This window comes from Aquarana catesbeiana, linkage group LG07 (genome assembly GCF_042186555.1).
Source record: "Aquarana catesbeiana isolate 2022-GZ linkage group LG07, ASM4218655v1, whole genome shotgun sequence".
Classification (NCBI taxonomy): domain Eukaryota; kingdom Metazoa; phylum Chordata; class Amphibia; order Anura; family Ranidae; genus Aquarana; species Aquarana catesbeiana.
In genome coordinates this window covers 88,649,463-88,893,255 of record NC_133330.1, presented here as the reverse complement: position 1 = coordinate 88,893,255, position 243,793 = coordinate 88,649,463, and the positions used below count along the sequence as shown (strand labels likewise).

General features: G+C 42.2%; 2 protein-coding genes and 1 non-coding gene across 8 annotated transcripts in view; all 3 read left to right on the top strand.

Annotated features, from left to right (window-relative positions):
- The first annotated feature begins 7,964 nt into the window (after positions 1–7,964).
- NISCH (nischarin) lies at positions 7,965–192,897 on the top strand. Of its 6 annotated transcripts, none has more exons than XM_073592453.1 (21): positions 7,965–8,526; positions 17,715–17,798; positions 20,337–20,519; positions 25,341–25,389; positions 28,097–28,260; positions 33,240–33,335; positions 40,813–40,908; positions 47,809–47,961; positions 48,091–48,159; positions 50,148–50,333; positions 51,820–51,948; positions 55,104–55,217; positions 68,871–68,961; positions 79,388–79,491; positions 88,312–88,367; positions 101,052–102,353; positions 105,832–106,006; positions 138,743–138,896; positions 139,002–139,130; positions 142,604–142,765; positions 170,106–170,246. In XM_073592453.1, exons 1-21 carry the CDS (start codon positions 8,440–8,442, stop codon positions 170,165–170,167), a joined length of 3,645 nt encoding a protein of 1,214 aa, XP_073448554.1. In that variant the 5' UTR covers positions 7,965–8,439; the 3' UTR covers positions 170,168–170,246. The 6 variants fall into 6 exon arrangements, 5 of the variants coding, with proteins under 5 accessions (XP_073448554.1, XP_073448555.1, XP_073448552.1 ...); XM_073592454.1 differs by lacking the exon at positions 170,106–170,246 and adding an exon at positions 162,871–163,843 and having other exon boundaries at positions 7,966–8,526; XM_073592451.1 differs by lacking the exon at positions 170,106–170,246 and adding an exon at positions 185,939–192,897 and having other exon boundaries at positions 8,229–8,526.
- Positions 32,890–33,080, top strand: LOC141103946 (U2 spliceosomal RNA). Its single transcript, XR_012235400.1, has one exon. It is a non-coding gene; the product is annotated as a U2 spliceosomal RNA (small nuclear RNA).
- Positions 192,898–216,776: 23,879 nt separating the features above from the next.
- The window catches only part of STAB1 (stabilin 1), a 508,133-nt gene continuing 481,116 nt past the window's right edge, over positions 216,777–243,793 (top strand). The window contains exon 1 of the mRNA XM_073592448.1: positions 216,777–217,116. Coding sequence (XP_073448549.1) covers positions 217,048–217,116 — 69 coding nt within the window. The 5' untranslated portion in view covers positions 216,777–217,047. The remainder of the gene's footprint in view (positions 217,117–243,793) is intronic.

Here is a 243,793-nt window from a genome sequence, read left to right as displayed (position 1 = left end):
AGCAGGCTCTCCTCAGCAAAATCTTGAACACCTGGATGGGCCTCAAACAGACCTAGCAGCAAGGAGAGCTCCCGGATAGGCCTCAGGCTTCAGGCCTAGCAGCCAGGAATTGTTTCTCATGCACCCACCCAGATCGCCACCTGGGTGGAAAAGACTTAGATCATTTGACCTTCTCCAAATAAATACCTTCTACCAGCATTTATAGCAGCCAGTCTGATTGGCTGAGAAAGATTGTTTATTCATAACCCAACTTCACTGTAGCTCATCATACTATAATGCCAGAGGGTGCTACATTCTCCCCCTGCCAAGGAGACTACATCCTCGGAGTCTGCAAAAGAAAAACAGATGCTCTCAAGCCTGAGAGTGGATGTCCTGGCAAAAGGTGGATAGGGAGGGATAACAGGGAAGGGTAAACTTTGAATTGCAAATACGTTTGGCATTCCACACGAAAGCAGATGAGAAATGCAATAGTGTCTTTTTTCTTTTTTTCAAATATAAATTTTATTGAAAATGACAAAGAAAAAGAATACTGAAAAGGCACAGTACAACAGTGATCAAATTCGACATTCTAACAGATGTAGAAGGCTCGCATTCAATCTCCAGGAAGGGTAGCATACCATATGTCAAACAAAAGAAAAGGACGTGGTAGCTCATTGTATAAATCATACTATCTGGCCCGCAAACCAGTCCATACCACCTATATAGATATACGTAATATTGCTATAATTACTGATTGGTGTACACAGTCGGACTACCAACTACTGTATGACCTTAGCAGAACTGGAGGAAAAGGACGGCCTCACAATAACTGAAAACACAACCATTAGTTGAAGAAATAGGGAAGTGAAACAGACAGAAAGTAGAAAAGAAATGGGGAGGGGGGTGGTTATTTATTCAACACGAGCGCGATGGACACGGCAAGGGCTTCGCCCCGTAACTGGTCTGCATCGGCGCGACCCTCAAGAATTCAGTAAGGTTTGTCCTTTGTCAGAAAAAATTAACATATTCCATAATAACCAGGTTTTGGAATGTTTGTCTTGTTTGTGTTGGGCCGTGAGCACTAGATCTTCCAGTGTTTTAATGTCCTCTACTCTGCGCAACCACAATCCCACTGATGGGGGTACATTTTGCTTCCATGTAGCTGGAATAAGAGACTTTGTGACATTGAGCAAATGTCTAACCACCGACTTCTTGAACAATGGTGCCGGGATTGCGGTGGCGTGTAGCAGAAAGAACGCAGGGCCTTTCTGAATTATGTGATCTGTAAATTTCTGAATGATTTTCTCAATTGTCATCCAAAAGTGCTAGGAGATGGGTAAGGGGTGGAACCAAGAGATGTTGCTTGTAGGTGGGTAGGGGGCAGAGACAAGAAGTGACTCAGTAGGTGGGAGTTCCAACACTTATTCTCTGAGAACAAAAGCCCTGGTCCCTACAATAGTCTTCTAGGGTTGTCAGGTCACGTTTAAAATGTGCAGGGTCTGGTATTGTGTGAACGAAATGGTGCAGTCGGATCGCTTTCCAGAATGATAGCTGAAAACCCCCAGTATCACTCGTCAGTGATTGGATCGAAGCCCAATGATCCTCATCTATGTAATGTAGTTCGCAAGCTTTACCCGCCGTCCATAGCGTTTCATACTCCGAGTGGTCTAGTCCTGGTGCAAACGCCGGATTGCCTAGAATGGGACATAGAGGGGACTGTCTTGTGGTCAGGGAGGTGGTCTTTATTACTATTGAGCCCACATATAGCGTGGCGCCTACGATAGGGTGTGTAGTCATGTCTGGGGGGAGTCGATCATAGCACCAGATTGCTCCCTTTAGCGGGACACCTGCCTGGGTTCATTTTACTTGAACCCATAGTTTAGTTTGTTCATGTCTGTTCCAGTCGATAAGCCTCCCTAGATGTACCGCTTGGTAGTAGTGTTTCAGGTCAGGAAGGGCCAGACCTCCATAATATTTCAGTAGAGTCAGGTAACTTTGGCGTAGTCGAGGTTTCGTCTGTGACCATACAAATTTTATGAACATTGAGTGTACTTGTTTAAAATATAGGGAAGGTATCCTAAATGGCAGTGCTTGGAACAAATACAGAAATTTCGGGAGAATGCACATTTTAATGAGATTGCACCTTCCAAACCAAGAGCGGAGGCCCTTTCCCCACTGTTCGAGTAGCCCTTTTGCTTTGGATAGCATTGGTGGGAAATTCAATTCAAATGTGCGTTTCAGGTCTCCAGGTATATTGGTTCCTAAGTAGGTAAAATGACTGTCGGACCGTGAGGGGACAAAACTTACCTGGTCCAAGTGTATCAGGTCTGTCATATGTTGGGATAATCTGTTGGATAGTATTTTAGTAAGGAGTTTAAGATCTATATTCAAAAGAGATACGGGCCTGTAGCTGCCGCCGGCAGACGGATCTTTTCCCTCTTTGGGTATGAGGGAGATGTGGGCATTTAAGGTGTCCCTCTGAAGCCGACTACCTTCTGTGAGATTGTTAAAAAGTTTGAGCATGTATGGGCCTAGAACCGGCTGGAGGGTTTGATAATATTGGAGGGTGAACCCATCTGGGCCTGGCGCTTTTCCTGGTTTTATACTTTTAATGGCGCACTGCAGTTCCATCAATGTGATGGGTTCTTCCAGTGCAGCTGCATTTTCCTCTGAGAGTTTGGGAATATTAGACAAAGTAAGATAGTCCCCTACAGCAGTGCTTGTGTCTTTTTTCGACCTCACTTACTATGTAACTATGTAACTATGTTGGTAGCCAGTCCTGAGCACTTTGAACATAGTAGCCCAATTGCTTCGTAACGCACTCTGGTGTCGGCAATGACCACTCTCAGCCCAACAGGGCCAGGACCGATGCCCGATGCAAAGACTTCCCAGTCTGAGGTAGAAACTCCCAGATGTGCCATGCTTTCCTCTCAGTCTCGCACCTGGACCCAAGATGGCGATGCACACAACTGCATCTTCTCCTCCGCAGAGCGGCGACTCTTCCCCCTGCCAAGGGATTGGCCGGCTGCTCAGCAGAAACTTCAGCACCTGCCTCTTTCTCCCAGCAGCACGCCAAAGCTCTTATGGGGTCTGCTTTAACCCCTTCAGCACTGGCGTAAAGTGACAAAAGACCAGGCTGACACATTCTCAATACAAAAAAAACAATTTGGTTCTTCCCCACGTGGTTTAAAAGAACAATAGCCCAGTCTCTGAGGCACACAGATATTACTTGCCACTCTCCCACGGAGCCAAACGGAATTTCTGTGTAATTGCAGTCTGTTTCTAGGGGCGACCACAGCAAAAATAACATTGAGCCCCACGTTGGGCGCCAAAATGTAGCGCCCCCCCCCCGGGACTTTGACAAAGCGCAGGCACGTGAAAAGTGTAAGTCACGGTCACCACGGCAACATCGATCTTGTGTTCCGCCCAGCATCTTGTGACCCTTTGTATCCGGCTTGGTATCCGGCTTTGACCCCGCCTTACGGCTTCGGATCCAGTTCGCGCTGTCCAGAGCACCTCCCAGGACACCAGGGATTAGCTTGCCTGATCAGCCTGCTTATCGTGGAAGCCCTGTGGTGATATGGTCTACAATACACCTCCTGGTAGAGTACGAGACTGACATCCACTATTAAGCCATTAGTTGCAGCATAGAGAGCGGTGTCTCTCTACTTTGATTTCTTCCTGCTTATTGAGTTACTGGGTCTTCTATTCCGGATCAGGATCCGGACAACATTTGCTGGCATTAACCCCTTGTCATCTGGGCGGTATCATATTTATCTATCTTCGGAGTATTTCAGCGATGAAAATGATTTTTTCCTATTTAGTTTGATTTTTGTATCCTATCTTTTCATCTGACTGATTTTTTTTTTTATTTAACACATCATTTATAATAGTTCTTTTATTCTCCGGTCCCATTGAGCGCTGTCTTTTTGTGTATTTGCAATCTTCTTATAGCCTAGGCCAGTGATGAGGAACCTTGGCACCCCAGATGTTTTGTAACTACAGTTCCCATGATGCTCATGCCCTCACATGACTAATTGAGCCCAATTTGCACATTTTCAAGTAGGGGTGTACTCACTTTTGTTGCCAGCAGTTTAGACTTTAATGGCTGTGTATTGAGTTATTTTGAGGTGACAGCAAATTTACACTGTTATACAAGCTGTACACTCACTACTTTACATTGTAGCAAAGTGTAATTTCTTCAGTGTTGTCAGATGAAAAGATATAGTAAAAAATATACAAAAATGTGAGGGGTGTACTCACTTTTGTGAGATACTGTGTATATATATATATATATATATATATATATATATATATATATATATATATATATATAAAGCTCCCGCGTCACCCCTGCACACACCCCATATAAGCATAGGGCAAGCATGTGTATGCCCCCCTGCACACACAAATGCAAACACACATGTAGGTCCGGTACACATATGTAAATAGTGACTGGACAACACAGCTGAGGTATCGTCACAAACGTTGGAGTGAGAGCAATAATTCTAGAGCCATAATTCATGGTTAACTCTAAACTGATGACCTGTAAAGGCTTTTAAAAAGGGGAATTTTGGGTACCATAGTTTTTTTGGAGATTCCAGGAGCTTGCACAATTTTAAGACGTCATATGTTTGCTATTTATTGTATTTACTTGGTGGAACCCCATCTTTTATATTTTACCAAATATAAGGTTTTTTTCCCAATGTATCATAAGGGCTACAGCCAACATGTTTCAGGGATTCCATACTGTCCTCTTTATCAAGGCTAAAAAATATATGAAACCCGCTGGTATAGACTACAAAAAAGGCTATTTGGACTCTATATCGAAAGAACTCAGCAATGTTCAGCAGCTTGTGTAAACAGGAAGTGAAGCAAAATCTCTCCAATGGGTCACAGACAGCAAAAATAAAAATAAAAAAAATCACAGGGGTTTTTCCAACCCCACCATACGATATTATATGTAAGTGAAAGGAAAAGTTTTAGTTACATACATTGTTTATTGTTTAACCATTTGTCTATTATGGTATTTTAAAATAGTTCATTCTAAACTGATGACCTGTAAAGACTTTTAAAAAGGGGAATTTTGGGTACCATCGTTTTATTGGAGATTCCACAAGCTTGCACAATTTTAAGACTTGACATGTTTTGTATCTATTGTATTTTAAAATAAAAATTATTACAGCGCTTAGAATAGTGCAAAAATTGATATCAGATATAAATCATCCAATATAAAAACATAACTGAACAAATATTACAGTATATCCTATTCTATATTGCAAAAAAGTCCCAATAAAAGTGCTCTTGTGCTCCAAACATTCACTCCTCCTGTGTCCCCACTCACCAGATATAATGGGCCCCTAGCTTTACAGGCTAAGGGTCATACAAGCTGAAATCTAGCAGGGAATGACGACTCCTAAGGTCCAATGGAGATCTCCCACAGCATGGATGTCAAAAATGAAAAAAGGAACTGATAGTGAAGTTTTGTATAACTGGTGTTTATTGCGCATAAAAAGATTGTACTTACAAGACACAGAAGTAAAATGAGTATGTAAACAATGTAGGTATTCAATCAAGAGGGAGGGAGAAACGTGTTGACGCAATTTCCGGAGCCGAGTCCAAACGTCGTCACTTCTGGTTTTGGTGGAACGCACGTTGCGGCGTTCCTGAAATTAATTCCTGCTTCGTTTACATGTTCATTTTACATCGATGTCTTTATGCGCAATAAACCCCAGTTATACAGAACTTCACTATCAGTTCCTTTTTACAGTTTTGACAACCATGCTGTGGGAGATCTCCATTGGACCTTATAAGTCGTCATTCGCTGACAGATCTCAGCTTGTATGACCCTAATGCCTCGTACACACGATTAGACTTTCCGACAACAAAACCGTGGAATTTTGTTCGAAGGTTGTTGGCTCAAACTTGTCTCGCATACACAAATGTTTGCCAACAATTACGAATTTAGGGGCATACTAGACATACTACGTGTTTTTTTAGCTCTTTAGCGCCACACTTTGGGCTCCTTCTGCTAATTTCGTTTTAGTAGAAGTTTGGTTGATTCGTGCTTTTCAGTTCGTTTCTGAATGGCCCTTGGTCAACCAGACATGTTGCGCAATCGGAGGAGATAACGTGTTATTTATTATTGGTCTTGGAGTTATTGCTTTGACATATTTTTTTTGGTTGAATAATGATTTGATTTGTTATATTTTCTATATTTTTGGATGCATAGAATGCACTTTTTGGTTAAGTTATATTGGCAGATAGCATATCTAATTTTATTTGTTTTCTTTTTTTAATGCACAATAAAAAAAATGTGGAGAATAATACTTGGCTACTGTATGTGTTTTACTTCAAATGACAGTTTGGGAGTAGGCAGTTACATTTAAAAAAAATACAATATAAAATTGACAAGGGACACCAACATAGTTGTATCTTTGTTTTAAAAACTACAGGATAATGTGTTGTGGTAACTTGCACAAATAAAAAAAAAAAGCCATAATAATATTATTCTTGATATCACTAGAAAACATAAGCCTTTGAAAATTTGTTCGCAATAACTCAATCAGTATTACCAGCAAAGCAGCTTCATTATTATCCCATTAACCTCCCTGGCGGTATGATTATTTCGGATTTTAGGTGCTGAAAGCAGTACAATTATTTTGCATGGAAATTTGGCGTTTTATATTGTAGGCCTGTAATTCTTAGCAATAACACACTTAAATCTGTCCAAACAAGAGTCTAGTAGATATCCGGGTATGATGAAGTTTGAAAAACAAAAACATAAATTATAATATAATAAATAAATATAAATAATTAAAAAAATATATATAATAATAATAAAATAAATTTCCCTACGATTCACTATCGCTCAATTCTGCAAGTGTTCTAATTTACTATCGCTGTTTTCTAGCTGGTCTAAAACCACTTTTGACGTAAAGGGACACTTTTTGGTTGATATGGTCAATCTCCAGTTTCCAGGTAGAAAGAACAGTATATATCATATAAAACTGCATGCAGGGCATAGGCCAAAGCATTGGGGACAAAAGGGATGTGAAATGATTTCATACAGTACTGTAATCTGTAAGATTACAGTACTGTATGTGTTATGGTTTGTACATTTTTTTGAATTTGCCGCCAGGCTCCGCCCCCGTGCGTTGCGACGCTCGCAGGGAACGGAGCCTGGCACAGAGAGGCTTCGGAGGAGACAGAGCCCGCAGACACAGCAGGGGACATCGCAGGATCCTGGGGACAAGGTAAGTAACGCCACACCAGGATCCTGCAATGTAATCCCGAGTGTGGCTCGGGGTTACCGCTAATGGGACTGAAATTTAACCCCGAGCCACACTCGGGAATACCATCAGGGAGGTTAAAGAAGAAGAGAATTGTGTGCTGCATTTGGAGATTTCATAATTTGCCACGTCACGAATGTTAATTCTCCATTACAAACACTAGTTTGCAAGACCGACCGCTTCTGCTTCAGAGCATGCGTGTTTGTACTTTGGACTTTTGTCCGATGGACTTGTGTACACACGATCGGAAATTCCGACAACACACATTTGTTGGCGGAAAATTTGAGAGCATGCTAGCCAAGATTTGCTGGCTGAAAGTCCGACAACAAATGTCCGATGGAGCATACACACGATCGGACTTACCACCAACAAGCTCACATCCAACATTTCCCGTCAGAAAATCTGATGGGGTGTACGCGGCATTAGACTGAAAAGCTAGGGGTCCATTATATCTGTTGAGTGGGGACACAGGAGGGGTGAATGTTTGGAGCACTATAGCACTTTTCATAGGATTGGAGTACTTTTATTGGGACTTTTTTGCAATATATAATAATAAGATATATTTTTTTGTTCAGCTGTGTTATTATATTGGATGATTTATATCTGATATCTATTTTTGAACTGTTCTGAGCACTTTGACATGTGATTTGACATAATCGCATGCCAAATTGCTGCAACGTGAACCAGGGCTAATATTGTATTTGCACTAAAGATTGTTTGAGTTTACTTTTTACTGAAAAATGTAATTTTATAAATAACTGCAAATATTGTGTGTCATAGCAAAATTCAACTACCATCATTTTATTCTCCAAGGCCTCTGCTTTCAGAAAATATATACTTTTGGGAGTTTAAAGTCATTTCTACCAAAAAAAAAAAAAAAAGTGGATTTTAAATTGTGCAAAAAATGAAAACATTGCCCCGGTAGAGAAGTGGTTAGGAGAATTGTTCATTTTTTCCAGTGAGGTCTCTTTGCAGCAATGCTGAGCTCACAGCGGGACCTCCTCCTCCCCCATACTGGAGGGACGGGGAGGAGGTGATCTCGGCGCTGTGTTCGCCTGTACGGGTTTCAATAAAGTTTATTGTTCGGTAGCTCTGCAGTAAACAAACATGGCGGCGGCTGCTGGAGGGACCGAGTAGAAGAGGGGAACCGAGTCCTGTACCGAGCACTATGGAGGGACTGGCGGGCTTCATGGAGGACAGTGACGAGCACCGGGCGGTGACCATTGTCGGCTCCGAGTTAGTGGAGAATTACACGGTGAGTGGGCGGGGCCTGTGTTCTATATAAAGAGGCCCTGTCATGTCACCTCCCTGGTCACTCTTCATAGAGGACATTATTAGTGCTGGGAATATACACAGAAATACACCACACAGGATCCCAATTCACCTCCACTGCCCCCAATGTGTCCTGAACATGACATAGATGTCATTGGGGCTCATTAACACAGGACACCATATACTTAAAGTGAGACTTCAGTCTGTCTCATTAAGTCGCTCCAATCCCTCTCCCCGGGTGATGCCATTATGGAGATGTGCCCGTGGACTCTGCGCAGTCTTCAGATCCTGGCATCTGAGTTCACGCTGTGGAAATGACATGCCCATGCAGACAGAGAAGGTTTCCTATTAGCGGTGTTTGCCCGGGACTCAGGAGGTAGATGTGCTGCTCTCTCTCGGGAGCCCCGCGACACATCTGAGGGTGGTGACAAAGTCTCACCTAGGTGACAAGAGCACAAATAATGTCCTTTAACCACTTGCCTCTTTTTTTGCATTTGTGTTTAATTTTTTGCTAAACATGAAAAAAGATGACATTTTAAAAGGGGGAAAAAAAAGTTTTTTTGGTTTCTGTTATAAATTTTAGTAAATAAGTAATTTTTCTCCTTCACTGATAGGTGACACTGTTGGGCCTGCACTGACAATCAGGACACTAATAATCATTGCCCTGATTGTCAGTGTAGATGTCCTCACTGTGGAATATCGCTTACCGGCTCAACTCAACTTCACACGCTATCAGTGAGAGGAGAGGAATGCCGATAACTGGCATTTCCTGTTTACACTGTGATCAGCTGTGATTGGACACAGCTGATCACTAAGGATGGGCTCGGGCGTGTTCGCACACTCCACGTGCAGAGCCCGCCAGGAAGTCGGCACGGTGCTGCGCTAATCACAGGCAGTGAGACATTTCCCGATCTCTGCAGCCGCACAGCTGAATAAAAAAAATAACAATTTCCGGTGAAAAAAAAAAGCAGCATATGGCCCCCCCCCCCAGGTCCATACCAGGCCCTTCGGGTCTAGTATTGATTCGGACGGCCCCCCATGCCGAAATTAAAAAATAAATTGGTGTGCAGCCCGGCAGGTCAGGAAAGGGGGGGGGGGCGAGCGAGCGCCCCCTCCTGAACCATACCAGCCCACATGCTCTGCCCCCGCCCCAAAGCACCTTTCCCCCCCATGTTGATGGGGACAAGGGCCTCTTCCTGACAACCCTGGCCAGTGGTTGTCAGGGTCTGCCGGCGGGGGCTTATCAGAATCTGGAAGCCCCCTTTAGGGGAAGCCCCCAGATCTCCCCCATTCACCAAAAAAGTAATGAAAAGTTAAAAAAAAAACAGCCGGTTTTTGACAAGTCCTTTATTAATAGCTCTAAGCCGTCTTCTCCCGGTGCCGGCCGTCTTCTCCCTCGCCACCAGTTATCCACTAAAACATCACAAAAAAAATAATAAAAAGCTGTTCTGTGGCTGTCTTCCTCCATTGTGTTGTCGGTGTCTGGCATCTGTTATATAGCTGTGGAGATTCAGATGACGTCACCTGGAGAGCCTGCCCTTGTGACATCACAGGGGGCGGATTCTTCACTAATGTCCGCTATTCCATAGAGTTACATGTATGTGTCTGTTTTTCATCTGTCAATGGATGGATGAAATGCGGAATGCCCGTGTGAAAGGGGACATAGGCTCTTTACTGTGATCAAACACAGCTCACCACCGATCATATGACATCCTCTCAGAATGAGAGTGCACCCGCCCTTCCTTCATTTCACTATATGGCTGTCGGGAAGCAGTAAAAAGGGGAAAAAGAAAAAAAGTGTCCAATGCTAAGAGAGGGCGAGGGGATGAGGTAGGGAGGACAACTTCACAATTAGGGTGAGGGTCTGCTTTAAAGTACTAACTACGAACGTACAAACTAAAGGCAACATTTTTTTTTTTTTAGGATGATGTAACCCCTGTTGGTATTTTGCCATTGGGGAGATTTCCCTTCACTTCCTGTCCCATAGCCAAAAGAGGAAATCCCTTCAAAGTGAGGGAATCCCTGGATGTCACCAGGGACAAGCTCATGTGTTTTTGGATCCTAGTCTGAGCTCCTCCAGGAGTCACCTGTACTGGGCTGATCATCTGTGGTCCGAGGTATTCCACACCCATCAGGTCGCATGTGTGTATAGGAAGGCCTCAGCCGCTTATGTTCAGCCAAGTACAGTGACAGCTTTCTGGCGGACCCCCTCAGGTGGGTTTGGACAAGGATTTGGGCACGTCTGAGCTCATCCCAGCTGTCACCAGGGTCACTGGAACTAGTTTCCCTGTTGGAAGAATTCTGCTATTCTGGTGACAACTCAAAATGTGAAATTTTCTTTTACTTTCAATTTAAGTGATAACAGTAAACAGGACAAATAGGCGTGAATCTCCCTAACAAGGACACAGGCAGCAATAAAAACCTGACTGGTACCTCCCTCCGTTCCCACCTCTTCCTCCCCCCCCCCCCAGGCCCTTCCCCTCTTCCTCTGGAGTCTCTTCACAGCTACCTTCAGATGAAGATAAACGTCTCTGTTTTGAAATTTTATTATATTTCTTTTATATACCAATGTTAAGAGTTGTCTTCTATATTACCCAATGTTGTACTCCAGTTGGAACATCAGTTAAGTTTTCACATGTAACGCGAAAAGTGTACTTAAAAAAAAACAATAAAACATGTTGAAATAAAAACCTGACTGGTGTTCTAATCCCTCTCCACTCTATCCAAAACTAAAAAAAAAAAAAAAAAAAAAAGTTTTGCCTTTATTTACACTTTAATTTATAGAATGTCGTCAGAATGACATATTTCCAGCAATGAGAGCTGAATATAATGATTGTAAACGGAATGCAAATCCTTAGGGCTTGTTTACACTTGTAGTCTGGGGCGATAAAAATGGGAAGTTGAGCCACGATTTTACTGTTTCCCAACCCTTGCCAACCGTCTGCCTTAACTAACATGACAGCCATATGAGATTATACAAAGGCCTAGCACAACTTGTGGGCAGTAGGCTTGCAGTTGGTATTCCCAGTTGGTATTGCACAGTATTCCCTCTACGTAAACCCTGTTCAGCTGTCCAAAAAGAAAAAAAGGCAAGTGCACAACTGAATACTTGTCAGCCACACCTGTACAGTTCTGTGAAAAGTGGTCCACCACAGATTGCTTTTCAAAGATGGTTACATGTGTAAACTAGCCCTTACTGAATAATGTTTAGTTTACTAAAGCAGTGTGTATAAACAATTTTTTTTTAAATGACTTTAAAGTTTTCCCTTTTTTTTTTTTTTTTTTTTTTACATCCTTTGCTTCACCTCAGTGTTTGCTGACCTCCTGCAGCTTTTTGCAGCCACTTCCTGTCTACATTCACTCCCTTCATGCCTGAAGCCTGTTGCACACTAGATACAGTCACATGAGTTTTAATTCTGCATCAAAAACGCATGGGCAGTGTTTAACATGGTTTCTAAAGGCCCTGGTTCACACCAGTGCAGTCAACAAAAGTAGAACATGCTGCATTTTTTTCTCTGCATGAAAGGTGGCAAAATGCATTAAAGACACCCTGAAAGGCAGATGTCCTCAATTAAGATGAAATATAAAAAAATAAATAAATTAAAAAGGGGGGGGGGGGGGAATAATTGCACCAGAATGCATCACAAATGCGCATTCAGAAATTGTGGCATGACTCGGCCCTAATAGTCATTCCTAAGGGCTCATTTACATATGCAGTTATTTCTTTCCCTGCCCCTCCTGAAAAGCGACCTGTGGGGGAACCCTTTTCAGAGACATGTGACAGGTGGCTTGGAGGTGGCATGTTGCCTGCTGAACTCCCGCTTTAACCAGTGAAAGCCTGAGCACTGCGCCACAACCATGTGCAATACATGTGATTATGGCATGGTCCCGCTACTTGAATGGGTCGCTTTTGTGGCGGTTCTGGTATTGTATAATTTTTGCTGTGCCGAAAAGCAAAGCATAGCAGCCGCACCAATATGTACTATTCCCTCTGGCTGTTGATGCACAGTAAAGGTGGGCAGTGAAAATGCAGTCCTATTTTTCTGGCCATCCATGTGAACAAGGTCTTGGAGCTTGTTACACTCTGTGGTCTGATGTTTGTTTTGTAGTTAAGGGACAAAAGGACACTTTATTCAAGTCTGTGCAGTGCAGCGTGTTGTCATGTGGCATAGTGAGTGAGCTGCATGTCTGCAGTTTTTTGTAGTGCACTGCACTTCACCGCAGCATTGTAGTGTGAATGGGGCTCATAGAAAACTATTGTTCTCTGTGTGCCCCAGCATTAGACATGCGTGAATATGTTCAGTCAACACAGATGGTGTAAACGAGTCCACAGGGTACATTCAGGCCTCATGCATAGAAAATGCTGCTTATACAGGCGTTTTGCATTTTTTCTTCCAGTCTGTAGAAGCAGCTCTGTTAGCCTGTGTGTCCGTGCACATTTGGGTGTTTACAGGCTGAAAAAACAAACCCAACACAGCTGCCTTTTTGAGGTAAGCTTTTGGCAGAAAGAAAGCTTAACACACAAAAATGTGCCTAAATGGTGCGTCAAGCATTTTTCTATTGTTTTGAGAAAAAAATTCTCATAAATGCAAACGCGCCTAAACGCATGTACAATATGCTCCATATGAGCATTTTTATGCTGCTTTTTACTGCCAGCAGTTAAGGCATTTTTTTCTGCTCTGTATAGTTCCTCAGGCTCCATTCTTACTTGCAAATGGGACTGTTAGCGCTTACATATGGGCGATTCAGCAGGGGTTCTAGGCAATTGGCAGACTGTGTCCAGGGCCAATCACCCACAGGTAATCGCTTCATGAGCGATTTACATTTGGCCGAGGATAGCTGTGGAGCTGTCCGCATCCTGTTGCTCACAGCTAATTGCCAAGAACCCCTGATGGGTCTCCCGCATGTATTCACTAACAGCCCCATTCACAAGTGTGACTGGGGTCTTAAGTCTGGGTAGTAAAAGAAAATCTAGGTGGTTTCATCAAAAGTGTGTTAAAAAGGATTACCTAAAATGCAGCAAACAGCGCACTGCTACACTGCAAAAGATGTGAACGAGCTCCTAGGAGGAGTTTTACTGGTAGTTACAACAGTAAAATGTCTGTGTAATGTGTGTTGAAGGCAAAAGTCTCCACTGAAAGCCCATATGAAATGATAACGCAGTAGAGGAACTGGGAGACAGGCATAGAGTGTTGTCACACTTTAGGCCGTTATAATAACGTTATAAAAAGCCAGTAGCTTCGCAGTGAGTTTTTCAATGTTTTTCAGCATTTTTGCAATAGTGTTTAAGCATATATTTTTTTAAATGGATCAAAAACTTTAAACGCTGTTGAACCGCGTTTTTGAGCGTTTATCAGCTTTTTTTTTTTTTTTTACGTTAGATTGTTTTTAAAGTTCCTCTCAGAACCCACTAGTTTACAGCCAAAAAATGCCCCAGCCAATAACACTTGATAACAGCTTATATGTGCATGGACAGTCACATAGGATAACATGCTGGAGAGTTTATTGACTGTAGAAAAAAAAGTCTGAAGCCAAAAACAGCAGCTGTAAAAATGCAAGTGTCGAAACAAAGGGAGGATCACCATGTATAGAATATTAAATTAAAGATGAATTCCTGCAGTTCAGCCACTTTTCAATATGTGCTGGTTTACTATTAACCTCTTGCCGACCGGGCCATTGCCGAAAGACTGCAACAGCGCGGTCGACTAGTCCTGGGTAGACGTCCATGGACGTCATTCCAGAATGTTGCTCCCGTGCACCCCCTGGGGCGGGCTCTCGGGAACATCCCTTTTTTTTTTGCCTTAATACATTCAATGCATTAGGTAAACAAAACCTTAAGGATCCCCCCAGCCCCCCTTTTTTTTGCCTGAGTCCAATCTGATCCAGCGACATGTACGAGCGCAGTGGCTCTCACCGCTGTCTCCCTCCTCATAGGGCAGATTGATAGCAGTGGGAGCCATTGGCTCCCATTCTTGTAAATGGACTCCAGTGACGAGTGAGTGGTGGGCGGGGCTGAGTCCCGCTGTCTTTGTCCCGTATGAGTGTCCCCATGGGAATAAGTTTCCTATTGGGGGAACCAGCAAGAGAGGAGTCACAAGCACTGGTGGGGGACCCGAGGAGAAGAGGATCGTTTTTTATTTTGTAATAAATAAGTAATGTCCCCTGATCTATCGTCAATCACGACTCCACCGATGGACCTGAAAAACATAACATAAAAAAAACTCAGGAGATAAGCAGATTCCTGGGTTGCCACATTCTGAAGAAAAGCATCTTTATTGTAGAAATTAAAAAATCCAATATACAGTCACATAAATGGAGACAGGACAGGGTATGTTCGCTAACGAGTTTCACATCATTAGATGCTTACTCATAGCTAACATGGACAAAAATGGACAGTGTATAAATAAGCAAAGGGGTAGGGTGAGGGAGCTCAAATAGCCACCAATCAACACCTCTGACTTAGGTTAACACCCTATGCATACAATTAAAACACCTATAATCCCAAAAAGATTAAAAAACACCTGTGGATCGAAAAAAAGAGAGAGACCTAATTTGACCTAGAATGTAGTTTGAAAACAAATGTACACATATATCCAATGGACAATGGTCAAATGTGATCAATACCTGCATATATTCAATGAACAATGGTCAAAAATGATAAGTAGTTACATATCACAACATGGTGTTTAACTAACATATGGATGGGATAGTAAAAGTGAACAACACCAAAAAGAAAAAAAAATTTTATGAATAAAAAACCCATGCATAGACATATAGAAGATGCATACAGAATATGAACTAAATGGACCCTCCTAAATGAATAAATAAATAAACAAATAGATAAATATATAGGGGCAAAAAATTTAAAACAATGGATATGTAATTGAAGATGTCGAGATCGTCTGCAAAAATTATGACAACAAGTCATGAACATATCCAAAATGACACAAAGTAAAACAAAATGAAACAAAAATGCCCCATGCTAATTGTTAATATAAATTCACTAGGTCGTTATAAGGATATTTACTAGAAAAGTGTTGTAGTCTGTTGCAAAAATACATTATTGTCAAAATACCACTAAACCCTAAATAAAATGTAAATTAACCTCTGCCGATTCGGGGAATAAAATGCCCCCGGTCAAAGAGAAAAAAAAACTCAGCTCGCTTGAATGCTCCCGCAGTTCTCCCCCTAAGGCCTGAAAACTGCCTCCCATTCCCTGCAGTGCGTGCTTTCACACTGGGGGGTGCGCTTGCGGGACGTCAGAAAAAGTCCTGCAAGCAGCAGGTTGGGAGCGCTACTAAAATGAATGGGCAGCGCTTTGAAAGTGCCGCAAAACAGGTCTTTTTTTTTCTTTCTTTTTCATGAGGCCTTAAAAAAAACACACCGCTAAAACAACTGGAGCTTTAGCGCTGTTTTAGCGGCACTTCAGTGTGAAAGGGGTCTACAGCCTCATACACACGATACAAAAATCAGAAGGGAAAAATCATAAGACGAGGGCCCAAAGGGTGGCGCTTGAGAAATGAACTTCCTTTTTATATTGTCATAGTACGTCACTACGCTCGTGTTTGTCGAATGACAATTTGTGTATAGTTAGTATGCTAGACAAAATCCTGCAGACACGCTTTTCACAAAAATCAGACGCTCGGTCGTACAACAATCAAACCGTGTGTACCAGACTTTTGTGTAATTTCTCTCTGCTGCTTTGTTCCTCTGCTATCAACATGAATCTCTTCTGATAAGTTTTTTTCCTGACCCCAAGAGAAGAAAGGTGCCACAGGAGGGGCCTCCAGCAGATTGACAGCCTTAGCTCTGTTCCTGTATGCTGTGTGAAGGGGGGGGGGGGGGGCGTCTCTTCCCTCCAATCTGCTCTCAGAGCTCTCCTCACTGAGGTCTGCAGTGTGTAATTTTAGCTCTTTGCCCCCTTTTTACAGCTCAGTCACGTTTTTTAAATTCTGGACTTTGAACAGATGTAGGGATACTAGCAGTATACTAGCTCATTATGTAATACTCACCTGAGATCGAAGCCCCCGCTGCGGTGCCCGTACACAACACCGACCTGCGACATTTCTCCGGGTATCGTGGCTCCGGCGCTGTGATTGGCTCGTAACGGCACACTCACTGAAGCAAACGGCACGTACGTGCCATTGCTTCAGTGCGCATGTGCCAATGATGTTGGCACATGCAGATACAGGGGATATCTCCTAAACTGTGCAGGTTTAAGAGATATCCGGGGTAGCTACAGGTAAGCCTTATTATAGGCTCACCTGTAGCAAAAAGTGGACTGTAAGGGTTTACAACCACTTTAAGGCCTTTTTTCCCGCAAGGCTCTTTTCACACTAGTACAATTTCAGACGTGACTATAGTCGCACAGAATCACATGACATTTTTCAATGAAACCCAGTCACATCAATGCAACTCAGCATGACACAATTTTGGAAAAGGGTCCTGTGCTACTCGTGTTGTGATTTCAGCACAATTTTGGACCCATAGAATATACAAGCCACATCCACATTGCACTGCATAATCTCACTGAAAATGGGATCACAGCAGTGTGAACCAAGCCTAAGACAACATTGGTATTTTCTGTGCAAAATGAGATAACCATATCTATGTACAGTATGGGGGCTGTTGAGAGGCACATCTCATGATGTCAGATACCTTCAGCACCGTGACAATTCATATATCATTCTATAGTATCCCCAGAAAAGACCGTTAGGATTCTAACTGCTCAACTGTCCTGGGTCATCTTTGTCGTATTTTTTGTTTCAAGGTGAGCCAAATATTTTCAACTGGTGAAAGGTCTGGACTGCAGGCAGGCCAGTAAAGCACTTGGACTCTTCTATTATGAAGCCATACTGTTGTCATAGATGCAGTATGCAGTTTAGCATTGTCCTGCTGAAATACTTAAGGCCTTCCCTGAAAAAGATGTTATCTGATGGGAACATATGTTCCTCTCTCATAGGTGTCATAGAGGTCTGTGGCACACATTTATGGTAAAATAAAAAGTGCAGGTTTTCTGTGTGTAATAAATCTGCTACCGATTTACACATTAGGTCTAAACAGATCAGGCACCTTACTGGAACAATTTTTTTTTTTTTTTTGGTCACCTAAAAATAATATTCATATATAATACATCCATCCTTCCCCTTCTTTTTTTTTTTTTTTTTATAGGTATATATCATCGAAGTCCAGACTGGTGTTTATAACTGGAAAGTAAAACATCGTTACAGTGACTTTTATGATCTCCATGAAAAAGTAAGTAAAACCAATATAGTAAGCCTACAACTATCCTGGATAATTGAAGCAATGAATTGTATTGTATTGAAAGACTTTGCATGTATCGCAGCAGGTGGCACTTCATCAGGATTATGGCACCTACAATGATGCGGTGTCCTTCCACCGACCCAGCTCTGCATTTGCTGCATATTGGATGCCCTGAGGCAGGCACCACCATTCTGATACACAGATTTTGCATCTTTTCATCTAGAGTGGTAGGACAAAGCACAGCAACCATATACCATGCTCCACATAAATCCTTTTTTTTTTTTTTTTTTTTCGTTTTTGTTTTATTTTTTGCTGTATTTTGATGCATTGGTTGCTATTTGTTCACCACTTGGAGTATTATTTAGCAACATGATGTACAACCCCAATTCCCCCCAAAAAGTTGGGAAGCTGTGTGAAATCTACATAAAAACAGAATGCAATGACTTGCAAATCTCATAGACCCATATTTTATTCCCAATAGAAAACATATCAAACAATTAAACTGAGAAAATGTACCATAATAAGAAAAAAATAAGGTAATTTAGAAATTGATGGCAGCAGCACGACTCAAAAAAGTTGGGACAGGGCCATGTTTACCACAGTGTAGCATCCCGTCTTCTTTTAACAATACTCTGTAAGCTTCTGGGAACTGGGAAGACCAAATGCTGGAGTTTGGGAGAGGAATGTTGTTCCATTCTTGCCTCATATAGGATTCTAACTTTTCAACTGTCCTGGGTTGTCTTTGTCATATTTTTTGTTTCAAGATGAGCCAAATATTTTCAATTGATGAAAGGTCTGGACTGCAGGTAGGCCAGTAAAACACTTGAACTCTTCTATTATGAAGCCATACTGTTGTCATAGATGCAGCTTTTAGTATTGTCCTGCTGAAATATGCAAGGCCTTCCCTGAAAAAGACATTGTCTGGATGGAAACATATGCTGCTGTAAAACCTGGATATATCTTTCAGCATTGATGGTGCCTTTCCAGAAGTGCAAGCTGCCCATTCCATACGCAATAACGCCCTCAATACCATCAGAGATGTAGGCTTTGGAACAGAGCACTGATAACAAGCTGGAAGTTTCCTCTCCTCTTTAATCCGGAGGACGCGGCGCCCATCGTTGCCAAAAAGAATGTCAAATTTTGACTTGTTTGCCCATAGAACAGTTTTTCACTTTGCAACAGACATTTTTAAATGAGCTTTAACCCAGAGAAGACTGCTATGTTGTTGGATCATGTTTAAATATGGCTTCTTTTTTCCATGATAGAACTTTAACTTCCACTTTCGGATGGCACGATGAACTGTTCACACACAGTAATTTTTGGAAGTATTCCTGAGCCCATGCAGTGATGTCCATCACAGAATCATGTCTGTTTTTAATGCAAGGCCCTCTGATCATGGGCATTCAGTATTGTGCCTTGTCCCTTGCACACAGATATTTCTTCAGATCCTCAAAATCGTTTGATGATATTATGTACTATAGCTAATGATATATTTAAAGTCTTTGCCATTTGATGATGAGGAACATTATTATGAAATTGTTCAACAATTTTCAGATGCAGCTTTTCACAGATTTGTGAACCTCTGCCCATCTTTACTTCTAAGACACTCTGACTCTCTAAGATGCTCTTTTTATACCCAGTCATTTTACTGACCTGTTTCCAATTTACCTTAGTTGCAAAATGTTCTTCCAGCCCTTCCCTGTTAGTACCCACTTACTTTGCCAGCTTTTTGTTTTGCCTTGTTCCAACTTTGCTGCCATTAATTTCAAAATTATCTTATTTTTTCCTAAAATTTTTCTCAGTCTAAACATTTGATATGTTTTCTATTGTGAATAAAATATACGTTTAAAAGGGTTCAAATCATTACATTCTGTTTTTTATGTAGATTTTACACAGCTCCCCAATTTTGTTGGAATTGGGGTTGTACTGTAACCACACAAGTCATACCAACATGAGAATTTCCCTGGCAGCTGGTTACATTCAACTTATTTGGAGGCTAGTGGTGAGTGTTTAAATGTTTTTTTTTTTTTTTCTTTCTTTTTTTGGAGGTTGTGTGATATATTATAAACCCATTGGGGATATGTTGGTTTATGCATTCTAAATGTTTTTTTTGTATTTATCAATAAAGATTATATTCTCTTATTTATAGTGAGGTAGATATCGCTATAATGATGTTTTGGAAGTATCTGATTTTTTTTTTTTTTTGTTGTAAAAAGTAGCCCAGGTTTATTTGCATTGTGTCCAAACAGTGTAGACTCAGGAGGCAGGATGGTGGAAGGTTACGTTTTAGAGGAAAAACATTTGCTTGTAATTTACCTTTAACCTATGTCTCTTGGCCTGCTGGTTGTGATGTGTGAAGATAACCTCTACTTTCCATGTTTCATTATATACTCAGTTTGAATTGTCAAACAGGTATACTGTAATAGTTCCAGTCGTTATAGTTGGTTAATGCATGCAATTTATTATTATTTGTAGAGCAATTCCATGCAATTCTATGTATTATGATTTTTTTTTTCTCATCTGATGTAGCTAACAGCAGAGAACAAAATTGAACGAAATTTGCTGCCTCCTAAAAAGATCATTGGAAAGAATTCCAAAAGCTTGGTGGGAAAGCGTCAGAAGGATCTGGAGGTCTACCTACAAACACTGCTTGCAAAATATCCTGTTACTGTTCCAAGAGCTTTGTCACATTTTTTGCACTTTCACTTATATGTAAGTTTCTTACTGATTTCATATTAGGGACATGTAATTTATTTTTGGTGGCATGGTCCAAAGTTAAAGTGTCATTAAAACCAAATACCGTACACAAAAATAAATGCCCCATGTATCGTTTTGTGTCTTCCGTATACAGTGGTCATCTGACATCTGTTACTTGCTCTCCACCGCAACGTGTGATCTGGAGGAGATGGAAGCAAAAATCCATTGATGAAACCCACATCCATCACTCCTGGAAGTGTAGTTCAAAGGCAGAATATGATGGGACTTTAATTATACCTCGGGCGACCATCAAATATCAAAAACCCAGAAAGTATAAAATATAACAAATTTTATTAATCAATTAAACAAAAACTTGCGATACAATAATTCATTACACTATCAGTGTATGTCCTTGAAACGGGGTCTACATGTTTCGAAAAAAGAATAGCATACATTAGAATTCTGTACATACAATGAACATCTACAATTATTTCATTACAACCCCACCCCCCCATGCAATACCTAAATGGTTACGTCTATAAATCATATTTACTTTATATTTTACTTTCTTGTTTACCTTTTTTAGTTGATTTTTTTTTTAAATATGGCTTATAGACGTAACCATTTAGGTATTGCATATGGAGGGTGTAATGAAATGGTTGTATATGTTGATGTCTGAGTATATTGTATGTACAGAATACTAATGTGTGTTTATTTTGTTTTTTTTTTTTCTTTCTTTTAGTACTAGTTTTTATGTATGTTATTCACAAGTTTGATTGTATTGATCCTTACGGGTCCTGAGGAAGCGGTTTGACCGTGAAACATGTAGACCCCCTGTTTCAAGGACATACATCGATAGTGTAGTGTAATGAATTATTGTATCACACGTTTTTATGATGATTTTTTAACTGATTATTAATAAAATGTGTTCTGTATTATACTTTCTGGATGTTTGAAATTTGATAGTCGTCTGAGGTATAATTAAAGTCTCATCATACTCTGCCTTTGGACTACGCTATTACTGGGATGATACCTGGCTAGACCATGTGTCTTTATAATATTCCATCAGAACCTTTATTGTTACACTCCTGGAAGTGTAGTGTGTTGTACCCATAGGGAGCCAATCAGCTAGCAGGGGGAAGAAGCCTGATCAATCAGATGTCCCGCAAGCAGGTTCAGCGATCACATAGGATGGAGGGGTGGGGAAGACCTTTCCTTTAACATGCTGGTGCCATCCCTGAAGCTGACAAAAAGTTACATGGGGCAGCTTTCAGAGCAAAAAACAGGAAGTGATTGGCTTCCTCTCCGTAAACCTGTGGAATATGTATGAAAACGGTAGAAAGGTGTGCTGCTATTGCATTGCCACTAACAATAAGGATGTTAATAGAAAAGGCAGGATCAACCAGGTATTTTTAAATCTGGACAACTTGGATGACAGCTTCTGCAACAAGATACAGAACAGCCTTTTAGAGAAAAATGACACTTTTTAATGTTATGTCCTCTTTTTTCACCCTCCTAATATGTTTTTAATTCCATTCTTAGTGCCGGTTCACACTGTAGTGTTGTCGGACATCGCATGTGATTCGCACTGCTGTGCATATCACATGCGATGCCTGTGCGATGCAAATTCAGTCATACAGATTGTATAGCTGAATTTGCTTCGCATTCGGACCAATATCGTGCAGGACCCTTTTTTTTTTTTTTTTTTTTTTCTGCACCAGGATTGGATCGCATGGGTGTTCACACCCATATGATCTAATTCCTGTCTAAATTTCACAGTTCTCAGTGCGATCTGCGAACCTATTTGGGGGTGTCATTAACTTTGTATTGACACCCGCAGCGGTTCGCATAGGGCAGTGTGAACCGCCGGCAATACAAGTGTGATGCGGGAACCCGTACTGGATTCACAGGGTTTCCCGCATTTCACCATTGTGAAACCCAGCCTTAGAGCACTTTTATAAACTCCTGGAGTGGAGGTATATTTTCAAATAGCTTTGATCGTTCTGTCTGCCTAAAATGGGGCTAAATCTGTATGTTATAGGTTACTGTAGTTCTCCTTTTATGGAAAAGAAAAGCTGCGCTATATAAGGTCCAAACCAGCAATGGCTTATGAATAACAAGATGTTAGTGTGCATGAACAGAGTCCAAAACAAGACACCCAGGTGAGCTTGATCCAAACTGAAGTGCCACCACCTAATAAAAAACTTGCTTACCAGATGGCAAGCAAAAGCATGCAGATGGCTATAGCCCAGCCACGGCCTTTGCTTGAGTAAAGGAACGTCCAGACTGATATACCCAGATGAGTCGTCTGTATACCGCAATCCCCGGTTTAGGTGGGTTTATTTTGAACCATGGCAGCTGCTCAGATCAGTTTGAAACTGTTTTTTTCTATCGTCTTTCTTTCAAGTAGTAATTTCTTGCTTGATGAATTAGATGAGGTCTGCTTTCTACTCCAGAATATGCCTGTAACGCAGCAGGTTTTTGAAGTTCTCGCCGGTTTACAGGCTCCAGAAAGGTCTCAAGAGCTCAGCAAAGTCTCAGTAACAAACAGCACACAGCTCTTTCTCACAAGTGTGTTCAAACGTTTTTTTCCTTTTTATAGTTCTCCTTTTATGATGCGTCTAACATTTTATACCTTTTTTCTAAGCCAGAGCAGAAAACTACATCTGAACATGTTTTATCAATTTAGGACTGTGAAGGGTTGTAAACATCCACTGTGCCCAACTGAGAATGTTCAATGTGCTTGTAATGTCTGAACTATACAATGAAATGCTCTAGAGAACCTGTCGGGTGTTTAGTGAAGGAAAGGCATCGCCCATGCGTGTTTCCAGCACTGCACATGAACATGCTGCCCTTGCAAGATGTGCATGTGTGCCTTTTACACATCTTGGAAACGCAGCACATTTGCAGCCACCTGACCACATGGTACTGCAGTTCTATGTGGTTTTGTGTGGCTAGATGTGCAAAAATAGTGCTGGTGTGTGTCTCAGTAGCCTATTGAAATAAATTGGCTGCCAAAACCAGAACGCGTGGGAATGTGAGCGTTTCCTATGTGAACCGGCTCTAAATGTTTTAAGCCAGCAGGTCCTTTCAAAAGAAGAAAGCATATATTCCCTTTTCTGGTAGTCCGTTTCTCCCGCTTTCATTAAAAAAGATCCTTCGCCATCTGACATATCTGGAACCCAGAATTCGAAAGTTGAAAATTCTGCAACTTGAAAAATCCTGAAATCCCGGAATGGGTAAAATTCCATAATTTCAGAACACAGGAAAATCCCGTAACTCTGGAGAATCCAGAAATTTTGGAACTTGGGGAAAAGCCGTGAAATTCCGGAGCTTGGGGAAAAGCCGTGAAATTCCGGAGCTTGGGGAAAGCCCTGGAATTCCGGAGCTTGGGGAAAGCCCTGGAATTCCGGAGCTTGGGGAAAGCCCTGGAATTCCGGAGCTTGGGGAAAGCCCTGGAATCCCGGAGCTTGGGGAAAGCCCTGGAATCCCAGAGCTTGGGGAAAGCCCTGGAATTCCGGAGCTTGGGAAAATTTCGGAATCCCCGGAACTTGGGGGAAATTCTAAAACTTTGCCATGAGCCCCTCCAATTATAATTGGCATGGCACAGGTGACCACAGATGCATGCATGATTGCAAACTCTGAAGACAAGACACGTACTACAAGCTGTATGTGTGTGTGTGTGTGTGTGTGTGTGTGTGTGTGTGTGTGTGTGTGTTATATAGGGTAATGGCCAACCCCCCCCCCCCACAGGAGCAAAATGACCTCATATTCCTAAAGGAGTGGCTGGTCAATGTAGTCATTTTACACTCACATTTAGTCAACTAAATGTTGTGCTTGTATAATCCCTTAGCCAAGGCTTGGAGCCATTTTTATATCTTGTATGACCCATTGGCCAGGTTTAGAATTCATTATTGGATATTGTCAGCCAATAATAATAAAGAAATATGCAATTTCCCCCATCACTTGGGTAAATCCCGGAATTGCACAACGGGTAAAATCCCATAATTTCAGAAATTGCGAATAACCCGGAATTCCAGAACCTGGAAAAAATCCCGGAACTTGGTAAAAAATATAAAAACCCCAAATTCCGCAATTTTGGAAAATCCAGAAATTCCAGAACTCAGACAATCCCAGAATTATAACTCGGAAAAACTTTTTCTCAGATTTTAACTTTGTTGATAAAACTGTGGTCTTTACTGATTACCTGTTTGTAAGTAATGTTGTATATTTTTGCAGTGTTTAAAAGCTGAACTACACCCAAAAGGGGAAGTTCCACTTTAAGCACTTCTCCCCCCCCATCACCACCACATTTGGCATGTAATTCTTTTTGCGGAGGGGGCGCAGGTACTTAGTTTTGACAGGTCTCCTCTCAACTATGCCCCCCCCCCCCCTGCAATCTTCTGGAGCACATTACTGGTCCCAGAAGATTGCCTAACAATTTGAAGGCGCAGCGCAACTCGCGCATGCACGGTTCGCACCCGACTTTGAAGCCGCAAACTGTCACAGCCAAGTGCCCACAGTTGTAATGCCAGTGAGAGGAGAGGGAGAGAATCGAGAGTCTGGGCGGCCACATCGCTCGATCCTGGGACAGGTAAGTGTGTGTTTTATTAAAAGTCAGCAGCTATACTTTTTGTAGCTGCTGAGTTTTAATAAACACAAAAACGGCTGGAGCTCCTCTTTAGCTAACCTACATATGTAGCCTGGCTACTTTCATTAGATGCGGTGTATACTGAGGCATTTTTAGTCATATGATGGTTCAGTTAATTTCCTTTAGCGATTTGTGGTTGTCACATGCTTCCTGGACGTTTCATAAAAGATTGTTTGTGCTTTCAGGAAATTCACGGAATTGCTGCTCTTCTGGCGGAGGAGCTTTATCATAATGGTAAGACATGTTCATTTTAAAAAAAAAAAAAAATTTATGAGGACTTTTATAAAAGCTTACATGTGAACGTTAATAATTTATTGGCTCCTGCAGAATAGAGATCCGCAATATCCTGTTTGCAAACACCACTCAGTGAGCAGTCTGATTGAAGCAGAAAATAGGATTCCTAGTCTTCTGTTTTCTCCATTCATTACAGTGATGGAGGCTCGGGGCCCTTTCACACTGATGTGTTTTTGCTGCATTTTTACATTGCTGAAAAAAATGCAAGAGAAATGTCTCCCTTTAAATCCTATGGGACTCTTCACACCACTGTGCTGCAGGTGCGGTGCATTTTTAAAAGTCCTGCTTGCAGCATCTTTGGGGTGTGTGTGTTTTATTTATCTTTTTTTTTTTTTTTTGAGGCACATATCCAAGTTGCATTGGTGCATGCTGGGTAATAGGCACCCACAAAACGCACTGGAAATGTATTAAAAGTGCGGCAAAAATGCCTTTGTGTTTTTTGATCCTTTTGTTCTGGAAAAAAAAAATGTGAAAGCAGCCTAATGCCACGTACACTCGGTTGGATTTTCCTACGGGAAATGTTCGATGGGAGCTTGTTGTCGGAAATTCCGACCGTGTGTAGGTTCCATCGGACATTTTCCGTCGGAATTTCCAACAAACAAAATTTGAGATCTGTATCTCGAAATTTTTCGATAACAAAATCCGTTGTCGTAATATCCGATCGTGTGTACACAATTCCAACGCACAAAGTTCCATGCATGCTCGGAATCAAGCAGAAAAGATGCACTGGCTATTGAACTTCATTTTTCTCGGCTCGCTGTCAGGTTGTACGTCACCCCGTTCTTGACGTTCGAAATTTCCGACAGGATTTGTGTGTGTGCAAGACAAGTTTGAGCCAACATCCATCGGGAAAAAAAAATGGATTTTGTTGTCGGAATGTCCGATTGTGTGTATGCGGCATTACTGTGACCACAATAAACTGCTTCATTCAGAAATTCTCAATGGCTGCAGGAAAGAAGACCGCATGGAATCTTTAGCACTGATAGATATCTCCTCTGTAATCATTCAAGTAGTTATCAGTATGGCATGCTATCAGAGTTGGTTACTGAATCCTAGCAATCATGGTTTGCTTTTATTGTGCTGTCTATAGTCAGCCGAAGTACCATTTATTAAAGTCCTTGATTTACAGTTCTGCAGAAAGTTAAAGTGGTTGTAAACCTCAGACATGAAATATGAGCAAAGCGTATCCTTCTATAGTGTGTGCTTATCTTAGTCCAGAACACTAATGCCGTGTACACATGGGCAGACTTTCCGGCATCAAAGGTCCGACTGTCTTCCCGACGGACTTTTGACGGACTTCCGACAGACTTTCGAATGAACGTACTTGCCTACACATGATCACACCAAAGTCTGACGGATTTGTACGTGATGACGTACGACCGGACTAAAATAAGGAAGTTGATAGCCAGTAGCCAATAGCTGCCCTAGCGTCGGTTTTCATCCGTCGGACTAGCATACAGACGAGCGGATTTTTCGACTGAACACAAGTCCGTCGGAAAGACTTGAAACATGTTTCAAATCTAAAGTCCGTCTGATTTTCGCCCGAAAAAGTCCGCTGCTGGTCCGATGGAGCCCACACACGGTCGGATTGTCCAACGGATTCGTCCCGTGGGACCAGTCCGGTCGAAAAGTCTGCCCGTGTGTACACGGCATAAGTGTCATTTTTGTCTGCTGTCTCATTCCTCTGCTATCAGCATGACTCACTTCTGACAAATTTTCCTGACATTGAGAGAAAAGAGGTGATGGGGGAGGGAGCTCCAGCTGATAGCCTCAGCTTTGTCCCTGTGTGCTCTGTGAAGTAGGAGGGATGTGTCCTATTCCTCCAATCAGCTCTCAGAGCTCTCCCCCTGATGTAACTTCAGCTCCCCACCCCCTGCTTTTCAGAGCTGAGACCCTGTGTAAATTCTGCACTTTGAATGTATGGAGGGGAAAGACTGCTATAGATATAGATGCAACTTATGTTGGAGGATTTGTTTCATCTCTGTGTATCACCTGAGGCCAGACACTTCCCTGAGTATATGGAAGGGTTTACAACCACTTGAAAGCAAGACACCTAAAAGCAGACCTGATCAGAATCACCTTTTGGGCAAAGCACCCAGAAAAGAATAATAAGATTAATCCAAATAGACTTCAGTCTGATTTTTTTCCACCAAGTTCTTGAGCAAAAGTCACAAAACTGTTTACAAATCAAACCCACACATATTCGCTCCTCCCTGGTCCTGAGTAAGGATGAGCTCCGGCGTGTTGGCACACTCCACATGCCGAGCCCGCCAGGAAGTCAGCACGGCGCTGCGCTAATCACAGGCAATGAGACATTTTCCCGATGTGCGGCTGCAGAGATCGGGAAATGTCTCTTTGCCTGTGATTAGCGCAGCGCCGTGCCGACTTCCTGGCGGGCTCGGCATGTGGAGTGTGCCAACACGCCGGAGCTCATCCTTAGTCCTGAGCAGCTTTGGTCTTCATTCTCAAAGGATCAAATGCTGGTTATCTAGCAATAAACGTTCTACAAAAGCTGGTCCTTAATCCGGCTGTTATTGAACAGACAGCAGTACACAAAAAAACAAACAATGTTTGGTCTGTGTATACCAACCTTAAGACAGCCCCTGCAGAACTGATTGTACATAACTATTTTTTTTTTTTCTACCAGGTGAACAATTACTTGTAGCAGGAGAAGTGTTCCATATGAGACCTCTACAGCTGTATGCCATAACACAATTGCTACGACATGGCAAACCAACCTGCATTAATGGAGATGCCAAAACTGACCTTGGGCACATACTTGATTTTACATGTAGACTTAAATATTTAAAGGTAAGCTATAGGTAGTCTCTTTATTTCTATTTGCAGGTAGTTGATGTCATTTGTTTAAAAATCAAGCTAAGTGCTTGAGCACTATGTTGCAGCCTATTGGTATGATGCACTAAGGTTAATGCTGAACTCCAGGTAAACTGATAAATACATGGATGAAATACATATACAGAAACTGTTTTCACTGCCAAAGATATGTATTTATATTCATCCAGTTCTGAGATTTACACAACTCAATCAGTGGCTCTCACGTGCAATGTCGGCTCCTGCCCAATACCTCCATGCAGGCTTTGTTAGAAAGCTGGAGGAAGATTCAGTGAACTACAAGTGTGAACTACGGGAATTGTGGTTTATTCATTCACAGACCTCTGTGAAAGAATGATGGCCCAGTGGCACCGATTTTAAATGTGACAGCAGCTGTGGGGGAGGGGATTTCCCACGCCTGTCATGGGAGGGGGTCCCCTCAGTGATTGAGGGGGTCCTGTCCCTAGCAGCATGTTACACCCTGAATATGGATGTAACATGTTACTAAAGGTAATCTAAGCCTCTTTTGAATCCATAGTTGGATTAATATCTGTCTGGAGTTCAGCTTTCATTGGGAACAAAATTTGAATTAAATTGCTTAATAATTTTATCAATCATTATGTTTTTTTATGCATGTTTTGGATGTTTAAATTTCAGCACTGAGACTATGGGAAAATGTAATATGATTATGTTAGGAAAACTGTGTACAAAGTGATTTTTTTTTTTTTTTTTACATATATAAAGTGAAGCATCAACTGCCTGGAAATAGTAAGCCCTGACAGCCAGCTCTGACCATGTCACTTCCTTGGCCAAAAGTAGTCCGATTCACTTGTGCTTACCTAAGCTCTGTCCAACAATTTGACAACCCTACCAGTGTTGGGACCACTTATACTTATAAGACTGAATCGGACTCTACACTTCAGAATATAATAATAAAGCAGGGTTTTTTTTTTTTTTTTAGTTTAACCGGCAGGCCGAAGTAAAATAAAAAAAAACTGACATCCCTTCATCAACACAAACATTGTTGATGCAGGGATATCTCCCACTGTGTCTTGGTATTCTGACAGCGGGAGACCAGCACTGCAGCTATTGGCTGCAAGCACTGATCAAATGCTGGTTATCTAGCAATAACCATTCCAAAGAAGCTGGTCCTTAAACTGGCTTTTGTTGAACAGACAGCCGTTTGGTCTTTGTATACCAACCTTAAGACAGCCCCTGTGGAACTGATATGAAATGAAAAATAATATGTTGTATGAGGTCCTATTGCATTCTTGTCAGCTCAGAAATCTCCCTCTCCAAGAGCATCATCTCCAATTACAGTGGGGAAAATAAATTATTTGATGATCTGCAGATTTTGTAAGTTTGCCCACTTACAAAGAAATTAAGGGTCTATAATTTTTATCATAGGTGTATTTTATATTTCAATGTTTTTATTGGAAAACATAACAAGGTACAAAATAGTCACATAAGCAGATTAATATCAAATTATCAAAGCAATATACTCCAATACAGCAGTAGTTAAGGTAAATTCACATCACCCATTCGCTACTTATTGTGGCAACAAGACACAAAAAATATGACAAACACAAAAAATCGGTGGGATCCAACCATGGCCTCCCCAGGCAATCTCTATGTGAGGGAACAGTACAGACCCAGAGTCTTGGGAGGTCCCAGATAGGTTCCCTGGGACAGTCCCCAGTCTCACGGTCATAAAAGGTCTCATATGAGATCGGCTGTAAATAAAAGAAAAAAAACAAAACACAAAGAAAAAGAGGAGAAGAGAGGAGAGGAAGAAATGAAAGAGAGTGAACTGGAGAGGGGGAGGGTCGTCCTGGGATTCGCTATGGGTTTGAAATATAGTCAATCCATGGGTCCCATATCTTATTAAATTTCTTGGCCTTATTACTGAGAATGTGAGTGAGTTTATTGTTGATCATAATCCAATTAAGTTTATTCTTAACCTGGTCAAGAGGGATTATTGACTGTTTCCAATGCCTTGCAATCGTAATTCTCGCCGCCAGTAGTATATATCTAATTAATTTAATTGATTGTTTGGGTATTTCATCAGGCAATTTATGAAAGAGGGCGCTTTCAGGAGATATACGAACGTTTACCCCCATCACTGAATTGATTGAATTGAAAATTCGGATCCAGAATCTGGTTACGAGGGGGGCACTGCCACCAAATATGATGCATCGTCCCCAACTGACCGCAACGTCGGAAACAGTTTGGGGAAGTAGCAGGATGCATCCTAGCTACTCTAGTGGGTACCAGGTACCAACGTAGGAGTGTTTTGTAATTAGCCTCATAGGTGTATTTTAAATGATAGAGACAGACTATCAACCAAAAATCCAGAAAAAGCACATAATACAAATGTTACAAATTGAGGTGCAGTTCATTGAGTAAAATTAGGTATTTGATCCCCAAGCAAAACATGACTTAGTACTTGGTGGAGAAACCCTTGTTGGCAAGCACAGAGATAAGATGTTTCTTGTAGTTGATTACCAGGTTTGCTCACATCTCAGGAGGGATTTTGGTCCACTCTTTACAGATCTTTTCCTAAATCGGTAAGATTTCTTGGCTGTCACTTGGCAACTCGAAGTTTCAGCTCCCTCCATAAATTCTCTAAGGGATTAAGGTCTGATGATTGATGGTTATTTTGAATTTCTTCCATTTATGAATCATTGCTCCAACAGTTGTCTCCTTCTCACCAAGCTTTTTGCTGATGGTCTTGTAGTCCATTCCAGCTCTGTGCAGGTCTACAATCTTGTCCCTGATGTCCTTTGACAGCTGTTTGGTCTTGCCCATGGTGGTGGGTTTGAATGGAAGAAAGATTCTGTGGACAGGTGTCTTTTATGCACATAACGAATTGTCATTAGCAGCACCTTCTTAAATTGACAGGACTAATCTGTGTACCATAGCCAGTCTGTGGGAGCCAGAATTATTGTTGGTTGGTAGGGGATCAAATATTTATTTTACTCACTGAACTGCAACTGAATTTATAACATTTGTATCATGTGTTTTTTTTTTTTTTTTCTTTTTTTTTTTTTCTGGATTTTTGGTTGATATTCTGTCTCCATTTAAAATATCTCTATGATAAAAATGATAGACCCTTCATTTCTTTGTAAGTGGGCAAATTTACAAAATCTGCAGGGGATCAAATAATTATTTTCCCCGCTGTATATACTGCCCCAAGCAGTCCCTTCTGCTCTATCCAGAACATCTTCTCATGTACAGGAATCTTGATATTACTTCTCCTCCAACAGCTCTGGCTTTGCTTTTGTTTTCCCCTCATTTACCCAGATTGAAAGATTAGATATAATTTGCACATGAAAGTGTATTTTTTGTGCTTGAAAAATGTGCAAAAGTGACTTGAGAAAATGTTTTCTCGTAACATTTTCTATAACCGTTTTTCATGCAAAATATTACAGAAGTATGCTGACAAAGAAGTATAAAGCTGCACGCTGTCCTTACTTTCCGGCTTGTGCAGTTGTTCAATCTCCTGTCCTGTACTAAATTAGCTTGTTCTGGTTTCCCTGCACACTGCGAGGTTCTCACAGTGCATTAGAAGCTGCAGCAATTCAGATGGAGCCCACCTTGTTTCCTGGCTGGAGGACATCCAACATAGTCTAGCACTTTCCTCCTCCGCTTTAGTGTCACTTGTCAGCCCCTTTTAATTCATAGGACTTCATTTATTTTAATCATGGAGGCTTAAAGTGGATGTAAACCCGAATATTATTATTTTTTTTATCATACTGTAGAGTATAAGATTTCCTATCATTTGAGCCCAGTCTTGCCACACAGAGTTAATCCATTTCTGAGCAATCCTCTTTTATTGTTCAGTGAGAAACTGAGAAAAACTTTGTCAAATCCTCCCCCTTGCTGTGAGTGACAGGTGATTTACATATCTCGTGCTTCAGCCTAAGAGACATGCAGTATTTTTTAATTCCCTCCCCCACTCCTTTCTTCAGCAGCTCTGCAAGGATTGGCTGTTCCACACCTCACCATGATTTGGCATGCTGAAGTCATGTGGTTACTTTCCTGTTTTTCACTGGATGTTAGAGATCATAGCAGACGTTTAGTGTAAGAAATACACAGGAGAAAATGCATATTGACAAGGGGAGTGTAGAGGTGGGCGGGGAGTCTACTGACATCACAACTCCACCCACCGAGCTCCAGACAACAGACCCACCCACAGAATATGCAGTTTTTCGGATCTAATAACAGACAGAGGGGAGACATTTGACAGGTAAAGATGCATGCAGGAGGCGTGTATATCCTTATAGATAACCCCTATGGCAGTAGTTTAGAAAATATGACATTGGGTTTACATCCACTTTAACGTCATATGTTGGCATTACTTTGGAGGGTTTGCATGCAAATATACTCTGCCTTTGAAATCCCACCCCTCCAGACTGACACTCATTGATCAAGGCATTTCAATGTTTGCATAACTCCCCTCAAGTACCAGCCAAGTGCTTGCATCTGGGCTGAGGGCTCTTGAGAGGAGACTGAGGCAGGGTGCTGTGATGGGTTTTATTCAAATTGTCATTATGTTGATGACAGAGGAAAAAAAGGAACCAGGGAAGGCAAAACATCAGCAGATTAATCGCTTCTCAGCTTTTTGGCTAAGATGAAGTGTAGTATCTGTTCTTATCAGTTTATTATCTGATAAGTCCCCTATCTGGGGACCATATAGTAAATGGATTTTTAGAACAGGGAGATGGAAGAAGAGCTTGCGGTGTCCACTCCATGCATCAACCTGGTATTGCAGTACCTCTAGGACTGGGAAAAAAATATCAACAGATTAAACTTCAGCCTTAACATCAAATATACAACAAAAAGTCTGTGTGAAAAATCAAAACAACCTTTCACATGGAAAGTGTGTTCCCTTCTGCAATGTAATTGTTCTGAAAGCCTTGGTTTAATTACAGAATAATTTGTTCATGGTTTTTCAGATCAGTGGTTCAAAAGGTCCAGTTGGAACAAGTAATATACAAGAACACCTATTAGCATATGATCTGTCAGTATTTAAATCGCTTTGTCAAGTTGAGGTAAGAAATTTACCAAGTGATCATACTTGTTGCAGCATTGTTAATCATATATTCTGCATAATTGCAGGACTGGCACTACTACAGTCATTGCAATCTGCCTTCTATGCATGCCTTTGTGTTCTTTTTTTTTTTTTTTTTTGTATATATTGCTATCAAGATAATTTATTGTTGTACACTCCTTATTATCTCTAAGTCCCCTTTCACACTGGGGCCGCCCTGTGTTAGCGGTAAAGTGCTGCTCGTTTTAGCGGCACTTTTAAACCCCCCCCTTCTAGCGGCTGAAGAAGGGGTTAAAAGCGTCCGTGTTGCGGCGCTTCCGAAATGCTTATCAGGCACTTTGGAAGCGCTGACCATTCATTTCAATTGGCAGGGCGTTTTTGGAGCGCTGTAAACATTGAATCCAAACCGCCCCAAAGATGCTGCTTGCAGGACTTTTCCTAACGGCTTTTTTCAGGCGCTTTACAGGCGCTATTTCTAGCGCTAAAATGCCTGAACACTGCCTCAGTGAGAAAGGGGTCTTAATGCATTCTCTTCTAATGGTCACATGATATGATATGTGTCTCATCAAACTGTTTTAGTCAGCATTTCTTGATTGCACATCACAGGCTGACAATTCAGTCTTCTGTGGGTTAAGCAGCTTCCTTCCAGTGATTTGAACCCTGGCAAAGCTGTAAGAACAGACAGCTTAACCTTTCACACTCCCAGCATTCCTTCAAATAGAACTAAATATTTTTTTTTACATTTTGTGTGGAGAAAGGGAGGGTTATAACTAGAGGTCGACCGATATATCAGCCGATATTTGGCGTCTTTTATTTAATCGGCATCGGGCGATTGTGCTGATAAAAAAGGCCGATTTATAACTTCAGCAGGACTTGCAAATGACTTCTGTAAAAGATGTCAATGCAAGTTGCCTGAAGTCTTCTGTGAAGACTTCTCTCCTCTCTGGGCAGCCTGCCAAGTCTGATAAAAGAAGCTGAAAAGATACAATGTTTACACTTATCAATGAGCTGAACTCTGTGTGTAGAAGCTCTCAGTTTAACCATTTAAAGACTTAGGCTGGCCATACACTATACAATTTTCCTGTTCAACTTTCCTTTAGATTTACCAAAACCATATAATATGAGGTCAAACCTAAACCCTTTCCATTTGTATGCAATCAGACAGGCCCTTGCACTACATAGTTGAAGGTAAATCTAAAGGAAATTGAATCAGAAAATTGTATAGTGTATGGCCAGCCTAAATCTTTTCTGACACTTGTTGCTTACAAGTAAAAATCCTGTATTTTCTGCTAGAAAATCACTTAGAACCCCCAAACATTATATATATATATATATATATATATATATATATATATATATATATATATATATATATCAGAGACCCTAGGGAATAAAATAGCAGTTGTTGCAATATTTTATGTCACGCGGTATTTGCGCAGCGGTCTTTCAAACGCAATTTTTTTTCTAAAAAAATACACGAATTAAAAAAAAAAAAAAAAAATAAGCAGTAAAGTTAGCCCATTTTTTTTTCGTCCAAAAGTTTTGATTACCTGTTTTTGTGTATTTAATATTTAAGATCTAGTGTTTTTTTGTTTTTTTTGTTTTGCAGGCACTTTACAGATGCTATTTTTAGCCCAAAAGCTCCTGAAAAACGCCCCAGTGTGAAAGGGGTGTAATTGTTAGATTTTATGAGATGAAGGGGAAAAAAAAAAAATCGGGCTAACCTATCGTCCCAAAAAAATTGGCATCATATATCGGCCACCGTGATTTCTAAATGTCGGTATCGGCCAGAGAAAAACCCATATCGGTCGACCTCTAGTTATAACCCCATTCAAGGTTTTTTGCTATCTGTGTCACATTGAGAAGATTCCCTTTCACTTCCTGTCCCAAAACAGGAAGTGAGAGGAAATCCCCAAGTCAGGGAATCCTTGGTTGTCACCATAACAAGTGTCCCCATTATAAGTTTTCCCCTGTACTCTTGTTCTGATGACAGGGATTTTCTTTCGGTTTCACTTTTGGTGATAGCGGTGAACTGGCTAAAAAACTTTGCAGGTGCTCGAATACCCTTCCAATCTATAGCCAAAACTTTAAAAGTACTTTTATTTTCGCTGTGTTCTTTGATGATCTGTGCCTTCGCTACCTCTGAAAGAAGCTCGTTCTTTTCTGCTTGTTGGATTTCTTCTAGAAAGTGGAGGACCCTGCAATGATAGCCGACTTCTTGTTCTACTGTCACTGGGTGGTTTGGCAACTTATCATTCAGGACTATGGCCTCAGGGGAAAGGCTCCCCACTTCATGTTCATGAAGTTGATATGCTAAAAGCATAAAAAATGATTATAGCAGTTTGTTGTGTATGGGGCTGTGTAGCCACAGACTGGTCAGGGTGCCCATGCTGACCTGTGTCCACAGCCAAAAATGCCTACAATAAGCATGTAAGCGTCAGAAATGCGCCACAGAGCAGTGGAAGAAGATGCCCTGGTCTAGTGAATCACATTTCTTTTATATCATGTGGATGGCCGGGTGCATGTGTGTCACTTACCTAGGGAGGCGATGGCACCAGGATGCAGTATGGAAAGAAGGCGAGCTGACGGGCAGTGTGATGCTTTGGGCAATACTATTCTGGGAAATCTTGGGTTCTGCCATTCATGTGGAAGTTACCTGATATGTACCACCTACCTAAATATTGTTGCTGACTAAGTACATTGCTTCATGGAAAATGTATTATGTGTTTGCAGTGGCCTGTTTCAGCAAGATAATGCACCCTGCCACACCACAAAAATGGTTCAAGAATGGTTTGAAAAACACACCAATGTGTTTGAGGTGTAGTTTTGGCCTCCAAATTCTCCAGATCTTAATCCAATCGAGCATCTGTGGAATGTGCTGGAAAAACCAATCCAATCCATGGAGGAGGTGGGGCATCTCATAACTTAAGGATTTAAAGGATCTGCAACTGACGGCTTGTTGCCAGATACCACAGCATACCTTCAGAAGTCTTAGGTTGTCCATGCTTAGCCGGGTCAGGGTTGTTTTGGTAACAAGAGAGGACCTACTAAAATATCAGTGGGTAGTCAGAAAGTTATGGCTGATCAGTGTATAGTGGTGCCATTATAATATTAAATACAGAGGCTTTTCTGTATGATCATGTTTCCTTTGCTAATAATGCTACCTGGAATTGTTTGATGCATAAATATGCGTTATGTAAAACTCAAAAGTTAGTATATTGTATATAGTGTTCTTTTTATGGAGATCAGGTTTTATGTTGAAAGGGGGTAGGTAGGAAATTTTAAGCATTAAGTAGAATTCTCTTTGACTCAAATAATCATCTAGCAATTTCTGCTTGGTGTCCAAAGTGCAAGTTGTATTAAAATTTCCTATAGATTCAATTGCTGATATAATTGTTGCTGGCTTCTTTGGAAGTTTATGTCCCCCTATGTTCATTATCTCAAAATACCCCTCTTTTTTTTGAGTTAACAATGGAACAATACATTTCAAATTATGTCACAGAAATAGATATCCAGTTAGACAAACATCGTGCAAACAGGCCTCCATTTTTGTGGTCTTTTCTCCACTTGCTCCACTCCTGCTATGGAATTCCTGCAAAGTGTTTAAAGTGGTTGTATAGGCTGAATGTTTTGTTACCTTCATGCATTCTCTGCATTAAGGTAAACCTTCAATGTTCAGCCCCCAGGCCCCCCTTAGAGCAGCGGCTTTCTTGGCTCTCTCCCTGCTCTATGGCTCAGAGACAGCATTTCAGCTAATACAAAGGAGCGCGATATAAGCCGTTTCCTGTTAAAAATCATAATGTGATGGAATAGCATTTTAAAGGTATAGTCTATTTTTTGCACAAAAAAATCATAAATTCCAAAGGTTTTTCACATATGGTCAGTTCCAGAATATATGATTCTACAATATTTGATTGAGGCTTTTAACATGTATGGCTATTTTGACTAGTGGAGAGCTTCATTTTGTATGCCTGTTTAGGATAATATACAATATATCCACACAAATGTTTCCCTGTCCTGGGAAAAACTATGGGAATTTTTAGAATTGCATATGTAAACATTTGGATCTGCTTGTGGGACAATGTGTTTTTTATTATTATGCAGGATTTATATAGCGCCTACAGTTTGCGCAGCATTTTACAATATAAAGGGAGACCATACAGCAACAAAAAAATTCAATACAAGAGGGATTTATACAATGTCATAATAGCTTGTTTAGTGGAATTTGATGTTGAAGGCATTTCATGTGTCAGAAGAGAAGAATTTAGCTGCTTTTTTTTTTGCATGCGAGACGGCCTGAGTTTATGCAAATAGGTTATGCTGTACAAAAGCATGTGTATTCTTAGCTGAAATTTAGGGTGTTACCACCTTTTTAAAATATATTTGAATGCTAAATTTTTCCTGATGTATTTTTGGGATAGTTAGCAATTCTGATTTTTAATTTGGGATAGAGACATTCTTGTCTATGCTGAAATGAGCACACTGGCTATTATAGAAGGGGTCTTTTCTTACACTCTAGATCAGGGGTGTCAAACTCCTTTTCATCACCGGCTGCATCAGTAACACTATATAAATTTATCCAGGGCTTTTTCTTTTAACTCCGAGAATAGGTGCAGGAACTCAACCTCTCCCCCTCCTCTCCACCCGAACCACATTAAATGGTGAGTGTGGCCAAATTGCACTAAAAGTGGGATGATCCTAAAGGGGCAATTAATACCAGGAGCATGTTATATGCCGTGTTCAGGGATGTGCTGCGGACAGAGTGCGGGGTTGAGGAGTGTGCTGCGGACAGGGTGCGGGGTTGAGGAGTGTGCTGCGGACAGGGTGCGGGGTTGAGGAGTGTGCTGCGGACAGGGTGCAGGGTTGAGGGGAGTGCTGCACATATCTCCCTCCACAGCCCTCACCCCCCCCTTCTGACCTACCTGGCATGGCTCTGCCTCTCTAGGACTTGCAGGTAGATCATTATTCGGCATCAGTGCACCTGGGCACAGGGCAACTTACCACGTGATTCCTCATCTGACTCTGCATCTCCCTTTATTCTTGCCATGCGTATAGCGCAGGCAGAGATCTGTGAGGACCACCAAGAGGAAAACTATACTTGTAAACACAGAAGGCTTCTAAATTTATAAGTGACAGTGGGGAGTGGGGGGTTTTTAAAGGTACTGGATTTACGAAAGTCACTGCAATGCTATTTGATGGAGCTGATGAATATTGGAGAATCCTTGTCTTCTGTACTAGATACAGGAGGTGTGGGATATAGTAGGGTTCCTGCCTCCTGCACTAGACATCCATATTTTGTATACCAGATAAATGGAATGATCCATATGGCAAAGTCCCCGTCTTCCATATTAGATACAGGAGGATCTAGTTCTAGGATAATCACTGTCTCCTATACTAGATACAGGATATGCTGTTTATAATAGAGTTCCTGTACAGGATGTGCAGGTTATAGGAATATCCCTGTCTTTTATACTGAATACAGGAGATGCTGTTTATACACCAACCAAATTGTTCTCTTCACTCCTCTCAAGACCTCCTGCTCTCTAGCTTGCTTGTTACCTCCTCCAACGCTCGCCTCTAGGACTTCTCCTGAGCCTCTCCCATCCTCTGGAATGCTCTACCCAAATCTGTTCGACTATCTCCTACTCCGTCCACTTTCAGACGATCCTGAAAACTCATCTCTTCAGAGAAGCCTATCTGGCCCCACCTAACAACTGCACATTTATTTTCTCCATCAGCCCATGCCCACAGTTATTACCTCTTGTATCTCTTGACCTTGCCTCCTTAGGCCTCATGTACACTGCTGCTAGTAAACGGACATTTAGGAGCAGTTGGTCATTTTTTTCAGCTGCCCCTGAACTCTCCTCTGTTATCTTATCAGTACATGTACACAGGTTCGTTTATAGTCGTTTCTAGGCAGCTGAGTTTAGAAGCTTTTTTTGGAACACAAAAAAATGGGTTCAGACGGATGTTCAGAATCATTTGAAACGCCAAATGCTTGTAACGGCTTGTAAACACTGCTAAACGCGGTAACTCACATTTAGCAGTGTTTCGTTTACAGGCTCAAGTGAAAAATAATGGGCACGGCGCCAAATAATAAAAACATGCACTCTCACAGTCTAATGCTGCTCCTAAAATTAGTATAATACTAATAGACAATAGACAAAAACGCGGCCTGTTTCTAGCTGTCAAGCTAAATTGTTCAGGAGAAAGTTGAACAACATCCCGTGTACATGAAGTCGTAGATTGTAAGCTCTAATGAGCAGGGCCCCCTGATTCCTACTGTATTAGGCCCCTTTCACACTGGGGCGGTGGGGGCGTCGGCGGTACAACAGCGCTATTTTTAGCGCTGCTGTACCGTCGTTCTTGCAGCTGTATTCGGCCGCTAGCGGCGCGGTTTTAACCCCCGCTGGCGGCCGAAAAAGGGTTAAAATCCCTCGTACAGCGCGGCTATAGCCGCAGTATTGCCGCAATGTCCCATTGATTTCAATGGGCGGGAGCAGTTTAGGAGCGGTGAATACACCGCTCCTTCACCGCTCCAAAGAAGCGGTTTGCAGGACTCTTTTCACCGTCCTGCCAGCGCACCGCTTCAGTGTGAAAGCCCTCGGGCTTTCACACTGAACAAACAGCGGAGGCTGTTTAGGGGTGGTTTGCAGGCGGTATTTTTAGCGCAATACCGCCTGCAAACCGCCCCAGTGTGAAAGGGGTCTTAAAGTGTATTGTATTTGTACTGTCTACTTTCAAATTGTAAAGCGCTGCGTAAACTGTTGGCGCTATATAAATCCTGTATAACAATAATAATATACTGTATGAGTCCCTGTACAGAATGCGCATGTTTATAGGAAAGACCCTTTGTTCTAAACTAAATGTGGGGCATAGGTGACACCCTTTTATTTTGGGTTTATTATACAGGATTTATATATATATATGAGCACCAACAGTTTGCGCAGCGCTTTACAATGTAAAGGGAGACCCTTCACCAACAGTACAATTCAAATCAAGGGGGTTAGAGGAGGCCTGCTCCTGCGAGCTTACAGTCTAAGAGTTCATTTGGAACATGTTATAGCAGAGGTCACATTTTGTTCGTGGGACTTCCAAATACAAGATAAACCTAGAAATGCTAAATGCAGGAAGTTTTGAACATCTATCTTTGTTTCCTGCAGTTACAGGTGCTGATGGGTCGGCGCTGGATAAACTTTCAATAACCTTGTGATATTTTCAGTTCTCTGTTTGTCAGTTTTTGTTTTTGCGTTTCTCTTGGGATGCCTTCATATATTTGCCTTTGGCAATAATGATTATGTTCCAGTAATATCTGTCTTACAAAGCAGCTGACTGTCAGCAGAATTTACTTAAGCAGCACTTTGTTTTAAGCAGTCAGCACAGCTAATCAGCTAAGTATTCAGGAAATGTCTGACTTGACCATTGTTCACAGTAAACTGAACATGAGCACATTATCATGCTAATATTCTGTTTTTCAGATCTGTCATTCAGATGCAAGGCTTATAAAAGGCTTCACCTCTTGCAAGAAGACACTGGAAACTATGACTGTTCAGTTTTCAGCATCATCAATGAAGGTGCCATTTTTTTTTTAATGCTATATAAAAAAAAAGTAATAGTTCTTACTACAAGAAAGACAAAAACTATATTCCATCAGTTCCTCCTGTGTGGTTTATATATGCATCTCCTGTAATCTACAGAAAGGGATCAGACAAAAAAAGCTTGCTGACTGGCCCTGCTATAACATGCTGATTCTGTGTTATTGAGAACCACATTTCAGATAACTGGGTCATTATTTCCTTTTTAAGTAACCCAGACCTGCTTGAAGTTGAGAGGATACCATACAGTATACTACACCTGAGTAGCATTAATTGGCCTTGTCGCATTTGTTTTGCTCTGCTAATCGCTAATGATTTTACCAAGAAAGGGCCAGTACTATGGGCACCTGAAAATTTGTCCTTTTCCTTAGCATGCAAACTTTTTGGTTAAATGACCATTCATCTTAATTCACCCAATAATTATAGACTCCCCTCACCATATAATGAGCATGACTATATATACACTCACCAGCCACTTTGTTAGGTACACCTTGCTAGTACCGGGTTGGACCCCCATTTGCCCTCAGAAATGCCTTAATTCTTTGTGGCATAGATTCAAGAAGGTGCTTGAAACATTCTTCAGAGCTTTTGGTCCATATTTACAGATTTGTCGGCTGCACATCCATAATGCGAATCTCCCATTACACCAGATCCCAAAGGTGCACTGAGATCTGGTGACTGTGGAGGCCATTGGAGTACAGTGAGCTCATTGTCATGTTTAAGAAACCAGTTTGAGGTGATTTGAGCTTTGTGACATGGTGCATTATCCTGCTGGAAGTCGCCATCAGAAGATGGGTACACTGTAGTCATAAAGGGATGGACATGGTCAACAACAATACTCAGGCTGTAGCGTTTAAATGATGCTCAATTAGTACGAAGGGGTCCAAAGTATGCCAAGAAAATATCCCCCACACAATTACACCACCACCAGCCTGAATCATTGACACAAGGCAGGATGGCTCCATGTTTTCATGTTGCTTATGCCAAATTCTTACCCTACTTTCTGAATGTTGCAGCTGAAATTGGGACTCATTGGGCCAGGCAACGTTTTTCCAAATTTTGGTGAGCCTGTGCGAATTGTAACCTCAGTTTCCTGTTCTTAGCTGACAGGAGTGACACCTGGTGTGGTCTTCTGCTGCTGTAGCCGATCTGCTTCAAATTTCTATGCGTTGGGCATTCAGAGATGATATTCTGCATACCTTGGTTGTAACGAGTGGTCATTTGAGTTACTGTTGCCTTTCTATCATCGTGAACCAGTCTGCCCATTCTCCTCTAACATCAGCGAGGCATTTTTGTCCACACAACTGCCACTCTGGATATTTTCTTTTTTTTCAGACCTTTCTCTGTAAACCCTAGAGATGGTTGTGCCTGAAACTCCTAGTAGATCAGCAGTTTTTGAAATACTCAGACCAGCCTGTCTGGCACCAACAACCATGCCATGTCCAAAGTCCCTTTTTAAATACCCTTTCTTCACCATTCTGATGCACGGTTTGAACTTAAGCAACTCATCTTCACCACGTTTAGATTCCAAAATGCATTAAGTTGCTGCCATGTGATTGGCTGATTAACAATTTGTGTTACCAATGGGGCAAATGACAAGTGCCCAAGAGCCAAAGCTGTACCCAAACCCTGCTCCTGAAGAGCTATAGGCCCAGTAGCTGTAGTCACTGGTTTACATGGATTGCTTTGGCAACACCCGCTTGTGTTTTTTGATTAATGATTGAACTGTGAAAAAAATGTTTTTTAACTGCTTCAGCCCCGGAAGATTTTACCCCCTTCCTGACCAGAGCGTTTTTTGCGATTTGGCACTGCGTCGCTTTAACAATTGCGCGGTCGTGCGACGTGGCTCCCAAACAAAATTGACATCCTTTTTTTTCCCCACAAATAGAGCTTTCTTTTGGTGGTATTTGATCGCCTCTGCAATTTTTTTTTTTATTTTTTTATTTTTTGCGCTATAAACAAAATAAGAGCGACAATTTTGAAAAAAAACGCATTATTTTTTTACATTTTGCTATAATAAATATCCCCCAAAAATATATAAAAAAACATATTTTTTCCTCAGTTTAGGCCGATCGTATTCTTCTACATATTTTTGGTAAAAAAAAATCGCAATAAGCGTTTATTGATTGGTTTGCGCAAAAGTTATAGCGTTTACTAAATAGGGGATAGTTTTATGGCATTTTTATTAATATTTTTTTTTTTTACTAGTAATGGCGGCGATCAGCGATTTTTATTGAGTCTGCGACGTTATGGCGGACATGTCGGACGTTTTTGACACATTTTTGGGACCATTGTCATTTATACAGCGATCAGTGCGATTAAAAATGCACTGATTACTGTGTAAATGACGCTGGCAGTGAAGGGGTTAACCACTAGGGGGCGGGGAGGGGTTAAGTATGTCCTAGGGGAGTGATTACTAACTGTAGGGGGATGGGCTAGCTCTGTCATTACTCTGATCACTGCTCCCAATGACAGGGAACTGTGATCAGTGACACTTGTCACTAGGCAGAACGGGGAGATGCTGTTTACATCAGCATCTCCCCGTTCGTCCTCTCCGTGAGGCGATCGCGGGTATCCCCGCGGCGATCGAGTCCGCAGGACCCGCGACCCGACGCATGGAGCTCCCGGCCGGCGTGCACGCAATGGCACGGCGGGGAATTCAAATGGACGTTCCTGTAAGTCCATTTGCCCACCCATGCCATTCTGCCGATGTACATCGGCGTGCGCCGGTCGGGAACCGGTTAAAGCATGTTTAAATTGTGAAGAACTTTTATTCAGTGTACATTTTTATTAGTCATTCTTGTGATGCACACCCTTCTGTTGATCAAGTTCACTCTTCAGCATTCTGGCTTAGCATTATTGCTTCCTGGTTCAGCTGCCCGCTCCCTGGAAGATAACGATTCACTGTCCTAGAAGGAATCAGAGGGATGACACAGGAAGCTGAATTGCTGAACAGGCAATTTGAATAGTTTTCGTCAGGAAAAAGCAACTTTCAGCAGGAAACATGACAGTGTTTACCCTGGCTGCTATCTAATAAACAAGAAAAATTGTGGCAGCTCAGAGTGCAATGAGCAGGATCTAGAAATTTTGCTGTGGTGTCTGTGATGAGCCACCTACCTTGAGTTTTGTAAATATCTTGTTGTGGTACTTGTATCACCTGCCTGACTGTGCAGTTGGGAAAATGTGACTACAGTGCCTTAAAAAAGCCTTCATACCCCTTGACGTTTTACACATTTTGTCATGTTACAAACAAAAAGGTATATGTATTTTATTGGGATTGTATCTGATAGACCAACACAAGATGGCGCATAATTGTGAAGTGGAAGGAAAATGATAAATGGTTTTCAATTTTTTTTTACAAATAAATATCTGAAAAGCGTGCCGTGCATTTGTATTTCAGCCCCCGGAATCAATACTTTGTAGAACCACCTTTTCCTGCAATTACAGCCGCAAGTCTTTTTGGGGATGTCTCTACCAGCTTTGCACATTCTTCTTTGCAAAATGGCTCAAGCTCTATAAGAGTGGATGGAAAACATCTGTGAACAGCCATTTGCAAGTCTTGCCACAAATACTCAATTGGACTTTGACTGGGCTATTCTAATGAATGAATATTGGAAGGGATTGATTAGGGGTGGATGGCGCTACCTTATCTGGGTATCTTGACTTATAATTTAATGAACCTCAAAAGGAACCAGGTACTATATAATAATAATAAATGCACCCCTTTATCCCTCATTAGGTAGTGGATCTAGATGTCCCCCGTTACCTGAGTGGACTGTGCTAGCAAATCAGTCTCATACCTATATACAGGTGTACACCATGTGATTAATCAACACAAATTAATTAAGTGACAATTGATAAAAAATCAATAGTGGCAACCAAACAAACCAAAAATAAAGTTAGAGTTAAATAAAATACCACGGTACGAACTTATATTAATCCCCAAATGTGCTTATAAGCAAAAATGTGAATATGAATAGTCCCAACATTAGACATATAGTGCAGGATTGCTCATTAGATAATATAAAACTGATGGAAAAATAATGGAAATTAGTGAACAACTTAGTGGAAAAAAATTTTTTGATAAAAAAATATATAGTGTAAAAAGTGAAATAAAGTCCAATAGCAGGAAGTGAAAACGTCTGTAATCGGTGACTTTCGTGAAACCAGCTGATCAAATCCAGTGACTTGCGGTGCTCCCCCTCAAAGATCCCCACTCACCAGCTCCCTGCACCCCTGCAGGGGTAGTAGGCATGTAATAATAGGCAGCAATAAGATGTATATGGGTCATCAGAGTCCACCGCTCCAGCTGTAAGGTATCCTTCAGTATATCCTCATAGAGAAGAAACCGGGCTCCATAGTGTGATACTTTTTTTAAAAAATGTTTTTATTTATCACAACAGTACAAAAATAAAAATAAAAATTTGCGCCTTTGATAACGTCGATGACGAAACGCGTAAGGCGGAGCTACGCACTGACGTCACACGCGGAAGTAGGAGAGTGTGGAACGCAGCTGAGGCGCACGCTGCGCAGCTGACGGTTCTAGACGGCCTGCACTCTCCATACGAAACAGCTTACACGCTGTGTGTCTGTTTGGCTTGGTTTTTGAACTTTTTATTCACCTGGTTTATTTTGATTTTTGTACTGTTGTGATAAATAAAAACATTTTTAAAAAAAAGTATCACACTATGGAGCCCTGTTTCTTCTCTATGAGGATATACTGAAGGATACCTTACAGCTGGAGTGGTGGACTCTGATGACCCATATACATCTTATTGCTGCCTATTATTACATGCCTACTACCCCTGCAGGGGTGCAGGGAGCTGGTGAGTGGGGATCTTTGAGGGGGAGCACCGCAAGTCACTGGATTTGATCAGCTGGTTTCACGAAAGTCACCGATTACAGACGTTTTCACTTCCTGCTATTGGACTTTATTTCACTTTTTACACTATATATTTTTTTATCAAAAAATTTTTTTCCACTAAGTTGTTCACTAATTTCCATTATTTTTCCATCAGTTTTATATTATCTAATGAGCAATCCTGCACTATATGTCTAATGCTGGGACTATTCATATTCACATTTTTGCTTATAAGCACATTTGGACACATTTGGGGATTAATATAAGTTCGTACCGTGGTATTTTATTTAACTTTAACTTTATTTTTGGTTTGTTTGGTTGCCACTATTGATTTTTTATCAATTGTCACTTAATTAATTTGTGTTGATTAATCACATGGTGTACACCTGTATATAGGTATGAGACTGATTTGCTAGCACAGTCCACTCAGGTAACGGGGGACATCTAGATCCACTACCTAATGAGGGATAAAGGGGTGCATTTATTATTATTATATAGTACCTGGTTCCTTTTGAGGTTCATTAAATTATAAGTCAAGATACCCAGATAAGGTAGCGCCATCCACCCCTAATCAATCCCTTCCACTATTCAACTCACCCCTGCGGGGGTAAGTGCAAGGGGAGGCTGCAAGCCTCTAGGTCCGTGAGCGCGGAAACCCTTTCCTTATTTTTATATAATAAATGAATATGCTTTGATCTAAACCATTCCATTGTAGCTCTGGCTGTATGTTTCAGGTCGTTGTTCTGCTGGAAGGTGAACTTCCACCCCAGTCTCAAGTCTTTTGCAGATTCTAACAGGTTTTCTTCTAAGATTGCCCTGTATTTGGCTCCATCCATCTTCCCAACAACTCTGACTAGCTTCTCTGTCCCTGCTAAAGAAAAGCATCCCCACAACATGATGCTGCCACCACCATTTTATACATTATTTTATAAATCAAATCAATTATTTCAAATTGTTTACACAGAGTTTTGCTTTAACCGCTTCCCGACCGGCGCACGCCGATGTACGTCGGCAGAATGGCATGGCTGGGCAAATGGGCGTACCTGTACGTCCCTTTAAATTTGCCGCCTTGCCATTGCGTGCGCGCCGGCTGGGAGCTCCATGAGTCGGGTCCCGGGTCTCGCGGACTCGATCACCGCAGGGATACCCACGATCGCCTCATGGAGAGGAAGAACGGGGAGGTGTTAATGTAAACAAGCATCTCCCCGTTATGCCTAGTGACAGTGTCCTGTGATCGGGAGCAGAGATCAGTGACGTGTCACACATAGCCACGCCCCCCCCACAGTTAGAAACACTCCCCAGGACATACTTAACCCCTACACTGCCCCCTAATGTTTAACCCCTTCACTGCCAGTGTCATTTACACAGGAATCGGTGCATTTCTATTGCACTGATTGCTGTATAAATGACAGTGGTCCCAAAAATGTGTCAGAAATGTCCGATGTATCTGCCATAATGTCGCAGTCATGATAAAAATCCCTGATCGCCGCCAATACTAGTAAAAAAAAATATCAATAAAAATGCCATAAAACTATCCCCTATTTTGTAGACGCTATAACTTTTGCACAAACCAATAAATAAACGCTTATTGCGATTTTTATTTTTTTACCAAAAATATGTAGAAGAATACATATCGGCCTAAACTGAGGGGAAAAAAAGTTTTTTTTTTTTTTTTTAAATATTTTTTGGGGGTATTTATTATATCAAAAATAATGCGTTTTTTCAAAATTGATGCTTTTTTTTTTTGTTTATAGCGCAAAAAATAAAAACCGCAGAGGTGATCAAATACCACCAAAAATAAGCTCTAGTTGTAGGAAAAAAAGGAGGTCAATTTTGTTTGGGAGTCACGTCGCATGACTGCGCAATTGTCAGTTAAAGCGACGCAGTGCCGAATCGCAAAAAGTGCTCTGGTCAGGAAGGGGGTAAATTCTTCCGGGGCTGAAGTTGTTAACATTTACCAAATTAAAAACCTAAATGTTGATTTCTGTTGGAAGCTGAAGGGTTCTTTATGTGCCTAGGATATCCTGGTGCCTGAGGCTCTGGAATTCGATCATTGGGAGGCAGAAGATGCGACCTCAGATTGTCCTATAACAGCTGTAGTGCCGAAATGGAGTACGCTGACCACTGTGGATATGAGCCACAATCAGATCTCTTGTATTGATGATTCTGTGGTAAGAGGCTGCATTCATTTTTTTTTAAAAAGGTTCAAGTAAATACTTTGCCTTTTTTATCAGTTTTCTATCAGTTGGCTTAACGTGTATTATTACACATGTTTTTTTTTGTGTGCGCTTTGTTTACAGAAAATTGCTCCACAAATAGAGTTCCTGGCCTTGAGTCATAATAGCATATCCTCCATAGAAAATCTGCAGGTAAGTGGCCTTTTACTCTTTTGAGAGGAGTATATTTAAAAATAAACTGTAGACTTTCTACATTTTTATCTATATGTTTAAAGGCTAAGTTCTTTTTAAAGTGTCATTAAACCCACATAAAAAAAAAAAATTATTGCTCCCACTTTGACCTTCGTTTCTTTCTTTTTTTTACACCCTTTTTTTTTCTTTTCTTTTTTTTTTTGTTTGAATTATATCTCTTCTCTGCCCTCCAAAGCATCTAATAAAACTGAGATGGGTTTGATCAGATGCTGCACAGACGGTAACCACCTGTAAACAAACAAACCGAAACTGGAAGTGATGAAAATCTCTTCACTTTGGTTTCTGATGTCACAGAGAAAGAGAGTAACTTCTGTTGTTTCTCCATCTAGTGCCTCCGATGTGACAGGTTGCATTGGTACTGGACTCACCAATGGTATGAGGAGGGGGTGACCCCCTTTCGTTTCTTGTAAAAGTAATCAGACAGCTGTATAGTCGCTCAATCACTTTTACTATGTAGATCAGTGTTTCTCAACTCCAGTCCTCAAGGAGCCCCAACAGGTCATGTTTTTTCAGGCTCTCCGTTTTTTTGCACAGGTGATTTGATCAGTTTCACTGCCTTAGTAATTACCACAGCCGTTCATCTGAAGGAAATTCTGAAAACATAAACTGTTGGGGCGCCTTGAGGACTGGTGTTGAGAAACACTGATGTATAGAATCGCCGGATGAACAAAATGATACCAGGATCATAGCTGCAGCTGCAACCATGATCCAGATATCACCACCACTTCCCAAGGACATTTATATACATACATCGGTCAGGAAATGGTTAAAAGTGATTTAGCTTTGAATTTTTTATTCTAAACGTGCTGTCTTATCTAATATTGTTAGACTTGGTAAAGTGAATAAATGACTAACTGGACCTTTTCCCAAAAGAGGATTATGTCTTTAAAAACCACAAAACTCTGCCCTATATTGACCTCTTGAGGGGGTGAACATGTAAAAATGTAGTTTGCTTTGCTTTGATATGAGTTGGTAAGTGCAGTATTCTCCACTCCCCGTTAATCATCTGTGGTTTCTTTTAACAGTTTTTTCACCTTAAAAGCAAACAACACTGCTATAGATCTTTGTGGGGTCCTCTTTAATGAAACCTTTGTAGGATCTGATGCAGATAACCTCTAAAAGTGAAAGTACTTCTTTGCTATCTGTTAAGTGTGCACATATCACACATGATAAAATATTTGATAGGTCATCATCTGGGGGTTTTTAGTATATGCATTAGTGTACAGAATCACGCCTGTCACCCCAAATAAGTTCCAGAGCTTCTTTTGGGCAACAGGCGTCCTGCGATTGGGGTACCATTGAAAGTAACGGGGATCGCAAGTTCTTCCCACGATTTTCAGCGATTCAGAGTCGCCGGCAGAATCACGGCGATTCTGCCCGCGAGCCGGAACGCCATAGTATAAATGGAGCCTAAAGGTATCTGACCATGCTAAGATACCAATATTGGACAGCTGTTGCATCATAATTAATGTGCTTTTGAAACCATCTCTCCCCATACCAAACTGTAAACAATGAGCATTAATGCAGTCTGGAATCTGAAAGCCAGAGGAGTTCTGCATGCATTAATCGAATGCTGGTTTTCCGGCAGGACTGTTGTACAGAAGCTGGTTGTACTGGCCAAACCAGCTGTATTTCTATGTGCATATACCCGGCTTTACTCCCCTTTCTATTTGTGATGCTGCAGTCTGTTTATAATTTTTGCAATCTCCTTGACAGGCTGTGGGATATAAACAGAGGTGTTCACAGGCATATGCTGATCTGTTCTGGTTAAATTCTTGAAATATAAACTTAAAAATATATGCCCAATGCCAAAAGTGTGCATTTTTCTACTTTCATTCTTTTACAAGATAACTTAGTACTGTGCAACTGTACAATGACTGTTTTAAAAATCTTTAGTATTAAAAAACTGTTAACTTCACTTTTTATAGCACTTGTACAACTTGGTTCACTTGGATCTGTCCTACAACAAACTCTCTGGGCTGGAAGGCATTCACTCAAAGATTGGAAATATAAAAACGCTAAACTTAGCTGGAAACCTGCTAGAAAGTCTCAAGGGGCTCAATAAATTATATTCTCTGGTCAACCTGGATTTAAGCAACAACAAGATCTCCCAGGTAGTCACATTTCTGCTTAATCAACTTTTCTGGTAGTTATTGTTAAACACATTAAAATGGAGGTGTAACAAAAGTCGAATTGGTATTTTGAATAAGAGTGTTTGGAAAAAAAATCTTTGCATTGACACTGAGTTTATCCTTCATCATGGTGTTTGCCCTATTCTATTCGGTAGATCCTTGATATCGCATCACATATTACGAGGTCTTCTCTACTCTTGCTCACAATGGAAGTCCTGATATAGCTCTGCAGGCCGCAGTTGAAAATAAGTTAATAACTGCTATTATTATTGGCTGCTCATACATAATTTTAAGATAGTTACATACATACATAGTCAGGTTGAAAAAAGACACAAGTGCACAACTAATTAGAATTTTTTTTTTATATATATAATATCTCTATATCTCTCTCTCTCTCTGTCTCTCTCTCTCTCTATCTGTCTCTCTCTCTGTCTCTCTCTCTCTCTATCTCTCTCTCTCTCTATCTGTCTCTCTCTCTCTCTCTATCTGTCTCTCTCTCTCTCTCTATCTGTCTCTCTCTCTCTCTATCTGTCTCTCTCTCTATCTGTCTCTCTCTCTCTGTCTCTGTCTCTCTCTATCTGTCTCTCTCTCTCTGTCTCTCTCTCTGTCTCTCTCTGTGTCTCTCTCTCTCTCTCTGTGTCTCTCTCTGTGTCTCTCTCTGTGTCTCTCTCTGTGTCTCTCTCTGTGTCTCTCTCTGTGTCTCTCTCTGTGTCTCTCTCTCTGTCTCTCTGTCTCTCGGTGTCTGTCTCTCTCTCTCTCTCTCTCTCTCTCTCTCTCTCTCTCTCTCTCTCTCTCTCTCTCTCTCTCTCTCTCTCTCTCTCTCTCTCTCTCTCTCTCTCTCTCTCTCTCTGTCTCAGATCACAGGTGAGGATGGTTACCTTTTTAATAGCCATTCAAACCCCTTTGTGTCAACTTGTGTGAATGTTATCAGGCCAAAATCACCAGGGTATGTAAATTTTTGATCGCGGTCATTAGGGTAGTTTCTGTTGTGATTATGATTTAAAGAGTAAGCACAGTTGTTTGATAATAAATGGCTTCAGCCAAACACTAACCATGAGTGAAAGAAAAGTTTTTGTGTTATCATTCTGAAAAATGGCCAAGAAATCATTAATTCTGCCAGGGTATGTAAACTCGTGAGCACAACTGTATGTGTGCGTGTGTAATAAATATATTCTCATAAAATGCAATAATAATTCTTTTGGAGCATGTGTGGGGTTATATCTCCAATAAACATAGCCATAAATCCTCCTCTTGATTACTGGGTAATTGACTCTCTAAGGAGCATCACACCTTTATCCACTTACAAGATTTCTTACATGTGCCTTTACTAAGATGTTCTTAAGAATATAATATGGCCGCTTTACTTGTTCCAAGAAGTCCTTATGCTGTTCTATATCCAGGCCTTGCAAATCTGTGTTATATTTGTGCTTTTTTTTTTAATATTTATTTATTTATTTATTTTACACAGGTTGATGAAATTAAAAATATTGGGAATCTTCCATGCTTGGAAACTGTGATTCTGACCGACAACCCTGTGACTATTATCCCTGATTACAGAACAAAAGTTCTTGCACAGTTTGGGGACAGAGCTGCAGAGGTAAAATCATTCTGAAAATCTGATTAAGATCTTTTCCCCTACATAACCATTTAGGATGGCAAAAGATAGAACGATATTTCAGAGAACTATGGACAGCCCTTTCCTTAATTTCCATATGGCTGGTTTCACTCTGAAGTGTAAACCCATCTAAACCCATGAAAAAGTGTATAATTTTGCAGCATACCAGTCTTTAGATGTACTGGCTGCATTAGTTCTCATTTTTCAGACTTTTGTTTCCCCTTATGTTCAGCTGATGATTCTGCCAGTAACACACTTCTTTTCCTAGGGTGACAGCACTCACTCACTGTACGGTATATGTAAAGGAGCATTGTCACTCTAGGACAGAAAACGTGTTGGGACTTCTCATCATCATAACTTTGTGTGTGTGGAATGAGGTGGACTGGGCAGGGTTGATAATACTCTTTAAAGCAGGGTTCCACTCAAATTTTTAACTTAATCTTACCCCCTTCATTTAATTGCATAGATGTTCAAATGCCGCACAAATTTATTTTTTTTAATCGCTGTAATTACCTTTATGTTGTACTTTATTGTGGCACTTCCTGTCTCTTCTCCCATGGGAGTAGGCGTGTTTATTGCCTTTCCCCGGCGCCGCACTGTCTCCTGGGAGCTTAGTGTCAGGCTTCCCAAGATTCAGTGCGGAAACAATGATCATGCGTGTGAACAAGCTGTGAATGAACAGCATTCACCACATCCAGGAAATCAATGCTTGTGGGCTTCACATGCCCACAAGCAAGATGGAAACAGCCAGCATCACATTTTTTAAGTTATTCTTCAGTACTAAAACAGACAGAGGCGGAAATATTACACCCAAACTGTGAGTATTATTTTGGGGTTAGCAAAGTGTCTCAATGACCAAAAAAAAAAAAAAGAAGAAGTTTGGTCGCTGGACTCCCGCTTGAATTTATTCTGAGCATGCGTGGCACTTTGTCCATAGGATTTGTCTACACACGATCGGAATTTAAAGGATCGGATTTTGTTGTCGGAAAATTTTATAGCCTGCTCTCAAAATTTTTGTGTCGGAAATTCCGATGGAAAAAGTCCGATGGAGCCCACACACGGTCGGAATTTCCGACAACAAGCTCCGATTGCACATATTCCGTCGGAAAGTCCGACCATGTGTACAGGGCATTAGATTGTAAGCTCGCAGGAGCAGGGCTCCTCTAACCCCCTTGATTTGAATTGTACTGTTGGTGAAGGGTCTCCCTTTACATTGTAAAGCGCTGCGCAAACTGTTGGTGATATAGATAGATAGATAGATAGATAGATAGATAGATAGATAGATAGATAGAGATATATATATATATAGATAGAGATATATAATATATCGCCGGACTCCCGCTTAAAGAGAACACAGGAACTGTGCACAGAACAGCACTGGATTTCTGGCAAGATCTATAGATGTGTTTTGCACAGCTATAACAAAACACTTTCAGTTGTATATTTAAGAGACCAAAAAGAAGGGAAAAATAAACGTTCATTGTTAGGGGTTTTATACACTTTAAATTCTCTGTCGACAATTCCTATTAGTTCACCTGTTAAAAATTAGGTGTCAGATGCTAATAATTTAGTATAAAATTTTAACTTCTTATTTGGCATATCATCATTGGCTTTGATTTAAGTAGCCATCTGTTTCTGCTTTCAGCTAGAAACTGGAAAACCCTTCCACAAGTGGTCCAGTGTTGAATGATGGGGATTGATCCATTTGGACCCTTGCTGATCAAGTTTGCTGGGCAGCATTGTAATAACATCTCTGAGGCTGTTGTATCCTATAGAGGTGCACTGCCTATTTGATTTTGGATGGTCACCGTTGCAGAATGCAGGCAGAGGTGCCTGGAAATTTAGCTGATTGTGTTCTGAGCAGGGCAATCCCCATCATTTAAATATTATTAATATTATACACTATATAGCGCCAACAGTTTGTGCAGCACTTTATAATATAAAGGGAGACCGTACAGTTACAATACAATAAAATACAAGAAGGTTAGGCGGGCCATGCTTACAATCTAATAGGGTGGGGAAAGTGGTACCAAAGGTAATAATAACTGTTGGAGATGAGCTTATGGAAGAGGTAAAAGCTAATTTGTTAGTTGGAGGCCGGATAGGCTTTCCTGAAGAGTTATCAGAGATTGCCTAAAGGTGGCCAGAGTAAGAGATAGCCAGACAGATTGAGGAAGAGAGCTCCAGAGGATGGGAGAAGTCCTGGAGACAAGCACGGGAGGAGGAGATGAGAGCGCTAGATAGCAGGAGGTCTTGGGACGAGTGGAGAGGACAGTTTGGGTGATATTTGGAGACAAGATTGGTGATGTAGCTCGGGGCAGAGTTGTGAATGGCGTTGTATGTTACTATTTTGCATTTAATTCACTGGGCATTTAACAGATAGACTTCCAGGAGAATGGTCTGCCATGATATTGCTTTAATTGAGAATTTCTTGTTATGGTAATGGGTTTTGACTACATCATTTACAGATATATAACATGTATTGTACACATTTCAAAGATATAATTGGTGTAAGACAGTAAAATAAAATTATGATCACATACGATTTGGGATGCTATTCTTTTTTTTTTTTTTTTTTTTTTAAACAAAAAGCTTTTATTAATGTTTGAAAATAACATTGGTACAATCATATTAACATTTGTACATAAGTTTCATATAACAGTGAATAATTGACTTCAATAATAGAGTATTTATTGGTAAGGCCACCAAGGTGGTTTCGTATCCGACCTATTGTTATATTGATAAATTATTTGGAAATACTCTAGCTTTGTATAGAAAAAATCTGTTATTTATTTTGAAAGGGAGAATAAATTTATGGACCCCTGAGAGGTGTCCTTAGATATAGATATAGTAATAGAAATGAGGAGTAAAGAGGAGGAAAGAAAATTAAATAAAAATAAAATAAAATAAATATATTATAGGAAAAATATTGGTCTATGTATAAAAGGTTTATCTTTATGTGAAAGTGGTATATGAATCAGAATATTTAAAAGTAATCCATGGTTGCCATATTTTATTAAAATTTTCTATATTCCCTTGTGTTGTTGCTCTGATCTCTTCCATTCCTTTAATGGGATGCTATTCTTGTCTTGTGAAAATTAATTTGAAATAATATATTCTAGCACTTTTTTATTCAGGTTTGTTTGGACAATACTGCTACAACAGAAAAAGAACTAGACACAGTGGAAGTGCTGAAAGCAATCCAGAAAGCAAAGGAAGCAAAAAATAAACTGAATAATACTGATAAAAAGGTATAACAATGGACGTTAGTTTTCTAAAACCTATTGATTTTTGGTTATAGAAATGTATTTTTGTACCTGGACTAAACTGATTTGGTTACTAATCTCTTTCTTTAGTTCCTGAAAATTATGCCTCATTTTTATTGCTTCTTTGCTACTTATTAGATGTAGTATTACCAGTAGAAGATGTACCATTTTAAGTATTTTAGTATAGTAAAAACATGCGCAATTGGAAAAATGTGTGTACTAGGCCAGGCAATATATTACATCCCTTTAACTGTAAAAGTTCAGTTTACTTCTTTTTTAGCCTTGTGTTCAGAGCTGAACACATGCTAGGTGTATTGCAGCAAAGTTCCCCAAATTACAGGCAACACAGAACTTTATCAAGATTCAGTAGAAAATCACTTTCCATGGCTTTTAAGGGAAACCTCTTATGATTTAAATGTTGGATTTGCCATTGCACGGTGACCTAACCACCATATTGAGGTCTCCTTTTGGTACGTGAGTTTGGGTCACTAATCTGGAATTCTTATGCAGATAACAGAGTGGTGGATGTAAACATTTGAAAGCATTGGTGCAGTTATCTCATGATAAACAGTGTCTAGAATTTACAATTTGTTTTTGTCAAAGGCAATCCTAAATGATTGTGTATACTGTACAGTATCTATACAGTTATACCCACTGGTGGGTATTGTATTGCATCCTAGATCCAATGACGCCTATATTTATTTGTCCACCCCTGTGGGAGAAGTCAGTGTTAATCCACCAACTTTTTATTTTTGCAGAGATTCCAGAAGCAACATCTCTAAACCTGGCCTGTCAAGCCAACCCACTTGGGTTTCCATTATGGAGGGTTCTCTCCCTCCTTTTTGGATTTTCACTTAGACAAATTCAAGCAAACCTGCACTAAGAAAACCTGCCGTGGTAGATACCTTTTTCTGAAAATGCTAGTTCCCTGATTCCCTCCAAAATTTGGAGAAAAAAAAGAGAGTAGTGGAAACAGAAACAAGATCTTTTGAAAGTCTTTTTCTGTTTCTGCTCAGCAACCTACTGTATGTATGCGATTGAGGGAAACCTTTCTGTGTCCATGTAGACCTTTGTCACTTTAAGTGAGTAAACCTCAAAGCTGGATCGGGAATTCAAAGACTGAAGAAGAATTGTTCTAGTATTATGCGAAAGGGGAAAAAACATGAGCACCTCAAAATAGTGAGCAAAAAGGGTGAAATAGAATCCTTGAGGCAAAACTTCCATAAAAACACGGTTTTGTTTAGTATTTAAAATGCCTCATTAAGCACAACAAATTACCTCAGTTATTCTATGTCACTTATCTAGGGTGCCCCATATATACAGTATCTCACAAAAGTGAGTACACCCCTCACATTTTTGTAAATATTTTATTATATCTTTTCATGTGACAACACTGACGAAATTACACTTTGCTACAATGTGAAGTAGTGGGTGTACAGCTTGTATAACTGTGTAAATTTGCTGTCCCTTCAAAATAACTCAACACACCGCCATTAATGTCTAAACCACTGCCAACAAAAGTGACTAAACCTCTAAGTGAAAATGTCCAAATTGGGCCCAATATAGCCATTTTCCCACCCAGTGTCATGTGACTCGTTAGTGCTACAAGGTATCATGTGTGAATAGGGAGCAGGTGTGTTGGAAGTTCAACATGGCACCTCATGGCAAAGATCCATGATGCTCATGCTCTCTGGAGTGTAGTCACTGACCTAGGCTATAAGAATATTGCCAAGACCCTGAAAATGAGCTGCAGCACGGTGGCCAAGACCATACAGTGGTTTAACAGGACAGGTTCCACTCAGAACAGGCCTCGGCCTGGTCGACGAAAGGAGTTGAGTGCACGTGCTCAGCGTCATATCCAGAGTTGTCTTTTGGAAATAGACGCATGAGTGCTGCCAGCATTGCTGCAGAGGTTGAAGGGGTGGGGGGTCAGCCTGTGAGTGGTCAGAGCAAACGCCGCACACTGCATCAAATTGGTCTGCATGGCTGTCGTCCCAGAAAGAATCCTCTTCTAAAGATAATGCACAAGAATGCTCGAAAACCGTTTGCTGAAGACAAGCAGACTAAGGATATGGATTACTGGAACAATGTCCTGTGGTCTAAAGAGACCAAGATAAACTTGTTTGGTTCAGATGGTGTCAAGCGTGTGTGGCGGCAACCAGGTGAGGGGTACAAAGACAAGTGTTTCTTGCCTACAGTCAAGCATGGTGGTGGGAGTGTCATGGTCTGGGGGTGCATGAGTGCTGCCGGCACTGGGGGGTTACAGTTGATTGAGGGAACCATGAATGCCACCATGTACTGTGACATACTGAAGCAGAGCATGATACCCTCCCTTCGGAGACTGGGCTGCAGGGCAGTATACCAACGTGATAACGACCCCAAACACACCTCCATGATGACCACTGCCTTGCTAAAGAAGCTGAGGGTAAAGGTGATGGACTGGCCAAGCATGTCTCCAGACCTAAACCCTATTGAACATCTGTGGGGCATCCTCAAAACATCCACCAGCTCAGTGCTCTCGTCATGGAGGAGTAGAAGAGGACTCCAGTGGCAACCTTTGAAGCTCTGGTCAACTTCATGCCCAAGAGGTTTAAGGCAGTGCTGGAAAATAATGGTGGCCGCACAAATTATTGACATTTTCACTTAGGGCTGTACGCGCTTTTGTTGCCAGCGGTTTATACATTAATGGCTGTGTGTTGAATGATTTTGAGGGGACAGCAAATTTACACTGTTATACAAGCTGTACACTCACTACTTTACATTGTAGCAAAGTGTAATTTCTTCAGTGTTGTCACATGAAAAGATATAATAAAATATTTACAAAAATGTGGCGGGTGTACTCACTTTTGTGAAATACTGTATATCTTTATACAGATAAAGTTATGATTGCAATATCAGTATAAACCTGCCCCTCTGAGCGATAAGCCGGACATGCATGGATTGAAGTTTGGATAGGACAAAGACAAGGCGCGCCAGACTCAGTGCAGTATTTAAAATAATCATTTAATAAGACAACACAAGCCAAATGGCTACTCACAAGAGGGAAATGATTTCAGGCATATGGGTAAAGGGTCCGTAGGTCAGGGTCACTCTGCGGTCCGAGCTGCTGTCCGTGTGGTAAGAAGGTGCCTTAGTCACAGTCCACATGGATGGTATGCCGCTGGGGGATAAAGTGGCGGTTAAGCCTCTGTGGATGCCCGGGAAGTGGAAAAGCCAGTATGCTGCAGTTCTCTGTGGAAGACACGACAAACGGAACCCAGAAGCGGAAGTGCGTGTCAGCGTGGAACGCAAGCTACGCCGACCAGAAGTGATGTTTTCCTGTGGCCAATCAGATGACGCCTTTCACAGTCTCCACTGTTTCAGATTTAGCTAGCTAACCAGAGAGTCTGGTGTATGTATGTATGTATGTGTGTATATGTATGTGTGTGTGTGTGTGTGTGTATATATATATATATATATATATATATATATATATATATATATATAACAATATACTACATCGTACTGGCTTTCCCACTTCCCAGGCATCCACAGAGGCTTAACCGCCACTTCATCCTCCAGCGGCATACCATCCATGTGGACTGTGACTAAGCCAGCTTCTTACCACACGGACAGCAGCTCGGACCGCAGGGTGACCCTGACCTCCGGACCCTTTACCCATATGCCTGAAATAATTTCCCTCTTGTGAGTAGCCATTTGGCTTGTGTTGTCCTATTAAATGATTATTTTAATACTGCACTGAGTCTGGCGCGCTTTGTCTTTGTCCTATTTTTTCTTTTAGAGTTGTGCTTCTACTCACAGGGCTGCAGCCACCAGTGTATATTGGAATTGGAACTGTTTTTATTCCCATTTGACTTTTATCCTCATTTTTTGGTGAATTATTCATCTTTTACCATTGTTTTTTATTTTTTATTTATCAACCAGTTGGTTTTTGCGCCATCATTTTTTTCTGTGGATTGAAGTTTGGCCGGTTCAGCAGCAACAACCAAAATTTGATCCATGTATGGGCAGGGAGGTTGTACAGAAATCAGTCTACCAGTTTACATCTGTAAAATCGCCCTGCCAGATTTACCCCACTCGAGCAGCGATAATCAGTGTATTCTGATTGTGGGGAAGTCCCCCTGCTGTTGAAATACAATAGCTCAGCAGAGAGGAATACCCACATGGAGTGTGTGATGGGGGTATCGAGTTGTCAGTTTTTTGGGTTTTTTTTTTTTTTTTTTGGGGGGGGGGGGGGGGAGGGTTTGTTCAATCCGCTGGTTGAAAGAAAAAAAACTGATCCCATCTATGGACTGCTAAACTCCTTCTTCTTTTTTTTTTTTTTTTTTTTTTTTTTTTTTTTTAACCAGCTTAAAATGTCTGGTAACTTTAAACAATTGTCTATATTTAACTATACAACAAATGGCAATAGAGTGTAAGCTATATTAAATTCTGTTCAATTCTGTAAGACAGTCATTTCTGAAACTTCTTTTAAATGCTATTTAAATATTCTTGTGGCTATACAGACCAAAAATTATAACTGTATATTTTTAAGAGACAAATTAATTTTAGATTTAACAGTCCATTAAATATTTTTTGCATATATTACCTATATGGAATAAGAGTCAGGTCTATTTTATACAAATTACTGTTACCAGGTAGTATAGTTTTGGTTTGTACAAATATTGTATATAGTATTTTATATAATTGTAAATTATCTGTCATACTGCCAGGAATTTGTATTGTAATAACCTAACCAAGGTGAATAAGCTGAACCGATTTCTAAAGGCAGAAGTTGTCTGTCTTTTTTTTTTTTGAAGACTTGATTTTTGTTTCTCTCTAGAAGGGCCACACAGTAAACATTTTTTATAGGTTTGGAAAACAAACTGCAAGCCTTTCTGTGCCAGGCCTCTTTGTACCACAACCAGAGAAGCTATATCTTTTAATGTCTAATTTCTCTATGTGGCCATTTCTCCACTTGTCATGGCAGAGTAGGCGTGAGTTGGAAATTTGGGTGAAAGCTTACAGTTCTTTCTTCTATATAAACCAAACTGTCACATGTGATGATGTAGTTGGGGATTAGACACCAGCTCATAAGGCATGATGTATCACAGTTTTGGTGCTAAGACCTATTTTACATCCTTTCATCGCATTCAAATTTTTAATGTTGTTTTGAATCTGTGTAGTGAGGGTAAAGAAGTATCACTACTGATAGTTCTGATACATCATGGAGTAGAGAAGCTCTTGCATTTTCTGCTTTCTTCAACACCTCAGAGAAACTCCCACTTATCGTCAGTCAGAATCTTGGGGCATTTTAAGGCGAGAACCTTTGTAATCATTTTTGTGAATTAACTTTTACATACAAATACCATAAAAGTCTACAGTCAGTCCCCTAGTTACAAACATCCGACTTACAAACGACTCCTACTTACAAACGAAGGGAGACAACAGGAAGTGGGAGGGAATCTACCCCTAGGAAGGGAAATTCTCTCCTGTAAGGGTTCTTATGGAAAAAAGGTACTTCCACTGATGCTTTATCACCAAGGCTTATTTCCACAACAACCTAAAATTTTAAAAATCCAATTTTCATTGGGACAGAAAGTGAGGTGAAATCTTCTGAACAGGGGCAAAGACAGCAAAACAAGAATTTTTTTTTTTGGTTGGAGCTACACTTAAAAAATGTACCTGATTCAACTTAAGAACAAACCTACAGACCCTATCTTGTTTGTAACCCGGGGACCGCCTCTATATAAATAACATGTGCAGTAAATTCATCTTATCTATATGATTAAAATGTAGGTAATTTAGTTTCACAGTTTTAAAAATGTGTAAATCATGCAAAGTAAGGATAATACCATATGCAGTATGCCTAGTTAATTGATCACTTTCATATTGAAGCAACCCTGACACTTGTATCTACACTTTCAAGTGACCCTAACAGTACCCTGGTATTTTATACTTCCAATTGTGTCCAATTGTCTCAAATGTGAGCTATACTTAATGTATTATTTAGTGTATTAGGCACAGTATAGTATAGACAGTATAAATGAAATATGCTTTGATGTCCAAATTTGCTCCTTATCTTTTAAAAAGTACATGTTCACTTTTAAGTTCATACAGTATCTCACAAAAGTGAGTACACCCCTCACATTTTTGTAAATATTTTATTATATCTTTTCATGTGACAACACTGAAGAAATGACACTTTGCTACAATGTAAAAGTAGTGAGTGTACAGCTTGTATAACAGTTTGCTGTCCCATCAAAATAACTCAACACACAGCCGTTTAATGTCAAACTCCCTGGCAACAAAAGTGAGTACACCCCTAGTTGAAAATGACCAAATTGGACCCAGTTAGCCATTTTCCCTCCAGGGTGCCATGTGACTCGTTAGTGTTACAAGGTCTTAGGTGTGAATGGGGAGCAGGTGTGTTAAATTTGGTGTTCTTGCTCTCCCTCTCTCATACTGGTCACTGGAAGTTCAACATGGCACCTCATGGCAAAGAACTATCTGAGGATCTGAAAAAAAAAAGAAATGTTACTCTACATAAAGATGGCCTAGGCTATAAGAAGAACTCTCTGAAAAAAGAATTGTTGCTCTACATAAAGATGGCCTAGGCTATAAGAATATTGCCAAGACCCTGAAACTGAGCTGCCAGTGACCAAGACCATACAGAGGTTTAACAGGACAGGTTCCACTCAGAACAGTCCTCGCCATGGTCGACCAAAGAAGTTGAGTGCACGTGCTCGGCGTCATATCCAGAGGTTGTCTTTGGCAAATAGACATATGAGTGCTGCCCGCATTACTGCAGAGGTTGAAGGGGTGGGGGGGGTCAGCCTGTTAGTGCTCAGACCATACGCCGCACACTGCATGAAATTGGTCTACATGGCTGTCATCCCAGAAGGAATCCTCTTCTAAAGATGATGCATAAAAAAGTCCGCAAACAGTTTGCTGAAGACAAGCAGACTAAGGACATGGATTACTGGAACCATGTTCTGTGGTCTGATGAGACCAAGATAAACTTGTTTGGTTCAGATGGTGTCAAGCGTGTGTGGCGGCAACCAGGTAAGGGAGTACAAAGACAAGTTTGTCTTGCCTACAGTCAAGCATGGTGGTGGGAGTGTCATGGTCTGGGGCTGCATGAGTGCTGCCGGCACTGGGGACCTACAGTTCATTGAGGGAACCATGAATGCCAACATGTACTGTGACAGCCTAAAGCAGAGCAGGATCCCCTCACTTCGGAGACTGGGCCGTATTCCAACATAACGACCCCAAACACACCTCCAAGACGACCACTGCCTTGCTAAAGAAGCTGAGGGTAAAGGTGATGGACTGGCCAAGCATGTCTCCAGCCCTAAACCCTCTACAGCCTCCAGCTCTGTGATGTCATCATGAAGGAGCGGAAGAGGACTCCAGTGGCAACCTGTGAAGCTCTGGTGAACTCCATGCCCAAGAGCGTTAAGGCAGTGCTGTAAAATAATGGTGGCCACACAAAATTACACTTTGGACCCAATTTGGACATTTTCACTTAGTGCCTGTTCACACTACCGTGACTTGGGATCTGACTTGTCAGACCTCAAGTCGCCCCAAGTCGCTTGACATCAGAAATTCCATTCAAGTGAATGAGAGCCGTCTTAATGTACGCTACTGAAGTCGCTTCGACTTCAGAAAAGGTTCCTGTACTACTTCAATCCGACTTCTAGGCGACTTGTACCCATTGATTTCAATGGAAGTCGCCTCCAAAGTCGGATCGTGTCTTAACTGAAGCAACAATACAGGAAGAGAAGATGGTTTTCTCAAGCAAACCCCTCCCTCCCACAGAGCTGATTGTTGTTTGATTGGCCACTGGAAAGTCGCCTGTCCTGGAGGCGACTTGAAGTCGCCTTGTAAGTCACCCCAAGTCGCGCTGTGGTGTCGCCCTCAGGTCGTGTCCAGGTCGCCTGGCAAAGTCGCGGCCAGAGTCGTGTTGCCCCTGTGTGAACCGAGCCTTAGGGGTGTACTCACTTATGTTGCCAGCGGTTTAGACATTCATGGCTGTGTGTTAAGTTATTTTGAGGGGACAGCAAATTTACACTGCAATACAAGCTGTACACTCACTACTTTTACATTGTAGCAAAGTGTCATTTCTTCAGTGTTGTCTCATGAAAAGATATAAAATATTTACAAAAATGTAAGGTGTACTCATTTTTTTTTGAAAAACTGTATCATTTTGAAATTGTCTTATTAGAGTAATGATTGGGAGGCATGCTACATCTTTCTACGCATTTCTTTATCATACCGCTATTTTCCTGCTCAGTTCAGGAGGGTTGCCAATGGACCAAACATTTCATTTTTTTTAATGCATTTTTGGCCAATTCTGGTAAATATCAGGCAGTTTAATATGCCTGTATATGGCCATCTTTAATCTCAGTTATTGTTCCTTTTAGATGAAAATACTGGAGGAAGCAAATAAATCTGATTATCAGTATTATAAAAGTATTATGCTAAATTATTTGCACTTTTGGGGCCTGAATCTGTACAGTATTTGTGAGTGAATGATTAGAGAGTGTGACAATGGTAGATCCTAGTGTCTATAAATATCTGAAGGCATATTGTCTTTGCACATAGCAGTGTCATTTTTAAGCCTGCAGTAGAAAGCAACTATAATTAGAAGAAGGTTGTAAAAGTCTGCATAAGGTAAAGAAAAAAGAATGCCAGGATTTGCTGAATACCTGTTTGTACAACAGTGGTTTCTGAAGCATTTCTAAGCCCTTAAACAAGTATTTTATATAGATGTTCTTACCAGTCCTTAACCACTTCAGCCCCGGAAAGATTTACCCCCTTAATGACCAGGCCATTTTTTGCGATATGGCACTGCGTCGTTTTAACTAACAATTGCGTGGTCGTGCGACGCTGTACCAAAAACAAAATTTGATGTCCTTTTTTTTTCCCCCACACATAGAGCTTTCTTTTGGTGGTATTTGATCACCTCTGCGGTTTTTATTTTTTGTGCTATAAACAAAAAAAGAGTGACAATTTTGAAAAAAAAGCATTTTTTACTTTCTGCTATAATACACAACCAAAAATAATGTAAAAAATCGAATTTCTTCATCACTTTAGGCCAATATGTATTCTTCTACAAATTTTTGGTAAAAAAAAGTTTATAGCATCTACAAAATCAGGGATAGATTTGGGGACTTTACTTTTTTTTTTTCCTTTTACTAGTAATGGTAGCAATCTGCAATTTGTAGCGGGACAGACACTGCGGCAGACAAATCTGACCCGAAGTGACACTTTTTGGGGACCAGTGACACCAGTACACTGATCAGTGCTGAAAATATACACCGATCAATGTATAAATTACACTGGCAGGGAAGAGGGTTAACACTAGGAGTTAACTGTGTTCCCTGGTTATGTTCTAACTGTGTGGGGGCTGGGCTTACTGGGACAACACAGAGATCGCTTTTCCTGATCACTAGGAACAGCAGATCTCCATATTGTCCCCTGTCAGAACGAGGATCCGCCTTGTTTACATAGGCAGATCCCCATTCTGCCTCTCTGTACCGCGATCACAGGTGGCTGGCAGACATCGAGTCTGCGGGACCCCGGAGCGCACCCACACTATGACATGCAAAGACCGACGTACAGATACGTCGGTTTGCGCAGCTGAGCCGCCTTGCTGCAGTATATATGGTTTCTTTCTCTCAGTATATATGCGGAAGGCGGTCGGTAAGTGGTTAAATGAGGTGGCTGCATTAGTTTTCACTTTTCAGTTTAGGATAGTTTTCAGCAAGCATAGAAGATTTCGCTAGAATTGCAGTGTCTTGTCCCATAACGCCACCATGTAATGGAGATTAACAAAGGCCGACATAGTTAAAGTTCAGCCTCTCTTACAACCGTGCCTCCCCTATAGATACAATTAAAAAAAGGATGTAGATGTGAGGGGACAGGAAGTTTTTATTTATTTATTTATTTATTTTGGGCTTGGATATACTTCAAGAGTAATCATTAAGTGGAAGGGTCATGCATGCATAGCCATCCACCATTTCAAATCTGTAGATGTCTTTTAAGATCCGAACATTTCAAAAAACCATAGAAGAAAGAAGTGAGGAGAAAATGTATCATCTATCTAGTAATATATGTTGCATAACAACCACTTGTGTTTCACCACTCCACCGGCAAAGTTCAGACCTTCAGATTCCAGCAGATACTGTAGCACAATCTCTGGTAGCTGTTGGCAAAACTTAAGAATTTGTGATTTAGTACACTTTGATACAGGATTCTGTGTATAACCAGGTCACCTGAAAAATCACTTCTGTTGCTTATCAGTTTCTACAGTATATTTTTTCTGAAAATTTCCATTAAAATGTAATGATCTTTAAGTTTTGGTTTGCGATTTACCCAAAAAGGTGGACAGGAACAGGAATGTGTCATTTTGAATGTAGAAATCTGCTGTAACAGCCTCAGACTGCAGATAATATGCTGAATGATTCATGCCTGCCCATAAAGCGCGAGTATGAATATCTGACTGAGAAAGCATTGTTTTGTTATTTTTTAATTGTATGTTGTCACCAATATAATTCTGTTAAAATGTAATGTAAAAAGCTGTACATTGTATATTGACTGTGCTCTATAAATGTGCAAAAATAAAAAAAATATACAAAACAATACAAACCAGTGTGAGTTTTCAGTATTTTTGGTAGTATGAAGAAAAGCAGAAAGTAAACTAGATCAAAGTGCCATAAAAAATAAAATAAATAAAATCTTCCATAGAGAGACTATTAAACAGAATAAATTGTGTTTTTTTTTTTTAGTGTGTGTGTGTATACTATAAAAGAGATCAGGTTAATGTAAATAATCTTGTTAATGTTTAACCACCTCAATACTGCTGTACATACAGCTACTGTACAGCCATGATCCTGGTACCCTTCTTTTTAGCCTGTGATTCTCTTTCAGGTAAAAGTTATCTGAACAGCCATACAACCACTCCATGACTTTTACAGGCAGCAGAAGGGGGTCAACACCCCCCTCCCGGGAAGCCCGGTACCGATGTAACTAGTCACATCGGATGCACTGCACAGAAAGAGAGGAGGCCAGAGGAAAGATTTGGGGTTTAATAGAGCCCAGATCTGGCCATAAAGAGGACCTGTCACGGCCCATGCTACCACAAAGGATGTTCATATTTTTTGATTACATATGCAGGCTCTGCTTTAGGTTTTGCAGAGGTAAACTGTGATTGTGTGTTACTGCTCCTTCACACAATGTAAGTCTAGGAGTCAGCCAATTATTTAATAAAAAGCACTGTGTGGCTGATATACAATGTTGGGTGCTGCTTCACTCCTGGTCCATTACAGCTTGTTACTGTGCACTTTAACATGCTTTGCTGTAGGGCAGTCGCTGCTACACACAGAGTGAAGTGCGGTACTGTGTGCTGCAGTAATATATGATTAAACTTGTTTTATCACACATTATTGTAACAAATAGATTTGAAGCCAACCTAACAGTTGCTAGGCAGAATCATTCTAGTAGTGAAAGGTATCTTGACTTCAGTGGCTAATCTACAAATCTCTACATTTAATACACAGAAAGTATAAAGTAGTGTCACAAATTTGGTAAACATTTCAATAATAACTCTTAGTATGTGCTCATAGAAAATGCACATTAATTGCACTATAATGTTTGCTACTACTTGTAGCTTAATACTGCTGTTTTGATAGATACTCCGAGCAAGAAAGAGCTGGCACTAATAATGTTCATAAAGCCTACAAGCAGGGCCTGCATATGTTCTGAGCAAATATGGCTGCCCCCCTGGGTGTCTGTGTGTATATGTATGTGTGTGTGTGTGTATATGTGTATATGTATATATGTGTGTGTGTGTATGTGTGTGTGTATATATATATATATATATATATATATATATATATATATATATATATATATATAATAATAATAATAATAATAATAATAATATATGTGTGTGTGTGTATATGTATGTGTGTGTGTGTGTGTATGTATGTATATATATATGTATATGTGTGTGCATATGTATGTATATATGTGTGTGTGTAATAGGTGTATGATCATCTTTCCTTGGAGAAAGCTAGCAATGGGTTTATTTACTAAAACTGGAGAGTGCAAAATCCAGTGCATTTCTGCATACAAACCAGTCAGCTTCTAGATTTTTTTTTTTTTTTTTTTTTTTTTTTTTTAAGCTTAATTGAGGAAGCTGATTGGCTAGCTTGCACAGCTGATTTTGCACTCTCCAGGTTTAGTAAATCAACCCCACTGTGACTGCAATGCAATTTCTTTATATTTCGGCTGTTGCATTATCTTACTTTTTGGCCAAAGATAGAAAAATAATTACCAAATGCTTCTGCTTACTTGAGCTGCTATCATTCATTAGATACGTTTGTGTGGCGGGGGCTGAACATTCTCCTCTGGGCATCAGTAAAGGACCAAATGTGTTTTCCACTTTAGCCGCTTTACTTCAAGTGGACATAAACCCACCAACTAAAAAGAAATGCCATGTTAAAAATGTTTAATTAGTGTTATAAAACTCTAATCCGACATACCGCTGTTGTTTTCTGTAGTGTTTGTATTTATGTTCTGCTTACTAGCGCATGTGTAGTATATGCTAATGTCAAAGCATGCCACTTGTGATAACTGTCACAGCTGCCACTGTGCTTTTGTCAAATCTCAGTTGATCTTTGAAGCACTCAAATGGGTGGTGTCATAGCTGATCACATGTGGTTTTCTGCAACTTTTTAATAGTGATATCTCACCACTGGCTTCCCCAAAAGTCATTTGATCCAACAGCTTTGCCTGCAACCACAAAATACTGAAATATTCCCTTTTAGTGGAGTTGATTGATAAGTTTTCAATATAGTCTATTACATTTATTTTTGTATTTATTTCATTGATTGTTAACTCTGGGGAACTGTTGGTGTGTTTGAATGCTATATGTATCTGTGATAGTTTGACAGCCTCTTCCAGAATAACAAGCAAAATGTTGCAGCTGTAAATAGTTCAGTTGCTGGTACAGGAAAATGGCTGCCTGTAGGCTTAAAAGGCATAATTCAGCTGTTCTCAGGGCAGCAAATCTTCAAATGTTGTGGAGGGCAAGTTTAACCTGCTAGGCTAGTTCTGCCAACCTGGCAAGTTTGAGACAATTTAAGGCGAATGGAGGATAAGGTAAGAGGCAAAGGAAGGCACTGCAATCAGGACAGGTCTTCTATTCTACTTGATTGATTCTCCACACATAAACATAAGACATTGGTCAGACCAGGTAACACATGGGGGTCTATTTTTTATAAATGCTTTCATGCAACTTTTACCCATGATTCATACATATTCTAATATTAAATCAATTAGACAATATCTGAATCCTGGTAAAATGTGTGAATCTTTTGTGTGAAACATTTATACGTAGATTTCATGCTTTTACAAAGCTGCATATTTCACTGACCTACCATAAAAAATCAAATTAATTAGCACTGTTACAGTTTAATAACAGCAAAGTCTGCCTGTATACACCAGTAAAGTGCTCTAAGATATTTTATTATATTTTTATGCAACTAAATGTAATTTAGCAAATGACAGCATATCTCTTCCTCTAATTGTTGTCTGTGTTGTGTGTTCTTCCGCTCATCTCATGCTCTTTTATATCACTTCATTTGTCAGATGAGTGAGGACTTCCGGCTCACTGCTTCCAGCTCCTCTTTTCCTGCAAATGCTTCCTCCTCTGTCTCTGGGACTGTTATCTCCAGTCAAGGTAATCATGTATGTATCTTTTGGCTCCAGCTGCTGTCCCTTCTCTAAACACTGATTAGCCAATCAGCAGGGACATTTCTTTCTTGAATACATGTAGATTCCCAGGCTGAAAATGTTTAACAGCAAATGCAACACATTTACTTACAAGTTACATTTTAACACTGTGTACATTTCTAATGATCAACTCACCATATTAAAGCATTTACAACTGTCAAAGCAGCTTTGCTCACATATTCCATCCACATGGTGAACTTCCTCTTTTAACAAGGCCATTGCATTGAAAATGAACTAGATTTGGGTTGGTGTAGGAAATGCAGAATTAGGGGTATTAATCTTCCTTACCACCAGGCCCTGGTCCATGGTACCTAGTGCACTAATCTCTCCGGCAAAATACACAGATGTCCATAACTTAACTGCACAGCCAGTGATATCAAGTCAGAAGGGGTTCCTGCTCGCCTGTACGATTTTACATTGGATCATGTGTTCAATCTCGATTAATGATTTATGAACAAGTCAACATCGGTCAGTTTGTTAGTCACAACAGTGAACAAATTTACCATCTTCTCAAAAACAGTGGAGTCTAATGTGCTTCATCATTGGTCATTAGGATACCTTTTTAATTTTAGCAGTTTGCATTTTACTCCATACTACAGTGTGTTTATTTGATCTGCAAAAGCTAGTTCTTGTTTCTTCTGTTATAAGATGCATATATTTACCACAAACATTTGTTGATCCCTGCCCCAGTGGACCATACGATAAAATGATCATTCTGCAATCACAAAAGTACCTGCAAATCTACCATTATGTGTTTGGAATGTGGTAAGAATCCAGTGCAGCTGGAAGAATTATATGAAAAATTGTGATAACGTAATGCACACATTGCCTGTGGTAAAAGTTGATCCATAGTTACTGAACAGTAGTCTTCATCAGGATTAATGTTCTTGCAGCCAGAGAAAAACAGTCAACCGAATATTCAAGCTGACACAGCCTCTCTAAATCAGGGACACCCTGTACTGATACAACCAACTGACCTGAGTATTACCTTAACTTTCCCTAGTATCACCTTAACTTTCCCTAGTATCAGATTCCCTTTATTTTCCATGGAGTTAAAAAATGTGCGGGAAGTTTGGAAGGTGATTACGAGGTGATATTTCCCAAGCTAATATTTTGCCAAGTTATTATCGTAAACTGCATGCAGTACTCTGTTATCACTACTTTGGCGTTGAGAGCTTAAAATGGTATTGAACCCAAAAACAAAAATGTACTATATTTAATAATATAATTTATATTATATCATAATATAATACCGCTTGGCATCCGGAGGACGTCATATGACGTCCTCGACTTTCGGGGCTTATATCTGAATGATGTCTGAGGCTACAGACATCATTCAGATACCGGCATTTTCAGCCGGCGATTCCGTACACCATAAGAATGATCATAGTGGCTGTTCCGCCGCTTGATCGTTCTTACGGGCGGCGGGAGGGGACGTCCCCCCCCTCCTGCCGCCCTCCGGTGCTTCTACCGACTCACCTCAGCGATCGGTGAGTCGGACAGCGGATCCGCCGGCGCCGGATGTTCACCATAGAGATTTCCGGCGGACCAGATGGTCGCCGGAGTCTCTATGATCGTTCGGAGGCCGGGCGCGATGTTATGACGTCACGCCCGGCCTCTGCATTAAAAAAAACGGCGCCACTTCGGTTGTGAAGCGGCGATCGTTTTATTTTTTTTTTTTATTTTAGGCTTCCCAGCCTAGAGGTGAGATGTGAGGTCTTATTGACCCCATATCTCACTGTAAGGAGGACTGATCGTGTCATATTCCTATTACAAGGGATGTTTACATTCCTTGTAATAGGAATAAAAGTGATCAAAAAAAAAAAAAAATTTTTTAAAGTGTAAAAATAAAATTTTTTAAGTAAAATTAACAATAAAAAAAAAAAAAATTTTTTTAAAGCACCCCTGTCCCCGTGAGCTCGCACGCAGAAGCGAACGCATACGTAAGTCCCGCCCACATATGAAAACGGTGTTCAAACCACACATGTGAGGTATCGCCGCGAACGTTAGAGCGAGAGCAATAATTTTGGCCCTAGACCTCCTCTGTAACTCAAAACATGTAACCAGTAAAAAATTTTAAAGCGTCGCCTATGGGGATTTTTAAGTACCAAAGTTTGGCGCCATTCCACGAGCGTGTGCAATTTTGAAGCATGACATGTTAGGTATCTATTTACTCGGCGTAACTTCATCTTTCACACAATGCAAAAAAATTTGGCTAACTTTGCTGTTTTGTTTTTTTTTTAAAGCATGAAACTGTTTTTTTTTTAAAAAAAAACGCGTTTGAAAAATTGCTGCGCAAATACCGTGCAAGATAAAAAGTTGCAATGACCGCCATTGTATCCTCTAGGGTCTCTGCTAAAAAAACATATATAATGTTTGGGGGTTCTATGTAATTTTATAGCAAAGAAATGATGATTTTTGACATGTAGGAGCGAAGTGTCAGAAATGGCCTGGATGCGAAGTGGTTAAAGCGGAGTTCCACCCAAAAATGGATCTTCTGCTTTAACCTCCCTGGCGGTATGATTATTTCAGATTTTTGCGTCTCAAAGCGGTACAATTATTTTGCATAGAAATTTGGCGTTTTTATATTGTAGGTCTGTAATTCTTAGCAATAACACACTTAGATCTGTCCACCAAGAGTCTAGTAGATATCTCGGGTATGATGAAGTTTAAAACACAAAATCATAAATTATAATATAATAAATATAAATAATTAAAAAAATATATATAATAATAATAAAATACATTTCCCCACGATTCACTATCGCTCAATTCTGCAAGTGTTCTAATTTACTATCGCCGTTTTCTAGCTGGTCTAAAGCCACTTTTGATGTAAAGGGACACTTTTTGGTTGCTATGGACAATCTCCAGTTTCCAGGCAGAAAGAACAGTATATATAATATAAAACTGCATGCAGGGCATTGGACAAAGCACTGGGGACAAAAGGGAAGTGAAATGATTTCATACAGTACTGTAATCTGTAAGATTACAGTACTGTATGTGTTATGATTTTTACATTTTTGGAATTTGCCGCCAGGCTCTGCCCCCGTGCATCGTGACGCTCGCAGGGAACGGAGCCTGGCACGGAGAGGCTTCGGGCAGAGGACGATGCCTGCAGACAGCGCAGGGGGACATCGCAGGATCCTGGGGACAAGGTAAGTAACCTGCACCAGGATCCTGAGACGTAATCCTGTGGCTCGGGGTTACCGCTAATGGTGCTGAAATTTAACCCCGAGCCACACTCGGGAATACCATCAGGGAGGTTAAGGGAGGGGACCCGCTGACATACCACATTTGGCATATTTTTTTGGAGGGGGGGTTAATACCCTCTTTTCAGGGTTCCAGCTCCCACTTCCTCCCAGCACACCGCGGCACCGGAAGGGAGATCACCTCTCCCCCCCTTCCTCTCCCCCTTCCTCTCCCCCCCTTCCTCTCCCCCCTTCCTCTCCCCCCTTCCTCCTCCCCCCTTCCTCCTCCCTCTCAGCAATCATCTGGGACACGTCACAGGTCCCAGATGATTGCCCGGCCAGTCACGGCGCGCGCATGTGGAGCTGTGGAGCCACAGCCGGGCGCCCACAGTTACAATTCCGGCTGTGGAGCCACAGCCGGGCGCCCACAGTTACAATTCCGGCACCACAGAGAGTAGGGGGAGACGAGCGGGGCTTCATACGCCTGCATCGCTGGACCCTGGGACAGGTAAGTGTCTGATTATTAAAAGTCAGCAGCTGCAGTATTTGTAGCTGCTGACTTTTTTATTTATTTATTTTTTTTAAGCAGAACTCCGCTTTAAGAGGCCTTAGATGTGGTGGCTGCATTCTTCTGAGTTCTTTTTTTTTTTCCCCTCTTCATTTTACCTGGTGATCCTGCTAGTAATACACTTTGTCTTAGAGTGCCTGCGTTCTGGATGAAGTAGTAAAGCAGAGACTTCTGGACAACTGCATTGCCAGTCTGGGGAGAGGGTAGTGTTAAGCCTACCATAAATGGATTGAAATTTGGCCGGTTCAGCAGGGATCAGACAAATTTTGATCCAAGTATGGGCTAGCTGGTAGCATGCGTAGCTCCACTTACATCTCTGGTCCCCGTGTGTCTGAATCATCCCGAGCCGTTCATTGGAGATGCACAAAGACTTGCAACCAGGGATGACAAAAGACCCAAACTGTTTGAGAGGAAATAAGTTTGTGTTTTAAAGCTGAACTCTCAGCAGCAAATTAAATACACAGTTGAAATGCATGTATTAAAGCTGTTTTATCTGCCAGAGGATTTATATACAGTGCCTTGCAAAAGTATTCACCCCCTTGGCATTTTTCGTGTTTTGTTGCCTCACACCCTGGAATTAACATGAATTGTTTGAGGATTTGCATGATTTAATTTACTGAACATGCCCACAACTTTGAAGATGTGTTTTTTTTGTTTTTTCTTTGTTTTTTTTTTATTGTGAAGCAAATAACAGAAAAAAATCAATGTTCATAACTATTCACCCCCCTAAAGTCAATACTTTGTAGAGCCACCTTTTGCAGCTATCATAGCTCCAAGTCGCTTTGGATAAGTCTCTATGAGCTTGCCACATCTTACCACTGGGATTTTTGCCCATTCCCCCTTGCAAAACTGCTCCAGCCCCTTCAAGTTGGATGGTTTGCACTTGTGAACAGCAATCTTTAAGTCTGACCACAGATTTTCTATTGGATTGAGGTGTGGGCTTTGACTAGGCCATTCTGACACATTTGCATGTTTCCCCTTAAACCACTCAAGTGTTGCTTTAGCAGTGTGTTTGGGGTCATTGTTCTGCTGGAAGGTGAACCTCCATCCTAGCCTCAAATCACACACAGAGTGGTACAGGTTTTGCTCAAGAATATCCCTGTATTTAGCACCATCCATCTTTCCCTGAACTCTGACCAGCTTCCCAGTCCCGACTACTGAAAAACATCCCCACAGCATGATGCTGCCACCACCATGTTTTACTGTGGGGATGGTGTTCTTTGGGTGATGTGATGTGTTGGGTTTGCGCCAGACATAGCATTTTCTTTGATGGCCAAAAAGTTCAATTTTAGTCTCATCAGACCAGAGCACCTTCCTCCATACATTTTGGGAGTCTCCCACATGTCTTTTCGCAAACTCAAAACGTGCCGTTTTGTCTTTTGCTCAAAGTAATTGCTTTCTTCTGGCCACTCTGCCGTAAAGCCCAACTCTATGGAGCGTACGGCTTATTGTTGTCCTATGTACAGATACTCCAGTCTCTGCTGTGGAACTCTGCAGCTCCTCCAGGGTTACCTTAGGTCTCTGTGCTGCCTCTCTGATTAATGCCCTCCTTGCCCGGTCCGTGAGTTTTGGTGTGCGGCCGTCTCTTGGCAGGTTTGCTGGTGTGCCATGTTCTTTCCATTTGGTTATGATAGATTTGACGGTCTTAATGGCAGTGTTTGGTTAGTGGTGCCTCTTGCTTAGGTGTTGCAGCCTCTGGGGCCTTTCAAAAAGATGTGTATATGTAATGACAGATCATGTGACACTTAGATTGCATACAGGTAGACATCATTTCACTAATTATGTGACTTCTGAAGGTAATTGGTTGCAACAGAGCTTTTTATGGGCTTCATAACAAAGGGGGTGAATACATGCACACATGCCAATTATCATTTTTTTATCTCTGAAAAATAGTTTTATGTATATATTTTTCTAATTTTACTTCACAAACTTAGACTATTGTGTTCTGATCCATCACATATAATTCAGATTAAAAAAACATTGAACTAAAGGCTGTAATGTAACAAAATAGGTAAAAAGCCAAGAGGGGTGAATACTTTTGCAAGGCGCTGTATATAGTATGCTAGGTCACCTTCTTCTCCCTAACCTGTGACTGGACAGTAAAAGACCAGCAACAGATTTTTATTTATCCTTGTGAAAAAGGTGCAAACCTTTCCTCTTCTAGACATAGGGGAAATTCAGTTAAATTCAGGTACTTACATTAGTTGTATGTAATAATTTCAGTTCATACAAAACTACATTAATTGGTGTTTTTGTTTTATATCTGCCAACAGTTCAGCTTTAAGGGACAAAAGTCTTCTGGTGCATGAATCACACAAGTCACAAGTATTTCCTCAAAATTGTTAGGTGTTTTCTCTCTGATAAGGAGAATTGGAGCAATTTCTCTAGTGGAAATATGTGCCAACTGGGTTTGGCAACTTATACACATGTCCTGAAGCTTATCCAACTGAGAACAGGTGCAGACTTAGAAAACAAAGCAGTATTGTATCTCAGTTTTAAAATCTTATCAGCTTCTACTGCAGCTCAAGGCAAGCCGGCAATTAACATCCACTTTCCAAACACAGGAGGGGTGCTAGCCCAGCATGCCACTGTACATGTACAAATGAAATATCCGGATGGTTGCACTCCCTTGTTCTTCAGAGCAACACTTTATTCAAAAACAGTCCATAAAAGCAGCTTGAGGGTACAAGAGAGAGAGAGAGAGAGAGAGAGAGAATACGAATATATGCATATATGCAGGTTTCACACTTACAAGCACAGAATAAGGGAATGTAGCCATCCAGACTTTTCATTTGTTCAGTTTTAAAACCTTGGATTCTCCAATATATGGCCATGGAAAGAAAAGGCCAAACTGGTCCAGAAGCATAAGTAATCTGATCATTTATTAATATTTCCTAAGTTGAGGCACTTATCTCTACAATACAGAAAAAAAAAAAATATATTTATGTATGTGTGTATATATATATATATATATATATTTTTTTTTTTTTTTTTTTAAATGACTAGCTCTTAAACTAGCTCTTCTGTCACACACGCCTGCTTTTTTTTACCCTTTTAAATTCTTAGCATGCTGTACACAATAGAGTATGATAATCTAGTTGGCCATTGAGTCAGATTTTAGACTGACGTGCCAATGATGACCACTGGTTCTCTATCTAATGATTGTTGCTGTAATAGAAACTGGAGGACCAGGATTCCTCATAATGGATCATAAGTTGCAAATTATTTTATATATTCAGAAATACATCTTTTGCAACATTATTCTATAATTTGCATAAAAATGTAATATGACGTTCATGTTTACATGCTTGCTATTCTATATTTGATGAGGTCAGTTTGTGTGCAGGATTTTACAATGAATTTTCCATTAAGTGGTCATCTAAATTTCAGGTTGTAGTATTGGCGTCATTGATAAATGACTATTGAAATAACCGGCAAAGCTACCTAAAGATTGTCTGTCTAGTTTTCAGTCCGAGGTTTAGCAAACCAAAAGATCTGCACTGAAAGAGAGCAGTAAAGCAAAATCACTGATCAGCAATGATAAGCAGGATGCAAATCCTGCATATATAAACGTAAATATGCACGAACTTCCCCAACCATTTATAACGGCTATAATGTAAAGGTTTATAGGTTTCCGTTATTTGCTAGTGTCCTTGTATTATCAACATCTGACTGTTTATCACCTTGTGCTACCTAACCGTTTCAGAAATTGGTTACCTTCATGTGAATCTCAGGGACTGTACCCAGACCCCACTCTCTGTGGGGCCAGACTGTAGTGTTTGTTTCAGACCCTGAATCTTGCATTAGGCAGGTACGCACTGCAAGGTGCTATACAGGTTCAGAACTCTGGTCCATCTCTATGGTTCACCGTCCCTGAAGACCACTCTGGGGGTATGCCCATTGTAACGGGTGAAGCCTGACATCTAATAGGCGCAGTATCATGGATAAGGTAAGACAAGATTTCCCTGTAAATGGACTCCAGGTCCTAGCTGTTAAAAATACTAATGCAGAGCATAGCACTCTTAGCGGTTTAGTGGGCAAATGATTTCAAAGTCACTCACTTCATTGTGGTATCCCCTGCCATTTCGTCTCTGACACTTTTAAAATTGATGGTTTTTCCGCCCTATTTGGACTTTGTCTCAGAACTGCATCACTGCTCCAAGATGACATGTTCCCATCCACCTATTCCGCCAGAAACACACGTAGTACTTTGCATCCGCATGCCCAATCTCTACACAGTCACAGAAGCTTGATCTGTACATGGACTATAGTGGCTCCTTTTCTGGACATGCAAACCCCATCCATTATGCACTACTGAAAAGTGAATACCGCACTGGGAATCACTCCCTTCAGTTTTTTTAAACCCGATGACTACATTTGAAATGCTTTGCCTAGATATGGGTCCCTTATATCATCCCTTGTCTATCCCCTGTTCACATCTCTCCTTACCAAAGTCAGAACATATGATCTTCTATCTTCTGTTCATCTTCCATAAATGTTACCTGTATTCACAGACCACTGTTATTGCTGAAACACAAATAATAGCTCGATTGTTCATGTGTTCTGGACCTGCCTCAATCTGAAGACCTTCTGGAACGCTGTTAGATCACAGAAATGATTTGACGATGACCCCTCTTTCTACCTACTATACATCTACACTATTCCCACAAAAGTTTACTAGAAATCTATTCTCAAACATCTTCAGTGCCACTAAATCTTGCATTCCTTTGCGATGGTAGGACAATTTCCCCATCTCGGATTCTATGTGGCTGCACAGGGTGGAGGATCTAATGCTTTCCTCACAGAATAAATGTGAGACATGAAAAATATAGTATTACTGGATTAGCTTTCCTCTTTTGGATGAAGAAAAGGCCCTAATACCTTGGGACTCTTAAACTCCTCTGCTACTGTCTACTGCTTACCTGAAAGTGACATCCTCACCTACTTCTTCTCTTCTTCCACCCTTGTCACTCTCCCCCGTTTCATCCACACCTTCCGTTTTCCACCCCACTACCCCTTTGCACTGGGCCTAGACCTACCACCTTCTACCCCAACGTACCTTAACCTACTGTCCTTAACCTCCATCTTTTTCACATCCTCTGTCACAATTTTTCACCCCTCCCCCTTTTTTTTTTTTATAGACCCTGCCTACTCCCCCCCGCTTTTTCTGACCTTGATGTAGAAACAATGTCCTTGACCAGGGAGGGTAGAGTGTATAAGCTTGTACCTGACTTTATCTTTCAACTGATACTTCTTCTACCCTGACCACTAGATTATTGTTGCTTTTATATTTCTCTGGGCCTTTATAAAGCAATACAAAATATATTATGCATTAGAAAATTATATCACTTTTTTTTTCTATTTCTCTGCATATTACAAAACTATATTCAAGACTGTTTAAATATCCTGGGGACTCACTTAGGTTTTTACTTAAAGTAGAACTAAAAGGTAAATCTTTTTTTCCATTTTGGAGTTTTTCCTTTTCTTCTTTATCATCTTTGTCCCATTAGGGTGATTACACATCCTGTCCCATAGCCAAAACAAGAAGTGATAAATAATTTCTCCAAAGCGTGGTAATCTTTGGTTGTCACCAGAACTAGTGTCCCCATTGGAAGATTTCCCTCGATTTCTGGTAACAACCCAAAATTTTGAATTTTCTTTTACTCTCGCCAATATACAGGACAGATAGGGAGGATGAATCTCACTAATAGGGGCACACAGCTATACAAACCTGACAGATGTCTTTGTCCATCTCCACTGATTTTTAGTAATTTGAGGCCTACTTTTTATGCCTACAATTAAGCAGGATTTTTTTTAGTCAGCAAACCCACAGGTATTCAAAAAGTTTTTAACCCAGTTATGTATTGATTTATTTTACTTAAATATAGCTAGGCTGAATACTCAAATCCTGATTAATATTAGTCCTATGTGGGCAGCACAGTGGCTAAGTAGTTAGCACTTCCGCCTAGCAGCACTAGGGTTGTTGGTTTAAATCCCAACCACAGCACTGCCTGCACAGAGTTTGCATGTTCTCTCTGTTCCTCTGTGGGTTTTCTACGAGTTCTCTGGTTTCCTTCCACACTCCAAAGACATGATGGTAGGTTAATTGGCTCCTGTCTAAATTAGCCCTAGTATGTGTGTATGAATGTGAGTTTGGGACCTTTTAGATTGTAAGCTCCTTGAGGGCAGGGACTAATGTGAATGTACAATATATATGTAAAGCACTGCATACATTTATGATGCTATATAAGTACCTGAAATGGAAAAATATAATCTCCTGCACACTAACATCATTCAGCCAACTCTCTAAGGGTCAAGGCTGTCATGGACCTGCTCCCAGCCTGCAGTTGGATAGTGAAGGGAAAGTAGCATAGTAATGAGTGAATTTTCCTGTCATTCTGCTTTCTCCTCCTCCTATCAACATGCCCGTTGTTAGCTCATAAATTGATTGGTTCCTTGTGCTGCTTCTTCCTCTTCCACTTTAAGGTCTGTTGTACAGGCACTGTTGCAAGATGTTGATATAGCAAGTCAAATTCAGGTACTTACAATGTTTGTTTTGTATATCTGGTGATGCATTTGTAATTGCTGTGGGTAAGTGACTGTTTTGTATTTCATAGACCAGCACACAGACAGCAAATCCACTAATCTGACTCTCAATGATCATTCACAGAGAAAAGGTGGAATTCAATATTCCGCACACGATAAAGGAAAAAGCAGAGAAGTAAGTTATGGGGTACAATCTATTATGATAGTGTGTTATTCAAATCTGTAGCTTGTATGTATGTGTGCATGTCATGTGGAAAGCCTAGCTGAGTTAATATGACTTACATCAGTGCAAAGCTTAAAGTGGTTATAAACTCAAAAGTTTTTTTTTGTTTTTACTTTTAATGCATTCTTTGCTTTAACCACTTAAATTCACCCCCTTCCTGCCCAGACCAATTTTCAGTTTTCAGTGCTCTCTTACAAAAAAAGTTATTTCTCACACACAGCATATGCATACTTGCATTTAAACCCCAAAATACATTCTGCTACTCCCCCTGAGTGTGGTGATACCACATGTGTGAGACTTTTACACAGCCTGGCCCAACATCCAAGTAGCACCTTCAGGCGTTCTAGGAGCATAAATTACATCCAATTTCCTGACTATATCACACTTTTGAAGGCTCTGGAGCACCAGGACAATGGTAACGCCCACAAAATTACCCCATTTTGGAAAGCAAACACCCTAGGCATAGGCTGCAGATAGGTACTCTGATGGGCTGGAGACAGGTACTCTGATACTCTGATGGGCTGGAGACAGGTACTCTTTATTACTGGGGCAATCTGTGCTTTTTACTGTGCACTGTAAGTGGTAACTAGCTGTTACCGCAATCTCCTCCTCACACAGGATCGATGTGTGAGGAGAGCCCGGTAACCGCTAATTACCACAGTTTGCTGACAACTGTGACCGGCTGTGATTGGACACAGCTGGTCACGTGGTAAAGAGCCAATTTCATTGGCTCTTTACCCTGATTGGGGATGGGCTGTGCCCTGAAAGACACGCCTGTGTCAGAGTGACATGCCTCATCCCCGATCGCTGCTCGCTCCTGGGGGCGCACATGAGCAGCGTGCACAAAGACTGTGCATGCGACCGGCTGTGATTACACGCAGCTGGTCACGTGGTAAAAAGCCATTTTCATTGGCTCTTTACCCTGATCAGGGATGGGCTGTGCCCTGAAGGACACTCCTCATCCCCGATCGCCGAGAACGGAGGAAGGGAAGGTTCCTGCCGGCGTCATTTTGCAGTGCGTTGTGGGGAAGGGGTTAAGATGGGGAAAAAAACCCTTACAACACCACCTAAACACTTACCCGAGTCCTCTCACAATCTAGCACTGTCCCATCTGCAGCACCGCTGCTCTCTCTGTTCCTGGTCTCTGGCTGAGACCAGGAACAGAGAGCAGCAGCACTGCAGAGGAGGAGGAGAGGAGAGCAGGTGCCCTGCAGAGGAGGAGGAGCAGAGAGCACCAGAACAGGACTCTAGTGGAGAATATAAAGCAGAAAAGAAGGCACTTCTATGTGCAGTAATAAAACACTTTAATGACAAGGAAGGGTTAAAAACACTTACAAGATGGGAGTGAAAAAAAAGCATATAAATCAATCCATAACGTCCAGCGGGATGCCTCTTGGGAGTAAAGACAGCTGCAGGTGGAAATTCCAGCCGACCAGTGGTAGGAAACACTGTCTCTCTGATCCAAGATGGAGGACCGTGCTGTCAGGACCACCATGGAATCCAGGCAACCGGACATGACATCAGAGTGGGCAGTTACATGTTTTGGAGCATGCCCAGTCGCTCCTTCTTCAAACCAATAGAGTAATGCAAGGGGGAAGGGGTTTATATGAGAGTATGCAATGGAATAAAATACAGTAAAATAAAGTAAAACACTTGCTGCAGTAAAGGTAAAGATACACAAGACATAAACACTCACTGGGACAGAACTGCAACAACTAAAACATAGATCATCTATGTTTTAGTTGTTGCAGTTCTGTCCGTCAGTGTATCTTTACCTCTACTGCAGCAAGCTTTTTACTCTATTTTACTTTATTTTACTGTATTTTATTCCACTGCATACTGCCATGTAATGACCTGGCAGTTGTCAGTCCCGCCCACCCCCTGCCTTTTTGTCCCGCCCCTGACTCATATAAACCCCTTCCCCCTTCATTACTCCATTGGTTTGAAGAAGGAGCGACTGGGCATGCTGTGGGTGACTAGGCCGAAACATGTAACCGCCCACTCTGACGTCACTTCCAGTTGCCTGGATTCCATTCTGGTCCTGACTAAGGATGAGCTCCGGCGTGTTCGCACACTCCACGTGCCGAGTCCGCTGGGAGGTCAGCACGGCGCTGCACTAATCACAGGCAGTGAGACATTTTCCCAATGTGCGGCTGCAGAGATCTGGAAATGTCTCACTGCCTGTGATTAGCGCAGTGCTGTGCCAAGTTCCTGGCGGGCTCGGCGCGTGGAGTGTGTGAACACGCCGGAGCTCATCCTTAGTCCTGACAGCACGGCCCTCCATCTTGGATCAGAGAGACAGTGTTTCCCACCGCTGGTCGGCTGGAACTTCCACCTGCAGCTGTCTTTACTCCCAGGAGGCATCCCGCTAGACGTTATAGATTGATTTATATGCCTTTTTTTTCACTCCCATCTTGTAAGTGTTTTTAACCCTTCCTTGTCATTAAAGTGTTTTATTACTGAACAAAGAAACGCCTTCTTTTCAGTTTTTCTTATAGAGTGTGCTTCCCTCTTCTGAAGTGCTGCTGTGGTGCATTAATCACAGTTCAAGAGCCAGTCATTTACTGTTTGTTAAAGTCTCCTTGTTATCCAGGGAACCTTTTCTCCACACTCCTAGAGGAGAAGACAGAGCACCGCTCTGTGCAATACCATTACACAGAGCAGGTAATTATAACTTATTTTTTTATTTCAGTAAGAAAAAAAAAATAGAATGCCTTTACAACCACATTAATGCTGACTTTCTGTACCCTGTACTAGTCTGATCTGTAAGTGGCTTTTATTTTAAATGGCCAATTTCACTTTTTTCTTTTTACAGTTTATGCGCTTTGCTATTAATGGTATATTTAACATGCTAAAAGGGGGCAAATAATGGAAATTCATTGTTGGGGTTTACACACACTAGAAGTCTTTTTCAAGGCAGAGCCGTAAATAATTTCTTTACCTGGGGCTTTCACTTTTCAGCAACCAAAACATTATAAGAAGGTGGCCCACCAAGGCAAATTGCGGGTGTGGCAAAATTATGCTTAACAGTGAGAGGGGCTTATAACTTGAGCTTACTCAATGTGTACGCACTAACATATGGCACAGTCCACCACTACTTTTCCTTTATATTTGGCTTTTTAAAAAGGCTATATTCACACAGGAATCGACAGCTGTTAAAGAGCTGTGCCTCACTGGCCGCTGTCTGTTCCCTGCGGAAGGGGGCAGTGTCCCACGCAGTTTGGGTCATCACACAGCTCCCCCCTTTGTTTGCTTTTGTACATTTAATTGTATTGTGCATTTAATTGCAGCTCTGGGTTGCATTGCAGTGTGAATGAGAAACACAGAAAACAATTGTTTTTTGTGTGTCCTTGCTGTGACTGGCATTCTTACAATGAAGTAACACGCCTGTCACCACACTGTATGAATTGGCCCTTAGGTTAAATCGGTACTAAAGTCCCACTGTCAAAAACTGATCAGGCAGGCTCTTTATTGTAGAAGAAACATGCAATGTCTTTTTATGCAATAAAAAAAAAAACCTACATGTCTGTTCGCAAGCATAGCTGAGTTTACATTCCGTCACAGCGCATGTTTGCTGGGATCCATGAAGCAAAATCAAGCCAGCAAACAGGTATCATCCACAAATATGAATCCCTTAATAATTGGGCAACTATGTGGCAAATGAGGTTTAATGTTGATAAATGTAAAGTTATGCACTTGGGGACTAAGAATATGCATGCATTATACGTACTAGGGGAAGTACAACTGGTGTTTTGGTAGATCATAAGCTTAATAATAGCATGCAATGCCAAGCTGCGGTTTCCAAAGCGAGCAAAGTCCTTTCTTGTATTGAGAGGTATGGACTCCAGAGAGAGAGAGAGATAATTTTGCCCCTGTACAAATCATTAGTAAGACCTTATCTGGAATATGCAGTTCAGTTTTGGGCACCAGTTCACAAAAAGGATATCGGGGAACTGGAGAAAGTGCAGAGAAGAGCAACCAAACTGATAAGAGGCATGGAGGAGCTCTGCTTTGAGGAAAGATTGGAGGAACTGAATTTATTTTCTTTTGAGAAGTGGAGATTTAAGGAGGGATATGATCAACATGTACAAATACATAAGTGGTCCATATAGTGAAGCTGTCACATTTTAAAGAAAATGTGGCTGAGGGGTACTCTGCCCGCTTGGCCGTGTCACTCATTCACGGTTTCCTGTGAATGGAAAACTACAAGATCCGGCAGCCTTTGCGGCTGTCAATCCGAGGACATGAGAACCACTGCTAGGCTCTGAGGAAGAAAGTAGCACTTTGAAACGCATCAGCCAACAGTGGTTCTCATGTCCTCTCTTTCATCATCTGGAGACTGCTATTATTGGACGGATTGCCACAAGTTTAAGGCTTTTATATTGCGGTTTCTATCACATGCTTGTGAGTAGTTTTTTATTCGTTCTTTTATTAAATGTATCAAAGGATAATGCACAAGGCTGGTGCACCTTCTTTTCTTTATTCCTTTTCTGATTGCTAGGATACCCCTATCCTGGGGGGCAGAAAGGCCTGAGACATTGTCCACCCTGAACTTTAGATCACCTGATCAACACACTTGTGTGCAAGAGTATTTTAGTGGCTATCACATTTTAGCCAGTGTATGGGTTCATCCTACTCTGAATGGTTACGTGGTTGAGCAACAATTTTTTCATGTTTTATGTTTGCCGGAATTACTAGACTCCTGCGCATGCAGCCACTGAATATGCCAAGGCTGGCGATGGATGTGGACCATTGAAGGAAAGTTATATTTAGCCCTGCTTTAACACAGCCCAGTATCCCACAGTATATTTACCTGCAATGAACTATGTGGAGAGACGGGTTCATCTGCTTTGGTTCATCTGTTTCCAGAGCCAGGTCTGTGTAGGGCAGGAAAAGTAACAGAGGAAGTAATTTGTTTCACAGCCTTTTCCTAAGCCACACCAAGATGCTGTAGGAAGAGCCTCCTGTGTAAACGCACCACATATGGTGCCTGGGAAAGTGTCTGCAGAGTGGTTGTGTCAGGTCACCTTGAGTCTAGGTGACAGATGCACTCTGTAGGAGTCAGAAGTGCACTGCTAGGTAGTGAACCCTAGGACTGACTGCTGCGGATTGAACCCTGGGAGGTTCAGGAAGCAGGTCTACTGGATCACTGACACAGATCCCACTGGGAGCTAGAGCATAGATTACCCAGGGCGTGGAGTATAAGAGCCAGCAGGTGTTCACCAGAGCCTTTAGTGGTGAGGATGGACTGAGCTGCAGTCTGGCTCCAGGTCGCGGCCCCCAGGGTCTCACAGCTCACGCTCACGGTAGACTACAGGAGAAGAGGAAGGAGGCAGCAGGCTGGAACAACAAGGAAAGTAAGGGACAAGCCAAGGTCGGGGCCACAAGCAGACAAGAACAACAGAGTCCACGCCAAGGTTCAGGGTCACAGGCAAACAGGGATGGTCGGGGACACGCCAAAGGTCAGGGTCACGAGCAGACAGGAATAGTTAAGAACAGGCCAAAGTAGGAAACACAGCAAGTACACACGAAAGCTAACACACAGTGGTTGATCAGCACTGCTGGCTTGCAGGTTAATGTAGGGTTCCCTGATAGGGCCTGGGGTGGGACCATGCTTAGAGGAGAGGTTATAAAACCAGTCAGGTGAGAGGCAGCTGGTCTTTAGAGATGAGCACATGGAGACAGGTAAGCTGACAGAGAAACTCTATTGCATAACCATGACAGATTGTTGTTGCTGGTGGGGAGGAGGGCAATTATTTATTTTTTGCCCAAAACATTTTGATACATTTTTAAAAAAAATATTTTTACAAAATCAAATAAGTTATACATTTAAAAAGAGAAAGGAGTCCAATATTTATTAACCACGTCAATACTGGGCACTGTTACACCCTTCCTGCCCATGCCAATTTTTTATCTTTCAGCGCTGTCGCGCTTTAAATGATAAGTTTGTGGTCATGCAACACTGTACCCAAACACATTTTTTATAATTTTGTTCACACAACTAAAGCTTTCTTTTGCTGGTGTTTAATCACCACTGGATTTTTTTATTTTTTGCAAAATAAATGAAAAAAGACTGAACATTTTGAAGAAAAAAAACCCACATTTTTCTTTGTTTCTTTTATAAAAAGTCTGCCAAAAAATAGATGTGCTTTATAAATTTAGGCCAAAATGTATTCTGCTACATTTCTTTGGTGAAAATACCCAAATCAGTGTATATTATTTAGTCTATAGGAAAGTTAGAGTCCACAAACTATGTACAGGGCGAGTGTGGAACAGGGGCAAACTTTTTTTATTTTTTGCGCTATAAACAAAAAAAATGACCATTTTGAAAAAAAAACAATATTTTTTACTTTCTGCTATAATACATAGCCAATACATTTAAAAAAAAAACGAATTTCTTCATCAATTTAGGCCAATATGTATTCTGTTACATATTTTTGGTAAAAAAAATCCCAATAAGCGTATATTGATTGGTTTGCTTGAAAGTTATAGCGTCTACAAAATAGGAGACATTTTTATGGCTTTTTTATTTTTTGGCTTGTAATGACGGTGATCAGCGATTTTTAGCAGGATTGCTATATTGCGCCGGACAGATCGGACACGTTTAACACTTTTTTTGGGAACCAGTGACATTATTACAGTCATCAGTGCTAAAAAAAAATATGCACTGACACAGTATAAATGACACTGGCAGGAAAGGGGTTAACAGTGTTCCCTCAGTGTGTTTCTAACTGTGTGGGGGATGGGCTCACTGCATGGACACTCTGATCCATGTTTCTGATTAGCAGGAACACTAGATCAGAGTGTCCATGCCTGACAGCACGGTAGTCTGCTTGTGGGGAGCGATCGCGGGTGGCCGCGGGTGGCCAGCAAACATTGTGCTCGCTGATTGGCTCCCCCTGTGGTCAATTAGCGTGCGATCATGCCCCCCAGTGGCTATTGACAAAATCATGCCCCCCCCCTGTAAACTGACCACTGTTTATCATGGCTGCTGAGCCCTGACACCGTGGTCAGTTTACGTGCCTCTATCATTCGCAGCCCTGCTCTCCTGTGTCTGTGTCCTCCTCCCCCCTTCCCTCCCTGCCTGTCAGCTCCAATCACTCCACGATCCTCCCCTCCTGGTTCACTTATATCTACACTACGATCATCGCATCCCCTCTGTTATATAATGCTATGTGCCTGTGTTATATAAAAAAATGCAGATTATACTGTATATCGGAGCAGCTCCCGGCGCTCACGTGACTCATTGGCTCTCACAGTGGCAGTGCTTGGCCCCACCCACTAGCAGTCAGCCAGGTAGAGGAGAGAGCCAAGGAGTCACGTGAGCGCCGGGAGCTACGCTGATGTATGGTATAATGGGCATTTTTTTTAATATAACACAGGGACACACAGCATTATATAACAGAGGGGATGGCATGATCATAGTACAGGCATACCCTACTTTTAAGTACACAATTGGACCAGAGCATGTATGTAAAACAAAAATGTACCTAAAGTGGAGCAATAGCTTAGCTTTTTTCACTTCTTAAAGTGACTATAAGGGTTTTTTTTTTTTTTTTTTTTTTTTTTTTTTTTAATAACAAACATGTCATACTTACCTCCACTGTGCAGCTCATTTTGCAGAGTGGCCCTGAACCTGCTATTCTGGGGTCCCCCGGCTGCTCTCGTGGCTCCTCCCCACATCACATAACCCCCTAGGAGAAGCGCTCTCCCGGGGGATTACCTTGCGGGTGTGCTCCTAAGTCTAGCATTCAGCGTCCATAGCTGCCGAATGCCGGACTCAGCCTGCATCATTGGATTTGATTGACAGCAGCAGGAGCCAAGTTCCAGGGCTCAGGTAAGTAAAACAGGGGGGGGGGGGGGGGGGCTGGGGGCCGGTCACTGCCAAGGTGTTTTTTCACCTTAATGCATAGGATGCTTTAAGGTAAAAAAAATTACAAGGGTTTACAAACCTTTTAATGCATGTACTGCATTGCAATAGTCATTTACAGGCATAAGTGATTACCTAGGCAAGTTGGCCGAACCCAAAATCGGATAAACTGGGAGCAGTGCCATGTCAAGCTGACCAAGATTTTCCATAGACGCCAATGTGTCCGTACCCACGACTGTACGTAAAGTGAGGGTACATTAAGTGGGGTATGCCTGTATAATCGGTTAACAACCACTTTAACTAAGGGACAATACCAAAATTGGTGTGCTAATGTAGCTTGATTTTCTCCACATTTTGGATAATTATGGTTGAGTCCTACCTGTGGATCATAACCTTGAATTGGAAAAATATACTTGGAGGAGGGCAATTTTTATGGACAATGTTAATTTTATTACAAGAAGCAAAAAAAATTCAGTTTAAATTTTACAAACTGCCCATAAATATACAGACAGTTATATCCCTGATCTGTCCCAGCAGTCCTCTCCTTGGCTTTGATTTCCTTGGTTTGAGGGGAAGGGGTTTAGCTCCTTGTAGCAATATATCATTCCTCTCCCCCCATGGATTCGGTCAGCAGGCCTGAAGTGACCCATCAGAGTCGTCTTTGTCCTTGTGACTTGTCAAATCCTTCACTGGGGAGGAGAGGTAACTGCAGACAGTCTGGGGGAGTTTGCACCCCCATGCCCCTTCCTCCTATTATTCTAATTAGTTTTTCCCAAGAATGAATGGTTCTATTAGTATTCCCAGGCATCTTGTCATACTTGTGTAAGGGTATACACTATGCTGAGATTAAAATGTTTTTCAATAATTCAATAATTTGAACTCTTGTATTTTCCTATTTGTAGCCATCCAAACCAGATGCAGTTTTACAAAATGATGATAAAAATCTTCATGTGGTCAGGTAAGGTTTTTACCCACATTTTGGCATAATTCACAAAGCCATAAAACATAGTAGTTTCATTACTATCTGCTATTTTTTGCTTTTTGTGATAAAAAATAGATTTTTTTTAGTACACTAAGGGCTTGTTCAAACCGTCCGTTTTATGGGGAAGTGCGTTACATTGTTACAATTCAAAACACTAAGTTTTTTTTGTTTTTTTAACTTTATTGACGTGTCAAAAAAAACAATGCGCCGCATCAAGTTGTGATGCGCTTGCACTGTTTTGACATGCAGTGCAGTGAGTTGCGCTTCATAAAAATGTGACATGTCTTCCATTTTGCCCAACACAGCTTAACACGCCTCAATGCAGCGTTGTGGTATGAACAGGGTACATGGAAAACAATTGTTTTCTATGTGCCCTGTTTAAATTACACTGCTGTATTGTGGTGAGTTGCGGTGCATTGCATTAAAATGCAGACAGGTTCAAAGCAAGGGCACATAGCAAACAATCATTTTCTATGTGCCCTTGCAATGAGCTTGTGTTTATTAATGTAGATCAACAAAGGTTAACTGATATAGTGTGCATAAGCTTTAAAGGTATTTTGACTGTAAAAAGCTTTTTTTTTAAAAGGTAGAAAAGCTATTTTTATGTCATGATTCGAGTTTTTTGTGAGTTTTGTGTTTTTGTTTTTCTATTTAAATTTCATATAGAATGTTATTTTTTATTTACTGTTGGGAGTCATATAGGCTACTTTTTCCCACATTTTTATTGTGCAAGTTTGCTTCAGGTTTGTGTATGATGTAAAAGAGCAGTTGCTTATTTTATTCCAGAATGCCTGCATTATATTGGGGCTGGATTTACATTGTTGAAACAACAATTATACAGGTTGGTGTGATGTGGTGCCATTCATTTTGTATGGCACCCCAACACCCCTGCTTTGCACAACGCACATTGCAGCATCGTGGTGTGATATGGTGCAAAAAATTGGTGCATGCACTTTTTTGTGCATTTTGCAGTCTTAGGCGGCCTGTTCAAATGAATAAGCTGCTCTAACACAACACATGACTGAATGTGCACGTGTTAAAGACAACGCACAAATATAAGGGTCCATTCACCCCTCTCGAATGTGATGCTTTGCAGTAACATTACATGTGTTGTGATGCCATTTGTTTTCATTGACATCCCAACGCACACTCCGAATAGACTTTCTAGCAATGCACAACAGCATGGTAATGCCCCTGGTGTGCTGCGTCAGAAAAACAACACATTTTTTTGTCCCTCCTAATGTGAAATAATACGCAATAATGAAATGCACCAGAACAGCGAAGAGTGAATAGGCCTTAGTACTTGCCTGGGAGGACATTTAGATCATGCCTAAAACCTGATGTGTAGATGATTTATCTCATGTGTGAGTAATCTGTCATGTCTGCTTGCTCTTTACCTATGGTTTTGCTTCTTTTGCCATGCAAGCTGTGTCACAACTGCTTTCTCTTCTTCTACTGTTTCTCTTTTTCTCAAGTCATCTTCCAGGACGGCACACCTGAGAGATGAGAGGCTCCTCCCCACAGGAAACACAATCAATCAACAGCTGTTTTAAGTCCACACCCTTCCCCTTGATCCTCAGTTTTAGATTGTGTTTCTCCCTACATGGCGAAACTGTTTGTTTTTTTCCAAATGACCGAAGCCTGGGGCTGGTGTTCTCCCCCTGGGAGCCGGACCAAATGCCTGGGAAGCCTCTGGGTCTGGCAGGGTATATTTATCCTTCCCGGGGGGGTTCCCCTATCCTTTCTTCAGGGGGGGGGGCAGCAGAAACTGGGAAAGCCCCCCTGAGAGCTGAAGGCCCCTGGGTACAGTGGTGTACCCAGAACTTCAGGGGCCTTTATCTTGTCTCCCCCTTACCTGTCCGGACTTCCGTTCAGACGGGGGTGCTGGCCGTCGGTTCTTTCCAGGGGGATCGTATCCCCTGACTCCTGGGTCCCTGGTAGCTCGCGTGGGCTGCTGGGGAGGGCACCACCTGAACGACCCCCATTCTTACCCAGAAGGGAAGGCTGAGAGTCAGCAGGAGCAAGCGCCCACATCCTCCTTTCGAGGAGGCACCAATTCACTATGGTGAATGTCTGCCTAAACCACCTCAGATGGAAATGAGGAACGTACGGCATCCCCCCCCCCCCCATGTGTATATACTGACTGGACAGTGCAGGACACAGCCTAACCTTGCAGCTCCCTAAAGGGGCAGCAGTTGGGGGGGGGGGGGGGCACTTTGGCGGCTATCCTTCTTGCGTGTGGACCATAAGGATGGAAAAGCAAGCCCGGTGGCTGTGGCAAAAGGGGAAGACGACAACGGTGAGTCAAAAATCCCCCAATCCCAGCCAGATGGTTTCTGGGCATTTGAGATAATCTCCCCTGGGGTCTGGATTCAAATAGCCCAGAAGCTTTTGCTAAAGACACCAGCCACAGTTCCCTCTTACATCAGAGATGCTGTATGGTGGACAAGTGGTGCAGAGGAGCGAGTGTGCTTAAACCACCTCAGATGGGAAAGAGGTAAGTAAGGCATTTTTTCCCCTTCCACCTGTGTTTACTGAGTGGTGCAGTGCAGGACCTGGGGTCTCCATAACAAAATAGCCCAGAAGCTACTGCTAAAAACCACCAGCCACAGCTTCCTCTTATAGCAGAGACACTGTGGTTATCACAACAGTAGGTTGCCAGCCTCTCCCTACATACCCGGTTGTGGTACATTAGTAGGGTTGAATACAGCAAAGAGAGTGACCTGGTAGAACAAAGAGTTCCTTACTGGCCAGGTATACCACTGAACAAATTATTAATGGTGCAATGGTTGAAGGATTCAGGAGTAGGCTCCCTTGCTCAGCAGGTGCACTAGGTTATCTGGCCCTATTAGCCCAGCTGCTAGGAATCTGCTTAAAGTTGCTCCAAGATGCTTAAAAGCTGACCTAACTTTCAACAATGTGGCAGGGACCAAGCTTCTGTGTGGCACAGTAGCGTTTCCCTTGTGACAGGTAACTTTTCATAAGCTCCAACCTCCCACTCCACTCTTACATTGTGGTTATATTTTAATGCAGGGGGTAAGAAAAACCTTTTTGTTGGTTTGGGCTACAGTCTACTCAGTGACAGATCTAAAAGCGATTTACCATAAATCGTTTTCCTATATCCTTTGATTAAGGATTTTCTGTGCAAACATATGCAAGAGCTAGATGGCTATATGATTGCTTCTTTAAAGGGCTGCAGGTTGCTATTTACCTCCAGGCTAAATTGGTAACCACCCTTTTTAGAGGTCTTATATTGGTCTCTAGGGCTGGGCTCATTGAGACTTTAGTTACTGATCAGCCCCACCCGTGTATGAGCTGGCTAGCGTTTGCTCAATCTAAGGAGGTAAGGTAGGACAACAGCTGCTATAGTAAGGTGTCCAACCATTTTAGGATTGGTTCCTTCACTGGTGGTGAAGGATTAGCATCTACAGCCCAGGCTATGCCTATGAAATAAATTGCCCCTGTTTGGTTATTTCATAAAGGAATACACCATGACTCCTTCTTGGCTGCTCACCAGTAGACCTCAGTAGTGAAGGTTTGTCCTTGCTGGGGTGTTTGGTGGCACAACTAAAGTACACATTGAAATTTGTGACATCTCTGCTGAAGCTTGTTGGGTGTCCTTTATATCCTAAAGGTACAGCTGTGTTTGGCTACAGATCAGAAAATACAACAGGGAAGGTGGTCTGTACTTTCTGGTTTTGTGCTGCACGCCAGAAACGCACATCATTGAGTCTGGTGATGACATTTCTGCTCATAATTGTTATATTGCTGCACATCAGACCTACACAAGATTGAGGTCTGTCTGTGGGGTTTTTGTGTCCTGTATTACTGCCTTATTGGTTGCTTATCAGAAAAGCAGCAGGAAAGATTGATGGTCCTGATTTGTCGGGCTCCATAACAGAAGTACAAATTGAACCTGTGCCAGGGGTAGTACATATACTGCCTTTGGTAATCGGTACAGCACCATAAGGTGGCGTCGTGCTGATTCAGACAGTGCTATTAACGGCAATAGCTGCCGATTTTAGACATGCGATTTGACATGTGAGTCGCATGCCAAATTGCTTCAATATGGATGTGCTATCTCTATTCAGAATTGTTAGATTGCTGCACATCAGAGATATACACGATTGAGGTTTGTCTGTGGGTCCTGTATTACTGCCTTATTGGTTGCTTATCAGAAAGGTAGCAGTGAACTTTTCTGTTAAAAAAAAAAAAGAAAGGTAGCAGTGAAGATGGATGGTCCTGATTTTGTTGGAAAATACAAATTGAACCTGTGCCATGGGTAGTACACATAATGCCATTGGTAATCAGTGCAGCACCACAAGGTGACGTCGTGCTGATTCAGACAGCGCTATTAACGGCAATGGCTGCCGAGTTTAGGCATGCGATTTTGACATGTTGAGTCACATGCCAAATCACTTGAATATGGATGTGCTATCTCTATTCAAGATTGTTGTTGCACATCAGACACATACAAGATTGAAGGTTGTCTGTCCTTTATGTCTTTCATTTACTGCCTTATTGGCTGCATATCAGAAAGGACACAACAGTGAAGGTTGTTTCTTTTTCTGATTTGTTTTTGCTGCTCAGCAGGGAGACACATTGAGGGTGATGACATCTCTGCTCAGTATTGGTATATGCTACACATCAGACATACACAAAGATTGAACATTGTTTGCGTCCTGTATGTCCTTTATTTACTGCCTTAACGTCCGTATATCAGAAAGGCACAGCAGTAAGTGGTGTTTCTCATTGATCTTCCTTGCTGTTTCTTAGGTATACACAGTAGGGGGTTGTTGGCTGCACTCCTCCAGGGAGCCACAGCATGGGGACCCCTTGTTTGTTCGACCTGAAAACTGCTTTTCCTGCGACCTGTGTAATCTTGAGGTCTGTGGTTCCGTAAGCAGGGACTGCTGGAGATGCTGCGACCTGGAGTCGCATAGTCACGAATGGTACCCTTTGGAAGCCATAGTATATGACTTCTCATGCGTCTTGCAGTCCCAAGTGGCAGGTTGGGTCGCACGGGTGTGGGAACTCTAAGCTTATCTGTCCCTTCTGGTTCAGGTTTTGCAACGCAGCAGGAATACTCATTGTGGAGTTATTGCCTTATTTTGCAGTAGACCAGAAAGATCGCAGCTGTAAAGGCTGTCTGTTGCTTCTTTGTTTTTATGTTGCTGCACAGCAGAAGTACTCAACATTGAAGCTTGTTTGTGCTTTCTGTTTCATATTGCCTTACCTTAGGGCACTTCAGAAAAACACAATGCTGTAGGTTGCTTGTGTTCTTTCTCTGTTGGTTCTATGTAACTGCACTACAGAACTGCATAACAGGAAGGATTGTCTTATAACTGTACTTGGTGGTTCGTCATAAATACGCAACATAGAAGTTTGGGTCTTTCTGTCTTCACTTTATAGCCTTGTTTTGCTGTACATCAGTAAAACACCACTGTAAAAGGGGGTTCCCGTCCTTTCTGTATTTACCAGTTATGACCTAGCTAGCTGCACTTCAGAAATGCGCAGCATTTAAGGTGTGTTTGTGTCTTAATGCTTACATATCGGCCGCACATCAGAAAACCAGACTGTGAGGTTCAGATTTGGGTCTCTTCCCATATTTGATATTTTGGTTTAGCTAGTCACAATCAGATACACAACATTGTTGTCTATGCTTGTGTCCTTTCTGTCTAAATCTATTGTGCTATGTACACAATCTATGATTTTTTTTTTTTATTTGTGATATTAATAATACATGTATCACCATTTTGTATTTCAGCCTTCTCTTCCGTGAAAGGGCCAGGAGTTCTGGCTGCAGATGTCACATGTCAGAAAGCCTCGATCCCTTACATTCAGGGATGCCAGAGCCATTTCCTAGGGTTGAAGCCCAGTAGAGCTATGGGTCACTGGAGGAAGGCGATAATGAATCGCCCTGTTTAATAAGAACTTAGGAAGTTCGGTTCAGAGGAGTTTTATGGCCTGAAGATGAAGTATAAAGATGTATACCCGACCAAATAGGTTACAGCTCGGTGCATGGCCTTCATTTTGCCCTTCTAGCAAAACTAGATGTAGCAATATGATTGTTCTTCTCCTGCTATAGATGTTAATCTCCTGAGTAGGCTCTCAGGCGTAAGTAAAACTATAGATTGGGCATGCCTTAAACCCAGGGATTAAGTTTTTGTTTATCTATTTCCCTTAAGTAGGTTTCCCTTCAGTCTTTGCTGACGTAAAGATAAAAATGAACAAAAAGAGGTTGTCTGTCAGGGGCCCCCCTTTTTTGGCAGTTTTATTTCCCTGGACAGGGTTGTGTTAAAACAGGCCCCCTATATGGATCAATGTAGTGTCCTTGTCTTACAACACAGGTCTCCGATTAATCTTTTTAGTGGTTCTAAACAGCACCTATAGGCAGAATAGGCCATTGTTAGATGTGTGACAGGCAACATTGATAACTTACAAGTTTAACATGTTTTCTGATTCCATCTTTAAGAGCCCACTCCACCTAGATCCTGCATCCGAAACAGAGAAGGCAGGGACACCGGTGGAGTAGACCGGCAGATCAGCCACATGATCCAGCTAAGATACCTTCATTAAGCATATGGAGTAAAGGTGAAGCTTACTGCAGAACCGAGGTTCGCCAAGAGGGTCTTGCAGTGGTCCCACCCTAAGGTAGGCCTGAGGTACTTGATTATCCTCTCAGGTGTGCCGTCCTGGAAGATGACTTGAGAAAAGTACTAGTTACTTACCGGTAACTGTCTTTCTGGGAAATCTTCCAGGACGGCAGGCCTACTTCCCATCCGTTGGAGGAGGGAAAATTTTAGAACACTAGAAGGTGAGTGCCTATGATGAATGATTTCCCTTGTGAAACAGGTTCAGGAGTTACTTCTCTACAAACTGAGGATCAAGGGGAAGGGTGTGGACTTAAAACAGCTGTTGATTGATTGTGTTTCCTGTGGGGAGGAGCCTCTCATCTCTCAGGTGTGCCGTCCTGGAAGATTTCCCAGAAAGACAGTTACCGGTAAGTAACTAGTACTTTTCACATGGTTTGTAATGGATGTACCTATTGTTGCTCCTCTTTTTCCATCAACAAAAAATATATTTGAGATTTAGTTTCTGATCATTTTTATTGGCAGATGATACATACAAAACGGTTACAAACTGTTGAAAAAAACATTATCCTACAACCCTTGGCAAAAAGTATGGAATCACCACTCTTGGAAAATTTTCATTCAATTGTTTATTTGTGTAGAAAAAAAAAAAAAACTAATTACAGACTTGCCTCAAGACTATTTTCATTTAACATTCCAACCTTCTAGCTTTAATCACTTTAATACAGGGCACTTACACACCCTTCCTGCCCAGACCAATTTTCAGCTTTCAGCGCTCTCACACTTTGAATGCCAATTACTCAGTCATGCAACACTGTACCCGAAAAAATTTTTATCATTTTTTTCCTACCAATAGAGCTTTCTTTTGGGTGGTATTTTATCCCCACTGGGTTTTTTATTTTTTGCGACATAAGTGAAAAAACAGCAACAATTTTGGAAAAAAACACACTTTTTTAGTTTTTTGGAAAAATTTTTGCAAATCGTTTTTGTTCATAAATTTGTGCCAAAATGTATACTGCTACATCTCTTTGGCAAAAATAACCCAAATTAGTGGATATTATTTAGTCTCTGTGAAAGTTATAGAGTCTACAAGCTATGGTGCAAATCATTGAAAATTTATTACACCTGATGCACTGACGGCCTATCTCATTTCTTGAGGCCCTGAAATGTCAGGAAAGTACAAATACCCCCCAAATGACCCCTTTTTTAAAAGTAGTCAGTCAAAGGTATTTAGTAAGAGGCGAGTTTTTTGAAGTTGTAATTTTTTCCAACAATTCTTGGGAAAATGAAGAATTTCTATTTACTTATTTTTTTTTTTTCACAAAATTGTCATAAGTTATTTCTCACACACAGCATATGCATACTTCCAATTACACCCCAATTACAACCCAAAATACATTCTGCTACTCCTCTAGAGTATGGCAATATGACTTTTACACAGCTTGGCCACACAGAGTGGTCCAACATGCAGGAAGCACCATCAGGGGTTCTAGGAGCATAAATTACGCCTTTTAATTTCCTAACGACTTATTACACTTTTAAAGGCCCTGGAACACCAGGACATTGGAATTACCCACAAAATGACCCCATTTTGGAAAGCAAACACCCCAACGTCTATTCTATGAGGCATAAAGAGTCCTTTGAATGGTTTATTTTTTTCCACAAGTCTTCAGAAAACGTTGAAAGAAAATTAAAACGTATTTTTTTTTTTCCACAAAGTGGTCAGTTTATAACACATTTCTAACTCAGAGCATGTATATAGCAAAAATGACACCCCAAAATACATTCTGCTACTCCTGAGTATGGCGATACCACATGTGTGAGACTTTTACACAGCCTGGCCACATACAGAGGTCAAACATGCAGGGAGCACCGCCAGGCGTTCTAGGAGCATAAATGACACCTCAAATTTCTTAACGACCTATTACACATTTGTAGGCCCAGGAGCACCAGGACAATTTTACCCACAAAATGACCCCATTTTGGAAAACAAACACCCCAACGTATATTCTACGAAGCATTATGAGTCTTTTGAACGGTTCATATTTTTTTTTTACACAAGTCTTCAGAAAACGTGGAAAGAAAATGAAAATCTCTTTTTTTTTTTTTTTTTTTTTTTTTTTTACACAAAGTTGTTAATTTATAAGATATTTCTAACTCCTAGCATGCATATAGCAAAAATTACACCCCAAAACACATTCTGCTACTCATCCCGAGTATGGCGATACCACATGTGTGAGACTTTTACACAGCCAGTCCCCATACAGAGGCCCAACATTGAAGTAGTACCTTCAGGCGTGCTAGGAGCATAAATTACACATCTCATTTCATTCCTACCTATCACACTTTTGAAGGTCCTTGAGCACCAGGACAGTGGAATTACCCACAAAATGACCCCATTTTGGAAAGCAAACACCCCAACGTATATTCTATGAGGCATGGGCTGCAGATAGGTACTCTGATGGGCTAGAGGCAGGTACTCTGGTAACTTGATGAGCTGCAGATAGGTACTCGGTTACTCTGATGGGCTGGTGACAGGTACTCGGTTACTCTGATGGGCTGGTGACAGGTACTCGGTTACTCTGATGGGCTGGTGTCAGGTACTCGGGTACTCTGATGGGCTGGGGACAGGTACTCGGGTACTCTGATGGGCTGGTGACTAGTACTCGGGTACTCTGATGGGCTGGTGACTGGTACTCGGGTACTCTGATGGGCTGGTGACTGGTACTCGGGTACTCTGATGGGCTGGTGACAGGAACTCCGGTACTCAGATGGGCTGTGACAGGTACTCAGATGAACTGTGACCGACAGACGGGCTGTGACAGGTACTCGGGCTGCGACAGGTGCTCAGGTACTCGGATGAACTGTGACAGGTACTCAGATGGGCTGTGACTGTTGCTCAGGTACTCTGGTACTCATATGGGCTGTGACAGGTACTCAGGTGAACTGTGACAGATGGGCTGTGACAGGTACTCAGATGGGCTGTGACAGGTGCTCAGGTACTCAGATGGGCTGTGACAGGTGCTCAGGTACTCAGATGGGCTGTGACAGGTACTCAGATGAACTGTGACAGGTACTCGGGCACCCAGATGGACTGTGACAGATACTCAATTGGGCTGTGACAGGTGCTCAGGTACTCAGATGAACTGTGACAGGTACTCTGATGGCCTGTGACAGGTACTCAGGTGTTAAGATGGACTGTGACAGGTACTTGGGTACTCAGATGAACTGTAACTGGTACTCAGATGAACTGTGACAGGTACTCGGGTAATCAGGTGAACTGTGACAGGTACTCGGGTACTCAGATGGACTGTGACAGGTACTCGGGTACTCAGATGGACTGTGACAGGTACTCGGGTACTCAGATGGACTGTGACAGGTACTCGGGTACTCAGATGGACTGTGACAGGTACTCGGACTGTGACAGGTACTCGGGTACTCAGATGGACTGTGACAGATACTCAGTTTGGCTGTGACAGGTGCTCAGGTACTCAGATGAACTGTGACAGGTACTCGGGTACTCGGGTACTCATATAGACTGTGACAGGTACTTTGATGGCTGGTGACAGGTCCTCTTTATTAGGGCAATCGGTGTGATTGGTGTACACTGTAAGTGGTAACGAGATGTTACCGCAATCGCCTTCTCACACACAATCGGTGTGTGAGGAGGAGAACCCGGTAACATCTCGTTACCGCGATTGACATTTTGTGACCGGCTGTGATTGGGCACAGCCAGTCACGTGGTAGAGAGCCAATTTCATTGGCTCTTTACTGCGATTGGGGTTGGGCTGTGTCAGGGTGACAAGCCTGGTCCCCGATTGCTGCTCTGCGCGCGCCGTGCACGTGGACATTACATGTGATTGGACACAGCCGGTCACGTGGTTAAAGAGCCATTTTTTTTTTTCTTGGCTCTTTACACGGATCTGGGATAGGCTGTGTCCGAGGGACACGCCTCATCCCCGATCGCCGCCCTGCAGGCCCCCGGGGGTCCGCAGGAGCAGCGACAAGCCGAGGACGTCATATGAAGCCCGCCCAGGATGGGAGATCCCATCTGCGGACGTAATTTGACTATGGTCCGGTATTTGAAGTAGTTAAGAAACACATAAAAAAAGAAAAAACTGTAGTCAGCTGCAACTGTTTTTGCAGATCAAGCAAAGGAAAAAAATATGAAATCGCTGAATTCTGAGAAAAATATTATGGAATCACCATGTACTTTGCAATTCTAAAACAGATATCTGCATCAGATTACATCCTAGAAAATGATGTCATCATCACCAAACATCCTTTTAATTGATGGAATAAGAAAAGTGTCCAAAACCTCAATAAAACTTGTGCATTTATTGAAGATTTCATGACTGTCATCTCCCCCATACCTTTACCTGACATGCAAGCCCATATCATCAATGATTGTGGAAATTTACGTTTTTTGCAGGCAGTCATCTTCATGCATTTCATTGGAACGGCACCAAACAAAAGTTCCAGCACCATCACCCTGCCCCTGCCTGTAAATCCCATTTCCTTTAGCCGATGTCCTACAGTTCGGTCACAGACATTGACTGCCATTTCTGACCATTTGTTCCTCATTTGTTTTGTTGTACATTTAATGTTTTCAAGGCATATTGCTTTAAGTTTTCCAACTTGAGACTTTAAAGGGGTTGTAAAGGTAAACATTTTTTCACCTTAATGCATTCTATGCATTAAGGTATAAAAACTTCTGACAATACCGCCGCCCCCAGCCCCCCCGTTTTACTTACCTGACGCCTCGAAAGTCAGCTTCTCGTTCCCGACATCTATTCCTCCGCTCACTCTGGCCGCTGATTGGCTACAGTGGATGGATTGGAAGCAGCGCAGCCATTGGCTCGCGCTGCTGTCAATCACATCCAATGACGCGGCGCGCTGGGGGGCGGGGCCGAGTGATACAGTGAGCGGCTATAGCCGCCGGCTGTATCACGGGAGCGCGCCCGCAAGCACTAACCACCATGCGAGGGAGCTCGCATTAAGGTGGTTAATGCTTGCGGGGAGGAGCTGAAACAGCCGCCGAGGGACCCCAGAAGACCAGGTTCGGGGCCACTCTGTGCAGAACGAGCTGCACAGTGAAGGTAATTATAACATGTTTGTTATTTTTTTTAAAAAAAAATTTTACCTTTACAACCCCTTTAATGTCTTCCTTGGTCTACCAGTATGCTTCCCTTTAACAACCTTCCCATTTGATTTGTACTCACGAAAACCATCATTAACACCTAAACAGAAAAAAACAAGGTTACAGTGAGCTAAAGAAAAGCAATCATGGACTGTGGATGACTGGATAAACGTGATAATCAGCGATGAATTACGAATCTGCATTGGGCAGGGTGATGATGCTGGAACTTTTGTTTGGTGCCGTTCCAATGAAATGTATGAAGGCGACTCCCTGAAGAAAACATGCAAATTTCCACAATTATTGATACTATGGGGTTGCATGTCAGGTAACGGTACGGGGGAGATGACAGTCATTAAATCTTCAATAAATACACAAGTTTATATTGTGATTTTGGACACTTTTTTCTTATTCCAACAATTGAAAAGATGTTTGGTGATGATGACATCATTGTTCAGGATGTTATCTGATGCAGATGTCTGTTTTAGAACTGCAACGTACATGGTGATTCCATAATATTTTTCTCAGAATTGAGAGATTCCATATTTTTTTCCTCTGCTTGATCTGCAAAAACAGTTGCAACTGACTACTGTTTTCTTTCTTCTTTTTTTATTTTTAAGTGTTTCTTTAAGCCAGAAGGTTGGAATATTAAATGAAAATAGTTTTGATGCATGTTTGTGATTAGCTTTTTTTCTACACAAATAAACAAATAAATTAACATTTTCCAAGAGTGGTAATTCCATACTTTTTGCCAGGGGTTTCTTAATCTACGCTCCCTCTTGTCTTTTTCTGGTCCACATGTCCCCTTTCCTTTGATCAATAAAACAATATATGTGACTGTTATAGGTTCGATTCTTTGTCTTGTTCTGTTCTTGAGCATATTGTTGTTTCACTGAGCTAATTTGTTCATTTTGTCCTTTTAATGGAAAGTCTGATTACGCTAGAAGAGGAACCTACAATATTACCAGAGCTTCACTGCTCTCATTTTCCTATCCCCTGCGTCTCAAATACTGACAGTGATCAAGATTTTATTCCATACTTTTCCACATCAATTGCCCATGCACTAAAGCAGAAGCAGCATCTAGCTGGAAATCTGGAGACAAGTAATAACCAAAGAGGGGGTTCTTGTGAACCAGGGGATGGTTACTTTGAAATGGGACTTCACGAGAACGACCATAGTGTAGAGTGGAATCTGTCAGAGAGAACTCCTTCATGCCCTCAAGACACAAATATCAGTATTGTACGAGTACTTTGGAACTTCTCTGTTCACCTTAAGGGAGACAATAATGTCAAACCATTTTCATCATGCCTTGTGTTAACTGACACTTTAATTGCCTTGTTTGATGTCCATCTCGAGGAGACAGAAAAAAGCCACAGTTCCATTCCATCTTTGCTTAAACTAGTTTGCTATTTTTATTATGGAGATGTCACTGAATTTGGAGTTCTAATACCAGACACATGCTTAGCGCTTAATATAAGGAATGGAGAGGAGTACATAGTTATAGTAACAGGCTCTCAAAACTTGGAAGAATTTTCTTCATGTTTACATGAACAATGTTCACAAAACAGAATTTCACTGCCATCCGTCTCAGTCCCGAGTTTGGAAGCTGGACTCCAAAGTTTCTTTCAACATCTTGTAGAGAAACACAAGATAAATGTAATAGATTGTGAGGTTAAAGGTTTTTTTCCGGTGTGTTTGCTTTACCATGATGACCTTTTTAAGAGGAACACCCAAGGAGACCTGCAAAACAAAAACTCTAGATGCACAGATTTGAGTTCTACACCTTTTTGTATCATGAAGCTGAACTCTAATCACAATACTGAGAATGTTCTGCCGGTTTGGTTATTCTTTACTCAACAAGATATGATCATGGTCCAAATAGATTATCATATGGTCTCTAGGAATAAAAGACTATCTGACTGTTCCCAAAATGTCTACAGCCTGAGCAGAGTTCCTCTTGCTTCCATAGTTGTGCATCCAATGTGCCAGTCTGCTGGGGAGAACCATTCTCTCCAAGAAGATCATGTTCTACGGTTAATTTTGGATTCCATATCTATGACTGCTTTTTTTGTTTTACCCCAAGATAAATACCGTTTTTTAGATTTGTATAAACTACTGAGAACTGCCCTTCATGATTTTAAAAACGTAGTCATTTTAAAGGCTTTAATGAACTTGAAAAGCATGCAAGGTAACCTTCTGGAAACCAAGAAAAAGCATCTGCAGACTATTGGGTAAGAACTTTGTTATGTCTTCATGTTTGTTCAGGTTTTCAAAGGAAAATACAAATATACCCTTTACTGGCTAACCAGACATATTTTGGGGTACAAGCTTTCTTCTTTGGGCATACCCACAAAGCATTTGCTCACATGATCTAAGCTTGAATGGGAGGGCTCCCAGTATCAACTCTGATCCTTTCCTTTAGCAAAGATCACATGGCCTAATATTTAAAGTGGTTGTAAACCTCAGACATGAAATGTGAACAAAGCATATCCCTCTATAGTGTGTCTCAATCTCAAACTTGTCTCAATCCAGAACACTAAAGGGAATTTACAGTGAGGAGAGACTGGAGAGTGCAAAATCTGGTGCAGCCCTGCATAGAAACCAATCAGCTTACAGGTTTTATTGTCAAAGCTTAATTGAACAAGCTGAAGTTAGAAGCTGATTGGCTACCATGCACAGCTGCACCATATTTTGCACTCTCCAGTCCAATCGGCTCTCCTCACTGAGATATGCAGAATGCAACCCTGCCACCTGCTTTCTGAAAGCTCAGCCAAGTTGTATAAATTCTGCATTTTAAAAGACTGCTGATAAATAGGTTCACCTTATGTAGGAGGATTTGTTTTATCTGCTGACGACAGTCACTGTGGGTATATTTAAGGGTTTATAACCACTTTAAGTATTTAACGAAAATTAATACATAAATATTTCAGTCGTTCTTTATTTTTTAATCCATTCAAACACGATAGCTGGCATTGGATTATGGTAATATTTTAGTATAGGTTTGCAAATGACTTCTTAGTAGCGGAGTAAAACTTCATAACTCTCTATGTATAATTTCCAGGCCAATTACATTTTTTTTTTTACAAATCCTATATGCCCCATCCTTTTAATCCATTCAAGCACGATGGCTGCCATTAGGATATGGTAATATTTTAGTATAGGTTTGCAAATGACTTTCAAAGTTTATTTTTATTTAGCATATCCAAGATTAAACATACAAGACATTGGGATTTATTTACTAAAGGCAAATCCACTTTGCACTACAAGTGCACTTGGAAGTGCAGTTGTTGTAGATCTGAGGGGAAGATCTGAAATGAGGGGAAGCACTGCTGATTTTATCATCCAATCATGTGCAAGCTAAAATGCTGTTTTTTATTTTCCTTGCATGTCCCCCTCGGATCTACAGCGACTGCACTTTCAGTGCACTTGTAGTGCAAAGTGGATTTGCCTTTAGTAAATAACCCTCATTGGGTAGGTATTACATCATGTATAGGCAACAATGAATTCCACAATTAATTCAGACAATAGTGTAACCATCAGCAGTCTATGACCACAATGTCCTGAGTCTCCAACCCTACCCCATAACTCAGTATAGTTGCTTTTTATTTTCTTTTTTCCTTTTGTTATGTTTTAACAGTAGAGAACAGACAGTTCAACAGACACCCCCCCCCCCCCCCCCAACTTGCCCTTTAGGAGAAGGAGGTATCCGATCCGCCCCTATTCCGTTAAGGGCAGACCCCCCCCCCCAGGGGTTTCAATGTTTATTTTATATACCAGGGGCAATGGGATAGAACTTTACATAACATACCCTACATCCTTCTAACTTCAATACTAATTTCTCAGTGCATTGTGCTCATACTCCCACCCTCTGGCGGAACACTGCCATTGGGATTACACTCCTAGATATGGCCACACCACAACTCTAGGCCCTTTCTTCCTCCAGTGTGTTCTTGAAGTCCACCCATCTAAACTTGCAAATTACTTCTTAGTAGTGAAGTAAAACTTTTCATAACTCCCTATGTATAATTGCCAGGCCAATTACATTTTATTACAAATCCTATATGCCCCCCAGGATGTAGACTGTTGAAAGCTCTCACTGCCTGATCTGGGAGCTGCAAGTGTTTACCATCCTGGGTTGCTCGCATGCCCCACATTATATGTGGCTGGAAGTATTGAGTTTCATTAGTCTGCACAAGAGGCATAACTAGAACCTTCAGGGCCCCGGTGCAAAAAACCATGAAGGGCCCCCCAACCCTGGCAGGGGCGCTTTCTTCCTAGCTTGGGCCCTCAATCTCCATCTCTGCACTCTCAGCTGCACAAAATGAATGAACAGGAATAGTTCTGTACAGAGCTTCCCATTCATTCATATTATTTATTCGCATTCATTACTATGCTTTAGTTATGAATGGACACCGTGAGTGTGGTACCGATCAGTCACTGTGTCCTTTCAGAAAAGAAAGGGGCCGGAGGGGGGGCGCTGCGAAAGGAGGGGGCTAGTGTAACAAGAAGGGGGCAGTATAACATGGGGTGGTGTAACCGGAGGGGGCAGTATGGCGGGTATTGTGACAAGGGGGCAGTGTGACGGGGCACAGTATGATAAGGGGGGCATTATGATGGGGCAGTGCGACAGGTGGGGGGCCAGTATGACAGGGGCATTGTGACAGGCAGCAGTGTGATAAGGTGGGGGGACAGTGTGATGGGTGGAGGGGGGAATGTGATAAGAGGGGTGCAGTGTAACAGGTGGAGGGGCAGTATGACAGGTGGGGCACATTATTACAGTGGGAAACACAGTATACTCACTCAGGTGCTGGGCACTGCTGTGGCAGAGAATATATTTTTTTTTTCTATGATACCAGGTAGGAGCAGCTTCAGGGAAGCAACTCTCCTACCTTACATGGCAGGAGAAGCTTAGAGGCAAGAAGTGGGAGCTGGAGCTAGGGGGCGGAGCCAGTGGTCCTAGCAATTGAGGACTGCCAAAAACACCTAGCACCAGGTTGGATAGAAGGGGTGGCATATAGCTGAAACAATGCCCTGTATTTTGCTCCTGCAGCCACTGAATGCATGTGGGAGGGCACCAGTTCCGCTGTCTGCCGCCACCCCTCTCGTACAGGTGTAGACAAGTGTGATAGGGGGGCCTCATAGGCCCCCTGAAGCATGGGGCCAGGTCGTATTTGCGACCTCTGCGACCCCTGTAATTACGCCTCTGGTCTGCACTTGTGTTTTCCTCCATATATTTAGAAATTAAATAGGTGGATGGAATACAGGGTTTGGACTGACCTTTGCTACACACTATTGATTAAAAAACTTATGCTATAAGAAGACTAACACTTACTGACAAACATGAAGTACAGACACTCAGTGAAGGTGCCTGAACATACCTGTAGCAGCTTTCAGTCCCGCCTGCTTTGTTTAGAGTCCAAAATGTTCTGACAGGCAAAGCTTCAGCAGTGTCAACACGAACAGACACTGCTGAAGCTTGCCTTTCCCTTACAACTTGCTTTACACATCTTACAACCTCACTTCCTCCTTATAATGGCCAATAGGGAAGTGTTGGAAATCCCAGGATTCCCGCAAAGCAGGAGATACTTATATATGCTGCAGGTATTTCTGAGTCTCTATCTAATTTATGTTGGTAGTATTATAGAATGTTGCTTTGTTTCAGGGTCTCTAAATCTGTCAACCCTAACTTTTTTGTTTATTCTTTTCTAGTACTATTAAACCTTCAATGACCTTGCCTACCACATACCCTTCTGAAAGTTTACATCATAAATTAAGTGAAGAAAACCAGATACCATTCCACCTGCCAGCATCTGAACCATTGCAATTTATCGCTGCACTTACTGGGAAAAGCATTGTGGAATTCTTCCATAACAGTGTTTCTGAGGTATGTACAGGAAATATACACATACATAATTGTATGTCTGTGTGTGACATAATAAAGACACACTATCCACAAGTAACACATTTCAAGCTACTGACATACAGTACCTCACAAAAGTGAGTACACCCCTCACATTTTTGTAAATATTTTATTCTATCTTTTCATGTGACAACACTGAAGAAATTACTCTTTGCTGCAATGTAAAGTAGTGAGTGTACAGATTGTATAACAGTGTAAATTTGCTGTCGCTCAAAATAACTCAACACACAGCCATTAATGTCTAAACCGCTGGTAACAAAATTGGGCTCAAAGTGTCAATATTTTGTGTGGCCACCATTATTTATTTTGTTCATTGACAGACACAGCGCTCCACTATTCAGAACCATAGGGTTATACCGCCTCCTACACGAGTAGGACACTAGGAAGAAAAAAGACTTGGCCACGCCTATGGGCAGTCCTAGGTGGTATACACCCCCCTCTGCTATAGGTCTTTAGTTTTTTTCTGTCTAGTCAGCAGTAAGGACCTAGTTCCCTGCTGGGATCTCTAGTCCTGGGAATTTTTTTGTTTGTTATTTTCTTTTTTCCTGGATTTTTCTCCGGTAAGATCTAGAATCAACTGCCAGGCTGGGCGACCGGCATCACAGGGTATTTAGCTGTGTTTTTTGACAACATTTACTTTTGTTGTTAGATTATTCTTTATTAATTGTATGATTTTTTTCTATTTCTATTTTTGCAAGCCACATTACTCTATGCTCCTGAAGAAGCGTGAATGCACGTGCAACATGTTGAGCACATTTCTATGTTGAAATATTATACCATCTGTCTGCTGTTCAACCATACATGACGCCCACATTTCCGAGCTTATCTATAAGGTGTATGGTTTTGCACAGCAACAATTACATCGAGTATATATGTATTTAGACTTTTTGGGGTTTTTTTGGTTTTTTTTTTAAGCAAATGTTTATTTTTATATATCTTTTCAATAAATATTTTTGTAATTTATTCTGTGTGACTGTGCATAAAAAGTCCAAAGTCGCTCCCCCATATTTTTACAAATATATTTATAGGACGTGGCACTTTTTTACTCTTTATGTATCCACAGTACCACTCTGTGTTTTGATATATTCCAATTGTTCATTAAACGGCAAACCTATTACGTTTGTAACTACATTTTCCCAAGAATATCATCAGATAGTCAGAATAATAAAAAAGAATCTGCCAATACTGTATACAGATAAAGATTTTTTTTTTAACAGAAAAAGTTTTTTATTGAGCAATAAGTACAGATTTAGCAGGTAGTATACATAGGATCCTACAATATATAAACAGCTACCATTCTGCAGTGCTATCTATACAAATATTTTACATATCTTACTTTTAACAATGTACAGTACATCCACAGTTCTAATTATAGTTTATATTGTTAGTAGGTGGGTTATAAAGTCATTTGTATTCATATGAAAACTACACTTAAAGAAAGGTTAAGGAGCCTAACCAGATCGATGAGGGCTAGTCCCTGTCCCCCTAGCCAGAAACAGAGGAAGGGGGGGGGGGAATAGGGGGGGAGGGGGAGAGGGGAGCCAGCATCAACCCCGCCTTGCCCTAATAATAAGTATATTATGTGGCCCTAAACTTGAAAAGATAGTACTATCTCATTCCCACCTCACCATGCAGGACAAAATACGAGTGCAAGCTGCCATTTTAATTCAGCATTCCCCAACATTACTCAGCCGCATGCATCTACCCAGTTCGACCAAATTTTATCATATTTCTGTGGGCAATTTCTACTTTCATAAGTAAGTCTATACGAGGGTAATACTCCATTGATCGATTTCTGCCATGCTCCTATGGATGGAGGTTCTTTTTGCTTCCACCTAAGAAGTAGTTCTCTTCTAGCATAAAATAGAGAGTAGGTTAGACAGAGTTTAACATAGCGATCCCCCTCTATATCATCTAAATGACTCAGTAACAGGGTTAAAGGATCAAGCGGTATCTTAACTCCACATATTGTACCTAAGGTATCCGCCACTGCAGCCCAGTACGGGCGCAGTTTAGTGCAGGACCAGACTACATGGAAAAAAGAGCCCACTTCCACACCACATCTATTACAATTGGGGCTAAGTCCAGGATAAATATTTGCTAGCCGTTGTGGCGTTTAATAGGCTCTGTGTAAGAATTTTAACTGAATAAACCTGTCCTTAGCCGCAATCATAGATGAAATGAAGGCAGTCTTCCCATTCTTCTTCCCCTAAGGAGGGGATATCAGCTTGCCACTTAGCCATAGACCTATTGGTTTTAACATCATGTGCCACTGTAAGGTGGAGGTACAGATAAAGATTTAAATGGGATATTGCAAGCAGGTTGCTGTTTTTCTAGCCGACATGCACCCACATTAGGGACTGCACTATCACCTAGTCTTTTCTTTTTTTTAACAAAAACAGTGGTGCTTTATTATTGTAATAGGTAATCAGAGTTACAGAATACCATTCAACAGAGAAGAATACATTACATACGTAGATTACATATTTGAGGATAGGGAAATTAATTTGCAAACCCACAAACAATACATAAGGTTAATAGTACCATTCTCAACAAGTACCGTCCACCCTCCACCCACCAAAACCCTTCCCTATTGGGATAAACAAACGTAGTGAACTGAATGTTTCTCTACGAGGCCATCCACGGAGCCCAAACTTTTTCAAATTTCCACGGACAGCCACGGTTTATATATGTCATTTTATACATGGGGATTACTGCCTCAATCTGTGCCTCCCAGGCTGAAAAGGATGGAGGGGAAGAATCTATCCATTTCATAAGTATTTCTTTTTTGGCATAGAAAAGAAGGAAGGAAATCAGTAATTTAAGATGATATGGCCTCTGCTCATCATCATGTATCCCCAACAACGCCATGGCCGGCAAGAGCGGAATAGAGGTCTGCAATCTGGAGTTGATTTCACCTACAATCTTAGTCCAAAATAGTGCAACAACTGGGCACTCCCAGAACATATGTATAAATGTGCCTATATGGACTTTGCATTTAGGACACATGGGGTCTCTCTCGGGAAATATACGATGGAGTCTCTGCGGGGTATAGTAGACCCTGTGTATAAATTTAACTTGAATCAATTTGTCCTTGGATGCTATCACTAATTTCGGGCCATACTCTAGACAATCCTCCCATCCCCCCCTATCCAGTGACGGGATATCAGCCCGCCATCTTTCCCATAAATCATTAATCTTAGGGGAATCTCTTCCCAGCAACGCATTATATATTGAGGATAGGGGTTTAGACAAGTCTCCAGGGGATAGGAGATCTTCGATGGGGTCCGTCTGTAACAGGGGAGTTTGCGGGAATTGAGCCCTGGCCGCATGTCTCAGCTGTAGGTACCGGAACCCCATCCATCGGGGCAGTCCAAATTTAGCCGTAAGCTCCTGCAGGGAGAGCAGTTGACCCCCAGACATTACGTGCTCCAACAAGGTTACACCATATCTAGCCCACACCTGTGGGTCCGGTATCATACGGAAGTGTTTAAGTCGTGGGTTCCCCCATAGGGGATGAGCTGGAGACAATTGGCCAGGCCTCAAGTATCTGCGCCTAGCCGCTTCCCATACTCTCCAAGTTGCTCTAGTAGGCCCAGGGATCTCACAGTATGCCTTGGGTCCTCTATAGGGAAAATTCCGAAGGTCCGTCAGGGAACCCAGAATATTCGCCTCGAGACAGGTTGCCACATTGGATCTAGAACCCTGGAACCACCAGTGTACCGTCACCAACATGGCTGCCCAGAAATATAACTGGAAATCAGGGAGGGCAAGTCCGCCCAAATCTGCAGGTAAGCATAACGTAGTACGTGCCAACCTAGGGTTCCTCCCCGACCAAATAAAGGAACCCACTATACGGTCAATCTCCCTAAAAAACGAGGCTGGGACCCAGACCGGGCAATTCCTAAACAGATAGTTAAATTTGGGCAGTATCATCATTTTAAGGAGACTAATGCGACCCAGAAGATTCAGAGGAAGACTCTCCCAGGCAGCACATTTTGAACGTAGGGTGTTCAGGACAGGGGACAGGTTTTTTACTATAAAATCAGAGAGATTCCTAGTGATCACAACTCCAAGATATTTAAATTCCCCAACCCTTTGTAGTGGGGAGGAGAGGGGTCCAGAGTTAACCTCATCATCTATAAAAAATAGGACTGACTTGGTCCAATTTATCTTAACTCCCGAGAGTCCACCAAAACTGTCAAAAATACGCAGGGCAGCCTGAAGAGAGGGTCCAGCATCATTAAGGTACAATAATGCGTCGTCTGCATAGAGGGAGAGGCGCTCTTCCATCATACCCACCCGCAGGCCCAGAACGTCCGGAGCACTCCTAATGGCAATTGCCAGAGGCTCCAGCGCTAGGGCGAACAGGCTGGGGGAGAGCGGGCATCCCTGCCCCGTACCGCGAAACAGATCAAAGGAGTCTGAGACCCAATTGTTGGTGCGAACCCGTGCCCGGGGGGATCGGTACAGCAATCGTACTCCGTGAATAAATTTAGGACCAAATCCGAATCTACGCAAGGTTTCCCATAAAAACTTCCACTCAACAGAGTCGAAAGCCTTCTCGGCATCTAAAGAGGCAATAACCCTGGACCCCGTGTTGTCATGCGATGTTGCTAAGTTAAGGAACAGGCGCCTAATATTAATATCTGTGCCCTTGCCTGGCATAAATCCCGTCTGGTCTATACCCACTAGGTCTTCTATTACATGGGATAGTCGGGTGGCCAAGACCTTAGCAAAGATCTTGGCATCAACATTTAGCAACGAGATGGGCCTGTACGATGCACAATCAAGAGGGTCTTTTCCTGGTTTAGGAACCAGTACAATAACCATGTCCCATGGCAACCTGTATCTCCTCAAGTGTGATGTCAGCCTCCAGCACCTCCCTTGCTTCCTCAGACAACACAGGGATAGTCAGGGAGTCAAAAAAAGAGGACATAGATGAGTCCGATGCAGCATCTCTAGAGGAATAAACCTCCTGAAAGTATTCTCGGAAACGGTTATTAATATTAGCAGGGGCAGTAAGGATCTGGTCAGTATTGTCTCTAATGGAGCCTATAGAGGTTGAAGGTATGTTTCCCTTAGCCAGCCACGCAAGAAGCTTCCCATTTTTACCACCATGCTCGAACACGCGTTGAGCGGAGTATAACAAAGCCTTGTCTGTCTGGGCCATCCTAGTGGTGGATAGGTCACGCAGGGCCTTTTTCCATGCTCTATACCGGTCCTCCCCAGGAGCAGAAACGTATTCAGCCTCCAACCTGCCTGCCAGTGCCTCCAGCTCATCCATGGAGCGAGTAGAGTCACGCTTGAGCCGAGTAATACTATGCCCATACTCCCCTCGTATCCAAGCTTTAAATGAGTCCCATACAACAGGAGGGGCAGCTGATTCAGCATTGTCCGTCCAGAAGTTGCAGATAGAGGCCGTTAGGGGTTCCAACAGTCTCTCATCATTAGCCCAAAACCTGGATAAACGCCACAGGCGAGTCCCTGGTGGAACAGACAGCGTCAGTGTCAAGCACAATGGTGCGTGATCTGAAATTCCCCTGGGAAGCACAGATAGGTCATGTACATATTGTAATGCAGGGCCTGAAGCATAGACAAGATCAATTCTAGACAGCGTTTTGTGTGAGGCTGAATGGCAAGTGAAAACTCTCAGTGTCGGGTACAAGTGCCTCCAGACGTCAGTGAGGGCAAAAGTTTCCGCCCACTGCCTGAGGTCTGGGGTGTCCCGAGCCGAGGATTGCAGCCGATCAAGTTCCACCAGAGGAACCATGTTGAAGTCCCCCATGAGGTATACCAATGCGGTATCAAATTGCACCGCTATCTGCATGATCTCATGAAGGACCCTGCCAGATGCTGGCGGAGGAACATAAAGCCCAACTAGTACCACATTCTTATCAAATATATTAGCATGTATAACAACAAATCTCCCTTCTTTATCTGTTTTAACCTCAATCAGCCTAAACGGTAGTGTCTTGTGGACCAGGATGCTAACCCCTCGGGCATAGGTGGAAAGGGTGGAATGATAATTAAGGCCCACCCAGGCTTTCCTAAGGCACACCGTTTTGTTTTGCGGCAAATGTGTCTCCTGGAGAATACAGATCTGCGGGTTGTGGGAGCGAAGGAAACGAAACACCAGGGAACGCTTAACAGCAGTATTAAGCCCCCGAACGTTCCATGAAATTACCTTTATCTCAGCCATGGAGTATGAGATATAGTGGAAATGCAGTTATGTAACATACCAGATAGGTAGCATCCCATCACCTAGTCTTTTCTCATCTAAACAATACCAACTCACCTGGCTCTCCTATCCTGGAAGTTACCCTTGTAATGCAAAAACCTGTAGGTACTGTAATCTGTGTCTTTTGTGTAAAACGTTTGTTGCCACAGATGAAGAGTTCATTATACAGCAATACATCAACTGTGGCACAAACTATGTAATTTACCTGATCACCTGTTTTTCATGTAGCCTCCAGTATGGTTGTACCACACGTCCTTTGAGAGCCCGTATAGGGGAACATTACTGTGACACAAATAACCCAAATGCTAGAAATATTTTGAAATATTTTGAATGCAACACGTCGCTTTAGAGAATGTCATCAGGGCGATCTTTCCTCATTTCGCTTCAGACAAATAGAGCGGTTGTCTCACTTGCCCAGAGGAGGTGACAGGGGAGGGAAGCATGGTGAATCTTTAGATTAAAAACTAGATCACCTCAGGGGTTAAACCTGAGGTGGGAACTGGACTTGCACTTACATTGAGAATACCTCTCCCCAGAACCTCCTCTCTTTTCCTTTTCTCTCTCTTCTGGGTTTTTTTTTCACATACCTGGATTATTATTTCATGTTTTTTGATTAAATTTTTTTAAATTCTATGCTTTGCTTTCTTATGCATATGTCTATACGTGTATGAGTGTATGTACATACATGTGTGTACATGTGCATATTATCACTACAAGGTGAGTGAAAATTAGTGGCATACACATGGATCACCCTATATGTATTGCAGCTGATTCTCTTTTTTGTATAAGTGCCTGCGGTCAATTAAGACAATCAACGGGTGGAGCCTGTGATCTTTAGAGCTACTATTTATTTAAAAGTTTTATGCCTGTAATATGGTTATGACTAAGGCCTTATAGGCTGAAATGCGTCAACTGACTTAATCTGCATTTGTTCACTGTGGCTATTCAATAAAATGAAGAAATTTTAAGAGCAACAACCGGAGTGCGAATCATTATTTCTACATTACTCTACCCAGCCAGCGACTGTGGGTCAAGCACCTGGATGCTCTGCTATCTATGTGGTGTATGGGTAGTAGCACTGACCTTTCTGTTTATACCTTGGCCTGGGCCACCTGTGCGGGCCCTCAGCGGTGCCTCATGTGGGCGGCATCCGTCGACCCCCCCAGTGAGAGGCCTCGGTCTGTGCCCCCTGTGCGGGGCCTCGGTCAGCATCCCCTATGTGGGCCCTCGGTCTGTGCCCCCTGTGCGGGGCCTCGATCTGTGCCCCCTGTGCGGGGCCTCGGTCGACATCCCCTGTGCGGGCGTCTCAGTTGGTGGCCCCTTCCTGAGTTTTTTGTGGTGGCGCTTAGGTATATAGCCTAGTAAATGGCACCCCCCCCCCCCCCGCCCTCCCCTATCCCCTCTGTCTCGAATGTTCCTATATCTGGCTCTGCCACCACAGATGTGGCCTACCTTGCGGGGTTGGTGGCCACGCTCTCTGTCCTGTCAGGGAGTGAGGATGATTCCTCCACAACTGCAGTGGTGCATGAAAAGGCACTGCTTGTCGCACTTCTTACATCTTTGCAGGAACTTTCAAGAGGATGGATGCAGCAGTGACTGCAGTGGAGGGCCGGTTCCCCTTTGGCACCCATAAGCCATTGTCATATACCAGATAAGACCAGAACTGTGTGGATTGCAACAGAGTGGACCAGACATAAATAGGTGAAAGTAAGTTTATTAAGATAAATGCATATACATGTGAACACACCACCAATACAAACAGAGTGAACAAACCAAACAACCAAACAGTGATAATTAACCAACCAGCATATGTAGCAAAAGGGAGTACCAGAATCGTAGTCAAGCCAGGGCAGGGTCATAAGCAGGAGATCAGTAGATGGGGGGCCAGGAGTAAACAGACAGGGAACAAGATGGGAAGGGATACAGGAACAGATATAACAGGTTCAGGATACGGAATACAGGAATTGGGCATCAGGATAACAGATAAACAGGCTGCAGGTCAGGGCACAAGGAAAATACCAGGGCAAGATGAGCGTGCACTTGCCGGGTATTTATACAATAGCTGCTAACGAGATCAGGTGAAGCCTGATTGCAAAAGGGTAATACCTGCTCCACACTGCCAGGATCCCTCCGCTGGTGGACACCAGTACTGCGGTCAAAAGATGACATAATACCAGGAGGGAAAAGCTCTTCTGACAGCTCCAAACTGCCAGGAGACACCTGCTGGTGGGCCTCAGTACTGCAAGCCAAATGATTGATATTACCAGCGGAGATAACCTTTCCTGACAGCCGTCTTGCGCGGCGAAAGCATTCCCTTCTCCCTCTGATTTTGCCAAATTTGTCCATGAAGACTGGGAGTGTCCAAAGTGCCCCTTTGTGCTTCCAATAATGCTTGCTGTGAGGTACCCCTTTGAGGAGTCCCTCCTTCAGAAGTGGACTGTTCCACCAGTAGTGGACCCCCCTGTCTCTAGGCTGCTCAAGGCAACCATGATTCCAGTAGAGGAATCTCTGGCTTCTAAAGATCCAGCTGACATACCTGGAGGGGGAACAGAATCCCCCTCCCTTTGCTGTATCGGCGGACCTGTTGGTCTAGGTGCATAGCAGTTTGTCTGCTATGCCTCTTGGCCGCAGTTCCCCTGGTTGCTGAACTCTGTTCCCGCAGTGGTGCTTAGACATGTATTGTGGGGGGCTACCCTGAATGACATCATTACACGTTTTGATTTTGTCCGGTTACAAGATAGTTTTCCGGCCTTGTTCCACAAACATAGTTTTTTGCTTCCAATGTGCATCTGTCGCCGGACCATTTGCGGTTCTCCTCGTGAGGCTGTGCAAGCCCTGTTGCTTCAGAGTGTGATGTGTCGGGAACAGTTTCAGGGGTTTTATGCAAACCTGTTCACAGTCCGAAAGATGGAGGGCATAGTAAATCCAATTCTGGCCTCAAGGCCCTGACCTGCCTGGTGTGGGTACAGAAGTTCAGAATGGAGTCCGTCCGCACAGCGATGGCACCCCTTCATCATGGAGACTTTCTGGCTTCTATAGACATCACAAATGCTGACTTACGCATTCCATTATGTGCCCGACCCTTGAAGGCTTTTGTACCCTCGTATGTTTTTAAAGACATAACTACTGGAATGTTGACTACACCGATATAATATCTAAATGTGGTTTCTACTTGCGTATACCCCTGAAGAAGGAGGCAACTTGGTACTCTGAAACGCGTTGAGTGCAAGAAATCACAAACTGTATTGTACATTCACATATATGACGGTGTATAGTGTAAGTTTTAGACGTGTTTAAATATTCCATGTTTTTATACATATATTTTTTCTATACACTTTCTAAATAAATACTTTTGAAACCATTAATATACTTTACTAAAATCTTTTGAAACAATATTGTCCCTTAAAAGTCCACCACATAGGGGATCTTTTCCTTTTTTCTATGTGCCGGACCCCAGCACTTCCTCCCTTTTGCTGGGGGTGCTGAGCATTATCAGCGTGTGGTGTTGCCCTTTGGTCTTGCCACCACTCCTCGGGTGTTCACGAGGTGTTGGCCTTGGATCTGGCATGGTTACGTCAGTGGGGGTTTGCGATCCTGGGCTGCCTGGATGATCTTCTTCTGCGAGTCCTTGACAACCCCGAGGGGCAATGTAGCTCCTATACAGACCTTGACAGATTTCAGTTGACTTCTATACTATCTGAAGTCTGCTTTGGCCCCTTCCAGAACATTGAATTATCTGAGCCTGACCCAGGCTTCAGCTCTGGCCAGAGTGTTTCATAGTTACATAGTTAGTCAGGTTGAAAAAAAAGACACAAGTCCATCTAATTCAACCATAAAAAAAAAAAAAAAAAATCAATATGCATAGCTTGGTCTCATCTGCAAAGACAGATGTTACTTTTATGCTGACAGCACTCATACATCTATTTCCCAAAGACAACCTCTGGATATGACGCTGAGCACGTGCACTCAACTTCTTTGGTCGACCATGGCGAGGCCTGTTCTGAGTGGAACCTGTCCTGTTAAACCGCTGTATGGTCTTGGCCACTATGCTGCAGCTCAGTTTCAGGATCTTGGCAATCTTCTTAGTCTATGCCATCTTTATGTAGAGCAACAATTCTTTTTTTCAGCTCTTCAGAGAGTTCTTTGCCATGAGGTGCCATGTTGAACTTCCAGTGACCAGTATGAGAGAGCGATAACACCAAATTTAACACACCTGCTCTCCATTCACACCTGAGACCTTGTAACACTGAGTCGCATGACACCAGGGAGAGAAAATGGCTAATTGGGCCCAATTTGGACATTTTCACTTAGGGGTGTACTCACTTTTGTTGACAGAGGTTTAGACATTAATGGCTGTGTGTTGAGTTATTTTCAGGGGACAGCAAATATTCACGGTTATGCAAGCTGTACACTCACTACTTTACATTGTGGCAAAGTGTCATTTCTTCAGTGTTGTCACCTGAAAAGATATAATAAAATATTTAGAAAAAATGTGAGTGGGTGTACTCACTTTTGTGAGATACTGTACATAAAATGTTTGAAATTAGCACTTGCTGATGCTGCCTTTACATTATGCCTTCTGTCAGTAGTAGGGCGGTGGATTTCTTCAACCTCTGACACTTCTAGGAGTGTTGGAGGCTTTTTGTATTAGCCTACACAGCTAAACATCCAGATATGTCTGACTGCCTGCATATTATCAGTGATGGCAGTGAGTCCCAAAGCTCAGAACAAACAGAGGACCCTAAACATCTTTCCCTCTGTCACTCACAGAGGGCTGGAGGTTTCATAGGCAAAAGGCTTACTGCTTGAGGATTTCAGGGCCAAGAGTGGGAAAAAGGGAGCAGTTCAGGCTGTCTGCCACAGAAAGTCTTCAACATTTCCAATAGTGTCAGAGGTTAAAGGATACTGCAATCACTGTTAATTACAAAAGACATAATGATTTGCTATGCAAAGGCAGCATCAGTAAGTGCTATACCTAAACATTTTATTTATGTGAACAGCCTGAAAAGTATTACTTCATGACAGTATCTCTCTTTAGGGTTCATGCACACTGTAGCTCAAAGAAGCGGCTCCTAAAGGCTTTTGAGCTTTAATTTTTTTCTACCTGGAAACTCCCCTCCAAGTTAACCAATGTGTCCATACACACTATGGCTTTTTCAGGAGCTTACAGACAGAAAAAAAAAACCCCACCAAACTTGCGTTTTTGAGAAGAGCTTTTGAGCAGAAAAGACGCCTAAGTGCCCAAAAACGCACGAAAAAGCACAAAAAAGTTTAACCGCTTCAGCCCCAGAAGAATTTACCCCCTTCCTGACCAGAGCACTTTTTGCGATTCGGCACTGCGTCGCTTTAACTGGCAATTGCGCGGTCGTGCGACATTGTGCCCAAACAAATGTGACGTCCTTTTTTTTTTCCACAAATAGAGCTTTCTTTTGGTGGTATTTGATCACCTCTGCGGTTTATTTTTTGCGCTATAAACAAAAAAAAAGAGCTACAATTTTGAAAAAAAACGCATTATTTTTTACTTTTGCTATACTAAATATCCCCCAAAAATATAGAAAAAAACAATTTTTTTCCTCAATTTAGGCAGATATGTATTCTTCTACATATTTTTGGTAAAAAAAAAAAAAAAATCGCAATAAGCGTATATTGATTGGTTTGTGCAAAAGGTATAGCGTCTGCAATATATAGGGGAAAGTTTTATGGCATTTTTATTTAAAAAAAAAAAAAATTTTATTAGTAATGGCGGCGATCTGCAATTTTTATCGGGACTGTGACATTATGGTGGACACGGACATTTTTGACACTATTTTGGGACCATTGTCATTTATACAGCGATCAATGCTATAAAAATGCAATGATTACTGTGTAAATGACACTGGCAGTGAAAGGGTTAACCATTAGGGGTTGGTGAAGGGGTTAAGTGTGTCCTAGGGAGTAATTCTAATTGTGGGGGGGGGGCTACACCTCACATGACAGCGATCACTGCTCTCGATGACAGAGAGCCGTGATCTCTGTCCTGTCACTAGGGAGAACGGGGAAATGCTTTGTTTACAAAAGCATCTCCCCGTTCTACCTTTCCGTGACACGATCGCGGGCACCCGGCGGACATCGAGACATATAGAGCTGTGGCTCAGCCCCGCCCCCTACTCTCTCCTCATTGGCTCAGTGACTGTGATTGTCTCAGCCAATGAGAAGAGAGAGTCCTGGAACAGCCAAGGCTCCCGTGCACATCGCTGAATCGAGAGGGGGCTCAGGTGAGTATTAGGGGGGGCTGTGGGGGGAGTAGCACACAAGGTTTTTTTTATGCATGAAGGTAAAAAACCTTCAGCCTTTACAAACACTTTAAACTGTAACTCTAGTGACTTACACGGGAATTATTTTTCTCCCAGTGAAAAAAATATATAAGGGGAGGCGGAGGACTAAGTTGACATGAAACGTTTACTTTACCATCCTTTTCCCTGTTCCCTGGTCCCAGGAAATACCCTCTTAGGTGTCAGAGAAACAGCTGTCCCTGTTGGAACATTTCTCATCACCTTCTGTGCAATGGTGACCAGGACATATTCAGAGTTTTTAAATCTGACTAGAAACAAAGGTGGCAATAAAAAACGGACGGGGGGGGGGCCGGATGGAGACCTGAACAGACGTGCCCATTGAGAGCTCCTGCCGTTTTGGGAATAATTTCATCCCTTTCCACCTAACAGGACTGCCTCACTACCTCCACTAAACCCGGGGTCCTCCTGCACACTAAGGTGTCAGCTGGGACCGCTGACACGTCGATCCTGCACACTAAGGTGTCAGCTGGGACCGCTGACACGTCGATCCCGAGATCCGGCCGATTCTACTACAGGCCGCGGCTTCGGCCTTGACGAGGGGAGCGGCGGCCATCTTGGTACACCCGGCCCGCACAGGCCGCATCCGGATTTTCCTGGCCGCTCTGTGCTTAGCTCTCCCCCTGCACGGACACCGGGACGGCTTAGCTTGAGACCGCTGACACGGTGATCCCGTGTTCCGGCCGTTCTAGCTACAGGCCGCAGCTTCGGCCTTAACAGGGGGGAGCGGTGGCCATATTGGTGCACCCGGCCTATACATCCAGACCTTCCTGGCTACTCCGCACCTGGATCTCCTCCTACACAGCCACCAGAGCAGCCCAGCCTACTGATCGAAGCCTGCGTTCTCCCCTGTGCCACCCCTGCATGCCAGCCTGTAAGATTACCAACACACACAGTAAGTGGCGGCCATCTTGCTAAACCTCAGTAGCTTCCTCATCTTTTCTGTGCTCAATCCAGGGCCAATCTAAACACCAGGGTGCCCTGACATAGTAGACTGTGATTTATGAAAGGGACTAAACTAATATTTACCCCCATTTGTGGGGTGGATTGTAACACTACCCCTGGGGCCACGTGGAGCGGCCATCTTGCTCCACCCTGCTACAGTATATGCACTTGTTCCTTAAACCCTTTGCTCCTGGATCACTGTGTCTCTACACTGTCACAAGAACTGCCCAGAGGACCCAGCTGCCACTTGTAACCCTTCTCACAGAATAAATACTCCTTGGCTGACAGTTTGCTACCTCGCCATAGTTCTGCAACACATTTCCATCTCATACTGTAGTGCAAAAGACTAGCAGGGAATGCAGCCCTGGCTCCAGAGTCGCAGGTAGCGACCGTCCTATCCCCCCATACTAGATACCATGTTTTCTGGCTGACGATGGACGGCTGAAGAAATGGGCTACTGAGCTCTGTGCTCCCCCGACATTATCAGGCTGTGTTACAAATTACCTACACCCGGAATCTCTATGTCATCCTCAAGCTCTCACTCCTCTGACTCCGCTGAGCTGCAGCAAGGTTCAATCCAGCGCTACCTACTCCGTACATCTTCACTCGACTCCCACACGGGAAAGGACAAGCTGGCGGCCAGTCGCACCCTAGGCAAATCTAAACCTCCCTCTCTGGTTCACACGGACTCCTCGCTGTGCAAGGACACTACAGGTGAGCCCTCGGCCCCTTCAATGGCCGCTATGCCCCCTGACATCCCCTCCGAAGATGGCCCCGCAGAGCTACTTCCTCCGGCCTCGGGCGGTTCAGCCGGCTCTGCGACCACAGCCCTTCTTTCTGCTTTTAGGACAGACTTTGAATCCTGGGCGTCCAAGATGGAAGCCTCCCTCCATGTAGAACTACAAGCCCTCCAGCATCGGTTTTCAACGACAGAGAACGCTGTATCCGTTCTGGCTACTACCCAAGATGACCATACGGCTCGTATTGTGGCCCTCAAATCTGCAACCACGTCACATTTATCCCGCTTGCGACAACACCAACTCCGCATAGAGGACAGCGAAAACAGGAGCCGCAGGAACAACATTAGGATACAGGGAGTGCCGGAAGCAACTTCAGGCACTGATCTAAAACCCACTGTCGTTTCTATTCTCAACCAGGTCCTGGGCAGGGAAGTTACATCCCCTATTGAACTGGACAGAGTGCATAGAGTGATAGGCATGGGGGGAGACCGCAGTGACCGCCCCCGCGATGTCCTATGCCGGGTCCATTACTATACCCTCAAGGAAGAGATTATGCGTAAGGCCTGGCGCTTAGGTCCTTTAGAATTCAATGGATCTACAGTACACCTCTACCCGGACCTTTCCCGCAACACCTTATACATGAGACGGGCGGTCCGTCCACTTTTGGGTTTAATCCGTCAAGCAGGGGCTTCCTAGACCTGGGGCCATCCATTCAGTATCAAGGTAACCCGAGACGACAACTGTAAGTTTGTTCTGTCGGACCCTGAACAACTTCCTGCCTTCTTCACCTTCCTTGCACAAGACCCTATCAGCATCCTGAACTGGCTAGACCCTCCAGAGGATCGTCAACGACGACAGGGCCCTCTCCTGCAATGTCACAGACGTCCGAGATCTAGATCTGCTTCTTTTTGGTCCTAGAGCAAGACGTCCAACATCCCCGGAAGACTGATTTGGCTCCCCACGTGAGTCAACACTGTTACTTGTTCTATCTGTTCAATGTTTTACAATGGATCTACACCTTTCACCCCACAGTTTTCATTAAGGGACTGGACCAGGTTTACAATGGTACTGTGTTCTCTCTGTACCCTCCTATGAACTCATACTAACTATACCACTTCATTTACAAAGATAGTATAGAAGTCTACTAAGCTCACGGGGTGGAGGGTGCTGTGTTGCCCTTAATGGGACAGTTACATCTAAAGAAGGGTGTAGATTAGACGGTGGTAATGTTACTGCTTTTTATGGCCACGTGGGGGCTCCATTTGACACCGGACGTCCCTAGCTTTAAATGTACACTTATCGACACATAGACCATACCAAGACCAATTTGAATGCTATGAACATCGTTTCCTTAAGAAACCGTCTTCTGTTACCCAATTTTCCAGAACCCTATGATTCTTTTATTCGGGATGCGGCCTGGCTTGAGTGGAGCCCACCACTAAGTCTCTGGGGTGATACTTGTAGCCAATGTGCCTTTCTAGTTCTTCGGGCCGGAGGACCCGCTGACTGACTTGGAGTCTCCCAGAAGATACCTTATTACCTGTTATGGGCTTCTTGGTCTCCTCTCAGTCCCGGGCCTAACTGATCCTACACCACAGAACTAGTAGAATTCCTCAATGTTACATAATTTAAATGCTTGTTATACATACTATTGTTTGTGATGACAGCTGATTGATTATGGGTGTTCAAGTGTTTTTTCAAACACTGATTGGATATATGCCATGTTCTTCTATAACCTAAAATATTAAGTATTCAATATACTATGATAGACGGGTGTGATACATATACGTTATACATGCCTGCTATGTTGTCGGGTTCACAACTCAGACCTCTCTAATCCGACCTCCCTCCCCAAATAGGTTTGGCACGATTTGTGCCTAGCACGTGATAGTTCACGGAGTGTTTTGCTGCTGCTAACACGTTAGATTTTGTTTTGAGACACTTTTCCCAGGTGTCCTCTAACTAGCCATTCTCCATTCCTCTTCCCCTATCTTCTCTTTTCCGTATTTCCCCCAACCGCCTCCCCCTCTTTTTCTAGACTTTCAAATTTTTTCCTATTTCCTCGCTCCACCATGGCCTATACGGTATTGTCTCACCCTCGACTAAAATTGTGTTCATACAATGTAAATTGACTCAATGTTGCCTCTAAACGTTGACAAATTCTATATCAAATGCATAAATGCCAAGTTAATATACTCCTCTTGCAGGAGACGCACTTTCAATCAGCCTCCACCCCTTGCTCTAACAGATATTTTAACAGATGGATACATAGTACTAATCCATCCCAGAAAACTAAGGGAGTATCTGTAGCTTTTCACAAAAGCCTCCCCATTGAATTGCTTGATCATCTCTCCGACCCTCAGGGAAGGTACGTCTTTGAAATTTTTGCTGTGAGGAGTTAAATTTACGATAGCTAACATATATTTGCCAAATGTTAACCAAGTTCCATCGGCTTTGCAGTATCTGAAGATCCTATCTGAATTCATGGAGGGCAAGCTCATCCTCGGTGGAGATTTTAATACCCCCCTGGAGCCAACATTAGATTCCTCCACTTCAAGGTCACGTATCTCATTCCCCAAATTGAGGGCCCTGAAACGGGCACTATACGACTTACGCCTTGTAGACGTTTGGAGGGTACTGTACCCTAAGACTCGTAACTACACACATTTTTCTCAGGTACATCAGACCTATAGTCGCATAGACTATCTATTGAGCGACCACAGTTGCCTAGACTGGTCTCCTGAGTGTGAAATAGATTCTATGATCTGGTCAGACCACTCCCCTATATACTTGACATTCTCGCTCCCCTCCTCACCTATTAGGGAGTAGACATGGTGCTTAAATGATTCATTGCTAGCTAATACGGACTGTATTACACGTATCTCGGAAACAATCTCTAACTTTTTTGGGGACCACGCACAAGATACCACGTCGTTCCCCATCCAATGGGAGGCACTGAAAGCAGTATTACGTGGAACCTTTATTCAATTAGGATCTCGTCTGAAAAAGGAACGCTCAGCCGCTATAGTGGATGCAATCCAGAAGCTCCGAAACCTGGAAACTGACCATAAGCGTTCCCCAACTACCGAAACGCTCACTGAGGTTTCCAATGCCCGATTACATCTCAGAGGTCTATATGAGACATCTGCACGTACATTTGCGGACAAACTCGCTTTCCATCAATATAAATTCCAAGACAAATGTGGCAGGTCACTGGCTCGCTCCCTACATCCAAAAAAAATCCTCTACTTTCATCTCCCATATCCAAGGACCGCATGGAGAATTAATCTCCTCACCTTCTAAGATTGCGCAGACGTTCAGGGATTTTTATCAATCCCTATACAATATACCTGCGGCCCAATCGTCAGACTCCCCCTCTACTACAGAGGAGCACAAGTCCTCTTATATCAGGGAAACTGCGCTCCCCACTTTGGATGAGGACACCATTACCGAACTTGAAACACTTATAACAGCAGATGAAGTTGCGAAAGCCATTGCGAGTACACCACTGGCAAGAGCCCAGGGCCGGACGGCTTTACCCCAAAGTTTTATAAATTATTTGCTCCCCTTCTTATTCCTTTCCTCACTAAAGTATTCAATTCTGTATCAGAGGGCTCAGTGTTTCCCCCACAAACACTTGAGGCTCATATTTCCCTTATTCCAAAACCAGAGAAGGACCCGACTTTATGTACAAATTATAGGCCAATATCCTTGATTGGGGTGGATTTGAAGATCTTTGCTAAAGTGTTAGCCAACAGGTTACAACCATTGTTGCCCAGTTTGATCCACTTGGATCAAGTAGGATTTGTGAGTGGCCGAAAAGCAAGGGATAACACCCTGAAAACCCTTCTTTTATCCAACTATGCCCGAACCCACGATATTCCTTTATGCCTCTTAACAGTCGATGCGGAAAAGGCATTCGACCGAGTAGATTGGCAATTCCTTCGGCTATCTCTACAACAAATAGGACTGGGAGCCCACATGATCTCAAGGATAATGTCCCTCTACTCCTCTCCATCCGCTAGGATAAGACTGAACGGTTCTTTGTCGTCGGCATTCTCTATCTCTAACGGGACACGACAAGGATGCCCCTTGTCTCCCCTCCTGTATGTCCTCACTATGGAACATTTAGCCATTGCTTTGCAAAACAATCCCTCTGTACACGGAATCACAGTCGGACCCACTCAAACTAAACTTGCTCTGTTTGCAGATGACCTGCTTCTATTTGTGACACGTCCACACTTGTCTTTAACCTCGGTGATGCAGGAGTTCCAGAGATTTGGGGAAGTCAGTAACTTTAAGGTAAACTACAATAAATCGGAAATTCTCAATATTTCTCTGCCAAAGTCGGACCTACGCAGACTTTCTACTGCCTTTTCCTTTAAAACGGGATCCACCTCCATCCGATACCTTGGTATTCAGATACCGGAGGATGCATCCCAACTCTTTTCCAAGAACTTTACCCCCTTGCTTCTCAGAACTCAAGCCGATCTGTCTAATTACACATTTAAACGGCTGTCCTGGCTTGGTAGGGTGAACACCTTGAAAATGGATGTCCTTTCCCGGTTTTTGTACCTATTTCAGACAATCCCTATATACATACCTAGCTCCTATTTTCGAAAATTGCGCCAGCTGTTCTCTAAATTTATTTGGAATTCAGCCCATCCTAGAATTGGATACAGAACGCTATCTCTTCCGAAAGCGAGAGGGGGGGCTGGAGCCCCGGACGCTTCATTGTACCATAAGGCAGCGATACTCGCATATTGGACTGGTTCCATAACCATACGACTAAGCTCTGGGTTCACTTGGAAAGCCATATGAACTCCATTGATCTCTCAGCTCTTCCATGGACCACACCCGCAATTCGTAGGGGTTCACTCCCCCTCTGTGACCTCACCCGCCAAACGATGCAAATTTGGGATCGCTTAAACTCTGAAGGTAACATATCCAATCCTTCGGGGCCTATGACCCCCCTATTTGGGACCCCAGCCTTCCCACCGGCTATGCACGTGACAAGCTTTGGACCTTGGCGGAAAGAAGACCATAGGAGGCTTTCTCAGGTTGTCCATACAGACCCCACTCTAATGCCAGATACTTCCCCCGAATCGCTTACTAGATACCCTATGCAATGGCTTCAGAAACAACAATTGACTTCCTATATCCAAACCTTCCAATCAATACCAGATATTCTAGCTGAACCCACAGGATTTGAAGATATGCTCCTCCAAACCGATCCTCCAATGCACGTGGTATCACAGCTTTATTCCCTTTTGTTGAATGCTTTTCACCCTGATCTCCCACCCTACACGAAGGCTTGGGAAAAAGATCTCCAACACTCCATCTCCCCCATTGACTGGCAAAAATGCTTTATCTTAACACACAAGCTCTCCCTAGCCACTAAAACTCAAGAAAAGGGGTTTAAACTGGTGACGAGGTGGTATAGATACCCTTCGACAATACATCACTTCAACTTGACAAACCCAGATACTTGTTGGCGATGTTTAAACTCCAGGGGCACCATGCTCCACATTTGGTGGGAATGCCCACCCATACAGAAATTCTGGCAACAGATCTTCCTACTATACTGCAAGCTGATGGCGACTGCTCTCTCTCCTTCACCCAAGATAGCTCTTTTGTCCATGCTCCCGGGCACGCTCAAGTCCATTAAAAAAGATGTATTACGCCATTTCTTGGCCGCAGCGAGAATGGTGATCCCAAGATATTGGAAGTCAAGAACTGTATCTTCCCTGGGGCAGTGGGCTATTGAGGTGGACCGCATCAGAGATCTTGAACGTCTGTTGGCTGAGGAATCTAATAAAGACAACCAGTTCTCTCTTACGTGGACTTCGTGGTCCATGTTCCGATACTCATCGGACTTCATCCCCTGGGCAGAGGGCAACCTGGACGGTGCCGCCTCATGACCATGCTGGAGCGACTCCTGTTCCTAACCTTTCTGTTTCTCTACTCTCCCCCTAATCCTTCTCCTCTTCATATCAATGTACTCCTTAAAATCCAGATGCAGAATACGACCCACACAAGCTAATCCTGTACAACATAACAGGTTCCTGGAATAAGTTTGATTGTAAAAACACATGAAGTTTACATGTAATCCCCTCCCGTATATGGTGAGGGCACTTTGGTTATCCTTGTTATGTCTCAATATGTTGTTTAAACAATGTTTTTTCCTTGTTATCTGCACACATAACGTACTACACTATGTATCCTGTGAATACACTGGATTTATTGTCATCAACACTAATACTATCAATGATGTATATGTGAAGTACATTTTCTTGTATGCTTCTTTCAATAAAATAAGATTGAACTAAAAAACGGACAGGGTACCCACTCCTATATGTAACTTATATATGTATATGTAACTTCCCATCACATTAGCTTTTCATTATTTTTCTGAGGCATATGCATTCCATTCTGTTAACCGCAAATGTATAGCTTTAATTTTTCCACACTAAACAGAATAGACACCCTTTGTTATTCATTACGCATATTTCAAATCTCCCTGTAGCTCCATCAAGGTTATTTTATAAATAGCTGAGGTCCATTTCCCTCAGATTTTTCTGGAAGGGGCATACACCCCAAGATAGGATACAAGAACCTTATGTCCCGTCAACCTTGACTGTCATGATTGCTGACACTACTTCTCAACTGGCGGAAGGAAGGCAATAAACTGTAAGCATTAGTTCAAAAGACCTGTCATCACTGTACATCACACCGGTGTGACCTGGCAATAATTTAAATCTGAATAACTAACTTCCTTATTTTAGTTCTGTATGGGTTAGGCCTTGTTCACCCAGGACAATGACATGCGTGCCCTGTGCAGGGCCATGTTTTGCCTGCATATGGATGCACATGTGCTGCGTACATTCCTTGGAGTCCCATTGTTTATTGGAATGAAAATATTTGCCAGCACACCATGGAACGGCGTAGATAGCGTCCAAATGTGTAATTTATTGCATGATTACAACACAAGGAGAGTGCGTTAGCGTCCAAACGTGTAATTTATTGCATGATCACAACACAAGGTAAGTGCAACGTTTCGGAGTCACGCAGGACCCCTTCGTCAGGCATGTGAAAAAACAGTGAAAATTATATAAAGAAACATCAACCAATCAGGAAAAGAGAAAAGGAAAAAAAAACAGACTCCTCCCACCCCGAGACTGGTATGACGTCATAAATCCCGCCAAAAAGACACTAACAAATGTTTAAAAAAAGGTTTTCATGAATGGAGGAAAAGTAAATGACAAAGGAGGGTACAGAGAAAAGTAATGTGAAACTCATCATGGTACCTCCTCGACGATGCTGCTAAGCGTTGTGGGGATGGAACAGCTGTTAGGAAACATCAGGCTGCAGTGCACGATTCTGTAACCGATCAGCGCCAGTGCTGGGATCGAATGCTGTGGGACGGGGTTCCAATGTTAAAAACAGGCCGCTGATGTCATGGAAACGTGCGACATCGGCGGACCCCGCCCCTGAGCTGGGATATGTCAAACCACGGGAGGTGAGTGAGTGGGGTGAAGTGAAAATGCAAGATATGAGAACGAAATAGAGACAGAGTGGGAAGAGAGAAGAAAACGAAATAGAAGCAAAGAGTTTAAACAGAAGAAGCAAAAGTGACAGAGTACAACAAGGAAAAATGATACTCGGAGAGGATGTTGCTGAAGCGCAGATGAGAAGAAGAAAAAGAATTAAAGAGAACGATGAAGTAAAATAAAAAATAATAAAAAATAATAAAAAATAAAAAAAAAATAGAAAAAAATAGAATAAATAAGTAAATAATAAATATAAATGGAAAAAATAAAACTAAAAATCGATAATAAAAGTAAAAATAGAAAAGAATAAATGGGAAGATAAAAAAAAAGTAAGTAAAAAAATAATAATAGAAATTAAGGAAATGGAGAAATGCAGAAAGAGAGAAGAAAGGAAAACTGATAAAAGAAAAAGAAAAAAAGAAAATTAAAAAGAAATATATAAATGAAGATAAGAGTGAAATGAAAAAAAGTTGAGGTGGAAAAAACAAAAACGGGAAAAAACGAAACAAGAAAAAAAAACGAAAATGAGAAAACAAAAAACAGAATGAGGAAAAGAATCGAGGGGCTAGGGGAAGGTGGGGGGGAGGGGAATGCGGGGGGGGGGGAGAAGGGGGAAAGGAAGGCTATGATGACATTTGCGGGGAACCTGAAAGGATAAATACCTAGATACAAAGGAAATTTAAAGTAAGTGTGTTGCAGGGAAAATTGCAGGTGAGGAGGTCACCACAATTTCGTATAGATCCCTAACTAAAATGCCATGGGTTCATCTTCAGGCATCACCGAGATAATCAAAAAGAAAGAAAAAGGAGGAACAAGGATCAAACGGTCATAGAAAAAGGAAAAAAGGTTCGATCATCATTCGAAAACACGAACACAAATCTGTTATCTCTCATTTAAGAAGCATGTGAATGATAAGTTGGCATTGAGTCCTCCAGGATGCACCGCGCCCAGTGTATGGATCCAATAGGCTTCACGTTGTAGTAGTAGACGGTTATGGTCACCACCTCTAATGGGTTGATGGACATGTTCTATGACCATACCTCTTTTTAACCTTAACCCAGCTCTTAACCATCATCCGAGTAGTGGGGCATCTAGTAACAAAGGAATCCGCCTCCAGCGCTTCTACTATGGTATCGTTATTGGTGTCATTTAGTAGTACATTATTTCCTGCTGCCCAGTTCCCGGGCCTATTACTCCCTCCTACATGCTGGATTTGAGACGCCAAGAAATAGCACCCCGGATCCGGCACTCCCAACCCACCTTTCTCACCCGGTCTCCGAAGCACCTGCAGGCCAATCCTTGCTACCCCACCCTTCCAAATTAGTTCTCTAAAAATACTATCCATTTTATTGAACCAGCGTTTGGGGATCCAAACTGGTGAGTTGTGTAAGATATATAAGATCTGTGGCATCCAAACCATTTTTATCAGGTTGCAGCGCCCTGCGACCGAGAGAGGAAGCCGTCCCCATACCCGGCATTTCTGTTTAAGTTTTTTCATAAGTGGAACTAAGTTTTCTGTGATATATTGCCCTGGGTTCCTTGAAATATTAATCCCCAAATATTTCACTTGATTCACTACTTTAATCTGGGGAATTTGGTGATGAAGGGGCTCCGTCAGCGGATCTATTGGCAATAATGCTGACTTTTCCCAATTAATTTTTAACCCGGAAAAGTATCCAAAATCTTCAATTAACCCCATGGCCGTCCTCAAAGAGTCCTGTGTGTCCCCCAGGAATAACAAGATATCGTCCGCGTACATTGCTATTTTCTCCTCTCCCCTCTTTCTTTTAAACCCCTGTACCCCCTGAGATGCCCTTATGGCAACGGCCAGCGGCTCCATTGCTAGGGCAAATAGGAGGGGCGACAAAGGACACCCCTGCCTAGTGCCCCTACTTAATTGGAACCATTCTGAACACTCTCCATTGACTCTGATCTTAGCTCTTGGCTTATCGTATAGTAACCTCAGCCAATGGACAAAACCGGGGCCAAATTGGAGTTCTGCAAGTACCTTCCAGATATATTGCCATTCCAGGCAATCAAATGCCTTGGTTGCATCTAGTGAGAGAAGGGCTCTCTTACCACTATTTACTATGGGGATCTGCATATTTACATAAACTCGCCTTATGTTCGTACTTGTTGATCTGTCCGGGATAAACCCGGTTTGGTCTATATGGATTAATTTTGAAATTATTTTCTTTAGCCTTGTTGCCAGGGCTTTTGCCAGAATCTTCACGTCCGAACATAATAATGATATCGGCCTATATGACATCACATCTAACGGGTTTTTCCCCTCTTTCAACAGCATTATTATGGTGGCTTCTGTCATAGATACCGGTAGATTACCGTCCTTCCTAGTCCCATTGAACACCCCCAGGAGCATGGGAAGTAAGATCTCCCCATATTTTTTAAAAATCTCAATGGGTAGACCATCGGGCCCTGGGGCTTTCTGGTTTGCCATATCTGCCACAGCTCTTTGTAACTCATCAAGTGTTAAAGGGGCCTCTAACATTTCCCGATCTTCTTTTGCGAGAGGGGTTAACTTTAACTGTCCAAAGAACTCCCCCATTGCTCCATCCATATCCCTCTTCGCCGAGCTATATAAGTTTTGGAAGTATTCCCTAAATTCTACCAAGATTTCTGGGTTAGTCGTTTTTATTATTCCCTCTTTCCCTTCTATCGCTGGAATAGTGTTTGGGGGGCCATTAGCTCCAATTACCAAGGCCAAGGTCCTTCCAACGCACTCCCCCTCACAGTCAAACCTCTGTTTTTGGAATAACTTTTTCCTCACCGTCTTTTCCAAAACCAATCTACCATACTCGTTTTGGCTCTCCACCCACGCCTCATATTTAGGCGGGGTTGGTGACTCCACGTACTGTTCTTCCGCTCTTCTAACCTTCTCCTTTACTTTTAGTTCTTCTATTTGTGATTGTTTTTTAATATGGGAGATTTTTTGGATTAGAACTCCCCGAAGAAAAGCCTTCAGGGAATCCCAAACTATCCCTAATGAAGCAGTGCCTGAATTAGGGTTTACGAATTCCGCCAACCTTTCCCTGATGGTACTTGTTTCCTCAATAATCTCGAGCCAAAAGGGATTAACTTTCCAGTTGCCATTTTTAAAGCATCTCTCTCCCTTTTAATTTGATTATCACTGGTGAGTGGTCCGAAACTCCCCTCGGCTCGTAGACTATACCCTCCACTACGTTTAAAGCTTCCTCATTGCCCAGTAGTAAATCTATTCTGGACAAAGTGGCATATGTCCTGGAGTGACAAGAGTATTGCCTCACCTCAGGATGCCTCCTTCTCCAGATATCCACCAAACCCACCTCAGCGCAATATTGTGCAAGAGGACTCTTAGGTGCTCCTCTACTGATGTTTTTTGAAGGAAACCTATCTATTCCATTATCCATAGTCATATTGAAGTCTCCGACTGCTATAACCGGAGCCCCTGAAAAACCCGCCATGAAGCCAGTCAAATCATCCAAAACCTCTCTCCCAAATGGGGGGGGGAATGTAGATGTTCGCTAATACATATTTCCTGTTCTCGATTGAACAGTAGAGAAAAATATACCACCCAAATATATCAACCTTACTCTGGCTGCAGGAGAAAGCCAATCCTGACTTTATCAAAATACTCACCCCCCTTGAAAAGGAGGAGTGGGTAGAATGATACTGTATCTGAAATTTCTTATGGTCCATTATTTTGATTGAATCCTTATCTAGATGTGTCTCCTGCAGACAGAGTATTTCGACTCTCCCCTTATCTATCATAGAAAGGATCGCTTGCCTTTTAACCTTATCTTTTACTCCCCGCACATTCCAGGAACATATAGTGATCTGTTTTTTTTAAATTTCGGGGTCTGTTACGACCTGCTCCATCATGCATCATTAAGTGAAACCTATATCCTTATATCCCTCAGCAAAATTAAACCACCTCTTATTGTGACCCTTGTAGTTCTTGTGGGTTATGCTTCCATCTACCACTCTCACCCTTACCTCAACACTTACATTCCACCCTTCCCACCACCCACCCACACACCTACCCACTCCACCCCGCCCCCCCATCCCACCCCACCCCCTCCCTACCCCCCATATATTTTCTACCCCATTGCCCAATTTTGGGCCTACCCCTATGGCTTCTATTTTGACCAGCCACATTGCTTAAGGTGAGAAAAAAAAAAACAATACAACCCCCGGTCCCATTGAGAGGGGAATTATCCCCATTATTACCTTTTGTGCCTATGAACAGTTAAATTTACTTACTCCCCCCAACCCCACTCCCCCTTTCACTTATATATATGTGCGTATTACAAAAAAAAAAAAAAAAAAAAAAAAAGGGAAAATAGGGGAGACAGAGTCCTCTGACTACGAAAGTCCCTGCTTTTCTACATTTCTTCTTCACGCTGTACTCTTCCTTCGTTTTTTTTCTAGCCAAGTTACAACTTCGGTGGGAGTGTCAAAAAATTGCGTTTCCCCCAGAGCCACTATGCGCAAGCGTGCTGGATATAATAATGCGTAATTAATTTTTAGCTGTTGAAGCTTGCGCTTGCATTCCAAGAATTTTGCTCTCTGCCTCTGGAGTTCAGGGGAGAAGTCAGGATATATTGAGATCCTTGCGCCCCTATATTGTATATTCTTCATCTCTCTTGCCTTCCGAAGGATAGTAGTTTTATCCTTAAAGCATAGCAGCTTCAGGATCAATGGTCTTGGATAACCCCCCGGGGACCAAATTCTAGTGGGCACCCTATGCGCACGCTCGATTGAAAAAAATTCTGAGAGTGATTCCTTCCCAAATCTCTCCTTTAGCCAGTCTTCCATAAATTTTACAGGGTTATTTCCTTCACAACCCTCAGGTAGTCCCAACACCCTTAAGTTCTCTCTACGCAGTCTATTTTCCATACTGTCTATTTTTTGCATGCATTCATTAAGTTGACTTTTCATAACTGAGACTTCCTGTTTTAAAGGGAAAACATCATCCTCCATCTGGCTAATCCTGTCTTCCAGGGCTGCTGTCCGGGTACTGACCACTTGCATTTCGTTTTTTACCGCCAACAATTCAGCTTTAATGCTTTTCAGTTGTATGGACAGATCGGTGATAGATAATTTACAGCTATTAACTGCTAGGAAGATATCTTTCAATGATGGCTCCTTCTCGACTGGTGGTATTGCTGCACCATCCCCCAGCTCCACTCTCGGGCCAGAATCCCCCTCCAGTGTTCCACTTACCCCTGGATCCATCAGCGAATTCGCAGCTCCCCCCCAATGGGGCCTAGGCTTCTCCTCCCGGGCTGGCTAGATTGATGCTGCGACCCCCCTGCATGGTTGCTCTTTTTTGGTGTCAAGCTTGCAAGCTGGTTTGGTGTGTGAGCCAACCGTTCTAGTTTAGCAGCCACCTGGCTTCCTTTTTCTTTGGGGTTTCGCTGTACTAGGGCCCCTGTGCCTTCCTGTGCAGATGCCTCCTCCTGCCCCTTCTTTCTAGTCATACTGTCCCAGCTGCTTCAGCGAGTGTCACCCTGCAGAAATACAGCAGCCTCCCGCTTGCTGAGAAACCCTCGCTTTTTCTTTGCTGGCTAAGCGGACGGAAAATACTGTCCTATCTGTGAGGGGGGGTTCACAGTACCATGTATAATATATATAATAATACCAGCCCACCCTGTGTGTCCCCCAGAGTCCTCCGGTGTGGGTCACTCACCCCTCCAGTCAAATTTGGAGCACCGCCACTCCGCACGGCTCACACAGCTGCCGCCGCCGCCGCCACTCACTCTTGCTTCCGGGCAGGTGCGCTCCCCTCTCCCGCACACAGAGTGCGATCAGCTGACAGTCCACCCGGGAGAGCTCTGAGCACATGGATTCCTCAGACACTGAAAGCGTCTGTCACATATGGAACCGCTAGGTCCGGGAGATCCGAACATACGGTGTCTCCCCCTCCGCTTCACCCTGTGGTTTCCAGCGTGGGGACAGAGATTAAGCAGGGACCGGGTTTGGTTGCACGGCTCTCCCTCACCTCAGCATCCGGTCACGCCCACACACACCATCCCCATGACCATACCTCTTAGTTCATGTATCTGATGTTTGTGTTTGAAAAAATGCGCAGCCACTGGTTTGTTATGATCGATCTGTATATCATCCCCAGTTTAGGGCGAGTCTAATATCACTTCTGTGCTTTTGGAACCTCCTTTTGAATGGGCATTTAAGGATATAAACGCAGTAGTCAGTGTTGCAGTTCAGGTACTCACTTATGCGAAAGCGGTTACCCCTACGGGGGTGCATAAAATGTTCGCCGCATATAAGGGAATTGCAAAAGTTGCAATTGTGGCATTTGTAGGTTAATTGGATCCTGTCTAAATTGTCCCTAGTATGTATTAATGTGAGTTAGGGACCTTAGATTGTAAGCTCCTTGAGGGTAGGGACTGATGTGAATGTACAATGTATATGTAAAGCGCTGTGTAAATTGACGGCGCTATATAAGTACCTGAAATAAAATAAATTTGTAGCAGCCAGTCTTCTGGGAAATTCGTAGTATGGTTTTAGCGTATTTGTGCCTAGGATCCGATTGTACGAGGAAGTCACGAAGGGTTTTGCTGCCTCTATGTGTGATTAGGGGCATCACTTTAAGTTCATATGCCAGTGCGTTGTCAGCTCGTAGAATATGTAAGTTTTTTGTCATGGCCTGTTTAATATGGTCAGATTCACGGTTGAATGTGTGTATGAACAGAGGTCGATCAGAAGGCCCAGAGGGCCTGGTATGGGTAGTCTTTATCTTGGTTAATGCCTGGTCAAGGACTTCTGCAGGATACCCCCTTTCCAGAAACTTGTGGTACATCTCGTTTAGCTGCTTTAGTTTGTCATCCTCATCAGAACAGATCCGTGACACCCTCATAAACTGGGATATCGGCAGACTATCTAAAAGATGTTTGGGATGTGCGCTTTGATAATGCAGAAGTGTGTTTCTGTCAGTGGGTTTTGTGAAGAGAGATGTAACCAGAGAGCCATGAGAATTAGTGATCAATACATCCAAGAATGAGATATTGCATGGTGAGATTTCGGGTGTAAACACTACCCCTGTAAAGATGCTGTTCAAGAAATCAAAGTCAAAGAATTGGACATCCTCACCGGTCCAAATAAAAAAATGTCATCAATATACCTAAACCAACATTTAATATGGTTAGTAAAGGCATCGGATAGATAAATGTAACGTTCCTCTAGTAGGCCTACAAAAAGATTGGCAAAAGATGGGGCTGCTGAGCTCCCCATAGCTGTACCCCGGATCTGTGCATACTTGGTGCCCTCAAACGTGAAATAGTTGTAGTCGCAGAACGGTCGTTCCTGAGTGGTTTTCCAGGGGGTCTTGTGTAGGGTCTACGTCTTGGTTGTCTGATACCGGTAAGCCAGGGGTATACCCTTCCCTCCTGGTAGTCCTGGTTGATCAATTTGAGTTTATCTCGCTTGGCTTGCTTTTGTCTTGGGGTATATGTTGCGATTTCACTATCGACTTTTTGCAATGTGTCGGGTTGTTCGTCCTTATCCTGGATTGATCCATTGTTTATTGGGACATGTGGCTGCATGGACAAAGCCACTGTGTCCCAGTATGACATCCATATGGGTGTGGGTGCAAATCCCTGAAATCACTCTGTGTGCATCTGGATGATATGCAGGGTGAGTTCAGGGACTCGGAACTGCATCCACTTGCATGTCCTATTGGGACACAGCAGTTGTGTCTGTGCAGCCACTTGTCCCAATAGACAGCAATAGGATGCCATCATGAGGATGCACGCAACACCTTTGCATCCCTGTGCCCTCAATACACGGCCCTGCACGGAATACGCATGCCATGGTCCCATTTGGAAGAGGCCTAATTCTGATTGGATAGATTAGTAAGTGCACTGGTACTCACATTCAGAGCATAAGATGTGATCATATTAATTGAGTTGTACTAGTTAACAGCAGTATTTGTACCATGCTTGTAAAGCTTAAAGGGGTTGTAAACCTTCAGAGTTTTTTACCTTAATGCATTCTATGCATTAAGGTGAAAAACCTTCTTAAATGCAGGAGCCCCCCTTATACTTACCTGAGCCCTGTAATTGCCAGGTCGGGAATGAGCACACCAGCTCCAGCCAGTGTCTTGTGTCCTGATTGGATAGATTGATAGCAGCACAGCCATTGGCTCACGCTGCTGTCAATAAAATCCAATGACGTGGGGGTCGGGCCGAGTCCTGCATTCTGTGTGAATACACGCAGAAGCAGGACTCGGGAGCGCGCAAACACGGGTACCCCCAAGGAGAGCGATTCTCTTATGTGGTTTCCCGAAGTGGGGAGGAGCTACTAGCGCCGTTGAGGGACCCCAGAAGAGGAGGATCGAGGCCACTCTGTGCAAAACAAACTGCACAGTGGAAGCAAGTAGAAAATGTTTGTTATTTAAAAAAAAAAACACGAGGGTTTAGTAACCCTTTAAAGGGTAACTCCACTTTCGTGGGGGAAAAAAAATAGCAAATAAAGAAAAAATAATATAGCGCATATAATTGCGACACTAATCATATTGTAATTGAATGTTGTAAAAAACTCCCTTTCCTTTTCAATCTGCAGCTCTGTAATTTTCTGAGAATGCATTGCAATATGGCTACCTGGAGTTGTTCTGTAAGCAGAATGTGTACTGACCACTCCCCAGAAACATCATTTCCTGCTTGTGTGATTGCCTCACCAATTTTCCCTAAGATACAGGTCAGATTTCAGGCATCCCCTGTAACAAAAATGTAATTTTTGGAAAGATATTTTCAATAGGAACCCGTCTACAGGGATGCAGGCCCAGCAGCTTTCCTCATTAGTGCCTTGCTGCTGCTACACCTAACAGTTAATTATGAAACCACCATTAGACCCACTCAGAACAGAGGCAGACACAAACACACATGGATTTCTTAAAGTGGAGTTCCACCCACTTTTACAACTCTTCAGCATCCCTCACTAAATTGTGCACTGTAAACAAATTGGATATTTTTAAAAAATTTTTCTCAGCACCTACTGTATATCTGCTGTATTCAATTTTTCACTTCCTCCTCCCTGGCCGCAGCCCATCGCATCATTTCCTGTTTGCAATGCCTTCTGGGAAGGGGTGGCAACTTCCTCTGAAACTGCCGTTGCTATGGAAACCTGACCTGAAACCTATTACACTGCTTGTGCTGCACTGAGCATGTGCGAGATCTGCAAGGATGAGATCCAGGAAGAAATACAGTCTGGCTTCAGATGCCCACGCTTAAGATGGCCACGGCCTGCTGTAATTTTATAAAATAACAAACTACTGCTATAAACTAACAAAACAGACCTTAGTTTACAGACTAACTTTACTAGAATACATTAAGCTTGTGTATTATAGGGGTATTTTTATTTAAAAAGTATCATTTCGGCCGGAACACCACTTTAAGAATAACAAAAGGTAGGAATCTGCAACAAAGTTTGTTATACTCCTTGCAATGTACATAGATCACCCAGAGGGGAATGTTTTTTTCTCAACAAAAGTGGAGTTACACTTTAACAACAGTTGGCAAAACAAGAGAACTTCCCTATGTTACATTGCAGCAATGCTGCCTTCAAGACAGCAGATAACTGATGAAAACTAAGGGCAGCCATAGACGGGTCGAATCTCGGCCAGTTCAGCAGGAACCAGCTGAGATGCGAGCTATGTATGGGCAGGCTAAATTTACCCAAGTTGATCGATCAACTTGGATGCAACCAGCCTTCCGGATTTTACATGCGACTATTGCTAGCAGCTGGCATAGCCACTAGCAATAATTACTGTCTTTTCCTGGCGGGGATGGCTTCCATCCACAAGTGATTCATGGACAGCCAGACACTTAGCATGTTCAGCAGGAGGTCAGCAGTGGTAGGCGCATTATTGCTTTCAGCGTCGGTTTTGGTTTAACCCCTTCGCGACGACTGTACGCAAATTTGCGTTTATGGCTTGAAGGGGTTAAACTGAAGTGATGCGTTTTTTTTTTAGAGCCAGCAGTCACAACATCACTTCTGGTTTACTTGGCTGCCAATGGCGCCGATTTAAAAAAAAATTACAGTATTCAGAATCGCAGATTTTGGCGATCTGAATACTTTTAAGTGCAAAGGAGGAATTTGGGGTCTTTAGACCCGCGGTCGCTCCATAAAGAGTACCTGTCACCACCTATTACTGTCACAAAGGATGTTTACATTCCTTGTGACAGCAATAAAAGTGATCAGAATTTTTTTTTTTAAAGGGACAATGTAAAAAAATTAAATCAGAAAAGCAAGGAAAAATGCATACATAAGTCGCGCCCGCAAATGTAAACGGTGTTCAAATCACACATGTGAGGAATCGCCGCAATCTTCAGAGTGAAAGCAATAATACTAGCAAAAGACCTCCTCTGTAACTCTAACCTGGTAACTCATTTTTTAAAGCGTCGCCTAAGGAGATTTTTAGGTACCGTAGTTTTAATTCATGAAAGTTTCTTTTTTCCCCAAAAATTGAATTTGAAGACTGCTGCACAAATACTGTGTGACATAAAATAGTGCAATGATCGCCATTTTATTCTCCAGGGTCTCTGCTAAAAATATATATATATATATATATATATATATATATATATATATATATATATATGTTTGGGGGTTCTAAGTAATTTTCTAGCAAAAAAATATGGATTTTAACTTGTAAGCAACAAGTGTCAGAAATGGGCTTAGGCATTAAAGGGTTAAAGAAAAGCAAACTTTCTATTTAGGATAGTGTTTACCTAATTTCCTAAGTAGCTCCCTTTTATTTGTTTTATCTGGAATTGCTCTTTTAGCATGTAGTAGCTGTACTAGTGAATGGCTTATTGCATCATTTATATTTTGTTTTAAACCAATTAATCAGCTTTTCTCTTTCACATGATTTACAGGATGAGAATGAAGAATTGCGGCACCTCATGTGGTCATCCCTTTCATTTTATCGGACACCAGACATGGAAATCACATCTTGTGTTTTGCTGTCAACAAAGGCAGTTTATTTTGTGCTGGATGACACAATAAAAAAGATAAATCAGATACCGCAGAGTAAGTGATTGTTCCTATTGCATCATTAATGTGAAAAACAAAAGGAGGTTTGTACCTTTTACGGTTTGTGGTAGAAATATAACTTTTCTTTTTCTTTCCCAATAGATTCCTGCAACCAAAACATAGTCGGCTTAGAGCACAGTTTATTCCATCATTGCTGCTGTATAGTGATAAAGTTCAGTGATTTGCAGTCTGTAAACATTGGGCTTTTCGATCAGTACTTTCGATTAACAGGTAAACACTGTTTCTTTTAATCTAACCTCAAAGATTCCAGGTTCTTTACACTACTGTATAGTTTGATGATCTTATTTATTGTTAGAATGAGCTTCAGTCATCAGGACGCTTGCAATAAAACAGCGTTTGTCAGGAAAGCAGCAGAGGCCTTTATGAAAGGGCCACTCTAAGGAACACAATATTTTTTAATTATATTATAAAGTATTTTGTAGTTAGGTCCTGGGTGTTGCAAAATATGAAGGTTCAACATCAGAACACAACCTGCAATATGTGTTTTTTCTTTTACATCGTAAAAGTGGAGTTCTTATTTTAAAGACTTGGTAGAGGATTGATACACCCCTATTACATATATAAAAAAAAAAAAAAAAAACAGAACGTTTGTTCTGTGTAAAATTGATTTAATAATTTTCTCTTTTATATTGCTTTTTAGGGTGATTTTGTGTATATTGTTGTAAACCCTCAAGGTTTTTCACCTTAATACATTCTATGCATTAAGGTGAAAAACCTTCTGCGCTGCAACTGCCCCCCAGAGCTCCCCTTTTCTTACGTGAACCTGATCGTACCAGCGACTAGCACGAGCCCAGCAGCTCCAGCCGCTGTCTCAGGTCCTCATTGGATACATTAATAGCGCAGTAGGAGCCATTGGCTCCCACTGCTGTCAATCAAATCCATTGACACAGGAGCCGGGGGCAGGGCCGAGTCCTGCTGTCTGTGTCAATGGATGCAGCAGCAGGACTCGGGAGCGCGTCAGCATGGGGGCCCTTCCATGGACAGCGTGTCTCCGTGGGGGGCACCCAATGGAAAAGGAGCCAGGACCGCCGCCGGGGCACCCCAGAAAAGAAGGATCGGGCCCCTCTGTGCAAAACCCTTGCACAAAGCAGGTAAGTATGACATGTTTGTTATTATCCAAAAAATAAATAAATAACTTTTACAACTACTTAACTATTAGTCTCATTTTCTGGTTCTAGATACATATCTTTTATTTAGGTATTGGGAATGTAAATATATTTACAACTTTTTTTTTTTAACAGAAAATATTTTATTAAACAAATCAGCATTACAGTACAAGAACTTAGTACAGTCATTATGGTGAGAATAATTACAGTGGGATTTACCCTAAAACAATAACTACTGTTTATCAGTTGTTCCAAATGTGCACTCAACAGAATTTTCACCTAACCATAGTTCTCATGGCTTGTGTCTTCTTAAAAAAAAAAAAAAAATTCTTGGATAATATGTAGTAAATAACCCAGTATTCAATCAATCCTGACAGGGGCGTCTGGGGGGGGAGCGGGGGGATATTTACAACTTTAGTGGTTGTCGGTCAATATTATTTTTTGTTTTGTTTTTAACGTTTACATGTTTTAAAATAGTTTTTCTATAATTGCGATGTGTGTATGTATATGTATATATGTGTGTGTGTATGTATGTATATATATATATATATATATATATATATATATATATATATATATATATATATATATATACATATATATGTGTGTGTATATATAATGTGTTTTTATAATGTTTTTTTTTTTTTTACGTGCATTATTTTTGCTTTATAAATAGACATTCATTAACCACTTCAGCCCCCGGAAGGTCTTACCCCCTTAATGACCAGGCCATTTTTTGTGATACGGCACTGTGTTACTTTAACTGACAATTGCGCAGTTATGCAACGCTGTACCCATATAAAATTGATGCCCTTTTTTTTTCCCACAAATAGAACTTTTTTATGGTGGTATTTGATCACCTCTGCGGTTTTTATTTGAAAAAAATAACAGTATTTTTTACGTTCTGCTATAAAATGCCAATTAAAAAAAAAAAAAGATTTCTTCATCAATTTAGGCCAATATGTATTCTGCTACATATTTGTGGTAAAAAAAAGATCCCAGTAAGAGTATATTGATTGGTTTGTGCAAAAGTTACAGCGTCTACAAATGATGGGATATTTTTATGGCATTTTTATTTATTTTATTACTAGTAATGGTGGCAAGCTGTGATTTTTAGCAGGGCTGCCACATTGTGGCGGACAAATCGGACACCTAACTGACACTTTTTACAGTGATCAGTGCTAAAAATATGCACTGTTACTGTACTAATGACACTGGCAGGGAAGGGGTTAACATCAGGGGCGATCAAAGGGTTAAGTGTGTCCCTAGGAGGTGCGTGCTAACTGTGTGGGGATAGACTGACTGGGTGAACACAGAGATCTGTGTTCCTGCTCAGCAGGAACAGAAGATCTGTGTCCTCTCCTTTCAGAACGGCAATCTGCCTTGTTTACGTAAGCAGATCACTGTTCTGCCTCTCCGGGGAACGATCGCGGGCGGCCGGCGGACCTGCTGATTGGTTCCCCTTCTGTCCAGTGAGCGCGCGCACAGTATCTTTTGCACAAAATGACAAAAAGGTACATGATTTCACACAATAGAGCCACCCTGCCACAGTATATATGCAGTGGGCGATCCTTAAGTGGACTCTTCGAGCATTGGGTTGGCTAAAGAGGCAGCACAGCACAACTGCTTGTCTGCTTGCTTTGTGGCAGGATTTGCCTGATGGAAACTGGGATGCACCCTCCAATAAAGGATAAATCGGTGGGATAAGTCATTAAAGTGTAAGTTTATCTTACTAGAAAAAAAATGAAGAGGTGAACTAACATCGTACACTGTCTCTCCTGCCACCTCCCCCTCTAGTCCTGTACTTTTCTTCCTGAGCAATGAGCTGTCAGTGCCCACGCAGCTGGCCAGTATAGCAGTCAAAGGATTTGAAATCCCCACTCCCTCTCCCTCATCACCCATGGAGGTAAGTACAGTGGAGACCAAGTGGTAGGGAGGGTGTATGGTGTTCACTGTATCATTATTTCTGGAAAGATGAAATAACCCCTCAGGGCCCTTTCACACAGACGTGTCCGTGTACGGGCTCCGCTTTGCTCAGCGGGGGATCGCTCCGTGCACTGTGCAGGGACCGACCTGTCAGAGCGCTGCTCTCCTCTATGGGGGATCGGATGAAGATGGACCGTAGAGTCAGTTTTCATCCGATCTGCAGACGGATGGAAAAGTAGGGTTTTCCTCCATCACACTTTAGCAGATCGGAACGGGTCGGATGTCAGCGGACATGTCACCGCTGACATCCGTCCCTCCATAGACCTGTATGGAGCGTCCGTTCAGGTCCGCCTAAAAAACTGACAGGCGGACCTGAATGCTCTGCCCGTGTGAAAGGGCCCTTAAGCTGTGTGCTTACTGTATCAAATGATGCAAACGGGCAGCTCCACCTCCTGGCTCAAAAGCAGAAATTTATGAATTTTCTATGCTTTGACTAACAAATATTGTAATAGTTTTAATCCAGATCATAATAAATTATGATCATACCGCTATGCATTCACTTTAATGCTATGATGTAGATTTCTCCTAGTTTTCGTTCACGGCCTTGCTACATTCTAATCTTGATTTAATTTTCTTTTATTTGATTTACAGGTCCTTCTCCAAACCATGTTGTAACATGTTTGACCAGAGACAGCTATACTACCCATGCATTCATACAACAGCTTATGTCTGTATTATCCTTGCTGGCACGAACACCATCCCCAGAGCCTGTAGAAAAAGACTTCTACTCAGAGTTTGGGAATAAGAGGACAGGTAAAACACTCATAAAACTTGTATTTTGGATAAAAAGGTCTGTCAAAGACTTTTCTTCCTTCTTTTTTGTTTTAAATTACAAATATCTTTGTCAGCGGGCTTCAATGGGCAAATGGAGCATGCCTTTTACATCAGTTTGAGATGCTTTTGTGATCATTCAGAATTTATTGAAGGTGCAGTTGACCTGCTTCAGCTGCTTTTAAATTCTCATAGGATTTGTATAGGGTTAGAAGCAGTTCTGAAGTGAGCCAAAAGCATGTCAACACCGGCTCTTGCCACATCCAATATAGTATACTCAATGTGCTTACCTTTCCTGTTTCTTGTAACACAGAACACAGATAATAAATAGTACAGTGTAAAATGAACCTGTGCTTTGCCTGTGAGGATAATATTTTCAGACACAGCAGCAGCTTATACTTGCCTTTTCTGGTGCTTTGTTCAATCGTGAAAGCAAAGGAAAGACCTGTATGCTTCAAGGAGTGGAGGACCCTCTCTGCCCCCACAATTAGTGTTTAGTGGACAAGTGCCTAGCTCCAGTGTGGCAAGTGGCAAGAAGTTGAGTGAGTCACATTTTTCCTAAAAGTAGTAGGCTTTTTTTTTTGTTTTTTGTTTTTTTCTTCTGGTGTCCAAAGTGGCAGAAGAGTGCAGGGGAGGTATGTGGAAACTGCTGCAGAATGAAATAAATCTGTTGCATTACTCCACATGGACAAAGCACAGGTAATCTTTAGGTAGCTTGCTTGTATTTGTTTTATGATAATAACATGATTCCTGTAGATATATAAAGATAAGGTTGCGAAAGGGATAGTGAATGTGCTGCAACCGAAGAAGGCAAAAAAAATTCCTGTTATGACTATACTAAAGATTATACAAAGTATAATACAGAATATTTATGCCAGCACTGATTTAATAGGAAATATAATATTTTTGTGCCAGGTGTCTTTTTAATAGTTGAATATACCAGGGTTTCTAAACTCTTCAGCTCAAGTATCCTCAGAAAGATTGTTTTCTGGATTTTCTGTTGAGTGATCCATTTCTTTGCACTTTTCAGTGTAGGCAGGAAGTAGAAGGGCGGCCATTTTTTTATGTTTTAAATCCCATGTAGTTAAGCAAGGCTTTTAGAGACACAAGAGCAGCCTATGGCTAGATAATGAAGAATGAGTACTTCCTATGGGAGAGTTGTATGACCAGACAGGACATAATTATATACTACATTTGTGCATAATTTTCATAAAGGTATACTTACTGTTTAATCCAGTGGGGCTTGTACAACTGTTTGTCGATACACCCCTGTACAGGTATCAGTGCACTTTAAGAAGTTGTGTATCCAGAATAGCGTGCACTTGATCTCCTTCCAGTGAATATTCAGGGTTGATTTCCTTCAGGATTGACTGGTTTGATTATCTTGCCATACTAGGGACTTTCAAGAGTCTTCTCCAACATCATAGTTGAAAAGCTTCCATTCTTCGGCGTTCAGCCTTCCTTATGGTCCAACTTTCACAGCCATAAGTTACTACTGGGAATACCATAGCTTTAACTAGATGGCACTTTGTCGGTAGGGTAATGTCTCTGCTTTTTATAATATTGTCTAGATTTGCAATTACTTTCCTCCCAAGAAGCAAGCGTCTTATTTTCATGGCTACAGTCACCGTCTGCCATGATCTTGGAGGCTAGGAAGATAAAATCGGTCACTGTTTCCATTTCTTCTCCTTCTATTTGCTAAGGAGTGATGGGAACGGTTGCCATTATCTTATTTTTCTTAATGTTCAATTTCAAGCCAGCTTTTGCGCTCTCCTCTTTCACCTTCATTAAGAGACTCTTTAGTTCTTCTTCACTTTCTGCCATTAGTGTAGTATCGTCTGAATATCTCAGGTTGTTGATATTTCTCCCTGCGATCTTAATTCCGGCTTGTGATTCGTCGATACTGGCATTTCGCATGATGTACTCTGCATATAAGTTAAATAAATAGGGTAACAATATACATCCTTACCGCACTCCTTTCTCAGTTTTGAACCAGTCAGTTGTTCTGTGTCATATTCTAACTGTTGCTTCTTGCCTTGCATACAGGTTTTTCGGAAGACAGATGAGGTGGTCTGGTATTCCTATTTTAGGATTTGCCACATCTTATTGTGAGCCACACAATCAAAGGCTTTACTGTAGTCAATAAAGCAGAAGTAGATATTCTTCTGGAACTCCCTTGCTTTCTCCATGATCCAGCGAATGTTGGCAATTTGATCTCTAGTTCCTCTGCCTCTTTGAAATCCAGCTTGCACTTGTGGTAGCTCTCGGTTCACATGCTGCTGAAGCCTAGCTTGAAGAATTTTCAGCATAACCTTGCTAGTGTGTGAGAGGAGTGCGATCGTACGGTTGTTTGAACATTCTTTGGCGCTGCCCTTCTTCGGTATCTGAATGTAAACCGACCTCTTCCTGTCCTGTGGCCATTGTTGAGTTTTCCAAATTTGTTGGCATGTGGAATGCAGCACTTTAACAGCATCATCTTTTAGGATTTTAAACAGCTCAGCTGGGATACCTTCCACTGGGATCACTTCCACTAGCTTTGTTGTTAGCAATGCTTTCTAAGGCTCACTTGACTTCACTCTCCAGACTATCTGGTTCAAGGGTAGTAATTGCATCATCGTGGTTATATGGGACATTCAGATCTTTCTTGTATCGTTCTTCTGTGTATTGATGCTATCTCTTCTTTATCTCTTCTGCTACTGTCAATTTCTTGCCATTTTTGTCTATTGTGCCCATCTTTTCAAGAAAATTGGAGATATCAAGGGAAAGTTTTGTGCAAGGCTCTCTAGTCTTTCCCATTCTGTTGTTTTCCTCTAATTTGTTGCATTGATTGTTTAAGAAGGTATTTTTGTCTCTTCTTGCTATCCTCTGGAAGTCTGCATTCCATTGGGTATATTTTCCCTTTTCTCCATTGCCTTTTGTCTTCCTTCTTTGTTCAGCTATTTGTATGGCCTCATCAGCCAGCCACTTTGCTTTCTTGCATCTCTTCATCTTTGGGATGGTTTTCATTGCTGTGTCTTGTAGGATCTCACACACTTCCATAGTTACTCAGGCACTTTGTCTATCAGATCTAATCCCTTAAATCTGGTTGTCATCTCCACTGGGTATTCACAAGGGATCCGAGTTAGATTATATCGAAAATGTCTAGTGGTGGTTCCCACTTTCTTCAATTTAAGCCAGAATTTTGGCATAAGAAGCTCATGGTCTGAGCCAGTCAGCTCCAGGTCTTGTTTTGACTGATTGTATAGAGCTTCTCCATTTTTGACTGCAGAGAACATAATCTAATTTCTATATTGACCATCCGGTGAGGTCCATGTGTAGAGTTGCCTCTTTGGTTGTTGGAAAAGAGTGTTTGTTATTACCAGTGTGTTTTCTTGACAAGACTCTGTTAGCCTTTTGTCCTGCTTCATTTTGTACTCCAAGGCCATAGTTGCCTGTTATTCAAGATATGCTTTGACTTCCTACTTTAGCATTCCAGTCTCCCATTATGAGAAGGATATCTTTCTTGTTCATGAATCACGGGACACAGAGACTTTGATAATTGCTTAGTGGGTTAGATAGTCACCATCAGGTGACTGGACACTGGCAACCCTAATTACAAGGTGAACTCCTCCCCTATATAACCCCTCCCATATGGAGAGTACCTCAGTTTTTTCGCCAGTGTCTAAGGTGGTTGGTCACGTTAAAGATGTGCTAAGAATAAAGCTCTGCTTGATGGACTCTGCGGGGGCCTAGGAGCTATACAACCGGATCCATACCTCGGGCTAATAAATACGCCTAAGATGGATGGTACCCGGGCCTCGTGAAAGAAAAAACAAGGTTTTGCCAGTAATGTCTCTCTTTGAGGACTGGGCTCTGGGATCCAGCGCTTTGGTGCACAAAATTAAGTTGCACAAAAAGTTTTTCTTGCAGAGTCTTCTACAGGTCCCGGGAAGAGGATCCTGTGAGTAGGAACCCAGAACCCTGAAGGTTGGCACAACGCTACCCGCTGTGATGGGTGAAGGTTGGATCTGTCTGTTCTCAGCAGTTCCTGCGGCGGGGATAAGGTAAGTGAAGACAATCCTAAAGTATACACGTGGATTATCTTCTTTTGAGTAGTTTGCATGTCTTACCTGGTTTCCACCACTAGAGGGAGTAAGACATACCTGGTGTATACTTACATGCCATCCAGGATACACGCTCCCTAATTTAGACGTTCCCTTTCCCCAGCCCCAGGCAGTGGCGACAGCCTCCCCAGTCCAATACTAGGGGAAAGGTCCAAGGCCAAGCCCAAGGGTAAAAGAAGTCTTGGGGTCCAAGATCTGTTAAACAGAACCCCAAAGCCTCCCCATGAAGAGGCACCCCTGCTCGGCCGAGTGGGGGGAAGGCTGCTGCAGTTTGCAGGCGCCTGCCGGGAAGAGATTCAGGACAAATGGGTAGCCTCCACGGTGTCTCTGGGCTACAAGCTGGAGTTCCGGGAGCTTCTGCCATCTCGTTTCCTAAGGTGAAGAGTCTCCAAAGATCCAGAAAAAGGAGACCCTTTTTTCTGGCCTTAGAACGTCTACTATCCCAAGGGGTAATTATAGAAATGACCCCAGAAGAGTAAGTCTTAGGGTTCTACTCAAACCGCTTTACAGTTCCAATACTGAACGGGGATGTCAGACCTATTCTAGATCTAAAAGACCTGAATCAGTTTTTAGACATTCGTTCTTTCCGCATGGTGTCAATCCGCTCAGTAGTTTCCACCCTTCAGGGGGGAGAATTTTTGGCATCAATAGACATCAAGGATGTGTATTTACATGTGCCAATATTTCCCGCTCACCAAAGATTTCTAAGGTTTCCGGTGGATCAGCGCCACTTCCAATTCATGGCCCTACCTTTCGGTCTTGCTAGCAGGTGGATTTCCTAAGCCGCCAGCAGCTGTGCCCAGGAGAATGTTCTCTACACCCCAACATATTTCAGGCCATATGTCGAAAATGGGGTACCCCGGATGTAGACCTGTTGGCTTCCAGGTTCAACAAGAAACTGGACAACTTTTGTGTCAAGAACAAAGGATCCGCTAGCACAAGGGTCAGATGCCTTAATGATTCCATGGGATCAGTACTCTCTGATCTATGCGTTCCCTTCAGTTCCGCTTCTCCCGTGTTTCCTTCGGAGAGTCAAAAGAGAAGGAAAGCCGCTAATTCTATTGGCTCCGGCTTGGCCCAGGTAACCTCCTTGGTATGCGGAGATCGTAAAGATGGCAGAAGGAAGACTTTGGGTTCTTCCGCTGTGCCCAGATCTACTCTCACAGGGTCCAATATTCCACCCTGCCTTACGAAGTCTGCATTTGACGGTTTGGCGGTTGAGGCTGGGGAGCGGTTCTGGAAGAAGCTTCCACCCAGGGAAGATGGTCCAAAGGCTCTTGCCCATCAACATTCTGGAGAGTCGGGCAATTCATCTAGCCCTCAGGGTCTGGACTTGCAGGTTGCAGGGTTGTCCTGTCCGGATACAGTCCGACAACGCTACGGCTGTGGCCTATATCAATCACCAAGGGGGCACCAGGAGTCTGGATGCCCAAAAAAGAGGTGAATCACATTTTTTCGTGGGCAGAGAAGCATATTCCTTGCCTGTCTGTGGTCTTTATTCCAGGGGTAGAAAATTTGCAGGTGGATTTCCTAAGCCGCCAGCAGCTGTGCCCAGGAGAATGTTCTCTACACCCCAACATATTTCAGGCCATATGTCAAAAATGGGGTACCCCGAATGTAGACCTGTTGGCTCCCAGGTTCAACAAGAAACTGGACAACTTTTGTGTCAAGAACAAGGGATCCGCTAGCACAAGGGTCAGATGCCTTAATGATTCCATGGGATCAGTACTCTCTGATCTATGCGTTCCCTCCATTTCCGCTTCTCCCGTGTTTCCTTCGGAGAGTCAAAAGGGAAGGAAAGCCGGTAATTCTGTTGGCTCCGGCTTGGCCCAGGCGACCTCCTTGGTATGCAGAGATCGTAAAGATGGCAGAAGGAAGACCTTGGGTTCTTCCGCTGCTCCCAGATCTACTCTCACAGGGTCCAATATTCCATCCTGCCTTACAAAGTCTGCATTTGACGGTTTGGAGGTTGAGACCCACATTCTGAAGGGCCAGTCCTGTCCACCCTAGTTAATGCTAGGAAGCTGGCTTCCAGGCTCATCTACTACAGAATCTGGAAGGCATAGGTTTCCTGGTGTGAATCCAGGGGGTGGCATCCTAGAAAGTATGCCATTAGCACGATTCTTGCCTTTCTTCAATTAGGCGTATAAATGAAGCTGGCCTTGAGCATTATCAAGGACCAGATCTCGGCCTTGTCGGTATTTTTTCAAAAACAGCTTGCCTCTCATTCCCTGATCCGGGCCTTTGTTCAGGGAGCACTATGCTTGAATGCGCTGGTTAAATCTCCTGTGTGCCCATGGGATTTGAATTTGATTTTGTCTGTTTTACAGGAACAACCTTTTGAACCATTGCACCATGCTTCTTTAGTTCTTTTGACAAAGAAGTTGGTTTTTCTGGTAGCCATATCCTCGGCTAGAAGGGTATCAGAGTTAGCAGCTCTTTCTTGTAAAGAGCCATATTTGATTATTCACAAAGACAGGGTGGTGTTGCATCCTCACCCGACTTTCCTGCCTAAAGTGGCTTCAGGATTCCATCTGAATCAAGATGTAGTCCTACCGTCCTTTCTTCCAGGTCCGCAGTCCACAGAGGAGAAGTTGTTACACTCTTTAGATGTTGTAAGAGCAGTCGGAATCTATCTGCAGGCAACGGCTCAGATACGAAAGACTGATTGTCTATTAATTCTGCCAGAAGGCCTAAAAAAGGGCCAGGCAGCATCAAAATCCACTATCTCTAGATGGATTCGACAGGTTATTGTTCAGAATTATGGTGTAAAGAAAAAGATTCCTCCATTTCAGGTTAAAGCGAACTCAACTAGAGCAGTTAGTGCTTTATGGGCAGTGCATCACCAGGCCTCCATGTCTCCGATCTGCAAGGCTGCAAATGTCTATACATTCACTAGATTCTATCAGGTGGATGTAAGAGGGCATGAGGATGTCGCTTTTGGGCGCAGTGTGCTGCAGGCAGCAGTATAGATCCTCTTGTTCGTTGACGGTCTATGTTTTTTCTGATCTGTGTCTCCCTCCCCTCAATTTGGGCATTGCTATGGAATATCCCACTAAGTAATTATCAAAGTCTCTGTGTCCCGTGATATATGAACAAGAAAATAGGATTTTTTAAATACAGCTTATCTGTAAAATCCTTTTCTTGGGAATACATCACGGGACACAGAGCTCCTGCCCCTCTTCGGGATTATACGTTGGGATACTTATTGCTTTGCTAGAAAACTGAGGTACTCTCCATATGGGAGGGGTTATATAGGGGAGGAACCCTCTTTGTAATTAGGGTTGCCAGTGTCCAATCACCTGATGATGACTATCTAACCCACAAGTAATTTATCAAAGTTTCTGTGTCCCGTGATGTGTTCCTTATGAAAAGGATTATGTAGTTAAGCTGTATTTAAAAGATCCTATTTTTTTTTTTTGGAGTTAGTTCTAAAAGGTATTGTGGATCTTCATAAAAGTGGTCAACGTTGGCTTCTTCAGCAACAAAGGTTGATGCATAAACTTGGATTATTGTGATGTTGAGTGGTTTGCCTTGGCTACGAACTGAAATCGTCCTGTCATTTTTGGGATTGTACAGTACCACTTTCCTTACTCTTTTGTTGAGTATGAGGGCTACAACATTTCTTCTGAGATATTCTTGTCCACAGTAGTAGATATAGTAGGCATCTGAGTTGAATTCACCCATTCCAGTCTGTTTTAGTTCACAAATTCCCAAGATATCGATGTTCAGTCTTGCCATCTCCTGTTTGACCACATCCAGCTTACCCTGATTCATTGATTTTACATTCCAGGTTCCTATGCAGTATTCTGCTTTACAGCATCACACTTTTTTTTTCACTCCTACCATCCACAGCTGAGAGTCCTTGCGGCTTTCATTAGTTCTGGAGCTACTTAAATTTGCCCTCTGCTCTTCCCCAATAGCACATTGGACACCGTCCGGTCTGGGGGACTCCTCTTCCGGTGCCATATCTGTTAGTCTTTTTTTTCTGTTCATGTGGTTTTCTTGGCAAGAATACTGGAGTGGGTTGCCATTTCCTTCTCCAGTGGATCACGTCTTCTCAGAATTCTCTGCTGTGACCTGTCCGTCTTGGCTGGGCTTATATGACATAGCTCATAGCTTCACTGAATTACACAAGCCCCTTTGCCACAGCAAGGCAGTGATCCATAAAGGGCATTGAACTGCATACATACGTGCTTATTTGCATTGAACTACATACAGTGGATATAAAAAGTCTACGCACCACTGTTAAAATGTCAGGTTTCTGTGGTGTAAAAAAATAAGACAAAGATAAATCATTTCAAATTTTTTTCCAATTTTCTAATGTGACTTATAACAACAAACTGAAATCTTTTAGGTGGAGGGAAGAAAAAAATTAAATAATATGGTTACATAAGTGTAGGGCTGCAACTAACGATTATTTTCCTAATCGATTAGTTGGCCGATTTATTGTTTCGATTAATCGGTTAATAACCTTAAAAAAAAAAAAAAAAATGTGGTGTATAATTTAGTTAATATGTAAAGTTTTAAAAAAAGGCAATTTATTCTTAAATATCTCTATGCAGTGGTAAATAAAAATAGCCGACTATATGGTTAGGGAGCAAAATATCTAATCCACTCTGAGAATAACAGACAGAAGAGATATACTGTATATACTATAAGAGGAGATATACTGTATATACTATTAGAGGAGAGATAAGAACTTTCGATCGATTTTTTAATCGTTAGTGGGGTCAAATCGACATTCATTTTCAACCACAGTAATGGGAACATTTGCAAATAATAAAAAACTTCTTGGTGAAAGGAATTATCAGACAGTGTATGTGGTTTTCGTTCAGAAATTACAATTATTTTAAAAACAGAATGTTAAAAACAAGTGAAAATTTCAAACATTCTTTCATTCATCGAATGTACAAAGATTTTTCGTCTGAATATTCTCATCTGAAAATTGATCGGTGTGGCCAGCATAAGGCTCGGTGCACACCTATGCAGTTTGCTTTTGATCTGTTTCTGCAGTGCTCTTTGCTGTGCGTTTTGATTTTTGCGCACGTGATTTTGCAGCGATTTGCGTTTTTGCATTTTTTTTTGGCCAATTTGTTGTTGGGTAGATTAGAAAACACAAATTGCTGCAAAAACGCATTACATGCTTTTCTGTAGCTTCTCCATTGAAGTATGTTAAACCAAAAAAGCACTGTTTTGCGTTAAAAAAAGTCACTGACGCTTTCCAAATACGCAGCGGCTGAAAAAGCATAGATGTGAACGTGTCCCATAGGAAACCATGTAAATGAACTGTAGTCCTTTTCTGCAAAAAACACATAGATGTGAACCAGGTGTAAGACGTTTAGTAACATAATGGGGTTAAAAAAACGAATATTAGCCCTTTATAGTACAAAAAAAAGCAAATAATCACTACTGTAAGGGGTTCATTTTTTTTACTGTAGAACTGTGGAAGAAATAGTTACAGTAGCGATTATTTGCCCTTTTTGTACTATAAAGGGCTCATTTTAGGTTTTTTTTAACCACACTATGTTACTGGCCGATTAAACGATTATGAAAATAGTAATCGATTAATTTCATAATCGATTAGTTGTCGATTAATCGATTAGTTGTTTCAGCCCTACATAAGTGTGCACACCCTTGTATTACAGCACCCAGTCTTTTGGGGAATGAGTCTATCAGCATGGCACATCTTGACTTTGCAATATTTGCCCACTCTTCTTTGCAAAAACACTCTAATTCTGTCAGATTGCGAGGGCATCTCCTGTGCACCACCCTCTTCAGATCACCCCACAGATTTTCAGTCGGATTCAGGTCTGGGCTCTGGCTAGTCCATTCCAAAACTACTCGTGAAGCCATTGCTTTGTTGATTTGGATGTATGCTTTGGGTCGTTGTCATGCTGAAAGGTGAAGTTCCTCTTCATGTTCGGTTTTCTAGCAGAAGCCTGAAGGTTTTGTGCCAATATTGACTGGTATTTGGAACTGTTCATATTCCTTCTACCTTGACTAAGGCCCCTGTTCCAGCTGAAGAAAAACAGCCCCAAAGCATTAAGCTGCCACCACCATGCTTCACTGTGAGTATGGTGTTCTTTTGGTGATGTGCAGTGTTGTTTTTGCGCCAAACATATCTTTTGGAATTATGGCCAAAAAGTTCAACCTTGATTTCATTAGACCATAACACATTTTCCCACATGCTTTTGGGAGTCTTCAAATGTATTTTTGCAAAATTTAGCCAGGCTTGGATTTTTTTGTTCGTAAGAAAAAAGCTTCCGCCTTGCCTCTTTTCCCCATAGCCCATACATATGAAGAATACGGGAGATTGTTGTCACATGTACCACACAGCCAGTATTTGCCAGATATTCCTGCAGATCCTTTAATGTTGCTGTAGGCCTCTTGGCACCCCCCCCCCACCACCACCAGTTTTATTCTTGTCTTTTCATCAATTTTGGAGGGACGTCCAGTTCTTGGTAATGTCACTTTTGTGCCATATTTTCTCCACTTGATGATGATTATCTACACGGTGATCCATGGTATATCTAATGCCTTGGAAATTCTTTTGTATCCTTCTCCCGACTGATACCTTTTAACAATGAGATCCCTCTAATGCTTTGGGAGCTCTCTACAAACCATGGCTTTTTCTGTAGGATGCGACTAAGAAATTGTCAGAAAAGACCTACTAGAACAGCTTAACTTTTTTGCGGGTTTTATTTGGAGGCACTTTAAATGATCGCAGGTGTGTACTGACTCCTATTTAACATAAGTTTGAATGTGCTTGCTTAATTCTGAACACAGCTACATCCTCAGTTATAAGAGGGTGTACACAATTATGCAACCACAATATTTTAGTTTTTCTCTTGTACTCCTACCGCCCCTCCCCCTTAAAGATTTTTAGTTTGTTTTTTTTAATTGAGTTGTACAGTTTATAAGTCACATTAAAGGTGGAAACATTTCTGAAATGATTCATCTTTGTCTCATTTTTTTACATCACAGAAACCTGAAATTTTAACAGGGGTGTGTAGACATTTTATATCTACTGTACATACATGCTTAGTTGCATTGAACTGCTTACATACATGCGTATTTGTATTGAACTACATACTTGTTTGCATTGAAATGCATATTTTATATGCATATTTGCATTGAACTGCATACATACATGCTTATTTGCATTGAACTGCAATCATGTGTGCGTGTTTGCATTGAACTGCATACATACATGCGTGTTTGCATTGGAACTATATATATACATACATACTTATTTGCATGAATGTGGGAGGTGGTAACACTGGTAAGCCCAGTAGTGCTTGGTACAGCGGCATTTGAGAAACTCCATTAGTCCTTTTACTCGGAAGGTGGCTTCTTTGGTTACTATCACTTTGCCATGAAGAGTGTCAGAGCTGATGGCTCTTTCATGTAAGGAGCCGTTCTTGGTCTTGCATCATGATAAAGCGATGTTGCGTCCTCATCCATCTTTCTTGGCTAGAGTGGTTTCTAGTTTTCACTTGAGTCTGGACAGTGTCTTGCCTTTCTTTTTTCCTAGCCCACAGTCAGCAGGGGAAATTCACTACATACTCTGTATGTAGTTTGGGCGATTAGGATTTACTTGAGTTATCGGCACAGATCAGGAATCCTGGTTGGTGCTGCCAGAAGAGCCCAGAAAGGGCAGGCCGTGTCCAGGTTAACTTTTTTTATTTACAAGTCTTTGTAAATCAGCACAACTACTGTATGTCAATATGTCCCAAATGAGTAAAGTGACTGATTCTCTTAAAGCAGGGATATGCAATTAACGTACCTCCAGCTGTTGCAGAACTACAAGTCCCATGGGGCATAGCAAGACTCTGACAGCCACAAGCATGACACCCAGAGGCAGAGGCATGATGGGACATGTAGTTTTGCAACATCTGGAGGTCCGCTAATTGCATATCCCTGTCTTAAATTATACCTTCATCCAAGGTCTACATAATTCACTTGAAATGGATTCCAGAGATTGTCTCATACAGACTGAGAGAATTGATTTCTTGAAGTGTGAGCTGTGAATACTTCCTCCCTCAAACTTCAAATGTAACTTTCTATGACAGGCTTGAATATTATAATACAGCTTCTTCTGACACTTTAGAGCATGTTTATAAAGCGGTGAGTGTGACTTTCACCAAACATTTACTGGTGGAGAATCAGTCGCTGTCATCCAAAGCACATGCACCAGGATGAATGACCTGTAGTAAATGTTTGGTAATAGTCATCTTTGCTGCCTTATAAATATACCACTTTGATACATGATAATCTACAAGGAGCCTACAGTAGGTGTATCTGAAAAATACCTGTCCTTAATTACAAATGGGTAGAAAAAAAGGTTCAAAAGGTTTCCAGCTATGTCTGGATGAAAAACTGAAACCCTGTGGAGGTAGGCTGTGTTCCCTATATGCAGGCTCAATACTTGTACGGCTGGAGTGTGCCTTTAACTAATTCATCCTTGCATCCCCTCCCCTTCCTTGTTTCCAGCATTTCATAAATCTTAAGCATCTACCCGCCTGATAATTAGAACTTCTTTCAAACATTTTCTATGAGTTATGATATGATTTTTCTTCAGGAAAGCAGTGTTCAATGACCAGTGACGGTTTAGCTGTGCTGTGGACGTATGTAACACAGGAAGTAATGTCAGGGAAATAGTGACTTGGAACAACAGGAATGCAGAGGAATGTGACTAACTCTACACTTTCAAAATAAACCTCCTGCCTGTAACAATGAAAGTAGTCTCCCAAATGTTTTTAGTAAAAAAAAAAAAAAACCAATGAAATCCGTGAAAAATATTTGGATTGTTAGTAATTAATTTATACGGTTGTGTTCATAAGTTTACATACCCTGGCAGAATTTATGATTTCTTGGCCACTTTTCAGAGAATATGAATGATAACACAAAAACATTTCTTTCACTCATGGTTAGTGTTTGGCTGAAGCCATTTATTATCAAGCAACTGTTTACTCTTTTTAAATCATAATGACAACAGAAACTATCCAAATGACCCTGATCAAAAGTTTACATACCCTGGAGATTTTGGCCTGATGATAACATGCACACAATTTGACACAAAGGGGTTTGAATGGCTATTAAAGGTAACCATTCTCACCTGCAATCTTTTTGCTTGTAATTAGTGTGTGTGTATAAAAGGTCAGTGCATTTCTGGACTCCTGACCCTTGCATCTTTCATCCAGTGCTGCACTGATGTTTCTGGATTCTGAGTCATGGGGAAAGCAAAAGAATTGTCAAAGGATCTGCGGGAAAAGGTAGTTGAACTGTAATAACAGGAAATGGCTATAAAAAGAGATCCAAGGAAATGAGAATGCCAATCAGCAGTGTTCAAACGTTAATCAAGAAGTGGAAAATGAGGGGTTCTGTTGAAACTAAAGCACGGTCAGGTAGACCAACTAAAATTTCAGCCACAACTGCCAGGAAAATTGTTCGGGATGCAGAGAAAATCCCACAAATAACTTGAGGTGAAATACAGGACTCTCTGAAAACATCTGGTGTGGCTGTTTCAAGATGCACAATAAGGAGGCACTTGAAGAAAGATGGGCTGCATGGTCGAGTCGCCAGACGAAAGCCATTACTACGCAAATACCACAAAGTATCCTGCTTACAATACGCCAAACAGCACAGAGACAAGCCTCAAACCTTCTGGCACAAAGTCATTTGGAGTGATGAGACCAAAATTGAGCTTTTTGGCCACAACCATTCATTTGGAGAGAAGTCAACAAGGCCTATGATGAAAGGTACACCATTCCTACTGTAAAACATGGAGGTGGATCGCTGATGTTTTGGGGATGTGTGAGCTACAAAGGCACAGGAAATTTGGTCAAAATTGATGGCAAGATGAATGCAGTATGTTAAAAAAAAAAAAAAAAGTGAGGAACATTTGCATTCATCAGTCAGGAAGCTGTGGATGGGACGTACTTTGACATTTCAACGTGACCAATGATCCAAAACACAAGTCCATGTCGAGCTGTCATTGGCTACAGCAGAATAAAGTGAAGGTTCTGGAGTGGCCATCTCAGTCTCCTGACCTCAATATCATTGAGCCACTCTGGAGAGATCTCAAACGTGCAGTTCATGCAAGACAGCCCAAGAATTTACAGGAACTGTAGGCTTTTTGACAAGAAGAATGGGCAGCTTTACCATCTGAGAAGATAAAGCGCCTCATCCACAAATACCACAAAAGACTTCAAGCTGTCATTGATGTTAAAGGGGGCAATACACGGTATTAAGAACTGGGGTATGTAAACTTTTTTGATGAGGGTCATTTGGGTATTTTCTGTTGCAATTATGATTTAAAAAGAGTAAACACATTGATAATAAGAGGCTTCAGCCAAACACTAACCATGAGTGAAAGAAAAGTTTGTGTGTTATCATTCATATTCTCTGAAAAACGGCCAAGAAATTTATAAATTCTGCCAGGGTATGTAAACTTATGAGCACAACTGTGTGTATGTATGTGTATGTATGTATGTATGTATGTATGTGTGTGTGTATGTGTATATATATATATATATATATATATATATATATATATATATATATATATATTATATAACACTAGAACTGCGCATTCTCACTGGTCTCATGATTCGATTTTCCGCGATGCATCACGATTACTGCCCATGGTTTTCTTTAAAAAAACATCAGTACAGCCTTACTGTGCCCATCAAATGAGGCTGTGCCCATCAAATGCAGTCTTACTGTGCCCATCAATCAGCCTCACTGTGTCCCATCAATGCAGACTCACCAGTGCCTGGATGGATCACACACAATGGGCATCTCCCGCTATGTCACAGAGCTTTGATTTGAATTTCCTGACGCGCCAGTCCTCCTCTCCCTCCTCCTCCAGCTGCCGCTGTAACAGAGTCCCGCCTCCTAGACCAGGTCCTGTGATGGAACACTGGACACACAGTGACTCCGGGCAGTTGGGGATGACGTCAGCAGGAAAAGGGGAAAAGAGGGCATGGCTAAAGCCCACAGCTGCTTTCGGCTCTGTTCTGAGAGGCGTGGCTCCGTTCGGAGAAAGGGTAGGGCAGCGTGCGAAAGATGTCATCCCCCAACAATCTGTTATGCCAGTCGCATGCCGCATCGTGGACTGCTGAATCGCGATGCATCGATGCTGCGATTAAATTCAGTAGCACCCCTAATATTTATATATATATATATATATATATATATATATATATATATATATATATATATATATATATATATATATATATATATATATATATATAAATACCCCCTTTTTTAAAAATTTTTCCTCCTTTTTTTTTTTTTTCTATAGTGATCACGTGACCTCTGTTTTCAGATGCATAAAGGGTTTAGGGATGTGGGGTGGAGATGTCATGTCAACAGGAGGCAGAGAAATGGCTGTACAACAATCTTCTCATTGAAGAGATGTGCAGGAGGTATGTCAGCACATGTCTGACCACTGGAGTACAGAGGCAGGCTATGCTCCCAAGTAGAGGTAAATAAGCAAACTGATCACACCAGAGTGGATGTACTTTCATGTCTAGCATGGTCAGTTTTAAAAAGGAAAAGCAGGGGGACTGCCTGGAACACCAAGCATGAGAAAATAGGATACTTTTTAATACAAGTACATAACACAGACACATATCAGAAAAATTAAATGTTGGGGTAATTTACAACTTAACGATGTATTGGAAGAGACATTTACCTGTGTATAACCTTCCTATGGGTAATACTGTACATTATTAATGTTTAGAGACATTTGAAATTCTTGTTTCTTTCTCACCTATTGAGGGGCACAGAAAGTCAATAAAGCTCTTTAACTCCAAGCACATGTTCCTTGCCTGCAATGGCTGCCTATGTATGCAAGGAACAGGTGCTTAAATCGGCTGAGTCATTGCTTTTCCTGGGAGAGAGGAGCGAATGGTACTTGGAACCAGGCCATTTATGTTTAATCTCTTTTATTAAGTATTTGCGGACAATAAAGGTTTGCAATACAAATAGAGAAATCCAGACCATTTAAAAGGACCAGGGACCAGTAAGCAGCATTAGTAGGCTACAGTTTTGGAGGGAGACACAGGTAGGTTTTAATAAAAAAATAAATAAAATTTTTTCTGAAGAAAGCCACAAAAACTGTACAGACTTCATGCACGCTATGTAAGCTGCTTTAGCAGGCTGTAGTTTAGAAGGGAGTGACTAGGCGGGTTTTATTCAAGAAAACAAAATTAGAGTGCATTATTTCACAGAAAAAGCCAGATATTGTACAGACTCGATGCACACTATAACTGGCCATATACACATTGAAATTTGGCCGATTTATGCTGAATCAGTTGAAATATGCTCTGTGGCCCTGTCTGTAACATCTCATTGAAAAAACAAATAGTACAACGCTCAAAGCAATTAAACACTTTTGCAGGTATGAAACAAAAAACCACAACGGGTGCTTTGGCTCAGATGTTCCCTCTTACATCTGTGAATTAAGGCAATTTCAGAAGATAGAACCAGCAACTCCAAAAATCCTTAACCCATTTATTAGTACATGAGAAAGTAAAAAATACAAATGGGCTCATGCATTCCGGCTACTAATAAGCCTTGTTCCCAGCACAAGTTTAAAATGAAAAAGCAGGACATATATAGTGCAAATTGGGCTCCGCCCTCCAATTGATACACCACCTCAGGCATCACAGTTAAGGGTGATAGCTGGTCAGGTGTTGCAAAAGATAGTTCAACAATAGACAACAATATTTATTACAAAAAATGTATATGGAATAAATATTTATACAGTTATTATGATGAATGGGAAAACGCCGCGAATGGAAAAGACACATTATAGAAGACCATTATTTAAGAAATCAACATCATAATGTGAATTTAAACCAGTTGGTATCCTAGTTTGTAAACTAAAAATCCACCAAACTTCCCTTTCTAAAAGTTTTCGATGGAGATTCCCTCCTCTTGATGATTTTTTAACTTTCTCTAAACCACAAAAAACAAAAGCTCTCATGTCCCCAAAATGTTTATATTTAAAATGTCTAGAGACGTGAGATAATTTTCCATCCTTGGTATAAGAGGCTCCATGAAAATGTTCACTGCTTCTTATTCTAAGTGGTCTAGACGTACAGCCAACATATTGCAATTTGCAATGCGTGCATTCTATCAAATAAATTACATTGTTGCTGTTGCAATTAACAAAGTCACGTATTGCAAACTTTTTGCCAGTGACATCGAAAGTAACAGTTTTGTGACTTTTAATGTGTTTGTCACAAAAACGACAAGTGGACATTCTGCTAGGATATGATCCCGTAGCATGCAGCCAGGTTTTTGAGTTGTCAGATCTCTGATATAAACTAGGGGACAAAATGCTGCCTAAAGACCCGGCTTGGCGGCTGGAAAACCTGCAACCCAAAGAAATGACAGGTGCCAGTTCTGAATCTATGTTCAGGATAGGTACGATACTCTTAACATGTCCAAACTCTGAGAGAATCTGGTCACGAATGTGGGGAACGTACAAAATCCTTCTTTCTACTCGAAGTACCATTCAGAAGCATAGACCTATCCTTGGCAGATGCAACTCTCTAGAAAAGTTGGCTTCATTAGAACAATTACGCCTGGTTCTGACACATTCCCCCACAGGTTTTGATCGCATGGTGTGTGCTGGATGACAACTGGTTGCAAGGAGTTTCCAGCACACTCCTTGCGGAATGTATGAGTGTTAATCTCCCTGCTAGTAATGTTTCCTACAAGAGTAAAATCTATGGTGTCAAAATGACTTTCCATGCTAAATTCTAGGTTGAGGGAATTATCCATGTAGGAAACAAGAGAAACAACATTCATGACTGTACTGTCCCAAACAAGGATCAGGTCGTCAATAGAGCGACCGTACCACTTGATAGCTGCTCTATACGGGTTGGCGTGGGAGAACAGGGCCGTTTCTTCCCACCAGCCCATGTAGCATTTAGCCAAGGATAGAGACAATTTCGTGCACCATGGAGGCTCCTCTGCATTGTAAAAAATGTCTGATCGAATATAAAATAATTTCGTTCTAAAAGAAAACGTACAGACACAAGAATGAATTCTCTCAGTTTCAGATTGTATGAACTATAATACTGTAGATGAAAACTCAAAGCCTTAATCGCCAAATCATGGGGAGTACACAATTTTAAAGATTTAACGTCCATGGTAACCCATCTAAGGTTATTGTGCCAAATTAACCCCCGTAGATGTGATAAAACAGCAGAAGTATATTTGATGTAACCTGGAAGCCTGATAACCAAAGGTTGTAAATATTGGTCGATCTACTGACCCGATCTTTCAAATAAACATCCGATGCCAGCCACTATGGGACAGCCCTGCACTGGCAGAACATTTTTATTAAGTTTGGGTAAATGGTGGAACACTGGTACTATAGGGGATTCCACCAAAAGATACTCTGCTGTTTTGGGGCACAACTTTCTCATCTCCAATCCCTAGTCCAAGAGTTCTGATAATTGTTTTTTAAAAATAGAAGTTGGATCACTTTTTAGAACTCTATAGGTGGTAGCATCATTCAATTGTCGTAAACCCTTCGTTCTATAGTCCCCTGCAGAAAGAATAACAACTGAGCCCCCTTTGTCAGCTTCTCTTATTACAATGTCTCTACGAGACTTAAGATTAGTCAGAGCTGATTTTGTTTCTTTTGTTAAGTTGTTGTTCATTCTAAATGCAGGGCAGTTGAACTCTGGCTTGGAGTTCAACAAGGTCTCTTTCCACAAATGCTTGGAAAGTTTCTACTGCTGTGCTACAAGTATGAATTGAATAAAAATATATCTGTTCCCTTTCAGCAGGGTGTCCCTTTCGATTCAGCCAGTAATCTTTCCAGGGCAGATCTCCCCACAAGATCCAAAAAATTTAAACTGGTGGTATCCACTGGACTGAAGAGATCACCCTGGGGCACTACGGGCGGATCATCAGGAGCAGAAAAATGTTTCTTTAATAGTAAATTGTGGACAAATCTGTTTACATGTAAGAGAGTATTAAACAAATCAAAATGGACAGACAGCATAGATGAAAGACCTTTGGAAAGGAGAGATATTTAAGCAACAGAAAGAGAGGTGTCTGAAAGATTAACAACATTCCTGATTTTTTTTCCATGTTATTAAGATCATCAATCACATGTGTTACTGTTTCTTTTTGTTCCTCACTTGTCTGTGATTATTTTGCCTCTTTGGGGCAATATCCTCCTCTTCTGGCCTTTCTTTTTGCATTTGTTGTCCCAAGTTCGAGTTTTTTTTTTTTTTTTAAATGTCCTGACCAGTATTGTCTTTTTCAAGAAGTTGGAGGAGGCTGAGCCCCTAGAGGAGAGTGAGGATCTGCCATCATTAGTGTCCAATGAACTGAAATTGACATGTCTGTGGGTCCTCTGTCTCAATCTTCTCCTCCTTGTTTTAAGGATTGATTGTAGTCGATCTGATCAGCTATGAATATAGACTGCATTTTTTTGGTAATCCTGGACATCCCTGAGATACTTCTACCTTTTAGTGTTCATAATATCTTGTTCAAGTTTATTCAAAGATTTACTGAGATACTCATTAAGGGTGTAGACTTCCAGAGATTGAAAAGGTTTGGGTGAGTCTTTTAAGGTTTTCATCCCCACATTGAAGGTGTTTAAAAGTCTTTCCTCATGGGTGATAATGAGGCCCATTAAATCTAGGGAGCACCTTGAAAGAATGTTGTTCCATTCCGTTTGAAAATCATTTTTTTTATCCATAGACCTCAGTATATTTTCACTCACATACTGTTTAAGTCCCGTGAAGTCCCACCATATCCAAGTTTCTTTCAGCGCAGCCACTTTGAGATTCCCAAAGATAGTAGTACATGTGCTGTCTTCCCATGCTAATGCTGGATTCCTGGTGTAAACTTGTGAGAGTTTGGACTCTGGATCCATATTGTTGTATAGCTATACTATCAATGCTTAAAGTCCTGAAATACTCTCTCTCATGTTTTCAGTATAAGAAATATTTACATGGAAGATGGGTGGTTTCCGTAAAAGACTGTCCAATGTGCCTTGGGTACATGGTGCCGCTGCCAGAGGGATGATCCAAGAGGAAAAACGAATAGTGCAGCGCTCAAAGCAATGTAACCCTTTTGCATGTATGAAATAAAAAAACACAACGGGTGCTCTGGCTCAGATGTTTCCTCTTACATCAGTGAATAAACGCATTTTCAGAAGATAGAGTGGAAACTTCAATAATCCTTAATCCATTTATTAGTACATGAGAGAGTAAAAAAATACAAAGGGGCTCACTCGTTCAGGCTAATAAGCCTTGTTCACCGCACAAGTTTAAAAAAAAAAAAAGCTGGGCATATATATAGTGCAAATTGGGCTCAACCCCCCAATTGATACGCCTCATCAGGCATCACAGTTAAGAGTGATTAGCAGGTCAGGTGTTGCAAAAGATAGTTCAACAAAAGACAACAGTATTATTTACAAAAAATGTATATGGAATAAATGGTTTCTTTGGGTTGCAGGTTTTCCAGCCGCCGAGCCGGGTCTTTAGGTAGCATTTTGTCCCCTAGTTTATATCCGAGATCTGACAACTCAAAAACCTGGCTACAGGATCATATCCTTGCAGTATGTCATCATTTTTGTGACACACATTAAAAGTCACAACTGTTACTTCTCATGTCACTGGCAAAGAATTTGCAATACCTGACTGTAAACTGCAACAGCAACATGTACCGTAATTTATTTGATAGAATGCATGCATTGCAATATGTTGGCTGTACATCTAGACCACTTAGAATAAGAATCAGTGAACATTTTCATGGAGCCTCTTATACCAAGGACAGAAATTTTATCTCCTGTCTCTAGACATTTTAAATATGAACATTCTGGGGACATGAGATCTTTTGTGGTTTGGAGAAGGTTAAAATAATCACCAAGAGGAGGGAAAGAAAGGGAAGTTTGGTGGATTTTTAGTTTACAAACTAGGATACCCACTGGTTTAAATTCATGTTATGATGATTTATTTCTTAAATAATTGTCTTCAATAATGCGTTTTTTCCTTCTTGCTCTTTTCCCATTTATCATAATAACTGTATAAATATTTATTCCATATACATTTTTTGTAACAAAATATTGTCTTTTGTTGAACTATCCTTTGCAACACCTGACCAGCTGATCACCTTTAACTGGGATGCCTGATGAGGTGTATTGGAGGGTGGAGCCCAATTTACACTATATATGTCCTGCTTTTTATTTTAAATGTGTGCTGGGAACAAGGCTTATTAGCTGGAATGCATGAGCCATTTTGTATTTTTTTTTTTTTTTTTTTTTTTACTCTTTTTCATATACTAATAAATGGATTAAGGATTATTGGAGTTGCCGGCTCTATCTTGCGTGTAACATCTCATTGTAAGATTTAGTAGCCTGAGGTTTAAGAGGGGGATCCCAGGCAGGTTTTAATAAATAAAAAGTGTATTGTTTCTCAGTAAAAGCCACAAAATTTGTACAGACTTGATACGCATACTATGCTGCTTTTGGAGGGTGCAGTTTCCTTTTTGCTTTCCTCTTAAATGACAATGATTGATTAATCACCAGAATGTTTGGTGACAGTCACATTCACTGCTTTATAAATTATTATTATTATACAGAATTTATATAGCGCTGACCGTTTACGCAGCGCTTTACAACATAAGGACAGACAGTACAATTACAATACAGTTTAATACAGTAGGAATCGGTGAGCCCTTAGCTTACAATGTAAAAGGGTGGGTAAATATATAGACCAACATGTTAGAGGCTAGGTATGTTTTCATCAATATATCAAAATTAAGTTTATTATTTCACAGAAAAAAAAATCCACAACAATTGTGCAGACAACACAATGCACACTATGTAAGCAGCTTTACTAGGACCCGTTTCAGAGAAAGACAAGGCAGGTTTTATTGCAATGTTACAAAACCTGTGTTACTCCAAAAAGCACACCTTATTCCGATACAGCAGCTAGAAAAATACTCTGTGCCCCCAGGGATAAATACCAACCTGAAGAGACCAGCACAAATGTGCTTTACTAAATAAACATTTTTGTAACTTATTATCCAACTACAGGCGGTCCCCTAGTTACAAACATCCGATTTTAAACGACTCCTACTTACCAATGAAGGGAGACAACAGGAAGTGAGAGAAAATCTACCCCTAGGAAGGAAAATTCTCTCCTGTAAGTTATTATGGGGAAAAAGGTGTCTCCACTGATGCTTTATCACCAATCCTTCTTTCAAAAAAAACCCAAAATTTTCAAAATCTCCTGAACAGGGGTAGAGACAGCAAAACAAACATTACAGGGGTGTTAACCCTTCCCTATGCTATCCAAAAAGCTTAAAAATAATTTTTTTGGCTGAAGCTACACTTAAAAAATTTACTTGTTCCAACTTACAAGCAGATTCAACTTAAGAACAAACCTACAGACCCTATATATATTTAAATAGTGAAAAAAATGTAGAAAATTACATCATACAGTAAGTGTGCCGATGTGATCAAATTCCTATACATCACCCCTATGCAGGTGACCAATAAAATGTGATTAATATATATAATGTGGATAAAGTGCAGCGCTGAAAAATGTGCATTTAAGCACAATACAAACACTATGGTGTCAATAAGACCCCTTTCACACTGAGGTGTTTTTCAGGCGCTACAGCGGCTGAAAAAAGCCTCAGCTGCAAACCCAGTGTGAAAGCACGAGTGCTTTCACACTGGGGTGCTGCGCTGGCAAGGCATCACAAAAAGTCCTGCCAGCAGCTTCTTTGCAGCGGTGGAGGAGCGGTGAATACACCGTTCCTCCACTGCTGCTGCCCATTGAAAACAATGGGGCAGTGCTGCTATACCGCTAACAAAGCGCCTCTGCAGCGGTGTTTTGCGGGCGTGTTTAACCCCTTTTCGACCGCTAGCGGGGGGGTTAAAACCGCCCCGCTAGCGACCGAATAGCTCAGCTAAAACAATGTTAAAGTGGCGCTAAAAATAGCGCCGCATTACCGCTGACGCCCAGGGCGGCTCAGTGTGAAAGGGGTCTAATGGATGAATAAATACTATTATATACATGTGCCACTAATGACATAACTATACTTAATGGAGTATAGACTTTTTTTACCACATACTTTCACAACTTGTCATGTTGTAATGTTAGCAGCTATCCGCCCCTTTTTGATAGCGCAGTAATTTCTATACACTATTGTTAATATATATATATATATAATGGTTCATAAACTCCTTCAAATAGTGTGTTCCAGTCAAGTTGTTAATCCTTCTTTCCTTAACCACTTCAATACCAGGCACTTAGACACCTTCCCGCCCAGCCCAATTTTCACCTTTCAGCGCTGTTGCAATTTGAATGACAATTGCGCGGTCATGCTACACTGTACCCAAACAAATTTTTTATCATTTTGTTCCCACAAATAGAGCTTTCTTTTGGTGGTATTTGATCACCTCTGCGGTTTTTATTTTTTGCGCAACAAATAAAAAAAGACCGAAAATTTCGAAAAAAAACAAGTTTTTCTTTGTTTCTGTTAAATTTTTTTGTAAATAAGTACGTTTTCTCCTTCAATAATGGGCACTGATACGGCGGCACAGATGGGCACTGATACGGCGGCACTGATGGGCACCGATGAGGTGGCACTGATGAGGTGGCACTAACGGGCACTGATGATGGGCACTGATAGGCGGCACTGATGGGCACTGATAGGTGGCACTGGTATGCGGCACTGATGGGCACTCATAGGTGGCACCGATGGGCACACATAGGCGGCACTGATGGGCACTCGTAGGTGGCATTGATTGGTATATATGGGTGGTACTGATGGGTACGTATGTGTGGCACTGATGGGCACTGATAGGTGGGCACTGATGGGCACTGACAGGTGGCACTGATGGGCACTGACAGGTGGCACTGATGGGCAATGACAGGTGGCACAGATGGGCAATGACAGGTGGCACAGATGGGCAATGACAGGTGGCACTGATAGAGCATTGCTGGGCAGATCTGGGCATATCATGGACATAATAGTGCCAATCAGTGCCCATTTGTGGGCACTGATTGGCACAGATTGGGCACATGTGGATGGCCATGGGGTACATACCTGGCCATCCACGTTGCCCCTTCCCTGGTGGTCCTAGTGGCATCCCTGGTAGTCCAGTGGGGTGATCTGAGGGGGGGCTGCGTTGATAAACAATCAGCGCAGACCCCCCCCTGCCAGGAGAGCCGCCGATCGGCTCTCCTCTACTTGCGTCTGTCAGACGCGAGTGAGGAAGAGCCGATCAACGGCTCTTCCTATTGACAGCGTGATCAGCCGTGATTGGACACGGCTGATCACGTGGTAAAGAGCCTCCGCCGGAGGCTTTTTACCAAGATCAGTGTAGCGGTGTGTCAGACTGACACACCGCTCCACCGATCGCCACGATGTGCGCCCCCGGGGGCGCGCTGCGGCATGTTATCCTGCTGGACATCATATGACGTCCAGTCAGGATAACACAACCACTTCCCGGACGTCAATCCGCTATAGGGCGGGCGGGAAGTGGTTAATCCAACACCTTTGTGTGTCACAAATAAAAAAGAGTGCTTCCCAGATCTGTATAACCACTTATTTCAAGGATGGTCATATATTGCCTGATATTCAAAACAGGATATGATTCTTGGTGTTCAAAGGGTAAAGCACCCCTGGTTCCTCTCCACTTTCAGCTCCTCCTCCAGCCAGCCCCTTACTGCTCCAGCATCATAGTTCATCAAGAAACTTGACAGGTTCATTTCCAGGATGCAGCAAATGCTCTGGTGGCACAATGAGATCAGTATTACCTGATCTATGCATTGCTTCCACTGAAGCATTTACCTTGTCTATGTTGCAGGATTGAGACTAAGATCATTCCCGTCATCTGAGGCTTATTCTATCACATAATGACTCAACTTCCTTGACTAGGTCTGAAGTCACTGGTACAAGCTAACTTTTTCACTATATTACTGCACACATACTCCAACCTCTGTTTTAATGGGAAAGATGTTAGCCGGAGGTTGCGTAAAACTAGTTAGCTTGTAGGAGTCTCATTTATTATCCGAATTAATGAGACAAAACACTCCACCAACTAAAAATGACCATGCACCACCATCCACAGAATCCAGAAAGAGCTATCAATTTTGTGAATCTATTCTAGGTCTGGGACGGTTGAGGTTTCTCATTAACCGCTTGCCGACCGCGCTATAGCGGAATGGCGGCTACAGCGCGGCTCGATAACTCTGGGAGGGCGTATATTGACGTCCTCCCAGAATCTCGCTCTCGCATGCCCTTGGGAATATCCACTGATAGCGGCCTTAAACAAACCAGAGTCACGTCCAGTTCCTCTCTCCCCTCTCTGTACAGATTGGTACAGTGCGAGGGGAGAGATCAGTGGCAGCAGTGCTGTGGGTTGGATGTGTAGTGCCCACAGTGCTGATATGTGCCCATTCCAGCTATCCATCCATCCTTACTCAGCATACCCATCCATACTTGGCATACTCTTCCATCATCCATGCTCACCCATCCATACTCAGCATACTCATCCATCCATGCTCACTCATCCATACTCAACATACTCATCCATTCATCCATGCTCACCCATCCATACTCCTCATACTCAGCCATCCATGCTCAGCATACCCATCCATTCTCAGCATACTCATCCATCCATCCATGCTCACCCATCCATACTCGGCATACTCAGCCATCCATACTCGGCATACTCATCCATCTACCCATGCTCAGCCATCCATACTTAGCATACTCATCCATCCATCCATGCTCAGCCATCCATCCTCAGCAATACTCATCCATCCATCCATGCTCAGCCATCCCATCCACCCCGATCCATAATTAGCCATACCCATCCATACTCAGCAATATCCAGCCTTACTCAGCCCTACTCAGCCGTACCCAGCCATACTCGGCTATACCTAGCAATCCCAGCCTTACTCAGCCATACCCAGCCATACTCAGTCGTAGCCAGCCATACTCAGCCGTACCCAGCCATCCCATCTATACTCAGCCATACTCAGCCGTACCCATCCATACACAGCCGTACCCGGCCATACTCAGCCATGCTCATTCATGCTCAGTCATCCCATCCATACTCTGCCATCCCCATCCATGGCTCATCCATCCCCATTCATGCTCATCCATGCCACATCAGTTCTCATTCATGCCACTACAGTGCCTCACAAAAGTGTAATAGGTAGTCAAATTAGATTTGAAACTTATGCCCCTAGAACACCTGACGGTGCTCCCTGCATGTTGGGCCTATCTATGTGGCCATGCTGTGGAAAAGTCTCACACGTGGTATCGCCGTACTCAAGAGGAGTAGGAGAATCTATTTTGGGGTGTAATTTTTGGTATGTACATGCTATGTGTTAGAAACATTGTGTAAATGGACAACATTGTGTAAAAAAAAAATGCGTTTTCATTTTCTTTACACATTTTCCAAAAACTTGTAGAAAAAAATGACATGTTCAAATGCCTCATTATGCCTCATAGATTATACATTGGGGTCATTTTGGGGTCGTTTCCATTGTCCTGGTTCTCCAGGGCCTTCAAAAGTGCACGAGGTAGTCAAGAAATTATATGTGTAATTTATGCTCCAAGAACGCCTAATGGTGCTCCCTGTATGTTGGGCCTCTGTATGTGGCCACACTGTGCAAAAGTCTCACACGTGGTATCACCATACTCAGGAGGAATAGTAGAATGTGTTTTGGGGTGTAATTTGTGCTATGAATATGCTGTGTGTGAGAAATAACTAATAATAAAACAATTTTGTGAAAAGGAAAAAAAAATCTTGATTTTGCAAAGAATTGTGGGAAAAAATTACAACTTCAAAAAACCCACCATGCCTTTAACTAAATACCTTGGAATGTCTACTTTCCAAAAAGGGGTCATTTGGGGGTATTTGTACTTTCCTGGCTTGTTAGGGTCTCAAAAAATGAGATAGGCCGTCAGTGCATCAGGTGTGATCAATTTTCAGAGATTGGCACCATAGCTTGTGGACTCTATAACTTTCACAAAGACCAAATAATATACACCGATTTGGGTTATTTTTACCAAAGATATGTAGCAGTATAAATTTTGGCCAAAATATATGAAGAAAAATTACTAATTTGCAAAATTTTATAACAAACGAAGAAAAATGCATTTTTTTACAGAATTTTCTGTCTTTTTTTCTTTTATAGCGCAAAAAATAAAAAACCCAGCGGTGATTAAATACCACCAAAAGAAAGCTCTATTTGTGTGAAAAAAGGACAAAAATTTCATATAGGTACAGTGTTGCACTGAGACTGCGTAATTGTCATTCAAAATGTAAGAGCACCGAAAGCTGAAAATTGGTCTGGTTAGGAAGGGGGTTTAAGTGCCCAGTGGTTAATTAACCAGTTTGTGTGTGAATAAAAAAAGTATTTTTAGATGTCTTTAACTTCAGTGTTTTTCTTTTCTTTAATAATCTTATACTTTATTTATGAGTGTTGTATTATGTCGGTAGAAATCCAAAATCTGTGTTCTTTTTTGGGATTGAATAACATGGTAGAAGCTGACACTCCATGGCCAGGTCTATTATCTCAAGGATTGATCTTCCAACCTGCTTGCTCTCTGGCTTGGAGAATTTGTTTTGCTAACTGAAGTTCTAAAAGACAGTGCTTCTGTAATTCTGATTCTGCCTTATACTTGGTGCCTTCAGTCTGAGAAAGCATGTACAGAAGACCAGGTCGCAGCCTTACAAGGCTTTACAATTGTTCTGTATGCTTTTGTTTTGCTTTTGTTTGATTTTTCCAGTTGGGCTGGTCAACAATGCTATTTGGGTGTGCACTCTGCCCTCGCTGCTTTTGGATGTCCCTAGGTTTCTTATTATCAAGTTGTGTCACTCAATGGGGGATAGAGAAAATAGGGTTATTTTAATCCTACAGTAAAGGACACAGGCAACTTATTCATCCACTGTGGGTTATAGCCTCGTACCTTCAGGTAACTGAACACTGGAAAGCTTTTGAAGACACAACCTCTTGTCACAGGGAGTGGTTTTATGAGTGCCGCTACAGGACAGGTTCAAGAGATTCTACTCAAACCTGTTTAATAGCGACAAAACTCATTAGAAGTATCCGTCCTATACTGGACTTAAAATTGCTCAACAAAACCCTTTCACGAGCCAGAGTTTCAAATGGAATCTATAAGGTCTTGGCTCTCTGAGTCAAGGGGAACACATTGCATCTGTGGACATCCAAAGTTCTTTCCTGCATGTTCCCATTTACCCACCTCATTAAAAAATGTCAATGCTTTGCAGTGGCAGATGACCACTTCCAGGTTGTCACATTGCTTTTCAGACCGTCTTTTGCTCCCAGGTTGTAAACAAAGATCTTGGCATCCTTGCTTCCCCTTCTCAGAACTCGAGACATCCAGGTGGCCAGCTGCTTCAGGCCTTTGTCGAGGTGATCAACTTAAAAAAAAAATCTACTCTCCAGCCATCCCTGCACCTATAATACTTGGGCCTGATCCTGGATAAATCCAAGGGAAAGGTTTTTCTGCCAGAAATGAAAGTTCTCTCTAAGAGCTCATGCTTGACAGCTCTTGAGATCTAAAAGAAATACCATAGTGAGATTTGCCATGAGAGTTCTGGACCTGATGGTGGCCTCCATCCAGGCAGAACTTTTCGCTCAGTTCTATTCAATAACTCTTGAGCTAAACATTCTTTCAGCAAGGAAAAGGGAGTCACTTGTCTTGGATCTTTCCATGCTCCTATCCTCCCAAACAAGGAATTCCTTGTCCTGGTAGATCACCACTTTAACTCCCACGGCAGAAAATGCTTCCTTCCCAACAATTGGAAAGTTCTTACAACAGATGCAAGTCTGTCAAGCTGGGGAGAAGTCTTCCAATCCTTGACAGTTCAGGGAACATGATAAAGAGTAGTAGGTAAACTCCCCATCATCATCTTGGAGCTCAGAGCTGTCAGGCTGTCTCTCCAGCACTGGACCCCTCTTCTAAAGGGACACCCAATTAAGGTGCAATCAGACAATGCCATCACAGAGGCATATAGCAGTCATCAAGTGGACAAAAGGAGCCTGGCTGCCTTGAGGGAGTTGAGCCATATTATATCATGGGCAGAAACTCACTGCCCAGTGATTTCAGTGGTCCACATCCCAGGAGTGGACAACTTGCAGGCAGATTATCTCAGCTGCCACCTCTTGGACCTGGGGGAAAGGTCTGTTTATCCAGATGTGTTCAGTCTGATAGGCTGGGGGTAGGGGTTCTCTAGCTCTGGCTTAAATGCTCTAGTTCTCTTCTGGTCTCAGTTCAAGATAAGCTATGCCCTCCCTCCACTGAGCATCCTATCTTGCCTGCTCCACTAAATAGAGCAAGAGGGGAAGATAGTCATTCTTGTAGCAATGAATTGGCCCAGAAGAACCTGGTACACAGACAAACTCCCAAATTCTGCCAGGGCACTGTATTCCATCATGCTTCACAGTCTCTGGCTTAACAGCGTGGCTGTTGAAACCCAGGTTTTAAAGGATAGGTTGGTTTGTGATTCTGTGTTTCCTACCTTATTAAATGCAAGAAAGGCTACTTCCAGGAAGACTTATTGTACCTGCAAATCTTACTTCACCTGGTGTGAGTTTAGTCAATTTGGTCTCTGAGATCTACTCTGTCCCTCACATTTTGACCTTTCTACATATGTCTCGACCAGAATCAAGCTCTCCGCACCCTCGACAGGCACATTTTGGTCTTCATGGCTATTCATCCTTCTGTCAAAGGCCTTTTGCTTCACATACTCTTGAAAAAAAACTATTCAAGGTGTTTCTCATGTCAGACCCTCTTTGCAGTACCCAGTGCCTTCCTGGCCCTAATTTGGTTCATAAAACAAAACAGAGGGCGCACCAGCCTAGTGCACTCAAAACGTATTTTATTGTGGCTGTGGACGAGAGCTAACCCCTTCGTTTACAGACTAAGTATTGCACATCCATCATGATATAGGAGACACATGTACATATGGACCCACATGCATTACTTATCTTATGTTACATAATAGGATCATTTGGAGACATCACACAAAATGATACGGGCGGTAGAATAAATGGCACCAAATGGTAATGACTTTCAAATAGTTCTCATTTGCCAAAAGATCCATATGCACAAGCCACGCAAGCAGACAGGAAGGGCACAATATATACAATTATATGTGTGTGTATTTTGTTTACTCACTTTCCCCTTTTATGAGTGCAATGGGATCTATCAGTGAGTTCATGGGGCATTATACTCCAATTGTAAATGGTGGGATTTATGTCACCTGCAGCTATCCATATGCTCAGCGCCCAGGCAGCAGTGTTGCAGTTAATGCTGGTAAGGTGTCCCCTTGGCTGGAACACACGCCAGCATCACTAATCCGGAAGCGCGGCTTAGCACTGCGTTCCAGCCCTGCTTTCCTTTTTAGACACTACGGCACTTACAGTTTGCCAAGTTTTGTCATATCCGGTTTAGATCCTGAGCCCCCAGTGACTTATACTCATTCCCTAAATGTTACATGTAAACAGTGGAACATTGGCCTCTCATTTAAGAGCCTCTACAGTGCTGAAATTATGGACTCCCCATTGCAACCCTCACCCCTATATGCGTGTGATCCTATACACATGGACCATATAGTACATATTAAATATGTCCTAATATAGAAGCGGACACTATATATTAGAATGTACCTATTACGATGGCAATAACAGATAAAAAGTTAAACTGCATAAATATCCTTAAAAATATGTATATTATTAGAAATATGTATATATCCTGTAGACTCAACTGCATACATAACCATATTCTTACTAAAATACTCCACTGAACAAAGATAGGAAACACACTGCTGTATATGCTTACGTGTATACAACAGCTTAACCACTTGCCGCCCGGCCGCAGTAAATATACTGCAGCCGGTCGACTCTGTTGCGAGAAACAACGTACCTATACGTAATTTTGCGCAATCGCCAGTGGGGGAGCCAATCAGTGGGTCTCCGATGTCCACCGGCCACCCTCAATCGTTCCCCAAAGAGATAGAATGGCGGTCTGCCGATGTAAATAAGGCAGACTGCCATTCTGACAGGAATAAACACAGTGATCTTGTGTTCCTGCTAATCAGAAACACGGATCTCTGTGTTCATCCAGTGAGTCCATCCCCCACAGGGTAAGAACCCCCTAGGGACACACTTAACCCTTTCATAGCCCCTGGTGTTAACCCCTTCCCTGCCAGTGTCATTAGTACAGTAACAGTGCATATTTTTAACACTGATTACTGTAGTAATGTCACTGGTTCCCAAAAAATTGTCCGATCTGTCCTCTGCAATGTCGCAGTCCTGCAAAAATAGCAGAAAGTAAAAAACAAAAAAATGTTTTTTTTGTTAACCTCATAGGTGATTAAATACCACCAAAAGACCGTTCTATTTGTGGGGAAAAAAAGCACATCAATTTTATTTGGGTACAGCGTCGCGCGACCACGCAAATAGTCAAAGTAAAGCAGTGCCATATCGCAAAAAAAATTGCCTGGTCATTAAGGGGGTAAAACCTTGCAGGGCTGAAGTGGTTAAATACATAAAATGTATAAAAATATATCTATGTGAGAAGTGATCTCAAAGCAAGTGTGAAAGAGGACCTGATTGATGGAGAGTGTGATGAGTCTGAAGCATTATGGGTGGAACTACATATAGATGGGCGTAGTTCAAAGTTAATCATTGGAGTTTGTTATAGACCACCCAATGTTAACGAGGAGGTGGAGACTCAGCTCCTTGCACAGATGGAAAGGGCTGCAAGGGCTGGGACAGTGATAATAATGGGAGATTTTAACTACCCAGAAATTGACTGGAGTAATGGCACTGCTGGGACAATTAAAGGGCAAAAATTTATAAACCTAGTACAGGACAATTTTATGGTCCAGTTTATTGAGGCCCCAACTAGGAATGAAGCTCTGTTGGACCTGGTAATCTCAAACCATGCAGAGCTTATTACTAATGTGCAGATAAAGGAACACCTGGGTAGCAGTGACCATAACATGATTTCATTTGATGTTAGCTGTAAACAAGAAATACATAAGGGAAAGATAAAAACACTTAACTTCAAGAGAGCAAATTTTCCAAGGATGAGGGCTGCTCTCGAGGACTTAGACTGGGAGGGAATATTGGCAGCGATAAACATAGAACAGAAATGGGAATTCTTCAAAAAGACTGTTTGGGACCTCACTGCAAAGTATATTCCCATGGGCAATAAGTTTAAAAGGCTAAAAAGAAAACCTATGTGGCTCACGGTCAAAGTTAGAAAAGCTATAAACAATAAGAAAAGAGCTTTTAAAAAATATAAAAATGAAGGAACACTAGTGTCATTTAAATGCTACAAAGAATTTAACAGAATATGTAAAAAGGAAATCAAGGGTGCAAAAATTAAAAATGAACGAGAGATCGCAAAAAATAGTAGGACAAACCCCAAAAAATTCTTCAAATATATTAATAGTAAAAAGGTCAGGTCTGAGCATGTAGGCCCTTTACAAAATAATCTAGAGTGGGTGACTGGGGACAAGGAGAAGGCTAATTTATTAAATACTTTCTTCAGCTCTGTATATACAAAAGAGCATGGGGAAGCTCATGTCCATAAGGGGGGTGGTATTGACACAGCCCCCAATGATCCACAATGGCTCAAAAGGGATATGGTCCAGAAATATTTAGACAGAATAAAGGTGGATAAAGCACCTGGACCTGATGGCATCCACCCACGGATCCTAAAAGAATTGAGCTCTGTAATTTCAAAGCCATTGTATGTAATTTTTAGGGACTCATTAATGACGGGAATAGTACCGCTGGATTGGCGCAGGGAGAGTTGGAGGAGGGAGGAGTCGGATGTGGGCGGCTTACCTGACGCGATGCTGAGCCCGGGAGGCTTGGATCCTCTCCCTGAGACGCCGTCCTATGCATAACTAGGGCCGGCGCGTCCCTTCCCCCGTTCGCTCTGCTGCTCGTCTCCCCCCCCCCCCCCTGCCCCGCTGCATCTTTCTATGGGGGAGCTGATCTTCTGGCCGTCTGTCCGCTTTGTCTGCACCGCTGATGACTGGTGATTCACAGCCTCCCCGTAGCCCGCATCAGCCTTCTCTATCTCTCCGTCCACTCTCTGCCTATACGGGAACGCCGTCGCTATGAAGACGCCGCACAGCTGATTAGAGGGATCGTAAGCGGCAAGGAGCTGAGTGCTGAGTGCTGAGTGCTCCCGTCTTTTGGCCGGGGCCAAGGTAAAAAAAAAGATTGGACTTCCAAAAAAAAAAAAAAAACATCTAAACAGGAAAATAAAATTTTAAAATCTAAATTAAAAAATATTAAAGGAAAGAGCCTGGAGTGAATTTGGAAATCGCAGGAAGGGGTAAGTGCTGTTAACCCCAGTTTTATCCCAGTAAGGGGAACAATCGAAGGTAACAAAGGAACAGAGGAAAAATCAACAGCCACAAGAACGGAACGGAGAGAGAGGAAGATGGGCAGGTAGTTTTAAACTTTATCTCTGGTTTGTGCATTTAGTATCATTTTTGTGGACTGCAGATTTTGGTGAAGATGATATCCCCCATATTACAGCTATAAATCGTTGAACAATGTATTAACTTGGCCTAATGGTTGTGTTCTAGAGGCGTTCTAGAGGCGCTGCCCCCAGAGGGAAAGGATATTATTACAAAAGGAAAAAAAAAAAAAAAAAATAAAACCAGGAACGCTTTAGTAAATTATATTTAAACCTGCACCTCATGACCGCATATAACACAACGTCTTTGGGCCTGGAGGAAAGAGGTTTAGTCCTATCCGCATAAAAAGGGAAAAAGAAGATTGTCGTAGTCCAAGTGGGGTATAGGGGAAAAACTGTCTGACCACACACCAAGGAACACCTGTGTTACATATAGAGTATAACTGTGGATTCGGTTGTATAAATATTCATTCCGAGTTAAAAGGCTGCCTCATGGTATCAACATACTTTTTATCCCTCACTGTTAATATATAGCCTAGGGGAGGAGGTTGACGTCCCTGTGTGAGACCCTGCGAGAGCAGAAGAACTGAATGCTCTGGAGGGGGGGGGGACTCACCACCCAGTCCGGCCGGATCAGTGCTACAGGGGGAAAAAAAAAAAAAAAAAAAAGGAGGGGACAGTTACAAAAATAAATTGTCAGAGTGCGGACCTATCTGGATAAGGCGGCCCTAACCACACAGAGGGAGCTAGAGAGCTGTCTAGTCGCCAGACGGCAGTAATTAAGTCGAGTAAATTGTTTTGGTAGCTAACCTAGTCGATGGAGACGTCAGGCTAGAGATACAGGAGCCCTCCTCTGATAGATATCACAAGTCGGGGCCATTTCTGTTAAAGGGAGTAGGAGCATCCTGGGCCCTGGAAGTGAGCCCTTGGAACAGGGCAGGCGGCTGGAACAAAAAAAAAAAAGCCTGACTAAAGAGCAGTCTTAGGAAAGAAATGAAAGGTAAAACCACGAAAGGATCGTCTGCTAATACAGCTAACCCACCCAGGACAAGTGCAAGCCCAGGAACTATCAGAAAGTACATGGTGCAGGAACCCTGTAAGAATAGTCCAGGCAAACAAAAAGAATCCAAAACCAAAACACCTGAATGCACCCCTAGGATAGGGACAAGAAGACAGATGGTAGAGGCAGATATCCACATAGGGAGCAGCGAAATAACCGAAGAGGCAACAATGGAACCCCAGCAAAAAAAACTACTCCCCACTAAAAGTGAAATGGCGGAAATGTTCGCCAAACTGGAAGTAACTATAAAGGGGGAAATAGGCTCTCTCCGAGAGGAGATGAATCATATGCTGCAAAGAGTGGAAGAAGCAGAAACAAAGATGGACAAACAAAATGAAGAGATAAAGGAACTCAAATCCCAGATGGAAGAGCTACAAAGAGAACAGAGAAATCTACGTTACAGAGCGGAAGACCAGGAAAATAGAAGCAGAAGGAAGAATTTACGGATCAGGGGCTTGCCGGAACCGCAAGGGGGAACCGAAGACCTTCAAGGAGTGATGGACGACATATTCGGGAAAATGGTATACACCCCGGAGAATGTGAAAAAAATAAAGTTCGAGAGAATACACAGGATAAGAAAACCGGCAGAAATAAAGGGTGAGGTCCCTAGAGATGTCATTGCAAGATTTCACAAGTATAGCGACAAAGAGAAAGTCAAGGAAAATCTGAAAAAGAACTTTCCAGTGAAGTACGGCGAGACAAAGTTGCAGATATTTCCGGACCTGGCAGCAGAAACACTAGCTAGGAGAAGAATACTAAAACCACTCCTTGAACAGCTAAACGCTCATAATGTCCATTATTCATGGGGGTTCCCAGCCTGTCTCACTGGCCGTAAAGATGGCAGATCGGCCACTCTAAGATTCCCAGAGGAAACAGCTAAATTTTGTGATCGCTTAGAGGTTCCTCTGGTTGAAATACCGGGGTGGTGGGATAAAACTGGGGACGCTGAAGTTCACGGGATACAGCAGGCTTGGAAGCCAATATTTAAAATGAGAAAACCCAAATAGATCAGTCTTAAGACCTAGTGAAACAAGGTTAAATTAAGGTTTGGGGGTGGGTGGGGGGTGGGGGGGGGTGGGGGGGGCGGAGGGGGAGGGGAGGGGGGGGACCAACCAGGCCTGGGCATCCCCCAATATTAGGGGGAGCATGGCGAAAGGGGCGGTCCAGTCCGATCTCAACCTCAGGGGTAGAACCGAAGGGACGGGTGGAGATGGAGGAGCCACGGTTTTTCTATTGGGCCACGAGAGGGCTTAATATCCCCATGGGTACAGGGGAGGGAAGGGGGAGTGGGGTGGGTTTTGGGAGGGGTGGGAAGGAGGAGGAGGGGAAGGGTGGGGGGATTTGGAAGGAGGGGAGGGTAGGTAGGGAAACACAGCGACGAATTTTGTATTTTGAGTCCCCTGGACACCACTCTGCTGCAGGGATTAGGAAAGAACTTCTGTAAGATAGATGAGTAATATTAAAATAATCTCATATAATGTACGAGGTCTGAATGCAAGGGTGAAGTGTATTAATATTCTGCAGGAACTGAGATTCCGGGGGACGGACGTGATTTTTCTTCAGGAGACCCATTTTCTCCTGGAGAGGAACCAAAAAATATTCTCCAAGGACTTCCCAGTTTGGTTCTATGGCGACTCTCCCACACCACGCGCAAAAGGAGTAGCCATTGGGTTTGCCAATGGAGTAAGGTTTGAGCTTCACGAGAGAAGGACGGATCCAGAGGGCCGGTTTTTGTTCCTAAAAGGGAAACTCAATGGCGTTGAATGCTCACTGGCAAATATCTATGGCCCAAACAAAAATCCACATAACTTTATGATCAAGAGGTTGTCAGAATTTACCGAGTTTAAGGAAGGACTAGCTATAATGGCTGGGGACTTTAATCTATGTTTAGAGCCAGAGAAAGATAAATCGTCCCATGTGCAGGGGGTAAGTTCGGTCTGGGTCAGTAGAGTGAGAAAGAAAATGCACCAGTGTCAAATGGTGGACGTGTGGAGGACGCTACATGCCGACAGTAGAGATTATACGTTCTATTCCCATGTCCACGGGACTTATTCTAGACTGGACTTTTTTTTGATTGAGCATTCCCGGTTGGAGGAGATCGTTAGCTCAGAGATAGGGGTGGCGACTTTCTCTGACCACGCGCCTGTAGATTTGAAGGTAAACATGAAACAGACCCATAATAAGAGCTTCAGTTGGAAGTTAAACGAAGAACTAATAAACGACAAAGAGATTGGGGATTTGGTGTCGAGGGAACTTGAGTTTTATTTTAAAACTAACGAAACAGCTGAAGTTTCAGAGTCAATAATATGGGAGGCCCACAAAGCCTATATTAGGGGGATTCTGATTAAGGCAGGTGCGGAAAAGAAGAGAAAGAGAAGGGAAGATAAACTTGCAATTATGAGGGAAATAGAGGAACTCGAGCAGACCCATAAAAAAGAGGGGGGGAAGGAGGTGCTTCTTAGACTCCATAACAAAAGAGAGGCCATGAGAACTCTAATAGAACAAGACACGCGAGAAACGTACAATATATTAAAGAAAGAGAGATATATGGGAGGTAATAAACCGGGGAAGTTCCTGGCAAAGATCCTAAAAAAAAGAAAGTCCAACAACTATATTGAGAAAATCAGGACCCTAGAAGGGGAGGTAAAATATAAAACAGGAGAAATTGCCAAAGTTTTCCAAAAATATTATGAGGGACTGTATTCGATCAATAGTATTACCTCAAAAAGAGAGACAGAAAAAAAAAGGGAAAGAACCAAAGTTTTCTTCCAGGAACTCGGTTTAAGGAAAATAGAAGAAGATACATATAATCTATTGGAGGGTCCCATTACGGAAGAGGAAATTAAAAAAACTTTGAGGGAGACGCCAGTAGGGAAAAGTCCCGGGCCTGACGGCTTCTCAGTACTATACTACAAAAGGTTCCAAGATCTCCTAACTCCTAAACTTTGTACGTATATGAATGGGATAGGCACGAAGTGGGAGATGGGGAAAGAAGCGTCAGAGGCAATTATTGCCATTATTTTGAAGGAGGGTAAAGACAGTACTCTCTGTTCCAGTTATAGGCCAATAGCACTCCTTAACGCAGACACGAAATTGTTTGCGAAAATACTGGCTGGGAGAGTGAAGCATATTTTAAATAATATGATACACCCAGACCAGGCGGGATTCATCCCGGGTAGGGAGGGACGCGACAATGGGATTAGAACACTTATGGTAATCCAAAAAATGAGAGACAGTGGAGCCCCAGGTCTACTCCTGTCAGTAGACGCTGAGAAAGCTTTTGACAGGGTAGACTGGGGCTTCATGTTCAGTGTGCTGGAGGAAATAGGACTGGGACCAATTATGATTAGAAGAATAAAGGCAATGTACACACGTCCCTCAGCAAGGGTTAAGGTCAATGGAGCGCTGTCAGAATCATTTAAAATGTCAAACGGAACAAGACAGGGCTGCCCATTGTCCCCTCTTTTGTTTGTGTTGACGCTTGAGCCTTTGCTCGAACGGATAAGACTCAATCCGGACATCTCGGGGGTTTCGGATGGTGAGGAAGAACACAAATTGGCTGCTTTTGCAGATGACATTTTATTGTATATTACAAGACCTAGAATAACTCTGCCTAACCTGCTAAAGACTCTGAAAGATTACGGAGAAATATCAAACTTTAAGATTAATCCAATTAAATCTGAAATATTAGAAATCAAGACTGACAAAAAAGATCATACAGTCCACAAAGAATTCCCCTTTTTATGGGGGAAAAAGGAGATAAACTATCTTGGGGTAAAAATAACAGGAAATAGAGAGTCACTATTTCAGGCCAATTTTATTCCCCTCCTAAATGAGATTAAGAAGGAGTTGAATAAAATCACAAGAGGACAGTTGTCATGGGGGGGAAGAATTAATATTGTTAAAATGGCAATCTTACCAAAGATTTTATTTAAAATGCAGATGTTACCAGTCCCGCTTCCACAAGTATATCTCAAAAAACTGCATTCTCTTATTATTAAATTTGTTTGGAGGGGGAAAAAGTCACGTATAAGTTATGACACTTTGGCAAGGGATAAAGAGAAAGGGGGGTGGGGAGCACCGGACATTAGATTATATCACGAAGCTATCACATTATCTAGAATTATAGATTGGGCAAAAGGAAACAATGAGAAGAGGTGGGTTAAAATGGAAAATACAATTAGTAAAGTAGAGTTAAGTAAAGTTATTTGGATACCTTCACACTATAGGAAACTAAGTCTTGAGGCACACAGTATCACTAGGCATACTCTGAAAGTATGGGATAATTTGCACAGGCGGGAAAAATGGGAGTATAACTCTCCTTTGATCCCCCTGAGGGACACTGAGTTTTTTGCACCGGGAATGGAGAATGTAAGTGGGAGATGGATATTGCAAGGAGGAGCTCAGCTAAAGGATGTTATGCAGCAAGGTAAAATATGCTCATTTCAGGACCTGAAAAGTAGGAGTGACCTTCTGACCCTTAATAGGTGGCGATACAGTCAGTTAAAAAACTTTATCGAAACGCTCCCCCAACCAATTAGAATGACGGACAACCTCAAACCGTTTGAGAAGCTCTGTGTTGGTCAAGATGGGAAGAAGGGGATCTCAAAAACTTATAGGATACTAGTTGACCTGAAGGGAACAGACATTCCAGCATACATCAAAAAATGGGAATCAGAACTAAAATCAAAACTTAAAGAAGATGAGGTCATAACCTTACTGAAACGAGTTCATGGTACTTCGGTAAACTACAAAATGTCTGAGCTGAATTACAAATGCTTGTCAAGATGGTATATTACCCCAGACAGAGTTTCTAAATACCAGAACGAAATTTCACAACTATGCTGGAGGGGATGTATGGAATTGGGTACAACGGCACACGTTTGGTGGCACTGTACAAGGATAAGGGAATTCTGGGACGATATTAGGAAAATCATCGGTGAGATAACCCAAATAGTTGTGCCGGATGACCCATGGGCATGTCTGTTCCACGGCTTCAGAATGTCAACTGAATCTTACTTGAGAACACTAGTCCCTCATATGTTGAATGCAGCTAAGAGTTTGTTTGTAACCCACTGGCAGGAGAAACAAGGCCCAACAATACAAGAATGGTATGACAAAATAAACGAAATCCAGAATTTAGAGTATTTGAGATGTGCTGAGGAAGTGGAATTGGAAGAGTTCGAGGAAAAATGGAAGAAGTGGCAAAAATTTAAAAGCTCAACAAGGGTACTAGAGGTCTTGAGGACTCAATAGAGTTTGCGGGGGAATCCAGCAAGAAGGGTTGAGGAATAGACAGCAGAAGTGGTGTCCATTGTGGGAGGGGGATTCAATTAACATGATGGAGTACGGGGAAAGAAATATAAGTTGCTGTGAGGGGGTAGGGTGAGGTAGGGCGAGGGAGGGGAAGGGTAGGGGGTTTGATTAGGGGGGTTTAACAGGGGGTTAAGTTCAGATTCATGATTAAAAATTAGATAGGTCAGTTTGATGCTACCAATAAGAAGATAGCTATAAAAGAGACCGGTAATACCGTAAGGGGGGAAAAAAAAAAAATGATATTAAAGCCACTATGATGTGAGTAATGAGTCGGGAAAGGATTGAACCGTTAAGGTGAAACTTTCACCCCCGAAAACGAACACTGATGTGGTATAAAAAAAAAAAAAAAAAAAAAAAAAAAAAAAAGGATTGGCGCAGGGCGAACGTGGTGCCTATATTTAAAAAGGGATCAAAGTCTTTACCAAGTAACTATAGACCTGTTAGTTTAACTTCTATAGTCGGGAAGATACTGGAGCGTTTAATAAAAGACCACATAGACGAGTTCTTGCTGGAAAAAAACATTTTAAGCAACAGACAGCATGGGTTCATGAAAGACAGAAGTTGTCAGACAAACCTGATTTCTTTTTATGAAGAGGTAAGTAAAACCTTGGACAGAGGGGTGGCTGTGGACGTGGTTTATTTGGATTTTGCAAAAGCGTTTGATACAGTTCCGCACACACGGCTCATGTGTAAGTTAAAGTCTACAGGCTTGGAAATATCAGTTTGTAAATGGATAGAAAACTGGCTAAAAGACAGAATTCAGAGAGTAGTGGTTAATGATTCTTACTCTGAATGGTCTAAGGTTATCAGTGGTGTACCCCAAGGTTCAGTGCTGGGACCCTTACTCTTTAATATCTTTATAAATGATATTGGATCTGGGATCAAAAGTAACATTTCTGTCTTTGCAGATGACACCAAGCTATGCAGTGGAATAACGTCCTTACAGGATGTCTCCAATTTACAAGCTGACCTCAATGCTCTGTCTAATTGGGCGACTATGTGGCAGATGAGGTTTAATGTTGAGAAATGTAAAGTTATGCACTTGGGGGCTAAGAATATGCATGCATCATACATGCTAGGGGGAGTACAACTGGGGGAATCTGTAGTGGAGAAGGATCTGGGGGTTTTGGTAGATCATAAGCTCAATAATAGCATGCAATGCCAAGCTGCGGTTTCCAAAGCGAGCAAAGTTCTTTCTTGTATTAAAAGAGGTATGGACTCCAGAGAGAGAGATATCATTTTGCCCCTGTTCAAATCATTAGTAAGACCTCATCTGGAATATGCCGTTCAGTTTTGGACACCAGTTCTCAAAAAGGATATCGGGGAACTGGAGAAAGTGCAGAGAAGGGCAACCAAACTGATAAGAGGCATGGGGGAGCTCAGCTATGAGGAAAGATTAGAGGAACTGAATTTGTTCACTCTTGAGAAGAGGAGAATAAGGGGGGATATGATCAACATGTTTAAATATATAAGGGGTCCATATAGTGAACTTGGTGTTGAGTTATTCACTTTACGGTCAACACAGAGGACAAGGGGGCACTCTTTACGACTGGAGGAAAAGAGATTTCATCTCCAAATACGGAAAGGTTTCTTCACAGTAAGAGCTGTGAAAATGTGGAATAGACTCCCTCCAGAGGTGGTTCTGGCTAGCTCAGTAGATTGCTTTAAGAAAGGCCTGGATACTTTCCTAAATGTACATAATATAACTGGGTACTGACATTTATAGGTAAAGTTGATCCAGGGAAAATCCGATTGCCTCTCTGGGATCGGGAAGGAATTTTTTCCCCTGCTGTAGCAAATTGGAGCATGCTCTGCTGGGGTTTTTTGCCTTCCTCTGGATCAACTGTGGGTATAGTATTGGGTATATTGGATTGTACGTTTTTTTTTTTTTTTTTTTTTTTTTTTATGGTTGGACTGGATGGACTTGTGTCTTTTTTCAACCTGACTAACTATGTAACTATGTAACTATCTATGGATACTAATACAAATGCCCATGTGTGTGCATGCATGATCCTAGCTTGATACATGTGTGCGTACCATCCCATCTATCTCTGTGTCTTAAGTGGATGCTGGTATTTCTTACTCAAATCACCTTATTCTACAAGGCAAACATAAAATCCCTAATTTGGTTCACCCCTTTAAAACCCATCAGGGATGTCCTCTTAGAGATTTTTGCTAGCCAATATAGGAGCCAATCCAGGAAGTGGGATTTTGGTTGGCGTCCCAGTACAAGCTGTGATTGATCCCCTCTGTCTGCTCTGGTAGGCTCCCCTCCCCATTCCGGCTGTAACCCAATGCAGTTTTGTTTAAAGACTGCTTCCACTGGCCCTGCATGTCTGCAGTGGAAGCATTGCTGCCTTTCAGGGGGCATCAGAGCGGCCCAGCTTAGTCTGCCCCTGGTGTCACCCCTCTGGTGGGTGTCACCCAGGTGCGGTCTGTACCCCCCTAGCTAAGCCACTGGTGCAAACCCATGCATTGCCGTGGTGTGCAGGCATTGTGCACTAAAAAAAAAAGTTTTTTGTTTTATTTTTTTAAGCGCAAGGCAATCCACCACCTTGCACCGAGTGACCACAAATGAACAATGCAGGGATCCCGCTGGACTGCACTGAACACCAGCCGCTGCATTACAACACAGCATCTGGTGTGAATGAACCCTTAAGCTGCATTCACACCTGAGCATTTTCAGCTTGTAAAACGCCAGAAAAAATGCCCGAAAAATCCCCAACAAGCCAAATCCCATTCATTTAAATGGCCCCTCTGAGCGTCTGAGCGTTTTGTAGCCTGAAGAAAAATGCCTGAAGCTCAAAAAAGTACATGAGCTTCTTTTTTGGCAGATTACAGGCGTTTCCTGCTTTTTACATTGGTGACCTTTTGACCTGTGCAAAATCGCAGTAAAAACGCGCAACTTTCTGCCTGAAAACAAAATGCTCAGGTGTGAATGCAGCCTGAATCTCTACTTTTATTCTGTGCTTACCCCACTGAAATCCACCTGAATTCACCAACAGTTGGATAAAAAAAAAAAAAAAAAAAAATACACCCATGTTAGCCCTATCTCTTTGGAAGCAAATAGGGACAAATAGGAGCACTGCTTTTTCCCTCCTTTCCAATTACCTTCCCTTATCTTCTCTCATATGTGGATTATATAACACAAAATTATATTTTATGCATTTTCTGTTCCAGGAACCATGGAAAACTATGAAATGATCCATTCCAGCAGAGTGAAGTTTATATATCCAAATGAAGAAGAAATTGGGGATCTTACTTACATTGTAACAGAAAGCACTGACTCTCCGGGAACATTGCCATCTTTAAACATCTTACTGTATGTCCTGGCTTTCCAAGTAAGCACAGCAGAAGGAACTGACCAAGAAGCCTTGTTGCAACCTAAAACCCTCATTCTCACAAGCTCAGATCTATTTCTGTTCAATGAAGATTACATCAGTTACCCACTTCCTGATTTTGCCAAAGAACCCCCAAAGAAAGATAAGTACCAGTTAGTGGATGGGAGGCGTATTCGGGATTTAGACCGTGTGTTGATGGGCTATCAGACTTATCCTCAGACTCTTACATTTGTGTTTGATGACTCTAGCAACCAAGACCTGATGCAAAGTTTATCTATGGATCATTTTGCAGAACCTTTAAGTCCCTGCAACAGTCAGAAAGCCTGTGGCAATAATCAGGAAGTACAGTGGTACATCTTTATTCCAAGTGCTGACAGCCGGGAAAAGTTGATATCGCTCCTTGCCCGCCAGTGGGAGATTCTGTGTGGCAGAGAGCTACCTTTGGAGTTGACAGGATGAAGTACTTGATTTATGTGTACATTCTAAAGATCCAGGCAGTTTTTTGAGGGGCCATAATTAAAGGTGATACACATAGTTTTATGCTGCTTTTCCTTGCACATATTTATTTTTATGTTTTGAGCACATAGTACATGTACAGATAACTCTCAATATACACCAAACCTAAAGATTGTTACAATATAATTGAAATTAAAGTCATGCATCTTAATATCTTTTATATAGCTAAAGATGTCCTTATTCTTGTGATGTTTTCACTAGTGGTGCACCGAAATTTCGGCCGCTGAAACATATTGGCTCAAAATGGTGTTTTCAGCAGTCGGCTGAAAGAAAAAAAGTGCCGATAATAGAGCTCAAAAGGGGGCGGGGCCTTCCCACTGGGTGCCGCACATGTATTATCCCCGTGCGCCCCTAGTAGTCTCCCCTCCCTCCTGCTGTTCTCCCGAGTGTCGTGAGCCTCCCCAATGCCTAGTAGCGCAATCTCACGCTGTGTGTCAGAGATCTGAATCGCCGTGCAGCCACTGTAACAATGTCCCGCCTCCTAGACTGCCACTTGTGATAGACGGCACACTGATCCAATGCTAGGAATTATTGTGCCGTGTGTCATAGGAGGTGGGACATCGTTACAGCAGCTGCACGGCGATTCAGATCCAGCTCTGACACACAGCATGACATCGCATTACCAGACACTGGTAGGCTGTACATGATGGGCACTGGTAGGCTGTACATGATGGGCACTGGCAGGCTGCATGTCGTGAGGCACTGATAGGCTGTATTTGATGGCACTGCTTGCTGCATTTCATGGGCACTGGTAGAATGTACATGATGGGCACTGGTGGGCTGCATGTCATGGGCACTGCTAGGCTGCTGCATCTGATGGGCACAGGCACTGGTGAGGCTGCGTGAATGGCACAGACAGGCTGCTGAATCTGACTGGTAGGCTGCATCTGACAGGCACTGGTGAAGCTGCATTGATCTCTTGTATCATGTCTGCATTCTCTGACCATCTCCTGTATCATGTCTGCTAGAGGTGCGCCGAATGGAAATTTTGCTAATACTATTAGCAGTGTGTTTAAGTAGGAGATTGCAGACATGATATAGGAGATGGTCAGAGACTGGGGACATGATACAAGAGATGGTCAGAGACTGAGGACATGATACAAGAGATGGTTAGAGACTGAGGACTGCATTTTTCTTGACCTTTCTTGCACTAAAAGGTGCCAATAATGGCTAACAATGAATTCATATTAATTTAAATTGATGATATTATTTAAAAAGTCGAATATAATACAATTGTATATAAAAATATAAATATTTTTTAAAAACTCATTTTCTGTATCGTTTTCGGCCTAGTGCAGCCTTCATTTTCGGTTTTGGTTTCTGTACCAAAATTTCCAATTTGGTGCACCCCTAGTTTTCACTCTTAAAGGGGTTGTAAACCCTCATGTTTTTTCACCTTAATGCATCCTATGCGTTAAGGTGAAAAAACACCTGGCAGTGACCGGCCCCCTAGCCCCACTGTTTTACTTACCTGAGCCCTGGAATTTCCCTTTGCCCTGGGTTCTCGGCTCTTGATTGGATAGATTGATCGCAGCCATTGGCTACCGCTGCTGTCAATCAAATCCAATGACGCCGGGGCAGAGTCATACATTTGGCGGCTATGGACGCCGAATGATGGACTCAGGAGCATGCCCACAAGGTAATCCCCCAGAACAGCTATTCTAGGGGGTTATCTGATGCTGGGAGGAGCCGCAAGAGCCGCCAAGGGACCCCAGAAGACATTGTCCGGGGCCACTCTGTGCAAAACAAGCTGCACAGTGGAGGTAAGTATGATATGTTTGTAAAGCTTCGATTATTTTTTTTTTTTAAATAACAATCACTTACATACAGTTTTGGAACAATTTTGAGCTTCTAAAGGTTTATGGTGAACAGATTTGCAACAAAAATCTTGGAAGACTTTTATGGCATAAAATAATGTAGGAAAGTTTAGAAAGCTTCCTCTTATGCTCCAACTGTAGAAATATACCAGCACTGTTGTTTACAAGCTATGGGGACCTCTCTCACATGCACTAAATAGTGGAAATTCATGCTGGTGTCTTTTTTATTACCTGATTATTTAGAATGAGATGAAATTCCCGTGGTTTGCTTTAGGTGTATCTTTAAAGTGTCCTTACTTGAAGAAAGCAAAATTCAATAGCCCTAGATTGGGGTGGAGTCTTTGTTCCAGGTTGATGCATTTTTCCAAATCAAAAGCAATCACTTCGTAATAAACCTGTACCCAGGTGAAGAATATTACATTTGTGGCCACCCTTCTGACAGTAAGTAAAGTGAAATATTCTGTAATACATTTTAACACACTTTAGCTAAAATGGGGCGTGCTCCAGTTCCAGAGACATATGTTAATTGTCTTACCTTCCAAAATATTTGTAATTCTGTTCAATTAGTTGCACACATCCCTGCCATACAGCCTAGCAAGGTCTCTCACCTTCAAAGGAGTTGAACAATGTAGCTTGGTTTAAAGACTTGCCTGCAGATTGGACAATGCAGAAACAGCAGAGCACTGACGAGGTTGTCTCCTGCGCTCCTATCCTGAAATCGTGTTCAGAGTGTTCGGCCTCATTCACACGTGCATAATAGTGTGCATCCGTGAGAGGGCTGTGTTTGCCTGCATGGGGATGAACAGGTGTTCTGTGTATCCTCGTTCAGGCAGTGCCATTCAGGTCAATTGGGATGCAGTGGCAGACACAGTCGCTGCTCCCATTTTGACAGCCGTACACTTACAAGTGTGCTGCTCGACACACAGTGCGCATTCGCAGCTGTGCACCCACATGGCTGTCAAATTGTGAGCAGCATCTGTGTTAGTGCAGTCATCGTGTCCCAATGGACATCAACAGGACTGTCTGCAAAGAGATACATTGACAACATTTGGTAGGGCACTGATGGGTTTGCTATCATTTCTTTTCCCAGTCTGAGCATTGATGTTTGTAGGGAGCTGAAAGAGTTCAATGGATATCTTTTCTTGAACTCTGCTAAGAAAGTCTAACTATATTTTGCTACCATTTTTCTTCAGTTTTCCTCCAACTAATATTCCATGCTACATTACTGCTTGAGCTAGTCTCTAAATGGCAGATATCCAGATCTGCCTTTCCTTAGCCTAGCTTTGGAGTGCCAAACCCATATCCTTCCTGCTGGATTGGATGTTGCAGGACTAACCTGAAAGTGACATTCGGGCACTGGGTTCTGCATTAGGCGTTTTCCAGATCCTGTTTGTAACAAGTTAGCTATGATGCACTTTCCAGGTCCAAAGCCGCTAACAATTGCCTTAGTGATTGCCCTATCTCAGAAGACTGTCTGTGAGTAGACTGATTGGGCTGAGCAACAGGAGCTACCTTGTCATTTGCACTTCTGGGCACCTTTAACCTTCCAACAGTTTTACAGAAGGGGTTAACGCTGAGGGACTGATTGCTGATGTCATGCGCAGAGTGGAATGTCGCAAGCACATGCTCTGTGCTCTCTTTCCAGTCAAACAGTATCAAGGGATTTGTTCCCCTTTAGGAGGAAGTCCATTAAACAGTGGTCTATACCCTCTGTGGATCTGCTAGTGATCTACCTTCTCCAGTAGATGGAGTTCTTACCTTTTTTTTTTTACCTACTGACCAACAGCTATAATCCTTCCTCAACACCCAGCCAGCCCTCTTCTTTGCTCTTTTCTGGTGGGGAAATTATTCTGCCAAACTTGGGTGAATTGGGTTAAATCACTCAAACTAGACCTCCTCATTAAAGCTGTGGACCCCTTCCTTATAGAGCATGTAGAACAGATTTCTGGAGCCAATGCTTCAGTTGCTGGAAGCACCTAAACTTGTGTCTTTTCTGGGTTTGTTGGCTATACAGGGGTGCACAGCAATCTGGTTATGTCATTGTGAGGCAGATGCTGTATCCCAGTAACGTCTGACTAGCTTGGTTTTTGTGGGATTCCTTACTCTTGAAATGAGATTTTTCACTGGAGGTCAGTGCATTCACCTGTCTCAGCTTAAGAAGTCTAAGGAAAGGTCAGCTGAGTCCCATCCCTCACCTGCTGTAGGTGCAACCAGACCATGTAAGCCTGGTTCTCCTGTAGCCCACAGGGTTGGTAGTAAAAAACATGTTAAACCATCAGAGAAGTCTTCAGCATGAAGGTCATAAGTGAGGGGTTGCCAATCCTTGTGGGCCTTTCTATAGTCTGCTTTCATTCAGGTGCAGATAGCACCCCTTTTAGGTCTACAGGCTTGCTCCTATAGCTTGTGCCATTACATAGGTTAGCTGATCTTCCCCTTCCTCCTTGGGGTTTGCTGAACCCGGGGGTTCTTACTCTAGCTTCTCTGTTGGCCTAGTCCCACCCTGGCCTCTGCCCTTTCCCTCCGAGCAATTTGCTTCCCCTGGGGCATGTTGGGCCATCAGTGGTAACTAATATGCATTAGTGTCATCACCCCCCAGAGGGACCATCTGACCTGCTAAGTTAGTTGGGAACAACATTGAGTTTACTTTGACCTACTTTGTACTTAGTGAGCTGGCTCTAGTGTATTTCCCAGTGCTTTTTCATGGCATCCCCATTGTGAAACACTCAAGCAACATCCTGTGAAAAGAGCAGTCACTATGGGCTCTACTGGACAACATTTCCCAGATGGGCTAAGTGCCTGCAACATTCATCTGGGTCTGCACAGCTATTTGCTCTTAAAAATGCATATCACCAGCAGGCAATGTTAACCAGCATGGTTCTTCAGTAAATTGGTCCACAGCATGTTTATCTTCATGCCCCCTTCATTAGCCCGTGATTTATCCACCCAACATTTTCAGGAGTTTTGGGCATTTAGGGACCTTCCCCTCTGAATCACCTCCAATATTCTTCCTTTTCAATCTACCTCAGCCCTTTTCTCTGTAGTTGTGGGTCTAGCTCCTGAAGCCACATTCCACAACAGATGGTTCTTTCTACATTGCTGTATCCCTCTCTGGTCAGGTCTTCTGATACATACACCACTGTACAATATCTAGGTACTGGTATGTTTACCAACTAGGTGGAACAGGAGTGGTAATTTGGTCCTGTTGTTGACAGAACTTGAGGACTTAACCTTATCTGCACTAATCCCTTTAGGAAAAATCTTTTAAGGCCATTTGTTCCCAACTGGTTTGTTTCCAGACATGGAGGAGAGGTCAATGTACTGAGATGCATTCCTGACCCTGTGTTGCAGGTAAGGGACTTCAGAGGCATGCCCCGTGACACAGCGATCTGCAGGCAGAATAAATTAGTCCCCTATTGCCCTCTGAGTTACAGGAAATTCCTTAATTATTTATTGGGACTTTATGGGCCCCTGTTCCTTCATATGGGCTACAGGCTTGTGTAGAAGGCTTTTCTGATGCTCTTCCATGTTTTGGATTTACTCTTGACTGCCCTGATAGGACTGTGTACACAGATTCTGTGCTTTTGTTAGATCTGGAGAGTCAGGAGCATCTTTATCCCTCTGACTCTTTAAAGTCAAGGATAGGTAGGATTTTTTTTTAGTAGGTTCCCTCTGAGGATCCTCTTTCATGCTAGTGTGTTGAGCTTGTTCCTCAGCTTCCGGGTAGCATTAAATCTCACTGGTTTGTAGTTAGGTATTCTAACTTCCAAATCCTGCTCACCCCTGTTGAAGTGCTTACCCTGCACCTTACTCTTTTAGTTATGCTGTTGAAACCTGGGTTCTCCAGATGGATTCAGGAGCCACTTCACACTCTTTTGCAGGTTTTGTAGATTTTAGTTATTCTCAAGTCTTGCCTTGGCGAGGTGGCTGTCTGTTCTGGCTATTGATCTAGGATCAAAGTTGTTTGTCCTTGATCCTTTTTGGATCTGATGAATAGAGGCTCAGGGCCTTCCTACTTGGGCTGATTCATCTTTCTTTTACCAGGATGTTGGTTATAGGGTTTTTTGTCTGGTACCCATATTCTGTTAGGGGCTTGCTCCCCTCCCTTGTTTACCACGTCTCTTCCACTCTTTTGGAGGTTCATATTGATAAGCTTCTCACTTCTTGGACCATGGTTTGGTGCCTTGTCCCTTGTGTTTCCTTTCTGAATAATGATCATCTGTTTTTCTCTGTCTTGAGCAGTAGATTGGTCTCCACCTTTTCAGTCATGATGGGTTCCCCTATCAGGCAGGGGGTTAGGCCTCATACGTCCTCAGACTCATTAGTCTTTCAGGCAGCTCTTGAGCAGCAGGCAGTCCCCAGGTATGTTTTTCGGTGGTCTTGGTATTGCTTGCTACAAACTGTGGCATGCTGGGCATAGAAGGGGGTTATATTGGGCTTGCCTATATTTTTTTTTTGTTTGCCAGTGTCTAGTCATCCAGTAGCCAGTTGTATAACCCAACAGTTGAAGACTTTCTTTACCCCCTCAATGAATTCCATAAAAAAGGTTTTATGGTATATACAAACATCCTGTTTTAGTAAATATTTTCTAAATATTTGTCTGGTAAAATCCTCCTTAATCCTGGCCATATAGACTTGTATAGCTGGCTGGCCTTATAGACTGTAAGCGGTTTTAGTCTCATAGTACACCCTAGTCAATCTGAGAGGACTCACTGCACAGGCAGTACTGAAAGAGATTTCTTCTTTACAGTTGTTAGCTTTGGAGAAGGCCTCAGCTGTGCTCCTAGGGTAAGTAAACAGCAGAAGTTAAGAGGCTTAAGTGTATATTTGTTAAGGATTGCTATTGAAGGTGAGTTAGTGTTAGTTTTGTTAACAGGGCCGCTGTCAATGGTAATACCCAGTGGGCAGAGTTTAGGATCAAGAGAGATTGTGCAAACCATTACATCAAGGATTATAGGATTTGGCTCCAAAAATTAATGGTCACTGCCAGGTGAAATTAAAAGAATTTGACACGTCATCTTGGAAGACAATATGCTAGGCACCATGTACTTAATGGGTCAGGTTGGAGGCGACTCTAGGTTATACATTTATAAGATGTCTTCTGAACTTTGAAGCTACCCTGGATTCTGGACAGTGCCAATAAAGCTGAATTTCTAAAATATTGCTTCTTTATACTGAAAGAACTGTCTGTGCTAATCATAATATCAAAGCGTGTTCTATCCAAGCAAGTTTCAAATATAAGCAGATATTGATACGGTTTGTGTTGGTAACATAAACATTTCCTCATACAGTTTTTATAAATCCACTAAATTCATTATTAACTGGCAATGGGGGGGGGGGGGGGGGGAATAACCACATAAGGTCCATAGTCTCACCAATGTTTTTTCAAACTTTATAAATGTGAATGTTTGTTGGATATACCAAGAATTATAGTTTTGGCTGTTTACAATATATGTGTAAATGTGCATGCAAATAAAACCATATTTTTACGGTATGCTGTTTTGTATTACATTGTTCACTGCTACATAATAGTGAATTTACAAAACATTGTATAAAATTTCCATTTTGAACCCAGCTCCATTTTGTATGTGTCACCTAGTGATTTGCAACAATATAATTGTATGAAATGTATTTTTCTGCATCTGTTATCTGTGTGTGTGTGTGTGTGTGTGTGTGTGTGTGTGTGTGTGTATGTGTGTGTGTATATATATATATATTCTATATTACAGTTTATAAAATATTGACATTTATAATCTTTCATCTAGATGGATTACATTTTGGTTTTTCATAGCTAATTGAGCTATTTCCACAAAGATGAAATTGTATTTATTTGTAACATGCTGCCTAAATAATATTGGAAATATCTCTGTCACTTACAGCAGTCAATCAGGAAACAGAAGTTGTGACTGTTTTTACCAGCAGACATACTTCCTTCTTTTATATAAGCTGTGCCAATTAACTGCTGCATGTTTAACAAACAAGGTTTTAGGTTCCCCACAAAGTGGAGAAGACTTTATAGTATAATATCAATGGCTATATGTTGCCATTACAAAAATAAATAAATCTTGGAGATGTTGTGTGGAAATGTAAATGAAGATTTTCTTAAAATATAACTGTACCAAAATTGCCTTTGGCTCAGCCATGCTTCCAATGCCAGCATCCTAGGTGAATGAATGTGTCCCAAATCAGGAGGAGGTGGCCATTTTGACACTCATTTTGCAGGCATGGCAGTCTGTTTTTACTGCTGGAGGACATACTCCGAGAATGCCATACAGTCATCATTGGAATTCATGTATGTAGACAGGAATTGGCTGCAGGAGATCAGCAGCACTGTGAAGCAACAAGAAATAATGTGAAAACAGGGCTTTAGCAAACTAAATACATTTACGGTTTACATCCACTTTAAGCCCCATCTGATCTTAGCACTATGCTGTCCTTAGCCATTTAGCAGACAAGTGCCGGTCCATCAGTGGGCAGTAGAGGCTTTGACATTTAACAAAGAGTGAGGCTTTCCAATTGGAAGAGTTGGGGTGCAATCTAGACTTGCAAAGAAGTCAAGGCTCCATATGGAACACGGAAAGATTTAAAGACTAACACAGGTGTTTGAAGGCACCACAAGGTATCTGAGTTTCAGCTCTTGTTACTTTAGCCCCCGTTCACACCAGTGCGACTTGTCATATGATTTGACAGTTTAAAATCGTATGACAAGTCCCACTCTATTTGTGCCTGTGGAACTCTTCAAATCGGTGTGACTCTGACTTACACCAATTTGAAAAAGGTTCCTGCACTATTTTTGCAAATTTTAAGTACGACTTGCATAGGCATCGGTGTATGAAGTCGCACACATGTCTGCAGGCCATACATGAAATCGTACTGACCGGTAGCTTTGAAATCGCGCTGAAGTAGTGTGATTTCAAAGACTCATTCATTGTGAACAGGGTGTTAGAAACATGTTTGCCTTATCAAGTTCCCTAAGCACATTTATTATGAAAGCAGTGCAAATATGGTTACCATTTTGTACCCCCATCCATCCTACAGTATATCTGGCAACATTTGCATTGAAAAACAGTAAAGATTTCAACAAATAAAACAAAAACAATACAACCATTCATGAGCACCATATCAGTAATAGCTTTGTAAATCCCAAGGCAACACATTTAAAAATGAAGTGACTATGGTAAAGCGTTATTTACAAATATAATTCAGTAAATGTAGATGCAAACGTCTGAGATGCTGCTGCTCCAAGATTGGATGAATAAGCAAAATGTTGTATGACGGGCCGCAGCAACCTTGTGTGTTACCAAAATTATATGTGGCAAGATGCTAATAATGCTCACATATCTGGTAGAGGCCAAACTGATGAAAGGGCTCTCCTTTAGGCCCCTTTCACATAAGCCCACTCAGATCCACCTCTTTTCCATTGATTCCTATAGGCAGGCGGATGTCAGCGGAGATGTGTCCGCTGACACCCGTCTGCCATCCGATCCGCTAAAAACGTATGGCGATACGTTCAGCCATCCGTCGGATCGGATGAGATCTGATGAAAATGGATATGCTGTCCGTTTTCGTCCGATCTTTCCATAGAAATCAGCAGGGCTCTGACAGGTCCCTCCCCGCTCAGTGAGTAGAGACGGACCTGTCATCCGCCAGCTCAGCAGAGATCAACAGAGCGATCTCCCGCTAAGCAGCTGGACTGCAGATGGCCAGCACAAGAACCGGGGCTTGTGAAGTAGAAGCTGGAGAACAGGAATTCATGCTGGGTGCCGTCACAGGACTTGCAGAAACAGAAGGCAGGAATGTTGTCAGACAAGCAGAAGTAGGCAACTTTTGGACAGCAGAGATGCAGATTCACTAGAGAGCAAAAAAAAAAGAGCCAGGCTGAGGTCAGAATCACACAAGCAGAAGATCCAAAATAAGCAAGATGCATAGTCAAGAAACAAGCCAAAGGTCAGGTACCAGAGGGATCAATGTCTGGTGTAGTCAGAAGACAAAACGGGTATAACACAGGAACAAGCAGGATCTGGCCACAGGAGCTGACGACCACTCAGTAATAATCTTAAATTTTATAACAAAGTCTAGGTTTTTTTTTCAAACATGTTATACTTACCTGTCCTGTGAAATGTTTTTGCACAGAGTAGCCTGGATCCTCCCTTTCTCAGGATCCTTTATGGTGCTCCTGGACCCTCCCTCCTGTCGAGGGCAGCTTGCTATGGGGGCACCGGAGCCGAGTTGCAGCTCTGTGTGTCCATTCAGACATGGAGCTGTGGTTTGGCCCCGCCCCCTCCCCCTCCTGATTGGCTCACGCTGCTGTCAATGTCAGTTAGCCAATCAGGAGGGAGAGTCCCAGGTGGCCGAGGCACTTGTGCACATCGGTGGATAGAGGTGGGGCTCAGGTAAGTATGAGGGGGGCTGCTACACACAGAAGGTTTTTTTTATCTTAATGCATATAAATAAATTAGTATAAAAACCTTCTGCCTTTACAACCACTTTAAGTCTTGTGCTTTAACTAGGCCACTGAGCAACAAAGTCCATTAGTCTGTGCATGCTCACGCTCAAATGTGCACACTACCCTGATTCTGTGCACAGCTCTCTGGACTATTCTTTGTGCATGCGCAGTTTTTTGAGCACGTCATAAACTCGGTTTTCTTGACACGCACTCACAATAGTAAAGATGAGATGGGGCATATAATCATTGTTTCCAAGAAAAGGGTAACTGTTCTCCAGCTTGTTCACAATAACTGCACACAGTAAGGCAATCTCCATACAACTGGTATAAAGACAGTATATGGAAATTAGAAAATGTACACGTCTTAGTGTATAAAAAAAATATTTACACTTTATTCAAAAAAAAAAAAAAAAAACAAAACACCAATTCAGATTTATTTATTAGCTTTTTCTCTTTCCATGCCTATTTATGAAAACACACGAGGTTGCTGCTCCGACTCGCTTTATTTTTTCCATTACAGATTTAAAGTATGTAAATACAAACTATATATTTTATCTTTTTATCCCCTTTGGTCTGTTAAATATACAAGTGAAAGCAGTTTGTTATATCTGTTTATTATTAAAAAAAAATACCAATGGATCTTACCAGAAATCTCGGCTTCGCTTGTGCGGACTGTTATCAATTGCATTTTTGTAGACTATCCTTGAGGACTATAGAAGCATGCCCCTCTATATTTTTAATTGGTGAACTAGAAAGGGGCAGGGTTCCAAAGGTCTAACTTGTTTCTGTTGTCCTGATACAGAAAGGTAAGTGAGCAGTGTCATCCTTGCACTGGTTACTGCTAGAATCACCAGATAAAAATAAAAGAAAACAAATGCAGCGACATCATCGAAGGACTGGTAAGCTGCAATATATTTTTTGTTTTTTGTGTTTAGATACATTTTAAGATTATCTGTTCACAATGAGAACAAACAAAAACATTTGTTTAAATTGTTCTCTTATTTCTTAAAAATAAAGATTTTTCATTTTCACGTTATAAACACAAAACATTGTATGAACAAACGAGAATGGTTGTGGTAATGTGAAATAACTGACTCCATTTTTGAGAAGATCCATTTGAAAATAAACTTTCAGAGTCCAAGTCTACTGTATAATTTGACTTTTTTTCTCTGGTGCTGACATGAATGGTGCTCCCGGTGACACATTCCTTCTTGATTCTAGAAAATGTGTCTTCTGCTGCTACTGCTATTAGTGGTAAAAGGATGCTCGCAATAGACCTCACCGAAAGAAAAACAAATTATATATATATATAAAACAAAGCCTGGGAAGATGCAAAGTCCGCTTTTAAAGTGCCCCCATCCCCACCTCTTTGCAGAAAAGCAGAATAAATACTGAAAAAAAACTGTAGGGGAAGGAGAGGGTTACACCTAGTACACACAGGCCGAATGTCAGGCGGCATCAGCCGATTCAATAGAAACCAGCCAACATTCGGCTGTGTGTACTGGAGTCGGTCTGACAGAAGGGGGCCATTCAGCCGCCCTCTGTCTGTCGAAGGGGCATAACCGAAAAGGGTCTCCCGATCAGTACTCCCTGCCAATGGCTGAGAGCGCTGGCGGGGGGCCACCCTCCTGTCAGAACACAATAGAACAGCAGGGGAGATTGCTGTACCAGCGTCAGATAAGTTAGTATAGTGGCTCCTCCTGAGCTGTCAGTTTTTTTTCATTCAGCCCTGCTGGGTTGAATGAAAAAAAAAACTACTAGTGTGTACTAGGCTTTAGACCGTATACCTGCTTTTCTCCTGGCTCAACTTGCAACACCTCCACGCCCTTCTTTTGCCTAGATCTGGGAAATGTACTCCAGATGTTGAGAATTTTCTTTCAGCACTGTGCTGCAGCAAAAATGTGCAGCTCTGTGATCATTAATATATCGGTGAATGCATTTTTTTTTTTAAATACAAGCAGTATAAGAATATGAATTTGACATGGTAAAGTAATTGGTACAATAAATATTATTGTACCTATGTATTAAATTGTTTATCCCTATAGTTCGCGAGTCTATTAAAACTCTGATCACATGTTACTGTTGATATCACAATAATACAAGGTTAGCTATGAAACCAAGCACGCGGCTTAATAAAACAAAATCTTATTTCCCAAGAAAATAGGAAAAAAACGCTAACATGAGAATACTAAAGAAAGATTCTACAATATTACAAATCATATAACAGAATGTATAATACAAGAATCAAAGATACTTATCACAAGGCTCTCCGCAAGACTTGTTTCTTCTGAAAGCTGGGCTCAGATGATCAAGAGATAGTTATGTGGCTCAGGCAGCCACTCGGCTTGAACCAACAGCGAAAAAGTGACAAACTCCTTCCTGTATGCCCTCTTTATACTTCAAACATACACCATCCAAACCCAACCCCAGTGCCATCCCATCTAGACTTTCGACAAATCAGTATCTACGGGGCAGTACTCCTCAACAGATTGTCCGTTCTGCTTTATTGGCCACTAGGGGCAGCATTGTCCATGTATATCCTAGGTCAATCTTCAATCTTAGCTGGCCCTTTGATCTTCTGTAACAGAACATTCATTAATCATCCTTGCAGCCATGGCTCTCTTTGAAGATTATTTGCAGTGTATTGTCAGAAATAGACATTCCGGAGCCAAGCAAACAGATGCAAATTCTGATCTGCTACCAAGCTTTAATGTGCAACTTGCTACATTCCAGACCTGTTATCAACCAAGAAGAAACCCTTTTCAAGTATCAGCCTGGCTGATCTTTGGGAATAGGAGACAGATTTATGACAGATCCAATTCAAACTCTGGATAATACCAAGACACTGTTACCCATTAACACAGGAACATTGACAGAGAAACTCCAGAAAAATGACATTAGACCATGTTGCGTTCCACCATTTCCGCTTTGCGCCTAAAGGGCGCATACCACCATTCTTCAGACATGGATCCTATGGAACAGTCCATAATGGTCTTAACGAGTTGTGCTTCCCAACATGTGCCGCTTTGCCACTGAGTGACACACCAGCATCATTCTTCAGTGACAGCTTCCATGTCACCATTCTGTGTCTTCTCCTTTCCGGTATCTTCACAGCGGGATGCAATACAGGCAAGGGGTGTCTATTCACTCACCATTCACAAGCACACACTCAGCAACATATTAACCAGCTTTCAGATACAGAGTCTCGAGGAGGGCCTTACTCACCCATATTACTAACCTAAAATACACATATGTCACACTATACCATAATGTAAATCAACCCATTACCATAATATATTCATATATATGTGACCCATCCAATTATGCTTTCCGCTCCCAACCTCTTGTAACACTTTACTGTAAATATGGGTCGGGATTAGGCAGGCTTGCTCACAATAGCCTTTCCTACCGCAATTTTGGCACATCAGCAGTATTTCAGGGCTCTGAATTGGCAGCAAAGCTTCTAACTTATATGAAGAGACCCTACTGTCAATTTGTCCCTCAACTTGCATAGGTTAATGCGAGACCTTCCTATATAAATGTTGAGTCCAACAACACATGAGCACTTGAACCAATGACGAAACTGCAAAATTCCATCCCTGTGCCTGGATTTCAGAGACCATGCCCAGGGTATACAATGCACCTCTACCTATTGACAGGTTCAAGGAATACCCTAGCTCCATGACTAACATTACATCGGTATCCTTTAGGACAAAGAAACAAACTCTTCTATGTCCCAGATAATACCCAGGTGCTTCCTTCCCAGCAATGATCTCTCCATCCAGAACCCAGAGTGAAATATCTTCCCAACATTTTTTGTTCACCGCCATGTATTGACCTGGCATGCAAAGGACATCGTGGTCATGCTTCCGACAGAAGGAAATATCGACCTGACCCAAGCTTGAAGTTGGCCGATTCCTCCGCCCGCCCCTGCGCGCATGCCAGAGCCCATGACAGAATTCTGTCCTGTACCATCACACTCTTTACCAACCTCTCAACATGGTTGACAAAATCTGGAGCCACTTTAAACTGGGTATTTATGTGACTTTGTTGAATGCTTTTAACCACTTCAGCCCCGGAAGGATTTACCCCCTTCCTGACCAGAGCACTTTTTACAATTTGGCACTGCGTCGCTTTAACTGCTAATTGCGCGGTCATGCAATGCTGTACCCAAGCGTCCTTTTCTTCCCACAAATAGAGCTTTCTTTTGATGGTATTTGATCACCTCTGTGCTTTTTATTTTTTGCGCTATAAATGGAAAAAGACCGAAAATTGTGAAAAAAAAAATGATATTTTCTACTTTTTGTTATAAAAAAAATCCAATAAACTCAATTTTAGTCATACATTTAGGCCAAAATGTATTCGGCCACATGTCTTTGGTAAAAAAAAATGTCAATAAGCGTGTATTTATTGGTTTGCGTAAAAGTTATAGCGTCTACAAACTAGGGTACATTTTCTGGAATTTACACAGCTTTTAGTTTATGACTGCCTTATGTCATTTCTTGAGGTGCTAAAATGGCAGGGCAGAACCCCCCCCCCCCCCCCCCAAATGACCCCATTTTGGAAAGTAGACACCCCAAGGAAATTGCTGAGAGGCATGTTGAGCCCATTGAATATTAATTTTTTTGTCCCAAGTGATTGAATAATGACAACAAAAAAAAAAAAAATTACAAAAAGTTGTCACTTAATGATATATTGCTCACACAGGCCATGGGCATATGTGGAATTGCACCAAAAAATACATTCAGCTGCTTCTCCTGAGTACAGGGATACCACATGTGTGGGACTTTTTGGGAGCCTAGCCGCGTACGGGGCCCGAAAACCAATCACTGCCTTCAGGATTTCTAAGGGCGTAAATTTTTGATTTTACTCCTCACTACCTATCATAGTTTTGAAGGCCGTAAAATGCCCAGATGGCACAAAACCCCCCCAAATGACCCCATTTTGGAAAGTAGACACCCCAAGCTATTTGCTGAGAGGCATGTTGAGTCCATGGAATATTTTATATTTTGACACAAGTTGCGGGAAAGTGACAAATTTTTATTTTTTTTTTGCACAAAGTTGTCACTAAATGATATACTGCTCACACAGGCCATGGGCATATGTGGAATTGCACCCCAAAATACATTTAGCTGCTTCTCCTGAGTATGGGGATACCACATGTGTGGGACTTTTTGGGAGCCTAGCCGCGTACGGGGCCCCGAAAACCAACCGCTGCCTTCAGGATTTCTAAGGTTGTACATTTTTTATTTCACTCTTCACTGCCTATCACAGTTTCGAAGGCCATGGAATGCCCAGGTGGAACAAACCCCCCCAAATGACCCCATTTTGGAAAGTAGACACCCCAAGCTATTTGCTGAGAGGCATGGTGAATATTTTGCAGCTCTCATTTGTTTTTTAAAATGAAGAAAGACAAGAAAAACATTTTTTTTTTCTTTTTTCAATTTTCAAAACTTTGTGACAAAAAGTCATGTCTGCAAAATACTCACTATACCTCTCAGCAAATATCTTGGGGTGTCTACTTTCCAAAATAGGGTCATTTGGGGGGGTTTTGTGCCACCTGGGCATTCCATGGCCTCCGAAACTGTGATAGGCAGTGAAGAGTGAAATCAAAAAATTTACGCCCTTAGCCTGAAGGCGGTGCTTGGTTTTCGGGGTCCCGTACAATGCTAGGCTCCCAAAAAGTCTCACATGTGGTATCCCCGTACTCAGGAGAAGCAACAGAATGTATTTTGGGGTGTAATTTCACATATTCCCATGGCATGTTTGAGCAATATATAATTTAGTGACAACTTTGTGCAAAAAAAAAAAAAGATTTGTCTCTTTCCCGCAACTTTTGTCACAATATAAAATATTCCATGGACTCAACATGCCTCTGAGCAAATAGCTTGGGGTGTCTACTTTCCAAAATGGGGTCATTTGGGGGGGGTTTCAACTGTCCTGGCATTTTATGCACAACATTTAGAAGCTTATGTCACACATCACCCACTCTTCTAACCACTTGAAGACAAAGCCCTTTCTGACACTTTGTTTACATTACAAAAATTTTTTTTTTTTGCAAGAAAATTACTTTGAACCCCCAAACATTATATATATTTTTTAAAGCAAATGCCCTACAGATTAAAATGGTGGGTGGTTCATTTTTTTTTTTCCACACAGTATTTGCGCAGTGATTTTTCAAACGCATTTTTTTGGGGAAAAAACACACTTTTTTAAATTTTAATGCACTAAAACACACTATATTGCCCAAATGTTTGATGAAATAAAAAAAGATGATCTTAGGCCGAGTACATGGATAACAAACATGACATGCTTTAAAATTGCGCACAAACGTGCAGTGGCAACAAAATAAATACATTTTTAAAAGCCTTTACAGGTTACCACTTTAGATTTACAGAGGAGGTCTACTGCTAAAATTACTGCCCTCGATCTGACCTTCGCGGTGATACCTCACATGCATAGTGCAATTGCTGTTTACCTTTTGCTTTTTTATCTTATTTTTAAACTGTTCCTTTCATTTTTTATTTGTTTTTAATCATTTTTATTGTTATCTCAGGGAATGTAAATACCCCCTATGATAGCAATAGGTAGTGACAGGTACTCTTTTTTGAAAAAATTGGGCTTTATTAGACCCTAGATCTCTCCTCTGCCCTCAAAGCATCTGACCACACCAAGATCGGTGTGATAAAATAATTTCCCAATGGAGCTGTTTGCATCCGGCGAAATCTAAGTCATAAAATGCTCGTAGCTTCCGGTTTCTTAGGCCATAGAGATGTTTGGAGCCACTCTGGTCTCTGATCAGCTCTATGGTCAGCTGGCTGAATCACCGGCTGCATTCTCAGGTTCCCTGTTGAGACAGGAGAGCCAGAGAAAAACACGAAAGACGGAGGGGGGGGGGCATTCCCTCCAACTGCTTGTAAAAGCAGTCTAGAGGCTAATTAGCCACTAGGATTGCTTTTACATGAAAGCCGACCGCTGGCTGAAAAGAATGATACCAAGATGATACCTAAACCTGCAGGCATCATTCTGGTATAACCACTCAAAGTCGTGAATGGCGTACCTGAAGACAAAAAAATGGCTAACAATAAAACACAGTAAACGGTAAAGTATAAAAAATTGCATACCTGAAAAGCAAACATGATAAAACATAATAACAATAAAACATTGCAGGATGGAATACAGTAAAAAGCAGAACAATAGAGAGAGCGAGAACAATAAAACGACAACTATTTTTTAAAATTTTATATTTTTTTGTGACTTTTTTTTTTTTACACTTTTTTTTGTAACTGTAACTTTTATAACTGTAACCGGTTCCAGGTTCGGGTCTCTCAAAATGCGATGGCATCTTGCGAAACCCTGTGAAAGTGTGCCTAGTCTGTGCAATGCTGTACCCCACGCTAATACTCAACTAGTGTATGGTAGCGTTCAAAACATTCACCAATGCAAAAACCAGGATTATCAGGACAGGAGGGACAATAATAGCAGGTGTCACCCCTATATCCGCGCTTGCTGCAGACACGACATCTTTTTTGGGGGGGTTCGTTGGGTAGGGGTACTCGGGAGGACATAAAGAAAATGCCTCTCATGCAGCCGACTGCATTTGGTTAGGGATGTGAATGGGGGAAGTACGGGCGTTGCAGAAGTGGTGGGTTCCCAATTAGGATTGGCGAATGCAGCAGGAAGGGCACTATGGGCACGACAGGCCTGTGTTTGTCTTCTTGGTGGCAGCGGGACACTACTTGTGCTTGCCACCTCACCAGCTCGAACTGCACTTATGGGACTTTCCACGTCACCAAGTGTTACTGCAGCGCTGGTTTCACTACGACTGGGGTGTACTAGGCCACTGGTCCTTGCCAGTTCACCAAAACGCTACCAAAAAAAACTGTTAGCGATCGCAGGGATCAGGCCTGACTCTGCGAACGCTGCAGTTATGAGTTTAGTGTTTTGTAAGTGACAGTGATCGATCGATACTGCACTTGGGTGGGCTGGGCCGGACGGAGGGGCAAAACTCAGGTGCTAGCAGGTATCTGGGCTGATCCCGCTAACACTGCGTTTTTGGGAACCCTAAACTGCTGGGGACGCTAGTATATATCTGATCGGATCAGATATTGATCCGTTCAGATACTATACCACTAAGGGAGGCATATGCTGCGTGCGTGGGTGTTAGCGGTACTGGCGCTAACCTGACGCTGCCTGGGGCGACGCATATCACCGCCGGGAGATCAGGGGGCTAAACCTTTATTCGGTAATAAATGGCGGGTGCCCTGACACTATAAAAAATAAACGAACTAACCAGCGTCACCCGTAACACTTATACAGTGATCACTGGTGAAAGGGTTAACTAGGGGGCAATCAAGGGGTTAAAACCTTAATTCGATAGTATATGGGGGTCCCTGATGCTATAAAATGCTGACGGCGAACCTAAATATTTACCTCCCTAACTAGCGTCACCAGTGACACTAATACAGCGATCAGAAAAACGATCGCTTAGTGACACTGGCGACGGGGTGATCAAGGGGTTAAAACTTGGTTAGGGGGGTATCCTAGACCTAAAGGGGGCTAACACTAACTGCCCTACCACACTAACTGTCACAAACTGACACCAATGCAGTAATCAGAAAAAAAAAAAACTGCTTGGTGTCAGTGTGACGGGGGGGGGGGGGGGAGGGGGATCGGGGGTGTTATGTGTGCCTGGCATGTTCTACTGTGATGTGTAGTGTTGTGCACTCACATTGCAGTCTTCTCTCCTCGGCGCCGGAACGGAAAATACCGAGCCGAGGAGAGATGACATTTCCTCTGCCTCTGTGTACTATACAGAGGCAGGGGAATGATCCCATTCGCTGGGAGCGATCGGGAGGGGGGGGCCACAAATGGATGGCCTCCCCCTCACCTCCGATCACCGGGGGACAAACACTGACCGCCTCGGGCACCGGGGGGGGAGGTCCGACCCCCTGCCCGCGGGAGGCAGATCACGTACAGGTACGTGATTCTGCCTGCCCGTGCCATTCTGCCGACGTACATCGTCCTGAGGCGGTCGGCAAGTGGTTAAGGATGCCACCCACCAATCTCTCTGAGTAATAAAGCCCCGCTTAAGCTATGGCTGAGAATTTGTTCCTCAGGATACTGATGTCCACTCCATTAACAATACCCATCCCAGCTCCTATTCCCCCCAATATAGTGCTAAATACATCCCTCCTCTTTCGATTACTCCTCAGAAATAAGCGTCCTGATTCTGTGTCCGCACATCTCTGGGAATAAGTCACTGGTACAATGACCACACTTGAATTCAGTGTATACTCAGCACATATAGGGCAATAGGTTTTTATCAACCACTGTGAGACGTTGAAGTGCCATGCGGTGAAGGCATACAGTACCCTGGTAGCCAGCATTTGTTCCCTTTATCTAACGGAGCATGCACCTGTGTGTATTTACTGGCATTATCTGTGCAAGGTTCCAACCTCTCAGGTGAGACATTAATCAGGCATATCTCCCCTATGTCCAGTTCTGGTGTCTCACTTGTCCAGTAACCAATAACCTCTCTGTAGGACTGCTAAGATTGAGACACCACCCCTACAAGGAAATTTTCACCATTGATGTGTCACCTGGCACCCTCTAGTCTGGCTAACAGACACCTTATTATGCATAAGTGCCAGCATCCTGGGTACCTGCACCATTTTTAATTCTGTTGTATCAATACATGTCACACATTAAAAATATGATTTCCTTCTTTCAATTCCTCCCTCAAAAAAAAAAAAACATATTTTACATTTCATGTTCTGAAGGATTGGACAGGTTATATTCCTTCCCCAATCTCCAACCCATTGCACATGTATTAATAGCACGTTTGCATTCATCAATGACAGGAGAGACTCCGGCAAAATGTTTCACAATTCTCACTGATAGGTACAGTCTTTCAGATTCAGCATTAGCACTAAATTGTCCATAAGAAAAAGAAACCTTATATTGCAAGTATTAATCTGAATCTTTTCGTTTGTCCCCTCTCTCCTGAATGTTTATCAGAACAAATTTGCAGTGTGGTATGGCACAGACAAACTGCCAACCAGATGAACATCTGTCATCCATGTTCCAGAGACCTCTCCAATCTCGCTCCACCAGGACTCTGGAAGTGAAAAACAAGAGCAGAATCAAATTCTTATCCACAATATCTGCTCGCTTGCTACGTTTACTTATAGTTCCTTTCTTGGAACCCAGGAACTTAGTATTCCTGGCTTCTGCAACTCTGACCAAACTATCAAAACAACCATGACTTCTTTAGGATGAACCCACTCTAAAATGGATCCCCATGGTATGATGATCATTTAAAAAAAAACAAACGTGAGTGTTGCTTCTTAAAAAAACTCAAATTTTAAACGCTAAAAAAACCAATGCATTTATCTGTATCTTAAGACCTATGCACTAACTCCTCTTTCAGGTGGACAGAGCCTAAACCTTTTGGAACTCTTTCCACCTGAATGAAAATAAAAGCAAAGAAAAAAAACAAACTCCAGCGGCTAAAATGGCTTCCTACCAACTCTTTTCTTAAACAAAATGTATCCAGCTGCTAATTGAGGACATATCCAATGACCATCTATTCAGCTGCTGATTGAGGGCATAGCCAATTACCCCCCCCCCCCAGGTGGACTAAAGCTAACAATTTTTCCACCTGAACAAATCAAAAATAAAATAAATGAATAAACAACAAAAATAAAATTTTTAAAAAAATTTAAAAATTTAAAAAAAAATTAAAAAAAGTAAAAATAAATAAATAATTAAAAAAAAAAATTAAAAAAACAAAAATTTAAAAAATAATTAAAAACAAAAATTTAAATATACCCAGAGCCAGACAACATCAACAAATTCACTAAGATATTTCTAAACGAGACATTGTTTTCTGCTAGGAAAACCGTAGCAAGACCGTGGATGAGGACTACTCCGCCTGAGTTTAAGATGTGGTTAATAGAAGTAAATAATAGTTTAAAATACAAAAAACTCATCTATTCACATAGAGGTTGCCCTTCAAAATATAGTAAGATCTGGGATAAATGGCTGCAAGCCCCGGAGACTCTGTGATAATGTCCCATCTTTATGTATGTCTAGGAGTGTCGGTGGCCTGGTCTCCAATAACGCTCTTAGCAGAGTAGGAATCATGAGAAAGATGTATATTTGCTGTACCATGTGTGAAATGTTTTTTGCTCTTTACTGTGTTACCCCTTACTGTAAATTCCTTTTTGTCTCTAATCGCAATCTCCTTTGTACACGAGATGCCTTTACTTATACTGAACATATTGTCACCCTTATCTGACATTTACTGTGATAATGTTTTATGTGTATATTTTGCTTTATGTACCAATAAAAACCAGTTTGAATTTAAAAAAAAATAAATAATAAAAAATAAATAAAAATAAGAGAAGAGAGAAAAAAACATAATAATCATAACAGAAAAATGTTTTTTTTTTAAATATTAAGTCAGAGGCTTATCCTTGAAAATACTAAAAATATATCAAGGTCCTCTATCATATTCCAAACATGAAACTCGCATCTAAACCTTATTCATTGCAAGGAAACATTTACCAGAAAATTCTTACCATCCATGCAGCTCACTAAGCGCTGCTAACATTGTTTCCCCCAGTGCTATATTTGAATGACCATGCGGCTACCTCCATTCTGACTTTATGTAACTGTTCTACATATTGATGACTTTCAGTTTGTAGCCGCTGCGTTTGGGTGTTAAAAGGGAAATGGGTTTGATTACTATGGCCTCTATGCTTTGGATTGCTACCCCATCTCGCAGAATAAACTTCATAACGCCTTGGTGTAGTTTTAGGGTATTTCCTTTGCATATCATTCTTAGCCATCAAACAATACTTAGCTATGTGACCCCCCCTTTTACACAAAAAAATATTTGAGAGCTGGTCTCCCTGTATAGGCCCTTCTCTGAGCATATGGCGATGGACTCACATTGCTGGATAACATTACTATGATTGGAATGAACAGACTTTACACCGTCATCGTCTGAGGAGTCATCAAAAGTTTCCACTGTTTCAACTCCTGAATCAATTTCAACCGCAGTTACTGCACTTTTATTTAAATCTCCAACATTGATTCCTATCATAGTAACATCACTTATAGCAACAAGAGCATCTGGTTTACCAAATTGTTGTTCTAGAGCCTCTATCTTTGCTAAGCACTGCGACTGTTCAGCTTTTGCATGTTTGGAGAATAACTCTATTATGGTTGCCAGTGCACCCTATAATTCCTCCCTAAGCAGTATGATAATACACTCATTTTCAGCCTCTCTTTGATCCAAAGAGGCTCTTAATTTACACGTTTCCTCTAATTCATCCAATCTCTGTTCTCATACACATTTCTCAGTCACTAATTTTTCAATGTGATCAGCAACATTTGCATATGCCTTTGCAACCATTGCTACTATATTCTCAGTTACACTTTGCACCTGCTCCAAGAATTGCTTCCTCTCAGCACAGCATTGGACTTCTTTCGCTATTGCAATGTCTTTAATTTTCAATAACACGCATACAACATTGGCCATCTTGGCTTTCCTGACTTTTTTTTGAAGACTTTTTATGTTTTATCTGATCATTATGAGTATTACATTGTCTCAAAAGGTCATTAAATTGGTGTGTTAAAGCATTCTCAGGCATAGTCTCGAATTTGACACAGCCATGCTTCTTAACCTCCCTGGCGGTATGATTAATTCGGATTTTAGGTGCTGAAAGCGGTACAATTATTTTGCATGGAAATTTGGCGTTTTATATTGTAGGCCTGTAATTCTTAACAATAACACACCTAAATCTGTCCAAACAAGAGTCTAGTAGATATCCCAGGTATAATGAAGTTTGAAACACAAAAACATAAATTATAATATAATAAATAAATATAAATAATTAAAAAAAAATAATATAATATTAATAAAATAAATTTCCCCACGATTCACTATCGCTCAATTCTGCAAGTGTTCTAATTTACTATCGCTGTTTTCTAGCTGATCTAAAGCCACTTTTGACATAAAGGGACACTTTTTGGTTGCTATGGACAATCTCCAGTTTCCAGGTAGAAAGAACAGTATATATCATATAAAACTGCATGCAAGGCATTGGACAAAGCACTGGGGACAAAAGGGATGTGAAATAATGTCATACAGTACTGTAATCTGTAAGATTACAGTACTGTATGTGTTATGGTTTTTACATTTTTTTGAATTTGCCGCCAGGCTCCGCCCCGTGTGTCGCTCCGCTCGCAGGGAACGGAGCCTGGCACGGAGAGGCTTCGGAGGAGACAGAGCCCATGGACACTGCAGGAGACATCGCAGGATCCTGGGGACAAGGTAAGTAAAGCCGCACCAGGATCCTGCAATGTAATCCCGAGTGTAGCTCGGGGTTACCGCTAATGGGACTGAAATTTAACCCCCGAGCCACACTCGGGATTACCGTCAGGGAGGCTACTAAAACCTTCAATGACTTCCATTGATATGCTAATTAGTCGACACTTAATCTTGTTTAACTAGTCTATACAACAGTTGCTTACACAGACATAAGACACACAGAAACACAGATAAAGCTGTTTAAATTTAACTTTTACCTGTAGTCCTCCAACACAAGGCACACTCTTAATCAATGCCTTTACTATCTCCTTATTACCACTGATTTTTAACCCTCTTAGATCGCAGGCCACATTGAACTTTCTATTGGAACAGACAGCTATTTCACACTCACGTGGGAAAAAAATAAACTAATAAAAAAAACAAATTATTTAAAAAATAAAAATCTATATTTTTCCCACTTTCTCCTCAAAGATGTGTGGTTTATCCTGTCAATCTGCAGGCTACATCAGATAAGCAGGTGTGATCAATCCCTCTCACCAGTCCTCTTGACCGGCTACAGTTTACACTAACAATACAATAAACGTTAACATATACATATAGCAGACAAAAATCTCACCAGATTTTGTGCGTCCGCTCACTGATGAAATATTTCATAGAACTTTCAGGACCATTCAAGCAGGGCTTCAGAATTCACAAACCAGCACAAATCTTGTCCACCGTAGAGAAGGCTTCCAGTTCTAGGTGTAGTTGATTCCTTAGCTTATAGGGACTCAAGACAAAAAATACATTAGGGTTTGGATTCTGTGCATAAATAAATTCCACACGCCTTCTGGGGTGACAAATGAAGTAATTGGTACAATAAATATTATTGTATCTATGTATTAATTTGTCTATCCCTATAGTTCGCGAGTCTATTAGAACTCTGATCACATGTTACTGTTGATATCACAATAATACAAGGTTAGCTATGAAACCAAGTACACGGTTTAATAAAACAATCTTATTTATTTCCCAAGAAAATAGGAAAAAAACGCTAACATGAGAATACTAAAGAAAGATTCTACAATATTACAAACCAAGTAACCAGAATATATAATACAAGAATCAAAGATACTTATCACAAGGCTCTCCACGAGACTTGTTTCTTCTGAAAACTGGGTTCAGATGACCAAGAGATAGTTATGTGGCTCAGGCAGCCACCTGGCTTAAACCAACAGAGAAAAAGGGACAAACTCCTTCCTGTGTGCTCTCTTTATACTTCAAACATACACCATCCAAACCCAATCCCATTGCCATCCCATCTAGACTTTCGACAAATCAGTATCTATGGAGCAGTACTCCTCAGACTGTCCGTTCTGCTGTATTGGCCACTAGGGGCCGCATTGTCCATGTATATTCTAGGTGAATCTTCAATCTTAGCTGGCCCTTTGATCTTCTGTAACAGGACATTCATCAATCATTGAGGCAGCCATGGCTCTCTTTGAAGATTACTTGCAGTCATAGGTGTGCACGCAGGGTGTGACGGGTGTGCCTGGGCACACCCTAATCACCCCGTGAGGTACCGATTCGCCCTGCTTCCTGTCTGCCCCCTGTAGTGCTGCCAGCTTCCCTCCTCTCCTCTCCTCTCAAGAGCGGGGAAGGGACTGGTAAATATTTAATTAACTGGCCCCTTCGTTTTCTGAATGAACACAGTGAGTGATTTGTACTGATCGCTCCTGTCTTCCTTCTTAACTGAAGCATAGTAAACTGTGTTTACTGCAGGCTTCAGAGAAAGGGACTGGGGAATCTGTCCTCAGTTTCTTTCTCTGTTGCAAAAGTGAGACATCAGGGGTCTGTTTAGACCCTTGATATTTCACCAAAGCCACAAAACGAGGCTCCTAAAAAAATTATATTACAGTAATAAGTAATACTATTGTAAAAAATGATTTAAAAAATAAACTACTGACACGTCCACTGCCCTACTGACACCAATCTTGCTCTACTGACGCCGTCCACTGCTCTGCTGATATACTTGCATGTGTATTTGTGCTCTGGGGTGCACACCCTAATGCAATAGGCTGCACACACCAATGCTTGCAGTGTATTGTCAGAAATAGACCTTCCGGAGTCAAGCGAACAGATGCAAATTCTGATCTGCTACCAAGCTTTGATGTGCAACTTGCTACATTCCAGACCTGTTATCAACCAAGAAGAAACCCTTTTCAAATATCAGCCTGGCTGATCTTTGGGAATAGGAGACAGATATGTAACTGATTTCTGACAGATCCAATTCAAACTCTGGATAATACCAAGACACTGTTACCCATAAATACAGTAACATTGACAGAGAAACTCCAGGAATATATTAGACCATGTTGCTATCCAACACATGGTATCAACCTCTTGCAGCCTATGTGCAGCAGGGCTGTAGTGTAGGAGGAAGGAACAGCACAATGAATCAATCAGTACATGACAAGAAGCATGCTAATACAAGAAGAGATCAGAGTGATGAGCTGCTTCTTCTTTCACTGTTCAGTCAGAGGCTGGAGTAGGTCTAGGATGACCTTGGCTCAGAGGTAGTGGGTTGAATTATGCTGCCCATCAGACTGAGGACATCTAGTGACAGACTAACAAATGCTGAGGGGGAAATCTGTGAATTGAAGTCGAATACAACAACAACAAAAATCTATGGAAATGTTCAATCTTGAAAAGTCTAAACCCTACTTTCGTAAGGTATGAAGTAAGAAAAGCACATTAATGGATATCAACATGCATGACAAAAGCACAAACCAATACAAAAACGCACCTGAGAACACATGCAATAATGCTCACTATGAACTCAGTACTTGCATGTAAATGTGAAAGGAGTCTTGTGTTTCATGGCCTTTTAAGGCTAGACCTACAGTACATAGATGATATTTAATAGTTCCGTAATACTACTAAAAAGCGTCAAACAGAACAAATTGTTTCCTGTGATGTAAGCAACACAAGTAGTAGGATATCACACAAAACTGCAGCACTGATTAATCTTGCCAGATTAATTGCAACTACAGACAGTGGTGGACAAAGTCCCCATAATGAAAAAAAAAAACCCTATTTAAAGCGGACCTTCAGTCATTTTTTCAACTTTCTGACTATTAAATCTTCTGCCCTTGTTGTTTTAATTTTGGATACTAAAACATTTTTTTTTCTGCCAGTAAATACCTTATACAGCCCACTTCCTGTTTCTTGTCTGGTAAAAATCCTAGGCTTATGACATCATGCACAGCTCTCTCTCACCCTCGTGAAAGTTTGCCAGGAAGAGGGGGGGTGAGTCATAAGAGGGCCAATGAGAGCTGCAGAGCTGGAGGTGTTGTCTGTGTAAATCCAGGAAGTGAGCAGGCAGCAACTTCAGCCCACAGTTAAAATGAATGCAGCCAGACTCAGGCCCCCTTCACACTGGGGCGGTGGGGGCGTCGGCGGTACAACAGCGCTATTTTTAGCGCTGCTGTACCGTCGTTCTTGCAGCTGTATTCGGCCGTTAGCGGTGCAGTTTTAACCCCCGCTGGTGGCCGAAAAAGGGTTAAAATCCCTCGTACAGCGCGGCTATAGCCGCGGTATTGCCGCGGTATAGCCACGCTGTCCCATTGATTTCAATGGGCAGGAGTGGTGAATACACCGCTCCTTCACCGCTCCAAAGAAGCGGTTTGCAGGACTTTTTTCACCGCCCTGCCAGCGCACCGCTTCAGTGTGAAAGCCCTCGGGCTTTCACACTGAACAAACAGCGGAGGCTGTTTAGGGGCGGTTTGCAGGCGGTATTTTTAGCGCAATACCGCCTGCAAACCGCCCCAGTGTGAAAGGGGTCTCAGTGAAGGGAGATTTCTACAGCATATTTGGCAAGTACAGAATCACAGTATATATAAAATAATATGCAAAGTGGTTGGAGGGAAGCTTCAGAATGGCAAAGATGTTTTTAGTACAAACTGCAGTTCCTCTTTAAGACCAATTTGTAGGGCCTCCATTCAACTACTAGACATCAGCCTGCTAGCTGATCTAAAAAACTGATCCAGTTGGCCAGCTTAAAGTGATATTAACCACTTGCCGATCGGCTTCCGCATATATATTGCGGAAAGGCAGCTCGGCGGCGCAAAGTCGGTCTGTGCATGAGATACAGTGAGCGTACGCATGCCACTGGAGCGTGTCCGCAGGTCAGGCGAACTCGATATCCGCTGGCCACCCGCGATAACGGTACACAGAGGCAGAACCGGGATCTGCCTATGTAAACAAGGCGGATCCCCGTTCAGACAGGACAACATTGAGATCTGCTGTTCCTAGTGATCAGAAACAGGATTCTCTGTGTTGTCCAAGTAAGCCCATCCCCCACGCAGTTAGAACACATCCAGGGAACACAGTTAACCCCTTGATCGCCCCCCTAGTGTTAACTCCTTCCCTGCCAGTGTCATTTTTACATTGATCAGTGCATTTTTTTTTAGCACTGATCAATGTAATAATGTCACTGGTCCCCAAAAAATGTCATTTGGGGTCAGATTTGTCCACTGCAATGTCTCAGTCCCGTTAAAAATCGCAGACTGCTGCCATTAGTAGTAAAAACAATAAAAAATAAATAAAAGTCCCTAAATCTTTAATCTATTTTGTAGACACGATAACTTTTGCACAAATCAATCAATATATGCCTATTGCGATTTTTTTATTTTTTTTTTTTTTTTTTTTACCAAAAATATGTAGAAGAATATATATCAGCCTAAACGGCTAAATTTAGTTTTTTTTATATATTTTTTTTGGATATGTATCATAGCAAAAAGTAAAAAAAAAGTTTTGTTTTTTTTTCAAAATTGTCGCTCTTTGTTTATAGCACAAGAAATAAAAACCTCAGAGGTGATCAAATACCATGAAAAGAAAGCTCTATTTGTGAGGAAAAAAGGACGTAAATTTTCTTTGGGTACAGCGTTGCACGACCGTGCAATTGTCAGTTCTTAAACAGGGGCAAGTAATTCCAAATATACAAGGAGCCAGCAGAGCCGCAAACCATCCAGGAATACATGGGGGAAACAGATCCTTAATAGGATCCAGCCATATTAGTGGCTATTTCAGCCAGAGATAGCCCGCTGAGTATGCAAACCATCATATGGGAAGCGTGCCCCTGGGAGACGGCAACCACACTGCACACTGGATGTATCCATGTATTACTGGATGGTTTGCGGCTCTGCTGGCTCCTTGTATATTTGGAATTACTTGCCCCGTTTAAGAATACAATCCAAATAAAGATAGAGAAATTTGTTCTCTTACCTGCTTCATCTTTGAACCTTGGCCGTGTCCTGATGAAGCCTAACGGCGACACGCGTAGACGCACAAGGGCTCACTGCACTATAAACACAGAAGCATATATGCTACGAATTTTTTACCCTTTTTGAAGTTAATATTTGTAGTTTATATTTTTCAATAAATTTGACTGTGTATACTGTTTCCTTCTCCATTGTTTCCTGGCCTTCAAAGTCCGTCTTTCCTGTTAATACCCCCCCCCCCCCCCCCTTTGTGGTTAAAGGTAGTTTTTTTTTTTTCTTCTTAAAAAAATAAACATGTTATACTAACCTGCTCTGTGCAAAGGATCTGCATAGAACAGCCCCTGATCTTTGTCTTTTTGGGTCCCCCCGCCAGAGCTCCTGGCCCCTCCCTCCTGCCAAGTGCCCACATAGCAAACAGCTTGTCGATGCTCTGTGCATCCATTCACACATGGAGTATGGCTCTGCCCATCCACCGCTCTCTCCTCATTGGCTCGCTGGCTGTAAATAACAGTAGAGGAAGCCAATGGCTCCCGCTGCTGTCTCAGCCAAAGAGAAGGGAGAGCCGAGGCTCCCGTGCACAGTGCTGGAGGAAGATCGGGCTCAGGTAAGTATTGGGGGGCTGCTGCACTCAGAAGGTTTTTTACCTTTATACACGAAGCCTTTGAGCCTTTATAACCACTTTAAGGGTGGCAGAGACCAGCAAAATTTCAATCTGTATATGGGCTAGCTGGTTGCAACCAGCCTGTCCGTTTTTTCCCCAAATGATCAGTGCCGCTGGCTGTAGCCAGCAACACTGATCATTGTGTTTTGATGGCGGGGAAGGCTCCCTGCTGTCAGAATACAATAATACCGCAATGGGAGTAGAGACAGCTTTCCTTAACTACTCCTTATACTCAATCTAGATTTTAAAAAATGTTTAGAGAATTGTCTTTAAAAAAAAAAAAATGTTTTAGCAAAAGTCTTCTTTTAAATATATTTGTATCTATTACTAGACATCTAATTAGAACTGTAAACTGGGAATGTAGTATTTTGCTGAATAGCAGCAGCCACTCAGTTCATGCCTGTTTAAGCACTTTGTCTGTATGTTTGTGTGTGGTCAGCATGCTAATAGGGTTTTAGTTGGTACAAGGCTTGTGTTAGAATTTGGCAGCATGTTATTGCTTAGAACTAATCGGGAGCAAAAACACTGGGGTCACTAGCGTCCATGTCAACTGTTATCACCCACAAGCTTTTAAAAGCACAGAGTCATTTTCCCATCTGCTTTCTCATCATTTTTCGGATTTACATGAAGTGCCATTTTCATTAGAAAGATTTGGGTTTCCTTCCATGTGTTTTGAACTGATATGAAAGAGGAAATCCTGAGTGATTCCTGTTCTCCCCCTGCACTTTTTCAAAAGGAAGAGAGGAGGTTTATGTTTGTTGCCTGAACACATCAAGATCACCGTGGCCAGTTCAGATAGTACAGTGTCCACATGAGCCTCTGCGAGTTGTGTCCATATTCCAGGCTTCGCAGGGTGTGCATGCATCGTAACATCAACAGCTGATGACGTACTCCAAACACCTCTAAAAATGTTCTGCTGTGGATATGGCTTTCTCCTTTTAATGGCTTATACTGGATTGATAGCACCACAATCACTGGTGAGTTTCCTCATACACTGTAGAAAAGTTGTGAGTTGTATAATTTGTTGTTCATGTTTTCTTTACTTTAGTCATTTTTACAGTACTCATGCTTTGTGCAGCTTTTTATATTAAACCCCTGGTCCAAAATTTGCTTTATCTAATGTGTATACCCCATTTATCCAAGCAATACGGTCAGAAGACACATAACCTAGCGATTTGGTTTTTGGCTGTAGAAAGAAAGCTATACCAATTCAAGGAGAACGTGCAAACTTTATGGAGCTAATGTCCTTGGTGGACAGCAGTATGAGGACTCCCTCTCCCCCACCCAACTTCAAGGAAGAGTCTTAACTAAGCAATTGTGCTGAATGAATGATGAGAATAATGCATTTGATTGCTAGTGCACGCTGCTCATGGCCATATCCAATATCCTTATATAGCCTCTTTCATTGGTTATGAGAGAATATAATAAAATGACAGACTGTTTACCACTTATTCAGTTTTAGTACTGGATATACCAGGAAGTTAAATAACACATCGTCTTCTCCTGTGTCACATAGACAATACTAAGTTAGCCCACCTGCTGCAGCTCTGAGGGTATCTCGCTGTCTTGTTATGCCGTCTCGTCGTCGTTTTTAATATGAGGATAAACACTATATACAGAACAGTGTGTGTGTGTGTGTGTATATATATATATATATATATATATATATACTATATTGTGAAAAGTATTGGGATGCCTGCCTTTACACACACATGAACTTTAATGGCATCCCAGTCTTAGTCCGTAGGGTTCAATATTGAGTTGGCCCAACCTTTGCAGCTATAACAGCTTCAACTCTTCTGAGAAGACTGTTCACAAGGTTTAGGAGTGTGTCTATGGGAATATTTGACCATTTTTCCAGAAGCGCATTTGTGAGGTCAGGCACTGATGTTGGACGAGAAGGCCTGGCTCGCAATCTCCGCTCTAATTCATCCCAAAGGTGTTCTATCGGGTTAAGGTCAGTACTCATTTGGTGGAGGAGGGATTATGGTGTGGGGTTGGGCTTGGCCCCTTAGTTCCAGTAAAGGGAAATCTTAAGGCGTCAGCATAACAAGACATTTTGTAAAATATCATGCTCCCAACTTTGTGGGAACAGTTTGGGGATGGTCCTTCCTGTTCCAACATGACTGCACACAAGTTCACAAAGCAAGGTCCATAAAGACATGGATAAGTGAGTTTGGGGAGGAGGAATTTGACTGGCCTGCACTCCAACCCCATAGAACACCTTTGGGATAAATTAGAGTGGAGCATGCGAGCCAGGCCTTCTCATCCAACATCAGTGCCTGATCTCACGAATGCACTTTGGGAAGAATGGTCAAACATTCCCATAGACACACTCTTAAAGCTTGTGGACAGCCTTCCCAAAAGAGTTGAAGCTGTTATAGCTGCAAAGTGTGGGGCAACTCAATAATTAACCCTATGGACTAAGACTGGGATGCCATTAAAGTTCATGTGCGTGTAAAGGCAGGCATATGCAATTAGCGGACCTCCAGCTGTTGCAAAACTACAAGTCCCATCATGCCTCTGGGTGCCATGCTTGTGGCTGTCAGTCTTGCTATGCCTTATGGGACTAGTAGTTCTGCAACAGCTGGAGGTCCACTAATTGCATATCCCTGGTGTAAAGGTAGGTGTCCCAATACTTTTGACAATAGTGTGCGTGTGCGTGTGTGTGTATGTGTGGCGGGTAAAATGAGTATTAAACACGCCACCATTTTTCTAGGTAAATCTACTATTTTCTTTTTTTTTTAATTGAAAGAAAAGATTTCTCACAAATATTTGATATGAAATTTTTACCACATATTGGTAACAAGATATGCAATTCATACATACATAGAAACCAAAACAAATAAGTTCAGAAATTAAATTATGTGTAATAAAATGGAATGACACGTGGAAAATGAATTGAACACATTTATGCCCCGTACACGCAGTCAGACATTCCGACAGCAAAATCCTAGGATTTTTTCCGACGGATGTTGGCTCAAACTTGTCTTGCATACACACGGTCACACAAAGTTGTCGGAAAATCAGATCGTTCTGAACGCGGTGGCGTAAAATACGTACGTCGGGACTATAAATGGGGCAGTAGCCAATAGCTTTCATCTCTTTATTTATTCTGAGCATGCGTGGCACTTTGTGCGTCGAATTTGTGTACACACGATCGGAAATTCCGACAACAGATTTTGTTGTCGGAAAATTTTATAGCCTGCTCTCAAACTTTGTGTGTCGGAAAATCCGATGGAAAATGTGTGATGGAGCCTACATACGGTCGGAATTTTCGACAACAAGGTCCTATCACACATTTTCCGTCAGAAAATCTGACCGTGTGTACGGTGCATTAGGCTTCATGTACACGGGATGTTGTTCAACCTCTCCTGAAAGGTTTAACTTGACAGCTAGAAACCAGCGTCTAAAAATGGCCATTTAGCCACGTTTACATGCCGCGTTTAGCCACGTTTGCATCTAGAAGCGTTTGAAAAAAAAATATATTTTTTTTTTTTTCAAAATAGCCAAAAATGAAAAACGCCTGTAAACTAAACGCTGCTATAGGCGAGTTGCTGCGTTTAGCCGCGTTTGGCGTTTCAAATGCCTCTAAACACAGCTTCTGAACGCATTTTTTTGGGTTCCAAAAAAAACCTCTAAACACAACTGCCTAGAAACGACTATAAGGCCCCTTTCACACTGGGGCGGTTTGCAGGCGCTATTGCGCTAAAAATAGCGCCTGGAAACCGACCCGAAACAGCCGCTGCTGTCTCTCCAGTGTGAAAGCCCCGAGGGCTTTCACACTGGAGCGGTGCACTAGCAGGACGGGAAAGAAAGTCCTGCTAACAGCATCTTCGAAGCGGTGTATACGCTCCTTCACCGCTCCTGCCCATTGAAATTAATGGGACAGCGTGGCTATACCGCCGGCAAAGCGCCTCTGTAGAGGCGCTTTGCGGTGGTTTTTAACCCTTTCTCGGCTGCTAGCGGGGGGGTAAAACTGCCCCGCTAGCGGTCGAATACCGATGGTAAAGCGCCGCTAACAATAGCGGCGCTTTACCACCGCCCCCGCCCCAGTGTGAAAGGGGCCTAAACGATCCTGTGTACATGTACTGATAAGATAACATAGAGAAGGGTTCAGGAGCAGTTGAAAAAAATGCCCAACTGCTCCTAAACATCCGTTTACCAGCAGCAGTGAACATGAGGCCTCATGTACACTGCTGCTGGTAAACGGACGTTCAGAGGCAGTTGGATGCTTTTTTCAACTGCCCCTGAACTCATCCAATGTTGTCTTATGTGTACATGTACACAGGTTCGTTTAATATCGTCTTTAGACAGTTGCGTTTATAGGCTTTTCTTTGAAGGCAAACAAATATGTTCAGACACCGACGTGTCCGACGTTTTAGACGCTAAACGCGGTAACTCGCACACGGTCGGAATTTCCGACAACAAGCTCACATTGAACATTTGTTGTCGGAAATTCCGACCGTGTGAACGCGGGATAAGCCTTACTGAAATGTATTTATTACTTCGTACAAAATCCTTTGTTGGTAATGACAGCTTGAAATTAAATTATGTACTGCCCTGCACTCATTCTCTGCCCATTAGCTCTGGCTGCCCATGGTTGGCATGCTGCACATTGTGGCCAATCACCTATTTTCTTGCATCTTGAAGGTAATTGCACATGCACGATGTGTTTTCCTGGCCAACCTCATGTCAGCACACTATGGGTTAACACCTCCTCTGAAACCCCCACAGGACCACCTGTTCCTAGCTAAATAAGACAGCCCCTCCCCCAACCAAAGTGTTCTTCTTTTTGGTCATGCTCCAAGGCTACCTGTCGATTGCAGTGGTAAGTACTTTGCTGCAAGTATATCCCCCCCCCCCCCCGCCAAACCTACCCCTCCATATTCTGCCTCTCATGGAGTTACGGGGCCCGGGCAAAAGGATGCTTAACCACTGCAGCCCCGGAAGATTTGGCTGCACAATGACCAGGCCATTTTTTGCAATTCAGCACTGCATCGCTTTAACTGACAATTGCGCGGTCGTGCGACGTTGCACCCAAATAAAATTTACGTCCTTTTTTTCCCACAAATAGAGCTTTCTTTCGGTGGTATTTGATCGACTCTGCGGTTTTTAATTTTTGGGCTATAAACAAAAAGAGTTTCTCAGTTTAGGCCGATATGTATTCTTCTACATATTTTTGGTAAAAAAAAAATCGCAAAAAGGGTATATTGATTGGTTTGCATAAAAGTTTTAGTGTCTAAAAAATAGGGGATAGATTTATAGCATTATTATTATTATTTTTTTTTTTTTTACTAGTAATGGCGGCAATCTGCGATTTTTATCGTGACTGCGATATTATGGCGGACACATTTTTGGGACCATTGACATTTATACAGCGATCAGTGCTATAAAAATGCATCGATTACTGTAAAAAAGTCACTGGCAGTGAAGGGGTTAACACTAGGGGGCAATCAAGGGGTTAACTGTGTTCCCTGGGAGGTGATTCTAGCTGAAGGGGGGAGGGGACTGACTAGAGGAAGTTAGCTAAGAGGAACAAACGATCTGTCATTCCTCTCAGAACAAAACACGGATTTGTGTGTTTACATACAAACGTCCATGTTCTGTCCCTCGTGCTCGCGATCGCTCGCGGCGGTGGTCATCGTGACCGCCAGCCACGAGCATCGGCACCCCCGCTGTGCAGCGGGTGCTTGCCTTCTATCCCCATCCTGCGAGCCGACATATAGCTACGACGGTTCGCGGGATCGTGTCGACCTGCCGCAGTATAATGACGGCGGCTGGTCGGCAAGCGGTTAAACAGCATTGACATTGTACAGGTGTGGTAATTTAAGAGTTCTGCAATGTCATCATTGCCTCTCCCTTCGTTTTTTTTTTCCTCTCTTTTTATATGCAACTCACCGCACTGCTCTCCTGGCTTTATTGTCAGTCTGAGAGCGGCTGTGAATGATGTCACAGGGGGCAGGGAGATGGGCAGCTTGGGATGGTAACCGCCAGTCGCCATGCAATGGCGTAATAGATCTGGGAGGTCTGCAGTTGAGAGGGCTTCTCTCCCTCTCTCTCTTCAGCAGGGACGTGTGGTGAGGTGAGTGGCTGGTGAGGCACTGGCTAGTATCAGAGCTAGATACACACAGGTTACATACATGTACGTTAGATCGAGAGCAATAATTCCATCACTAGACCTCCTCTGTAACTCTAAACATGTAACCTGTAAAAAAAATTTAAAGCGTCACCTATGGAATTTTTTAAGTAAAGAAGTTTGGCGCCATTCGACGAGTGTGCTAATTTTAAAGTGTGACTTGTTAGGTACCTTTTTTGCCGTAACATCATCTTTCACATTATAGAAAAAAATCGGGCTAACTTTAGTGTTTTATTTTTTATCTGTTTTTTTATTCATGAAACAGTTTGTTTACCCAAAAAAAAAAAAAGTTAGAAAAATTGCTGCACAAATACCGTGTAAAATAAAAAGTTGCAACGACCACCAATTCCCTATTCCCTAGGGTGTCTGCTAAAACAATATATATAATGTTTGGGGGTTCTGAGTAATTTTCTAGCAAAAAAAATATGATTTTTACATGTAGGAGAGAAGTGTCAGATTTGGTCTGGGTGGCAAGTGGTTTACCATAAGTAAGTAATATAAAAACAATTATTCCCAGACACTGGAAATCGACCGATATGCCTCCCCTATCGGGCTGTTGAAGTAGATCGTATTAGACACCTGGAATGTATGTTGGCCCAGGAAAGTGATAAAGAGGAACAATTCTCTGTTATGTGGACTTCTTGGTCCATGGCCTGTTACTCCACAGTTTGTCCCATGGGCGGAGGGCGAACAAAATGCCACCACACCCTAGCCTAGATGGAGTGTCCCCTCTTCTATCTTCTTAATCTGATATTATTCTTTCTTTATTCTATATCCTTACCCTTTTATTCTTTGCGCAATCTACATCTGCTCTTTGAGCATTAGTTAAGTAATACTTCCCTTTTCTATGGAGCAACACGTGACCCATATGGCATATGCTATCTGCATGAAATCGTTTTTCTCTGTTACACATTGCGTTATTAACCACTTGACCACTGGGCACTTAAACCCCCTTCCTAACCAGACCAATTTTCAGCTTTCGGGGCTCTCACATTTTGAATTACAATTACTCAGTCATACAACACTGTACCCATATGAAATTTTTGTCCTTTTTTTAAGCAAAATTAGAGCTTTCTTTTGGTGGTATTTTAATCACCGTTGGGTTTTTTATTTTTTGCGCTATAAAAGAAAAAAGACTGAAATTTCTGTAAAAAAATGAATTTTTCTTTGTTTCTGTTATAAAATTTAGCAAATTTGGCCAAAATGTATACTGCTACATATCTTTGGTAAAAATAAGTACAAATTGGTGTATATTATTTGGTCTTAGTGAAAGTTATAGAGTCCACAAGCTATGGTGCCAATATCTGAAAATTGATCACACCTGATGGCAGGGTCTTGAGACCCTAACATGCCAGAAAAGTACAAATACCCCCCAAATGACCCCTTTTTGGAAAGAAGACATTCCAAGGTATTTAGAAAGATGCATGGTGAGTTTTTTGAAGTTGTCATTTTTTCCCACAATTCTTTGCAAAATCAAGATTTCTTTTTTCTTTTTTTTTCACAAAATTGTCATATTAGCAGGTTATTTCTCACACACAGCATATGCATACCACAAATTACACCCCAAAACACATTCTGCTATTAGTCCCGAGTATGGCGATATGACATGTGTGAGACTTTTACACAGCGTGGCCACATACAGAGGCCCAACATGCAGGGAGCACCTTCAGGCGTTCTGGAGCAAACAGGCCAATTCTCATATTTCTCTCCTACATGTAAAAATCATCATTTATTTGCTAGAAAATTACATAGAACCCCAAAACATTTAAAAGTATTGCATGGTATAGCAGAGTATTGCAGAGTATTGCAGGGTATGGCAGGGTATTGCAGGGTATTGCAGAGTATGGCAGGGTATTGCAGGGTATTACAGAATATGGCTGAGCATGGAGGGATGGCTGAGCATGGATGGATGGATGTGACTGCAATTGTCATAGAGCAGCGCTGTGGGCACTACAGATCCAGCCCACAGCGCTGCTGCCATCCGATCTCTCCCCCTCTCCTATCACACTGTACCGATCGGTACACAGAGGAGAGAGCGGAACCGGCGTCATGACATGACGCCAGTTTGTTTACAAGTGATTTCTCCATCATATCTGCGGCCATTTTCCCGTGATGCGCTGGTCCTCTGGACCCGGCGGTCACAGATGTTCTCAGGTGCGCGCCGGATTCTGGGAGGATATCACTGTACGCCCTCCCAGAGTTATGCAACCGCCCTGTAGCCGTCATTCGGCTATGGGCCAGTTGGCAAGTGGTTAATCGATAATATGCTCTGATACTATTACGATAACTTTGCCTTTCTGTGATATGCTTTCCTACGTTTTATATGTTTTACTTGATGCACTTCATAACTGTAAAATTACTGAAAAAACAGCCAACTTGACCTCAGTGGATTTATTGTTTTTGTATTTCTCTACTTGACAATACTGTAACATTGTGTTTATATATTATGTTTGTTATCCTTGGTTACTCAATAAAATAAGATTGAACTAAGAACGCACGGACAGTGTTTAACTTTGATTCCAATTACCTAGTTCACACCAGTGCAGCGCCTTCTAGTGCAGTCAACAAAAAGTAGAATGTTACATTGTTTCTGTATGGAACACATCTGGAAAGTGGCAAAATGCATTGAGAATGCATCAAAAACACTCATGCAGAAACACATTTGGAACGCAGAAATTGTGGTCATCTGGGCATCAGGCTTGTACCGAATCTATATCGGCGGCACAGTGGTGTAGTGGGTAGCACTCTTGCCTAGCAGTAAAAAGGGTCGCTGGTTCAAATCCCAACCATGGCACTACCTGACTGGAGTTTGCATGTTCTCCCTGTGCCTGCATGGGTTTCCCCCGGGTACTCCGGTTTCCTCCAACACTCCAAAGACATGCTGGTAGGTTAATTGGCTTCTGGCCCTAGTAAAATTTGCCCTAGTATATGAATGTGAGTTGGGGACCTCGGATTGTGGGCTCCTTGAGGGGAGGGACTGATGTGAGTGTGCAATGTATGTGTAGAGCACTGCGTAAATTGACTGCTCTATATGGGTACCTTAAATAAAAATAATAATATAATAGATGAGCATCTTGATGAGACACAGTGTACAGGGATAGGGACCATTGTAGACACGCACCCGCACTCACTCAGATTGAACTGAATGGACTGGTGTCTTATGTATATAGTGACAGATTTTGCCTGTCAACCAGCAATAGCGTTAATTTGATATATAAACTTTAGAAATGGCATTACATTCAACACTGGAAAATGCAAGATTTGGCACAGTTTCTGGAGGAGTTGAACCTGGCAACTGACCTTTGGTTGATGCTTTTGATAGACCTAGTACAAGTGCTGAGGCACTCAGTAACTGCTATGAGAGCATTGTGGTTGTGCCACTGGAGGGCAGGCGGAACTTCTACACAAGCCTTCAGCATTTCCTATAATTGGAGGTTATTGTTTGGCCAAACTCTGAACAATGCAATTAAGTGAATGACAGGAGGAAAAGTCTGGACTGTGGCCACAGACTAGTAAGAGGAAGCCACCATCTTTCACTGAAGACTATTGAACTTCAGAGGGTGCAGGAGGCCAAATCTTCTAGGACAGGCTGCAGATTTAACAGATTACAGTGGAAGTGCCTCAACATAACTTTTTACATGAAATCAAGTCCAGAGCAAGTTGCTAAGATGGCTAGAAAGTCTTTTGAAGTTGCGTCCAACCAATCTCTTCCAGTTTGGGCCAGGGGGCCTTAGTGAAATTGATTATTGTAGCCTCCTTCTGGAGGGTTTGGATGACAATCATCCAAAGACCAGTGGGTCCAGAAGACAGGTGGGAATACAATGGAGAATTCCAAAGTTGACCACTGAATCCATTTAATTTATGTCCAACAGATCTCAGAAGAGAAAATGTTTGCAAGATTTAGGTATACGAATGTATACTGCTACAAGGCCATCATGCCAGTGATGCCAAAAATATAGAATCATCTGGGGGCTTTTTTCCCCAGTTTTTCTAGTACCTAAGGCAGGAGCCTTCTGGCCTGTTCCAGTTTGAAGGAATCAAATGTGTTCATACACACCATGAAGTTCAAGATGTAGACCATGCAGACAGTCACAGGGAAAGTTCAGCAAGAGGACCAGTTGGTATCAATTGACCCACCGACTCATACTTCCATGTACCGATCAATGCCGAGCACCAGGGGCGTGTGAGATTTGCTGTGGCCAGATGTCACTTCCAGTTAAGGTGTCTGCCTTTTACAGCATTGGCACAGCCCCAGGAATCTTTTTGAAGATCTTGTTGGCAGTGGTGGTACCTTGTGCCAGGTGGCACATGAGGGCATTTCAATTTGTCTTCTTTAGTCTATGAGCTGGGCTGTCTATGGATCAGAAAATCTTTGTGCCTATACAAATTCAGCAAGAACTAGAATTTTGGACATCACTACTGTGCTTCTTTCGGGGCATGCCTCTCAGTCCAGGAGATAGGATATTCTGAAGCCAGATGCCAGTCTCTGGGGCTGGGGAGTCCACAATCTGAAGAAACAAGTGCAAGGCCATTGGAGCTCAGTGGAGCACGGACTCCTCAAGCATCTTGAATGGAAGGAAGCCTTTTCTAGCATTCCAAGCCTTTCAGGATCTTCAGGGGGCCCGAGTAAGGTTGACAACAAGACAGTAGTAGCCTATTACCTGACAAGGGGACACCAAAAGTCTTTTCCTGTTTTACATCTTGCAAAGAAACTTTTTGCGGGGCAGAGAACCACTTGCAGTCAGTTAAGGTTGGTCTTCTTGCCAGGAAAGCAAAATCAACTATTGGTTCGGTTAGGCAGAATATTTTTCAACAAGTGCCTCAAACCAATATTGGCCCTATGGGGCTTTCCAGCAGTAGTTCTCAGGGAGGCTCCATTGAACACACAGCTTCTGATATTTGCAACAGGATACCAATGCAAAGACTCCATCATACAAGATAGGTTCACAGTGCCATGGAATTTTCTGTTTGATCTTTGTCTCTCTCCGGTGTCCTTGAATATAAAAAGTGCTTCTGAAAATATGGACAGAACAAGTCCATGCCATAAATGTCCTTTCCACCTACTGAGAAGGCCTTGGCTTTCACTGCTCCCCCAGATGACACCAGCACCACCAAACCTGTTCCTGGTCAAATTAAATCTTTTATGGCAAGGTCAGTGACAGCACCCGAATCCAAAGTTACTACTTTTAATAGCCTGGCTATGGAATAGCCTAGAATATAGATGCAGGGATTCTCATCCGAGGTTGTTCAGACCAGAAGATAATCCATGAACGCTACATGAACGCTATGAACGCTGAGAGGATATGGAAGAAGTGTGTTTTGTTTGCTCAGCAAAAGCTTTCTCTCCTGTGTTCCCTGCTCTAGCCAATATCCTGGACATTTTACAGTCAGCGCTAGAGGTTGGTCTGGCATATAACAGATCTCTACCTTCACATTCACAGGCTACAGATGGGTGCAAAAGCCAGTGACCAAATGCTTCTTGGTTTATATATGACCTTGAGGGAAATCCTTGTTTCCTCTATGGGACTTGGGCTTGGATCCGATCGGCACCCTTTGCTCCAATGGTTTAACTTCCATTGAAGTACCTCACGGTAAAACTACTTCTTCTGACAGCAACAGACAGAAGGATGTTGAAGACTGAAACACTTTCCTGCAAGGGCCCTTTGGTGTCTTTTTTTTAAATTTCTTTACCAAAAATAAGGATACTACGTATATCTCCAAAGTTCAACTTTAAAGTGGTATCCAGTTTCCAGCAAAATGGGGAAGTAGTTCCTCCGAGTTTTCACAAGAGAGTCACTGAGTGCACAGCAGGAAGACTTCAGTTGCTTACACATTGTCAAGTTACTAACAGTGTACTTGGTCAATAGAGGAAAGTAGACAATCTTTTAATTTAGCCATCAGGTCCTCAAGAGTCAGCCCCTATTGTTTGGGGTAATTAGATTGGCATGCAGGAAGTAAGCCTTTCTGCTCTGAAACAATTGCAATCTTATCTGACTAGAGGAGTGGCAGCCTTTGGGGCAGTAATGCCAGGATTGCTTGGAAGGTATATGTAAGATGGCTATCTTGAAGGTCTTGTGCAGCCTTTATTCAACCTTACAAACGAAATGTGCGGTCAGCATGTTTGGGACAAGAGAGATCAATTATTTTTGGCTTTAGCAGCTTTTCTTTGAATGTCCTGTCTCTTTTTATATTATCTCCCACCAATTTATTCAGCTATGGCATATCTCGTTGTGTGCTGACGTGAGGTGAGCCAGGAAAACGGAAAATTGTTATCAAATACTTACTGTAATTTACTGTATTTTCCTTTCTTGGCCAATCCTCACAACAGCACAGGACTCCTATGGGGCTCCAGAGGAGGTGTTAATCCATTGTGTGCTTACGTGAGGATGGGCCAGGAAAGGAAAATGATGGGGTAACAAGAAATTCTGCGCGGCCAATGAAAAAATACCAGTGAGCAGCTAACATGACCAATTGGATATACAAAGGTAAACAGAACAAAAATTATGTGTAGCGCTAGAAAATAAAGTCCAACAAATGACAGGGACGTCAAGCAAAAACATATAAAAAAGTCCTCCGTATAAGTAAGACTCAAAATGTCAATGACGTTGTGCGAAGAACATGGCCAATATATAACATCTAAAATGGACACAAAGGAGACACACCACCACCAACTGTAGAAAGGCTTACCAGATGACGTGGACCCAAGGGGGCATACGCCCGATTGGGTCAGGTCAGGCTTGAGTGGTGGGTGATGATGGATGTTCTAGGCTGATGATGAGAATGGAGGTCCAAGAGCCAGCCGGGCGCTGGTGGGTCTCTCAGGAAAATGTTGAAAAGCAGATGGCCATATGGTAAGATAAGAAGGAAAAAAGGCACATAGTGTAACTCCGTAAACAAATCCCAAATTTATTAAAAAGAGATACACTCACATGAAACTCTTTAAAAGCAGCGCTGTAAAAAGTATGGCGGCAGTGGGGTCCTACCCGTTTCGTCCTCATAGACATCGTCAGACGATATCTATGAGGACGATGACGATGTCTATGAGGACGAAACGGGTATGACCCCACTGCCACCATACTTTTTACAGCGCTGCTTTTAAAGAGTTTCATGTGAGTGTATCTCTTTTTAATAAATTTGGGATTTGTTTACACTATGTGCCTTTTTTCCTTCTTATCTTACCATACGGCCATCTGCTTTTCAACATTTTCCTGAGGGACCCACCAGCGCCCGGCTGGCTCTTGGACCTCCATTCTCATCATCAGCCTAGAACATCCATCATCACCCACCACTGAAGCCTGACCTGACCCAATCGGGCGTATGCCCCCTTGGGTCCACGTCATCTGGTAAGCCTTTCTACAGTTGGTGGTGGTGTGTCTCCTTTGTGTCCATTTTAGATGTTACATATTGGCCATGTTCTTCACACAAAGTCATTGACATTTTGAGTCTTACTTATATGGAGGACTTTTTTATATGTTTTTGCTTGACGTCCCTGTCCTTTGTTGGACTTTATTTTCTAGCGCTACACAAAGGAAAATGATGGTAAGTATTTGATAACAATTTTCTGTTTTTTGTTCTAGCTGTGGGCAGATAAAGTGGAGAATAGGCATGTTGGATAGCCCACCGGTTGCCAGCCACTTATCTAGAGCATGCGGTGGGTGCCCACCATACCACTGTGCCCAGGGCGGCTGCCCCTCCTGCCCCCTTTTGTCCCAGATCTTCTCATGCACTCACACATATGAGCCATCTCTCCAGCATCTATTAAGCTATATAATATTAGTTTTGGTGGGCTCACAAATTAAATAAAAGCTATATGTAAAATGTTCTGTACTTAAAAGGACTTAATTGTGGGTGGAGAGAAATTAAACTTTTTTGCATGTGAAGTTACTGTATGTTTTACCGTGAAGCTCCCTTGTGTTGTACAAGAAAGTCATGTAAAGTTCCCCCAATGATTTTCACTCTCAAATAATGCTGGTTTTGCCATGAGGTTGAAGAATTTCACATCAAGAATGCTGCAGCCAACCTGTATATCTAGCAGAACCAGGAGCAAAGAGGGAAGGAGATAGCTGGAGGAATATTGTAATGCTGGGTACTCATAAGGAGAATGTCACGTTTCATTTTAAATAGAAGCTGAAGGCACGCTTTTCAGCTGTCAAAGTGTCCTTTAATTGACAAAGTGTCAGTTGATGCTTTGACCTTTTCTGGAAATACGTTTTACTAATAAGACATGCTGTACTTTGAACATCTTGATCTATTCATTGTTTTTTTAGTTGTATGGATATGACAGTTGCCAAGTGCATTTTAAAACATCTATTGCTTTTGAATGGTTAATAATTGATTTTCTCAATGATTCATTCAGAAGACCAACTACACATATTTTCTGCACATTTAAAGGATAGGTTCACCTTTAGCAAAGTGTTAAATACTACACCCGTATTTAGTGTGTAACAAGTTGCTGAGGACTGAACACCCTCACCCCCCACCCCCCTTCAGCATTCCTCTCCCTCACAGTCGCTGTCATATTTAGAATTGGCAGGGCTCCGCCCACATAGCAATGTCACTCATTCACAGAGATTTATGAATGAATAAACTACACATCCCATTTTCCACCACTACAGACAGTTTGTAGTTCTCATTAGACTACGAGTGAGCTAATCAGGCTACTCATCCTTTGAATCTTCTTTCAGCTTTCTATCCACTGATCGCAGGTGCAATACTTTGCAGGCTTCTGTAAAAAAAAAAAAAAAAAAAAAAAACATTCATAAATATGTGCATTTATTATTTTTTACTTAAAGGTAAATCCTTGCAAATGAGGATTTTAGACTGAAATCATCAACACTTACATTCTCTGCATCCCACTGGGAAACTTTAAGCAGAACTAAACTGTATCTGAGTACCATACACTGAAAATGCTATTTACTTAGTTTTTACTATTCAAAGCAAACTCGCCCATCCATCAATGTCTCTGTGTTGATTGAGAGAGTTTAGTTGTTTCAATTTTACAAGTACAGAAAAAATTGAAGGTGCAAAGCATATTGCCCCGTACACACGGTCGGACTTTGTTCGGACATTCCGACAACAAAATCCTAGGATTTTTTCCGACAGATGTTGGCTCAAACTTGTCTTGCATACACACGGTCACACAAAGTTGGCAGTGGCCAATAGCTTTCATCTCTTTATTTATTCTAAGCATGCGTAGCACTTTGTCCATCGGATTTGTGTACACACGATCGGAATTTCCGACAATGGATTTTGTTGTCGGAAAATTTTATAGATTGCTCTCAAACTTTGTGTGTCGGAAAATCCGATGGAAAATGTGTGATGGAGCCCACACACGGTCAAGGTCCTATCACACATTTTCCGTCGGAAAATCCGACCGTGTGTACGGGGCATTAAAATACTGGTAAGGATATCTGTATGGGTTCAAATTCTTAGCAAAAAAATATATATTTATTTTAAAGTGCGCCTGTGCACAGATTTTAGACATTAAACTCATAATTGTAACCAGCAGTAAAAGAGCTTTAAAATTAAATGACAGTGAAATGAATGCATATGTAAAACCAAGAACAAAACTGATTGGCATTGCAGCTTACATAGTTACATATAGTTACATAGTTGATGAGGTTGAAAAAAGACACCAGTCCATCCAGTTCAACCTATGGTGTGTGTGTGTGTGTTTGTCAAAAATACATTGTATATCCCTGTATGTTGTGGTCATTAATGTGCCCATGTAATAATCTTTTGAAATAATCTTTTGAAACTATCGATGCTCCCTGCTGATACCACTGCTTGTGGAAGAGAATTCTGACAGTAAAGAACCCTTTATGCAGTTTAAGGTTAAACCGTTTCTCTTCCAGTTTTAGTGAATGGCCACATGTCTTTTTAAATTCCCTTACACTGAATTATTTTTTTCCCTATGCTAGGGTCACCAGTATAGTATTTGTACATTGATATCAAATCCCCTCACAAGCGGCTCTTCTCCAGAGAGAATAAGTTTAATGCTTTTAGTCTTTCCCCATAGCGGAGATCCTCCAGTCCCTTTATTAGCTTTGTTGTTCTTCTCTGGACTCTCTCCAGTTCTAGCACATCCTTCCTGAGGACAGGTGCCCAGAACTGGACGGCATACTCAAAATGCGGCCGGACCAGATTCTTGTAGAGCGGGAGAATTATCGTTTTATCTCTGGAGTGAATTCCATTTTTAATGCATGCCAATATTCTGTTGGCTTTGCTTGCAGCAGCTTGACATTGCATGCCATTGCTGAGCCTATCATCTACTAGGACCCCCAGGTCCCTTTCCATCCTAGATTCCCCCAGAGGTTCTCCCCCTAGCGGGTAAACGGCCTTCATATTTTTGGCACCCAAATGTATTATCTTACATTTTTCAATTAAACCTCATTTGCCATGTAGTTGCCCTTAGACAGCCTGCATTCGTTTTCTTTTATTACCATTTATTTTACCCTGGTGATCCTTCCATTAACACACTTCCTATACTGAGTGGGACTGTCAACCTAGGGCAAGGGATGTGTTATGGCTTCATATCACCTCCCTATCACCTCCCTCTCTTCTCAATAACATGGGGAGGTGTTTTGTAGTCCACTGAGATAGCAGGGAAAATGCTAACTGATAACTTCCTGTACTGTCTGTCTTTAGACTGTTGTTAACTCACAAGATCTCTGGCTGGATGAACACCTTTTTTTAAAACACCTTTAAAACACTATTAATGGAATAATTAACTTACCAAAACAGAACAAATAAAAGTTTTTTGTTAGAGCTTACATATGCCCTGTGCCACATTAGGAGATTCGCCCTCTTTGTCCTATTTATTGTTATCATCAAATGAAAGTCCAACATTTCAGGTTGTTACCTGGACAAGAATTGAAGGGGAAATCTTCCAACGGGGACAATAGTCCTGGTGACAAACAGGATTTTCCCTCACTTTGGAGGGATTTCCTCTCACTTCCTGTTTTGGCTATGGAATGGGAAGTGAAGGAAAATCTCCCCACTAGGACGCAAATGGCAAAAAAAAAGCTGACAGGGGTTTACACTAAGTGCCAGTTGCCATTTTAGGCAATGTACAAATTCTACTGTACATCTGCAGTAATAAGTGATTTTAAGAAATGCCAGGTCTTTATTTTTTTTTTTTCTTTCTATCTGCTTTCACTATAACTGAAACTAAGCACTTCCCACTATGAGTAAGTTAAAGAGAACTGTTGTTAAATATGGATTTGTACTCACTCTGAGCAAATACATTTCGAAACAGCTGCAATCTGCTTCGTTCAGCAAGTGGTCAAATTGTTTATTGTCTTTGATAGGAAAAGAAATAGCCCTAAAGGTGCACACGTGCCTTGGAGAGTGCTCTGACTTGCATACACATTCGCATTCCTCTCATACAGTGGGGAAATGATTTGATCCCCTGCAGATTTTGTAAGTTTACACACTTACAAAGAAGTGAAGGCTCTATAATTTTTTATCATAGGTGTAGTTTAAATGATAGAGACAGAATATCAACCAGAAATCCAGAAAAAAACACGTTATAAATTAAGTTGCCGTAAAATAAGTATTTGATCCCCTACCAACCAACAATAATTCTGGCTCCTACAGACTGGCTACAGTATGTGCTCATGTGGTACACAGATTAGTCCTGTCAATTTAGGAAGGTACTCCTAACAAATCGTTATGTGTATAAAAAGACACCTGTCCACAGAATCTCTTTCTTCCATTCAAACCTCACCGTCATGAACAAGAGCATAGAGCTGTCGAAGGATGTCGGGGACAAGATTGTAGACCTGCACAAGGCTGGAATGGGCTACAAGACCATCAGCAAGAAGCTTGATGAGAAGGAGACAACTGTTGGAGCAATTATTTGCAAATAGAAGGAATACAAAATATCCATCAATAACCCTCAGTCTGGAGCTCCATGCAAGATTTCGCTTAATGGGGTAATGATGATCATGAAACAATCAAGCAAGTACGAGACGGAATTGGCTACTGGCTATTGAACTTCCTTTTTCCAGTCTTGTCGTACGTGCTGTACGTCACCGCGTTCTGGACGGTCGGACTTTGGTCAGACTTTGGTTTGACCGTGTGTAGGCAAGACCGCTTGAATGGAATTCCGTCGGAGAAACCTTCGGAGTTTACTCCGACGGCAAAACCGGTTCGTGCGTATGTGGCATAAGACTTACCTATAGGTACTGTGAATATCACCTAAACGTGTACCGTTTAGGAGCTATTTACTATATATGCAGCTGATTACATTATTGGCGCATGCGCTCTGAAGGAATCGGCCCAAAACTACACGGGAGAATCTTGTCAATGATCTCAAGGCAACTGGGACCATATACACCAAGATAACAATTGGTAACACACTACGCATGAAGGGTTGAAATCCTGCAGCACCCGCAAGATCCCCCTGCTCAAGAAAGCACATGTACAGGCCCGTCTGAAGTTTGCTAATAAACATCTGAATGATTCGGAGGAGAACTGGGTGAAAGTGTTGTGGTTAGATGAGACCAAAATGAAGCTCTTTGGCATCAACTCAACTCGCCGTGTTGAGCAATGCTGCCTATGACCCCAAGAACACCATCCCCCACTGTCAAACATGGAGGTGGAAACATTATGCTTTGGGGGTGTTTTTCTGCTAAGGGGACAGGACAGCTTTATTGCATCAAAGGGAGGATGGACAGGGCCACATACCATCAAATCTTGGGTGAGAACCTCCCTCAGCCAGGGCATTGAAAATGGGTCGTGCGGACCTTTGTTGGAGGTGTGGAGAGGAATCCAATCTATTCTACCTCTCCTGCTTACAGCAGCCAAGAGCTGTATCCTGCTTTTTTGGAAACGCACGGCCGCTGTCTATTGCCGTTTGGGTGAAGAAAGTAGCTGAAATCAATGAGATGGAAGACTTGGCGGCTACGGAGAAAGGACTCCTGGAGAAATTCCTTAAAAAGTGGCTTTACTGGCACAAATTTGTTTAGTCTGAGGAGTACAAGGAGCTGCTGATTTAGGTCCTTTTTATAAGTTAATTTCACTTTTTTTTTTTCTCATTTTCTTCCTCTCTTTGGTCCTCCTCTGATTTCTGCTATCCTTTATTTCCTAACACTTTCTGTCTTTGTGCGACCCAAGTGGGCGTTTTTTCCACCACCTCCTTTTTTTTCCTACACGAACGGCACTTGCCGGGTAAAAAGTCACCTAGGGTACAGAGACTTTCCGCATATATCTGCCTCCTCTGTATGTTCTGGTAGGTACTATTTTGAAATTTCTGTGGAATTGTTCCATTATAGTTTTGCCAGATTTGTGGTTTCTGTACTTACCGTGTGGTGCTTTGAAACAAACTATTGACAATGACTCAAAACACACGGCCGAGGCAACAAAGGAGTGGCTCAAGAAGAACCATCAACCTTAAAGCGTTTGTTAACCCAATTTTTTTAAAAATGGATCCTGCTCCTTTAAAGCATGTTACATGACACCATGCTTATCATGTGTCATTTGGCCCCCTGTAAAACCTAAAAAACCTGGCTGATCCTGCCAGTTTCTCCCCACCCCTCTGTTAACTGACCACGGTGTATCATGGCTGCTGAGACCAGACACAGTGGTCAGTTTACGTGCCTCTGTCATCAGCAGCCTGTTATCTGCTCTCCTCTCTGCTTCTGTGTCCTCCTCCCCCCCTCTCTGTGTGTGAGCTTCCCCTCCCCCTCCTGCTGTTCTCATAACACTAACCTGTATACACCATCAGCACTGCCTCCTATTGCAGTGTCCCCCTCTGTGAATGATTTATACATATAAAATACTGTAAACTAGTTTAAGAACCGAGATCACATGACCAGCCAGTTCTCTCCCCCCCCCTCCCACCCTCCTCCCCTCCAGACTGACATCAGCAGGGGAATCTCAGCCCCGCCCGCTGCATCTCTCAGAGCAGAAAAGGAGAAAGCTGGTCAGTCATGTGATCGCAATCTCGGCAGTGAAATTAGGTTCTTGCAGCATTTATTTTTATAAGTCACACACAGGGGGATACTACAATGGGCAGGGCCGCCATCAGGGGAGTACAGCTGTTACAGCTGTAAGGGGCCCCGGGGCCCACCCGGGCCAGAAGAAGGCAGGACGGGTGAAGGGGAGCCGTGCTGTGTATTACAGAATCAATCTTGGCTGATTTAGCTCTCTGTGGCATTGAGCTCATACATCAAGTTCTTTACTGCCACCTCTGGCTACTATGTGTATGTGCACCCCCCCATGTACTGTGCTTCTCAGTGCCAGCAACATGTCAGCTTTGTGAAACAAGCTGGGACCAGGTAGGAAGATCTTCTTTACAAGTAGGAGCTGTGAAGGAAATGGAGAGGGGTGTTTTGTGTACAGGGAGGGGCCAGAATCTTTGGTTGGGGAGGGGGGCTTTCATATATACAGGTGTGTGAGGGGGGTCTGATGTATAAACAGGTGTGTGTGGGGGCTGACATATATACAGGTGTGTGGGGGAGGGGGCTGACACATAAACAGGTGTGTTTAACAGTATTTAGTAGAAGCACCCTTCTGATCTAATACAGCCATGAGTCTTTATGGGAAAGATGCAACAAGTTTTTCACACCTGGATTTGGGGATCCTCTGCTATTCCTCCTTGCAGATCCTCTCCAGTTCTGTCAGGTTGGATGGTAAACGTTGGTGGACAGCCATTTTTAGGTCTCTCCAGAGATGCTCAATTGGATTTAAGTCAGGGCTCTGGCTGGGCCATTCAAGAACAGTCACGGAGTTGTTGTGAAGCCACTTCTTCATTATTTTAGCTGTGTGCTTAGGGTCATTGCCTTTTTGGAAGGTAAACCTTCGGCCCAGTCTGAGGTGCTGAGCACTCTGGAGAAGGTTTTCGTCCAGGATATCCCTGTACTAGGCTCCATTCATCTTTCCCTCGATTGCAACCAGTCGTCCTGTCCCTGCAGCTGAAAAACACCCCCACAGCATGATGCTGCCATCACCATGCTTCACTGTTGGGACTGTATTGGACAGGTGATGAGCAGTGCCTGGTTTTCTCCACACATACCACTTAGAATTAAGGCCAAAAAGTTCTATCTTGGTCTCATCAGACCAGAGAATCTTATTTCTCACCATCTTGGAGTCCTTCAGGTGTTTTTTAGCAAACTCCATGCGGGCTTTAATGTGTCTTGCACTGAGGAAAGGCTTCCGTGGGGCCACTCTGCCATAAAGCCCTGACTGGTGGAGGGCTGCAGTGATGGTTGACTTTCTACAACTTTTTCCCATCTCCCGACTGCATCTCTGGAGCTCAGCCACAGTAATCTTTGGGTTCTTCTTTACCTCTCTCACCAAGGCTCTTCTCCCCCGATAGCTCAGTTTGGCCGGACGGCCAGCTCTAGGAAGGGTTATGGTCATCCCAAACATCTTCCATTTAAGGATTATGGAGGCCACTGTGCTCTTAGGAACCTTAAGTGCAGCAGAAATTTTTTGTAACCTTGGCCAGATCTGTGCCTTGCCACAATTCTGTCTCTGAGCTCTTCAGGCAGTTCCTTTGACCTCATGATTCTCATTTGCTCTGACATGCACTGTGAGCTGTAAGGTCTTATATAGACAGGTGTGTGGCTTTCCTAATCAAGTCCAATCAGTATAATCAAACACAGCTGGACTCAAATGAAGGTGTAGAACCATCTCAAGTATGATCAGAAGAAATGGACAGCACTTGAGTTAAATATATGAGTGTCACAGCAAAGGGTCTGAATACTTAGGACCATGTGATATTTCAGTTTTTCTTTTTTAATAAATCTGCAAAAATGTCAACAATTCTGTGTTTTTCTGTCAATATGGGGTGCTGTGTGTACATTAATGAGGGAAAAAATGAACTTAAATGATTTTAGCAAATGGCTGCAATATAAGAAAGAGTGAAAAATGTAAGGGGGTCTGAATACTTTCCGTCCCCACTGTATATACGGGATTGAGTGCGTACAGGTGAGGTGGCCAGTGTGCTGATTCGGTAGGATGGCCACACTGGGGAATGTTGGTGGTCTGGCTCGGGGGGGCCAGGAATAAAGCTGTGTAAGGGGCCAAAAAATTTCTGCTGGCTGCCCTGACAATGGGAGGCGGTGCTGATGGTGTATACTGGTTAGAATGGCTTAACAACCACTTTAATGACTTTGAGAGGATCTGCAAAGAGAAGTGGGACAAAATCCCTCCTGAGATGTGTGCAAACCTGGTGGCCAACTACAAGAAACGTCTGACCTCTGTGATTGCCAACAAGGGTTTTGCCACCAAATACCAAATACTAAGTCATATTTTACGAAGGGGTCAAATACTTATTTCACTCATTAAAATGCAAATCAATTTATAACTTTTTTGAAATGTGTTTTTCTTGATATTTTTGTTGTTATTCTGTCTCTCACTGTTTTTTATCAATTAATAAAATAGAAAGTCAATGAACAGAAGAGAAATCCAAATCAAATCAAATTGTTTTTTGTTTTTGTTTTTGTTTGGGATTTGGGTTTTGCTTTGAAAAAGAAGGAAAAAGGAAGTGAGAAGGCTTAAAATTTTTACTACTACACAGAGATACCATGAAGGAGGTCTTATTCTATGAGTCTGAGAGCAGCCTATTTTTGTACAAGAGCTTTTGATTGAGAGGGGAAAGATATTCAGAGTAAGATGTTGTTATGAAATACTATAATGCTGATAGCTTTAACCTGTTGGATAAGAATGTATTACCTATTAATGAGGTTTAAAGTATTTAAGATGCACAAGTTATAATGTATGTGTTCCCCTTTAATAAAGAATGAATAATACAAAAAATAAAAATTCAAATTTTCACTCATCAATCCAGAGCACCTGCTGCTGTTTTTCTGCATCCCAGTTCTTATGTTTTCATGCATAGTTGAGTCACTTAGCCTTGATTCCGCGCCTTTTTGGCTGCAATTCTTCCTTGAAGACCACTTCTGGCCACTTCTCTGGAAAGTAGATGGGTATACCTGGGTCCTACTGGTTTCTGTCAGTTCTGTGCTGATGGCACTGCTGAACATCTTCTGGTGTCAAAGGGAAGTAAGCATGATGTGTCTTTCATTTGCTGCATTAGTAGAACTATAGCCAAAACTTATTTGTTTTTCATTTTGAATAGAGAAAGGGAGGTTTATAACCCCTGCCAGATTTTTTTTTCGCCATCTGTGTCTCATTGCGGAAATTTCCCTTCTCTTCCTTTCTCATAGACAAACAGGAAAGGAAATCCGTACAAATTAAGGGAATTCCTTGGGGGCCCCCAGGGTCCCCAGAACTAGTGTCCCCATTAGAAGATTTCCCCCTCTGTTACTTTTCTGGGGACAACCCAAAATTGGGGATTTTCTTTTACTTTACTTAATAGTAAACAGGACAAACAGAGAGGGTGAATCTCTCTAACGGGGGCCCAGACAACAATAACAACTGACAGGGGTTCTAATTCCTCTCCACACTTTAAAAAAAAAGTTTTGCCTTTGGTTATACTTTAACCTCCCTGGCGGTATGATTATTTCGGATTTTAGGTGCTGAAAGCGGTACCATTATTTTGCATGGAAATTTGGCGTTTTATATTGTAGGTCTGTAAATCTTAACAATAACACACTTAAATCTGTCCAAACCAGAGTCTAGTAGATATCCCGGGTATGATAAAGTTTGAAACACAAAAACATAAATTATAATATAATAAATAAAAATAAATAATTAAAAAAAAAAAAATAGTAATAAAATACATTTCCCCACAATTCACTATCGCTCAATTCTGCAAGTGTTCTAATTTACTATCGCTGTTGTCTAGCTGGTCTAAAGCCACTTTTGACGTAAAGGGACACTTTTTGGTTGCTATGGACAATCTCCAGTTTCCAGGCAGAAAGAACAGTATATATAATATAAAACTGCATGCAGGGCATGGGCCAAAGCACTGGGGACAAAAGGGATGTGAAATCATTTCATACAGTACTGTGATCTGTAAGATTACAGTACTGTATGTGTTATGATTTTTACTTTTTTTTTAATTTGCCGCCAGGCTCCGCCCCTGTGCGTCGCGCCGCTCGCAGGGAACGGAGCCTGGCACAGAGAGGCTTCGGAGGAGGACGGAGCCCTCGGACACTGTGGGGGACATCGCAGGATCCCGGGGACAAGGTAAGTAACGCCGCCCCAGGATCCTGCAATGCGATCCCGAGTGTGGCTCGGGGTTACCGCTAATGGTACTGAATTTTAACCCCGAGCCACACTCGGGAAAACCGCCAGGGAGGCTACAGGGTAACTCCACTTTTGTGGGAAAAAAATGAGCAAATAAAAAAAATAATATAGTGTATACAATTGCGACACAAGTCATATTGTAATTAAATGTTATTAAAAAACATTTTCTTTTCAATCTGTAGCACTGTAGTTTTCTGTTAAATACAATATGGCTATCTGGAGGTGTTCTGTACACAGATGGTGTACAGAATGCCCCTGAAAATGTCATTTCCTGCTTGAGTAATTGGTTTACTGATTTTCCCAGAAGTCCCAGAATTTTCCCCGGAAAGCTTAGCCCTTTGATCACGTGAGCTTTGCAGAGAAGGCTGATAAGCCAACCCGAACAGTGATCTTCCTTCCTAGATCTTTGGTTATGTGTACAGCCCTATAAAAAAACTGAAAACAACAATATTTCCCAATAAATTTGAGTCTTTCTTTTACCCTTTAGCCATACCAGTAAAATAATTGCTGACCTCGCTTTATGTTTTAATTTAAAGAATGTGTCTGTTAAAGTCTACCTTCATTAAAAAATGCAACACTACAATAATTTATGCTGCAAAGTGCGACCTGGCCCCATGCTCCAGGCCCGTGCAGCTCCCCTGTACACCTAGATAGGAGGGGCAGCAGCATATAGAGGAACAGGTGTCCTACATTTTCCTCCTGCAGCCACTGAAAGCCTGCTTCCCCTCTCCCTTCCGCAGGCATTCAGTGGCAGCAGGAGGAAAATTGAGGGGATCAGTTTCTCTATATGTCACCCCTCCTATCCAGGTCCTGCTGCCCCCCCCCCCCCCCGGCCCCTGTGTGCTCTCCTGGCCCCTCTTCGCCCGCAGCACTTTCCCCCTCTCCCCCCAGCTGCTGCAGGAGATGTGTCAGGATGGAGAGTGGAGGAAGGGGCCAGTAAATGTGTCATTTACCAGTATTGATCACTGACTGTTCATTCATAACTGAAGCATAGTAAACTGTGTTTACTATGCTTCAGTTTGTGAATGAACGGGAAGCTCTGTGCTATTCCTGTCCATTCTTTATTTGCTGCAGAGACTGAAGAGATGGAGATTGAGGACTGTGACCTCAATCTACTTTCTCTGTCTCAAAGGTGAAACATCAGAGGTCTGTTTAGACCCCTGATATCTCACCAAAGCTCCCCAATGGGGCTCCAAAACAATTTTAAAAAATAAAATTATCAAAAATAAAAACAATTTAAAAAAAAAATAAAATAAATAAATAAAAACTACTAACACCAGTGACATAGCTACCAAAGTCACAAAGGTCACACTTGCAACCCAGCCCTAGTGATCCGCCACCCTCGGGGTGCCTAAGACAGCAGGAATGAGGCCAGCTGTGGGACTGTATTAAAGGGAGTAGAGGGCCTAGGGATCAGCATGAAGGGCCCCAGCCTGGGGATCAGGGGGGCCCTTCATGGTTTCTTGCACCAGGGCCCTAAAGGTTCTAGTTATGCCTCTGTACCCCACTCTTATATTTCTAAATGCAATGCAATCCAATTCAGTCTTCACTAAAAGCTATCACTGGCCAAGGTTAAGACCCATTTGGGGAAATACCAGAAGCAAATACCCTGCAGGGGCATTTCCCTTAGATAAGTGCACACTTGTTATTTGATTGATACCTGCACTGAGGAAAAAATGTAGGCTGCTGTTGACATATATCAAAATCCGTTTTGCCTGGCCATCTCTGGCTTCAATACCTGAATAATATCTCAATAACTGACCTAGATCAGGTATTCAAGCTGGAACTCCTGACTTTTTTCATATGCATGACCAGTGGCTTGGAAGGTGTTGAAGCTATTGGATAAGCTTGACAGCCAGGCAACTGGCATTTTTAATGGTGGCCTGCACATTGCTAACATTAGCAGAGAAAAACAGGTTAAAAAAATATCTAGGCTTGCTTGTGATGTGAAAGAAAAGTGTGCATTCAAACAAACTGCACTCTTTGCCCCCCTCCTTCACCTTTGTGCCTACCTAGCTCCGGTTACCAGATGCATACTTACCTTACAACTGTGCCCAAAGCCTCTGTTTGTGTAAATGCTGCTGCCAATCTTCTGTTACCTGTGCAGTAACTTTTCATTGATTTCATATAGTAGCAGAGAAAGGAGGGAGAGAGAGAAAGAAAGAGGGGAGAAGAAAGGGGGGGATGAGAGGGGTAGGAAAATAGAGTGAAAGGGGAAGAGAAAATAAGGGAGGGTGAGAGTGAAAGACATACTGGGGAATTCAACAAACCTTTTATGACTGTTTTCTGGTCTCTTTAAAACCCGTGCCAGGCAAGCATTTGCAACAGTTCCAGTAACCTTACTGACACATGACAAATTCTGTAGAAAACTGTCAGTCATTAAAACCAGCCTTGAGAGTACAGAGAGACCCAGTGCTCAGAGTGGGGCATGTCTGTGCCGAGAAGCTTTCATGAATTGGACAGCTTCCCGCACAGGGCTCTATCCATGGCCCCATTCAACTGTCAGGGAGATTTACCAGCCAAAACCTAAATGTAAACAAAGTGGTCTGGTTTACTGGTAATATCACCCAAATATGGTAATACCCACTGTGGGAAAATGAGTTTTTTGGGAGGGGGACCTAGTGGGGAACTAGCCTCCATGGCCACTTGTTGGGTGGGCAAAGTAGATGGTTATAAAACCTTCCACTGCTGTGCGCTGTCAATCAAAAGCAGACTTGATGGGGACCTAGTTTTACAACAATACTCCTCGACCATGCACCTATTTGTGTGGCAGGCACAGTGGCCAGGGAGAGAGCTCAGCAATGCTGAGCTGCAGTAAGGATAGAGTGTGCAGTATGGACATTCCAGCCTCAGTGTTGCTGCCTTCTAAAACAGTTAAATGTACTTGTCTCCAACAGGTGCATGAATCTGTCCCAAACTCAGACAATTTTGTTTGCAAAGGTGCAAGGGGATTCTAAAGGGTGGTATAGACACTCCCCTCTATAGAGAGATTGGGGGGAATGAGAGGGGGTGGGGAGAGAGAAAGGAGGGGGAGAGAGGGGCAAGGGGGTCTTTACATTCATTAGGGTGCTGTCCACACTCACCCACATAACCCCCTCCTCAAGGCTCAGTGTGCACAATCTCATTACACGGCTCAGGTGTTCGGAATGTAGGAGGACACACTCAGCTTCTGGCTCTTGTCTCTGTCAACCAGGGACGTGTGGTGAGGTGAGTGGCTGGTGAGGCACTGGCTAGTATCAGAGCCAGGTACACACAGGTTACATATACCGCAATTGTTAGAGCGAGAGCAATAATTCCAGCACTAGACCTCCTCTGTAACTCTAAACTTGTAACCTGTAAAAAATGTTAAAGCG

What these genes read in the sequence shown, in the direction of transcription:
- NISCH (XM_073592451.1), top strand. Translation starts at nt 8,440, where the DNA reads ATGGAGGGACTGGCGGGCTTCATGGAGGACAGTGACGAGCACCGGGCG. An exon ending in TTTTGCACTTTCACTTATAT is followed by an intron (nt 20,520 to 25,340) that starts GTAAGTTTCTTA and finishes TTGTGCTTTCAG; the next exon opens with GAAATTCACGGAATTGCTGC. An exon ending in GGAGGAGCTTTATCATAATG is followed by an intron (nt 25,390 to 28,096) that starts GTAAGACATGTT and finishes TTTTTCTACCAG; the next exon opens with GTGAACAATTACTTGTAGCA.